We start from the raw sequence: 275,295 nt of genomic DNA, 5'->3' as shown, positions 1-275,295 counted from the left end.
CAATTGCAGTCTTGGCTTTGAGGTTGAGAACTGTGTCTCCCGCACTGCTGCGCTGTTCTAATTAAAAGTGGTAACTTATTTAACCAGCCAGTCTATCTCCCTCCTGCTGATTGCCACGAGTTTAATACATTAAAGCTTCAGTAGGCAGATATATTTTTGGCACCATTGGACAAATAATAACCTTTCAGCATATTGTAATTCAAGTGTTCTGAGAGATAACTAGACTTCTGCACCTCCTCCTGGCCCTGTTTTTAAGGTTTTAAAAATCTAGCACATGACGGGAGACTTTGGCCAATCACAGGTCATTTCAGATAGAGAGAGTTCCTATTGGCTGTGCTCCGGATGGTCACGGTGCTCCGGTCACTGGGAGTTGAGACATCAGTGAAAAGATAACACAAGTGGATGTTTCACCCTGATGCTCTAACAGCACACATCTAATTGAGCCTACAGATTTTGAATAGATTTTCTCTAGCTTCAAGCAGCCAATCGGAGATACAAAGTCAATAAATGTACCCTTTAATTCTCATAGAAATCATGTTAAAGAAGTGGAAGTTCTCCGAATACGTATCAGTGTATCAGTGGTGCTGATTTTTTGTCGCTGTCCGTGGTGCTGAAGGGCTTTCTCCAGCAGAGGCAGGACAAATGAAGGTGAAGTGATGCGCCTCATGTCAGCGTTTACAGACAGTCTAAACTGCAGGACTGCGATTTATGTGATTTTATATTAGATCTGAGCTCGTTCAAAGACACCAGGGTTTATCTCGAGAGAGAGAGAGTTAGAGGCTATTTCCTTTTCATTCATCACCACTGATTCTATAATAAATCCATAAATGTCATTTATATCCAAATGTCACTGGATGATTGATGAACCCACAACAATATTATAATAACCCACCCACAAAAACAACACTTTATGACCACTTTCTTTTTAAATAGCCAAAATGCCCTGTCTATTTGTGTACTGAATTAAAGGAAAAACAGTATACAGATGGTGGATATAGGATCACACACAACTACAAAAAAGTAAAGGATGTCTAAGACTTCTTTACATTATGGTCCTGTACATGTAAAGATACAATCGAAGGACTATGTTACAGTACTAACAAGACACACTAACACTTCTCAGACCTCTGTGTCTGAGAAGTGAAGCCATTGCTGAAGTGCCTTAAACTTGCATTCTTTCTAACAGCCAGCAGGGGGCGACTCCTCTGTTTGCAAAAAGAAGTCTATGAGAAAATGAGCCTACTTCTCACTTGATTTATTACCTCAGTAAACATTGTAAACATGAGTTTATGGTCTCAATCACTAGTTTCAAGTCTTCTTCAATACAGCATGATGTTCATTTAGTAAATTATGGCCCCATTTAGAGTCAAATAGACCATAAAGCAGGGTATGCTTTAGGGCGTGGCTACCTTGTGATTGACAGGTCGCTACCACGACGTTGTCCGATCTGGGTGTTGTCTGTGTTTTTGTCTTACAACTTTAACCCTTCCACAGTGGGTTTTCAGTTCATGAAAGTTAATTATAAAATTGTTGGTCGCCTAAAAAACGTCTTATTCAGCATTTGGTTGTACTTAGTTTCACCTTTTAGTGTCACTGCAGTTTGCAAAAAAGCAAGATGGCAACAGCCAAAACGCCAAGCTCAATGCTTCAAAACGGCAGTCCACAAACCAGTGGGTGACGTCACGGTGACTACATCCACTTCTTATATACAGTCTATGAAGAGGTCATAAGATCAATGAATAAGCAGCCACCACAAGCCTACAAAACAGCATCAGTGCTCCGTATCATAGATTCAACGTAGAGTTGGGTATGATGAGGGATGGACACCCTTCTTCCAAAAGCTATCCCCTCATTTGCTGATTTGATAATGGTGATGGAAAAGCCTGTCTAAAGATCCAGACACTCCAACCCAACATCAAAGAACTAGCTACGACAAAGGCCGAATGTTGCGTCGCCTCACGTCGTCTTTGTCTTGGCCAAAATGTGCACTTGAACACACCGCACTACAGCCGACCGCCAGCTACTACGTACGTTTTGTGCCTGCGTGAGATGAAATATCTCTCCACACCAGCAGGTCGCGGTAGTCTATATTAGTCATTCAAAAAGGGAAACCGGAAGACCAAGGATGGCGGATATACAAGCCTTTGTTATGATATGTAAGTGAAATAAAGCGGCATTTGCCGACCATTTTCACATCACTCTCACTTACCACTTAGCTTCATTCCAGATGGCCATGTCGTGAAAATATCCGTGTTTTGGAATGATCAGATGAGATAAAGATGAAAAATGAGAAGAGACTTCTGTGTTTTTCCTCTTGACTTTACAGGTTGACTTGCTTTCATCACGTCCGTTTCTCTTCTCGTGCACTGATTCGTTTAAGCTGAACAGCCAATCAGAGTGATTTCTCTCCCCGACGAGCGCCGCCGTCGATTCAACATGCCGAATCAGCCAAAAAAAACTCTGACACGGGCAGACTAGAGCCGACAGTGTGGGACACAGTGTGGGCCTTAACATGCCGCTCCAAAATCTCTCATAGGTGTTCATATGGGTTCAGATCTGGTGACTGTGAAGCTTATGATTCACACCGTTTTCCTTTGTCACCCATTAGTAGGCTTAAAGGGCAGACTATAAAGTTCAATCCACTGCTGGGTACCATCCAGGCCCTTGTTCTCTAATGGTCGCCATATTACTGGAGTCCATCTGCTGTCCTAACTGGACACAGCTGCGTGACGGATACCTGACCAGGTGATAATTTAAAATCTCACGGTGAGTTTAGCACAATTTTCTGAGGTTTTTAGAAATCCAATTTGGTGCTTTTTTTTAGGTGGAGGGTGAATTGGTCATACGCTCTTCATTATGCTGCAAAGATGGGACTTTCACAGAAAAAAAAAAATCACTCTGTCACATAATAAAATGTCAGCAGCTCCTCTTTGTGTCTCCATCAATACAAACATCTCCACTGAGTCAAAGAACTTGACTTATGTCCAGCTGTGTTGCACTTCCCTGCTGACTGACTGACTTATACACTTCACCCTGAGTATAGCATGGATTTTACATTCACAGCAGGATCTCGCTAAGTGACCTGAGAGAATTGACAATTGGCAAAAAACCTCAGGCTTTGCAAACATAAAGAGAGGAAGTCTAAACCATCAAATAGGGCCACAGGGACACACTAACATGGACTCTGACCTCACAGCAAATCAATACAGGGAGTCATGCCGGCAATCAAAAGTGGCTGCCCTATTTCTTCCAGTAATGTTTGCTCTGTCAGACCATTTATTGCTCACTAATAGAGATGTGCCTTCTGAGCTTTACTCACCAACATAAATGGGACCATGACTAAAACATAGCCTGAAGTGACAGACTGAACAAGCTGGATTTTTTAAATTACATTGTTGACGGTGGAGAGTGCCAAGAAATATAAGGGAACGACATGCAGTAAAAGGTCTTAAAGGGACAGTTTGGGTGTTTTGAAGTGGGGTTGTATGAGGTTCTTATCCATAGTCAGTGTATTACCTACAGTAGATGATGGACGGCAGGCCCCCAGTTTGGAGAAACAGACAGGAGTAATGACCCCGGAGCAAAGCAATACAGTGCTGTGGACGGGGACTGCAGAAAAACATATTTTAGCCACCTAAAAGAAAACCTCATCCAAAAAAAAATCAATATCAGTTTAAGTGTACGCTATATTTAGAATATTTTCACCGCTTTATCTTGCCGTCAGACAGCCCTTTCCAACAGGGAACTGAACTGAAAGTGAAACTTGCTCTCTTCAAAGCCACCAGATTCTGTTGACAAAAACAGTATACAGTAGATACGTTGCACTTTCAGTTCAGTTCGCCATCGGAAAATATTCTAAATATGGCGTACACTTAAACGGATATTGATTTTTTTATGGTGAGCCTTTCTTTTAGGTGGCTAAAATATGTTTTGCTGCCGGCCCCGTTCACAGCAGTACATTGCTTCCTGTCTGTTTCTCCAAACTGGGGGCGTACCGACCGTCATCTACTGTCAGTAATACACTGACAATGGATAAGTATCTCATACAACCCCACTTAAAAACACCCGAACTATCCCTTTAAAAGGGCTGCATTTGAATCTTGGAGCATTTGTGATGGACTCAAATCAATCAAATTTACAAAATAACATCAACAACAATTACTCAACTACTGTAGTGAAGTACAAATTTGAGGTACTTGTACTTTACTTGAGTATTTCCATGTCATGCTACTTCATACTTCTACTCCACTACATCACAGAGGGAGATATTGTACTTTTAACTTCACTACATTTATCTGACAGCTTTTGTTACTTTACAGATTCAGATTATTAAAACAAAATATTATCAATATATTATGATATATTATTATTCATTAAACTACCCAGCAGTATATAAAGTCATTAAAATGAGCTCCACTTTCACCAGCTGCAACATTAAAGTGATGAACACATTAATGCATCAATAATTATAATCCATTATTACACGGCTTTGTTGAATACTCAATTCTGATTGGTCAATAATGCCGTTTATTTTAATAGCTGGCTCACTGTACATTATCCCTTACATAATATAACACAGATTATTCTGCATAATGACTACTAATACTTTTGTACTTTTACTTGAGTCAGCGTTTGAATGTGGGACTTTTACTTGTAACAGAGTATTTCTACACTGTGGCATTGATACTTTTACTGAAGTAAAAGATCTGAGTACTTCTTCCATCTCTGCTCAATAAATAAGTAAATACCAGTATTAAATGGTCCACATAAAAAAAAAGAAAGAACACTATGTAGTAGCAGATCAAAAAAGAAGAATGAGCAAGAGTGAATTTACAAATAGAAAGAGTCTCCGTCGAGGTCACACTAGAGCAGTCTTCTGAACAAGAACATTAGCATTTCAAAGTTCATATGGCAATTTATTTCCTCCACGACAGTGAAAGGTGATGATAATGTGCTGCTTTAATAGCCTCCTTCTGAGTGGTGTATTTATCAAAATGAAAGGATTATCTTGAGGGGCGGCAAAGTTTGTGATTTAATTTGAGTCTTATGATGATATAACTCAAAGTGGAGATAAAGGGGAATGAACCTGTGTACGTACACGTGTGGTACTTCACATACTTCATCTATCAATTCTGTGTACTTTGTAAAGTTGCCTTGATCTTGTTTCCTGCTCCCTCATGAAGTGGAAACCTGGCCGCCACGGGGACACGAGGAAGCAGATTATGGTTTCAGATCACAACCCTGCTGTATAATACATTCAACATCTCTCCAAATCCAACCTCATTTTCATTAGCATTTAAATATTGTCATCATCCATTCCACTCCACATCCCTGCCACGCTTATTCCAAGTCCTGCAGCAACGATGACCTTCCATGGGGGAAAAAAACAGCATCCTGTCAGCCAGAGTTTTGCGCCGTAGGCATCATCGAAAATTAAATTTACAACCCCTAAGGAGGTTAATTCACATTCACCTGTGTACCCGGGATTGCGAACAGGGGGAGATACGAAAACAATCAGCAGATAAGAGTGATATTGTGCGTTTGTGTGCCTACGTGAATAAGTAAATGATTGGCGAATGAACAAGAGAAAGAGAGATCAAGAGGAATCCGGACCTGACATAAATATATAATTCAATCGCAACATTACAGCTCAAAGGTCACCCAGCCAAACAATAAGCCTCGCCATCACGTGTGCTTATAAAAATCTCTGTCTCAAACTGTTCCTCAAAAACAACAACACACAATATCCTGTAAAATATGCAACATCCTCAAGAGCTGGGGGTAAAACGTAAGGTTCTCCTCCAGGAAGGTTACGTCTGCAACACCTCATAAATAATGCAGCACAGACTGGATTTAACATCCAGACCTTTGCGGAAAAGAGTGTGTGCAGACACAGACACAGAGATGTGACATGGAAACATTAAAGGTGCACTGTGTTCTGCTCCAAAGAAGTAGGGGTCAGCGATTCACCTCTACTATTGGTACCATACAATCTAAATTTACAGTCATCAGTTATTACAAAAAGGCAACTACTAAATAACAGCAGGGCAATGCCATATTCAACCAAACCGCTGAAACCTCTGAGAGACGGTCAAAATAACACTGCTATCTCAAAATCTTCATGTGTGGCATCGGCATACAGTTTACGTTAGCCATCTGTGTGTTTGTGGAACGCCATTCTCTTTTTCTAGACAACAACAACAGTTGCAGCTGTTCTCATTTGTTGCTCTTTGAAAGGTCAGCGGCAGCCGAGGTCAAAGTTGAAATAATTCTAACTTTGAGCACAGCGCTCGACGGCAATTTCGAGAGGTACGCCACACCAAGGGTAACGCCGCTCTACCCATAGAAAAACAATGGCACAGCCAGCACAAAGCGATTTTTACTGCTGATCATGTGTAAACGGCTTTATTCTCTCAGTCAGTGTGTCCCCAATCCATATTAAATACAAATAAAATACTCTACGTAGTAAACTGAAATATTTTCACAGAACCATCTCACCACCATCTACCATTTTCCAATCACTTTTTTTTCCAGCTGTAAGCAGCTCCTCCATTTCCTTCTTAGATTACGGGTACATGGTGTCCATCTGCACTCAAAAATGGAGCAATTTTAGATTGCATGGTCACATTAGTTGATCCAAGCATTTTCTCCCCCACTATGAATGTGCTGTATTAGCATAATGAAAACTCTGTCTGAATTAGTGTATAGCATGCAGCTGGGACACAGAAAGTGCCTTTAAGGAAGTCAATGAAGCGTCACCTGCTCACTGTTTATAAGCTGTCAGCTAAATAACTAAAGTAAAGTGTGTTTGACAGCCTGTAATGACATTAGCCATGGTAACTTTAACATAGTTTGTCGCACTCCCTGTCCACAGACCATAAAATTAGGAATTACCGCCGACTCTGGAGTAGCGACGGGCACTAAGGCGAGAGGCTGGTAGAAATGTTAACGAGTTAGTGGTGCACTGCAACTATACCCCGATGACCTGCAATATACGTGCTGGAGACATGATGGATATATCCTCAAAATGTAACACTGCTTCCATTTGGAGATTACTGGGTGACTCATCATCTCCCTTAAATAGATGGATACACTCAGGAATACTTGCATGCATACACACACACACACACACACACACACACACACTACACAATATATCACAATATATCATCCTGCCACTTGACAGTCAGTCAGTGTTGTTCATTGTGGACATGACTGATCCACTGATCCATTCTTTATGTCCTCTGCCGATTTCATTTCCTCATTTAATTATCTAGTAATGTTTTGGTAAATTAAAAGCTCAATTTATCCCACCGCATTCAATAGAAGATGCTAAACCCTGGAACAATTACATTTTTAATGGGGTTTCGGGGGAAGTTTTAGTGCAACATGATAGTTTAAATGCTATTTTAGAAGCACCTGAGGAAAAAAAATGAGGTGATAGATAGGAAACATAATTTTTGGCATGAAAAGGCTCAAATGTAATGCAGAAAATATCAGCTATATAGGAAGCTTCAATGTAGAAATATCAAGAATCAGACTTCAAAAATTCCATATCAGCGAAACCCTGGCAAACACACGCACGCACACACACACACAGCATGAATAAATCTCACACCTTGGTAGGTTTAAGCTGTTCTAGTCCGTTTTTCGCTTCTGAGCCAGGCAGCTGCCAGTCCATCATCCCTCCAGACACCCGAATTCAGCTGCAGCAGTCTCCCTCTTATCCTGTCTGGTTCCAAATGGTTTGAGGTTGGAAAGCCTGAATTTATATCCAAAAAGCACACACACACACACACACACACAGTAGGTGGACAGAGTCAACAAACAAATAAAAACATTTCACTGGACACATTTTGTGCGAGTGTCTCTATGTATTTTAAATAGGGCTGTCAAAGTTAATGCGATAATAACACGTTAACGCAAACTTGTGTTAACGCCACTAATTTTTGTGATTTTTAGGTTGTAGCGGGCTAACTTATAAAACTAGAGTAAAGATGATGGTATCATATGAAAATAGGAAAAGCAAAGTAATCACTTGGTACCAACCATGTCAGATTAGCTTGTCACTAAGGAGGCTAAATAACGCATTAAACCTTTTTTTTTTTATTTGTCATTGTTTTATGTTGTCAATTGATTTCCAATAATAAATATATATATACATTTGCATAAAGCAAGCATATTTGCCCACTCCCATGTTGATAAGAGTATTAAATACTTGACAAATCTCCCTTTAAGGTACATTTTGAACGGATAAAAAATGTGCGATTAATTTTCGATTTATCGTGAATAACTTTGGACCATCATACGATTAATCAAGATTAAATATTTTTAATTGATTGACAGCCCTAATCTTAACTGTATGAAAAGCAACAGTGAAAGCACACATCCGCACTTGACACTAAATACAAACCCACAGCAGGAGACCAGCAACCAAAAGAGAAATGGAAAAAAAGTAACTGAATCAATGAGATGAAATAGAATTGAGAGTGCAGCACAGTGGACCGTCTCTGTCTGAGCAGCATTATGAGCACGTGGACGATAGGGGTTCCTTTAAAAACTCACGCTGGAGTTACTCATGCACAACCACACACAATCACATACTCACTTCTGTAGACACAGACAAAAACACACAATAAAACACCATCATCCACCTACACACACACACACACACACACACACACACACACACACACACACTACCACATGCTGGTAACAGACCCAAATGAGGTTTAATTAAAACACGAGTACATGGCTTTTAATTCATGATATGGTAATGTTGCTGGCATCACTGCACACAGTCTGAGGGATAAAAATTAACAGGATTACGAGTTCATCTGAGCTCAAAACTTCATGATTTACAAAGTAAACAAACTATTCTGAGTGCACGACAGCAAATGAGTTTCTCAAACGATTCTGACACTAAAAAAACACTGCCCAAGAGAACGCAACTCAGATTGGGACGGCATTATCAGCTGTAACAGCTGTATGAGAGCAGTGCAGAGTGGCGGTCTTGAGCTAGCCAGTGGGGCACGCTCACATACACTAACATGCACTAAAAGCAGCCGGCCCAGCAATGTAAACACAGCAAGGAGAAGCTTGGGTTAACACACAGAGGGAGAGAGACTTCATTCTCTGCTCAGGTAGACATTACTCCTCTATATCTTTACATAGCAAACAGTTGTTTGATGATATATTAATGCTCTGGATATCGCATAGAGCGCCTTTAAATAAAAGTTGAGATATTTGTTGCTACAATCAAAAATAAAACTTTTCAATTTTATTTTTTGACGGGAATATTCTCATATGACTGAAGCTACAGGTTAAGCAAAACTGATAAAGCAGCTCTGTGCCCGAGGCATCTTGTTTCAGCAGATACATATCACAGATAACACTGCACGGACAAGATTTTACTTTATCTCAGACGTAAGGATCCGTCCTCTGTAGCTTATAGAGTAGATCCTTTGGGTTGAATACAAATAGGCAATACACATTTGTTTTCATAGCCAGCGTACTGCATATAGCAGCATGTCAAAGCAGTCTGGAGATTATTGCAAGTGAAGACCATTCCCTGCAGCTAATAACCCGCTTGTCAATAATGCATGAAGTCATATAAATCACAATATGTCTGTTTATCTGGCCTCTCCAAGGTCACTCCTCTTCCTTTGCTTCCTCTTCTCATCTATTTCTCAACCCCGGTAGCCCTCATTTCTTCCCTACAATGGCTATCTGAACATTATCCCCCATCATCCCTTCAATCCGGCTCTTCATACTGTCTCCTAACTCTTGCTTAGCCGTGTAAATAAGTAATGACCGTCTTGGCATGATTCTAAGTTAGTTTGTTTTCTCTCAGACAAACTTAGGCTGCAAAAAATCAAACATTTGTGCTCCGCCGAGGGGCACATCTGTGCATGTGTGCACACTGCAGACCCGTAAAACGCACACGCACATGCGCGTGGTGATCGTACACAAACAGGCGCACGCACGCAGGCACGCGCGCGAAAGTGCAGTTTCATCCCCGAATCCCTGCTGAGCCATCACAAGTCACGGCTCTCTAAATTAAATAACATCAAACTAGATTAAAGTAAATGAAACATCACTGAGGAGCGGGGGGGATGGGAGGGTTGTGCAGCAGGGATAGTGAGGGGAAGGAGAACAGGGGAGAGGTGGGAAAGCTAAAGAGTTTATGTATGTTTCAGGTGAAAGAGAGGTCGTGGAGAGAAAGAGGTGAGGAGAGACAAAGGGGAAGGTGAAGTTAAGGAGAAAGATGATGGAGGGGACGAGCAGATAGGTTACGGTAAATAAACACGTGATGGGGAGCCAGGAGGACCGCATGTGTTTGTGTGTCTTATAACATAATATCTCCCTTTGTAAACTGAATCTGAATAGAAAACAATGTGACGGAAATACACGTCAGTCCATGTGTGGCCAGCTCGTCAGACTCAACAGGAATATTCAACTCAGCTGCCATGGGAATTGCCATGGCAACATATTAGCTTTCTGAGTCATACGTTCATTGGACCAAACTCGCAGCTGAAACCAGAGCTAATTTCTATGACAACACTATCAAACGTTTCACAGTAAGTGTACCAGTCAGCGCGACGACAAAAGGCGGTTTGGTCCCATTCAGGTGCCGGTGAAGGGGGCCATAACGGCACTACGGAGCGTCGGGCTATTGCAAAGCAGTGAATAGTTTGCGACTACATAGTACTACACTTTCTTTTGTGAGTAATTCTCTTCCTCTCCCTGGCAGAGAGGTGCCCTATAAAGTGAATAGAAGCACCGTGTTTCCTCAGGTATTAATATCACCCCTGGGAGGGAACACTAAAATGGAGACGGAGGCAGACGAGCGTGGAGGGGATCTTCATTTGGTGGGGGGCAGTAAATCAACGCTACAGGCAGAGGGAGGCAGAAACCAGAGAGAATGATGGCGCTCCACCTGCCCCATCACCCCCCAACTTCACCCCCCTAACCTGTTCCACTCACCCCAATCCGTTGACCTTTCCTCCCCCTTAATTCAACCCTGTTTCCCTCCACTTTCCTACCTCCCAGCCTTTCACATACACACCCCCTCTGCAGGTCCCCCACCCTCCTTATCTTATTCCAGTGCTTCTTACCTTAGATTTCATTTAACTCCTTCCCCTCACCTTTTCCTCCACCAACCCAATTTTCTCACTCCGTCGTCGACAGTTGCCTTTTCTCATCATCCCTGTCTCCCTCGATTCCTCCCCCCATCTTCTCTTCTCACCTCCTGCTGGCACAATCCCTAGAGACGCGGAAAAGGAGGTCAGCTTTGTCACAACACAGGTTCACATTTCATTGCCACAGCGTTGGGGCTGCCAGGAATGCGGGATTGATGGTTTGGGGGTTTTCCACTGGCCCAGAGAGTAGCTGTACAGAGCAGAAATCATCTACCGAGAGATGAATACAAAGAGAGCAAGAGATAGCCAGGTAGGAAGTAAAGAATGAGAAAAATCTAATATAATCTATTGACAATTAGTTTAGAGGGAGATTAGAGCAGTCTTTCCCAAAGACTGGGTCGTGACCCACAGGTGGGTCGCAGGAGATTTCATTAGGGTCACCAAATCAATTTTAATTAATTATTTTAAATTGAAGATTTATATCTGCAGTACACCTTTGAGCCACATGAGGGAGCCTGTTGTTGTTCTGATAGTTGCAGCCTACTTATAACATTGAATCTAATATGAAAGGCTAGCATACTTTCTGTTTGTTTTACTGATGAGAGGAAACATAACATAACCCAACTTAATATATGTAAGTGATTCATCAAACATATCTCTTCGACATGACTGGTTTACATATTCAAGATAATATAAGGTGATGCGGAAAAGGTGGTAAAAATGGTCAGGAACGTTCGTTGACGCACACTTTTCGATTTCTAGACTATTGTGAATTGAGGTCGCGATGTTTTGTCATTTTAAAACAAGTGGGTCGCCAGAAAAAAAGTTTATACAACTTATTTATAAATAGTTTAATAAACTTGTGACAACGCCGGTGTTACCAATTGCACCTGACATTTTACAAGAAAAGACGGCGCTCAATATATATAGAGCGTTTACTCTGATCTTTACCGTTAGATGGCTTTGTGTCTGGCCTCTCCGATCCAGCCTTTGCTGCGAGGCTGCAGGTTTCCACCTGGTGCTGCTTCGCCACGCACACCGGCTGTAACCGCTCCGTCCTCTGCACGGCAATTGCCTCATTAATGTTATGGTTCCCCTTATAGCATTAAATCTGACGTTTTGCCGAATAGGCGCATTTGCTTTTCACTTTGACACCAAATCCTGTTGGTGTCAAATCCCGTGTGTGTGTATGTGTGAAATATGACTCCTGCTACTCTGAGCTGAGACTCCATACGGAGCAGACACATTCACTTGCAGATTGTAGCGTCTGTCGTCCGACTATGTATTTGATAGAACGGACAAACCAAACTCTGTTAACTTTTCCTGCTTGGGCTGGAGTCAATAACGTTACTTGCTCCCGTCGCCGCCGTTCTCTCTCTCTTGCTTCACCACTCTCTTCCCAAATACACACATACTCTATGCACTGGCTCTGCTCCAAATGACCTCCACTACTCTTACAACAACTGGCTCTATTTGCTTGACTGACTGGTGTCTCAGGGTGTTACACTAAGCTGTGGTGGTTGCTGCTTGCTTACGACACCTCAGCCGCACCCCACAGCCCAATTCAACAACCGACATGATGGCAGTGCGACGTAAATGCAACTCGAGGCTTAAAGGGGAACGACGCCCATTTTCAAAATCATACATGTTATTCCTATGGACTAAGACAGCGCAAAAAATATCAGCAAATAACTCTCTCCCAAATCCAAAAAACTATAGACAATGAATAGGATGACTGATTTTGTGGACCCACAGAATGTTTGTTTTCTTTTTTATACCCAAATGAGCTTTATTCTATTGTGGTTCTCAGTTGTGAGACAGAAAATGTTCCCATTTACTCCGATCATCCCCTTGGGTGCTCTCAGTGTCATCTAGAACATCTCTCCCATTCAATGTCTATGGAGCTGTTCCACACTTTATACCCTATGACATCACAAGTTTGAGTTTTAACACTCTAGGTTTTTGGATTTGTTCATGTTAATTAATATTTTTTGGACTTTTATAGACCAAAGGAATAACATGTATGAATTTTGAAAATGGCCATACTTCCCCTTTAAGTACTCTCAGAAAGTCATAGATTCCATATTTTCCTACTTTGGTCTCACCTCTAAGACATTTTTTCCCCTTTTTTTGCGGTCAGTACTTGTTGTACAGTATATGTTGAGTGTTTATATGTTTCCTGTCATCTGCTTTGTTTCATATTTTGTTTCATGTTTACCGACTAACAACGTCTCTTTGAACTGCATTGAATTGAACGAGACGGAGATAATGAACAGGATGTAATAAGTGTGTGATTCATTAATACTAATGAGAAAAGCGTAAAGCAGCAACATCAAGCAGATGTGAGCTCACACACACACACATACAGTAATAGGGCCAGGGACAAAAAACAAGGTAGAATGGTTATATTTCCCCGTACTTGAACTACAACAGCGGGCAAAGGTCTCCATCTGTTGCCAGTTTAATGCCCCATAATAAACTCGCCACTCTATCAGTCAATAACGCCTTCATAACGCCGCTTTTATTGGTCTCTATCCTCCCAAACAGGACACTCATCAGTGTCTCACCTCAGCTACAATAATGTCTGACCAGGAGGTCTGGGTTTGATGGATGTTTGTAGTGCTCATAGTGAAATCAAGTAAAAAAACAAACACTTTTTGTGCATGTCTGGGTTGACATTGACCGTGGCCACTTCCTGCATGTCACCATCTGTCAACAGCAAACACACATGTACCATCCCTTCTGCATGTAAACATGCACAGATGCTCATAAACACGCCAGCTCTCCTTTTACATGCAATCACATGGACCGATACAGGAGATCTTTCCTGCCCAAAGCAATAACCTTCTACAACACCTCACCTCTGTCGAACTCTCAGCTTTATAGTTTCTGTCTCAGCCATACTCCACTCTTCTGCTCCTTCTGCACATGGTGAATTTGCACATCTTTATACTTCCACTCTACCTAATTGCATTTAAAAAACAAAACTGCAACAAATTCACACACTTGTCTAATGAATATAGTATGTTATCCTATGTCTATATTTTATATTTTAGTTGTAGTTATATAGTGTATTTTAATATATGCTTTATATTGTGTATTCTATAGAGAAGTCATTCCCAAAGACTGGGTCGGGACCAACAGGTGGGTCGCAGAAGATTTTATTAGATTTGGCAAATAAATTTGCAGCATTTCTTCCGTAGTCTTTTATTGAAGATTTATATCTGCAGTTCACCTCCGAGCCACATGAGGGAGCCTGAATGTTCGTATTGTTCTGATAATTGAAGCCTACTTATATCATTGAATCTGACGTGAAAGGCTTGCGTACATTCTGTTTGTTTTACTGATGAGAGGAAAAACACAAGTTAAATCCATCTAATGGCTGGTTCAGACTACACTATGTCAGCCCGATTACAGCCCGACAAGGCCGTGGTAGGGTGGGGGGAAAGACAATCAAGCATTTTATCCCGTGTAGAATGTCATAGTAGACGACAACCGACGCCACGTCTGGGATGCCTCACAACGTCCCGACAGAAAGTCTAGCGTGTTTGATTTTTTTTTGCCTTCCACAACGCGTTCTGTCATGGCCGTGACTTTGACCAAAAGGATCTGCCGCGCAGGCGTTCACAACTGTAAACAATGGCGAAGCAAATGAGGAACGATGCTGGTGCTGTGGGGGGGAATTTTGAAATGGAGGAAAGATTTGTGGAGCTATGGCAACATCACCCCAGCCTTTTTGATGTTTCCTCGAGCGATTACTACGATAGAGTGAAAAAAGAAAAAAAGCTGCTATCTATCTATCTATCTATCTATCTATCTATCTATCTATCTATCTATCTATCTATCTATCTATCTATATTCCTATCTACCTACCTATCCATCCATCCATCTAAATAAACATAAAATTCATCATTTGAACACCTTGTGTAGTCAGTTTAACTGTTGCAGCACGGTCGACAAAATCAGGTTTTGTGTCCATTAGTGAAACTAGAAAATATAAACATCCACCTTAAAATGCTAATTCTAGTTGGCCAGTCTATCTACATGATTGTTAGCACTTGGATTTAATGCTGCTTGGAAGCCAGATGTCAAACCTTCCCATCAGCACATGAAAGCACAAAGAGGACCGAGCTCACGTGATTGCCACAGCTCGGCGTCCCGCTGCTGCGACCGGCGTCAGCCGACTGACACGTGAACAGGGTTGGGTGGGCGTTCAGGGACAAGCTCACCTTGATGTGGGACAGCCAATCAGAGCCCGGTATGTCCGTCGATCTCATTTGTAGCAGCAGCAGCTCTTTGAAAGGACCTCCAACCATCCTGGAGAGTGGACCTGGAACAGCAACAGGATAAATAGAGATGATCATCTATGTGTCACATCATCAATGCACCTCACACACACATCAAACACTGTGACACACACCATAGCTGACGTCCATCTGTTACGGGCCCGAATAAAGAATTGCAACTCAAAGAGTACATTTTTCCTTGTATTCAATCAATCTTTCTGAAAGTCAACAAAACACTGAGAAACCGTTTGCAGCAGCTACACAAACGCGGGTACGAGAAGATTGAGTGTCCCGATCGATTTCCTGCGAATATCAGTGTGTGTGTGTGTGTGTGTGTGTGTTTGCCCTTGTTTGTGACAGTGAGCATGTCAGTCTGCATTCATGTGTGTCTGCTCACACAGTATTGATCCTGCAACAAGAGGATCAGAGACGTGCAGGAAGAAAGATTTCTAGTGAACAATTAAAGGCTGGTTTGTGTCACTCAGTAGGTTTACACGGAGCTTCACCCTCTTGCTAATATTCACTCACTCTGTTCATGTGGGGCAAACGTACAAAGAACATGAAAGACTGCTTGGATGAATGAAATGAGGAGGAGGGAGAGAGAAAGAGGCAAAGAGAGAGAGAGAGAGAGACATCAATCACTTGTTCTTTTCAGGGGTTCAGACTTAAAATGGAGCATGTGAGGAAGAGGAGACGGCGAGGTCTTTTCTGCAATTACAATGTTGCTCGTGCTGTGAATGGAAATAATGAGGATTGTGTCTAAACTAATTTTTTTCATTTCCTCCCGTCTTTGTCTGCATATTAGCTTCGTCATGAAAGCGCGAGCCGGCGATATAATGGGGTAAGAATTGGGAAATGATAAGACTGTGGGTGCGATTGAGTTTGAGCGAATGACGTGTTTGGACTTTGGAAAATATAAAACAAGGCCGGGGAAATGTGCCTCCATTTCGTGTGTGTGTTGTTGTTTGTGTATGTTTGTCACGCATGTTTCAGTGTCTCTATAATCTGATTCAGGACCACATCAGCAGGAGGACGGAGGGATCAAGGGCGTACTTAATATGGAGAGGTGCTCCCTATTACAGCTAACTGCAGAGTGAAATAGGAGTACCTGAACGCCTCTTCAATCTCTTGTTCCTGTAATAGCAGCAAAAAGGTTTTTACTATAATCAACTTTATTTAGCCAGAAAGAGACAATTGAGGATCTTTCTTCCCTTTCTAGTGATTCCCAGCTCAGATTCACATTTATCCAGATCCTTGCGTTAATAGAAGCAGCCTCCCAGCACAACCGCTGTGTTTACTGGTAAAGCTGGGAGGTCAAGGGCATTTTATCAGCAGCTGTCGTAGGTTCGGGAGGCACACTCACTTTCCCTGGGGATTTGCAATAGCCAAAACCAGTGGAAGCTCTCATAATTCAACAGAAAATGCCCATTAAAAGCAGCACAGACTGGGTTTCCTTATTCTGTGTGTTTACATTAGGGCTGTCAAAGTTAATAGGATAATAATGCGTTAACGCAAATTAGTTTTAATGCCTCAAATTTCATGAACGCATTAATGCAACTTGCAGTTTTAGAGGGGTCAGTTTTAAAGCTAGTGAAGATAATATGAAACGAGAAAAACCTAATGAATCCATTGGTACCAACCATGTCATACTAGCTTGTCATGAAGGAGGCTAAATAACGCTCCAAAATTGCGCTAAATTTTGATAAGGAAAACTGTCATGGCCATTTCCCGAACGGGTCCCTTGACCTCTGACCTCAAGATACGTGAATGAAAATGGGTTCTATGGGTACCCACGAGTCTCCCTTTTACAGACATGCCCACTTTATGATAATCACATGCAGTTTTGGGCAAGTCATAGTCAAGTCAGCACACTGACACACTAACAGCTGTTGTTGCCTGTTGGGCTGCAGTCTGCCATGTTATGATTTGAGCATATTTATTTATGCTAAATGCAGTACCTGTGAGGATTTCTGGACAATATTTGTCATTGTTTTGTGTTGGTAATTGATTTCCAATAATAAATATATACATACATTTGCATGAAGCAAGCATATTTACCCACTCCCATGTTGATAAGAGTATTAAATACTTGACAAATCTCCCTTTAAGGTACATTTTGAACAGAAAGAAATGAGCACTAAAAGAAACCATTGCTGAACAGAGATAAGAGGTGGGATGCAAACAGCGGTCTCCAGTGCCAAAGTCACACAGTTTGATGGCCCAACCACCCCGACCTCCTCCCTAAGAGGTTTTGCGTTGCTATGACAACATCACACTATTTCTGCCTTCACATACTTGCCAGGAAAATGATAACATATGTCATTTGTATGTCAAGTGGATGAACAAACGGCCAATGCTGCTGTTGTTGAGTCTTTTTAACACAGCAGTACAGACAAGGAAATGATTAACAGACGCTTTTTTAATGGCAATAAAGAATAAAGATGAACAGATATTTTCATCTGCTGTGATGAGCCCCCTACCTTTAAAGAGGACGTATTATGCTTTTGTGCTTTTTCTCTATCCTTTGGTGTGTTATATAGTTTCTTGTGCATGTAAAAGGTCTGCAAAGTTACAAAGCCCAAAGTTAGTTTTTTGAACATTAAAGCATGTAAACCCAAAATTCAAGTATGCACTTGAAAATGAGCATAATAGGTCCTCTTCCAATTATAAACATATTCATACATTTGTATAAAACAGCATATTTGTCCACTCCCATGTTGATAAGAGTATTAAATACTTCACAAATCTCCCTTTAAGGTACATTAGGGACAAAATGTGATTAATCACGATGAACTAAGGACAATCATGTGATTAATTGCGATTAAATTAAATCCAAATGGGATTTTTTTTCATTTAAATTTCACTTTTTGTTGTCAGTCCTACAACTGGACTGCACTCGCCTACCAAACAGTGCATAAAAATACCAACGTTTGTCCCGGTATCTGAAGCGGTGTCGCCTTTTCAGTTAAGTATATCCAGAATGTTGTGGTTTGTAAAACACAGTGGAAACACAAGGCAGAAGCTACAACCAACGCCTCACAAGTTCGGAAAAGTTTAGGTTACAGGAAGCTCCAGGTTACGGACCATTAAGTTCCCGTAGTGGAAGACACAGCTATTAATTACAGTCCTGGTTCAGATGTGATGAAAGGTGATGTGAAAGAGAGATTGTTGCATTTGAAGGAGGAGGTTGAAAACCAACAGAGATCATTCTGTGCCTCAAAGGTCACCGTTTCAATCCCTTTACAGAGTAGCTAATTTCCTTGGAAGTCATGAGCGCTATCTAAGTGCACTTTAGCAAGACAATGAAGTCTCTTTTTAAATTGGATGAAAGAAAATGGCGTAAAAGGAAAGGACAGGAGTACATCTAGAGTATAGGATTGAATATGACTAGATAGAGATCTTGTTAGCAGACTTAAAGTCTTTAACATACAAATAAGCAACAACTGGAGGTTTAGACTGAAAGCTGAGAACAGCTCGTCTCAAAAATATTCTCTTTTAAATGCGCGAGAATCTATAAACACACAGTATCCTCACACACACACACACACACACACACACACACACCAGAGGCGGTGTTCGCTAATTACCGACATGAGGATTCTCAAGGGGGCAAGGAAAACTGAGAGGTGCTCCTCGGCATCCTGGGACCTGTAGTGCCCTCCGGCCTCGTTGGACCTGCGGTGCTCCCACTTAATCACCGTCGCTGTCAGCTGGTCACATGATCAGGGAGGAAGTAGGCCATAACAGAGGAGCAGGGGTGTGTGTAAGAGAGAGAGAGAGAGAGAGAAATAAGAGACTGTATTAGACTTCACACGCATACACACACTTTAATATCTAAATATACGTACAAAGAGAAACAGGGAGAAGCTGCCAAATCTCAGACGATAAGATGAACAGCCTGAGGATTTAGGAGGTCTGAGCCAAACTAGACTTCACACACACACACACACACACACACACTTTCTTGCGCTCTCTCGGTTGAATCTATTGAAATCTCTTAAAGATAAGCTGCACCCTGGAATTTATTTTACCATCTCCATTTTGCAATATGTTTTTGACAAAGTGTGACATGTAGATAAGCACTTTTAGAGCTTTTCTTCTCAAGTTCTCCTATCAGAAAATAAAAACAAGTCTGTTTTAGATGGCATCCTACAACGTCACAATTGCACGCACAAACATTTTACGGATTCAAAAAACAAGGAAATATCCTGTACACACATCAGCCTCCGACAACAACAGAGGCCAGAGCTGCAGCTTGTTGTTCTGTGCAAACATCTATCATTCTGCTGTGTACCGTTTCCTCTGCTGAGTCATCTCCTTCAGATTGTCTTCGCCCGAGCCAAATCATGTTTTTTAAACAAAACGACTGAACCTTTGATACTCTGGTGGCCGAATTGCAGCTCATGCCATGCAGTGGGTCAGGTTGGCTCCACCGGATGACCTCCGCCATGTTATAGAGAGGTCCCGCCACTTCCGGTGGACCACCATGGAACCTTATTTCGTGAATAATATGAACGATAGTCAACGGCGAGAGACAATATTTTTTTTATCCTGTTTTAATTGCGCCATTGTGCAAGTCAAGAAAGTCGCAGTTTGCATAAAGCAATCATATTTGTCCACTCCCATGTTGATAAGAGTATTAAATACTTGACAAATCCCACTTTATTATAGGTACATTTTTAAAAAATGTGCGATTGACAGCCCTAATCTAAATATATTGCAGTGTGGAAAGCTCAGTAAAGAAGTAAGCAAGCTTGATAATCTGAACAGTCATGAACATAATATCCCTGACCATTGCACCTGGGAAAGTAAAATCAAGACAGTAGTAAAAGTCTATGCGTGTATTTTACTGTTGAAATTGTAAGGAGAGAAAATTTGACTAAAAGTGGACACAGACTTAGACTTTGTAAAGTGATGATAGAGCACAATGATACAAAATAATTATAGGATAGATGATGGGGGAAAAAGACATTTACATCTTCAATTGAATTGGAATTGAAGCCTGAAACTGTTAACTCAAAGAAAGTTTAACTGAACTCTTATATCCAACTTACAATAAAAAACTGTTTTGCGCTAAAACAAGTTGTAAACATATTGTCATCCTTGTACAGAACTACAGTGCATACCAAATGCATTCAAAATGGCACCAGTAAAGACATGATGCTGTGAGTGTTAGACGTGCCTCATTATCTCCTGGTTTGACAGGATTCTATCCTATTGATCCATCGACAAATCAACATGTCACCTCATACTAGTGAGGACTCAACCTTCACAATCAGGGGCTGTCCACACAAATGAGAATCGATCCACTGATATGTGTTGAAAGCATGACACACACGACACATTTAAAGAAGGGAGAAGATGTCGAATATTCAACAAACCGCTGGCTAATTACTAACTTGATATCAAAGAATGACAATCGGTTCACAGATGCTATAAAGCTTTTAGATAAATCGATTATCGGGAGTATGATTAAAAAAAGTTATTTTTCATAAAACGGTCGCTATATCATGACAGTAGTACATGAAACAGGTAACCTGAAAAAAAATCATGTACCTCTGTGTTCTCTGGTGTCCTCCGGTGCTCCTAATGGCATCTGCAAGATTTCACAGATCGGAGGAAAACAAGCAGTAAGAGCTGATCTGAGGTCTGCTGTCCATCTGCTGTCTATGAGAGCTGGCTGTCAATCACTCGCAAACTCCGACCAAACGGTCAAACTAGGCAGCGCTGATCAAATACGAATCAATATTCTGTTACTGTAACGCCTATTTCTCGCCTCAAATGTTTTCAGGATCATCTTGTAGTGCACGGTTTAGCTGTAAAATGAGAACGTTTTTGACGCCGCCGCCATTGTGAAATCTGGCAAAGGAACGCCAACTTCTGGTCACATGACTGAAGTACAGCCAATAGGAACGCTCTCTCAATGAAATGACCTGTGATTGGTCAGAGTCTCCCGTCACGGGCAGAGCCATGACGAGGTGCAGAAGTCTAGTTATCTCTCAGAACACTTGAATTACAATATGCTGAAAGGTTATTATGGAATTTTTGCCCAATGATGCAAAAAAAACATACTGCCTACTGCCACTTTAAGATCAATATCTAAATTGACACCGTCGTCACCTTCACCAGATCTGCGTAGCAAAGCAAAACGTAGATCTTTACGAACTAAATCCCATATACTTTGATCAACTGAGAACCTTTTTTTATGATATATATCTTGAAGCTGAAATGGATATATCATGTATTGGTATATAACCCTTCTGTTACTGAATAAAGCCCAACGTAAAGTACCTGTATTGCGGAATGATTGGATTTTGTGAAGATGATTGGCTTGATTCAATTTGTGCATCGGATCGCCCAGACGGCTCTGTGTGCTGCAGCTGACACCGACGGAGTGGGAATCACTAAGTGACTGATCAAGAAGAAAGACATTTTTACAGTGTCTCAGCAAATGCATGCATGTTTGAAGAAGAAAGTTAGGCTTTAATATTGTGTGTGTGTGTGCGTGCAGTAGCCCAGATCTGTTGGCTTTCTCCCTCCCCAGTGCTGCATGGATTTGCATCTCATTGACAAAGTTTATCAGCTAAAGAAGCTGTGAGTTGCACCACCAGAGAGCCTCTATAACGGCCCGTTTGAGTCAAAATAAAAGCATATCTCTTTCTCCTGTTATTCTCGATGCGTCAATTCAAATGGTAAAGGATAAACAATAAAAGATGAAGTTCTCATTATGCTGCCTGGTTAGTCCCCTCTGAGGCTGCACAGTGGTTACAGTATAACAACAGAAATACCCATATATAGGTTTGTCTCGACAAAGAAAGAAGCATGCGGATAAAACACACACACACACATACACACAGAGTCACACAAATATAAATCACAGTGAAACAAGCCCTGTAGATATAAAACAGTCAGTCTGCATCTACCATTTGTTCCGTGCAGTCAACTGTTGCCAGAGTTTGACAGATTAGAGGAACCCCATCGGCCCAGGTGACTGATGTGCAGCATTGACCTTGCAAGGTACAAACAAATGGCAAACACACATACACACGCCTATATACAATATGAGCATTTGCAAACACACTCAGACACGTCCCCCTAAATATTTGTAATCAATCAAGCTTGAATAACGACTTTGTGCCAGGTATGTGGGCATTTGCATATATTTACATACACTACTGGTATACCATCAGCACAAAAAACTTACACTGTACATTGGGAAGAATTGCGAATGTATGTTGCGGGCCGTTATCAAAACTATTGAAATAGTTACAGCACATAACTCCCCATAAAACCACAAATTCTTGTTTTTAAACTTATACCAAACCAGCTGTTTCCCCTGTTTTCAGTCTTTATCCTGAGCTTATCACCTCCACTCTCCAGCGATATACTAGTTAATGCACAAATATGAGAAAGTGAATAAACATACATTCTAGAATAAGGAACTATTTATTTAAATCTCTATAATACAGGACCTCATATCCTAAGCTGAATCATAAACTGTATATAAGAAGTGGACGTAGTCACCGTGATATCACCCACTGGTTTGTGGACTCTTGGTTCTCTGCAACCAGACGTGATACAAGAGGGTGGAGAGTGGTACAACCGAACGCTGAATAAGACGTTTTTAGGTGACCAAAAATGTTATAATTAACTTTCATGAACTGAAAACATGCTGTGAAAGGGTTAAGGTTGTAAGACGAAAATATGGACAACTCCCAGACCGGACAACGTCGTGGTAGCGACCTGTCAATCACAAGGTAGCCACGCCCTAAAGCATACCCTGCTTTATGGTCTATTTGACTCTAAATGGGACCATAATTTACTAAATGAACATCATGCTGTATTGAAAAAGACTTGAAACTAGCGATTGAGACCATAAACTCATGTTTACAATGTTTACTGAGATAATAAATCAAGTGAGAAGTAGGCTCATTTTCTCATTGACTTCTATACAATCAGACTTCTTTTTGCAACCAGAGGAGTCGCCCCCTGCTGGCTATTAGAGAGAATGCAAGTTTAAGGCACTTAAGCATTGGCTTCACTTTTCAGACCCCGGAGTTGCCCACTTAGCTGAACCTAATCCTAACTATGACTTTTGATTGTAAATCAAAGAATAGTCAAAAAAGTGCACTGCTAGGAGTAAACACTGTACAAAAGTCATCATTGTGGAGAATAATCCATTTGGGGAATATGGACTTTTGGACCTTTTTTTTCTTATTTTTAGAGAGAGGAGACAGGAAATAGAGGTGACAGAGTGAAACTGGGATGCCTCCAGTAGTTTGGACTTTGGTTCTCAGCATACTTGCCAACCTTACAGATTTTCCTGGGAGACTCACGTTTTTCATTTCCCTCTCCCAGTTTCCTCCCGGGGTCACAATTCTCCCGTATTTCTCCCGATTTATGGCAAATTTTCAAATTATTTTTTTTTTCGTTATCTTAGCCTGTTTCTGGCACTGTACAGCGTGTATAATCCCTACAGTTTACAATACAGCTACACCAGATGTCGTTTCCCAGCGGAAGAGAGCTGTCTTTGCTCACGACACAGCGCAGTTTGAGCTCATGTTTGAGCTGCACTCAGCACAGCGTGCAGCGCACATCACAGCGTGCAGCGCCCAAAGTTGAGCTTTGGTCGACACAGCGAAATGTCGTTGTGGCGTGGGGTTCAGAGCGCAGTGGTGCCGTTGTCACGTTGTGTCTGAAAGGACCTTCAGCGAGTGAGAGAAGGAGAGAGAAATGGAGAGTAATAAGAGAAAGAAATACTCAAGCAGGAGCAAAACATTAATAAAAACTGATGAATATTAGTTTATTGACAGAGATTCACACGCCAAGTTTATGCCAGGGGGGCGAATTATTCCGTTTTCTTTCCTGAGAATTAAAGATCAAATTAAAAGTTTAACATAAAAATGCTGTTGCAGTGTACGTATTATTTTGTTATTCACCAGAATGCAGCAAACAAAGTCTCTGAAACTCAATTTTTTCTGGGGGAGGACCCCCAGATCCCCCACTTTGGTTGTGAAATGTTCTCTATTTTTAAGGTCTCAAGGTTGGCAAGTACGGTTCTCAGTATATCTAAACCGGCAATAACCACAAATTATACACAGACCACAAATCAAAGATTAACTGTGACACGTTTGAATGAAATATTGGTCAAACAGTCTTAACTCTTAGCTCTAGTCAATTACCATAAACTGAATGAGGATGAATGAGAATAAGCCTGCCCAGTCAGCGTCCTATTGTTCTTTAAACCATAGCCCAATTGCAGTAAGAGTAGGTCATGGGATTACAATCAACTGTTCTGCATCCATTTTCTTTATCAGGCATTCATTCATTCCTCGCCAAGTTCACCAGGGCGATACCAAGCAAGCAGCTCGCTTTCATCTGCAGTGGAGCAGAGTAGCCATGAAAGGATCAATATCTCTGAAGAAGAAGCAATACATTGTGTATATCCCCTGGTACCATTGTGTGACTTGGCTTCTTCCCAAGATACAATTCTGCAGGAAAAAAATTGCCCTAATTCTGTTTGTATTGAATGTTATGTGAAAGAGAAGATATTAAAACCCCCTTGGTTGTGATTTTACTGGATGACAACCCGTCACCTGACTTTACCTCCTCCACATGCCTCGCACTCATGGAAAGAATGGGGTTTGCATTCTTGCTTTTGCTGAGACGAGGCCTCCAGCATCCAATTATTTCACTCCTTTAAATGCCTTCACAGCAAAACCCTTTCAAAGGCCCGTTCTCTCTCTTTCTCTCTGTGTAGGACGTGATTTCACTACTTTATGTCTCTGTAGCCCTTCTTCTCCAGTCAGCGCTGCCTCGAATGCAATTCGCAGTCTCTAAATGTACCGCTGCCCCTTCTCTCCGATTACTCTAATCTGTGTGCCAAATGCCATGGGACAGATCGCAGCTAAAACGGACGGGAGAAACGGACTCAGGGTCTCCATAGTTAACGAGGTAGCAAACCTATCTCCAGGGAAAATGAACTCTCTGAATGATACTCATTTTCCCAAATCTGATATTCATGTGGCTGCTGGACATCACGCTGTGAAGAGTCCCTGTGAGGGAAACCCTCTCCCTCATCCACTTATCTCCCTCACTCTTCTTTAGTTCTTAGAAAATCCTTTTTTGTGTGTAATCATAATCTCAACCGAGCAGATCCCTCGTTGCCATTGAGACAGTTTATGCGGCAAAAGGCCCTTAAAGTGATTGTGTAATAGGGAAAGTTTTTTTTTTTTGTATTATTATTACTGTGTGGAGCATCCAGTCAGAGACAAGGAGAGAGACAAGTCTAAAAAAAAGTGTTTTTGTATTGTCATAGAATTAATTTTGAAAGGAAAGCACGAGTGTTTGAGAATGTATCATTCATTATTGATAGGTAAAGTGTCTAGTCATGTCTAGTCTGGGTCATGTCTGAAGCCCAGTGGTGGAAAGTAACTAAATAATGGCTGTCAAAGTTAACGCGATGATAACATGTTAACGCAAATTCATTTTAACACCACTTATTACTTTAACGCATTAACGCAACTTGTGTTTTTTTAGGTTGTAGCGGGCTCAGTTTTAAAGCTAGAGAGAAGATACTGGTATCATCATACTGTCATACTAGCTAGTTGCAAAGGAGATTAAATAACGCCACAAACCTATGCTAAATTTTGGCGAGGAAAAACTGGCATGGCCACTTTCAAAGAGGTGCCTTGACCTCTGACCTCAAGATATGTGAATGAAAATGGGTTCTATGGGTACCCACGAGTCTCCCCTTTACAGACATGCCCACTTTATGATAATCACATGCAGTTTGGGGCAAGTCATAGTCAAGTCAGCACACTGACACACTGACAGCTGTTGTTGCCTGTTGGGCTGCAGTTTGCCATTTTTTGATTTGAGCATATTTTCTATGCTAAATGCAGTACCTGTGAGGGTTTCTGGACAATATTTGTCATTGCTTTGTGTTGTTAAGGCTGAAGTAGGTGAGATTGGAGCAAATATGATTAAAAAAAGTTATTTTAAAAAAGCGGTCGCTATATCATGACAGTAGTACATGAGACAGGTAACCTGAAAAAAATCATGAGCCTCTGTGTCCTCCGGTGCTCCTAACGGCATCTGCAAGATTTCACAGACCGGAGGAAAAACAACCAGTCAGAGCTGATCTGAAATCTGCTGTCCAGCAACCGTCTATGAGAGCCGGAAATATTGTAGGCTACTCCACTACATTTTTTGAATACCTTTAGTTAACCTACTAGTTACTTTTCAAATTCAGAGTTTGCATATGATCAGTTAAATTATGTTCAATTGTTAAACTGCCCGGCAGTATGTAAAAGTTGGGATTAGCCCCAGCTCCAACTTTAAAATGCCACTTAAACATGAATGTATCAGTAACAATAATCCAAAAATATATTAACCTATATAATACAAAAACACTCATAGGGGCTATTTTTCTGCAGAATTAATTTACATCAGTACCCAACAACTTAATTCTTAAACTTCGCAGTTCATGTAAAGTTTCTATAACGTTTCTGTAAAGTCAGTGACAAAAAACAGAACTCCAATGAGTCTTTGATTTATTTGAATGTATTTTTCACGTGATGACACAAGAGGGCAGTCAGATTCAGAATCACATTATTTGATGTAGTAAATCACAGTGTAGCCAATAACAACAGGGTTTGTGACAAGTCAATCACACAGCAGCCTAAACGACATCCTTACAGTGGGAAGAGAAGGGAGCCACTGAAGGTGTTGTGGTTATCTCCATCGTCGTAGAGAGAATAGGTTGACGGGAGCACCAGGTGAATCTCATCTCCTGCTAACAGCTCCAAGATAACAGAGTTAGTGAAATACTTATAAAGTGTTTCTTCCTTCCACTCCACATTATACATGATCCTCTGGTTGTTCTTGAACACATATACACCCATAAGACCTGTGTGGTTACCAGATACAGTGAACTGGAGATAGTAGACGCCTTTGACTGGTGCAGTGAAGAAACCTACAGAGTAAGAGGAGAAAATGAAAAACAGTAACAACTGATTTATGTAGATTTACATGACCACATGTGTTCATGTGACCTGCAGTATATTTACCTGTAGCTGGATTATAAGCATTGCCAATGTTGGTGAAGACCTTGCTGTATTTCAGTGTGATGTCTGTGTTTTGTGGTCCAACATATCCTGCATCAGTCAGAGCTGTATAAAAGGCCACCTTTGGTTTCTCTGTTAACACAAAAAAGTCAATGTGTGTCATTAAATTTGACCTGGAATAAATAGTGTGTGTGTGTGTGTGTGTGTGTGTGTGTGTGTGTGTGTGTGTGTGTGTCGTGAATATGAAGATACAATCATCACCTGCATTTTCTCTCTCCAGCTGGTCAATCCTGGACTTGCTAAGGACAAGTTCACTCTCACTGCTGCTCAGTCTGGTCTGCAGGTCTGGAGTTAATACAATGACAGTGAATTATAGAGCAGAACTGATAACAGGCACAATCTTGACCCTCATCTAGTCTGTTGACCCAATACTCATGTACTAGAAACTAAACCATATTTATCTCTCACTGTCCAACGAGTCCTCATGCCTAAATGACTAAGTAGTCAATGTCGGTGCTGTTCAAAACAACCAATATTACTGTTACAAATGAGTCTTTTCTCATCTCACACCTGTGTTGTTAAGGTTTGGTTAAGTTTAGTCAACTAAAACTTTTTGGTAAATTTTCGGGGTAAATTTGTGGAAATTGAGGCGAGAGATCTGTTAGCCAAAATGTGTCGGTATGACAATGAAGTTGTTCTAATACTTTGAGTGTTGCTGGAGTTTTTCTCTTCTCCATGCACCTTGTTACTTGTTGTAAGTGGGTCAAAGTTGTGCCAGAGTTACTTTACTGTTCATTGTGTGTCAATGTTTGCATTTAACATTTAAGGATGTCGGTCTGTCGGTCGGTCCACCACTTTGGTCCAGACTGAAATATCTCAACAACTATTGGATGGATTGCCCTGAAATTTGGTACACACATTCATGTCCCCCTCAGGATGATTTTTTATCACTTAACTTTTCATCTAGCGCCATCATCAGGTCAAAATTTTGTCCAACACCTTGGTTTATGACCAAATAAGGAAATATTTTCAACACTTTTTAGGCTCTTTTTCCTTTTTAGAAAAGCAGAAACTAAAATTTAATTCAACAATGTGATATATGAAAACTTTAACATAGGTTCAAATAATTGCATTTATAAGTTATAGAAAATAATAGCAATAGAAAATAGAAACCCATAAAACTTATTAAACCTTCATGTTTGTCATTGAAATACCTGTATTCTTTTTTTCTAGGTCACTTGTTTTGCTCTCGGTGGCCGTCAGTCTAGTTTCTTGGACTGAAAAACAGAAGACGTTTGATTTTTTTGTGAATGGTTAATTTCTAAAACTGCTTAAATAACACAATGAGCTCTGTTGTATTTTTTAATGTAGATAAATTATTCTTTTCATAGCATACTGTTTATTAAAGATTTATTCTGGAGCTCACGATAAGTGCATCAGTGCACTGACACACATCATCACCTGCATTTTCTCTCTCCAGCTGGTCAATCCTGGACTTGCTAAGGAGAAGTTCACTCTCACTGCTGCTCAGTCTGGTCTGCAGGTCTGGAGTTAATACAGTGACAGAGAATTACAGAGCAGGACTGTTAACAGGCACAACAAACAGTATCTTGACCTTCATCTGTTTAACCAAAACTCAAAAATGTACTAGAAACTACTGTAAATGTCCATGACAAGATCACACACTTCAGTCTAACTGTTAAAGGACAACATTATCAACACTCAACAGGAAAAGTAACCAGTCTGTACCTGAATTATCTCTCTGCAGCATCTCCACGTACACCTCGAGCTTCACTACCATGTCTCTCACCGCCCTCACCTCCGCCCAGATGTCAGGGGTGGTTTGATTTGTGGTCTGCTCTGTCAATTCCTCAACTGCATCTCTTGGAACCGTCTCCTGAAACTCTCTGATCTCACCCACCTCGCCGAGGCCTCCACCATCCCCCTGAGCCCCTGACCCACACAGACCGAGCAGCAACAGCAGCAAACCAACAACAACCCTCATTGTCCAGTTACACGTCTTCACAAAGGTACAGTGGTACAGTTGGCCCGTCTTATATAGTCTCCAAACTCCAGCCGGCTGAACGAATGGGAAAAACAACAAGTGTTTTTGTTTGATAGTTTGATTCAAGGCCTCAGATGATTCAGTACGATCTCTGTGCTGGTGAGAAAATACAAGCTGCTACTGGCTGGTGGAACACTTTTATCATGATACCCTCGCATGCAGTCACAACTGTGCATACACCGAGTTTATTAATACACACTCAGACAAACACACTCATCCTAATGCTGAGGTCTTTTAGTGTGACTGAGGGTTATCTGATTAAATTCAGAGTAGGGAGCAAAACTTTGTACTTCACTCCGTCTCACTACTTATCTCATTCTCTCTGATATACAGTATCATAAATGAATATAAAAACTGTCCTCTGTTAGAACATTGTGATAGTCTTCAACATCTTATAGTATGATTCTTTATATTATAAATTATTTGATAAATCATTGAAGCCCACAGAAAGTTATCATCTGTTCTCTTGAGCCCTCTGGTGGTAACCAAAATACTTTAACTTATTTTGGACAATACAAAGGTCCTTCAGGTTGCTGAACTATGGTCAGGGGTCAAAAGTCAGGGGTCAGATATTCATGCATTCACTAGATATGAGGTAGAAACCCTCCTGTAGCATTTGAGTGACTCACATTGTGAATGTTTGTTTAGATTGCTGATTATGCAGTATTTTTGTTGGGTTGTTTTTTTATCACATCCTTTAGATACATTTTTATAAATTAAACTTTGCGTTGACATTAGATTATTTTCTGGTTATCAGTGTAAAAACATTGAACAACAAAACATGAAAAAGTACCGTTCTTCCACAATGTTTATTTTGATGCTGATCCAAATGCAGGTAGACTAGAGGATTGTGCTGCCTTGACAGAGGTGTAGCAATGTTTTATTTAACTACATCAAATATTTTAACATCTATGTGTATCTACTGTTAATTGAACTATCATTTGAAAATTGAATGCAACCTCCAAACTTGACACAAATTTAGAAATATATATTTTTTTCAAGCCAATACAGTCTCATTGAAGTACTCTGTGCAAACATTGATGCATTACTGCACTTTTCTCACATGAGGGCGGTATTTCCCTGCTGTATAAACTGTATCAGTAAATCATACAGACTGCAATCCCTTTATACTGTGTTTAGGTGAAAATGAAAGGTCATCTTCAGTTTACAGAAGGTCAAACAAGATAAAGATCTGTAATCTTTGCAGACAAGTTGTCATGATAGCAGTTGTATTTATATTATCTCTGTATTCACAAAGACAGAAACTGGGAGATATGATTGATTTTTTTAAAAAACATTTAATCATATTTTAAGGCTGTCAAAGTTAATGCGATAATTTCTATAACGCATTAACACAAATTGTGGTTTTTAGGTTGTAGTGGGCTCAGTTTTAAAGTGAGAGTGAAGATACTGGTGTCATGAAACTAGAAAAACCTAAGGAATCCATTGGAAACCATGTCATACTTGTCATGAAGGAGTCTAAATAATGTTACAAACTTGCGCTAAATTTTGGCATGGCCATTTTCAAAGGGGTCCCTTGACTTCTGACCTCAAGATATGTGAATGTAAATGGGTTCTATGGGTACCCACGAGTCTCCCCTTTACAGACATGCCCACTTTATGATAATCACATGCAGTTTGGGGGCAAGTCATAGTCAAGTCAGCACACTGACACACTGACAGCTGTCGTTGCCTGTTGGGCTGCAGTTTGCCATGTTATGATTTGAGCATATTTGTTTATGCTAAATGCAGTACCTGTGAGGGTTTCTGGACACTATTTGTCATTGTTTTGTGTTGTTAATTGATTTTTCAATAATAAATATATACATACATTTGCATAAAGGAAGCATATTTTCCCACTCCCATGTTGATAAGAGTATTAAATAGTTGACAAATCTCCCTTTAAGATACATTTTTAACTGATAAAAAATGTGTGATTTCTTTCTTTTCTTTGAAAGACTAAATCTGAAACAAATTTACCATCCAACAAGTTATTATTCAAATCAGAATGATCAGCTGATGTGGCGTACCTGAAGCTCAGCATTTTTGCAGGATCAGGAGCTGCATCTCCTCTTCCATCTTGCTCATCTTGTTGAGCCACTTCTCTTCTTGTTGGACCACTTCTCCTCCACCTCTCTGCTCTGTTTCTGCAGCTCCTGTGTTTTCTTAAAGGTCTCCTTCTTCGTCACTGCTCATCGTTTCCTTTCAGATCTGGCTGGCCTTCTTCTCACAGTCCTGCTGCAGCTCGGCGACTGCCTCCTTCTACCTAACAATCCACCGGCTTTCCCACTCTTCATTTAACTGTGTCAGTTTTGTCAAAGGAAAGTTTAATTTCATTGAGCTGGTCACCCTCCTTCCAGGATTTCTCAGCTGTCATCATGTGGAAGCACAGACCTCCATCTGTTTTCATTTTATTTTTCTTTCCATCTCCTTAAGAGTCAAACATTATATTCTATTTCTGCCAACAGATCCCCCTAAATGTTACACACTGGTCCTTTAAGCGTTCAGTCCTAAATTATAGCAGGTCTGAGTTATCCTGAAAAAGAATTGTGGCTATTCACCTATAGACTGCGCTACAGCGACATTGTAACTGGTCAAACCTCAGTGGTAAAGAGTTTGACTCACATGATTTACCAGCTAATCATTTTAATAAAATCAAGGAGAAATTACAGCATACATCAAATGCATTTTGTTTGGCAATTATATTTGACACACTTTTTGTGTGAGAGAATTTATAAGACTATACAGGCAACACTATCTAATGTAAATTATTAGTGCATGTTCCTCTATCAGATTCACATCAGTGTCAGTCAGTAAGAGACCGACAATGTCAAAAGAAAAGTCCTGAAAACTTGACATTTGAAGAGTAGTTATTTGAATATGTTGTATCTCGTTACATATTTCGTGTTCTACATTTGCTGGTCTGACATACAGTATGTAATGACACATCTCTGTGATGCTTCGTGCTACAGTTTCTTGTAGAGGTACACATAACCAGATGAATAGTCGTCCCCTTGTGCTGCTGACACTCCTCTAACAAAGTTTTCCACCTCAGTGACAGCTACACGACTCCAGAGCCCCTCGTCCTGCATCTGCTCCAGTTCACGCTCCAGGGCAGTTATGTACTCCAGATTGTCAGGGCTATGTCTGCACGTCATACAAACGTAGCCACCTAGAAGGAACAGGTGATAGTGAAGCAGTGTTGCTGAGTAAATGGATGGATATCACCTACATACAATAAAATTACAACTCAGTTTGACACATGATAAAACATTCACCAGGATTTTTCATGCAATATGGATTGAAGCCCCCAGCACAATATTTTACCTGTTTTGCAGGCGATGCACAGCTCTCTGACCACACTTACAGAAAGGCAGTTCGCATTCAGTGCTCCACATATCACAACCACATCAAATGATCCTGCAGGAGGAAGTAAAGAGAACGACACAAACACCTTTCAAATTAACCACCGCTTTGCTTTTTTTTTTTTAAAGCTAAATTTGATGGCTCCATTTACATCCAACATAGCCTTTTTATTCATTGTTAATAAATAAAGTATAAAACATGTACCGTAGGTTTTTGACATAATTACACTACCTTTTTGAACAGGTAGCGGCAGTTCTCCCAAAAGGCATTGCTTGAGGTCTTGGTAAAGCCCTTTCTTTTGGGCCTCCTCCAACATAACCTTGCTTGCATCGATGCCCACAAAATTTCCAAAACCATCCTGCTTCATCTATAAAACACAGAGTTGATTACATGTCACTGAGGTCTAATTGGATACTGAGAACTGATTTCAGAAAAGTAATTCCACATTGAAAAATCAATAAAATAGAAGCTTGTTTGGATAAAAAACAGCAGATTTCTAATATATGTACCTAAGAGAGATACAAAACGAGGCAGTGCATACACATTCACATGTATACTCAGAAATACATTACATACATCTTCAGGATTTCACTTGTTCTTGGAGCAGACATGAATTTTTTTTAAACTTGACATTGGATAAATCTGTTCAGCGCTCCACGACAACCCTGACCTGGATCCAGACTGTTGCATGACCGTTGACCGTATATATACTAGCTTCATCAAAATCGTATCCACAAATCCCTCGGCAATGGTTAACACTGGCAATATTTGTTCCGCCCAGTTTGCGGTATCTAGTGGAACCCACCAGGGCTGCCCCCTGTCGCCTCTACTATTCGTCTTCTTCCTCAAACCACTGGCTCAGAAAATCAGACAGCATCTGTCAGTGCTCTACATTCCATCACTTTTTGTAATACAGATCACTGGATATCATTGTACACTGATGATATCCTTCTTTACATAGATAACGCAGGTTCTTCAAAACCAAATTTGCTTTCCATGTTTGACTCGTTCAGCTTGCTATTTGGATCTACAATTAACTGGACAAAGTTAGCGCTGATGCATTTATACTCCCCTGCCCTCCTAATAGTTAAAAGTTTCAGGTATCTCTGTGTTGATATCTTTCCTGCTACATCTTCCATTGCATTACGACATTTTCAAGGGGTATACAATCATATTGAGAAGGACTTTTAATGCTGGTCAAAGCTCCCAAATTCATTCCAAGCCTGTATATCAATAGTTGAAATGGATGAAGTCTCTCGTGTTAACTTTTACTCTTCTATGAATCCTCTTGCTCCTCCTATTAGTGCCTGTAAAAATCTGCCCTTGCTAATCTCCAAATTCATATGTAAAGGAAAGAGGCCTCGTTTAAAACTCACAACTCTCCAGCGAGACAATACAGGGGTTTGTAATAGGGTTGGAAGAATTGGGGGGGGGGCTGATACCAGCTGATTTTTATGGACATTTCCCAAAAGAATTACATTTCTTCATTTTTTTCCCCTACAGTATGTATGCTATTTATTATTTATTTTTTTTTTATTAACCATGTGGCTCTGGAGTCGTGTTTTAACCACAACTAGATCAACCAAAATATTTTCTGTCTGTTCTGCTGCTGAGATTTTACCTTCTCGCCCACCAGTCCTGTACCGCAGGCCACATCCAGCACGACAGCTGCTTCACGGTCGCCACTGAAATGAGAGGAGATGCTTTTGGAGGCATGACCTGCTGCATCCAAGCCCAGAACAACCATATCCTATTCAAGGTAGGAATAACAGATTACAGTGGTTCTGACAACAGACGATCTCAATCACTCAACACAGGAATTAATCACATTTCATTTACTGTTCAAACTGTTCATTTAAATGCCTCTTTCAATTTTAGAGGCCAAACCATTTAGTAGTAGAATAGTACTTTCTAGAAGACAGGGTTGCTTGGAACCCATTGGTAAGTAAGATCTACTCTCTACTTATTTTGACTCACATATATTTGTGTCTTATTTTAGATTTTTTAACTTTGAAAATTATAATGTACAAAATATTTTTTACCAGGATCCCAAGTGTGGTTGGTTCCCTTCATATATTTGAATTTGTAAAGGAATACCACTGAGATACAAAACACAACAAACCTTAATCACGCTGTTCAGGATGTATCAGGGATTTTAACATTATATTCATTTCATATTTTTATTTGGGAGTTTGAAACTCTAAACTTCAGTGTTTAAAGAACACATCATCAATGAGGCAAACAGTGTTTTGTGCTATGATTCAAAAGAACCTAATAAGTTGCTCCACCTGATCGTAGGTCTTTGCCCAGATGTCGTAGAGGGCAATTTTATCACCAACCGTAGCTGCACTATGAAATAATGAAAAGTCTTCTTTTACAGTTTCATATGTTCTCTGCGTTGATGCCATGTCTCCCTCCATCTGATGAGATAAGGGAACAAAAGTTAGGGAATGGAGGATATTCAGAGGACAAACCAGGAGGCTATCTATAGGGAGATCTGTTCATGCGTTGGCGGCAGAATGGCTCAAATTCCATGAGCTCTAAACTAGAAAGAACTTGCGCCGAGGCTGAATTTTTCAGGACTGTGTGCTCATTTGTACAGATTTATGAACCTGACTGACAAGTTCGGTCAGTTTTACTTTGGTACCCTTGTTGGCATAGCGAGAGGCACGTCGAACAAACAGAGTGAAAAGTAGACTTTACCGCATCCAAGTGGTGTGAGTTGTGTGCGTCTTTGATGAAACGTGAATAAACACCATTTCTGACTGAACGGACTGTATTAATTTATACAGTATAGCTATATAACACCATGGCCGCTCCTGTCAGGGTGGATACCTTAAGTATTAATGTTACCAATAATAATTCTTGTTTTGAGTGAATACCAGTGTCAATAGGATCAATACAAAAAATAACATAAAATCAATAGATCCGTCTCACACTAGATCATCTGGGCACATGAACACTCTTCTTGCACACTTCTCTTCATGTAGGGGAGAGTGGGGTAAGATGAGTCAATTCTTACTTATACTGTCCTCGAGGTTAGGAAAAATGAGACAGAAGTCAAATGAAAACTTGAACCTTAAATTCAGGATCTCTCCTATCAAATGAAATGATCAGCATGCATCCATCACAAAGCTGTCTGAAAAAAATGACCTTCCCAAAAAAAGTGCTCCTGTGGCTCAACTTGCCCCAGGTAAGGGGTAAGTTGATCCGAGTCAGTGGGTAAGTTGAGCCATCGTGGGGTAAACTGAACATCTGAGTTTTTAAGTTTAAACCTCAGCATAAGTGTGTTAACAAACAGTTTCACAGTTATGAACTTGTGAGAACAAACCACCTGTGAGTTTCAAGACCATTGAACAATCAAAATATCATTCAATATTCGACTATATCCCAGTCGTCAAGGTTGCAGGGAAATATGAACTGTTGCTCCCTCCTTGCAGTTCCTCCAGCCTTTTGAGGTTGAGGTAGCTCTTTCAGCACATCACTCAGCGGAAAAGATGCCTCATCCTTTTCCTTGAATACAAAGGTGGGCTTCTCACGTCAAGTGTTCCCCCGGATTCTTCTGAGAAATCTTGCACTCACTTCGTTGCCCTCCAGGCTCTCAACCAAGCCAATGTAATGGTAGCTCCTGCCTTTGGATACAAAGTTTACTATGACAAAGTCACCAACTAACAGATCTGTGATGTCTGATTCACTTCTCTCATCATTAGAACACTCATGCTCAGAAGTGTCATCAAATGGGATGGCATCACACTCTCCTCAGAACTGCTGTACGCTGTGATTTTCGTCTTGGTCTTTGGTTTGACCTAGGCCTACCTGCTAAACCCTTCTCTTTCCAGTTGTTGGGGACAGGAAGGTTGTTCTTTCTGCCAATTCCAATGCCAGTTCACAGCATTTCTTTGGAGTAAGGCCGTGGAACTGTTCAGCCAGCTTCTTGATATGGTCTGCAAGCTCCTTCTCTACCACCTCTGTGAGGACCCTCTTTGCCTCTGCTGTTCCACTATAACCAACTGTTTTTACTTCCTTTATCTCCCTCTTCTATAAAGGTTAACATATAAAAAATCAAACCAAGTTGTGTAACACTCAACGGTAATACTATTTTATACTTCAGAGAATTAATTTGGTTAATTTATGGTGGGGTAAATTGAGCCAGTGGCTCGGAATAATAGTAGAATATTAGTGAGCCAGTGGCTCAACTTACCCTATAGCCTTTGGCTCACTTTGCCCCATAGCTACCATTTTGGAAAAAATGGCCTAGCTTAGCAATTCAGGCTAATCTTTAACGAAGGGATTAACATGGTGTTATATCTTAGTAAATCACCAACGTGTATAATATATTTTTTTAGACCTGGATACATTTGCTTTGATCTAACATCCATTATTCCTGACATGCAGAAAATTTACATTGACTGGGAAAAAACTGTTTTTGGTGTAAAAAAGTACTTACTACTTCTCCCATGTGCTTAACTCCATCACAGCAAGATAGAAATGATGGGTACTTCCTGAATTTATGGTCACATGACAAAACATAATCACAGTTGCCAAGATAGAGGGGGTGGGTCAACTTACCCACTGGCTCATCTTACCCCACTCTCCCCTACTCTGCTTCTCTGCTGCTGATGTGTGCAGTGATCACCTCAGAGGTTCAGAGAATACTTACATTAAATAATTGTTATTTACCATTAAAAACTATCTTGTGTTTTAACGTACATGTGATTAAATTCATAACAGAGAATCATGTATTAAGTAATCAACAGAGTACAGTAGAAAGAAATGCCATTTTTTTAGCAAATCACTCAGTGGCAATGAAAATGTATTCTGAGCGTATGATACATTCACATCCTAAATCATAACACATGGCTCTCCCTACATGATAGTACATTTTCTTTTTACTTTTAATGATATTAAGTATCGGTATTGATTTCACCAACCTCTACTCTGATCTGACATGAAAGCTTTGTGTATATGTGTAGGCACCGGTACAGAGAGAAGAGGAGAGAAAGACTGTGTGCTGCCATAAATTACACCTTCATGTTTTACAACAGAACCATATCAGCCACCGATATACTGTGCATGTGTAATTGGTTTGTTAAACAGAATACAAAGAGAACTTACAACTTCAGATGTTTTCCTTTCTGGTTGCTCAGAATGAACGAAAACACAAAATCACACTATGATGAGAAAAAGAGAAAATTGTAAAAAAAAAAAAGACCTGAAAAATGAATACAAAATTAGTTGGATGACGATAATGATCAAAAGAAACAGGTGAAGTTAAAGTTCTACCAAGGGACAGTTGTCTACAGAGTTACAGGATCATCCAGTCTGATGTGGAAGACAAGTCTTTGGGGTTTTGGTGTTTTCCTTAAACGAGGGCTGGGTTGTACATAATCATGTCTTCTCTACCAATCAGATATCTCCTACCACACTGTCCACTATCACCTCATCATAGCTGTGAAAGCCAATAGCTAAGACTCAATTATTGGTGAGGAGAAGAGAGGGTGTACATTCCTGTATGTGCCTGAAGCAAACTTTAAAGCAACCCAACACTTTTGGAATTTACTTTTTTTTTTTTTCCAAGAGTGAGACGAGCTTAACATAAAGACTGGAGGCTGGGTGGCAAGCTTTGTGAAGTAGAGTCTCCATAGTCAGCCATTTAAAACACACAAATCTACACTTATATATATATCTCTCTCTATATATATATATATAGATATATATATCTATATATACAGTATATAGTGTAGCCTGGTGAAGTCAGTTTGTTGGGCTACTAAGGCAGGGAGCCCTGTAGAACAGGTTTGGGAACCACTGAGTTACAGAAGTCAGGTTCAGTCATGTCAGCGGATCTGTGTATTAACTTTACAAGCTAGTCGGACCAGATCTGTGGTGCTGTTCTCTTAAAATACATTTGAAATTTAACATTACCAATACTGTATTTCCATATACAAATACACATAACTAATACAGATTAATTATAATGCATAACAAACTGAAGAAATACCAAACAAAAGACAACTTATAAAAAAAAACAGCTTCTCCCCTCTCCCCTCTCTCTTCCTCGACTATTTGGTTCAGCCTAACAAGGTAATTGACATCAATTCAACACTTTTGGAATTTACTTTTTTTTCCAGGAGTGAGATGAGCTTAACTTAAAGGGCAAACTTTGTGAAGTAGAGTCTCCATAGTAAGCCATTTAAAACACACAAATGTCTACTATACCTAAAATAATTTAAACAGGTTTCTAGGAGGCCCTGGAGAAGCAGACAGGAGTACCAACACTGGGGCAGAGCAATACAGTGCTGTGGATATGGCCGGCAGAAAAACTTATTTTAGCTACCTAAAAGAAAGGCCCACCTAAAAAAATGTCTATCTATTTAAATGTACGCTATGCAGAAAGTTAAATAAGATATTGATCTGAAACAGTCAAGTTGCCATAATATCAGGTGTATTTATATTATCTCTGTACTCACAAAGACAGAAACTGGCAGAAATTATTGATTTGTTTTTTTTTTACATTTAATTGTTTATTTGCAATATGATCATATTACCTGACCTGCATGTGTTTGTAGTTTGGGAGGAAACCGGAGCACCCGGAGTAAACCCACACAGACACGGGGAGAACATGCAAACTGCAAACAGTTGGAAACCAGCAGCTTGTTTCTGTGAGGCTGCAGTGAGGATCACTGAGCCACTGTGCCGCCCTGGAAGAGGAGAGAGAAGGAGGGATGGATGTTGGGAGTGCTGAGGTGGAGGGTAAGAGGGTGGTGGGACTTTGGATGTTTGGAGGGGGTTTATTTGGAGGGGAGGTAGGGGTGAAAGGGAAAAGGGGGTGAGAGGCGTAAGGAAGGGAGAAAGGATGTGATTCTTTCTTCTCTCTCTTCAATCTCTCCTTCTCCTTGCACTTGTCAAAACTGTTTTTGAATGGCTCTTGCTGCCTTTACCGGACTTTCAATGTCATTTCTGGACATGAACAGTTGACATGAATATAGAGTCCATTTCGTTCAGCAGCTTCTTTTTTCCTTGCTCCCAGCTGAGCTCTTTGCTGACTGTCTGCTCCCTCAGAGCAGCGGTCAGCTCCTTGTTTTCTGATTTGAGGTCCAGAAGGACTCGTTGCAGGTATCTGCTGGTCCACCGTCTCAGCTGGGTTGTTCTGGTCTGGACCATGTTGTTGTCCAGAGTCCTCACGCTGCACTTGTCCAAGTGACTGAAAGACACAAATATTCATACAGTGTTGTTAAGTAAAAATACCGTTTAACACACTAATATATCTTCAATTTATCACAGAAGTCTAACCAAATTCAGCCTTACACCACAAAACAAAGTTATGCAGCACTGTACTTCATGCTATACTATCTTCAGACAGAGAGCTTTTCAATCATGGGCAATACGTTTTCCCTGATATTAACTTTCCTAAGATAAACAAATTACAGGAGATGTTAACTAGCACAAAATAAAATAAATGATAATAACATTAAAATAGGAAAATAGTTTTAAAAATGGTTTCTTACTGAGAAAATCTCACCTCGTGTCTCGAGTTTTGTTATCCTGAAAAAAAATTGTAATTCACCTATAGACTGCACTACAGTGACACTGTAACTGGCCAAACCTCAGTGGTAAAAGGCCTGACGCATGATTTACCATCAAATAATTTTAATAAAAATTACAGCATACATCAAATGCATTTTGTTTGGCAATTGTATTTGACACATTTTCAAATACCAACAGTAATGTTTTCAGCATGCTATATCACACATCACACATGCTTATTTGGGAAAACTATACAGGCAATACTATCTATTGTAAATTATTAGTGCATGTTCCTCTATCAGATTCACATCAGTGTCAGTCAGTAAGAGACCGACAATGTCAAAAGAAAAGTCCTGAAAACTTGACATTTGAAGTGTAGTTATTTGAGTATGTTGTATCTCGTTACATATTTTGTGTTCTACATTTGCTGGTCTGACATACAGTATTTAATGGCACATCTCTGTGATGCATCATGCTACAGTTTCTTGTAGAGGTACACATAACCAGATGAATAGTTGTCCCCTGCTGCTGCTGACACTCCTTTCACCCAGTTTTCCACCTCAGTGACAGCTACACGACTCCAGAGCCCCTCGTCCTGCATCTGCTCCAGTTCGCGCTCCAGGGCAGTTATGTACTCCAGATTGTCAGCGCTATGTCTGCACGTCATACAAACATAGCCACCTAGAAGGAACAGGTGACAGTGAGTAAATGGCTACGTATGTCAAAATGAATAGATAACACCTACATAGAATAAAATTACAACTTAGTATGACACATGCAATATGGGTTGAAGCCCCCACCACAGTATTTTACCTGGTTTGCAGGCGATGCACAGCTCTCTGACCACGCTTACAGGAACGAGTTCCACACTCAGTGCTCCACATATCACAACCACATCAAACGCGTCTGCAGGAGGAAGTGAAGAGTCAGTGAACACAATAATTAACAACACAAACACATCTCCTTTCAAATTATCCACCGCTTTGCCAAAATAGTAATTTTATTCATTGTTAATATATGAAGTATAAAACATGTACTAGGTTTTTGACATGATTACACTACCTTTTTGGACAGGTAGCGACTGTTCTACCAAAATGCATTGCTTGAGGTCTTGGTACAGCCCAACACTCAACAAAGGAATAAAGCACATTTCATTCACAACTGTTCATTTAAAAGGCCTCTTTCAACTTTAGGGGCAAAACCATTTAGTAGTAGAATAGTACTTTCTAGAAGACAGGGTTGCTTGGAGCCCATTGGTAAGAAAGATCTACTCTCTACTCATTTTGACTCACATATGTTTGTAAAAATAGTCTTTACCAAGATCCCATGTGGTTCCCCTCATATATTTGAATTTGTAAAGAAATACATGTTATGACTGAGATACAAAAAAGCACAACAAACCTTAATCATGCTGTTCAAGATGGATCAGGGATTTTAATAATCATCTTTTATTTTGTTTGGGAGTCTGAAACACCCCACATAACTCTTACTTCTTACACTGATGGCTACTGTATTATTATTGATGTTCCTCTAAACTTCAGTGTTTAAACTGACATGAGAATGAGAAGATAATGAATGAAATATGAGGTGAACTGAGTAAAACACGTCATTAACGAATGTTTTGTGGTATCAATGATTCAAAAGAGCCTAAAATGTTACCCACCTGATCGTACTTCTCTGCCCAGGTGTCGTAGTGGACCATTTTATCGCTTATGGTAGTCGCATCGTGAAATGATGAAAAGTCTTCTTTTACAGTTTCATACGTTCTTTGCGTTGATGCCATGACTCCCTCAATCTGATGAGATAAGGGATCAAAAATTAGGGAAGGGAGGACATTCAGAGGACAAACCAGAGAAGAGTGAGAGAGCGAGTGGAGACCAGGAAAGAACTAATGAACTTGTCACTGTTTGCGTCCAGGAAGGAATAAGAGAGGTTCAGCAGAGATGTGGACCAGGGGCTGAATTCTACCTTCACCTCACAAGGTACTTGAGCAACAAGATGGGAGCAGTGTCCACAATAAACCCCCATGATGCATGGTTCTGTACTGGCCTAGGGAGGTGGGATAGGGGTTGGGGGGGACCACTGTGTTTCAGAGGTCAGGCTCAGTGGTGTCAGTTGGTCTAATGTGTATTGACTTAACAAGCTAGTCGGACCAGATCTGTGGTGCTGTTCTCTTAAAATTCATTTTCAATTTAACATTACCAATACTGTATTTCCATATACAAAATACACATAACTAATACTGATCAATATAATGCATAACAAACTGAAGAAATACCAAACAAAAGCCAACTTACCAAAAAAAAACTAACCTCTACCCACTCCCCTCTCTCTTCCTCAACTATTTGGTTCAGCTTAAGAAGGTAATTGACATCAGCTGGACTCCTGTGGCTGCTTTTTCACATATGCACTCCATGAAAACACGCCCCCCAAAGTAGACGTCAAAGATCTGGAAGTGCTGTGAAGAAACCTACAGAGCAAGAGTAGAAAATGAAAAACAGTAACTGATTTATGTAGATTCACATGACCACACGTGTTCATGTGACCTGCAGTATATTTACCTGTAGCTGGATTATAAGCATTGCCAATGTTGGTAAAGACCTTGCTGTATTTCAGTATAATTTCTGAGTTGTGTGGTTCAGCATATCCTGCATCAGTCAGAGCTGTATAAAAGACCACCTTTGGTCTCTGTGTTAACACAAACAATTCTGGAGTTTATGCAGAGTAGCGCAAACAGTGTCAACCATTAACAACAAGCCAGTTTGTACTGGAATTCTCTCTCTGCAGCAGCTCACACGTGCACCTTGGTGATTATCAGCTCAGATTTCAGTTCATTCACCAGGCTCTCACCAGGTAGTGGTAGAGTTCAACTGTCTTATATAGTCTCCAAACTTCAGTTGGTTGAACAAATGAGAAAAACAAGTTTGATAGTTTGATTCAAGGCCTCAGATGATTAAATATGAAAAGTAACCAGTCTGTACCTGAATTATCTCTCTGCAGCATCTCCACGTACACCTCGAGCTTCACTACCATGTCTCTCACCGCCCTCACCTCCGCCCAGATGTCAGGGGTGGTTTGATTTGTGGTCTGCTCTGTCAATTCCTCAACTGCATCTCTTGGAGCCGTCTCCTGAAACTCTCTGATCTCACCCACCTCGCCGAGGCCTCCACCATCCCCCTGAGCCCCTGACCCACACAGACCGAGCAGCAACAGCAGCAAACCAACAACAACCCTCATTGTCCAGTTACACGTCTTCACAAAGGTACAGTGGTACAGTTGGCCCGTCTTATATAGTCTCCAAACTCCAGCCGGCTGAACGAATGGGAAAAACAACAAGTGTTTTTGTTTGATAGTTTGATTCAAGGCCTCAGATGATTCAGTACGATCTCTGTGCTGGTGAGAAAATACAAGCTGCTACTGGCTGGTGGAACACTTTTATCATGATACCCTCGCATGCAGTCACAACTGTGCATACACCGAGTTTATTAATACACACTCAGACAAACACACTCATCCTAATGCTGAGGTCTTTTAGTGTGACTGAGGGTTATCTGATTAAATTCAGAGTAGGGAGCAAAACTTTGTACTTCACTCCGTCTCACTACTTATCTCATTCTCTCTGATATACAGTATCATAAATGAATATAAAAACTGTCCTCTGTTAGAACATTGTGATAGTCTTCAACATCTTATAGTATGATTCTTTATATTATAAATTATTTGATAAATCATTGAAGCCCACAGAAAGTTATCATCTGTTCTCTTGAGCCCTCTGGTGGTAACCAAAATACTTTAACTTATTTTGGACAATACAAAGGTCCTTCAGGTTGCTGAACTATGGTCAGGGGTCAAAAGTCAGGGGTCAGATATTCATGCATTCACTAGATATGAGGTAGAAACCCTCCTGTAGCATTTGAGTGACTCACATTGTGAATGTTTGTTTAGATTGCTGATTATGCAGTATTTTTGTTGGGTTGTTTTTTTATCACATCCTTTAGATACATTTTTATAAATTAAACTTTGCGTTGACATTAGATTATTTTCTGGTTATCAGTGTAAAAACATTGAACAACAAAACATGAAAAAGTACCGTTCTTCCACAATGTTTATTTTGATGCTGATCCAAATGCAGGTAGACTAGAGGATTGTGCTGCCTTGACAGAGGTGTAGCAATGTTTTATTTAACTACATCAAATATTTTAACATCTATGTGTATCTACTGTTAATTGAACTATCATTTGAAAATTGAATGCAACCTCCAAACTTGACACAAATTTAGAAATATATATTTTTTTCAAGCCAATACAGTCTCATTGAAGTACTCTGTGCAAACATTGATGCATTACTGCACTTTTCTCACATGAGGGCGGTATTTCCCTGCTGTATAAACTGTATCAGTAAATCATACAGACTGCAATCCCTTTATACTGTGTTTAGGTGAAAATGAAAGGTCATCTTCAGTTTACAGAAGGTCAAACAAGATAAAGATCTGTAATCTTTGCAGACAAGTTGTCATGATAGCAGTTGTATTTATATTATCTCTGTATTCACAAAGACAGAAACTGGGAGATATGATTGATTTTTTTAAAAAACATTTAATCATATTTTAAGGCTGTCAAAGTTAATGCGATAATTTCTATAACGCATTAACACAAATTGTGGTTTTTAGGTTGTAGTGGGCTCAGTTTTAAAGTGAGAGTGAAGATACTGGTGTCATGAAACTAGAAAAACCTAAGGAATCCATTGGAAACCATGTCATACTTGTCATGAAGGAGTCTAAATAATGTTACAAACTTGCGCTAAATTTTGGCATGGCCATTTTCAAAGGGGTCCCTTGACTTCTGACCTCAAGATATGTGAATGTAAATGGGTTCTATGGGTACCCACGAGTCTCCCCTTTACAGACATGCCCACTTTATGATAATCACATGCAGTTTGGGGGCAAGTCATAGTCAAGTCAGCACACTGACACACTGACAGCTGTCGTTGCCTGTTGGGCTGCAGTTTGCCATGTTATGATTTGAGCATATTTGTTTATGCTAAATGCAGTACCTGTGAGGGTTTCTGGACACTATTTGTCATTGTTTTGTGTTGTTAATTGATTTTTCAATAATAAATATATACATACATTTGCATAAAGGAAGCATATTTTCCCACTCCCATGTTGATAAGAGTATTAAATAGTTGACAAATCTCCCTTTAAGATACATTTTTAACTGATAAAAAATGTGTGATTTCTTTCTTTTCTTTGAAAGACTAAATCTGAAACAAATTTACCATCCAACAAGTTATTATTCAAATCAGAATGATCAGCTGATGTGGCGTACCTGAAGCTCAGCATTTTTGCAGGATCAGGAGCTGCATCTCCTCTTCCATCTTGCTCATCTTGTTGAGCCACTTCTCTTCTTGTTGGACCACTTCTCCTCCACCTCTCTGCTCTGTTTCTGCAGCTCCTGTGTTTTCTTAAAGGTCTCCTTCTTCGTCACTGCTCATCGTTTCCTTTCAGATCTGGCTGGCCTTCTTCTCACAGTCCTGCTGCAGCTCGGCGACTGCCTCCTTCTACCTAACAATCCACCGGCTTTCCCACTCTTCATTTAACTGTGTCAGTTTTGTCAAAGGAAAGTTTAATTTCATTGAGCTGGTCACCCTCCTTCCAGGATTTCTCAGCTGTCATCATGTGGAAGCACAGACCTCCATCTGTTTTCATTTTATTTTTCTTTCCATCTCCTTAAGAGTCAAACATTATATTCTATTTCTGCCAACAGATCCCCCTAAATGTTACACACTGGTCCTTTAAGCGTTCAGTCCTAAATTATAGCAGGTCTGAGTTATCCTGAAAAAGAATTGTGGCTATTCACCTATAGACTGCGCTACAGCGACATTGTAACTGGTCAAACCTCAGTGGTAAAGAGTTTGACTCACATGATTTACCAGCTAATCATTTTAATAAAATCAAGGAGAAATTACAGCATACATCAAATGCATTTTGTTTGGCAATTATATTTGACACACTTTTTGTGTGAGAGAATTTATAAGACTATACAGGCAACACTATCTAATGTAAATTATTAGTGCATGTTCCTCTATCAGATTCACATCAGTGTCAGTCAGTAAGAGACCGACAATGTCAAAAGAAAAGTCCTGAAAACTTGACATTTGAAGAGTAGTTATTTGAATATGTTGTATCTCGTTACATATTTCGTGTTCTACATTTGCTGGTCTGACATACAGTATGTAATGACACATCTCTGTGATGCTTCGTGCTACAGTTTCTTGTAGAGGTACACATAACCAGATGAATAGTCGTCCCCTTGTGCTGCTGACACTCCTCTAACAAAGTTTTCCACCTCAGTGACAGCTACACGACTCCAGAGCCCCTCGTCCTGCATCTGCTCCAGTTCACGCTCCAGGGCAGTTATGTACTCCAGATTGTCAGGGCTATGTCTGCACGTCATACAAACGTAGCCACCTAGAAGGAACAGGTGATAGTGAAGCAGTGTTGCTGAGTAAATGGATGGATATCACCTACATACAATAAAATTACAACTCAGTTTGACACATGATAAAACATTCACCAGGATTTTTCATGCAATATGGATTGAAGCCCCCAGCACAATATTTTACCTGTTTTGCAGGCGATGCACAGCTCTCTGACCACACTTACAGAAAGGCAGTTCGCATTCAGTGCTCCACATATCACAACCACATCAAATGATCCTGCAGGAGGAAGTAAAGAGAACGACACAAACACCTTTCAAATTAACCACCGCTTTGCTTTTTTTTTTTTAAAGCTAAATTTGATGGCTCCATTTACATCCAACATAGCCTTTTTATTCATTGTTAATAAATAAAGTATAAAACATGTACCGTAGGTTTTTGACATAATTACACTACCTTTTTGAACAGGTAGCGGCAGTTCTCCCAAAAGGCATTGCTTGAGGTCTTGGTAAAGCCCTTTCTTTTGGGCCTCCTCCAACATAACCTTGCTTGCATCGATGCCCACAAAATTTCCAAAACCATCCTGCTTCATCTATAAAACACAGAGTTGATTACATGTCACTGAGGTCTAATTGGATACTGAGAACTGATTTCAGAAAAGTAATTCCACATTGAAAAATCAATAAAATAGAAGCTTGTTTGGATAAAAAACAGCAGATTTCTAATATATGTACCTAAGAGAGATACAAAACGAGGCAGTGCATACACATTCACATGTATACTCAGAAATACATTACATACATCTTCAGGATTTCACTTGTTCTTGGAGCAGACATGAATTTTTTTTAAACTTGACATTGGATAAATCTGTTCAGCGCTCCACGACAACCCTGACCTGGATCCAGACTGTTGCATGACCGTTGACCGTATATATACTAGCTTCATCAAAATCGTATCCACAAATCCCTCGGCAATGGTTAACACTGGCAATATTTGTTCCGCCCAGTTTGCGGTATCTAGTGGAACCCACCAGGGCTGCCCCCTGTCGCCTCTACTATTCGTCTTCTTCCTCAAACCACTGGCTCAGAAAATCAGACAGCATCTGTCAGTGCTCTACATTCCATCACTTTTTGTAATACAGATCACTGGATATCATTGTACACTGATGATATCCTTCTTTACATAGATAACGCAGGTTCTTCAAAACCAAATTTGCTTTCCATGTTTGACTCGTTCAGCTTGCTATTTGGATCTACAATTAACTGGACAAAGTTAGCGCTGATGCATTTATACTCCCCTGCCCTCCTAATAGTTAAAAGTTTCAGGTATCTCTGTGTTGATATCTTTCCTGCTACATCTTCCATTGCATTACGACATTTTCAAGGGGTATACAATCATATTGAGAAGGACTTTTAATGCTGGTCAAAGCTCCCAAATTCATTCCAAGCCTGTATATCAATAGTTGAAATGGATGAAGTCTCTCGTGTTAACTTTTACTCTTCTATGAATCCTCTTGCTCCTCCTATTAGTGCCTGTAAAAATCTGCCCTTGCTAATCTCCAAATTCATATGTAAAGGAAAGAGGCCTCGTTTAAAACTCACAACTCTCCAGCGAGACAATACAGGGGTTTGTAATAGGGTTGGAAGAATTGGGGGGGGGGCTGATACCAGCTGATTTTTATGGACATTTCCCAAAAGAATTACATTTCTTCATTTTTTTCCCCTACAGTATGTATGCTATTTATTATTTTTTTTTTTTTTATTAACCATGTGGCTCTGGAGTCGTGTTTTAACCACAACTAGATCAACCAAAATATTTTCTGTCTGTTCTGCTGCTGAGATTTTACCTTCTCGCCCACCAGTCCTGTACCGCAGGCCACATCCAGCACGACAGCTGCTTCACGGTCGCCACTGAAATGAGAGGAGATGCTTTTGGAGGCATGACCTGCTGCATCCAAGCCCAGAACAACCATATCCTATTCAAGGTAGGAATAACAGATTACAGTGGTTCTGACAACAGACGATCTCAATCACTCAACACAGGAATTAATCACATTTCATTTACTGTTCAAACTGTTCATTTAAATGCCTCTTTCAATTTTAGAGGCCAAACCATTTAGTAGTAGAATAGTACTTTCTAGAAGACAGGGTTGCTTGGAACCCATTGGTAAGTAAGATCTACTCTCTACTTATTTTGACTCACATATATTTGTGTCTTATTTTAGATTTTTTAACTTTGAAAATTATAATGTACAAAATATTTTTTACCAGGATCCCAAGTGTGGTTGGTTCCCTTCATATATTTGAATTTGTAAAGGAATACCACTGAGATACAAAACACAACAAACCTTAATCACGCTGTTCAGGATGTATCAGGGATTTTAACATTATATTCATTTCATATTTTTATTTGGGAGTTTGAAACTCTAAACTTCAGTGTTTAAAGAACACATCATCAATGAGGCAAACAGTGTTTTGTGCTATGATTCAAAAGAACCTAATAAGTTGCTCCACCTGATCGTAGGTCTTTGCCCAGATGTCGTAGAGGGCAATTTTATCACCAACCGTAGCTGCACTATGAAATAATGAAAAGTCTTCTTTTACAGTTTCATATGTTCTCTGCGTTGATGCCATGTCTCCCTCCATCTGATGAGATAAGGGAACAAAAGTTAGGGAATGGAGGATATTCAGAGGACAAACCAGGAGGCTATCTATAGGGAGATCTGTTCATGCGTTGGCGGCAGAATGGCTCAAATTCCATGAGCTCTAAACTAGAAAGAACTTGCGCCGAGGCTGAATTTTTCAGGACTGTGTGCTCATTTGTACAGATTTATGAACCTGACTGACAAGTTCGGTCAGTTTTACTTTGGTACCCTTGTTGGCATAGCGAGAGGCACGTCGAACAAACAGAGTGAAAAGTAGACTTTACCGCATCCAAGTGGTGTGAGTTGTGTGCGTCTTTGATGAAACGTGAATAAACACCATTTCTGACTGAACGGACTGTATTAATTTATACAGTATAGCTATATAACACCATGGCCGCTCCTGTCAGGGTGGATACCTTAAGTATTAATGTTACCAATAATAATTCTTGTTTTGAGTGAATACCAGTGTCAATAGGATCAATACAAAAAATAACATAAAATCAATAGATCCGTCTCACACTAGATCATCTGGGCACATGAACACTCTTCTTGCACACTTCTCTTCATGTAGGGGAGAGTGGGGTAAGATGAGTCAATTCTTACTTATGCTGTCCTCGAGGTTAGGAAAAATGAGACAGAAGTCAAATGAAAACTTGAACCTTAAATTCAGGATCTCTCCTATCAAATGAAATGATCAGCATGCATCCATCACAAAGCTGTCTGAAAAAAATGACCTTCCCAAAAAAAGTGCTCCTGTGGCTCAACTTGCCCCAGGTAAGGGGTAAGTTGATCCGAGTCAGTGGGTAAGTTGAGCCATCGTGGGGTAAACTGAACATCTGAGTTTTTAAGTTTAAACCTCAGCATAAGTGTGTTAACAAACAGTTTCACAGTTATGAACTTGTGAGAACAAACCACCTGTGAGTTTCAAGACCATTGAACAATCAAAATATCATTCAATATTCGACTATATCCCAGTCGTCAAGGTTGCAGGGAAATATGAACTGTTGCTCCCTCCTTGCAGTTCCTCCAGCCTTTTGAGGTTGAGGTAGCTTCTTCAGCACATCACTCAGTGGAAAAGATGCCTCATCCTTTTCCTTGAATACAAAGGTGGGCTTCTCACGTCAAGTGTTCCCCCGGATTCTTCTGAGAAATCTTGCACTCACTTCGTTGCCCTCCAGGCTCTCAACCAAGCCAATGTAATGGTAGCTCCTGCCTTTGGATACAAAGTTTACTATGACAAAGTCACCAACTAACAGATCTGTGATGTCTGATTCACTTCTCTCATCATTAGAACACTCATGCTCAGAAGTGTCATCAAATGGGATGGCATCACACTCTCCTCAGAACTGCTGTACGCTGTGATTTTCGTCTTGGTCTTTGGTTTGACCTAGGCCTACCTGCTAAACCCTTCTCTTTCCAGTTGTTGGGGACAGGAAGGTTGTTCTTTCTGCCAATTCCAATGCCAGTTCACAGCATTTCTTTGGAGTAAGGCCGTGGAACTGTTCAGCCAGCTTCTTGATATGGTCTGCAAGCTCCTTCTCTACCACCTCTGTGAGGACCCTCTTTGCCTCTGCTGTTCCACTATAACCAACTGTTTTTACTTCCTTTATCTCCCTCTTCTATAAAGGTTAACATATAAAAAATCAAACCAAGTTGTGTAACACTCAACGGTAATACTATTTTATACTTCAGAGAATTAATTTGGTTAATTTATGGTGGGGTAAATTGAGCCAGTGGCTCGGAATAATAGTAGAATATTAGTGAGCCAGTGGCTCAACTTACCCTATAGCCTTTGGCTCACTTTGCCCCATAGCTACCATTTTGGAAAAAATGGCCTAGTTTAGCAATTCAGGCTAATCTTTAACGAAGGGATTAACATGGTGTTATATCTTAGTAAATCACCAACGTGTATAATATATTTTTTTAGACCTGGATACATTTGCTTTGATCTAACATCCATTATTCCTGACATGCAGAAAATTTACATTGACTGGGAAAAAACTGTTTTTGGTGTAAAAAAGTACTTACTACTTCTCCCATGTGCTTAACTCCATCACAGCAAGATAGAAATGATGGGTACTTCCTGAATTTATGGTCACATGACAAAACATAATCACAGTTGCCAAGATAGAGGGGGTGGGTCAACTTACCCACTGGCTCATCTTACCCCACTCTCCCCTACTCTGCTTCTCTGCTGCTGATGTGTGCAGTGATCACCTCAGAGGTTCAGAGAATACTTACATTAAATAATTGTTATTTACCATTAAAAACTATCTTGTGTTTTAACGTACATGTGATTAAATTCATAACAGAGAATCATGTATTAAGTAATCAACAGAGTACAGTAGAAAGAAATGCCATTTTTTTAGCAAATCACTCAGTGGCAATGAAAATGTATTCTGAGCGTATGATACATTCACATCCTAAATCATAACACATGGCTCTCCCTACATGATAGTACATTTTCTTTTTACTTTTAATGATATTAAGTATCGGTATTGATTTCACCAACCTCTACTCTGATCTGACATGAAAGCTTTGTGTATATGTGTAGGCACCGGTACAGAGAGAAGAGGAGAGAAAGACTGTGTGCTGCCATAAATTACACCTTCATGTTTTACAACAGAACCATATCAGCCACCGATATACTGTGCATGTGTAATTGGTTTGTTAAACAGAATACAAAGAGAACTTACAACTTCAGATGTTTTCCTTTCTGGTTGCTCAGAATGAACGAAAACACAAAATCACACTATGATGAGAAAAAGAGAAAATTGTAAAAAAAAAAGACCTGAAAAATGAATACAAAATTAGTTGGATGACGATAATGATCAAAAGAAACAGGTGAAGTTAAAGTTCTACCAAGGGGCAGTTGTCTACAGAGTTACAGGATCATCCAGTCTGATGTGGAAGACAAGTCTTTGGGGTTTTGGTGTTTTCCTTAAACGAGGGCTGGGTTGTACATAATCATGTCTTCTCTACCAATCAGATATCTCCTACCACACTGTCCACTATCACCTCATCATAGCTGTGAAAGCCAATAGCTAAGACTCAATTATTGGTGAGGAGAAGAGAGGGTGTACATTCCTGTATGTGCCTGAAGCAAACTTTAAAGCAACCCAACACTTTTGGAATTTACTTTTTTTTTTTTTCCAAGAGTGAGACGAGCTTAACATAAAGACTGGAGGCTGGGTGGCAAGCTTTGTGAAGTAGAGTCTCCATAGTCAGCCATTTAAAACACACAAATCTACACTTATATATATATCTCTCTCTATATATAGATATATAGATATATATATCTATATATACAGTATATAGTGTAGCCTGGTGAAGTCAGTTTGTTGGGCTACTAAGGCAGGGAGCCCTGTAGAACAGGTTTGGGAACCACTGAGTTACAGAAGTCAGGTTCAGTCATGTCAGCGGATCTGTGTATTAACTTTACAAGCTAGTCGGACCAGATCTGTGGTGCTGTTCTCTTAAAATACATTTGAAATTTAACATTACCAATACTGTATTTCCATATACAAATACACATAACTAATACAGATTAATTATAATGCATAACAAACTGAAGAAATACCAAACAAAAGACAACTTATAAAAAAAACAGCTTCTCCCCTCTCCCCTCTCTCTTCCTCGACTATTTGGTTCAGCCTAACAAGGTAATTGACATCAATTCAACACTTTTGGAATTTACTTTTTTTTCCAGGAGTGAGATGAGCTTAACTTAAAGGGCAAACTTTGTGAAGTAGAGTCTCCATAGTAAGCCATTTAAAACACACAAATGTCTACTATACCTAAAATAATTTAAACAGGCTTCTAGGAGGCCCTGGAGAAGCAGACAGGAGTACCAACACTGGGGCAGAGCAATACAGTGCTGTGGATATGGCCGGCAGAAAAACTTATTTTAGCTACCTAAAAGAAAGGCCCACCTAAAAAAATGTCTATCTATTTAAATGTACGCTATGCAGAAAGTTAAATAAGATATTGATCTGAAACAGTCAAGTTGCCATAATATCAGGTGTATTTATATTATCTCTGTACTCACAAAGACAGAAACTGGCAGAAATTATTGATTTGTTTTTTTTTTACATTTAATTGTTTATTTGCAATATGATCATATTACCTGACCTGCATGTGTTTGTAGTTTGGGAGGAAACCGGAGCACCCGGAGTAAACCCACACAGACACGGGGAGAACATGCAAACTGCAAACAGTTGGAAACCAGCAGCTTGTTTCTGTGAGGCTGCAGTGAGGATCACTGAGCCACTGTGCCGCCCTGGAAGAGGAGAGAGAAGGAGGGATGGATGTTGGGAGTGCTGAGGTGGAGGGTAAGAGGGTGGTGGGACTTTGGATGTTTGGAGGGGGTTTATTTGGAGGGGAGGTAGGGGTGAAAGGGAAAAGGGGGTGAGAGGCGTAAGGAAGGGAGAAAGGATGTGATTCTTTCTTCTCTCTCTTCAATCTCTCCTTCTCCTTGCACTTGTCAAAACTGTTTTTGAATGGCTCTTGCTGCCTTTACCGGACTTTCAATGTCATTTCTGGACATGAACAGTTGACATGAATATAGAGTCCATTTCGTTCAGCAGCTTCTTTTTTCCTTGCTCCCAGCTGAGCTCTTTGCTGACTGTCTGCTCCCTCAGAGCAGCGGTCAGCTCCTTGTTTTCTGATTTGAGGTCCAGAAGGACTCGTTGCAGGTATCTGCTGGTCCACCGTCTCAGCTGGGTTGTTCTGGTCTGGACCATGTTGTTGTCCAGAGTCCTCACGCTGCACTTGTCCAAGTGACTGAAAGACACAAATATTCATACAGTGTTGTTAAGTAAAAATACCGTTTAACACACTAATATATCTTCAATTTATCACAGAAGTCTAACCAAATTCAGCCTTACACCACAAAACAAAGTTATGCAGCACTGTACTTCATGCTATACTATCTTCAGACAGAGAGCTTTTCAATCATGGGCAATACGTTTTCCCTGATATTAACTTTCCTAAGATAAACAAATTACAGGAGATGTTAACTAGCACAAAATAAAATAAATGATAATAACATTAAAATAGGAAAATAGTTTTAAAAATGGTTTCTTACTGAGAAAATCTCACCTCGTGTCTCGAGTTTTGTTATCCTGAAAAAAAATTGTAATTCACCTATAGACTGCACTACAGTGACACTGTAACTGGCCAAACCTCAGTGGTAAAAGGCCTGACGCATGATTTACCATCAAATAATTTTAATAAAAATTACAGCATACATCAAATGCATTTTGTTTGGCAATTGTATTTGACACATTTTCAAATACCAACAGTAATGTTTTCAGCATGCTATATCACACATCACACATGCTTATTTGGGAAAACTATACAGGCAATACTATCTATTGTAAATTATTAGTGCATGTTCCTCTATCAGATTCACATCAGTGTCAGTCAGTAAGAGACCGACAATGTCAAAAGAAAAGTCCTGAAAACTTGACATTTGAAGTGTAGTTATTTGAGTATGTTGTATCTCGTTACATATTTCGTGTTCTACATTTGCTGGTCTGACATACAGTATTTAATGGCACATCTCTGTGATGCATCATGCTACAGTTTCTTGTAGAGGTACACATAACCAGATGAATAGTTGTCCCCTGCTGCTGCTGACACTCCTTTCACCCAGTTTTCCACCTCAGTGACAGCTACACGACTCCAGAGCCCCTCGTCCTGCATCTGCTCCAGTTCGCGCTCCAGGGCAGTTATGTACTCCAGATTGTCAGCGCTATGTCTGCACGTCATACAAACATAGCCACCTAGAAGGAACAGGTGACAGTGAGTAAATGGCTACGTATGTCAAAATGAATAGATAACACCTACATAGAATAAAATTACAACTTAGTATGACACATGCAATATGGGTTGAAGCCCCCACCACAGTATTTTACCTGGTTTGCAGGCGATGCACAGCTCTCTGACCACGCTTACAGGAACGAGTTCCACACTCAGTGCTCCACATATCACAACCACATCAAACGCGTCTGCAGGAGGAAGTGAAGAGTCAGTGAACACAATAATTAACAACACAAACACATCTCCTTTCAAATTATCCACCGCTTTGCCAAAATAGTAATTTTATTCATTGTTAATATATGAAGTATAAAACATGTACTAGGTTTTTGACATGATTACACTACCTTTTTGGACAGGTAGCGACTGTTCTACCAAAATGCATTGCTTGAGGTCTTGGTACAGCCCAACACTCAACAAAGGAATAAAGCACATTTCATTCACAACTGTTCATTTAAAAGGCCTCTTTCAACTTTAGGGGCAAAACCATTTAGTAGTAGAATAGTACTTTCTAGAAGACAGGGTTGCTTGGAGCCCATTGGTAAGAAAGATCTACTCTCTACTCATTTTGACTCACATATGTTTGTAAAAATAGTCTTTACCAAGATCCCATGTGGTTCCCCTCATATATTTGAATTTGTAAAGAAATACATGTTATGACTGAGATACAAAAAAGCACAACAAACCTTAATCATGCTGTTCAAGATGGATCAGGGATTTTAATAATCATCTTTTATTTTGTTTGGGAGTCTGAAACACCCCACATAACTCTTACTTCTTACACTGATGGCTACTGTATTATTATTGATGTTCCTCTAAACTTCAGTGTTTAAACTGACATGAGAATGAGAAGATAATGAATGAAATATGAGGTGAACTGAGTAAAACACGTCATTAACGAATGTTTTGTGGTATCAATGATTCAAAAGAGCCTAAAATGTTACCCACCTGATCGTACTTCTCTGCCCAGGTGTCGTAGTGGACCATTTTATCGCTTATGGTAGTCGCATCGTGAAATGATGAAAAGTCTTCTTTTACAGTTTCATACGTTCTTTGCGTTGATGCCATGACTCCCTCAATCTGATGAGATAAGGGATCAAAAATTAGGGAAGGGAGGACATTCAGAGGACAAACCAGAGAAGAGTGAGAGAGCGAGTGGAGACCAGGAAAGAACTAATGAACTTGTCACTGTTTGCGTCCAGGAAGGAATAAGAGAGGTTCAGCAGAGATGTGGACCAGGGGCTGAATTCTACCTTCACCTCACAAGGTACTTGAGCAACAAGATGGGAGCAGTGTCCACAATAAACCCCCATGATGCATGGTTCTGTACTGGCCTAGGGAGGTGGGATAGGGGTTGGGGGGGACCACTGTGTTTCAGAGGTCAGGCTCAGTGGTGTCAGTTGGTCTAATGTGTATTGACTTAACAAGCTAGTCGGACCAGATCTGTGGTGCTGTTCTCTTAAAATTCATTTTCAATTTAACATTACCAATACTGTATTTCCATATACAAAATACACATAACTAATACTGATCAATATAATGCATAACAAACTGAAGAAATACCAAACAAAAGCCAATTTACCAAAAAAAAACTAACCTCTACCCACTCCCCTCTCTCTTCCTCAACTATTTGGTTCAGCTTAAGAAGGTAATTGACATCAGCTGGACTCCTGTGGCTGCTTTTTCACATATGCACTCCATGAAAACACGCCCCCCAAAGTAGACGTCAAAGATCTGGAAGTGCTGTGAAGAAACCTACAGAGCAAGAGTAGAAAATGAAAAACAGTAACTGATTTATGTAGATTCACATGACCACACGTGTTCATGTGACCTGCAGTATATTTACCTGTAGCTGGATTATAAGCATTGCCAATGTTGGTAAAGACCTTGCTGTATTTCAGTATAATTTCTGAGTTGTGTGGTTCAGCATATCCTGCATCAGTCAGAGCTGTATAAAAGACCACCTTTGGTCTCTGTGTTAACACAAACAATTCTGGAGTTTATGCAGAGTAGCGCAAACAGTGTCAACCATTAACAACAAGCCAGTTTGTACTGGAATTCTCTCTCTGCAGCAGCTCACACGTGCACCTTGGTGATTATCAGCTCAGATTTCAGTTCATTCACCAGGCTCTCACCAGGTAGTGGTAGAGTTCAACTGTCTTATATAGTCTCCAAACTTCAGTTGGTTGAACAAATGAGAAAAACAAGTTTGATAGTTTGATTCAAGGCCTCAGATGATTAAATATGACCTCTGTGCAGGTGGGAAAATACAACAAACATGTTACTAGGATACCCTCTCATGCAGTCACAGCTGTGTGACACACACACAGAAAATCACTCCGAGAAAACACACTCATCCTAATGCTGAGGCCTGTGGGAAATGACATTTTAGAACATTTTAGATTTCATAATCAATGTATTGATTTGGTGATGCATGAAGTAAAGAGATCTGATTCATCACACAGAGTCTGTAACTTCCAAGAGAACTAGCAACTCTCAATATTTTAGAAGAATTGCATCCGCAGGCCTTTTAGTGTGACTGTGGGTAATCTGATTAAATTAATCTCTGTCTCACTATACTTATCTCATTATCTCTGATATATTATAAATTAATATAAAGCTGTCCTCTGTTAGAACATTGTGATAGTCTGTTACATCTTATATTATGATTGTTTAAATTAGAAATTATTCGTTAATTCACTGAAGCCCACAGAAAGTTAATATCTGGTCTCTTGAGCCCTCTGGTGGTAGACAAAATACTTTAACTTAGTTTGGACAATACAAAGGTCCTTCAGGTTGCTCAACTATTATCAGGGGTGATATAATCATACATTCACTGGATATGAGGTAAAAACCCTCTTGTAGCATTTGAGGTTTTTTTTTATAGTACTTTGGTTATGTTTTTCATCATATGCTTTAAATACATTTTTATGGATTAGACTTCAATTTGACATTAGATTATATTCTGGTTATCAGTGTAAAAACATTGAACAATAAAACATGAAAAAGTACGTCTTACAATAGAAAGTCTTCTGACTGTAGTTTCGTGTTGTTGAACACATCATAATTATCTTCCACTACGTTATTTTGATGCAGATCCAAATGCAGGTAGACTAACACATTTAGAGGACTGCGTTGCCTTGATGGCGGTGTAGCTCTCCTGTGGATTTTTGGATGTTTTATTAAAGTATATTCACTGCTAATCTTCATGCATAGTCTTGACTCAAGACATGTCTAACATGCAAATACATAATTCTTCAAGCCCACATCCTCTCACTGAAAAGTCAGATGGTTTGTGCAAATGCTTTGATGTAGAACTAAACTTTGTGTTTCACAAAGTGTTTTTTTTATTCAATTGAATATACAGTATTTTCCCAATCCAATTTCATGTGTACCAACAGTTATTATTTCAAGTAATTGTTTCAAGCCCATACCTTCTCACTCAAGTACTCCAACATCTGTGCAAATTGTACAGACTCTAAAAACACTTCAGATTGTGTTTAAGTGAAAATTGAGCCTCATTCTACCAACCTATTAAACATACCAGGACTACCGACTGGAGTCCCTGAATAAACTACTGTAAGAAACAACCATAATAGCAAAATGTTAACTTAATTCTTCTCAAAATGTATTAGTTATGTAATTAATTTAATCTGAAGAAAAATAAACAGATACAATATTATAATTATTTTAGGAAAGTTACAGTTAATTTGCATATTGTGTAAAACAAAAATAAACAGAGCACGAGCAAGTCTGTGTCTGTCTACTTCAAAGTGACTGACACAGAGTGCCCCTAACCCCCATGATAGTGTATGATACTTTAAATTAGGACCCATGGCAAACATTTGATCCATCTATTCTATTTTATCTATTTAAAGTGCATAGGCTGCAAATGGGTGCTTCAAAAAGCACTAATTAAACACAAAACAATGACACAAAGTCATTCGGTACAAATTGATAAAGTCGGGAAAAATTGGAATAATAGAATAAAGCACCTGTGACATATGATAAAAAGTAGACCTCTGAGGTCTGCTGGGATCCCAGTTGGTAGGATGAAGGTTAAAGGTCATCTTCAATATACAGAAAGGCTGAGGAGAGGAGAGGAGATTTGTGTAAAGGAGTGGAGGATGTGGGGATGTTAGGAAGGGAGGAAGGATGTTAGTCCTTCTCTCCTCTCCTTCAGTGTTGTTTTTTACTTAGCCATTCAAACCCTTTTTCAATTATAAAGATGTGTTGCTTTAATGGCTTTAAATAGAAAATGAGTGGCCTAAGTACTATGTGACACCCGTTATCTGAATCTTTCTGCTGACTTACAGTACAAAGTGCACAATTCATATTCATACAAATTAAACTAGCTTGTTTTGATTAATGTGTGGCAGATTATAATGCATTAAAGACAGTAAACTGACATAAGTTACACCTTCGTTTATCACACGGTTCTCATGTTTATGCAATAATTTCCTATTAGGAAGACTTTACTGCATATCCACAAGACACTGTTCACCTGTAGGAATCTGAAGTGTTTTTTTCAGATACCAAGTTTACTGGTATTTGAAAAAACATTTCAGATTTCTTGACGAGCCAAGCTTTGTGTACTGGGAATATACCCTGAAGACTTTGGTGTAACTCTGCAGCAGTCACTGTTCTTTGACTTTGGACTTTCACAAGCCAGGAGGATAATTGCACAGATGTGGACGAACACGAATATACCTTCTATTGGAGTGTGGATAAAGGAACTGGCAGCCTATCTAGCTTCGGAGAGACTGACTTATATTGTAAAAAGGAAAGAGAAAAACTTTGCTCGCATGTGGAGCCCCTATCTGGAGTTTTTGGAAACTCCTAATTCTGAATGATTCAAAACTGTCTGGAAACTATGCACTGCTGTGATTTTTTTCAATTCAATAAATTCCAATAAAGAAGAATGAATATTGTTTAACGTGAAATTGAAACATTTAGTCATGAAAATGTCAAGTTTTACATTTTTATCTGCGAATGAAGCTTTGCATCTTTAACTTCGGGTCTGTAACAGACTGACAATGTCAAAAAATCCAGACACTTTCTTTTTGAAGTGTATAGTGATTTATTAAAATATTTTGTATCTTCTTGAGTTGTTTTGTACCTTTGCTGGTGTCACATCCACACTGTCGTGCAATGTGCTATAGTTTCTTATAGAGGTACACGACACCAGTTATGTAGCCCTCCTCCTGCTCTGACACCGCTCTCTCCCAGTCTTCCACCTCAGTGACCTCTGCACAACACCAGAGCCCTTCGTCCTCCATCTGCTTCAACTCGCGCTCCAGGGCGGCTTTGTATTCCACATTGTCACGGTTACTTCTGGTCGTCATGCAAACGTAGCCTCCTAGCGGAAACAGACGATAGTGCAGTGGTGTTTGTGAGAGATCAAAAACTCACCTACAAGTGAGGAGATACTTCTTTACAACCAAGGATCAGAACTGCATTTGAGGCAGCATCAAACCAAATGAACATATCCTCACCTGGTTTGGTGGACTTGCACAACTCTCTGACAGCACAAACCGGGACCTGACCGACACTCAGCGCTCCAACGATCACAACCACATCAAATAAACCTGCAGGAGGTGGAGGAGTGAAGAAGATAAGAGAGTTTACAGTAACACCGATAATATTTAATAGCCATAATCACATGCAAGATAAAAGTTTAGAAGTTCAAGAAGAGTCTTTTTTTTTTCAAAATAAGTTTATAAAGTCAGCTACTGTAACCCACCCTGCTTGAGGATTGATCACAGTGATGAATGACCCATGTGAAATCATTTAAACCATTAAATTACCCCACTGGACAGGTAGCGGCTCCTCTCCCAGCATGGACTGCTTCAGGTTCTGGTACAACCCGGTCTCTTTGGCCAACTCCAACATAGCCTTGCTTCCATCAATACCCACAAAATGTCCAAATCCATGTCTCCTCATCTGTACAACAGAGAGACATTAGGCTGTTTATCAGTCATACTGGTCATATCGATTAAACATAGAAACTAATAACTGAGAGTGACAGGATCTGTGCCATGAAGGGAAAGGTTTTAAATAAAAATTTGGATCCAAATAAGGTGAATGGGTCCAACAAACACAAGGTTTTCATCCAGGAGACCGTTGTTTGTGTCCCATGCCGCAAGTCCCATGTTCACAACGTTCAGTTTAATTTTCACTGTCAAAACGTAGTAGTTTTAAGCCCAACCACGTTGTTCTTTCCTAAACCTAACTATAGTGGTTTTGTTGCCTAAATCTAAAGTGACGTCAAGGGTAACTATAGTGGTTTTGATGCCAAAAATAAAGTGACGCCAAGGGTGGTGACAAAGCGGCGGTATGTGACGACATGGGATGAGAACATGTTGAATATATGCAAGGAGAGGGGAGAGGAGATTCACTGGAAATACTTCTAAACTGAAACAAACCAGACAACAACAAAGAAGTCATATTTTACAGAATGGAATATTTTTAGTTACTCTTGTTATTCTGAGAAAAACAGAAAAAAGGCTATTTTTAAATATTAAATTATGTATTACTGCGTCAAGAGTGTAAGTAAGCAGTTTTTTTTTTGTTTTTTTATCTCGTGAGTTTACCTGTTTGGCCACCAGTCCTGTACCACAGGCCACATCCAACACTACAGCTGCTCCACGATCACCGCTGAAATGGGAAGCGATGCTGTTTGCTGCATGACTTGGTGCACTGTAGTCCAGAACAGCCACATCCTACTCAAACCAGGTTTAAGAAAGAACAGAAGGACAACATGAGCATTGTAAAACTACATTTGGCTAGATATAAAGAAAATATAAGCCAGTTTTAATTGGGTGAGATACACAGAGAGCTTTGTAATGATAATGACTACATTACTGTTTTGATCCAGACATGTTTCACTTCATTTCTGCACAATAATATCAGTTAAACCCAGCCTATAATTTAACTAGTCAAAAAAATGTGCCAGTATTTTCAGTTCAGTCATCTCACCTGATCATAGTTCTCTGCCCAGGAGTTGTAGAAGTTGATCTTTTCTGCTGATGTGGTGCTTTCATGAGCAGATAAGATAGTCGCTTTCACACTTTCATATGTGTTAGTGACAGCTGCCATTATATACACAAACCTGTTCAAAGAAAGATTACAGTCCTAGGCAAGTGATGATAATGACAGATATCACAACATTCATTATAGATTGTAAGTTTAAAGTGTGAATGGAAATTATAGCTCAGTACTAAACACTGTAACTACTACACTGGAAGACACTGTTAAGTTCAGTTTTCTTAACTTAATACAATCAGTAAATAGCAATAACTTATTTTAAATTGCACTGTTTGAGAGCCTGTCTGACCTCCCCTATGGTTATAACATATACAGCTATGGTTACCTTCAGTAGCCTTGCTGGTTGTTGTTTTTTTCTGGCAGTTTCTTCTTCAATAAGTATCAAGTTGGCTCCCATCAGCTGTTTCCCAGACATAACAGAACATTAGACCACACACTTGTTATTATTAGGAGCAAATAACCAGGAAGTAATACCAGTATGGTTTTGTGGTACAGCGTTCCCTCAGTGAAGTCTGTCAGGGGAAAGAAAGATTACACTAACATGCTATTTTAGTAGCTTTGTAACATCGATAACACTTCAATTTAACTGTAAGTATAAGATTTCACTTTGCTAGGCGTAATATATATATATATTTTAAATTAATTAAGACTTTGATTCTCACAAATCGTCGTTTTGATCACATGAGGTTGGCACGGGTTACCATGGTTATACGTCTCCAGCCCACGGGTTACCAAGTTACACGCTCCAGCCTGCAAGGAGGCTTCCAGGAAGTAACGACATTAAAATTCCTGCTCGGTGCGGTAAATACATACGACTGTTTATTCGTACAAAAGCATGTTGAACTATAGTACACATATTGAGTATTTAGTGCATAGTATGTGGTTTCGGACGGCACTTTTTTGCCAACACAATTGATTGCCTTCTTACGTACGTTTTTGTTACTTTCATGTACTTTACAAGCAGCATACTATCTAACCCCATCTGCCCTAAAACGCCTGTAAAATGCAATATTTCCGACAGCCATTGAAGGCGGCATTAATCTTTTCCAAATTCGTGCGCATGCGCAGTAGCACTATCCCAGGATGCAGTTCGTGCTCCCACCTGTAGGGCTGTGAGGCGTCAAAACAAGAATCTCTTCTGGAAAGTGATGGGAATTTAGGCTCTTTTTAGTGAGCCGGTTCATTTGAGCTCAGCTCACCAAGAAGAGCCGGCTCTTTCGGCTCCCAAACGGCTCTTCGTTTTACCACTTCTACCTTTTATTATTCAGCCAAATTTAGCGCTGTTTTGACCTATGATTAGTATGTGTGCACATATATCACTTAAATTATTCAATATAATTATACTAAACCTTATAATTTCCAGAATATCATAACTTTACATGCTGCTTCGTTTCCGACTGTCACTCATCTTTTCTGCTATTCGCGCACCGCACTCCTCTCTCTTTCTTTCTCTCCTCCTCTTCCTCCTGCTCTGTACCTGTAGACCATGCGGAGAAGATCCAATCATTCTGTCTTGAATTGAAGTGAGTGTTTGTAACTTTTTACACGCATAAATCTACCGAGGCGGTTTCCCATGCACGCTCGCATGTGGCTACGCTGTTCAGACTTCCTGCGGACGCGTACCATCAGACTTCAACACAAACTACACGGAAGCACCAAAACCTCAAAGTTATATCTAGTGAAGCCCGTCTTGCAAAACAGTGTCAACTCTTCCTGCTCCAGCCCCCCGACCACGGCCAGAAGACACAGGGGAGACTGTAGCTTTGGTCTCCAGGGCCGGAGTCTCTGCTCCTCTGCCTGTTTGCCTTCAATCACACACAGCGCGCGTCCTCGCGCTCCACTCTTACGTGCATGCGCGCTCACTACACACTGCAGGAGACTTCGTAGCTCTGAGAATATCTAGTTAATGTACAGTGGACGTTTGTGCAGAAATAAATGCTGCAGCTCCTCCAGACCAACAGAGGTTTTTCGTGTCTTGTGAAGTGACGGGGCTCCGCAGCGAGAAATGTTATCGTCTCCGACCGGGTGCCATTGTCTCCCTGTTCCTGGCGTGTTCGGGAGGCTGAAGAATTAAAAGCCAACACTAGGATCAGATCTAAATCATGTTCATGGAGAGACCTTCGTCTGGTCAGCTAACATTACTGCCAAACAGGTGAAATATAGAGTGATATTGTGGTTTTAGCTGACGTGTGTTGCCTCACTGTTTTGAGCGATGCTCGTTCATGTCTATTTAGAGTGAGCAAGCGAGAGCCCAACGCTGATTTTCGTTAACTTAGCGGCCACAGGTGTCGCTGTTAACAAGCAATTTCTGAAAGTTACAAACAGTCCCTTTAAGTAAAGAAAGAAAAAAACTCTCGGACGGGAGCCGGCTCTTATCGTTCACTTAAAAGAGCCGGCTCAATGAACCGGCTCGTTCGCGACCGACACATCACTACTGGAAAGTCCTCCTGATATTTAACAGCAAGCTAACCAGCTAAAGCACGCAGCTACCGATAACGTTAGCGAAGTTGTTTCCAACTTGAAATAACTTTTAATAGTAAATCTGTTCTGTACGTTTCATTATGGAGATCTCTCAGAAGTTCCGCTCTTTCTACAACTTATTCTGGTTGGTTTTCGTGGTATAACTTGCTGGGAAGCTAACGCTAGCTAGCTTAGCATTGGTTGGACTCCCACAACAACAAGAGAAAAGCCTCTTCTGAGCCTCGTTGGACGGCAGGAGTTTGTCACTTTACTCGCTGGTAATGGGCCTCATTCACATCTCAGCTGCATGTTGTGTTATTTAACAAAGAAGTAACTGGTGTTTTCTTCCTGTTAAAGCTGCTTAAAATAGCTAATTCCCAGCTCCAATAACACGTTAACATAGCAGAAGCGTGGCTTGAGTCGCTCCAAAAGTTAATTACATTAAACTTTTCCGTCTTAGTTATCCTTCTTATCACTTCAAAATACTTCTTTTCCACAGGTTTCTTTTGACAGCAACACCCTCCCAAAATGTCCATCCTAGGATTAAAGAAGAAACAGCCAAAGACCTTCAAAGTCAAAGTTGTCACCATGGATGCAGAGATGGAGTTCAGCTGTGAGGTAAGATAAGATAAGATAAGATAAGATAAGATAAGGTACAACTTTATTAATCCCGAAGGAAATTCTTGTGCCAGAGATTGCTCAAAAATACAACAAATTCAACTGTTTAAAATACAATTGTGTAAAAAAAAGTACTATTTCTAGCACCAGTGCCTAATAGAATAACAATTAAGTAAGATACATTTAGTAAAATTAGTAAATAAGATAAGTCAAATAAAAAAGGTAAAGTAAGCTAACAAACAGAAAAATAAGTAATATTGCACATGTTGGACATTAATATTGCACACAATGAACAGTGATATTGCACATGAGAATATAAAAAGTAGTATTGCACATGATATTGATATTATATTTGTACTCAGTGTCCTTCCTGCAGAAGGGGATCAAGGATCAACCTTTTAGTCTGAGAGTATGATTTATTTACCTCTGTATTATTTCCATGTCCAGCTTGATTTATAAACATATATCGTATGCATGCATTTGTAGGTTTAACCATTTATTGGCTCACATTAAAATCTTGGACAAGCTCACTAAAGAATGGCCCTGAAACATACTTGCATATTAAATAATATTTGTTTATGCACAAGTCGTGATGTGCAGATTTTTTCAGATGCCTTTGCATCAGTTTTGAATTTCTAGCACCTGTGCTGAAAGAAGACAAGAGTTGAGCATGTTTCCTCATATACACAATCATGCATTGTTCCCATCTAAAACACACACACACACACCTACTGAAAGATGTCATACAACTTCCTTGAAATAGCATCAGTCGGGGTTTCCCCCAGGAAATTGTTTAGCAGACGTAGTAAGCTGCCCAGATCCTGGTGCATCTCGTTTAATAATAGAAAATGATAGTCTATATCAGGTGGTTTCAAACTTTTTGGGGCCAGGGAACCCTTACAGGGGAGAACATTTTTCAAGGATCCCCTCTCAATCATAACACAGATTAAGCATATTATTTTTTACCGAAACACGTCAGACCTGATTTATAGTGATAAACAGAAACACATTTCGATTTAAATCATGTTAAGATAACATAATCGGCGTAAATATGCAATGTTATTTAACATTATTACCACTGATATACCTTTTAAACAGAGGGTGATTTTATTCAAATTGCATTTGTACTCAACTTGACAGCATGTATAGCCTACACTTTTTAAGTAATTGATCTTAAAAACTTTCAGAAAATTAACAGTAGCAAGACGAGCATAGTCTTAATAAATCCAGACATTTAAACTTACCAGTCTAAAGCTGACTTTCAGTAAGTGCTTCAACTTAAAAATAATTATCTCATTGCTGTGTGTTACAATCATATCAGTTTCTATTGGCCTAAAGCTAACGTGTGTGTAAGTAATGGACACAATATGCTGGTTTTATTGGTGCAAATGGTCCCAATCTGTAGATCTGCACTCTTTAATGATACAGCACAATTTTAATATTTACTGTATAACAAATTACTTCATGGACCCCCTGACACATTTCCACGGACCCCACTTAGAGAATCACTGGTCTAAACGATCGTTACACTTATTAAATATGTGGCATTTGCTGTGTATAATAGTGTCTCTGCTTTCTGCTGATATAGTGTATTAATGTTTATTATGTTAGAGAAGGTGGTCTGTATTTCAGGCGAGTTGGCCCACCTCCGCTATAAAATAGTGAAGAAACCCTCATAAATTTGTCACATCAAAGTTTTACCATTAAGATTAGAGTGATACTCTATTTTATACAAAGAGAACATGAGTTATTAGTTTATATTTGGGTTGCTTTTAACAGTTACTGGAAATAGTTACAGAACAGCAGCTGCAAAACAACACATTTGCTGTCAGCATCTTAACTCACTGGTCTCATCACTTTTCTCAGGTGAAGTGGAAAGGTAAAGACCTGTTTGACCTGGTGTGTCGTACCGTTGGTTTGAGGGAGACCTGGTTCTTTGGACTCCGGTACACCGTAAAGGACACGTACGCCTGGCTGAAACCAGAGAAACGGGTGAGTGAAGGAGTGAACCTGTGAAGGTTAAACTGGTTAAACACAATTCAAAAACAACACATGACTTGAACAATATGCCAGGCGGCATTAAAATGTTTTGCACAATCAAGATGATTTATATGTGTTACCCAAAATTTGAGGCTAATCTGGGTGATGGGGCTGCAACTAACAATCATTTTTTTATTATCAGATAATTTATTATTTTTCAGTTAAACAATTGTTCAGTCTACAAAATGTTACAACATACCAAAAAATACCCCATCACAATTTCCCAGAGTCCAAGGAGACATCTTTAAATGGCCTTATTTAAATTGGCAAACACTCCAAAACCAAAAGATATTAAGTTAAAAGTCACATAAAACAGCAAATCTTCAAATCAGAGAGGCCGTAAAGAGCTAATGTTTGTCATTTTTGCTTGATAAATTACTGGAATTCATTGATTATTTAAATTATTGATGAATTATAAGTCGACCAATTAAGCAATTGATTGCCTAACTGTTTAGTGTGCTGCTAGAAAGTAATTACACAGACATCAATCAGGACATTCCAGCTTTAGTGAGAGTTTGGACTAATAAACATATCATTGTGCACTTTTCCTCTACTGTTTATTTTTCATCAAGGTCTTGGACCAGGAGGTTCCCAAGGACTCTCCCATAACATTTCATTTCCTGGCTAAATTCTTCCCAGAAAAAGTAGAAGAAGAGCTGGTCCAAGACATAACTCAGCACCTCTTCTTCTTACAGGTAATCTAACCGATAACATTTCTTGTAAAAAATAACCTCTGGCCTCATCGTTTCTGTACAAACACTTGGAGATTTTTGGTGTCGGTTTTATTCTTATATGTAGATAGAATTCGTCTCCATGTTTTAGAAAACTGAATGAAAAATGTTTAATTGGTTTAATAGATGTTCATACATGTCTTTTAAATTCTTGTATAGGTGAAAAAACAGATATTGGATGAAGAAATATTCTGTTCCCCTGAAGCGTCCGTTCTGTTGGCATCGTATGCTGTCCAGGCCAAGGTAAGAAATCCACGCAAGGTTAACGGTCCCGTACTGTCATTTGCTGTCTGACACTTTTGAATTTAGTCCAGTATTGAGGGAGAACGCTGCAGCCGCCAGCCGCTAAACAAGCTGTAATTTAATAATTTGGGGCAACCTGGTACGTCAGTTTATGTCCACTAAAAGTGCTTTTTTAAAATCAAATGTTTTGATCAGCTTTATGCAAAGAAGCTTTTCTGTGTATGGACACAACAGCACAGATGGGGCAAATTCACAAGATCAACAAGTATAAAAAATACATTTCTTCCTTTTGAGTGCTGATTTTTGTTCTCAAAAGAAGACAGCAGATTTATGTAATGGTGCAAAAAAAAGTTGAATTTTCAGTTAAACTTAAACATATACTATATGCTTTAAGTTTTGCTATAAATGTGCAACAGTAACGCCCACATTTCTTTCTGGTTCTTCTCTTGTTTTTCCACCGTCTTCCCCTCAATCTCAATCACAGTATGGGGACTATGACCCAAACTTTCACAAGCCGGGCTTCCTGGCACAAGATGAGCTTTTGCCAAAAAGAGTAAGTGTACAGTATTATGTGCATATTGTTGTTCACTTGCAGTACTTGTCTGCTTGGTGTGCTTTTATTTGTTACAGTAGTTAGCCTGTGTTTTTGTGCTTGTGTGTGTACCTGCAGTATATAATGTTTTTTCCTGTGTCTATATCCCAGGTTTTGATGCAATATCAAATGACAGCTGACATGTGGGAGGAGAAGATCACAGCTTGGTACGCAGAGCACAGAGGCATCGCCAGGTAGGACTGACCCAGGAGGGTTTCTGAGATCCAGCATGTAAAGAGAAATGAACCCCTTTACGAAAGGTGTAGTCCTGGATTCCGTCGTTGAAGTGTGATTAATGTACCATACTTTGATATGCCCTCTCTTCCTTATTTCTACACCGTCCATACAGGGACGAGGCTGAGATGGAATACTTAAAAATTGCTCAGGACCTTGAGATGTACGGAGTCAGCTACTTTGCCATTACAGTGAGTGTGGATTACTGTGTCTTGGTATGCTACTGTGAAAAAAATGTCACCTTAAATATTACCGTCATGTTGGTTTACATTCCCGTTTTGCATTGACAGCAAAATAAGAGGGACACAGACCTGTTACTCGGAGTGGATGCTCAGGGTCTTCACATCTACAGCCCCAACAGCAAACTCAACCCGAACAAATCCTTTCCTTGGAGCGGCATCCGCAACATCTCTTACAGCGAAAAGGAGGTAAATGCAAGAAGTGGACTCCGGTCTTCCTTCAGTCAGGACATTCTGCGTTTTTCTGTCCCACTGCTGTCACTGTGGAAGAAGTGGAAAAATGGATGTAATATCTTGTGGCAACAACGTTATGGGTTGTTTTAATTGGATTTAAATGTGCCAGTAGTGCAGAAGAACTGAACGTTTTACTTTTCCCATGTTGCAGTTCACAATCAAACCCCTGGATAAGAAGAAAGATGTTTTCAAGTTCTACTCATCTCAACTGCGCGTCAACAAGCTGGTTGGTTTACCTCTTTGTCCATGTAAATGTTCAACCATAACACAGTTAGATGAGAGTTACGTGAAGTAAGATATTGCTGGTTTGTATCGCTTGTGTCTTTTTAGATCCTGCAGTTGTGCATCGGTAACCACGATCTCTTCATGAGGAGGAGGAAGGTGGACTCCATTGAAGTGCAGCAGATGAAGGCTCAGGCGAAAGAGGAGAAGGCCCGCAAGAAGGTCAGTGCTCTCTCAGCTCCACTGGAGCAGTTTGTATACCAGATCAGACGTATGTATACGTATGGATACTACAGTCATAGCTATCATCAATGATCATGGTCGATTATCTTAACTTTAATAGAGTTTCTTGGCCTCCCATATAGATGGAGCGTCAGATCCTGGCACGGGAAAAACAGATGAGAGAGGAAGCGGAACGGGCAAAAGAAGAGATGGAACGAAGACTTTTCCAGCTGCAGGACGAGGCACGACTGGCCAACGAGGCACTGGTGAGAGCTTCATCCTTGACATGAGATAATTGTTGAATCTTCCAGACTCCTCCACAATTTCTTTAGTTTGTTAAAATGATTTTGAAATGGTACAATGCATTTTCTCCAGCTACGATCCGAGGAGACGGCGGACCTGCTGGCAGAGAAGGCCCAGATTGCTGAGGAGGAGGCCAAGCTGTTGGCCCACAAGGCTGCCGAATCTGAGCAGGACAGGCAGAGGCTAGAGGTCACCGCCATGAAGACCAAGGAGGAGAAAAGGCTGATGGAGCAGAAGATGAGGGAGGCGGAGCAGCTGGCTGTCAAACTGGTGGAGCAGTCTGAGAGGAGGTCTGGAATCATATCCACCCGTGTCGCTTATTGTTTTAGTTATTACTTCACTTACAGCTTTTCTATATGCATTATAATTATCTTATTTTTCAATAAAAAGCCATCAATATTCAACGTTAATTAAATCTGCCCCTTTATCCAGAATAAGGGAAAAATACATACAGTGTTCTGCTTATAATAATCCCAAGTGTTTAATAACTAGGGCCGTTAATCGATTCAAGTATTTAATCGCATGATTGTCCATAGTCGCGATTAATTGCAAATTAAATCACATATTATCTGTTCAACATTTATCTGTTTTAAAATGTACCTTAAAGGGAGATTTGTCCAGTATTTAATACTCTTATCAACATGGGAGTGGGCAAATATGCAGCTTTATGCAAATGTATGTATATATTTATTATTGGAAATCAATTAACAACAGATAACAATGACAAATATTGTCCAGAAACCCTCACAGGTACTGCATTTAGCATAAAAAATATGCTCAAATCATAACATGGCAAACTGCAACCCAACAGGCAACAACAGCTGTCAGTGTGTCAGTGTGCTGACTTGACTATGACTTGCCCCAAACTGCATGTGATTATCATAAAGTGGGCGTGTCTATAAAGGGGAGACTCGTGGGTACCCGTAGAACCCATTTTCATTCACATATCTTGAGGTCAGAGGTCAAGGGACCCCTTTGAAAATGACCATGTCAGTTTTTACTCTAGCTTTAAAACTGAGCCCGCTACAACCTCAAAATTGCGTTAATGCGTTAAAGAAATTAGTGGCGTTAAAACAAATTTGTGTTAACACGTTGTTATTTTGCGTTGACTTTGACAGCGCTAAAAAAATGAAATGTCTTCCATCAGCCTTGAACTAACCAAACTTCTGGTTCCAGGTTGAAGGAGGCAGATCACCTGAAACAGGACCTGACCGAGGCAAAAGACGCTGAGCGGAGAGCCAAACAGAAGCTGCTGGAGATCACCAAAACAACATACCCTGTACGGTGATGCCACTGCTGCTCATGTGCTCTTTGTGATGCCTTTGTTATTTCTTTTTATGCAGCTTCTTTGTGTTTAGAAGGTTGTTATTGAATATCTCTGAAATATCATTTCATTAACTGAAGCCATTGAATAACTGCTGTGCTTTAAAGGTAATTTATATTAGATACTTCTACAGTATGAATCCCCAATCTGTGATGGAGTTATTCAACACCCAACAAGAAAATATAAGCATGAATGTAATGTGCACTGTGAAGTGTTTTATTATGGGTTGGATTTAGTTTGATAGGAATTGTCGGCTTTCATTTGTCGTCTCTCAGAATAAGAGCCGTCACAAAGTAGTTACAGTACAATAAAAAATATATCATGTGCATAAAGTTAAGCTTCTTATCACTTTCAATTTTTGCCATTGTGTAACTACTTACTTGACATCTGTCTTCCAGCTCATAGCAGCCTACTCTGCTCCCCCTGCTCCCCCCGCTCCTCCTGAAGCAGCCGACTTCACCTACGAATCGGCATCCACGCGCCTCGACTTCAAGGACTCCGACATGAAAAGGCTGTCTATGGAGATCGAGAGAGAGAGGTGAGTTTAAATCCCATGCAGCAACACTCTAGAGTGACAGTTCAGATGTGCTTGTGTATTATATATCTTGTCGTGCATTATTGCAGGCTGGAGTACATGGAGAAGAGTAAACACCTGCAGGACCAGCTGAAGGAACTGAAGACGGAGATCGAGTCTCTGAAGCTGGAGGAGCAGCAGCAACAGGCTGGCGTCTACAGCCTCCGCAATGAGGCGAGGGGATACGTCCAAGAGCCCGTCTACATACCTCACAGCAACGTACGTATGATCACTTCAAATGATCTTCTTCTTTGTATTATTATTACTAATATTATTAATTTTATTGTTGCTTGGTTACCTGCCAGAATGTCTAATAGAGTGAATAAACCAGTGAATCCAGCTAATACTCTTAAGCCCCGTTTCCACCGCAGGAACTTTCCCCCAGAACTAAGAACCTTTAGAGGAAGTGTTTGCATTTCGACCGCAGGGACCAGGGTTTAAATTAAGTTCTGGGGACATTTTCCAGGTACCTTTTACCCCAGAAAATGCCCTAGTCAGGGGTAGTACTTTCTGAAAGTACCAGAACTTTCAGGGTGGAGTTTGCAGGGATGATGAAACACACACGGCACCGCTGCTTCAACTGTATCACTTCATTCATAAAACGACAAAGTACTCTAGAATCGATTTAGGGCCGTTTTAAGACGAGGGGAAAGAATTTCTCTTTGTTCGATAAAAGTAAAATTAGGCTCTGCTGTTGGCCTCCCGACTCATTAAAAAAAAAAAAAAAAGAGAGAGATCGTGTGTGTGAGCTGAGAGGGCGAGCGGTAGAAAAGAATAATCTTCCACTCAAAGCATAATGGGAACTGTAGTGCCAAAAACATTTGTCCCTAATGTAAATAAGAAAGTGTCAAAATCCAGGGTTTCTTTTGACAGTACTAAGATGTTGAATATCCCATCATAATGGTTCTTGTGTACAGGAGAACAAACATTCTCCTCTACACTTTAATAAGAAACACAGCCACAGAAGTAGTAATTGCATCAGTAGTAATATTTACATAACTGCACACATACTTACCATCTTTGAGTTTCTTTGATTACATTTCTTTGCACGGATTTCGGCCACCTCTGCTCTCTCAAACTGCTCATGCTCGTCTTGTTTTGCAGCGAAACTCTGCGTACATGAATCAGATGGCCTTCTTTGAAGAAGTGTGATCCAAGTCCTGCAAGATGAGGAAGGAGGGCACCAGCTGTTGTGACTCCAGCGCTTTCTCAAAATGTATTAATTCTTTACCTGGCTGAAACTAACAGACCAGACACTCACATACACCAACCCACTGTGTGCTTTGGAAAGACTTTCAATCCATCCTCAACAACAAGCAGCCACTAGTTTGGCTGCCTGCACAGGTTGTCATGTTAGGTTGAACCACCTGCTACACCACAGCGCCTTCCACATTTCTTTTTATATATATAATGAACACATTAATGTGTGTATCTAACACTGATTCAGGACATGGTGCTGAAGATGGATGTATGAACGAGTTGCGGATGTTTTTTTTTTGTGGTTTTAAGGGATACTTAGTTGTAAGATGGTCAGATATAATATCATAACTTAAAGTTACACATTAATGCCTTAACATTTTGGGATAGGGATTAAGGTTAACATTTGACACAAATCGGCTTTAGGCAAAGTTTCTGCATCGGATGTAATTAGGTAAGTGATCTTTTCAGGCTGAGGGAAATTCTGAAAAGTTCTAAATATCCTTAAGACTTTGTAAATATGGTCATATTCTTTCAAACCAGCAAAGTGTTTCTCAAACTTGGCTTTTGAAAATAGTACAAAGAAACCCAAATGCCCAAATTTCGGATTAAACATTCACAAAGCTATTGTTTAATGCAGCTTTGAACACTAAAAATACACTAAGACAACTCTTGATCAATGACGTGTAATGTGAAAATCAACATGGTTTATCTTGCGCACGAGTCATTTCTAAAAGTAGTGATTACAACTCACAGAAAAGTCCAAGTCTGACACGCAGACGTGTGCAGGGACAGTGACACTCCATAAAAATTGTTAAATGCTGTGTTTGATCTTTGTTTCGGTCTTTCACTTGTGTTTGTTTGCGGTTTCTGTTTCTTGGTTCATGAACTGCCTTTACTGATAGTGCCTTTTATTGTTTTAATAGAAATGTAGTATACAGTTACAAGCTTGAGCTCTGCCATTTCAAGTTTTTATATTTTGTACTCTAGACTGTTGATGTGCCTTGAATTTTATTTTTTACGGTCATGATTTGAGTTACTACGGTTTTTATTTGCTTTCACTGTGCTCATGTGTCTTAGCATTAGGTTTACTTTAAGTTTGGGGTTGATGTCGTACCCTGACTGATTTACCGTATAGCAGATTCATGTCTTTCCTGTTTTCCCCCCTCTGCTCATGTACTTCTCAGGGTTACTGTTGGAGATAATCACTGCAGGAATCTAATTGTTTTTTCCCCCCTGAGATAAACAGTACAATATCCATTAATGTTTACCTTTTTGAACAGGCTATTTTTCTTTTAACTTGGTTAAGTCCAATAGTAGTTCACATGGTAAAGATTTTTGACAGCACTGCATTTCACAAATATAGAGGTGGGTAACCTGAGTGAACTTTTATTCTACTACACTCCTCATTACATCCTCAAAAAGGGAGAGGCAGGATGCCAAATGTACTGCCAGAGATTCTGCATATTTTTTTATTTGGACCGGCCTGTTAGACTGACTTCATTTATGGACTGAACGGTAACAAATTATTGGTTCATTGTTGCCCTCATGATTGGGTTACAAATGAGTATGGCTAACATTGATCTTGTGTAAATGGTATTATGTCAAATTTCCCAAGTGGAAGTGTTTTGTTTTTTTCCATCAACACATTGCTTAAAGTGCTTCAAATTGCATCTTTGACTTTATTTATTTGTGCTATAAATCCTTAAATAACATCACCATGCATGTTTTCTTGAGGTCTATCATTGTGGGGGGATTTAATGTTTCTTTTCATTTTCTAGAATGGGATTTGCCAAATTTGAGTCGTTAAAAAATAATGCCCGAAACAATGTTGTGCCCTGCGGGATGCCTTAGGTTTACATTGAAGCGACAAAAATATTATAATTTTACAATTTATCAAGTTATTTTGCGTATAACATTTCATTACAACAGTGATCATACAACAATGTCTCTGTTTTATCCAGATGTTGGTGCAGATATTAGGTGATGTCTCATAGATAATAATGTAATCATTCTTGCTTAAAGGAACAGTGTGTAATATTTCGGCAATCTATTAGCAGAAAAGAAATAATATTCATAACTATGTTTTCATTAGTGTATAATCACCTGAAACTAAGAATAGTTGTGTTTTCGTTAGCTTAGAATGAGTCCTTCATATCTACATGGGGAGTTCCATGTTTCTACAGTAGCCCAGAATGGACAAACCAAACTCTGGCTCTAGAGAGAGCCTTTCACGTTTTTACGTTACCTGAACGCTTACACACTTGTGAAACTGAAACTATAACGTGAGCAGCAGAGTGCAAAACCGTGGTACCGCCGGCCGCCTTCTGTTGCTCCTAAAGTAGTGTTACTATGGTAAGTATAGCCTCTGAGCGAGGCGATGTGGCGTTAGCACAGTTTTACTCTCGGTGGCTCACAATACAGCATTCATGGAAAGGAAGGAGTGAGCGGAGGTTGATTGCAATCTACAATCTCACCACTAGATGCTGCCAAATCTTACTCACTGTACCTTTATTTTGTCAGTAAAATGCAGTCTCATTAACTACGGAGCGAACACCCCCATCAAGGCCGCACATTCCTCTAAATATTTTAATAAAGGAGCATTCTTAGAGATTCGTAATCTGCATTTGAATGTGCAACAAGATAAATATATTTACAGACAATCTGATGTCCGATTGGCTGATGTTGCCCATGATTTTTGCAGTATTTGTACAAAATGTCATGTGAGTCAGAGTCTTTACCACTGAGGTTCCGCCATATACAATGATCATGTCGCTGTAGTGCAGTCTAGAGGTGAATTGCCACTAAATATTTCAGGACAACTCGGATGTTTTGAAAAGACTTGCTCTCATTTAGGACTGAACGCTTACACTTAGTGGAAAGCACGACTGTCTTTCAGAGTTTAACAGGTCTTTGCAAATCAAGCAAATTCATCATTCAACTTAACAATAAAAAAACACTGCTCAGCTTACTTTGAATGGAAGTCCATGATGTAGGTTGGCAGCCTGAAAAGCATCTGAGGCACTCTGTAAGTAAAACAAATCCTTCATTAATGCATGGATAACCAATGTGTTTGCCTCAAACAGTCTTCATCAGGGTATAAAGTGTAATGAGGACAGGTGTTTAAGTCAATCATCATCAAAAGGTCATGTGACATGTCACATGGCATGTTAACACTGCCCACTTAGAGAGACCACTTACAAGACATGACAGTGGAAATGAGTGCAAACGTACTGTAACAAACTGACACATATACTGCAAAGAAATCAATTGTAACTTGAATGACATGACGTCGCTAGTTTGACACTCAGCGCAAGGAGATAAAATAAAAACAGATGGAAGTCCGCTCTTTGAAGGAATCTCACCAGACTGAGTTAAAGTATTTTGGTTCCACCAGAAGGCTCAGGAGAACAATTATTAAAGAATAACTTTGGTGTTTTTCAACCCTATTTTCCCATGTTTTTGTTTCTAAGTGACTAATGGGGACAAAATCGCTGCAGCCGCCAAACAAGCCGCAATGTAATCATTCTAGGCACTCTCACTCACGTTTCCACCGTTGTCTTCCGGCAAAAAGTCAAATGACAAACAGGAAGCAAAAGGAAAGAAAAAGTGGCATTTCTCTGTAGGATCCTTTCCATAATGTTGTCAGACACTTATAATAACAATCTGAGCCTGTCAGTGGCAAAAACAAGCACTTTTAGTGGACGTAAACTGACAGTGCCAAGTTGCCCCAAATTGTTCCATTGCAGCCCGTTTAGCCGCTGGAAGCTATAGCTTTCTCCCTCAGTACTGGACCAGTTTCAAAAATTGTTGTCACCATTAGATGCTTAGACACAAAAACATGGGAAAAAAGGGTACAGTTAACCTTTAACTTTCTGTGTGCTTCAATGATTTAACAAATAATGTATAGTATAAACAATCATAAGATGTAACAGACTATCATAATGTTCTAACAGAGGACAGTTTTTATATTAATTTATAATATATCAGAGAGAATGAGATAAGTAGTGAGACAGAGAGAAGAAAAAAGTTTTACTCCCTTCTCTGAATGTAATCAGATAACCCTCAGTCACACTAAAAGGCCTCAGCATTAGGATGAGTGTGTTTCTCTGAGTGTTTGTCTAAGTGTGTATTAATAAACTCGGTGTATGCACAGTTGTGACTGCATGCGAGGGTATCATGATAAAAGTGTTCCACCAGCCAGTAGCAGCTTGTATTTTCTCACTTGCACAGAGATCATAGTGAATCATCTGAGGCCTTGAATCAAACTATCAAACAAAAACACCTGTTGTTTTTCCCATTCGTTCAGCCGGCTGGAGTTTGGAGACTATATAAGACGGGCCAACTCTACCACTGTTTACCACTCATTCACTGTTTGTGAAGACGTGTAACTGGACAATGAGGGTTGTTGTTGTTTCGCTGCTGTTGCTGCTCGGTCTGTGTAGGTCAGGGGCTCAGGGGGATGGTGGAGGCCTCGGCGAGGTGGGTGAGATCAGAGAGTTTCAGGAGACGGCTCCAAGAGATGCAGTTGAGGAATCGACCGAGCAGACCACAAAGCAAACCACCTCTGACATCTGGGCCGAGGTGAGGGCGCTGAGAGACATGGTGGTGGAGCTCAAGGTGGAGCTGAGGAACATGGAGGCCATAGTGAAGGATAGCGAGAGCCTGGTGAATGAACTGAAAACTGAGCTGATCGTCACCAAGGTGTACGTGGAGATGCTGCAGAGAGAGAATTCAGGTACTGACTGGTTACTTTTCCTGTTGAGTGTTGATAATGTTGTCCTTTAACAGTCTGAAGTGTATCAGTGCACTGATGCACTAAATGTGAGCTCCAGAATGAATGTTTAAAAACCTATGTGCTATGGATAAGATTATCTACCTATATTTAATGAAAAATACAAGACTTAATTGTGTTATTTTAAACAGTTTTAAAAATGAATTTAACCATTCACAAACAAAAATCTAACTTCTTCTGTTTTTCAGTCCAAGAAACTAGACTGACGGCCATCGAGAGCAAAACAAGTGACCTAGAAAAAGAGAATGCAGGTATTTCACTGACAAAACCTGATGGTTTAATAAGTATCATGTTTGTTTATTTTAATTATATTATTTTAATGTGTTAAAGAGGACCTATTATGCTTTTGTGCTTTTTCCCTTTCCTTTAGTGTGTTATAGTTTTCTTATGCGTGTAAAAGGTCTGCAAAGTTACAAAGCCCAAAGTCCACACCAAAGGGAGCTACTCTCCCCCACAGAAACACTGCTCCTGAACTGCCTGAAATGCCTTGATTGAAGTCCCGCCTTTTCTACCGTAACGTGGTGATGTCATCAAGTAACACATTTTGCATAGCGGCTAATTTTGCCCCCCCCTCAAACAAAGCTAGTTAAAGCGGAGCTGGAGCAGAGTCCGAAGAGTCTGGTTCGGTTGACGGATCACAACAGTGGGCCAGCTGACCTGCTGCATCGTTATGTAGTAATTTCGGCATCATTTTGATCTGTTTATTTTGAGTCTATACCGCTGTAGCGGTGTGTGGCTTGCTAGATACAGAAAATACAGCTTGGTGAAATTCACCGAGCACCACCGGATGATTTTAGGAAACCAGACACGACGGCGTTCGGTGTTCCGACGTATCTGGGACTTCCACAACATATACAAAGCAGCAATAGTGGTTATTTCAGCCATGGTTGATGAAACATTGTTGTTATCTACATGGAGGTAAACCCTCTCCGATGTGTCCAGCGCAAATGATGTGAATGAACACAAATGATCCCGGCGGTCAAACTCACGCGAGTAAAGTGAGGCAAAAATTCACTTTGCGTTTAGTGTGAACACAGCTTATGGTATGAGGAATCGTTGGGCAGTGAGAGTTAATTATGGTTTAATCTCGTCATGGACATTTAGTTTCTAGTACATGAGTATTGGGTCAACAGATTAGATGAGGGTCAAGATTGTGCCTGTTAACAGTTCTGCTCTGTAATTCACTGTCACTGTATTAACTCCAGACCTGCAGACCAGACTGAGCAGCAGTGAGAGTGAACTTCTCCTTAGCAAGTCCAGGATTGACCAGCTGGAGAGAGAAAATGCAGGTGATGATGTGTGTCAGTGCACTGATGCACTTATTGTGAGCTCCTGAAAAAAATCTTTTTAAAAAATCTATATGTTGTGGATAAAATAATTAATCTATATTTAATTAAAAACACAACAGTGCTGATTGTGTTATTTAAGCAGTTTTATAAATTCCTTTAACGATTCACAAACAAAAATCAAACTTCTTCTGTTTTTCAGTCCAAGAAACTAGACTGACGGCCACCGAGAGCAAAACAAGTGACCTAGAAAAAGAGAATACAGGTATTTCACTGACAAACATGAAGGTTTAATAAGTTTTATGGTTTGTTATTTTCTATTGCTATTATTTTCTATAACATATAAATGCTATTATTTGAACCTATGTTAAAGTTTTCATATATCACATCGTAGAATCAAATTTTAGTTTCTGCTTTTCTAAAAAGGAAAAAGAGCCTAAAAAAGTGTTTAAAATATTTCCGTATTTGGTCATAAACCAAGGTGTTGGACACAATTTTGACCTGATGATGGTGCTAGATGAAAAGTTAAGTGATAAAAATTCATCCTGAGGGGGACATGAATGTGTATACTAAATTTCAGGGCAATCCATCCAATAGTTGTTGTGAATTTTGCACAAAACCACAAATGTCAACCTCATGGTCAGTAAGGATTCATCCTCTGGAGACCATGAATGTCTTTACATAATTTTATATTAATCCATCAGATAGTTGTTGAGAGCAGTCAGATTGAGAATCACATTATTTGATGCAGTAAATCGCAGTGTAAACGATAAAACGACATCCTTACAGTGGGAAGAGAAGGGAGCCACTGAAGGTGTTGTGGTTATCTGCATTATCATAGACAGGTTTGCCTGATGGGAGATCCAGGTGAATCTCATCTCCTGCTAACAGCTCCAAGACAACAGAGTTAGTGAAATACTCATGAGTCCCCTTATTCCACTCCACATTATACATGATCCTCTGGTTGTTCTTGTACACTAATACACCCATATGACCTGTGAGGTTACCAAACAGAGTGAACTGGAGATAGTAGACGCCTTTGACTGGTGCTGTGAAGAAACCTACAGAGTAAGAGGAGAAAATGAAAAACAGTAACAACTGATTTATGTAGATTTACATGACCACATGTGTTCATGTGACCTGCAGTATATTTACCTGTAGCTGGATTATAAGCATTGCCAATGTTGGTGAAGACCTTGCTGTATTTCAGTGTGATGTCTGTGTTGTGTGGTCCAACTTGTCCTGCACCAAAGTGGTGGACCCACTGGGATGGGAAAAGACTCATTTGTAACAGTAATATTGGTGGTTTTGAACAACACTGACATTGACTATTTTGTCATTTAGGCATGAGGACTCGTTGGACAGTGAGAGATAAATATGGTTTAGTCTCTAGTACATGAGTATTGGGTCAACAGATTAGATGAGGGTCAAGATTGTGCCTGTTAACAGTTCTGCTCTGTAATTCACTGTCACTGTATTAACTCCAGACCTGCAGACCAGACTGAGCAGCAGTGAGAGTGAACTTCTCCTTATCAAGTCCAGGATTTACCAGCTGGAGAGAGAAAATGCAGGTGATGATTATATCTTCATATTCACAACGCATGCAGGCACGCAGGCACGCAGACACGCAGACACGCAGGCACGCAGGCACGCAGGCACGCAGGCACGCAGGCATGCAGACACGCAGGCACCAGGTAAAGTTTAATGATACATTGATTTTTTTTGTGTTAACAGAGAAACCAAAGGTGGCCTTTTATACAGCTCTGACTAATGCAGGACTTGTTGGACCATACAACACAGACATCACACTGAAATACAGCAAGGTCTTCACCAACATTGGCAATGCTTATAATCCAGCTACAGGTAAATATACTGCAGGTCACATGAACACATGTGGTCATGTAAATCTACATAAATCAGTTGTTACTGTTTTTCATTTTCTCCTCTTACTCTGTAGGTTTCTTCACAGCACCAGTCAAAGGCGTCTACTATCTCCAGTTCACTCTGTTGAGTAACCTCACAGGTCATATGGGTGTATTAGTGTACAAGAACAACCAGAGGATCATGTATAATGTGGAGTCGAATAAGGGGACTCATGAGTATTTCACTAACTCTGTTGTCTTGGAGCTGTTAGCAGGAGATGAGATTCACCTGGATCTCCCATTAGGCCATTCTGTCTATGATAATTCAGATAACCACAACACCTTCAGTGGCTCCCTTCTCTTCCCACTGTAAGGATGTCGTTTTATCGTTTACACTGCGATTTACTGCATCAAATAATGTGACTCTGAATCTGACTGCCCTCTTGTGTCATCACGTGAAAACAACATTCAAATAAATCAAAGACTCATTGGAGTTCTGTTTGTTATCATTGAGTGTAGGTCTTCATTTAGAAACTTTACATGAACTGCACTGATGTTCACCTACTGTAACTGTTTAGATTAAAATCTGGATCAAACTGTGCTGTAAAGCCTGAGTGAGGTTTTATTGATACACTACATGAGCCACATTAACCCACGCTGGGATGTTGGCTGGTAAATGAAAGACAAAATGTTGGTAACTTAACTTAGTTGACCTAAATGATCTATATGTGTCCTTTTGAGTCCTCTGAAAGAAGAGAAAAGAGAGAAGAGACAGTAATGATAAGTAAATAATAGCAGGGCTGTCAAAGTTAACGACATAATAATGCAGGCTCAGTTTTGATGCTTAAGTGAAGATAATGGCATTATATTAAACTAGAAAACCTAAGGAATGCATTGGTACCAACCATGTCATACTAGCTTGTCGTGAAGGAGGTTAAATAACGCTCTAAACTTACACTAAATTTTGGCGAGGAAAAGCTGGCATTGCCATTTTCAAAGGGGTCCCTTGACCTCTGACCTCAAGATATGTGTAGCACTGCAGGTATTTACAGATAGCTAGGACCAGATCTAGGTTCTGAGGAGCAGTTTATAACTAGCACTCAAGAATAATAGACCACAGACCAAGAAGTAACTTTGAACTGCCGGCTTATTTATATAGAAAAGTTAGTAGTACACTTACACATTAATTGGTACCAAAATTACACATTTCACACACCACACAGGAATTGTGCATTTAAATCCCTGGATACCATTGAAAATAAAACCCCAAATCTCAGAAAACATGTATTTCTCCCTATTCTATTTCACTCTGGTTTGATTTAAACCTATTTAAGTTCAGGAGATTTTTTCAACTTAGGCGCCTTAAAGTTGTAATTTAGTTTCTTGTGTTTCTTTAAGTTGACTCAGTACTAAGTTCTCTTTTTTATCTCAGTTAGCCCTTTTCATGAGCTTAGTTCTATTTCTCTTTACTTAACTATTAAGTGAATAAATTACTGTAACACAACCTCTTTGTATCACAAATTCGGCACACAATAAATGAAATTAAAAAAAACAGTTCAACACAGAATCAAGACATGAAACCAAAATATTCCACTGATCAATTTGTATGATCAATAAACCAAATCTTCACAACTTCTTGTGTAATCAGTCCTTTTGTTAAGTCCTTTATAAGTCCAAATGAACTCCACTGAAGGTTTAGTCCTACCACGATCCAGGAGTATGAATCAGTGTCCTTATCTCTGAAGTGGAGGTTGACCTTGCAGAAGCAGACGCACATCCAACTCCATTTCTCCTTCAGGTGGCTCTTCATCTTAATTCTCCAGCTTCGGGTGTGTAAACACCAAACGATCCTCTCAACTAAAATACCTGGCCAAATCCTCGTTCAACTCTCAAACAAAAGAAACAGAGTCCAGCAACGTGGACAGAAGGTGAACACAAAATCCTCCAAAAATGGAAAGAAAACTCATAAAACTTGCTTCTCTACTCTTATTTCTCTTCTCTTTTTCATTCATTCATGACTCCTCTCTCACCAGCAAGTGACGCTACAGTTGCACTGATTCGCTGTTTCAGGTGTTTAAAGGAACAGTACACAAAGTAAAATAGAAAAATCAACCATGTAAACTACAATTATGACTGTAAATGTTAATGAACTTAATAACAAATGTCATTTAATTTGCTTACATTGTATTTATTTGTTTAACCTTTTTTTTGCTTAAGGTTATATTAACCTAGGTTACATTTGTGCTTGACTATATTAAATATATTTGCTGGTAAAAGTATGGTGTCTTGTGATGATCTCAAGGTTAACCACAAGGTGACAGTGTTTGTGTTCTTGTGAATCATTTTTACAGACAATCACTGAGCAAAACACAGAACATCTGTCTTATCTAAAAAGCTGTACATGTGATGTCTGCTTCCCAAGTACTAAAAACACTGTTCAATGCTCTGTTTACATTTTCTATTCTATTCATGCTATAAGACCATGTCAATAAGAACATATACAGTATTCTGGGTGTAGGGCTGTCAAAATGAAATTGACTTAATATCAATAATATTTGCTTACAGACTTGCAAGAAAAATGTACACGTGAACTCTGAGTCCTTTCAAGTTTAAAAGCAAAATGTGCTCGTGTGATAATACATGCAAATAACAGAAAATGCTGTAGCTATTTGAATATATAAATTTGGCAAACTAAAATGCCTTTGATGTTAAACATAATCAGATTTTTTTCCCATTGGGTCATAAAAACATCTGCTGGTATAATGGGGATAGATGGATAGATGGATGGTTATTTTGATCTGACGGGGTCTGATGTGTCTGTGTGCACCGCTGACCACCAGATAGCAGTGTTTCACAATACTAGGAGACAAGTATGAATATCATCTGGGTCAGTCATGCTTTCTACATTGTTCAGATCCATTGTGGCACTCTCACTCACTCTCACTCACTTCCGGCAAAAAGTCAAATGACAAACAGGGAAAAAAAGGAAAGAAAACATTGCATTTCTCTGTAGGATCCTTTCCATAATGTTGTCAGACACTTATAATAACAATATGAGCCTGTCAGTGGCAAAAACAAGCACTTTTAGTTGACGTAAACTGACGGTGCCAGGGTGCCCCAAATGATTACATTGCAGCTCGTTTAGCCGCTGGAAGCTACAGCGTTCTCCCTCATTACTGGACCAGTTTCAAAAATTGTGGTCACCATTAGTTGCTTGGACACAAAAACATGGGAAAATAGGGTCCAGGTTGAAAAATATCAAAGTTAACCTTTAACTTTCTGTGGGCTTCAATGATTTAACAAATAATGTATAGTATAAACAATCATAAGATGTAACAGACTATCATAATGTTCTAACAGAGGACAGTTTGTATATTAATTTATAATATATCAGAGAGAATGAGATAAGTAGTGAGACAGAGAGAAGAAAAAAGTTTTACTCCCTTCTCTGAATTTAATCAGATAACCCTCAGTCACACTAAAAGGCTTCAGCATTAGGATGAGTGTGTTTCTCTGAGCGTTTGTCTGAGTGTGTATTAATAAACTCGGTGTATGCACAGCTGTGACTGCATGCAAAGGGTATCATGATAAAAGTGTTCCACCAGCCAGTAGCAGCTTGTATTTTCTCACTTGCACAGAGATCATAGTGAATCATCTGAGGCCTTGAATCAAACTATCAAACAAAAACACCTGTTGTTTTTCCCATTCGTTCAGCCGGCTGGAGTTTGGAGACTATATAAGACGGGCCAACTCTACCACTGTTTACCACTCATTCACTGTTTGTGAAGACGTGTAACTGGACAATGAGGGTTGTTGTTGTTTCGCTGCTGTTGCTGCTCGGTCTGTGTAGGTCAGGGGCTCAGGGGGATGGTGGAGGCCTCGGCGAGGTGGGTGAGATCAGAGAGTTTCAGGAGACGGCTCCAAGAGATGCAGTTGAGGAATCGACCGAGCAGACCACAAAGCAAACCACCTCTGACATCTGGGCCGAGGTGAGGGCGCTGAGAGACATGGTGGTGGAGCTCAAGGTGGAGCTGAGGAACATGGAGGCCATAGTGAAGGATAGCGAGAGCCTGGTGAATGAACTGAAAACTGAGCTGATCGTCACCAAGGTGTACGTGGAGATGCTGCAGAGAGAGAATTCAGGTACTGACTGGTTACTTTTCCTGTTGAGTGTTGATAATGTTGTCCTTTAACAGTCTGAAGTGTATCAGTGCACTGATGCACTAAATGTGAGCTCCAGAATGAATGTTTAAAAACCTATGTGCTATGGATAAGATTATCTACCTATATTTAATGAAAAATACAAGACTTAATTGTGTTATTTTAAACAGTTTTAAAAATGAATTTAACCATTCACAAACAAAAATCTAACTTCTTCTGTTTTTCAGTCCAAGAAACTAGACTGACGGCCATCGAGAGCAAAACAAGTGACCTAGAAAAAGAGAATGCAGGTATTTCACTGACAAAACCTGATGGTTTAATAAGTATCATGTTTGTTTATTTTAATTATATTATTTTAATGTGTTAAAGAGGACCTATTATGCTTTTGTGCTTTTTCCCTTTCCTTTAGTGTGTTATATAGTTTTCTTATGCGTGTAAAAGGTCTGCAAAGTTACAAAGCCCAAAGTCCACACCAAAGGGAGCTACTCTCCCCCACAGAAACACTGCTCCTGAACTGCCTGAAATGCCTTGATTGAAGTCCCGCCTTTTCTACCGTAACGTGGTGATGTCATCAAGTAACACATTTTGCATAGCGGCTAATTTTGCCCCCCCCTCAAACAAAGCTAGTTAAAGCGGAGCTGGAGCAGAGTCCGAAGAGTCTGGTTCGGTTGACGGATCACAACAGTGGGCCAGCTGACCTGCTGCATCGTTATGTAGTAATTTCGGCATCATTTTGATCTGTTTATTTTGAGTCTATACCGCTGTAGCGGTGTGTGGCTTGCTAGATACAGAAAATACAGCTTGGTGAAATTCACCGAGCACCACCGGATGATTTTAGGAAACCAGACACGACGGCGTTCGGTGTTCCGACGTATCTGGGACTTCCACAACATATACAAAGCAGCAATAGTGGTTATTTCAGCCATGGTTGATGAAACATTGTTGTTATCTACATGGAGGTAAACCCTCTCCGATGTGTCCAGCGCAAATGATGTGAATGAACACAAATGATCCCGGCGGTCAAACTCACGCGAGTAAAGTGAGGCAAAAATTCACTTTGCGTTTAGTGTGAACACAGCTTATGGTATGAGGAATCGTTGGGCAGTGAGAGTTAATTATGGTTTAATCTCGTCATGGACATTTAGTTTCTAGTACATGAGTATTGGGTCAACAGATTAGATGAGGGTCAAGATTGTGCCTGTTAACAGTTCTGCTCTGTAATTCACTGTCACTGTATTAACTCCAGACCTGCAGACCAGACTGAGCAGCAGTGAGAGTGAACTTCTCCTTAGCAAGTCCAGGATTGACCAGCTGGAGAGAATGAATACAAATAAATGCTATTATTTGAACCTATGTTAAAGTTTTCATATATCACATCGTAGAATCAAATTTTAGTTTCTGCTTTTCTAAAAAGGAAAAAGAGCCTAAAAAAGTGTTTAAAATATTTCCGTATTTGGTCATAAACCAAGGTGTTGGACACAATTTTGACCTGATGATGGTGCTAGATGAAAAGTTAAGTGATAAAAATTCATCCTGAGGGGGACATGAATGTGTGTACTAAATTTCAGGTTAATCCATCCAATAGTTGTTGTGAATTTTGCACAAAACCACAAATGTCAACCTCATGGTCAGTAAGGATTCATCCTCTGGAGACCATGAATGTCTTTACATAATTTTATATTAATCCATCAGATAGTTGTTGAGAGCAGTCAGATTGAGAATCACATTATTTGATGCAGTAAATCGCAGTGTAAACGATAAAACGACATCCTTACAGTGGGAAGAGAAGGGAGCCACTGAAGGTGTTGTGGTTATCTGCATTATCATAGACAGATTTGCCTGATGGGAGAACCAGGTGAATCTCATCTCCTGCTAACAGCTCCAAGACAACAGAGTTAGTGAAATACTCATGAGTCCCCTTATTCCACTCCACATTATACATGATCCTCTGGTTGTTCTTGTACACTAATACACCCATATGACCTGTGAGGTTACCAAACAGAGTGAACTGGAGATAGTAGACGCCTTTGACTGGTGCTGTGAAGAAACCTACAGAGTAAGAGGAGAAAATGAAAAACAGTAACAACTGATTTATGTAGATTTACATGACCACATGTGTTCATGTGACCTGCAGTATATTTACCTGTAGCTGGATTATAAGCATTGCCAATGTTGGTGAAGACCTTGCTGTATTTCAGTGTGATGTCTGTGTTGTGTGGTCCAACTTGTCCTGCACCAAAGTGGTGGACCCACTCGAATGGGAAAAGACTCATTTGTAACAGTAATATTGGTTGTTTTGAACAACACTGACATTGACTATTTTGTCATTTAGGCATGAGGACTCGTTGGACAGTGAGAGATAAATATGGTTTAGTCTCTAGTACATGAGTATTGGGTCAACAGATTAGATGAGGGTCAAGATTGTGCCTGTTAACAGTTCTGCTCTGTAATTCACTGTCACTGTATTAACTCCAGACCTGCAGACCAGACTGAGCAGCAGTGAGAGTGAACTTCTCCTTATCAAGTCCAGGATTGACCAGCTGGAGAGAGAAAATGCAGGTGATGATTATATCTTCATATTCACAACGCATGCAGGTACGCAGACACGCAGACACGCAGGCACGCAGGCACGCAGGCACGCAGGCACGCAGGCATGCAGACACGCAGGCACCAGGTAAAGTTTAATGATACATTGATTTTTTTTGTGTTAACAGAGAAACCAAAGGTGGCCTTTTATACAGCTCTGACTAATGCAGGACTTGTTGGACCATACAACACAGACATCACACTGAAATACAGCAAGGTCTTCACCAACATTGGCAATGCTTATAATCCAGCTACAGGTAAATATACTGCAGGTCACATGAACACATGTGGTCATGTAAATCTACATAAATCAGTTGTTACTGTTTTTCATTTTCTCCTCTTACTCTGTAGGTTTCTTCACAGCACCAGTCAAAGGCGTCTACTATCTCCAGTTCACTCTGTTGAGTAACCTCACAGGTCATATGGGTGTATTAGTGTACAAGAACAACCAGAGGATCATGTATAATGTGGACTCGAATAAGGGGACTCATGAGTATTTCACTAACTCTGTTGTCTTGGAGCTGTTAGCAGGAGATGAGATTCACCTGGTTCTCCCATTAGGCCATTCTGTCTATGATAATTCAGATAACCACAACACCTTCAGTGGCTCCCTTCTCTTCCCACTGTAAGAATGTCGTTTTATCGTTTACACTGCGATTTACTGCATCAAATAATGTGACTCTGAATCTGACTGCCCTCTTGTATCATCACGTGAAAACAACATTCAAATAAATCAAAGACTCATTGGAGTTCTGTTTGTTATCATTGAGTGTAGGTCTTCATTTAGAAACTTTACATGAACTGCACTGATGTTCACCTACTGTAACTGTTTAGATTAAAATCTGGATCAAACTGTGCTGTAAAGCCTGAGTGAGGTTTTATTGATACACTACATGAGCCACATTAACCCACGCTGGGATGTTGGCTGGTAAATGAAAGACAAAATGTTGGTAACTTAACTTAGTTGACCTAAATGATCTATATGTGTCCTTTTGAGTCCTCTGAAAGAAGAGAAAAGAGAGAAGAGACAGTAATGATAAGTAAATAATAGCAGGGCTGTCAAAGTTAACGACATAATAATGCAGGCTCAGTTTTGATGCTTAAGTGAAGATAATGGCATTATATTAAACTAGAAAACCTAAGGAATGCATTGGTACCAACCATGTCATACTAGCTTGTCGTGAAGGAGGTTAAATAACGCTCTAAACTTACACTAAATTTTGGCGAGGAAAAGCTGGCATTGCCATTTTCAAAGGGGTCCCTTGACCTCTGACCTCAAGATATGTGTAGCACTGCAGGTATTTACAGATAGCTAGGACCAGTTCTAGGTTCTGAGGAGCAGTTTATAACTAGCACTCAAGAATAACAGACCACAGACCAAGAAGTAAGTTTGAACTGCCGGCTTATTTATATAGAAAAGTTAGTAGTACACATACACATTAATTGGTACCAAAATTACACATTTCACACACCACACAGGAATTGTGCATTTAAATCCCTGGAAACCATTGAAAATAAAACCCCAAATCTCAGAAAACATGTATTTCTCCCTATTCTATTTCACTCTGGTTTGATTTAAACCTATTTAAGTTCAGGAGATTTTTTCAATTTAGGCGCCTTAAAGTTGTAATTTAGTTTCTTGTTTTTCTTTAAATTGACTCAGTACTAAGTTCTCTTTTTTATCTCAGTTAGCCCTTTTCATGAGCTTAGTTCTATTTCTCTTTACTTAACCATTAAGTGAATAAATTACTGTAACACAACCTCTTTGTATCACAAATTCAGCACACAATAAATGAAAATAAAAAAAACAGTTCAACACAGAATCAAGACATGAAACCAATATATGCCACTGATCAATTTGTATGATCAATAAACCAAATCTTCACAACTTCTTGTGTAATCAGTCCTTTTGTTAAGTCCTTTATAAGTCCAAATGAACTCCACTGAAGGTTTAGTCCTACCACGATCCAGGAGTATGAATCAGTGTCCTTATCTCTGAAGTGGAGGTTGACCTTGCAGAAGCAGACGCACATCCAACTCCATTTCTCCTTCAGGTGGCTCTTCATCTTAATTCTCCAGCTTCGGGTGTGTAAACACCAAACGATCCTCTCAACTAAAAAACCTGGCCAAATCCTCGTTCAACTCTCAAACAAAAGAAACAGAGTCCAGCAACGTGGACAGAAGGTGAACACAAAATCCTCCAAAAATGGAAAGAAAACTCATAAAACTTGCTTCTTTACTCTTATTTTCCTTCTCTTTTTCATTCATTCGTGACTCCTCTCTCACCAGCAAGTGACGCTACAGTTGCACTGATTTGCTGTTTCAGGTGTTTAAAGGAACAGTACACAAAGTAAAATAGAAAAATCAACCATGTAAACTACAATTATGACTGTAAATGTTAATGAACTTAATAACAAATTTAATTTAATTTGCTTACATTGTATTCATTTGTTTAACCTTTTATTTGCTTAAGGTTATATTAACCTAGGTTACATTTGTCCTTGACTTTATTAAAAATGTTTGCTGGTAAAAGTATGGTGTCTGGTGATGATCTCAAGGTTAACCAAAAGGTGACAGTGTTTGTGTTCTTGTGAATCATTTGTACAGACAATCACTGAGCAAAACACAGAACATCTGTCTTATCTAAAAAGCTGTACATGTGATGTCTGCTTCCCAAAGACTAAAAACACTGTTAAATGCTCTGTTTACATTTTCTATTCTATTCATGCTATAAGACCATGTCAATAAGAACATATACAGTATTCTGGGTGTAGGACTGTCAAAATGAAATTTACTTAATATCAATAACATCATTTTATGTTTGCAAGAAAAATGCACACGTGAACTCTGAGTCCTGTCAAGTTAAAAAGCAAAATGTGCTCGTGTGATAATACATGCAAATAACAGAAAATGCTGTAGCTATTTGAATATATAAATTTTGCAAACTGAAATGTCTTTGATGTTAAAGGTAAAGAAAAAAAATTCCCATTGGGTCATTAAAACATCTGCTGGTATAATGGGGCTAGATGGATAGATGGATGGTTATTTTGATCTGACGGGGTCTGATGTGTCTGTTTGCACCGCTGACCACCAGATAGCAGTGTTTCACAATACTAGGAGACAAGTATGAACATCATCTGGGTCAGACATGCTTTCTACATTGTTCAGACCCATATAACTTTATTTAAAATTGTTTGGGCTCGCTTCAGTGTAGTTTTATTTACATATTACCTATTCATTTCTGTAGTTTCTTCCTTACTTATGTATGTAAATGTATCCATAAACGTTCTCTCTAAAGTAAAACGTGTGTATAACTGGCAGTAGATTATGACTACATAATGATGCTACTGCACATTTGAATATAAAAAAAAAAACACAACACATGTTCCATAAACATGATTGACTGAAACTGAGTTTGAATCCTCTTCAGACACACTGTGCATCCCTCCTCTAACCGCAATCCTCCGCTGTCAACACACTCTCTGTCAAACCAGTTTGTCCTGTAGATTTTAATAGCCAGGAAGAGGACTGAGAGTCCAGGGGGATGCTGTATACTTACATAAGGAAAGGCTCTATTCAGCTCATGTGTGACGCTTAATACATTTAGATTATAGTGAAAAAGACAATCAAATTACGTTAAAGTCATTTATTGAAAAGTAAACATACAAATATCTATCAATAATATATGTGCAAATAAAAATAAACATAAAATCACATTTCACAGTTGTGACAAAAAGCTAAATCTAAAAAGTGTAACTATTTATTTGTAACAAGTGGGAGTCTTTCATGGCCGTAGAGCTCATCAAATGAGCACATACTTGGCTTAAAAAAATGCATTAGTATCAATTTAAAGGAGGCTAAAATACGCTTCTGCTTCATTCCTTATGTTGCGTTCAGGTTGCTGTACGTCCAGCAGAAACAAACAAGCCAAAAAGTCTAAGGTAAGATTCGTAATGCGAACGAATTCACCCTCATTCAGTGCATTTAAATAGTGAAGAAAGAAGGTTAATACCGGTGTAATGCTCCACATTAACGTGTCAAACTTAATGCCAACAATGTTCTTTAAAAAATAAAAAACAAAACAACAATAGCATACTTCATTTGCACCAGGATTCAGTTTGTTAAAGTATTTAAGTTCAGTTTTAGTGCACATAACATATTAAAGCTGCTATGCTCCATATTGATGAATGTAGTCCAGGCCTTTTCCCTTCTGTCCTTTTATCAAAGCAACATGGTGGAGTAAAAAGATAACTATACTTATATACAATGAGCTACTTTTCATCGGTAAACCGTCACAAAATAAGTAAACTACTAATTGGTATGTTAAATGTTACATGCATTTGTGTGTGTCCATATTATAGGTATGTTTTCGCTGGATTTGAGGACACGTCCTCATTTTCACTCTCGACTGATAACCTCTCCTCCATTTCTGCTCGTTTCAGCTGAGACTTTGTCGACGGCGCCTCACTGTATTCAGACTTTGTCGACTCCGGCCTTTTCATCTGAGACTTTGTTGATGGCGCCCATGATTGTTCTGACCCCAGCCTCGAGCCCTGCACAGGCCCGTCCTCCCAGGGAGGTCTTGTGGACAGCGGAGGCTTCGTTGACGCTCTGTCGTAGCTTTGAGACCTGGGAAACGCCGCTCCGACAGGCTGAGGTGTCGCTCTTCTGCTGCGTTGAGAACTCGCCCCGTTGGAGGAGCGGACCATCAGGTAGCGGACAGAAGGGCTCTTGTCTGCGTTGTGGTCTTTGAGGGGGCACGCTGAGCTGATGAACAAACCCCCTCCCAGAATGAGCAGGATGGACGCTCCCCAGCCGATGTAGAGGCTGGCTCCGATCTCCCTCCGCTGAGCGTCTATGGAGGCGCTGTAGAACTTCTTCACCACGGACCCGGCCGCCCACGATGTGGGAATCAAACACAGCAGCCCTGTGACAATCAAAACTGCCCCCGCTGCTATGGCCACCTTGCCTTTAACCGCTTCTTCTCCATCCAAAAAGCGAGTGCACTTCCCTCCAACGAAGGCCAGAATGAGGCCCGCGCTGCCGGTAAGGATGGCGAGGACGATGAGAGCCCTGGCGGCCTGCAGGTCAGCGCTGAGAGCGAGGAGAGACTCGTAAGGTTTGCACTGGATCTGCCCTGTGCTCTGGACCACACAGGTCATCCAGATGCCCTCCCAGATGGTCTGGGAGGTGACGATGGTGCTTCCAACGAAGGCCGTGACCCGCCACATGGGCATTATGCAGCTGATGATGACCCCTGCCCAACCCAGGAGGCACAGGGCGCTGGCCAGCATCTGCATTCCCATAGAGGCCATGACGTACAGTAGAGGTGGAGGGAAGATCTCTGAAGGGGCTCGAGAAATGCTCACAGACCTTTGTGTGAAGCGCTCTGGTGGTTTCTGTGGAGCTTCTTTTGCTTTCACTCGTGATGACTCTTCTCCTCTCGTGTGAGATTTTCCTTGTCTTTCTCAACGTGTGATGTTGCCGTTTTCATACGCCTCCATTTTTGTGCGTTTCTTCAGCTATTTTTTTTTACTTGCCACAGTTGCAATGTTGTATCTGTCCCAGGAACGCAGAGCCCCGTCTGACTATTTCAGTTGTCCGTCCAGCCTGCAGTAGCTTGACTTCAGGTGTGTCACTTCATTTGTTTACAGCCTACTTTTCCACTGTCCCTCCTCCTTCGTATCCCTAAATGCTGTCCTCTCCTCCCCCCCTCTCTCTTTATTTCTCTACCTGAGAGTGCTCTTTCTTTTCTGTCACCTGAGCGGCTGCCTGTGTGCTACTGGTCAGGTGTAGATGCACCACACCTACTCTATAGGGAAACAAAAGGGGGAGGAGGTTGACAGAAGAACAGAGAGAGAGAGAGGTAGCTGTGAAACCGTGACATCACCTATTCCCTCCCCTATTATCTGTGTCTGACGAGATTATTTTGGAAACGATGAGCTTTGGACGAAGCAGAGAATGATATGGCCTCTGGGCGTTCAACATGTCTATAAGATACACACTCGTGAGGCGCCGCATCGTCGTCTTTGTTCTGTCACACACTATCTTGCTGCAGAAATAAGATTTGATTCAAAAGTTAATACTTGTGAAAGCTCAGTGTGCGTGCATGCAGGATGTATTTGTGTAACAAGAGGAGAACAATGTGAAACACAATCTCCTGGGACAAAACCAGTTTCATTCTAGCAGCGGCTACTGCGCAGAAAAACCTGTTTGAAACATGCAAAACCCCTCCCCATACGCAAACACACACACGTGCACACACACACACACGCACACACTACTTAACATTTTAATCAGGCTCAAAATAATCTTTAATCTTGCCGTCCTTTGTAAAATTCAGAAGGGTACTTTTATTCATTTTTCCCACCACAACATTTTGACAAACTAAATTTTCGTTTTCCCACAATTCTATACTCATGTTTAAAGGACACAAGAAATATCTCTCCCCTGCACTTAGTTTAAAGTTTAAAGAGGGAATACTACATACCAGGGCTGTCAATCGATTAAAATATTGAATCACGATTAATTGCAAATTAATCGCACATTTGTTCAACATGTACCTTAAAGGGAGATTTGTCAAGTATTTAATATTCTTATCCACATGGTAGTGGACAAATATACTTACTTTATGCAAATATATGTATATTTTTATCATTGGAAATCAATCATCAACACAAAACAATGACAAATATTGTCCAGAAACCCTCACAGGTACTGCATTTAGCATAAAAAATATCCTCAAATCATGACATGGCAAACTGCAGCTGCAACTGCAAGGCAACAACAGCTGTCAGTGTGTCAGTGTGCTGACTTGACTATGACTTGCCCCAAACTGCATGTGATTATCATAAAGTGGGAATGTCTGTAAAGGGGAGACTCGTGGGTACCCATAGAACCCATTTTCATTCACATATCTTGAGGTCAGAGGTCAAGGGACCCCTGTGAAAATGGCCATGGTAATTTTTCCTCGCCAAAATTTGGAGCGTTATTTAGCCTCCTTTGCGCAAGCTAGTTTGACATAGTTACCAATGGATTCCTTATCTTCACTCTAGCTTCAATAATGAGCCCAGTACAACCTCCGGAAGATCCATTGTGTTAATGCATTACAGAAATGTTGTTGAAATGTGTTTCGTTAAAACAAATTTGCGTTTCCTTTGACAGCCCTACTACATACACACATTCAAACTGAAAACATACACACAGTTATCACTCAGTCTCTTTGTTTATTTAGCAACGCTTCTTTGGCAGGAAGCTCACATTGTCACACAACCTGTTTGTAAGGATTCTTTTGTTTACACTTGAAAAACCTGATACACTTTTCAGTGAGTTTTCTGTTGCATGTCATCACTGTAACTGTTCTTCCCTTTGAAAAAACAACAACAACGCAGTGATGAGATGGAAACGTCTCACATGCTGACGAATATTTGTCTTACAAATGACTTAAAAATCGGAAGAAAATTCTGTGAATCAGTCGCAGCTTGATCGAGGAAGAGTAGAAAGTATCAGGCTTGGATACAAAACACTATGTGCAAACAACATATAAGGAAAACTGTGTAAACGAGTAATGGTGTAAAATACAAAAACATTGTATAAAACTGCACATTTTACAACTTATATGGAGACTAAAACTTGCATCAAAAAGACAAACAACACATGCTTAAGTTACACTCATACTGCAAACGTTCCTATCTATTTCAACCACATTATGGACATGATTGTTGTAAATGGTGGACTCATCTTCATGGGACAAACAGCGGGTGAAACTTTCAAACAGACAGTCCCAGTTCTGCTTCTCTAAGATCTAGACGTAGGCCTTGCTGCTGTGCGTAGAGACAGCCTTGGAGTACTTCACATTGTAGTCGTTCTCGTCTTTGGGGGGACAGGAGCTGCACAGGAGGGCCCCACCCAGGAACAGCAGCCCCGCGGCGCCCCAGCCGATGTAGAGCGAGGCCCCCAGCTCCCTCCTCTGAGCGTCGGTCATGACGGGGTTGTAGAAGTCACGAATGATGGAGTTGGCGGTCCAGCAGACGGGGATAAGCACAAAGAGTCCCGCGATGATGAAGATGATTCCAGAGGCGATTGCCACTTTGCACTTTTGCCTCTTTGCACTGCATCTGGCCCGTACTCTGGGTCACACAGTTCATCCACAAACCCTCCCAGATCACCTGAGAGGTGACGATGTTGGCACCGATGAAGGCTGTGACTCTCCAGGGGGGGGAGAGCGCAGATGATGATGCTCCCCAGAAAGCCGATGATGGCCAGGACCAAACCCAGACACTGTCTTCCACCAGACACCATGCTGAAGCCCCGTCGGTGTCTTCAAAGAAGCAACACCGTGAGCTACAGAGAGCTGATTTACCTATGAGACAGACTAAGAAGCAGGTAGAGGTTTTTATTGCCCACTTAGAGAAGAAGCTGACAGTGGCTGCCTCACTTGTAAGTTTTGTTGTTAAGGGATAAATCAGAGGAGGAGTTTGCCGCCGTTGCCTCTCAGCTGAAACTGGTTTGTGGAGAAATCTCACCTGACCACATTGCTTCTCTACAGAGATGCACACAGAAGCCCCTGTGTTGTCAAAACCACTGAAATACAGACCACAGACACACTGTATTCCCCCATCAACACACACGCATGATTGTTCTGTACATTTAAAAGGACAAATCAGTAATGTAGACAGTACAGTGTTTGCTTGGAGGAAAGGAATTCTGCATAGAGGAACTTACCAAGTGATCAGCACTCACTCACAAAATGTCACTGTGATAACCTCAGCTTTAGCGCCAGTTTCTGCTTTGTTTTGATTAATTTAAAATTAAATTAAACTGTTTTTCACACCTGTGAGACCATCCAGTTGTGATTTATTACCCATGTCTCTTTGTACAACTATTCATGTAACCTTTAACTACAAAAACACACATTAAATCCCCAAGTAAAGACGTTAGAGTGAGGATACTAGCTTGTTGGGAAGGAGGCTAAATAATGCTCCAAAGTTACGCAAAATTTTGGCGAGGAAAAGCTGGCATGGCATTATCAAAGGGGTCCCTTGACCTCTGACCTCAAAATATGTGAATGAAAATGGGTTCTATGGGTACCCACAAGTCTCCCCTTTACAGATATGCCCACTTTATGATAATCAGATGCAGTTTGGGGCAAAAAACATGCAGTTTTTTTAATGTAGTATAAATGTCTTATTTTCGCCTCTTCTAAAAATGATGTATTTAAATATTTCTGCATACTGGGGTCCCTAAACAGTCCTGGACTGGACAGACTTGGGTATGACTGTAAAGCTGAGACTCTTGTGGATTCAATGAGTCCAATTGTATTCATGTGTAATGATGTTAGTCCTCATAATAGCCTTTATACTATGGCTATAGTCAATAGTCTTTATACTTTGACAGTTTTCCTAAAATTAGATTTAAAAAAAAATCGTTAATATATCGCCACGCTTACAGCATCAAAATATGACGCAATATATTGAATCATTACCTCAGTTTCATGATACGTATCGTATCTCCAGATAGATTCACAGCCCTAGTATCACTGAATTATGTGAGTCATTCACTGTGAATGTCAGTGCTTCCATTTGGCAATGATCAATAGCTTTGAAATGGTTCCCAGACTTCCTATGACTATCGATACTAGAGAATAAGATGACATGTATGTGTTTGAATGCTCACATGACAACATCCCTGGAGGGCAATCCCCTCCTGTTCCTCTCCTACAACAGAGCGAGGTCAGTTACAGAGCACCGCCTGTGGACGTGGTCAGTATTCACTGTGTTGCAGAGTGACGCAGCAGATATCTGCTGAACTGTGCTGCAAAAGTTGTCCTTGAGCACAAATCTGACACTTTGCTAACGTTGTGGCACTTAGGAAAGCTGTAGCTGACCTTCATTCAGGTCATTCATTGTATTAAAGTGGAGTTTTTCTAACAAAAAATACAATACAAAGTAAGGATTAAAGATACAGTGTGTAGGATTTTGTGGCATCTACTGGTGTGGTTGCAGGTTGCAACCAACTGAATACCCCTCCGTTCACTCCTCCCTTTCCAACACTGCGGTAACGCGAGCCACCGAGTGTAAAAAACGCGGTAACGCCGTTCACCTCGCTCAGAAGCCATCCTTACCATAATAACACTACTTTAGGAGCAACGGAAATCAGATGGCCGCTGGTGGTACCACAACTCACATTACCGCAGTTTCACAAGCGTGTCGGAGAACTACGGTGGCCTTCAGGTAACGTAAAAACGTGAAAGGCTCTCTCTAGAGCCAGTGTTTGGTTTGTCCGTTCTGGGCTACTGTAGAAACATGGCGGAACAACATGGTGGACTCCGTGAAGAGGTCCCGCTCCCTATGTAGATATGAAGAGCAGCGATTTTTATTTTCAGGTGATTATACACTAATGAAAACATAGTCATGAATATTATATTCCATTTCTGCTAATAGATCCCCCTAATTGTTACACACTGGTCCTTTAAGTCAGTCCAGCACATAAAGATGAGCCAGTGCAGTGAATCTGAACTGAAAAAGTGATTATGATTGCTAATTTTCTCTCTTGTATGACCGTGATTTTAATTCTAAAAATACAAATTTGCACTTTTATCTTCATCTGATCAAATTCCTGTTTTTCCTTTGGATTCCACATGATATGATATCATATTTACCCTAATCTTTTTACATAGCGTATTTCAGTAAATCATGCAATAAATTAAAAAAAATGAAATCTGCATTTCGTCATCACAACATTATCTCTGGAGGAAGAAAAGGAAAAGATAATATTCTACAAAAATGTGTACATGTTCCTTCTCTTGATAAAAATAAAAGGAGGTGTGAAACCTATTCACTCTGTTTTATAAAATGTGTGTTTAAAGAGCAGTGCAACTCATACAATTAAGCCCTTAACACACATATTTCCTCCTTTTATTTTCTCATAAGTAGCTTTAATAGTTGTTGAAATAATCTTATTTCACACTGGTAATATACTGTATATGTTGTGTATCATCTTGTTCTAGTTCTTCATTGAAGTTTATGTTTATAAAGTTCCACTTTTAGACTTTATTTATGTTATGGCTGCACCATAATTATATATCAAATATATTGGACATATTTGGAAACTAGAATTAGAAATAAAATGTCGTCGGTTTGAGCAGCATGAGTTTGTGATGACTGGTCCACCAGCAGTTCGCTGCTTACAAACCCAGATGTCCCGATTAATGATAACAATGATCAGCATTAAATAACGTGAAAAGAAACGATCAGTGACCACTGTTAAGTGATTATAGTGTTCAGTCATTCTCAGAGCGATGATCCATGCAGATCCCCCATCCAGATTTAGGCGGTATTCTAATAATATTCACTGGGCACTGTTGTGGCTCTGCTGGGAACGTCACGCACCAGATTTGGATTCATTCCCATGAATAAGCCCGTCCCCTTGTCTGGTGTCCCTGATCTGTTTGAGGGATTACGGCCAAACTGCTCGGATGCTGGTTGTGTCCACTGAGGCTGATTATAGAGCCCGCTCTGAGCTTTATTCAGGGAGTTATGCTCATGCACTTGGGCCACGTGCACTACCATGCTGCTTGGCGTCTGACGGTCAGACATCCTCAAGCTGTTTGTTCTCCTGTCATCAGACCTCAGAGTGGCCATGCGGGATGCAGCGTCGCTGTATTGAGAGTTGGTGCTGATGTAGGAATAGTGGGGAGGTGGGGTTCTCTCCTGCTCCCCACAGACGAAGCAGATCAGAGCACCGCCGAGCAGGAGCATCACAGAGGAGGCCCAGCCGACGTAGATGGAGGAGCCCACCTCTCTCTTCAGGGCCGCTGTCAGCAAGGGGTCATTGTAGATGTAGATAGTTGCTGCTGCAGACCAGCTGACTGAAACCAGGCAAAGGATGCCAGCTAGGACACACAGAGCTCCACCCAGCAGACACGCCTGGAAAAAAAGAGGACATCAGGGACGAATTCGGACTGAAATTCTTGAGATGAGAGGCCTTTTATGCGAGCGGGCAGAGGGCGCGAGATGAAAACTTTTTGGCAGGAATTTTATAGTCAAGATGACATGAAAAATGCATTTTTAACTCTTTCAGATCACAACCCCGGCCATATTGTGCACCTATTTAACAATATATGCAAAAAAAATTACAAAAAACGATTTATATTATAATCTTTTCTTCCTGTAAAACAAAATATGACGTGTGCTTACGTAAGCTAGTACCAACCAAATTCAACCAATAAGATCATGACATCATCCATCAATCAACCTGCAACTTTTAGCGACAAGCAAGGTGTGTGTGTGGACCATAGACTGTACATAAAGAAGGACGACATGACAACTCCCCAAAAGTGAAGCCAAAACATCTGGTTTGCCCCCTGGTGGCTGGCTGCAGTATAGGTCATAAATCCCGCCCCCTCCATGTTAACGGATGGGATATGAGCTAAACTAAAAAGTCAAAGTGCTATAAAAAGGGGTGAGACGTCATGATTGGCAGCTGGGATTCTTTCTCGCTAACAAGCTGCGGCCGTGATTGGCTCAAACTTGAAATGAATGACAAACTTGTTTGGTATTATTTACCACTGAAACACAATCTAAACTGAAATGGGAAAAGCCTTGAGGTGGCTCCTGCATTATTGATTTTGAGGCTCTGTCTTGCAGAAATGTGTCAAAATCTTAAACACTTTGATTATATGTTTGATATTATTCCTACATAGTGCATATTCCTAAATACATCTGTGTTTCTTCAAATTGCCACAAACTAACTAACATACAGGATCAACAGCCCATATTACAGCCCATGACAGTGTTTCCTTGCGGATCTCAAAACACCCAGTCTAAACGATATGAATAAAACGTCAGCACCTTTTTTCTGGGGGAGTAGGTGGTCGTAGGCTGTAAGGGATCAGGTGGAGCGCCGCTACAGTTGGCTACGCCTCCGCCGAGAAGGGTGACAATGAAGCCCAGGAGGCCGGCGATAATGGAGATCAACGTGAGGGCGCGTCCAGCCTGGATGTCAGAGGTCATAGTGGTGGATGTTGTGTGTCTCTTGCACTGCATCTGACCTGTGGCCTGAAGGACACAGTGTAACCACAGACCGTCCCATATCTACAGAGACAGAGACAGAGGGAACAGCCAGCAAGATTTGAAAAACTCGACAAGAAATGATGTTTTGATGAGGTGGTCCATAAACTCTGAATTCCTGTTTTTGTGGTGGGAAGCAGTTTATATGCTCAATCATGCTTTGTGTTGATGCAGAGTTAAAAATTCAATTTAAAGGTACAATGTGTAAGATTTGGCGGCATCTAGCGGTACGGTTGCTGATTGCAACCAACTGAGTACCCCTCTGCTCACTCCTCCCTTTCCAAGACTGCGGTAACGTGAGCCGCCGAGTGCAAAACCATGCTCGCTCAGAGGCCATCCTTACCATAATAACACTGCAACAGAAGTCAGATGACGGCTGGTTTTGCACGTTTCTCTCTAGAGCCAGTGGGTCGTGTTAAGAAAGTAACCCCCAAGTTGTGAAACTCTCGCAAGATGGTTAATGTTAGGCATTGACTTCTAATAGTTAAGGTTAGGCATTGACCTTGAATAGTTAAAGGCAGGGTTGACGATGTTATCCGGTATACACTATTTGTTATTGTAGTTGAAATGGTCTTTACACCGCGACAGCGATCCATTACTTATGAGCTCTGAAAAAGGACCGGAAAAGAGCCGTCAAAGGAGCCCCAAGTGAGGGGGTGGGTTTAGACGGAGCTCCTGAGGCGATGCTACTTTCAAATTATACTAGCTTTCCAACATCGTCGACCCTATCTTTAAGGTTAGGCATTGACCTTGAATAGTTAAGGTTAGGCGTTGACCTCGAATAGTTAAGGTTAGGCGTTGACCTATAATAGTTAAGGTCAGACATTGACCTTGATTAGTTATGCTCTGCTGATTCTAACCTCCTTATTTACAGTCTGTAAGGTATATTTGTTGTTACTGATACAACATGGTAGATGATCAGATTTAACCAGTAGTATGTGAAATATATTTCTCTGTGCATATATATCGACTTACCGATTGTGCCGTCATAATATTTGCTCCCACAAAAGACGTCTCTCTCCACACTGGTAGTCCACATGCCAAACACACTCCTAAAACTCCCAGCACAACCAGAGCCAGACCCCCGATCTGCCTGCCCTGCCCTCCCATTTAAAAAATATTCAGCAATAAACTAAAACCACAGCTACAGTAATTCACCAAAAATATCCACTGTGCATTTCTCTGGTGTTGTTTCTGCTGTTTCTGAGTCTCGTCAGCTGTTGTGTTTTGTTCTGTTACGTTCAGTCAGATGACACAAAGATCAACAGATATGCAAACGTGGTCCAGAGAGAGGCAACTGGTGAGCTATCTGTAAATATACGTAGAGTATAATCAAACACCTCTGAGCTACAACCAAATCAAGTTTTTCAGGCTTTTGTACATGTAGAGCACAGAGGTTCTCAAAGTAACATGTTTTTCTCTTCTCTGGGCATCACATATCTCTAGGGAGCATCTTTTTTTTTTAATCCAAGCAACTTTTGTAACTTGCAATATGCTAAAATATGTAGTTTTAAAAATAATAGTGTGAAAGAGAAAAAAAATGCAGAACTTATGTACAAAAATACAAATATACAAGGTAATTTATTGGTTTGTTGAGATGCAAACATATAAACATTCATAGATTCCTTCACTTGACATTGCAACAACAACAGCAAACATATTGTTCAATTACTCAATACTGAGGAAAAAAGGCAGGAAAAACCAGTCTACCAGTGAACATTGTAGGTGTTTCCAGTACAATTCAACTTGTTTAACAACTCTTAAGTGATCAAAGAGTAATAATAAAAACATTTCTTTGCCTTATTCTGTTTCAAGTAGCTGAAATTTGTCTCTCAAAATTCCTATTCCTTTCTTGTTGCAAACAAAGACACATTTCATTGGCAGGTAAAAACAATACAGTTTAGTATTATGATTAAATATGACACCAGTGGTCTGTAAAAGTCTTAAAACTGATTGTTCTTGCAGCATTCATAATGTATTCTGTACATAATAAAACATCGGCCCGTTCTCATTCCCAGGGCGTCAAGTACCAATGCTTTGTCACGGACGTTGACGTTTGATACCGACGCACAAGACACCCTTTAGCGTCGGTATGAGACACACCAAGCTTCCTATTAACTACAATGTAAACTTATCCGCGGCAACAGTATACACACAGGGAAAGTGCTATGGGGACGTAGTTTAAAGGGCAAAAGAGACACACAGAGGGGGAGGTGGATGGGTCCAACAAACACTTTAATCCAAGCTTGAACCGCTGTTCATGTCCCGTGCGTGAGGTTACAATCAGCTGGTTGTTTGTGTCCCGTGTCCCGTGTTTACTGAGACCAAAAAGTGACGCTGAGGGGTCTGACAAAGCGTCAGTATGTGAGGAGTTGGGATGAGAACGCGTTGAAAACACATCACATATACTCAGATCTCTAAATGAAACATCATTAAACATGTTTTCTTCAGTTAACATCCTGTAATATCATATAATACAACTACTGGCTCAACTAGACTTCATTATTTCATTCTTCACTTTAAAAACAGCTGCATGCCCTCGTCGAGCAATATACTGTAAATATGCTACACAATTTCATATTTTACACAGATTGGTTGTAAAATGTCAGTATAGTGCATTTTAAGGTTGAAATAAAAGATGAAAAAGAATCAAAGACAAAGTCCATCACACTAAACACATTACCGCACATTTTCAACAACAGTACGTATTTGACGTCTGTGTACTCTCCTTCTCTCTTCTCGTCCTCTGCATCTGTAGGTGCTACCCAACACCCCTCCACCGATGATGAGCAGAGCTCCAGACGCCCAGCCTACATAGATGGAGGCCCCGAGCTCCCCCCTCCTCTCCGAGGTGGGCAGGGGGTTGTAGAAACCCGTGATGATGCTGTAAGCCGACAAGCTGACAGGAATAATGCACAGGAGTCCTGCTAATATGAACACCAGCCCTCCAGCCAGGCCAATGTTAGCTTTGGTCAGCCAGTCGCCACGTAAGAAGTTGGTGCAGCGTGCCCCGACCACAGTGAGCCCGATGGCCACCACGCTGACAGCGATGGAGACGCAAATCAGAGCCCTGGACGCCTGCAGATCCTGCGGTAAAGCCAGAATGGAGTCGTAGGCCTTACACTGCGACTGACCCGTACTCTGGATCACACAATTCATCCATAAACCTTCCCAGAAGACCTGAGAGGTGACGATATTTGCCCCAATAAAGGCCGTCACCTTCCACATGGGCAGTCCGCAGATGAGGATGGTGCCAAAAAAGCCGATGATTGCCAAACACACACCAACGAGCTGCGTCTGCATGTTGCCAAAAAACAAATAGGAGGCATGTATTTAAGTCAAAGACGGCAACAAAGTCCACCTTCAGTTGAGCTGGAGATCATTTTAAACCAGAAGCTTTCACTCGGCTGTAAAAGGCAGCAGTGTCGATGTTTTGCTGTGTGGTTTTGCGCTGCAGGTGTGAGACGGAAGAGCAACAGGGAGGGGACTCTGCTAGTTTGCGGATCAGGTTTCCTGCTTGTCCTGATTTCTCCTCTCTATGAATAGGAGGAGAAAGCTGCAACAAAAGCGCTCATGTATGAAAGACTGCTTTGTGAGCCAAAATGAAAGGCTCAGATCACAAATTTTAAATAGATTTCAAGCGCTCATTTTAACCATTTCCAGAAAAGCAAGGCAAGCTTTCACATATCTTCAGGTCAGACTTATATTATTATATTAAAGGTGCAGTGTGTAACATCTGGCGGCATCTAGTGGTGAGGTTGCAGATTACAACTTCTCCCGTAACGTTATCGACTCCGACACAAGCAGGAAAAGTTTGGTATGTCCGTTCTGGGATGCTGTAGAAACATGGCGGCCGGCTCTGTGAAGAGGATCCGCTCCCATACTTGACCAACCCTCATGATTTCCCCGGGAGACTTCCCGTTTTTCATTGCCCTCTCCCTCTCTCTGCCCTTCGCGGGGTCACAATTTCCTACGATTTATGGCATTTTTTCCTTTCTGTTATCTCAACCTGTTTCTGGTACAACGTGCATAAGCCATAAGCCTTACTGTTTCAACCTAGACGACAATACAGCTACACCAAATGTCTTTTCCCGGCGGAGGAAAGCTGCTTGAGACACGACGGTGCGGTTTGAGCTGCGCTCGCCGCACATCACAGCATCACAGCAAAGCCGTCGTGGCGCAAGCCTTTGGAAATAACGGGTTTCAGAGTGGTGCCGTTGTCGCATTGTGTCTGAAAGGACCTTCGTTGAGTGAGAGACGGAGAGAGAAATGGGGAATACTAAGAGAAAGAAATACTCAAGCAGGGCAAAATGAATGAAAGAATGAAAACTGATGATTATTAGTTTATGCCAGAGATTCACACAAGTTTATGAAGGAGGGGCGAATTATTCAGTTTTCTTTCCTGAGAATTAAAAGTCAAATTAAAAGTAGGCCTATTTAACATAAAAGTGCTGTTGCAGTGTACTTATTATTTAGTTATTTTCATTCTTTAAAAGTCACCAGAATGCAGGAAACAAAGTCTCTGAAACTCTAAGACCCCCCACTTTTGAAACCCTCCTTATTTTTAATGTCTCAAGGTTGGCAAGTAAGCCTGCTCCCTGTGTAGATATGAATGGCTTATTCTAAGGTAACGAAAACACAACTACTTTTATTTTCAAGTGGTTAAACACTAAAGAAAACATACTTATTAATATTATACTCCATTTCTGCTAATAGACCCCCCTAGTTGTTACACACTGGTTATTTAAATCCTGAGATTTTATATGAATGCATGATTCTAAAAAAGCATCCTACCTGTACAGAGTTTGGGGGTAGTTAAACACTTGACAGAAGAAACACACACTGATAGTAGATGCTCACCTGTGTGATTTAATTTAAAACCATGCACAGATTATACTACTAAAAGGAAAGCGTTCAAGATTTCCATCCTGGTTTAAGAAATGAACTGCAGATGAATCAGATCTACGGCCTGCAAACTTCAGTAATTCTGAAGTTTGATCTCTAAGGAATAGTTTGACATTTTGGGAAATACGCTTTCTTGCTGAGTAGATCGACAACGGTCTCATGTACAGTATATGCGGAAAATATGAAGCCACAAACAGTAGCAAACTGAGTGCCACCATACATTTAGGACAGATAGGAGATAGAAGACATACACATCTCAAGGCAGTACAAAAGGAAGGGATATCACAGCAGCGTAATAAATAGTGTAGACATCAACATCCACATATTCATGGACACCACAATCCTCAGTACAACCACCAGTCACAGGGAGGGTATGTGGCAGATCACTTCTTGGTCAGACTATTGTTGCAGATTAAACAAACAAAATATAACGTGTTGATTGATGAACTTTATAATGAATGATGGCTGTGTTGCATTTAGCTGCTTTGATTTCAGGTTCCTGGTGTCGTGCATGCTGCCTCACCGTCACATGAATAAGAACGGAGCCATTATTAGTGTTCTTATTAGTAACACCTGTGCATTTCCTCCCATGACAAGTCAAGATGTCTGTGAGAAAGGCCTTTGGAAGAAAAAAAAATATCCCACAATGAAATGAGTCTTCTAGATACAAAAATCACCACTGTGCGAGTCTCGTGCAACGCATCACAAAAGCACAGGTGTAGCTAGCATCGGTTCGGGGGCTCACCGAACCCCCTAGTGACCGTAGCAAAACATGCCCGCAAGGATTTAAATATCTATATTTTTTTCAAATAACAGAATAAGAATCCAACAAGATAACTTTTGTGGCCTTTTTAGTAACCTGATGGAGATCCAAATACACCATACCTCTGTTTTAACATATATGCTATGGTTCATATTAGACACCATGGGGTAGGTCTATCAGTGAGGTGTCAATAAAGCACCTTTTTCTAGTAGAAAAGCACTGGCAGGGAGTTCCTATGTGACAAATCTAGAGCCTTTCTGAAAAGTTCAGAGATTTTCAACTAGAAGCGCTTGGAACAGCCGCACAAAAAAAAAAAAGTCAGAACGCTTTGAAAATAGAAACTGGGTGTAGCAATTTTCTCTAGGTGGCTGCACTCAACTCAGACACAGCCTATTAGTTGGGATATGAAAATACACCTGCTGGTATCCAGATCATTCATTTGAGTAAACAAAGCCTCTGAACACATTTCCTCTAGTTTTGTGAACCCACCAACCATAGTTCAAATGGCATCTATTTGCAAAAGTATTCATAATTGTGCCAAGATCTCTACTACTCGAGATTAAGTGAACGAACAAGCTAGTGATTTAAGAGCCTTCAAGGTTTTTTTTAAGTTTGTGCATGCTAGTTCACTGGGACACTTAAAATACAATATGGAGACCTTGTTAATTAGTACCATGTGCTTCTCATACCTTGTCTAAATGTTTGTGAGAGACCTACTGCATCAGTTGCAATCACTGAAAGTGTCACAACCTCTGGTTTAACATTTAAGACTTTCAGCCACCACTTGACCCTTAAACATGAAGGTTAACGCAACCTAAAAGTGACTTTACTGAAACACTTGACAGCCTAAATGAGCTGCAAAGTAGCTGTTCCTGCTGGATGTTGGCATTTACTTTTATCAGAGTTTAAAAGTTGATAAATGTTGACACCAAGGTAAAGAGGCATCTATACCAACTAGGTTGAATTCAGCTTATATTAAAAGGCTTTGTCAAGACCAAACCATCTTAAAACCGTCATCTTCCACTTGAAACATTCACTCAATCACCACACAAACAAGAAAAGCTAGTGATTATATGAAAGTTTAATTTATTAAAAATAATCAGTAAAACACCTTGAAATGATAAAAAGAGCATAAAAATGTACTATGAAGAGTTCAGTCCAGTTTCCTAGAGTAAAACAAGTATGCAGCCATTTTAAACATAGGCTCCTGCACTGGCTGCTGAGCGAGGGGCAGAGTATTTGGCAGAGTATCTGTTGTCCTTACGCTGCCGACACTGGCAGCAGAGCAGCACTCCTCCGATCAGCAGGAGTCCTGCCGATCCCCAGCCGATGAACAGCGCCGCTCCGAGCTCCCTCCTCTGTGCGTCGATCATAATGGGGTTGTAGAAGTTCCTGATGACCACGTGAGCAGACCAGGACACGGGGATCATGCACAGGATCGCACCGACGATGAAGAACACCCCCGCAGCGATGGCTACCCTACCCTTGGCGTACTCGTCTTCAATGCAGTTGGTACATTTCCCCCCTGCGATGGAGAGCAGGATTCCCATCAAGGCGACCAGGATGGAGATCACAATCAGCGCCCGGGCCGCCTGCAGATCACGAGGGAGGGCCAGCATGGAGTCGTAGACCTTGCACTGCATCTGTCCGGTGCTCTGCTTCACGCAGTTCATCCACAGGCCCTCCCAAAAGGTCTGCGCCGTCACGATGTTGTTCCCGATGAAAGCAGACACCTTCCACATGGGCAGGGCGCAGATGATGATGTCGCCAAGGAAGCCGATGGTTGCCAGAAAGACGCCCAAAATCTGGAGACCTGCAGATGCCATGTTTGTCTCACGCTGAGCAGAAGTAACAATGAAATACAAGGATTTTCTTTTTTGAGTTGCCACCTGCAGCTTTTATACCCACATGGTAGGCTGTAGTCTCTCCTGATTGGTTGTTCAAAATTGTTCAAATTGAAAACACCTGTGGTCGTTAAGTCAGCCCCATATTGTCAACCACACTGGTAGAAGCTAAATTGTGATGATTTTTTGAAGGGTTTTTGGGAGATTGCAGCTGTCCACATGTCAAATGTTTTGTTTCAAATACAAAATATAAACTGTATTAATTGCATCTGTTTATTTATTTATTAATAATTCATATTATTAATCTGAAATATTCGCTATTATTTATTTTTTCTCTTCATTATTTTCTTTCTTGATCTGTGACATTTGAAAACTGAAATTGAAGCATATTCAAAACATGTAGAAATGTCTCAGGTGCATTTTATGTGACTTCAGTGAATTGTCTTTCATGTGAACCATGAGAAGAAATATGATGGATGTAGCATGCATCAACAACATATAAATATTTTCCTGTTTTACATTTTGAAGCATCTATAAGAGCTAAACAAATCCCCTTATTTCATGCTCTTTTAACCGGAACAGCAATCAAGCTGAGTGATTCCACCTGTGCTGATTAGCCAGCGAGCCTCAGCTGATCTGAGAGCTGTACTACTACATAGAAAGTTCCACAGAGGTGTCTGTGGGTCAGGATCATATACAGTCTATGGTCAGGAGAGGTCGTTTTGATGGCCGCCACACAGCTGATTTACATGCCGGTAACCCTCCAGCACACACTTTATTATTCTGTAGTTTAAACTTAATAGTTAATTTACTCCTCAGTGAGTTTTGTTGACCTTTTGACCTCATGCACACACACACATCAGCAAACAGATAAATGACGACACAGCTGCTGTTTCATACATACTCATAGTTTATTTGGTATTGGCAGGACATTAGTTTCTATTTGTGCTGCATGCATTAACTTCTGTGCAGTCTTAAGCCTTAAAGCGGCAGTAGGCAGAATGTTTTTTGCTTTCTCATTTTACAGCTAAACAGTACACTACAAGATGTTTCTGAAAACATTTTATGTGAGAAAAAGGTTCCGAAAAAGTAGTATACTTCAAGTTTATTTTATGAAGTAAAATTAAGTTCAAGTTTATTTCCCGAGGATACTTTATGTAGTAAGTATACTAATATCAGTGTACTAGTAGAATACTTTTAACTGTACTACTTCAATACTTCTTGGGACTAAATTGGCCCAATTTTTAGTTTATTAAAGCATACTTATATTTGTACTTTAAGTGTAAGAATAGTAATCTTTGAGTACACTAGTTTACATCTAAGTTGTAATTTGTACTGCAACTATATTATGAAGTGAACTATACTATATAGGTATGCTGTTAGTTTATTAGTTAAATACTTGTAGCCCACTTTTTAGTTTATGAAAGTACACTTTAAAGTATACTCAATAAACTACTATTTTATTAGTTTCTACTGCAAGTTTTCTTTAACTTATAGTACTTAGCCAATGATTTATGTATTGCATAAAAATACTTTTGCTATTTGATTCGTGATGAGATTAAAAAAAAAAGAAAAGTTTTTTTTCACATACCTCTATGGTGAACGAAGAATGCAAAAATGATTTCCAGTAAATTAATATCAAAACATACGTTTACAAACTCTCACACCCCCAAATAGGCTACTCTATCAAAAAGTAAGCATAAGCCAAATATACTTTTCTGTATACTTGTCAGTAGAAGCCAAGTACACTTCTACTTTTCTGTATACTTGTCAGTATGAGCCAAGTATACTTAAGTATAATTTTGTTAATTATATCTCTGACAAGTACATAAAAAGTAAACTGAGAGCATACTCTCTTATATTAAGTTTAAAAAAGTATACTGATAGCACACTTGAATAAACTTCTTTATGGTAAGGGTAGTTTTCATAAACCAGTGACAATTGCAGCACATGGTGTTAAAATGTTAAGTGTCATGTGCATTCGGCCTGTTGCCAAGTTTGTAATCCTACTTGTGTGTGAATTCCTCTTAAACACAGATATGTGGTTATATATTTAAATCAAATCAACTACTTGTCATACTGGCAAAGCTTCCCTGGTTGGGAATATTCCTATTCTAAACAAAGTTAGTATTATAAAGTTAGTTTTTCATGTTTCAACTTTTCACAACATCAGACAGTTATCAAGCTTTTGACTGAACCCCACTGTTTGAACCTCTTTTCTTTGTTAGAGCTCTGCTGGGGCACCAGAGGGCCTCTTTGTGGGAGAGAAACACCTCTGAACTCAAAGGCAGCATGATGGATGTGTACATCTGAGCACTGAAGCCAAAGCCCACCCAGAGGAGGGGGCTGCTTGGGGGCATCTGTGGGTCATATAAAACTTCCCCGCGGTGAGAGAGCTTTTAGTTGGCAGCCCAGTGAAGACCTGAGACAGAGCAAGAAACAGAAGGAGTACCACCAAACAGCAATGGCATCTTTAGGGCTGCAGATCCTGGGCGTCGGGCTAGCAGTGCTTGGGTGGATTGGAAACATACTGATCTGCATGCTGCCCCTGTGGAAGGTGTCTGCATTCATTGGGAACAACATCGTTGTGGCTCAGACCATGTGGGAAGGACTGTGGATGACCTGCGTGGTGCAGAGCACCGGCCAGATGCAGTGCAAGGTGTACGACTCCCTGCTGGCCCTGCCTCCGGACCTCCAGGCGGCTCGGGCCATGGTGGTCATCGCCATCCTGTTCTCGCTGTTCGGCCTGCTGCTCTCTGTGGTCGGAGGCAAATGCACCACCTGCGTTGGGGACAAGGTCGCCAAAGCCAGGGTGGCCATCTCCGCAGGTGTTTTCTTCGTCCTGAGTGGGGCTCTGTGTCTGGTGACCGTGTCTCTTCCTGCTAACACCATCATAAAGGACTTCTACAACCCCATGGTTCCTGACGCCCAGAGGAGGGAGCTGGGTGCGTGTTTGTACATGGGCTGGGGAGCATCGGGACTGCTGCTGATCGGTGGCGCTCTTCTCTGCTGTCAGTGCCCGTCAGGAGGAGATCGCTATAATGGAGCGAAGTACTCCGCGCCTAAATCCACAACGCCCGGCAAGGAATTTGTCTGAGTCGCTGCTTTACATGAGAGGCAGCGTCGGACTTAACGTACAGCACAAACCTGTTCAAGTTGTGATTTGCATTGTGACTAACTTTTTTGTTGTTTTTTACTTACACATTGTGGCCTTTTGTTTAATGCAACATGGACTTAAGCTTCATTCATTGCTTTTTACATTGTTTTGTGTAATAATTTCAGTATTAATTCAATTTCAGACTCTCCTGATGTTTTTATTTTCATCTTTTTTGCAACATAAGCACTTCAGAAAGACCCATGTACTGTATTTGTCATGTGATTTGTTTTTAATTTAGTTTTTCATTCAAATAAACAGATTTTTTTTGTCAACAATGTTTGTTTTTTATATGCCCAATCCAGTGGAACATAAAGTACATTTACTTAAGTATACATTTTGTGGTACTTTCCTTGTGAGCTATTATTCTGTTACATTTCAGAGAGAAATATTGCACATTTTACTTATTATTTGACTGCTATAGTTACTATTTACTTTAAAGATTAATATTTTACACACAAAACATGCTGCATTGTTATAGATTAAACTACCTAACAGTAGGGTCTAAAAACAGTATGGGTTGTAATGCCCCTTGTGGTTTGTGATATTGGGCTATATGAAAATTGACAGTATAAGATTGTTAAATTTAGCTCCACCACAATCAGTTAAAACATGAAAATGCTGCTTACACATTCACATCATAATCCAATATATAATACATATAGCATTGACAGTGGTCATTCTGCATAAGAAGTACTTGTACATTTTGTTGATAATACTTCTGTTCTTTTCCCTACAAGTACTTTAATGCAGGACTTTTACTTGTAATGAACTGTTTTACTGAAGTACAAGATCTGAATACTTCTTCCACCGCTGGCCTGATCTCAGAAACAAAGGTGAAAAATTACAGGGCGTATTGTTTTTCTTGTCAGACTGGTTTCAATTGAAACCGTCTGTAAACAAAAAGAAAACCATTAAAGAGGTTTAGGATATATCAACCTGACAAGACTTGGCAGATGTGCTCTCACTGGGAAAAGTGTAAATATCCATTCTTTGGAGATATAAAACAGTTGCTTAGCAACATGAGTCCAAGCATACACACAGCACACTGTTGTCTCTGCCAGTGACGTCCATTTTACTCAAGACAGACACTGTAAATTACCATCTTAATACAAGGGCTGTCGATTAGACCATGGCAAACATCTCAAGCAGATACAGTAAATTCCCAGGAGGCTACTCCCCTGAATTCCTGAATGCCTAAATCACGAGTGAAGTCCGTTTCAGTTTTATTAGTGTTTTGTGCAGGTGCAGATTGAACATGAGAGAGGACCATATGAACAAGAGAGCTTTATTTCAGACATTTGAAAGGAAACCCATCAGTGATCGTTATATCATTATACAGTTGACTAAAAACAACAACGTCACATCTGATTTCAACCGCACACTGGGCTTCATGCAGGAAGAGATATAAAAACAAATTTCCTCTTATTTTTGCTCATATCCACAATTTGTTTTTATTTTGTTAGTACCCATTGATTTCTGGGATTCATCAATGCTTTCTTATTTTTGCCCTTCTCTTAGTTATGAGGCAGATGGCCGCCCACTCAGAGCCTGGTTCTGCCCAAGGTTTCTACCAGTTAAAGGGGAGTTTTTTCTCACCACTGTCACACCGGGTGCTCGCTCATGGGGGATCTCTTTTTGGGTCTCTAAATTATAGGAGTATGGTCTAGACCTGCTCTATATGAAAAGCATCTTGAAATAACTGTTGTCATTTGACGCTATACAAATAAACTGAATTGAACGGAATAGAACATTTTACAAGTGGTCGAGAGCACTTTTAGCAAGATAAGATAAACACATCTTGTTTTTCCAGTCCACAAGTTGTTTAAATGCAAGGAAACACATGTTTTAAATTTGAGAAACATCAAAAAACACATGAATATCATAAAATCTAATTTAGATTATTATATTATTATAGTTTTAGAGTAATTATAATTATTGGATTATTAAAGAAATACTATTGGTCCATTGATCCCAATTAAGACTATAATAGTAACGCCAGTACTAACACTCTGGAAAATCAAGTTTACTTTTTTTACGTTTATTTAACAGTACGTCTTTCGCTACTACTACTAGTAGTATTACTACTACTATTCTAGTATTTCCCAAATTTACATCAATAAAATCTAAGTTCTTCTTACAACAATTTCTTAGTGGCATCTTTTCAATTCTAGTTCTTTTCATCATTCAGCACAGCTGGGTAAGAGCAGATCTGCATCTGGAGTTGACTTCTCTTATTTTTTCTCTTTACAGAAAATTAAGAGGAAAATATAAGAGAAATTTAAGAGAATGTTGCTGCATGAGGCCCAAAGTCCAATATCAAAATGAGTTTTGGAAAAATCTCCATTCATGCAAATTATTTGGCTTTCACGCCTTCTCTGAGCAGCTGTCTATACAATAAGTGATGTCTGCATTCAGATGGATTTTCGTCACTCCATTCAGTCTCAGTCTAATAAAAACAACTTTTAACAATAAAACAATGTAAAACAACAGTAGGTATTAGGTTCTGAATAAAAATATTGTTTCAGAGAAATGTTACAGGTTTTCAGCCCTTCGATTCACACAAGGGGGAATATTTATTTGTGAAAAAGAAGATCTGAGATAAACGTTTCCATATGAAAACTGATTATCAACAGCAGATGTCAACCTTCAATAGGGTCACATTTCATCTGGAAAAAAACAAGCAAACAGACCACTTAAGGTACCTTACTGCGTTCTTTTGTCACTTTAATACTCCTTTAATGTTTATTGAGTTTAGAAAGTATTCAAATTCTGAGATTTTTTTTCCTTGTTTTTCCAATGACACAGATGTCTTGCTTTTGTCAATAACAATTTTAAGAAACAAATCCTTCTGTGCAACTTTTTGATGAGAACGTTAACAAATGTTGATGAAAATCTCCAGACATTTTATGCTACCAGCCCAAACACTCACACATAGTTCATGTTTGAAGATGCGGTTCTTGCCGGGACGAACTTGGCCGGTATGTAGGGGTGTCTTTTCTCCTTTGGGGGGCAGTTGTTGCAGAGCAGGCCTCCTCCCAGCAACAGCAGCCCAGCGGAGCCCCAGCCGATATAAAGAGCAGCCCCGAGCTCCCTCCTCTGAGCCGCAATCACCATGGGGTTATAAAAGTCCCTGATCACTGCGTGAGCCGACCACGACACCGGGATCATGATCAGCAAGGCGGCTATTATGAAGACCACTCCGGACACAATGCAGGCTTTGGCTTTGGCCACTTCTTCCTCCATGCAGTTGGTGCACTTTCCTCCAACCACGGCCATGAGGACGCCGAACACCCCGACAATCACAGAGATGATCACCATGGCCCTTGCGGCCTGCAGGTCTTGAGGCAGAGCCAGCATGGAGTCGTACACCTTACACTGCATCTGGCCCGTGCTCTGGACAACGCAGGTCATCCACAGGCCCTCCCAGATCACCTGGGCGGTGACGATGTTTGCCCCGACGAAAGCGGTGACCCTCCACATGGGCATAGCGCAGGTGATGATGGTGCCCAGCCAGCCGATGAAGGCCAGCAGCACGCCCATGATCTGGATGCCTTGAGAAGCCATGATAACGCCTCGAAGATGATTCGATTCTGAATGCACAGGGGCTGTAATCGCTCTCATACACGCTCACACCTGCTTGAGGAAGTGTTTGCTGTGCTCTGATGCTCGGAGGTCTCGCTGTGAGAAGATAACTGCTCCCCATTGTGGTTCCAACTTTCAGGGTGGAGTTTCTGTGCTCTCAGACAAAAGGGGAAAGCCGAGACTTGATATCCACAAACCCTGTTCTCTCTCTGTTCATTGTTCCCACACATACAAGCTTTGTTACCTTGAGCAAGACTTTGAGACTGGAACAATGGCTCTAGATCCCACCTGTGCTCTCACACACACTAACAGACCCATTCACACAGATCAAGCCTTGAGCAAACACAAACTTCAGAGTTTAGGTCAGCATATTTAACTAGAACAGATCAGGAAGTGGATGTGAAAAAAAGTTAACAAAAGTACTGTAATGCATTCTTCATTGAAACAACAGAGAATTAACGTTTGAAAAGCTTTTTTTCATTTACATCATAATTATAATTGATCGCTCTGACTATCTCTGACTCTAGGGTGGGTCATGTTCAATTAAGGGACTTTAATCGATCGGGCAAGATTGATTCTTAGAGGAGGGAAATGTTAACTTTACAAGATCAAAGCAAAGGGATATGACTATTTACTCTCTTAACCAATGAAAAATAGGTCCTGTGAGTCTGTACAAAGTACAAACACCTTTGCCTGTAGGCCCACAATTTGACAGTTTGAACAAAGACCAGTTTCCAACCACCTTGCCTCTTTTTTCTGCCACACCTAAACCTGATTTACAAGAAAGTCAGACAATAGATGCTGCTCCTATGCCGTGAGCGTTGTTTTGTTTTAAAAATCAACCCTTGTTTTAACATTTGTGTGTCACTAAATGTGTAAAAAAATACAATTAATGTTAAAAAAAAAACAATGAATACAATACAAGTTAATGTAAGATTTTGAATGATATATGAATTTGTTCCATTTTAAAACCACTGGATGAATCATGTTGGACACAGCTGCTGTGTGAATGTAAGTGAAAAAGAAAAAGCACAAGAGATGTCTGATTTGTAGACAAAATATTTATTTACAGTTTAACTCATGAATCTCACACACATGGTTTATAAAAACAACCCACAAACAGCAAATGAGATTATAGAAATTCTCAAAAAAGACTTACATATGACATCCATACATATTCAAATAACTGTGTTAACATATAAAATTGAATTTTCCTCTTTGGGTGTGGTTCCTTTCCTGCTGTTTATTTCCTTTAAAACACTCTCACGAGGAGTAAAACTCAGGATTACTTGTTGCTCAAGTAACTTCCTGAAATATCAACACTCACAACCCAGTAGCACCAGTGCATCTGTCCCAGTAAACGTGGCTTTGTGGAAGCTCTTTACTGACTTCTAGATCTGTTTCAGACGTAGTCTTTCCCGGAGACTGGTGCTGAGGCATCAGATCTGGCAGCTTTGTACCTCGCAGTGTAGGAATCTTCATCTTTAGGGGGGCAGTTAAAGCAGAGCATCCCTCCTCCGATGAGCATCAAGGCGGCCGCCCCCCAACCGATGTAGAGTGCAGCGCCCAACTCTCTCTTCTGGCTGCCGACCAACAGCGGGTTGTAGAAGTCTCGGATGATGGTGCTGGCCGCCCAGCAGACGGGGACGAGGCAGAGGATCCCGGCCAAGATGAACATAACTCCAGCTGCAATGGCCACCTTGGTCTTGGACGTCTTATCCTCGACACAGTTGGTGCACTGTCCGCCGGCTAGGGCGAGCAGGATAGCCAGGACGCCCACCACGATGGAGATGATGGTCAGGGCGCGGGCGGCCTGGATGTCAGAGCTGAGGGCCAGCATGGAGTCGTAGACCTTACACTGCATCTGGCCCGTGCTCTGGTGCACGCAGTTCATCCAAATGCCTTCCCATGTGGTCTGCGCGGTCACAATGTTGCTGCCGATGAAAGCACTGACCTTCCACATGGGAAGGGCACACACGATGATGGCGCCAATCCAGCCCAGGATCCCCAGAGCTGCGCCCAGGATTTGTAGCCCAGTAGACACCATCGCGGAGAGCTGATGTTCTTCTTCAAATAAAACTCTTGGACTTGAAAGGCCTTGAAACTTGGTAGAGTGAAATTCCTCTCTGGCAGTGACGTAAGCTTGTAGGTTGTTTGTCTCCTTCTGTGATGGAGGCAGGTCCTTTGTTAGTGAGGTGTGTTTGCTGAATGGGAGAGGAGTCAGAAAAGCAGGTAGATATGATCTCCTCTCTGAGGGAGGAGGGGCCATGGAGGAAAAACAGTTTGTCGTCATCAGTCGCTGCTCTTCAGGTACACTCCCCCAAAACTCCACAAACCTATAACCTGTTCACCCTCCACCCAACCAACCTGTCTCACTAAGTCTAACAAAAGAAAACATGTGCTTTGCATGTAGCACCACATGCATGATAAAAACAATTTTAACACAATATAAAAATCTTATTAAAGAAAAATTAAAGTAACAGAACATTTATTTAGTTCATCTCTTAAATCCCCCTCCCCTATTTTCAGTTTCACCTGAAGCAGCAGGAGGGCGGAGTAATGTCCTGAGCGAGAGATGACTCAGTCCCTTTAAATGACAATACCTTTCTGACGACAACTTCAGACGGACCAAATATGGTCTTGTGCTCTGTGATTCTGCTGTATTACACCTTCACAAAATATGGATGACGTGCTGCTATGTCCTCAATCAGCTGTGTCAATTTAATGCGTTTCAATTAAATGTCAAAATAAAAGTGTCTCGTCACTTTTGACGTTTTCAATATTTAAAGCTCCCATGTCATGCTCATTTCCAGGTTCATACTTGTATTTTGGGTTTCTAGAGCATGTTTACAAACATTATTTTCCTCATACTGTCTGTCTGAATATACCTGTATTCACCCTCTGTCTGAAACACTCTCTTTAAAGCCGTTTTACTTCCTGTTTTTTGGTTGACGTTCTTTCTCAAACAGAGAATGGGGGGGGTGTGGTTAATAGTTAATAGTCAGACGTAATTCATTACCATGGCAACCAGACTGCATTGTTTTTCAACCCAGTTAAGATGAAACTAGTTTAGATGAATTTACTGTTTATCAGACCCCAAATGGGACAAGAATTCTCTCTCTCACTCACTCTATTCTTTTGGCTTCCATTCGGCTGCTGCTGCACCGAGGAGCCGTAACCGCCGCACGCCAGCCACAGCGCACTGGAGGACGGATTAACATGTTGCTGAGGTCCGCCGTTTGAAATGCAGTTTCGGAACGTTTTGGAGGTGTTAACACCGGCCGCTCTCGCCTCAGCTTCCAGCACCGACACCGCACCGGGCTGCGTTGTGATTCATATATTCCTCTGACGGGACTTTTCTCTTGTTTTTTCTCGGGCTGAAAGTTGTGTGCTCCACATCGTTCGGACCGATTAAAGGCCGACAAACCTCCAAAACGGCATCGGCTGCTTTCCGTTAATATGTCTAACTAAAAAATACAAAAAAAAAAGTGAGGCTAGCTAACTACACCTAACTTAAAAGACAAACTGACAGACAGATAAACAGATTTATCATTTTGCTGCTGCTCAGACTCAATGAGCATGAGTGTGCCTGCACAAGCTTGGAGGATGACGTGACTAGCAGTTTCTACTATAGTCATATGTCATATTCCCATTTTACCAACAAACTTATTTTTGTAACGTTGAGCAAAAAATTAAGTTATTTGGCAAAAACAAATTGGCAAACAGTGTGGCTAATCAACTTAGTCAGGAAATGACATGAAATATCATAGAAATGCCCAAATACACTGGAAGGGGGCTTCAAGACCAAAACAAAAAAGTCCAGTCTGCTCTGATTGGATCGAGAGAAAAACATGGTACACCTTTGCAAAGGTAGTTCTCAAGCTGTGGGCGATATATTCTAATGAGCCTGGGTGTGACATAGGAAGCCAAGTCTGAATAGCTTGTTGAATCACATGTTTTCTGATCTAGGCAGCCCACAAAAAACTGACTAGGTTGTCTTATTTCACAGTTTGTGGGTTGGTTGGCACTCCAGATACTCAAATGTATGAGCACAAGCACTGAAAAGGTGAGTTTTTCATGATATGTCCCCTTTAAATGATTAAAAAGGAGGAAAACATATAGACCCCTGATTTATAGTCACATTTCACTTTGTGTTTTGTCTTTCATTATTTTAATCCACACACAATCTAATCTTTAGATTTGCTCTAAAGCACATGATAATTCCAACAGGTAAAAAAAAAGAAGTTTGTTGAGGTTTTTTGAGGTGATAAACGTATAGCCCTTTAACTAAAACTGGATGTAAAACTGGAAAAACATTCAACATAAGATAACAGCAAGTACACATCTACTTGAACGTATCGTGTCGGTGACACTCTTTGTGGATGTGTTGATTTGTTGGGGTGATAGAGATGGAAATTGTTGATAAATGACACAGTCTTGTAAAAAGCAGAATCTTTTATGTGCTTCAGTGAGTTGTATTTATTTTATAGCAGGTCCTCTGCAACCCTCAGTGCTGTTGTCAACTGGTGTAGGGTGAAAAACCTGACCCACACCGTGTCCCATACTTGCAATTAAACTGTTTTAATAAGGAAACACACTACGTGCGAGGCATGTGACCTCTGATATAAAGCAGGTCCGTCCTCCCACAAGAAATCAGACACACAAACAATGTGCTTTTACTTTAATAGAATTACATTTCTCAAAACAAATAAAATCTATTGGGAACAAATAAATTAAGTGAAAAATGAAGAGGTCGTGTGAAATAAAGGCTGAGGTCGGTTTTGAGAGAAGCTCTGTTGTGTTCAGTCTGACTGTGTTCTGTGAATCAGACTGAAGGCTGATTGTTAAGTGTGAACATATGAGGAGTTTTTTGTTCAAAGAGGATCACAGGAAAAGAGATATTTCTGTGAAATTGGCGTGGGCGTTGAGGGGAAGGGCAACAAAGAGGAGTCAGTGTAAGTGCAAGTGTTGTAAGCGCAACGGGTCTGGATTTATCTACTTTTAAATGTTCAACTCTGAACCTTGGCTCATCTGTGTGCTATTCACAGCTCTGCCCAAAGGGAGGCAGCAGCTTCAATGTTTCCTGTGTGGGTTTGGCGGAGAACACACCTGCCTTAATCTGCCCTGAATTTCTCTGAAAGAGTCACTTAGAGTTTTAGCTCTGACTAAGAGGAAGCAGAGGCATTTAAAAATGCTGTCAGGTTAGTGTCATGCAGATCGGTGTGAACTAGGGAAGTCACGGTACCAGAAATCTAGTAGTCGATACCAATACCAGTGAATTTCCATGATTCCCGATACCAAATTCGATACAATGGTAAAAACAAAACAAAACAACAATAAATCCCATGTAATTCAACGCGTACTCTTTTATTAAAAACATTTGAACATTGAAAAAAAACAGAGGCATGTATCCTTTAAGTAATAAATTGACCCATTTTGTTCATTTTGTTCATTTTGGTGTATCAGCGGCATGTTATCAATCGATTGTCAGACGACGGACACTACATACTGACCTTGAATGCATCTGGTCTGTCATCTTAGAGTAGCAGGAGTAGGAGCAGGAGCAGAGGATGTTGTCGAAGTGAAAAGCAAACGCACCTATTTGGCAATATTTCACATTTAATCTCAATGCTATAAGGGAACCATAACGTTAATGAGGTAATCGCCGCAAGGCAGATGGAGCCGTCACAGCCAGTGTGCACGGAGCAGCGGCCCCAGGTAGTGCCCCGCAGCGGAGCCCCGCAGCAAAAGAGCTACTGGAGATGCCGGACACACCGCCACCCGACAGTAAGGATCAGAGTCAGCGCTCTGCACATATTGACCGTCATCTTTTCTTGTGAAATGTCCGGTGTAATCGGTAACACCGGTGTTGTCGCAAGTTTATTAACTGGTGGGAAAATGTTCCTCACTGTCACATCAATGACCGTTACAGGCATCGTACGGTACCTTCGGTACTGTAGAAAAAGAGTACCGTCACTTTTTTAGAATTATCTGTTCTCGTGACATCCCTAGTGTGAACTTGTCCATTTCATTTTATACGCCTATAATGCAGCAAAAAAATACACAACTCGGGTTTTGTTTGGAGCTTTCAATGCACCAAGAGAACGAAGGATGTCTTGGTGGTTGTGAAAGTGTGGCATCACTCAGTGTTCAAAGAGCTTCTAACAGCAGTTTTTAATGTGTCCATAAATCTCAAAGCAGCCATTAAATCCAAGGCTCCCTCACCTCTTTCAAAGGCCTTATTACTTAGTAACCGAGAGTCCGCTTGTAGAGCAGTATCGCCACCGACCAGTGACCTAATAAACACTGCCAGTGGAAATCCCCCATCTTTCTTTGAAACAGGCAGTTTGAAATGAATGACTTGTGATTGGTTTAGCGATATTTCAAAAATAATATAGTGGGTTTTCTAAAAAAAAAAAAACTGGTGTGGAAAATCTACCTCAATATAAAACTAGTAAATTGTTTTGTATTCTTTAAATTTGGGTTGTAACATGTTTATGAGGTCCTCTCAGGCCAACCGTTTCTATTAAATTATACTGCCACTAACTCATCTTGATAGACACACAGTTTAACAGCTTGTTATCATTCATATGATGGAAGAAGAAGGTGTTTCAGTTTCTATGTTAGTAATGCACAAGTTTCATTCTTTCATCTATATGCAGGAGAGCTATAAATAAATAAAAAAATAAACAAATTACTCAGTAAATAAATTAATAAGCCATTAAATGTAGCAAACATTATATTAAAAACAATGTAGGCATAATTAATTGATCAAATGTGACATAAATTGATATTTCTGTTTTGATTTGCTATTTAACTTTTATTGATTCCCCTATGTATCTACTCTATTTAATGTTCCCTTATATTTATTTATTTATTTTTATTAACTTAAAAATATTTATTTATTTTTGCATTCATTTTCAATTAATTTAAGATTTATTTTTACATTTATTTATTCATTATCAAATAAAATATTTTTTAATATAAATTGAATGGCACTTAAGTCTATTTAGAGTAATTTATTCATTTATTTATTTATTTTTGATTTTGACAGGTTCTGTCCTCCATACACAAAACATCTAAGAACAGCAGAAATGACTGATAAATGGTTGAATTATTAATGCGGTAACAGACAAACAGCTTATAACATACATCATATGTCTTTTAATTCCTGCCTTAGTTAGTAGTGGCTTTTTTCCCTGAAACCTTTTTACGGTGAAAACGTCTTTAAAAACAACACATTTTTGCATTTATGCTGAGTAACATAGCTTACTCACAGTTAACTCTCATCCCCCACCAATGATTTGACTGATGTAAAGACACATAATGGGTCACATCCAAATCACAAATCATCCTCCTGAAGCGTGACCCGTTTACATTTGACACACTGAAACAAAAGACGTCATTATGTGTCTACGTGTATTGTACTTTAACTTTAGATCAAGACGGTATCAGTACCAGAGGAGTATTTTTATAGCTGTCTTCCTCCTGTATTTAGGTTACTATGATCAGTGTGTTGGCAGTAATTGTTGACCCATGCACTGACTTTCACTTGGCAGTGATCCAAATAGATAAACGTGTTATTCATACAGTTTTCCCTCTGAAGTACCCTCTCCACACACCCAGTTGGATATGATGATGGATCGTGTGTGTGTTTTCTCTGCAGCTGGAGAGAAGGAAGTGCTCACACTCTCACAAATCTATCCATGCATACAAGGAAGCAACAGGGAAACGGATAATCCCTCTGCTAACCGAAACTCATTTATCAACTCTTGTGACAGATAGTGGAGTTTCACTGGACGGCTATAACTGCACAAATATACATGGAGTTGTTACAGTATTTATAAAGAAAATAGCTGTTTCATTCAGTTACATTGACAGCTGTTTCCATGATTAGAAAAGCAAACTAACCAACTAGAGCTTTGTAGGCAAGATTAGGAACGGGGATTTCATCTTCCTGAGCCAGAGCCAGAATAATGGCGACAGAAAAATTGCCATGGAAACAGCGACAAGCACGAATGAGGTCGACACAGCCGCACCGGTTGTTGTACACTGACTAACAGAAATTGCAACTCTTAAAGGTCTTATTGATAATATTTTTACGTAGCCGAATATTTAAAAAGAAAAAAAATACATCCACAGAGCCTTTAGAAAGGTGCCGAATAAAAGTATGGCTATTCCTGAAAAAAATTATGATTGTAAATTAATCAGTTTAAAAATGTTGGCGGGTTCAAAATTAATGTTTTTTTTATCTCTGTGGAACATATCTGACGTTTGGTTCCCACTTCTAACAAGGCTTGTGAGCCAACAGTATAACAACGTTGGTATCACGCGGTATCTCTGTGTTGTCAGTTAGTGTTGACAAAAAACCCGGATAAATGGCGGAGATTGACGGTAAGTGCCTGGCAATGACTTGTTGTGAGGTAAAATAGAACAGGGGAGGGAGAATGCGACATCTAGTGGCTGAATGATATCAATGTTATCAATAGCACCTTTAAGTCAGTATATTTCAAAATGACTGATACGAACTGAAAATGATGTTAGCAGGACGTTACGTCACTACTGACTGGTTAGGGAAAAATAACAATCCCAATCAAACTAACATGGCTTTTGGCATGGCCATTTGAAGCCTCTTTTAGCAACTTGTATGGGTTTTATAGCCAGCAAATTTTCCTTGTTTAGTCTGACACATTTCATCAATTGCTAACAGTTACAGTAGGCAGCTGTTTTCAGCAAAATAAAAAGCCTTGATAAACCCACTATTCACTATCCTGCTCAGCACCAAACAGCAGATAGATACAGTTATCAACTAGCTGGTTAACACAGTGGAGCAGCTAAAGAGACAGATATTTCCCTCAGGAGCTGGTGGAAACCAAAAAAAGCTAAAAGAAACAAAAAAAAGAACCGCACTAGTGCTGTTGATCAGCGACTCCAGCAAAAAATATTTCTTGTTTAAGCATGCAAACAAAGAATTTGATAGTATTGACAGTCAGATATGATTTCAATTGTTGGCAGATTGTTTGTTTCTTCCTAGAATACCGAGATAATGTCAATGAATTACCTTTTATCAGGCTTTATCTTCTTATCATGGTTTCTGTGTTTAGCCATTCCATAGTAGACGTGTTTGACTAATATTGAAGTGTGATAGTGTGTAAACATATGCCAGATAAAAGTGTGTCAGAGTGTGATAGTGGCAGCGTAGTGATCACCTGGACAGTTTGCCTCGCAGGAGAATATTGCGTTCAATCTGCTCCGAGCCCAAAATGCCAACCATGACCCAAAACACATTTCCATTTCTGCATGACACTTCTTATGTTTTGATTTTATGTTTATTATGTGAATCCTTGCGTTAAAATAACTCCGGAAGTGGCGTTACTTAAGTACGTAAGAAACGTGCATCGGTCTCCCATACCGAGGGGCACTGACCAATCGGTGGTATTTGACAAGTTGGGAGCAAGAATGTGTTGGATTTATCTTGCTGCTACTCAGGGCAGCGATTACTAATCTACCTGTAGAGTCTAAGCGCCATAGACTTTCTGTCAAGACTTTATTATCATAAACAACAATCTTTACTTCATTCACTTGTCTCTCTTGAAATGCATATTAATCCATAGCTGAAAACAGTCCCCAACAAACACACTTTAAACACAGATTTGAGTAAAGTTTGCTAGAAACAACCCAGCTGTTTTAGCAAAATCTTTTTTTCTTTTAAAAAACGATATATCTGTGACCCTTCTTTAAAGATTTATGTCTTCAGTATGTACCAATGGGCTTAAACGCTCCCAAACGTGAAAACAACAAGATTGGCTGAAAGAGCTGGTTCACAGAAGCCATAGTCACATATCTATAAAATATATTCTTGACATTTCTAGTTTGTCATTAACTCAAATTTTACTGTATGATTACCCAGAGACTGTGTGACTCCTTGGAGATGGTACGCGTTGTAAAAACTGCTATAAAAACACATCATGTTTAAGTCAAGCATATAAAAACATGACACATCACAACAGAACAAAAAAAATTAAAATATATAACAGAAAAGAGATGGAGAAATCCTGTCAATATTTATTATGTGCTATATTATGTATTATGTTCTCTTTTCCCCTCCAAAGTCTCTCAAACACAATCCCACTCTATGCAAACACACATACACACACACACACACACACACACACACACACACACACCTATTAAAATCCATGTTTGTATATGCGTTACGGTCTCATGTGGTCACCTATCAACCACATAACAAGCGCTGCTTTATGACTGTCAGTAGGTAATGAGTGACCAAGCAGACACACCCATAGCTACCATGGGCAAAAGGTTAAACCATAAAACTACTTTTCATTTGAAAAAAGCAGACAAACGAGCACCAACACACCCAGGTGGTAAATGAGGCCAATGCCCAGGACTCGCCTGATTGGCTTGGTTTGACGAGTGATGTCATCGGTTAGGAGGGCCTGATCGCTTAGTAATAAAACAATACACAGATAAGGGTCATCCACTCCTTAAGAGCAGAGGAACATAGGAAAAGAACGTCTGAGCAGACACGTACACGCGGCAGAGAGTTTGCGGAGGAAGCACACTGACAAATCGACACTTGTGGATTCAGCAGCAGGTGCAGTAGCTACAGCTTGAGGAGGAGGAAGCATACCTGGTGGAAAGAAGGGCCGACGAAGAGGAGCTTGAAGGGCAAAAGCAAGAAGGCCTTTAAATATTTGCTGGAAAAATAAAAGGAGGAAAGGGAAGCAAGGAAAACCGAGAGAAAATTCAATAAAGAGGAACCAAAAGGACAAATAAAGGAGCCAAAGAAGGGACGGCTGTCTGAGTGCACAATGGTGTCTTTTGCACTCGAACTGGTCGGCGTCATTCTGTCCGTGCTCGGCTGGTTGCTGAGTGTGATCAGCTGCGCCTTGCCGATGTGGAGGGTCTCCGCCTTCATTGGCTCTAACATTGTCACAGCTCAGGTGTACTGGGAGGGCCTGTGGATGAACTGCGTGTTCCAGAGCACGGGGCAGATGCAGTGCAAGGTCTACGACTCCATGCTGGCTTTACCGCAGGACCTGCAGGCCGCCAGGGCGCTCACCGTCGTCTCCATCATCATCGGGGTGCTGGCTCTCCTCGTCGCTATGGTGGGAGCAAAGTGCACCAACTGCATCGATGATGAAGGGGTGAAAGCCAGGGTGATGGCCGCCTCGGGCGGCGCGTTCATCACGGCGGCTTTGACCCAGCTGGTGCCTGTTTCCTGGTCAGCACACACCATCGTGGTCGAGTTCTACAGTCCACTCGTCCCCTCTGGTCAGAAGATGGAGATCGGGGCGGCGCTGTATCTGGGCTGGGCCGCCGCGGCCCTGCTGGTGATTGGAGGGTCCATCCTCTGCTGCAGTTGCCCTCCACAGGAAGAGAAACCATTGAGGTACAGCATGCCTCCTCAGAGCCGTATAGCATACTCCGCCGCACCGAGGTCAATCGCTCAAAGCTCCTACAACAGGAGGGACTACGTGTGAGGGAACTGTGACTGTGTCGGAAAATGTGTACAGAAATGTAGCTAAATAATAATTACATTGGTTTAACTGGAACCAATTGTTCACTAGTAAATGGTTAAAGAGCCAAACCAGTTTAAATAAATAAGTGTAAATATGAAGGAAGTGTTTTGATACTTTTGAAAAATAGATTTGGAAGCTCTACGCAGATGTTTGATGGTACTGTTTACAATAACCACTGGTCTAAAGCAAGTTTAAGAAGATGTGACCAAATATGGTCTATGTGGTCAGTTCAAAGAGGAGACTTTGTCCAATATATATATATTTATTATTTGTGCTTATAACATTTACATTGTGAATGCTCCTCGTTGAACTGATCAGTGTGTACATATGACGTATCATACTGTCAGCTACTGTAAAGCAAAGAGAGACACTGTTGTGACTGTTTTAAATGTTTTTTCAGGGCTGTCAAAGTTAACGCGATAATGCATTAACACAAATTTGTTTTAACGCCACTAATTTCTTTAACGCATTAATGCAATTTATGATTTTTAGGTTGTATCGGGCTCAGTTTTAAAGATAGAGTGAAGATACTGGCATCATATGAAACTAGAAAACCAAAGGAATCTATTGGTAGAAGGAGGCTAAATAACGCTCCAAACTTGTGCTAAATTTTGGCGAGGAAAAACTGGCATGGCCATTTCCAAACAGAAACGGCATCACATGCAGTTTGGGGCAATTCCTAGTTAAGTCAGCACACTGACACACTGACAGCTGTTGTTATATGTTGGGCTGCAGTTTGCCATGTTATGATTTGAGCATATTTTTTATGCTAGATGCAGTACCTGTGAGGGTTTCTGGACAATATTTGTCATTGTTTTGTGTTGTTAATTGATTTCCAAAAAAATATATATACATATATTTGCATAAAGCAAGCATATTTGTCCACTCCCATGTTGACAAGTGAATTAAATACTTGACAAATCTTCCTTTAATGTACATTTTGAACAGATAAAACATGTGCAATTAATTTGCGATTAATCCCGATTAACTATGGACAATCATGCAATCAATCATGATAAAATATTTTAATCGATTGACAGCCCTATTTTTTTTTTTTTTGCATTTCTTGCTATTATTACAAAATACAGACATAGTCACAGATGTGAAATATTACACGGTTGAGTAAAATGGAGCTCACTTTGGGCTCCAAAGCAAGGTCAACATGGCGGAGGGGACTGTAAAAAGAAGTTATGTAAAATGAATATTTGGATTGGGTGATATGTGAGTGATTATCTATCTCTATCACATTTTACAGCGGATAATGTGGCTGTGTTTATACATCGTCTACAAAGGTTGATGCTTTTATTTAACATGATTTTTGTTGTAATAACATACATGTACGTGTTTGCCAATAATGGATGTTTTGTTTTTAGATCTACTGAAATGATTGAAAATACCTTAAATAACAAAGTAATAGAGATTTTCACTGTGAAATATTATGTGGGCCTAATTTATCCTGGTTCAACTTAATGATTAAGATATTAAGATATTTACCATGAGAGAAAAGGCTATGATAAGGTTTTTACTCCATATATTGTAGAAATAAAAGTGGAAATGAACACCAATTTTGTTAATTAACTGTATTTGTTTTTCCTTCTTGGGTTTTTTAACCTTTATTATTTAAAAACAACAGCATGAAAAAAGGCGTTGATGTTGTTTTAGAGAGTTGAGAAGTGACACCTTCCCCACGGACGACAGAGTTGAGTGTGACAGATGATTTTCTTTTACATTCTGATGTGAAGGGAAGACTTGAGCCACAGGTACAAACTCTGTGCTGTTTTGAATAGTCAAACTATCCTCTGTGTTGTCACAGGTGTGCTCAGGTGCAGCAGAGCAGCCGGTTCATTCTGCACCGGGGACATTACTACGGATTACCTATTTCTGCTCCTCTGAACAACAGTGAACAAACCTTTTAAGTTATTTAAACTCCCCTGTGAATATACGGGACTCCCATCAAATAGTAACACCCAGTGGTGGAAGAAGTATTTTTTTTAAATAGCAATACCGCAGTGTAGAAATACTAAAAAAGTCCTGTATTCAAAGTGCTGCTTAAAATACTAAATGTAAAGGTACTCATTATGCAGAATGACCTTTTTCAAAATAATGTATATTATATTATTGGATTATAATTATTGATTAAATAATATGTAGATCACCTTAATGTTGCAGCTGGTAAAAGCGGGGCTAATTTTAACTACTTTATCAACGATTTGTGAATTCCCCTTAGGGATCAATAATGTCTTATCTTCACCTATAATAATACATGATCATTTATTAGTTGATTTTATATTATATCATTAATCTGAATCCTCAAAAAAAAACTCATAACCATCATTTATAAATGGTAAATTGATAGTTAAGTAAACCTTTTTAGTTATTATTTAATATAGTAGTATCAATAATAATTGATATAAAATAAAAACAAGCTAAAAATAAAAGCTAGAATAGAAGCTAAAATAGAATATAACACACAAGAATAAAAGTTATAGTGCAGTATAAAATAATTATTTGTTTTAATAAAAGGCAGCAGCAAACAAGAAAGTTTAAAGCTTTGAATATAGTATTATTGTTACTATTATTATTATTATTATTATTATTATTATTATTATTATTATTATTATAGTTATAGTTATTTTACTGTTAACAATGAAATGATAATTGATCATGTTTACTAATTATTGGTAATGTGATAATTTATACTATTTTATCATTAGTTTGTGTAAAATTAAATAATTAGTTGATATATTGTATCATAGCTGATAAGAGATGATAACATTACATTCTGACTACATTAGCAGACTATAACAGTTTAGTGTTGCACACATTATAACATATTTTTTAATGATTATTAAATGATTTGTAAACCTTTAAGAAATTGTTTGTAAAACATCGATAAACATTACGTAGATAGATGGACCAGAAACCAGTGATTAACCATTAACAAAGTATTAACTATCTTTCAAAAAAAAAATTATAGATGGATTACAAACCAATTATTAACCATTAACAAAGTGTTACAAATGTCAATGTAATGTTTAGAGATGTTTTAGAAATTATTTCTTTAAGGTTTACAAATAATTTTGTAACCATTAATAAATACTTGATATAGTATATAAAATGTTATAATGTGTGCAACAACAAACTGTTAAAATAACAAACTATGGCATTACTAATTGATAAAATATTATTAATTATCATTTCATTGTTTGTTAACAGTAAAATAACTAACACCCTATTTTTCCCTGATAATGTGGCACTGTGAACAACAAATCTGTGCTGAAATCAGCGCCTGTAGGTTAGGTTTGGATTCATTTTGCTTTTAAAAACAAATGTTATTTTAACTTTTCTTGGAACAAAAATGACAAATTCTAATTTTCTGATTTAAAAAAATTATTTGACTTGACTAGTCTTCAACATATAATAATATAAATATTATTAATAATATTCCTTCCATGAAGGAAATTGGATTCAAATGTTTATCTGCAGCTTATTATGAGGCAGAGCGAGGACTGTGGATTTTGTCACTTACATTGTAAAGTAAATAAACAGGAAGAATGATATATTTGGGCACCTGACTATTGTTTCAAGGCAGAAAAATAGTGAACCTATCCTTTAATTCTAGTTAATTGGTGCATAAAGTCTCTGCACAAGCAAAAATGTGAAATTTGTCTACAGGCGTGCATGCAACTGGAAATCTATGCAGAATAAATTTGCCAAATATAAATGAATGATGACTGAATATTTACTTTAGTTTAGATGGCTTTTCGCCCACAATTAGTACTTAATTACATAGATTATTGCAGGAAAAGGTCAAAAGGTCATAATGAGTACAGCTTTCTAACTCAAATTCAATTTACAGTAAATTACAAGGTGACTCTTTCAAAGTGTAACTGCAGTTATCTCATTCATTTTGCTTTTAAAAACAAATGTTATTTTAACTTTTCTTGAAACAAAAAATCCAAATTTTCTGATTTAAAAAATAATTTGACTTGACTAGTCTTCAACATGGATTCAAATACTGTGAGCAACAGTATTTTTTCTTTTCTTTTATACAGTTGTATACTCAACCACATGTGTCTCCAGGAATTATTTGGCCAGAGTTGAACCGATACTGGGAAGATCACGCTGTCTGTATGCTAAAGGTGTCTGAGAATCAGCCTATTATGTTTTCTCTCTGCTCATATTTGCTCTGGGTGCAGTTATTCCGGTTCCCAGCAGAGCTTTTGGGATTGTTTTCCTAACACCGAATCCTGACTGTTTAAGAAACCCACACGGCTGGAACCAGGAAGTAACGAAAGATCAACAGTATCAGAGGGACGGTCTGCTTATAGCCATTGTGTGTGTTTGCACCATTGTGTGTGTGTGTGTGTTTCTATGCTTACTCACAACAAGCTGTCTATGTAGCCAGAGGCTGAAGCTACTTCTCTGTTGGTTAACCATTGCGTGTATGTAAATCAGTATGTTTAAGGAGCTATACTTTTTGACTATTTTAAACAGAACTTCTCCTTCCCTTTTACTAAAGAGACAACCATCTTAAAGGTCACCAACCCCCACCAACCAGACACACCCTCCCGCCATCACATCCCTCCTCACTCGCCCTGCCTCCAGCTCCCCTCCTCCACTATATGTGCACAGGTGGAGATGGTCTTTTTGTGTGTGAAGACAACCTCCTGTTGACGTCATCACCGGGGGACTCCTCCTTGCTCCCCTGAGGTATAAAGGATCTCTTGTTTCCGTGGCAGCATCTCACAGCTACATCACACCCTCTCACAGGTGTTCACAAGGAAGCCTGAACAACACAGAAGGAGGATCTTTAAAGGTTTGTTGGCAAATCCGTGGACTCGCTATTTCAGAGTCATCAGACGAAGAGCCAGCATGTCGATGGGCATGGAGATCGTGGGCATCGCCCTTGGAGTCATTGGTTTCATCATTGCAATAGTGACGTGCGCCCTGCCTATGTGGAAGGTGACGGCGTTCATCGGAGCCAACATCATCACTTCTCAGAGCATCTGGCAGGGTTTGTGGATGAACTGTGTCACCCAGAGCACCGGCCAGATGCAGTGCAAGATCTACGATTCGTTGCTGGCCTTGCCTCAAGAGCTGCAGGCCTCCAGAGCCATGATGATCATCGCCATCATACTTGGGGTGCTGGGGGTCATGATCTCCATCGTCGGCGCCAAGTGCACCAACTGCATCGAAGACGAGGCGTCCAAGGCCAAAGTGATGATCATCGCTGGAATCTTTTTTGTCCTCGGCGGCCTTTTGGTCCTCATCCCCGTCTCCTGGACAGCAAGCGTCATCATCCGGGATTTCTACAACCCCCTCCTGACCGACGCACAGAGGAGGGAGCTCGGGGCAGCGCTCTACATCGGCTGGGGAGCGGCCGCCCTGCTCCTGATCGGTGGCGCCATGCTGTGCAGCAGCTGCCCGCCAAAAGAGAAGCAGTACAAGCCGCCCCGGATGGCCTACTCCGCCCCGCGCAGCGCCAGTGCAGGCGCAGGGTACGACAGGAAAGACTATGTTTGAACGGAAGATTTGGAAAGTAGGATGAAATGTTTGTTGCACATGAGTGTTTTTGTGTGTCAGTGTGTGTATTTTGCCGTCTGAAACCACAGGGCGAACCGCCATGAAAAGACTCCGAGATGAAGATGTGTGCATGTGTGTTCAGTTTGGTTGAACTGTTCATTTTTATAACTTTTAATACCTTTGCTCTGCTATAATCCAGCAGGTGTGCCTTGTTAAAGTGGCTCCCATTTTCAGTATATGAACATGGGAGCCTGTTTTACAGTAAAACATAACTTTATTCTTTTGAAAGGTCAAACTGCGTTCCTCTGACATGTTGTATTTATACTCAAACTTCTGTGGCATTATGTGAATCTGAAAACATCTGCTTCTTGTGTGTGTCGCTCTATCATTAGCCGTTGGCCTGCTGGTGTCGTGTTTCACTGAAACTTTCAGTTAAAATACTGTGTGTCACTGACAATGACAAGGAAAAGCCAGCTCTCATTTTACATGGATTTGCCTGTGTGATTGTTCAGTGTGTGTGTGTGTGTGTGTGTGTGTGTGTGTGTGTGTGTGTGTGTGTGTGTGTGTGTGTGTGTGTGTGTGTGTGTGTGTGTGTGTGTGTGTGTTTTGCATGTAATATTTGCTTAGGAGAGTTTCTGCTGAGACTGAAACTAAAGATGGATCCATGATACGGCCCCAGGTAACAACTTTATCTTCTTCCTCAAACAGTTTCCTCAAACAGTTTTACTGTTTGAGGTCATAGAAGAGACTGTTTCAGTTGCCACACAAAGACTTTATATGTGTCCATATGTGTGAGTTTATATATATTTCTGTAATAAAATGTATTTGTAATGTATTTTAACATCACATACTCAACTGTGTCTGTGTTTCAAATAGATTTCTATTGTTTCTTTTTTTTATCTTATTTTTGTATATTTTATATCTATCATAAGCAACAACCTGCATGGCCCTCTGTATGTCAAACAAAGAGCCAAAGGACCTCTGTAGATTCGTGTGTGCGTGTGCGTGGGTGTGTGTGTGTGCGTGTTATAGGATGTTTGTTTCCACATCAGCAGGATGTGTTTGTGTGTATAAATTAAATATTTCACATTTTTAAATTGTTTAAAAAACGGATTCACAAATTAAATTGCTTTAAATGTTTTTGTAGTAGTGCTTGAATTTCAAATGTGTTAAAGATTTCAATAAAAGTCAAACTCAAAATGATGAGGAGGAGGGTCTTTTCTTCCTCTTTGCTCAGGAAAGACGGTTTAACCCTTTTGTTTTAGAGTGCTAGTAAAATACAGGAGCGCACATCACAAAGCACACGCTACCAAAACAAACAGTCCAAATCAAATAGTTTAAAAAGCTGAAAGTTGGGTTGGGCTTTGGGAGTTGGGTTTCTTTCTTTAGCCAGCGTTACAACCGAGTTAAATTCATCCTTCAGTTTAGCCAGAGATAATAATGCTTATAGGTGTGGCAGGTATACTGTTGGCTACGTTAGGCTGCCATACAATTGTCAAAGAATATGCCTGTTGGCCATATTATGGACAAAGACTTGAATCAGCTGGAAAAAAAGGAAAAATTAGCGGTTAAGATGAAAGAGAGACCGAAAAGGAAGAAAACAAACACCCTTTTCCAACAATTGACAAACTGACAAGCACCTTGGTGAACTACTAATGTACCAGTGTATTGTCAATGTATGTGTTTTTGCATATTAGTTCTAAATCAAATTAAATTAAATTAAATAACAATTAATAATAAATAAATAAGTAAATAAATATTATGAATAATCAATTTTATTTTGTTGCGTCTCTGTTGGGTAGGGAGAAAAACAGATGTTGAACTGACAAATCAATATCAATATTATCCTTGTTAATGCAGAGTCAGGAAATGTCGGAGGCTCACATGAGTGTTATAAACCACAGACTCAAAACATTTTACAGCCTTATCTGTAAAAAAATAGAACCAAAGGTACTTTATCAGCCTTGAAACGCACCTGACACTCACTGAACAGCTCTCTGCCACCAGGTTTTACAAATCAGTCACTCACACACATCTCACCATAACTCTGTAATCTCAAAGGACCATGATCAAGGTGAACCAGAGAGAGGAATTTGACCAATTCAACAGAAAAATCTGCCAAAGTGTTACACTCACCTGTTTGTTAACACAATACCCTAACTGTCCTTGCAGTATTCTTGTCTTTGAGTGGTGTAGTTGTTCCTTATCACAGAGACAACTGGTGAATATGAGGTTTTCAGTTCCTCAGAGTCACAGATAAAGAACCTCTCTCTCTTGACTCATCACAAAACAATCACACAGGCAGAAATACATTATAGAGAAGACAGAGATACAAATTCCTCTATCCACAGTATAATCACTGGAGAACTAAAACACAGCAAAGCCACAAATCATTGTATGCATGTTGTGCTGAAACAGTTCTGAGAAACTGGGATTTCACAATTAGGCTTCAGGGCTCTGCGGGTGGTGGTATCTAGAAGGTAACCCGCATATTGCGAAATCTGATCTGAGATCTGCAAAAACTTGCAAAAACTCTTGCGAGACTCGCTGACCGACGACCTATCCTAACCTTAACTATTCAAGATCCATGCCTAACCTTAAACATCTTGTGAGAGTTTCTCCAACTCGCAGGTTCCCTTCTAGACACGACTCTGCGGACTGAGTCAAGCATGTTGTCCGCAGTGGGCCTTTACAGGCCGCGGCTCATTGACTGCAGTTGGTAAATGGTAAATGGACTTGCATTTATAGCGCCTTTCCCATCTTCTGACCACTCAAAGCACTTTACACTACATGTCAGTATTCAACCACTCACACACACATTCATACACTGATGGCAGAGGCTGCCATGCAAGGTGCCAACCTGCCCATCAGGATGTAATCTAAATACTCATTCACACACTGATGGCACAGCCTTTGGGAGGAATTTGTGGTGTAGTATCTTGCTCACTTCGACATGTGACTGGAGGAGCCTTCTGATTGGTGGGTGACCTGCTCTACCTCTGAACGTCAGTCGCCAGTTAACTTTTGCTACTGGATGCTGGATATACTAACATGACAACCAAACTCTTCTTCACTCCCCTGGAGTCAGCGGGTGATGAGCGGTTCTCGACAACAGCACTTCCAGGAGCCATGGCCTGCAACGTAAACCCATCCACAGCAACAGTAAACACTAAGACAAAGTGCTGTGGTGACATAGTTTAAAGAGCGAAAGAGACACACAGAGCGGGTGGGAGAGGAGTTGGACGGGTCCAACAAACATCCAGAAGACACGTTACAATCAGCTGTTTGTTTGTGTCCCGTATTCACAACGTAAAGTCACATTTTCACTGTACTAACGTAGTAATATTAAGCCCAACCATGTTGTTTTTTTGTAAACCTAACTAAGTGGTTTTGTTGCCTAAACCTAAGTAAATGTTTTTGTTTAATTCACAACATTAAGCATGTGTTTAATGACACCGAAAAGTGACGCAGAGGGGTCTGACAAAGCCTCAGCAAGTGACGAGTTGGGATGAGAACGTGTTGGCATATCAGTGCTAACAAACTAGTTAGCTGAATACACGTATAACGTTGCTTGCTCCATAGCGCTAGTGGTCAAAAACTGCACAGGGTACCTTTAATGAACTTTAACATACATTCAAATAATTAAATATAAAGAAAGAAGATGAAATAAAACAAGGGATGAACCACTTTTATCACTGCACTGGAGGATCACAATGTGAAGTTTATCAGTGTGCAGCTGATGTTGTACACTATGACGGGAACAAAGTGAGAACTAGATTCGCATGACAGGACAAGAAAAAGTAATTATGACAAGAGAATAAAGGCCATTGTTCTTTCAGAGTCCACAGATGTTATTGATTGAACATTTGAATGTCAACTTCTCTTTCCAGCAGGAACACGTGAAGTTGACAGGTAGCGGATTTCACACAAACACGATGATGACCAAACAGCAAAGTCCAACAGGTACCTGATAGAGACTCTACAACGTATAAGCAGGTTATCACTGATTTTTTAACCTCATTGACTGATGGACTGTAAAGTTGTGTAAAGCAGATAAACTATCTGTTGTTAACACTTCCTTACGCGTGTGTCAATAAACATGTTGTGTTTTAGATACTACTATTCATTACGAAGCTTAAAGGATGTGATTAGGTAGTACTACCACACAAGGTGCAGAATATGAGATGAAATAAAAGAATAAGATGAGTAAAAACACAATACAATCCATATATTACATCTTGTGTTATTTTAGTGATAGAAAATACTTATTACAGTCTGTATTTTGTGTATGCGTTTGTAACATTAATTTGCTCTAAATCTTTGGTTTCAACATGAGGATACAGGTCACTCTGATTATTCAGAAGGAGCATGTGGGCTCAAACTTCAGTAATTCCATGAAAACATTTCTAAACTAAAGTTTCCACCTCCAGGGAACTAAATGAATATCAGATATATTCCTGGACCACAGCCAAAAGAAATGTGGTTTGTTGTGCACTGATTTGTTTTTTTGTTTTCCCTGAAAAGACAGGAGGACAATCCTTTCCTCTCTTATCAGATAGATAGATAGATTGGAGCTGTTGTGAAACACTAAAATAGCAACTACTTGGACGGAAATATTTTGGCATCACCATTTAAGGCAGATAAACAATAAATACCGCCTGACTGTTATAATATCAGGATATTAATATGACTACAAAAATGGCACAATATACCAATAAAAAGTGCCTTTGACTTATAAATGTGGATTCATTTGCAATTTCATGAAACAGGGGACAAAATCATAGTAGAGTCTGGCCTTTATCTAAACTTTTTCTCCATTAATTAATATTGGGCCCTGTTTTTAAACCCCCTGAATATTTATTAGATAATTCTAGATGAAAACATATAAGGTGGGCAAAGGTTTGTAAAGGTGACACAGACACTGAAAATGTCACCATTGAAAGCAGAAGTATCAGCGAAGCAGAAGTTAAGATCCCTTGTATTGTAAATCAACACAGATGTGGGTGTGAATGTGAGTGTGAATGGTTGAATGGCCCGACCTTGAATTGGATAAGCGGTTACAGATAATGGATGGATGAATGGATAAGCATATGTTGCATGCAGTATGTGGGACAATTTAAGCAAGTCAACTTTATGAGCATCATTGCTTTAATTAATCACTCTCAATGAGAATAACAGTCAAAGTGTTCTGTCGACATCTCAATTCAAAATATACCATGTAGGATGAGCAACAACAAGTTCGCCAAAAACTTGAATCCTCCATATTAAGTTTGGTAGTCAAACTGGGCTAATACGTCAGCAGCAGCTGGTGTACTGACGCCAGGGTTACTGAGACACACTGTTCCCCGGAGATAGAATACCTGATGCTGAGCTGTAGACCTTTTTACTTGCCCAGGGAGTTTACATCTGTCATGATAACAGCTGTCTATATACCACCAAATGCTAACGCTAAGCTAGCCTTGGAGCAGCTACAGAGTGCCATTAACAACTACATGTCAGCACAACCAGACAGCCTTGTTATTGCAGCAGGAGACTTTAACCATGCCAACTTAAAATCTGTCATGCCGAAGTTTTTCAAAAATGTAAACTTCCCTACAAGAGAGAAAAACACACTGGACCAGGTCTACACCAGCATTCCAGATGCCTACAGAGCCACTCCACTCCCACATCTTGGACTATCAGACCATCTGTCCCTGTCTCTGACTCCAGCATACAGACCCCTGATCTGTAGACAGAAACCATCCATTAAAACAGTTCAGGTGTGGACTGAGGAAGCCACCTCAGCTCTACAGGACTGTTTTGATACCACAGACTGGGATATATTTGCTGAGGAGACAGATCTGGAGGGACACACAACGGCTGTCCTCTCCTACATAAACTTTTGTGCTGAAGGTGTGGTTGGGACAAAAACCATCAAAGTCTTTCCGAATCAGAAACCGTGGCTCAACGGCGAGGTGCGGACCCTGCTCAGAGCACGGGACTCTGCCTTTAAATCTGGGACCTCGCAGGAATACAAAGAGGCGCAAAAGAGACTGAGGAGGGGGATCAGGGAGGCCAAACGCAGATATAAAGAGCGCATAGAGGAGCACTTTAAGAACAATGACTCCAAGAGCATGTGGCAGGGGATAAAAACCATCACGGGCTACAAAAACAACTATACAGCCTCAAGTCCCACAGACAACACTCTTCCTGATACCCTGAATCACTTCTTCGCTCGGTTCGACCGGGAAAACAAGGAAACCAACATCCAGCCTGCACTAACTGAGAAGGACCAACCGATAAAGCTCCAACACCACCAGGTCAAATCCGTCCTGCGCCGAGTCAACATCAGGAAAGCGTCAGGACCGGATGGGGTCTCCGGACGAATCATTAAGGCCTGTGCAGACCAGCTAACAGGGGTATTTACAACCCTCTTCAACCTCTCACTTGAACAGTCTGTTGTTCCCACATGCCTTAAGGAAACCACCATCGTCCCTGTACCCAAGAAAACCAAAGTGAACTGCCTGAATGACTACCGGCCAGTTGCTCTAACCCCCATTATCACAAAATGTTTCGAGAGACTAGTTCTGTCCCACATTAAAACTGTCATCCCTGCCGATCTTGACCAACACCAGTTCGCTTATCGGACAAACAGATCGACGGATGATGCAATCACAACAGCTCTTCACGCAGCCCTTACACACCTGGATCACAACAACACATATGTAAGGATGCTGTTTGTTGATTTCAGTTCTGCTTTCAACACAATAATTCCACACAAACTGGTTCAAAAATTGAGCAACTTGGGCTTAGGCAGTTCACTGAGCACATGGGTGCTGGACTTCCTCAGGAACAGACCCCAGTGTGTCACGATGGGGGACCACACCTCGGCCACTCTGAACCTGAGCACTGGAACACCACAGGGGTGCGTCCTCAGTCCTTTTCTCTACTCCCTCTTCACATATGACTGCTCAACTATTCACCCCACCAACACCATGGTCAAATTTGCAGACGACACTGCTGTAGTAGGACTGATAACCAACAACAACGAGACAGCCTACAGGGAGGAGATCCAACATCTGACACAATGGTGTTCCCATAACAACCTGGATTTAAACACAACAAAAACAAAAGAAATGATAATAGACTTCAGGAGAGCAAGACGGGTGGAGCACTCTGCCCTCTGCGTACGTGGAGAGGAGGTGGAGAGGGTGGACTGCTTCACGTACCTCGGAGTCCACATTTCGTCAGACCTCACCTGGTCCAAAAACATCTCTCATCAGGTGGGGAAGGCCCAGCAGAGACTCTACTTCCTCCGGAAGCTGAAACAGGCTCACCTTCCTCAACACCTGCTAATCAACTTCTATAGGGCAACCATTGAGAGCCTCCTGACCTACTGCTGCACTGTGTGGTTTGCTAGCTGCACAGTGGAGAACAGGAGGGACCTGCAGCGGGTGGTGAGGATGGCGGAAAAAGTGATTGGGACCACATTACCCCCCCTCAGTGACCTATACACTGGTCGGCTCTGTAAGAAAGCCAGCTGTATCTCCAAAGACCCCACCCACCCTGGACATGGACTGTTTGCTCCCCTTCCCTCCGGAAGGAGATACAGGACAATTAAAACACACACTAACAGACTACGAAACAGCTTTTACCCACAGGCTGTCAAGTGTGTAGAACCCCCCCCTCCCAAAGGCTGAGGACACTAGCTGCTGAACCATAATTTGCACTTTATGATGATGATCCACTTATTTATTGTTTATTGTTCTACTTGTGACTGAATGTTTTAATGTTTGTTTTTCACTGCAAAGAGCTGCTAAACTGTTTTTCGTTGTTTTCAATGACAATGACAATAAAGTATCTATCTATCTATCTACTTTCAATTTACTTTCTTCATAGAATGGGATCAGTCTCATTAGTACAGATGTTTAAAAAACAAACTGACTTGCATGTGATGTGTGTGTGCAGGCGCTTTGAAAAGAGCAAGTTGAGAACAAAGACTTTCTTTGCTGTGTTCTGTGTAGCATGAAGAAGAGCTGACGTTAACTGTCTGGATGCTCAGCTTCATTGCACAGTAAAGAGGTAAAACCACAGTACTGAGGGATGGAGGGCAGAGGTGAAATCTCTCTCAGATACATTGAGCATGTTAGACCTCCACGGTTTCACAACAGCTTCTTCCCAGCTACAATAAGACTGGTGGCAAAGGACGTTAAAGAGGGACACAAATACCCCACACCTCACCTCCATACCATTATTGACACACAGTACACCTGAACTGAATGACTGAATGCTCTGTAATGCTATATTAATTTTTTTTTTTTTTTATATTTTTGAGAGTTATAAGTTCTTTTAACATGGTCATGGAGCATATATACTGTATATTTGTATTGTGGGGATATCGTTCCTATGCAGAGGGTAGTTTAGTTTATTTATTGACTACACTGAGGGCGTTTTATATTTTAATAATTTATTTATTTATTGTGTTGAGTTGAATGTGCTACTTATTTTGTACTGTAATTACCTTGTGCCTTTTCTACCTTTTTTCTTTTCTTAAAGCTGACTCGGTGTAAACTGCTCAGACTTCCAATGTACTTATAGGGGCAAAATGGCAAATAAAACTCTTGAATCTTGAAGAGGAGACGATTTAAATACCCTCTTACTCCAAAGAGAAACTACTATATTTTCACTCTCCAGACTCTCACACCTAGAGGTCTGAATCAAGAGTATGAGATCAAACATTTTCTCTAAAACAAGTAACTATGTTGTACTATGATGGCTCTTCCTATATACAGTATATAGAGTTATATGTATATATTCTGACACATATTTGTAAAAATGAAAAAAATGTTATACAACAGGTGTGTCTTTGTTTCATATTGGGATTTGATATAGATAACTTATTTTGAAATGTGTTTTAAACCCAATTTATTGTACAATTATTAAATATTTCTTCTTTAATTTTTCCTCTACCTCAATGTAATGTAATATATTTGAATGTAGGTGATGGACTTTCTGAGATTATGAATATGACATAAATTAACATGTTTGCTATTTAGAAGTATGATATTTAGAAGTATGGCTTTTGTATTACTGTTTTTATGTCCTTTATCAAATTGTTAACCGTTTGTGGATGTTTTTATCACACTGGTGTTTTGGATGAACGACACCTGCCATCATAGAGCTTGTTTGCCTATTGATGTGCTTTATGTATTAATATGGGAGTGGTTTCCACTTTTTCAAACAGTTTGACCTGACGAAGATCCAAGCAGGATCGAAACGCTGTCAATAAAAAAATTGTGGCATGGAGTAGTGTGCAGACGTTAACATTTAATTTACTGGGCAGAGCTGAAGGTCAGCAAAATCTGACCATTTTCAAGTAAAATGGAAGAACAACCTCAACTTAAAAACTGTCACTGACGACCTATATCTATCTTGACAATGATTTAGTTTCATATTCAGTCTTTAAACAGTCTTTTAATTCTTGCTTGTCTTCTGTTTTTGACAAAAGTTTATTAAATCTCAATTTATTTTGTATTGGGGATGATTTTTTAAAAACCAGTTGGCCTCCCTCCTCCCCTGCATGTATTTTTTATTGTAGTTTTATAGTGTATGTATTAATTATTTGAAATAAGGGCAGCATTTCAGACAATTGCATCACTTGAGATTGAATAATATCGTTGAAAAAGGTCAATTAGCATCAGAAACATCGTGCTGGCATTATTTAACACTGGAGTTGTCACACAATGCTGAACAGAAAAAAAAAAGTGCACACTCATCCACCACTTCCCCTTTCTTCTCTCAGTTGGGTCTGTACCATGCGCTCCCCCCGGCCTCTGTCTCATGCCATCACTATGGCGACAGCTCACAGCAGGCTTTATCCCAGCAGACACGTCTCCCATAGCAATGAATGCTGGGAGACGCAGCAAGAGAGGCAATTCTCCAGGCCCATAGACTGATGATTTGTTTTTATGTTCCTGTATATGACAAGAGCCACGTACGTAAGGACAATACAAAACAGTACTAAAATACAATACACATTAGTAAACTCTCTGGCAGTTGAAGGCAGCTTGGTGAGGGAGAAATCCACATATCACAAAAATATCAAGTTTGATCTACAGATGTGTACTTCACAATGCAATGGTCATTTACTGCCAGCTGTTCTCACAGTGCAGCTCTATTTAGTGCATCAGGGAAATCATTGTGTTGGGGGTGAGAAGGTGTAGCCCACATTGTGCTGCTGTGGCGCCACCTAGTGGCTTAATAAAGCTATGTGTATATTTTATTGCTGGGTGCTGCTTTTTCCTCCTCCTTTATTGTCAAAATGCAAAGTGCATATAAGACTACAATCATGTTCAACTATACATTTATGTGAAAAAAAGATTTCAATCCGTACAATCCTGTATACACAGACTGTGTAGTCTATGACGTGAACAGTCTAGGTTTTGTTTCAAATCGACATAAACTAATCAAGCAAAGAAAAGTCTTCAACACTTAAAGATATTTTAAACATACATTCAGCTCATTGTCTCACCAGTTAACTGGGAGTTTAAAGATAATATACAAATAGTTAAAGCTGAACTAGATAGAATTGGAGCAAATATGATTAAAAAAAGTTATATTTATAAAAACGGTCTTTATATCCTGACAGTGGTGCATGAGACAGGTAATCTGAAGAAAAAAACATTTGTCTCTGTGTCCTCCGGTGCTCCTAATGGCATCTGCAAAATTTCACCGACCGGAGGAAAACAACCAATCAGAGCCGAGCTGGAGGCTGCCGTCTCTGAGCAGCTGTCAATCACTCGCGAACTCTGATCAAACGGTCAAACTAGGCAGCGCTGATCAAATATTAATCAATATTCTTTCTCTGTAATGCCTATTTCTCACCTCAAATGTTTTCAGAAACATCTTGTAGTGTACTGTTTGGCTGTTAAAATTAGAAAGTTTGTTCCGGCTGGTGGGCGGTGCTTGGTAATTCCTCAACTTATCTCAACAAGGCTGCCGGGTCACAAACCCGTTTGATCGGAGTTTGCGAGTGATTGACAGCTGCTTCCGTTGAATGAATGCTAAAGAGCAACATTCTCTCTCTGAAATGACCTGTGATTGACCAAAGTCCTCCGTCAAGGGATTTTTTAAAGCCTGAAAACAGAGCCATGAGGAGTTCTAGTTTTCTCTCAGAACACTTGAATTACAATATGCTGAAAGGTTATTATGGAATTTTTGCCCAATGATGCCAAAAAACATTCTGCCTACTGCTGCTTTAACTGGGAGTATAAATGTAATATACAAACACTTAAGGAAATCTATTATTTACCATAAAATAAAGTATTTTGTTACCCCATTGAATACACCAGCTTTGACATACATTTCATTATAATGGGTGCAAATGTATACCCTTATTGAAGCCAGCTCAAAAGGGTCAAAGAAAATAAATATAATAATAACCTGATATTTTCAGGTGGAATTTCATTCATTCTCACTGTGCAATATCATTTTCCACTTGTGCAATTTTGTTAATAGTCTGTTTATTGTCAATACTGTATATACTGCTCCTATTTTTATTCTTCCTTCTATTTAAATGGTTCATATTTTGTTACACTTTGTTTAGCTCTTTTTTTTTTACTGTTAGCTGATGCATCTTGTTTTTTGCACTATCCCCTTTGCTGCTGTACACTGCAAATTTCCCCACTGCGGGACTAATAAAGGAATATCTTATCTTATCTTATCTTATATAATGTTTATGCTACTGATCATCTGTTTTTCCACTGTATATATTCTGCGGCATTCTGGGAAGATTTGCAGGACTGGCTGTCAACCAAAATCTAACTACTTGCTCCTCTCACAAGAGAAAATATTGTGTTTGGTATTAACATGAAGGACATTAAGAGTGACTTGATGTTGAACAATCTGATACTGCTGGCAAATTCTTTCATCCATGCATCCAAATGGAGGAAAATGAAACCCCTATTTTCCGTTTTCAAAAGGGATCTTGTGGACAATCATCTCAGTGCTTTAAGACTAATGAAAGGACAACATGCAAAGTCTCTCCTCAGAGCTTATGAAGAACTGAACATGTATGATGATGACCCTTAGAGCTACTATGGAAGAGTGCAGTCTTATTATTATTATTTATTTATGCATTTCTTTTTTTGTTCCTTTAATTATTACCCCTCCCACACCCTCCATGATGAGCTAGTCAAGATGAGGAGCACCTTCAGCCACAGACTCATCCCACCTCGGCACAACACAAAGCGCCTGGGTCAGTCCTTCATGCTGGTAGCCATCAGGCTCCACAACCAAGGCTGACCATCATATGAGAACTATTAGGACTTTAAGATCTTTAAACATGCACTATCTGCCTTTAAACATGCACTATCTGCCTTTAAACATGCACTCTCTGCAACCATCTTACTTTACACTATACATCCCACTTTATAGACTGCACATATGTACATATTACATTTATTTATTGTACATACTACATTCAATTATTGACGGACTGCACACACTATGTTCACCCATTCACTCTGTATCTTTTATATCTCTATTTATTGTTTTTATAATTTTTGTATACCTTTACCTCTCCTGTGTTTCACTCTGTTTGCTGATGTTTTTGGCACTTTGACACCTGAATTTCCCTCCGGGGATTAATAAAGATTCATCTTATCTTATCTTATCTTATCTTATCTTATCTTATCTTATCTTATTTTCTACCCTCTTTTATTTTTGTTTTTTATAATTTAAGTTATCTTTCCTATCCAATTGTGCCTTGTATGTTAGAAGTATTGAGTTTAGATTACAATGCCTTAATGTTTGTTAATTAATTATCTTCAATAAAAAAAGAAAATGTTTATGTCTGAGAGACTAAACTCAGCTCAATTTGCGTGCTTACGTCATGACGCTGCATTAGCTGTTGACAGCTCCGTTCTATCTCGACCTCGACCTGCATGCACCACTCTCCGAACCCTAGCTGTCTTTGAGTAGCGTTTTTAACCGGCTCATGCTGTTAGTCGACCGACCGGTACCGGAGCAATATATGCTGCCATGAGTGCTTTGTGTCGCCTGTTCCGGAGCCAGAGAGGACTGCTGAGCTGCCGGCCGTCCTGCCGTTTATTCCCCGTACAGCAGGATGTGTGTGGCGGGGTGTCTCCGGTGTCTCGCACGGTCCGGACAGCCAGCTCATCCAGGTACCCCGACTAGCTCCCCTGTTAGCTCCTCCTGTTAGCTCCCCCTGCTAGAATAAATTACTCTAAATAAACTTCTGTGCCATTAAATTTATATAAAAAAATATGTTATTTGATAATGAGTAAATACATGTAACAATAACTCTTAAATTAATTAAAAATGAATGCAAAAATAAATAAAAAAGTTAATAAAATAAATAAATGAATATAAGGGAACATTAAATAGAATAGATAAATAGGGGAATCAATAAAAGGTTAATAGCAAATCAAAACAGAAATATCTATTTATGTCACATTTGATCAATTCATTAATGCCTACATTATTTTTAATATAATTGTTGGTACATTTAATGGCTTATTAATGTATTTATTGAGTAATTTGTTTATTTATTTATTTATTTTTAGCTCTCCTGAATATAGATGAAAGAATGAAACTTTTGCATTACTACCATAAAAACTGAAACACCTTCTTCGATCATATGAAAGATAACAAGCTGTTAAACTGTGTGTCTATCTATTGGATGAGCCTGTTATTCAAACCTACAATAGCCGTCGTAGCCCCTGTAGGTTAGGTTTGGATTCATTTTGCTTTTAAAAACAAATGTTATTTTAACTTTTCTTGGAACAAAAAGCCAGAGGCTTAACGCTACTTCTCTGTTGGTTAACTATTGCATGTATCAGTATGTTTAAGGAACTATAGCTGTTGGTTTTTGACTATTTTAAACAGAACTTCTCCTTCCCTTTTCCTAAAGAGACAACCATCTTACCGGGGACCAACCCCATCTAACCAGACACACCCTCCCGCCATCACATCCCTCCTCACTCGCCCTGCCTCCAGCTCCCCTCCTCCACTATATGTGCACAGGTGGTGGTGTTTTTTTTTGTGTGTGAAGACAGCCTCCTGTTGACGTCATCACCGGGGGACTCCTCCTTGCTCCCCTGAGGTATAAAGGATCTCTTGTTTCCGTGGCAGCATCTCACAGCTACATCACACCCTCTCACAGGTGTTCACAAGGACCCCTGAACAACACAGAAGGAGGATTTTTAAAGGGTTTGTTGGCAAATCCGTGGACTCGCTATTTCAGAGTCATCAGACGAAGAACCAGCATGTCGATGGGCATGGAGATCGTGGGCATCGCCCTTGGAGTCATTGGTTTCATCATTGCAATAGTGACGTGCGCCCTGCCTATGTGGAAGGTGACGGCGTTCATCGGAGCCAACATCATCACTTCTCAGACCATCTGGGAGGGTTTGTGGATGAACTGTGTCACCCAGAGCACCGGCCAGATGCAGTGCAAGATCTACGATTCGTTGCTGGCCTTGCCTCAAGAGCTGCAGGCCTCCAGAGCCATGATGATCATCGCCATCATACTTGGGGTGCTGGGGGTCATGATCTCCATCGTCGGCGCCAAGTGCACCAACTGCATCGAAGACGAGGCATCCAAGGCCAAAGTGATGATCATCGCTGGAATCTTCTTTGTCCTCGGCGGCCTTTTGGTCCTCATCCCCGTCTCCTGGTCTGCAAGCGTCATCATCCGGGATTTCTACAACCCCCTCCTGAACAACGCACAGAGGAGGGAGCTCGGGGCATCGCTCTACATCGGCTGGGGAGCGGCCGCCCTGCTCCTGATCGGTGGCGCCATGCTGTGCAGCAGCTGCCCGCCAAAAGAGAAGCAGTACAAGCCGCCCCGGATGGCCTACTCCGCTCCACGCAGCGCCAGTGCGGGCGCCGGGTACGACAGGAAAGACTATGTTTGAACGGAAGATTTGGAAAGTAGGATGAAATGTTTGTTGCACATGAGTGTTTTTGTGTGTCAGTGTGTGTATTTTGCCGTCTGAAACCACAGGGCGAATCGCCATGAAAAGACTCCGAGATGAAGATGTGTGCATGTGTGTTCAGTTTGGCTGAACTGTTCATTTTTATAACTTTTAATACCTTTGCTCTGCTATAATCCAGCAGGTGTGCCTTGTTAAAGAGGCTCCCATTTTCAGTATATGAACATGGGAGCCTGTTTTACAGTAAAACATAACTTTATTCTTTTGAAAGGTCAAACTGTGTCCCTCTGACATGTTGTATTTATACTCAAACTTCTGTGGCATTATGTGAATCTGAAAACATCTGCTTCTTGTGTGTGTCGCTCTATCATTAGCCATTGGCCTGCTGGTGTCGTGTTTCACTGAAACTTTCAGTTAAAATACTGTGTGTCACTGACAATGACAAGGAAAAGCCAGCTCTCATTTTACATGGATTTGGTTGTGTGATTGTTCAGTGCGTGTGTGTGCGTGTGTGTGTTTTGCATGTAATATTTGCTTAGCAGAGTTTCTGCCGAGACTGAACCTAAAGATGGATCCATGATACGGCCCCAGGTAACAACTTTATCTTCTTCCTCACAGTTTCACTGTTTGAGGTCATAGAAGAGACTGTTTCAGTTGCCACACAAAGACTTTATATGTGTCCATATGTGTGAGTTTATATATATTTCTGTCATGAAATGTATTTGTAATTTATTTTAACATCACATACTCAACTGTGTCTGTGTTTCAAATAGATTTCTATTGTTTCTTTTTTTAAATCTTATTTTTGTATATTTTATATCTATCATAAGCATGGCCCTCTGTATGTCAAACAAAGTGCCAAATATGGTGTGTGCGTGTGCGCGTGCGTGCGTGTGTGTGGTGTGTCAGCCTGAGGCAACATGACTACAGCTGTTATAGGATGTTTGTTTCCACATCAGCAGGATGTGTTTGTATGTATGAATACATTTTTCACATTTTTAAATTGTTTAAAAAATGTGTTGAAGATTTCAATAAAAGTCAAACTCAAAATGATGATGAGGAGGGTCTTTTCTTCCTCTTTGCTCAGGAAAGACGGTTTAACCCTTTTGTTTTAGAGTGCTAGTAAAATACAGGAGGCACATCACAAAGCACACGCTACCAAAACAAACAGTCCAAATCAAATAGTTTAAAAAGCTGAAAGTTGGGTTGGGCTTTGGGAGTTGGGTTTCTTTCTTTAGCCAGCGTTACAACCGAGTTAAATTCATCCTTCAGTTTAGCCAGAGATAATAATGCTTATAGGTGTGGCAGGTATACTGTTGGCTACGTTAGGCTGCCATACAATTGTCAAAGAATATGCCTGTTGGCCATATTATGGACAAAGACTTGAATCAGCTGGAAAAAAAGGGAAAATTAGCGGTTAAGATGAGAGAGAGACAGAAAAGGAAGAAAACAAATGCCCTTTTCCAACAATTGACAAACTGACAAGCACCTTGGTGAACTACTAATGTACCAGTGTATTGTAAATGTATGTGTTTTTGCATATTAGTTCTAAATCAAATTAAATTAAATTAAATAACAATTAATAATAAATAAATAAATATTATGAATAATCAATTTTATTTTGTTGCGTCTCTGTTGGGTAGGGAGAAAAACAGCCGTTGAACTGACAAATCAATATCAATATTATCCTTGTTAATGCAGAGTCAGAAAATGTCGGAGGGTCACATGAGTGTTATAAACCAGACTCACAACATTTTACAGCCTTATCTGTAAAAAAATAGAACCAAAGGTACTTTATCAGCCTTGAAACGCACCTGACACTCACTGAACAGCTCTCTGCCACCAGGTTTTACAAATCAGTCACTCACACACATCTCACCATAACTCTGTAATCTCAAAGGACCATGATCAAGGTGAACCAGAGAGAGGAATTTGACCAATTCAACAGAAAAATGTGCTAAAATGTGACACTCACCTGTTTGATAACACAATACCCTAACTGTCCTTGCAGTATTCTTGTCTTTGAGTGATGTAGTTGTTCCTTATCACAGAGACAACTGGTGAATATGAGGTTTTCAGTTCCTCAGAGTCACAGATAAAGAACCTCTCTCTCTTGACTCATCACAAAACAATCACACAGGCAGAAATACATTATAGAGAAGACAGAGATACAAATTCCTCTATCCACAGTATAATCACTGGAGACTAAAACACAGCAAAGCCACAAATCATTGTATGCATGTTGTGCTGAAACAGTTCTGAGAAACTGGTATTTCACAATTATTTGAAAATCGAACCATAAAGCGAGGAATCAGTCTGTCTGTGTGTCCTTAGCATATCTCGAGAACCGTCCAATCGGTGCAATCTGGACACGTGTCATGTTCAGTATTAATAAACATTGAAGAAACAAGCACACAGCTCTCTGTGCAGCAGTTGGGGCGGGGCTTCAGGGCTCTGCGGGTGGTCGTATCTAGAAGGTAACCCGCATATTGCGAAATCTGATCTGAGATCTGCAAAAACTTGCAAAAACTCTTGCGAGACTCGCTGCCCGACGACCTATCCTAACCTTAACTACGCGAGATCCATCCCTAACTTTAAACCTTCCCCAACTCGCAGGTTCCCTTCTAGACACGACCTCTGCGGACTGAGTCAAGCATGTTGTCCGCAGTGGGCCTTTACAGGCCGCGGCTCATTGACTGCAGTTGGTAAATGGACTTGCATTTATAGCGCCTTTCCCATCTTCCGACCAGTCAAAGCATTTTACACTACATGTCAGTATTCACCCATTCACACACAGATGGCAGAGGCTGCCATGCAAGGTGCCAACCTGCCCATCAGGATCTAATCTAAATACTCATTCACACACTGATGGCACAGCCTTTGGGAGCAATTTAGGGTGTAGTATCTTCTTGCTCACTTCGACAGGGAGCCAGGGATCGAACCACCGACCTTCTGATTGGTGGGTGACCTGCTCTACCTCTGAGCCACAGTCGCCAGTTAACTTTTGCTAATGGATGCTGGATATACTAACATTACAACCAAACTCTTCTTCACTCCACTGGAGTCAGCGGGTGATGAGCTGTTCTCGACAGCAGCACTTCCAGGATCCATGGCCTGCAATGTAAACCCATCCACGGCAACAGTAAACACTAAGACAAAGTGCTGTGGTGACATAGTTTAAAGAGCGAAAGAGACACACAGGGCGGGTGGGAGAGGAGTTGGACGGGTCCAACAAACACATCCAGAAGACGGCTGTTGGTGTCACATTACAATCAGCTGTTTGTTTGTGTCCCGTATTCACAACGTAAAGTCACATTTTCACTGTACTAACGTAGTAATATTAAGCCCAACCATGTTGTTTTTTCGTAAACCTAACTAAGTGGTTTTGTTGCCTAAACCTAAGCAAATGTTTTTGTTTAATTCACAATGTTAAGCATGTGTTTAATGACGCCGAGCCTCAGCATGTGACGAGTTGGGATGAGAACATGTTGGCATATCAGTGCTAACAAACTAGTTAGCTAAATACACGTATAACGTTGCTTGCTCCATAGCGCTAGTGGTCAAAAACTGCACAGGGTACCTTTAATGAACTTTAACATACATTCAAATAATTAAATATAAAGAAAGAAGATGAAATAAAACAAGGGATGAACCACTTTTATCACTGCACTGGAGGATCTCAATGTGAAGTTTATCAGTGTGCAGCTGATGTTGAACACTATGACAGGAACAAAGTGAGAACTAGATTCGCATGACAGGACAAGAAAAAGTAATTATGACCAGAGAATGAAGGCTATTGTTCTTTCAGAGTCCACAGATGTTATTGATTACACATTTGAATGTCAACTTCTCTTTCCAGCAGGAACACGTGAAGTTGACAGGTAGCGGATTTCACACAAACACGATGATGACTGAACAGCAAAGTCCAACAGGTACCTGATAGAGACTCTATCTCAACAACCTCAACTTAAAAACTGTCACTAACGGCCTATGTCTATCTTGACAATGATTTAGTTTCATATTCAGTCTTTAAACAGTCTTTTAATTCTTGCTTGTTTTCTGTATTTGACAAAAGTTTATTGAATCTCAATTATTTATTTTGTATTGGGGATGATTTTTTAAAAAACAGTTGGCCTCCCTCCTCCCCTTCATGTATTTTTATTGTAGTTTTATAGTGTATGTATTAATTATTTGAAATAAGGGCAGCATTTCAGACAATTGCATCACTTGAGATTGAATAATATCGTTGAAAAAGGTCAATTAGCATCAGAAACATCGTGCTGGCATTATTTAACACTGGAGTTGTGACACAATGCTGAATAGAAAAAAAAAAAAAAGTGTACACTCATCCACCACTTCCCCTTTCTTCTCTCAGTTGGGTCTGTACCATGCGCTCCCTCCGGCCTCTGTCTCATGCCATCACTATGGCGACAGCTCACAGCAGGCTTTATCCCAGCAGACACGTCTCCCATAGCAATGAATGCTGGGAGAAGCAGCAAGAGAGGCCATTCTCCATGCCCATAGACTGATGGTTTGTTTTTATGTTCCTGTATATGACAAGAGCCACGTACGTAAGGACAATACAAAACAGTACTAAAATACAATACACATTAGTAAACTCTCTGGCAGTTGAAGGCAGCTTGGTGAGGGAGAAATCCACATATCACAAAAATATCAAGTTTGATCTACAGATGTGTACTGTACAATGCAATGGTTATTTACTGCCAGCTGTTCTCACAGTGCAGCTCTATTTAGTGCATCAGGGAAATCATTTTGTTGGGGGTGAGAAGGTGTAGCCCACATTGTGCTGCTGTGGCGCTAACTAGTGGCTTAATAAAGCTATGTGTATATTTAATGTTTCTGCTCATTACGGAGCCTGAGAGACTAAACTCAGGGGAAAGGGGAATCTTCACGCTCAATGTGCGTGCTTACGTCATGACGCTGCATCAGCTGTTGACAGCTCCGTTCTATCTCGACCTCCGGGTGCTCTCGTGCATGCACCACTCTCCGAACCCTCGCTGTCATTGAGGAACGTTTTTAACCGGCTCATGCTGTTAGTCGACCGACCGGTACCGGAGCAACATATGCTGCCATGAGTGCTTTGTGTCGCCTGATCCGGAGCCAGAGAGCACTGCTGAACGGCCGGCCGGCGTGCCGTTTATTCCCCGTACAGCAGGATGTGTGTGGCGGGGTGTCTCCGGTGTCTCCCACGGTCCGGACAGCTAGCTCATCCAGGTATCTCCTCCAAGCTAACCGGCTAGCTCCCCTGTTAGCTCCCCTGTTAGCTCCCTCTGCTAGAATAGATTACTCTAAATAAACTTGTGCCATTAAATTTATATTAAAAATTATTTTATTTGATAATGAATAAATACATGTAACAATACATCTTAAATTAATTAAAATTAATGCAAAAATAAATAAATAATTTTATATAAATAAAAATAAATAATTAAATATAAGGGAAAATTAAATAGAGTAGATAAATAGGGGAATCAATAAAAGGTAAATAGCAAATCAAAACAGAAATATCAATTTATGTCACATTTGATCAATTAATTAATACCTACATTATTTTTAATATAATTTTTGGTACATTTAATGGCTTATTAATGTATTTATTGAGTAATTTGTTTATTTATTTATTTATTTTTAGCTCTCCTGCATATAGATAAAAGAATGAAACTTGTGCATTCCTACCATAGAAACTGAGACACCTTCTTCGATCATATGAACGATAACAAGCTGTTAAACTGTGTGTCTATCAAGATGAGTTAGTGGCAGTATAATTTAATAGAAATGGTTGGCCTGAGAGGACCTCATAAACATGAACCCCATATTTAAAGAATGCAAAACAATTCACTAGTTTTATATTGAGGTAGATTTACCACACCAGTTTTTCCACCTAGCTCCTCTGTTAGCTCCTCTGTTAGCTCTCCTGTTAGCTCCCCCTGCTAGCTCCTCTGTTAGCTCCTCTGTTAGCTCCTCTGTTAGCTCTCCTGTTAGCTAACCGGCTAACTGATGCCCTCTGTCTGGTGCTGCATAAATGACATTCAGACGGTTAGCAACACGGTTAAACCGGCTGCTGAGCTATTATCAAAGAGGGTTTTTGATAATTGACTCTCTGTCTGTTGTCTTATTTGGTTATGTAGCTAAACAAAACCATAATTGTGGTTATATTTAGTATGCTACATGTATGCTCAGCTGCCAGGTTGTCAGGTTAGCCTAGCTGACATGCTGTCCAATACAACACTCCCTTTAATAAATCATATATTTATGGATGTTACACTGATTGGTTTTTGTTGAATGATTGAGAGGAATTGTTTCAACTTAATGTCTGATATATTGTGTGTGCTATTTTGTCCACCCCATTTCTATGGAGTGGTAGACACAATATTAGAAACACCTCCAGTATGAAGAGATTTATTGCAGGGCTGGCTGGGGGGAGGGGGATAACATCAGCAACAATTTAGATTTAATGTCAGGGATTTTTTCCCATTTACTCATTCATATAATAATAAATGCCAATTAAGATTTGTTTTTATTAGGGCTGTCAATCAATTAAAATATTTAATCGCATGATTAATCGTGATTAATAGCACACTTTTCATCTGTTCAAAATGTACCTTAAAGATTCAAGATGTTTATTGTCACGCCGGTTATACAAGTGCACTCGTGTGAAATGCTTTTTGCTGGGAAGCTCCATTAAAAATAATAAGTTATATTACAATTATAAAAGGAAATACTTTGTACAAGGCATATTAAGAACATATACATTAAGGACATATACAGTATACACAGTATAAGATATATGATTGAGGTACTTTTTGTGTGAGAATGTGTCGTATGAATTATCTATTTAAAAGTCTGATGGCCTGGGGGGAAAACTGTTCCTCAGTCTGCTGGTGAGAGTCCTGGGGGTCCTGTATCTTCTACCAGAGGGCAGGAGGGAGAACAGGCTGTTGTGGGGGTGTGTGTTGTCCTTAATGACCCCTCAGGCACCGCTGGGTGTACAGCTCCTGCAGGCTTGGCAGCTCGCACCCGGTGATGTGTTGGGCCGAGCGCACCACCCTTCCCAGCGCCTAAAGGGAGATTTGTCAAGTATTTAATTCTCTTACCAACATGGGAGTGGGCAAATATGCTTTCTTTATGCAAATGTATGTATATATTTATTAGTGGAAATCGATTAAGAACACAAAACAATGACAAATATTGTCCAGAAACCCTCACAGGTACTGCATAAAACATATGCTCAAAATCATAACATGGCAAACTGCAGCCCAACAGGCAACAACAGCTGTCAGTGTGTCAGTGTGCTGACTTGACTATGACTTGCCCAAAACTGCATGTGATTATCATAAAGTGGGCATGCCAGTTTTTCCTCACCAGAATTTAGCGTAAATTTGGAGCGTTATTTAATCTGCTATGATTCCTTATGTTAAGGTTTCATATGATGCCAGTATCTTAACTCTAGTTCTAAAACTGAGCTCGCTACAACCTCTGAAAGATCGATTGCATTAAAGAAATTAGTGGCGTTAAAACAAATTTGCGTTAATTTGTTATTATCACGCTAACTTTGACAGCCCTAGTTTTTATCTAAAACATTATTTAAAAAACAATGCATCTGTACATGTTATGTATGGTTACCTAGTGTTGTAGCTGTAGGTGGAAGCTTTTCAGCTGATGCAGTTTCAGCCAAATAAGTCACAAATCATTGAACAATGCTGCCACTTCCTTCTTCTCTTTGAATAATATCCCCTGATATCCTGTTTGAATGGGTCAATTTAGGAAAGCAAGATGCTGTGCAAATTATGTTTCACTGTGAGTTGAAGCAATTCAATCATTTCCTCTCACTGACAGTTTTATCAATTTTTATAACTTATATTTATTACTGTTCCTTGCGACATAATTCTCACCACAGACGTAACCAGCATCTAACTAATGGACATGGATGTTTTTTTCTCCCCCAGCCCAGTCAACTTGACCTATGATGTCTTCGATGGGAAGGGAGAGGGCACTCCCCTGGTGTTTCTCCACGGCCTTTTTGGCAGCAAATCGAACTTCCACTCAATAGCGAAGTCCTTGGTGCAGCGCACAGGCCGAAAGGTAATGCAGTGATGAAGACATCGAACCTGTCTGTGTTGTTACACCAAAAACAATTCACCTTTATGTGTTTGATCTCACACTCGCCCTCTTACAAAAGCAGAGATGGGAACGCACAATCAACCAGTGTGCTGCCAGTCATTTAATACAGCTTGTCTGTACTGTTGTAATAAATACTGAGAGATAATCTGCTCTTTGGCTTGCTTGAAGAAACTCATCACCTCATGTGCACAAAACAGCCTTTGTTTGTGCTGTCACTTTCCTGAGATGGAGCCAGAAAGAAATGATACAGCTGACATAAAAGTTTTTTTGTTTCCGCTCTGTTGGCTCTTTGCCTCCATTCCAAGTGTCCTAACTGTCCTTTGTCCAGTTAGGTGCTGACTGTAGATGCCCGTAACCATGGCAACAGCCCTCACAGCCCAGAGTTGACCTATGAAGCGATGACCGATGACTTGAAACACCTCCTCGCCCAGCTGCGCATCGAAAAGTGCGTCCTCGTCGGCCACAGCATGGGAGGGAAAACGGCCATGACGACCGCCCTGACGCAGGTTAGCAGCCGAGCGATGTTGCCATGAATAATGGTGACGCTGCAGTCCTCTCGCTGGCTGTCACCTCACCTTTCTCACTGTCCTCTCTGAATTTAATAATCCTCGTCTGGTCGTCATGCCATGCCTAGCTGTCCTGTTTTCATTTTGTTATTGTTCTACCCCCAATGACATCTCTTTTCCTACTTGTTTACCCCAATCTGTCCGTCTCTGTCTGTAGTCTGGTTTAGTGGAGAGGCTGGTGGTAGTGGACATCAGTCCAGCTCAGAGCTCCACACGCACCAACTTCCACTTTTACATCCGGGCCATGCAGGAGGTGAAGATCTCCAGTGACATCCCACGTTCCACCGCCAGACGGATGGCTGAGGATCAGCTGCGCAGTTTGGTCAAGGTCAGGACTCCTCTTTGATTTCACACTATTCGCTGTTTGAAATAGGTGTATGGTAAACTCTGCATGCAAGTTGCTCTTTTCACAAACTCTGTGCTAGTTTACTGGGAGTGCATTCTTTCTTGTGAAGTAGTTTCCTGCATCTGATATTGTAACTTGCAATAACTGATTTGGTCACTTGGGTGCAGCAGAAGCAAGTTGTCAACAACACTGACATTATCACTTAATAAAGTTGATATGGTGAACTTGTTAGCAACCAGTTGCCTATATACACATCCAAGAAATACAGAATAATATTATAATTCATTTGGTGTCGTGTTTCTGGCCACCTGGTGAATGTAAGTCCAATATTCACTCTCTTTTAAGCTCTTTTTTTTTGGTCTCTACCAACTCTCAGGGGAAATATCCAACATTTTCTCGTCCCAACTCATCACATACGGCCGCTTTGTCACGCACCTTGTCACCACTTTAGGTAGAGGCAACAAAACCACTTGGTTAGGATTAGGAAGAAACATCGTTGTTGGGCTTAAAACTACTACATTTGTAAAGTGAAACTTAAAACACGGGACACTAACAGCGGTCTCCTGGATGAAAGCCTTGTTTGTTGGACCCGTCCACCTCGTACCTGTACGTGTGTTTTTTTTACTCTTTAAACTACATCACCACAGTCACTCCCAGCGCACTTTCTCTGTGCGTTTACGGTTGCCACAGATGGGTTTACATTGTAGTTAATGGAAAGACCGGTGCATCTCATACTAGTGCTAAAGGGTACCCTGCTCAGCGGTACCGAAGGCCAACAGCCGTGACAAAGCCTCGATATTTGACACCCTGGGAATGAGAACGGGCTGAAATATCTGCCTCTTTAGTTGTTAAATACTACATTTTGTGCACCAACTAGTTGCTAACTGTGTCTGTCTACTGTTTGGTGTTGAGCAGGTAGCGTACAGTCAGTTTTTAGAACCTTTTTTGCTGAAAACAGCTGCCTGCTGAGGCCGAAAATGACAATATGAGGGGGGGAGTGAACCAAATAGTTAAATTGTGGGCTGTAAAACCAAAATAAAAGACCCAGTGCAAAGTCTGGCGGTACATCTCTGTGGGCTCATCACTTCAAGCAACACCCTTCACTTACAATATTGATTATAGCTGCTTTGAAGTCAAACTCTGAACCTAAAATTCAATCCGTTTTTAAATCAGTCTAATCGTAAACTGTCCTTTCCCCCCTCAGGAGCGCTCGGTGCGTCAGTTCCTGCTGACTAACCTGGTGGAGCAGAACGGCCACTATGCCTGGAGGGTCAACCTGGAGGCCATCTCGGCGCACCTTGATGACATCATGAGCTTCCCCCAATTTGACACTGTCTATGACGGACCAACACTGTTTTTGGGTGGAGCCAGTTCTGCTTACATCAGGTATAAAACACCACTGATGGTTTATTTTTTTTATAGGAACAGATACATAAGCGTAGAACACTGACAATACTATCTGTTATAGAGTTAATACTTGCAATGCTTGTTCCTAAATGGGTTTTTCATGATCTGCTCTGGACACAGGGCTAAGAATAAACAAGATTTATCAAAAGCAAAATCAGTCTAAACAACCTGCAGTTATTGCACTGAGGGTTGTTATTTACCTCATCAAATTGTAGACTACCTCTCAGCCTTGGTAACGTGCCCCACATTGCTCCACACAAACATATTTTGTGTCCCACATTTGGTTTGTTAGGATCTGGTAAACCTAAGCAGCAAAACTATGCTTCCGCCATTTTGGACTGAAAGCGATTTTTTTTTTTGAAAGCGGTTCTTTTCTACCCGATTATTCATCTCGCGACCCCTCGGATTTATTTTGCGGAGTCTGACCCAGAGTTGGGAACCACTGAACTAAACTACTGATATAATATGAAATATGAATATAATAATATATAATTCGCAGAACAAGTACTTTTACTTTTTGTACATTTTCATTATAATACATCTGTACTTTTACTTAAGTAAGATTTTAAATGAATGAAGTACTTCTACATCGTAGTATTTGTACTTTTATTTAATTAAAAGATCCGAGTACCGAATTTAACTATCTCCTAGGATCCTATAAAAACCCATCTCAACACCCCTGATAACACGATTAGTCACTCTTCATTTACATTCATACAGCATCAGATGTAATCCACTTTTTTCCTGTCAGCTGTTCATTTTCCTCCCGTCTCTTTTGCCTCACACACCACCCTGTTTTACCTGATATTCTAATTCCTCCTTCTCCATGTCTTCCCTCCTGATCCAGCTCCGACGATTACCCAGAGATCCAGAGGCTGTTCCCTAACGCTGACATCCAGTACATCCCAGACGCGAGCCACTGGATCCACGCAGATAAACCCTTAGACTTCATCAGCTCCATCAGCTCCTTCCTCAAGTCTTAGCTGCCTCCGGAACTACGCCTCCGAACTTTTTTTGAATGCTCGGCACCCCTGAGCCTACCCTCACAGAAGATGACGGTTAGTATTCAGCAGCTTCAGCAAGAGGAGCCATTAATGATGCTAATATTTGCCAACACTGGACCAAACTCACCCTTTTACAGCAGTCAGTCCTTTTAACAATAGTACTGTAGCGTTTTCTTTTGTTTACTCTCTCTGCCAGACAGGTAGTGTTACTAGATTGGCTGGTTTCATTGATTTATAGGTTTGCTAGGTAGACAATATTTAACATAACAGGGCTGTTTTGGAGGTGATGTACTAATCCAAAGAAACTCTCATTTGCACAGTGCTTTCTTTATGTTGAAACATTGACGCCAGTATGATAGAAAAGTTGGCCAAGTATAATGTGGGACTGCTGAAGTGGACCAGCAAGTACGATGGTTGATTATGGACGTTTTGACAGCACTGGAATGAAACAAATACTGTATATCTGGGAAGCTGAGTGAAGAATGTGCAAAGCAAAAGTTTGCATAAGGGAGTTTGGTGTCGTGGCTGTAATGCAGACTTTATGTGTACAGATGGTTTGTTGTAGAAACTTATTTAATGTCGATATTAGTGATATATTCAATATTTTGGTCTGGAACTTTATTCCTCGCGTCCTCTCCTCTGTGTATCTGCTGTACGGCAGAGATGAGGCTTTACAGGTCAGTGACTTTGTCACAACTCAAGGTCATCGAGAGCGCTGGTTACATTTTTACGCCGACGTAATCATCATGAAAACCAAGCTGAAACACCCAAATGCGGTATTGTCACAATCTGTTTCCTGAATATCTCAGGTTACAAGTGGATATGCTAATTATTATACTCTTCTCCCGTCTGTCTGGCAGTAAGCCGTAGTAATGTCGTTGTCTTTGTATTTGGTCAGTCCAATCAGTGTTTTGATGAGAACATGTTTTACCGATTTATTATCCGTTATCTCACTTATCTTTAAGACGCAAGGCCATATGGGGTATCTCACAAATATATGCTGCAGCAGTGGAAGTCGTTATCTAATCGTAATAGTGTTACTATCATTTCTGTTTCCATGGGTGTGAGCAGTCCAGTCCAGTAGTGAAACTACCATCTGTATGAATAAGCAGGGTGTTGTAATAAATGTGTGCCTCCTTTTGTCGAAAACTCCTTTTCCATTTATGTAAAACTTAATAATAAAAAAAAACCTTTTACTCTACAATAATAACTAGCAGACTTTAGATTGGCAGCTGGGTTGCCAGTTCTGTGTGAATTTTATCACAAGGAAGCTTAACAGCGCTAGATGTTTACAACAATCAGTGTTTTACGTTTGTTTGATGTGAATACAGAGGTCTAACGGGCTTTAAATTATGAAACTCTCCTTATTTCGTTCTTTTTCTAAAGCTCCAATTAGTGGAGACGCACCCCGTCGTCCTCCTCCTCAACCACAGGACAGACTTGTCTTGTTGCACAATATGAATAGATTGTTGGGTGTCGCTGACGTTTGAGTGCTTCAGCAAGAATGAGTCAAAAGGGGGGGGGGGACTCCGTCAACAATATAGAAAAGTGAATTTATTCAATCAAATTGAAAAGACCATAGTCACCTGTTCAGGATTGTATATTGTTTCACTATGAGCATGCCTTTTCTCTCGTCATCAGGTGTAACCTTGCTGTGCTATAAACGTCTCAATTTGTTGAACATGTTGCCACAATTCTACATAATGGCATATATATACACATTTTAAATATGGCCAAGAAGCATATAAGAGTGGATTATATATATTATTGAAAATGTACAAACTGATATTATACAATAAAATGACAAATCTGCGACAAAGGTTATTCTTTTTTTTCTTTTGAATCTTGAAAATGCAACAAGCAAAAGTGCAGACAATGAAGGATCTAAAGTGAAGTAGTGACAAATAAACTGCAGTCTGACTCAGCGAGAGGTTTGAAGCTTTTGCATAAGAATTTCATTCATTTTTACAACATAATATTCAGGAAATTAAGTGTAAGGCATTCAGGTCTCACGGTGTTAAACAATGACATGGCTCATTTTAAGGCTGGGTGATAATGGAGAAAATTAAATATGATTTTTTTTGACCAAATACCTCAATATTGATATTACAACAATATTGTGGTGCTTTCACAAAATATTTACACAATTGCGATTTTTGATAAATAATCATCAGATATAATGACTTAGTGGGTAAAGGCAAATAATAAAACCGTCTGGTAAGTTCAGAAAATGACAGAGAATATATGAAAGCTCCCCTCCCATTAAGAGGTTCAATCACCTCATTAAAACTTTATTATTATTATTTATTAAAAAATTATTTTGAACACAAATTCCCCTCTGCTACTTTCTCCAGTCATGAATCCTAACCCTTTCCCTCCTTTTCCATCTTATCTCCCCCGTTGCGAGCACAAATGTCTGTGTGTTAGAATGTGTAAGTATGTATGCTAGATTTTTCTTTGTGTACTACGTTTTGTGTATAAATGTTTGCGTAAAGAAAAATGGAAAAAAATCTATACAAATATTTGAATAATAATGTTACACTATATATAGAGATATATAAATATATACAATAATGAAGGTTTTAAAAATTCTTAAAATTACATATACTTCTCCACCCTCATTGAGAAATCCAGAATCTATGAATATGTAAATATTACTTATATAACTGCTGGACTCAAGATGTCTCTCTTCTTCACTGAACAGTCCATTGTCACTGTGTGGTCCAATACCCATACTGCCACACTGTTTAGTATGGCCCGACACTTAGTGCGTCAAATGCAGTATTGCCAAAAAATACCAGGATGTTCTACTACATCTGGTCGCAATTTGCAGTATGTAAACCGGCATGCTTTTCTGGCTTTTCTGGCCCACAATCCTCTGTGCAGCGGATATATGAGCAACAGGGTCAAAGTTCAAGCAGTAAGCATGCAACAGTGCGTACTTTGTAAGAGCAGCTGCAGTATGTACTAAAAGTAAAAAGTATGCGATTTGGAACGTAGCTGCAGTGTTTGTTCACTGAACTCTTCCAAGTTTCCGAAACACACTTGTGTAAGCTGCATACTGGACCGCGATTGGCTACTAGTTGCGATTATCACAAATCATGTCCGTAAATACACGTGTTGAACTCAGAGTTTAAATGAGAAACTTTCCCCCCTGTCAGCTGATGAATATGAAAACAGCATATCATCACGTGGTCAAACAGCAAAGTGACGATAAGCAAAAACACATTTGTGACTCCTGCTAGACGTGAGCGTTGTGCATCAGAATGAATGTGCTCAGTGCAAAGTCACCGCTGTTTCAATCAAGCGACACGACCTGGAAGCCGTCGTCTTTGCCCTCTGACTCCTGCCCCGCTGCATCCTGGTCTGCTTTCTTCCTCCTCAGCCTGTCCATCCAGTTGCGTTGGGTGCCGGTGGGAGAAGACGTGCTGGCAGTCGGAGAAGGGGAAGTAGGAGAAAGGGGAGTCGGAGAAGGGCAGTTAGATCTGGGGACGAAGATTTGGCTGGGGTTGATGGTGGGAGAGATGACGGGTGAAGCCAAAGGGTAGTTGACAGGCCGCTGGATGGGCGGTTGTTTGTTTCTCCTCAGGATGCCCAGGCGGGAGGTCTTCTTCTGGGCCGCCTCCGCCTGCTGCTTACACTGCTGGTGGAGGATACGCTGAACGTCCTCCTGAGTCAAAGCAAAACAGACAGGCTGTCAGAGCACAAGTACTGACTTTAAAAAAAAAATATGAATCTTACAAACAGTGATGAGAGACAGGAAATGTTGGAAAGAAAGATAAATGTGGTGGTAGGTCTGATTTTTAACCTGTGAGAGTGTGATCTTTGTTACTAGTAAACATTATTAAGAAGAGAAGGGTGGTCAGAAAAGGGGGAAGGTAATTTTTTTGAGCAGGGGAGGGTCATTTAATTTGAACTCACCCCAAATGTATATTTCAGCCTTCCATTGCGAGATAAATATATTTTTTAAAGGATGAAATTGTCAGTAATGTAATTTGAGACAAGTTTCTACAAAGGGACCGTCTATGAAGAAAAAAAATTATATATATTATTAGTTTGATTTGATTTCTTTATTTTCTTTCTATATTTACTTTTATTATATGTATTTCATTATGTATTATTTTTTATATTTATTTATTTTTGGGATCGTGGGGTGGGGCAGGATTGGAGGGATATAAAGTAGCTATTTTAAAGTTGTTTGATTCTATTCGGAGAACTACTGTAAGGGATCCGAATTCAACAAATAAAGTGTATTAAAAAAATACATCAAAGCTGAAGCCACAGCCAAAACCTTGTATTTATTTTTATGTGCATGAATATGTAAATGTGTGTATATGTACATACATATATATTGTGTGTCTGTACGTACATGTGTATGTATATAACTTCTACTGTTTATTATCACTATTATTATTATTATCACTATTATTATTATTATTATTAGTTTGATTTAATTTCTTATTTAATTTTTATTGTATGTATTTTATTATTATTTTAATTTTTATCATTATCGTTTTTTGTTGTTTTTTTGTTTAGATGATAGGATCGTGGGGTGGGATGGGGGGGATATATTGTAGCTATTATAAAGTTTGACTTTTCTGAGGAATCCCAATTCAACAAATAAAGAGTATTGAAAAAAAAGAAATAAAATACAAATATCAAGAAAAATGGAGCCAGTGAGGGTTTGAGACATAAAGGAATCCGATCATATCCAGAGAAGGATTTGACCGATATAAACATTTTGATATTTTAGCTCCAAATAGCCAGGAATGTGTTACACACACTTTTACAGTAATTTAGGTGAAATCTGTTTGGATTTTTAATGTCCAGCTGAAGCAGATGCTGCTTCTCTCACCAGTAAACTCGACAACACTTGTGTAGTTTCGGTTGAACCCTGCAGGGAGCCAGGCTCTCACCGGCCTGAGGCCAAATCACTGTGGTAGGATACCAGCTGGCGGCTACGCCTGCAAACACTGTATGTGCTGAATGTCATACGTGTGTATTTAATTGTGGTTCATTTTGTGTGCGTGTGTTACGGCTGAAGGCGTTCTGAGTCCTGAAAGTGACGTGTACTTAACACTAATTATGTTTGCGTATACTCCTACGTGTCCTACTTGTCTCTATTTTGCTCAATATGACTCCATATTTCATCATGTTTTATTTATTTATTTGTTCAGGGATTAAACCATTCCCTATTTAGCTTCTTCACTGTTTTAGTCTCTGTTAAACTTTATCTTACCCTCCAGGTCTCCAGCTCCAGCGACAGCTCCAGGCGTTTCTGCACGGCCTCCAGCAGGTGGTTGTTCAGCATCATCAGCTCGGTTTTACTCCGCAGCAGCTCTTCCTCCATCGCCCTCTTCCTGCACGGCGGATAAGAAACGATGACACATTGTTCAAAATAGATTCATGTCTTCCAGCTTCCCTTTTTTCCCCCCTTAAATCTAGATTCATTTGTTATTTAGAGAGGAGGTGAGTGTGTACATCATGTGTGACTACTCACTTCTCTATGGCATCGTCTCGGTCTCGTATCGCCTGCTGCAGGATGGCGCATTCCTCTGTTCCTTTTCCTTTTCCAGATTTGGACTTTTGAATGAACAAGGAAGGGAGGCAGGTTATGTTTTGTCACAACTCTTGTTATTCTCTGCCTCTAAGCCTCACTTACTTCTCTTATCTGTCCTTTTTTTTTTACAGGATTCTGACTCACCGTCAGTAGTGTTTAAAGGCCCCATATCATGCTCATTTTCAGGTTCATACTTGTAGTTTGTGTTTCTCCTAGTACAAGTTTACATGCTTTAATGTAAAAAAAAAACAGTTATTTTCCTCATACTGTCTGTCTAAATATAACTGTATTCACCCTCTGTCTGAAACACTCCGTTTTAGCACATTTCAATGGAATTGAGTTGCTAAGCAAAAATGTGGAAATATGGTGCCTTCAAATGGGGTCGTGTTTACAGTGTTTACGAGAAGAGTCCATATGAAACTGTGAAATGGTCTAAATATTGTATATTTGTGACATCACAAAAATCACAGTATTTATACAGCACTTAAATCTGCTTTATAATAAAAAAAAAAGTAATGAAAATCGCACTTTTTACAATATGGGACCTTTAAACTAACTTGTTGATGATATAAATTATTTGCTGCGTTGCCAAAAATGTATTAATGAGTCTTTTTAAATAAGGCAGGTGCCACTATTTGTATCAAGTCAGATTTTAGATAGTGATTTATACATGTAAATATTTAGTTACCTTAACTGTAACCTGTCCAGCTGTGCTTTAGTTCCTCTTGTATGTGCAAAGCAAACATTCCTCCGGGTAACATGCCCACTAAAATCAACTCAACCTGAGATTGACCTGATAAGGGCGAGGAGCTTTATCTCAGTGGGTGTTGCCTCTACCTGTTGGGTGTGGCCGATTGCCAGTAGGCGGGCCACATTCTGCAGCTGGGACAGGGACTTGTCCAGGCGGTTCTCCCCACGAGAGGGTGGAGGTGGGCTGGACTCGAACTCCGTCAGCGGGCTCAGCAGCTGCAGAATGGACAGAACCTCCTCTGTGACCTGGGATAGAAACAAACAGAAAATAAAATATAACAATCCTGCAGAGTTGTGCAGATGTGCACTGCGTCCTGGTGCTGTGTGTGTGACCTTTACCGTCTCTCTGTGCTGGCTCCAGCCCGGTCCATCTCTGTTCTCCTGCAGTTTGTCCACCTGCGCCTTCAGCTTTATGCTTCGCCTCCGAGACAGCTGCACCTCCCTGCGCACCTCTTTAAGCTGCAAACAATAATTATCATAAAATCAGCACATTTTCACGAGTCACCGCTGGAGACTGACATTTTTTTTTTACACAACAACAGAAACTGCTGATCTTCATTCCTGAGCGAGACTCTAGACAAGAAATCCAGTCGTACCGGTTTGAGGCGTTAATCAGCACTTGCAGCACGAACTGCGCACATATGAATGCATTCATAGACAATAGAGTGGTGAAGGTTATTAACACAAATTATGAGGCTCAAAACATTTCCCACCAACGATGTTCCCATCATTACACCACAAATCAAGCTCTGTCATCATCAAGTCATAAAAGTTGTCCACTGCAAACTAAAGTTTATTGCTCTCTGATGTCAAACTCAGTTTGATCATACTTCATCATGTTGCAGTACGTGATTTCTTTCACGTACTTTTCCATCTTATATTTTGCACTCGGTGTACTGATACTCATGAGTGACAGTTGGGACTGTCACATCCCTGTACAACAGGTTTTGCTGTTTGACAAGCCTGTTCGTAGCAGAATAGATCTAAATTCATGCACTGTATAAGAGGGATTTTCAAGGACAACAACAAAACTTTCCACCATTTCAAACACACAGACATATAAAGGGTGTTCTCCTACCGTCTCGTTGACGTGTCCCAGCGTCCGACGTCTGCTGAGCAGCCTACTAGTGTTGATCACGTCTGGTAAATTCCCGCTGTAGCTCCTCTGGAAGGAGCTCCCATCACCTTCACCTTCACCTTCACCGTCCACGGTTACCGACTCCGAGGAATGACCTGTCCCCTCTGAGGGCAGCTCACCCGGTTGGTCTTTATCCTCACACGAGGAGATGCTTTTGTTGTCAACCACCTCCTCTTCTTCAAAATCTTTTAAATCTAACTCGGCGATTTTTGAAGAATATGAGTTGTCACTCAGGTCGCCACAATTTTCTTCATCGGAGACCAAATCGTCCTGCTCCGAGTCGTCTTTAGGTTCCTCTGGATCTTCTGATTCTGTTACGAAGACTTCTGGTTCTGGTACGGAGACTTTTGGTTCTGGTTTTGGTACGGAGACTTTTGGTTCCGGTTCCGTTGGCAAGACCGTGGGTCGGTTAGATGAAGCTTTGCTCTGAAGTCTGCTCAGAGAGGAGTAGATCTGTTCACTGGTGGTGAACTGAGGTCTCAGCCTGTCGTTGAGTATCGCGAACGGTGATCGAGGAGCGTCCTCCATGTTCAGCTCGGTAGAAGTCACAGACAGAAGTGGAGTCACTTAAAGTATCTGCAGATGCTGTCAGGTGATATATATATAACCACGAGAGAGCAAAGAGGAAGACAGAAACATGAGGAAGGAGGGTGACAAACAGAATGCCTCCAAACTCGTTTTTCCTGAATCGCCTGCTTCTTCGCAGCGACGCAACATGACATGTTGTGATGTCACTCTGTGTAGGCTTTCCTCCTCCTTCCCAGTGGCTACACAAACACATGACGTGCAAACATACCAGAGCTAAAGGGAGGATGACATTTGATCCTTTAATTCAATCGGATTATTCAAGCTTGACGCATGATTTAATCTATTTCCACCACAAATACAGAGAGTAATTAACAGTGTCAACATCTCTATGTCATAACTTAGAAGTTTTTTTTCCTTCGCCTACTCATCGATATATTTTTAGTATTGAAACTCTTTGGTGGGAAATACCAGGTTTAGTCATTCCTTACAGTTAGGAGGGTAATTTTTGGTGACAAATCTCCCACACATGAGCAGATACGAGTCAGTGACACATCAATGTGTCCCGTTTTTATAACTGAATACCTGGCAGTGTGTTTGTGTTGCGGGAAGCACAAGAGGGAAGCTTTAAGTTGTTATTTTCATGCAGTTGTGAGTTCATTTGAAGGTTGTAGCCAAAGAACAAAACTACACCACAATTATCAGTTATTTTACTGTAAATTAAACGACTTTTATTCCTGTTTAAATGTCCTTGTTTCAGAGGGCACCATAACGATGTGCCAGCTTTACGGTCGGGGCACGTTTTAAGTTGTCACGTTCTTCATCTGGCTGCAATAGACTCTTAACATTAAATTAAATTAAAGAGTACATGTACTCTTTAATTATAGACCAAGTTTTATTTTCATTATTCAGCAGCAGTAAATGGTTCACGGTTGTGTTTCGTGCCTAGCATCCCTCTAAAAGCGCCGTGCCAAATCGTACACCTTAGCAGGAAGTAGGTCACTAGATAATAAAAATAGGTCAAAGACCGTCTTCGGAGGAAACTATTCTTTCCTTCCTTATCGTCACCTGAAAGTTTACCTTTTATAAATAGGTCAAATCTAAGTTGAGTATGTGGGACACTTCCTCTTTGCCAGTTTATTATCAGTGTGCAATGCAACAAACAGATCTCAGTAGGTCATTTAGTCTCATATTCAGCCTTTTTCTTAAAAATGCAAACTTTCTGCAACTGAGGTGAGACCGTGCCACTAATTCCCAGAGATGTTTCTGTAGTTTCTGTAATATTTTAGGGAATAATAGTCATTAACAAGACAGATAAAGGCAAAATCCCTGCAAAAACAAAATGTATGAAGAGAACAAATTCTAAAAATATCTCAAAAACAGGTTGATTTATATTCAACACACATGAAATATTATCATACTGTTGACTAAACTCTCCACACAAAAAAAAGCAAATATAAATGTATGTCTAACTTTGGCTTTTCAATAAAAGTCTTGAGGTGAAGTTTTCAGGATTGAAGAGTCTGCACGCATCCAGACGGTGCATGTAAATATGAACTATTGATGTATTATGCAACAGTTTCACATCATGAGACTAATAAACTTAAGTGGCTGCAATTTACGGGAAATTTTAATTTGTTTTTTTAAAAAGTCTAATTTAAAAAAGGAGCGTTGCATAATTTGCATTGTTTTTAAAACTACATGTTACATTTTTACCACCGTCTATGTTACTAGAACAAAACTGCCAGCTCTGATTTTGCCTTGTGTAAATATTTGACTTAAAAAAACCTTTCACTCTACTTGCATAATATATCTGTGGCCAGCTCAAAAGAATTAGGCGTTATACAGTTACTTGATACTTAAACAAAACTGGAGTTTAGATAAAAACTTCTTATCTGTGTTGTTGAACAGAATGAGTCAAAGAGACCACACGGCTGGCCACTTCTGATGAGAGAGTAAACAAAAAGACAAAAGACGGGATTATAGGAGGCTGGGACTGAACCGACGGACCAATTTACTCTCCAGTTACATAACAACGCTCAACAAAAGGCCGATCCCAGCATGTGGAAGGAAGATTGCCAATGACGGTCAGAGGGTGTCCTATTTCCTCCATTCAGGGAAGTCAGCCAACATATTTCTTAAAATCACGCCCTCAAAATGATCGGCATAACATTCTTAATGTTTTGGGGCGTGCACTATTACGTTATGGAAAAAACAATTATAAAAAGGTACAAACAACAACAAAGATATTTATTTATGGAATGTTTGTGTTTATTCTTCAAATTAATTTAAAAAAAATTCTAAGTTCTCCACGGGAGAAATAGAGTTTCTTCCTTGTCACCATCATTTCTTAATATTCATTGTTAGCCACCGGTACTTACTTAGTCCCTTACTTTTTGTCTTGTTCTTGTTCTTGTTTCTAAGAACATTCTAGTCTTTCACTTTTTGACTTCCTGTTTGTTTGCTACAGTTCAGTTTTGCCCTTTTTCTTCCCTTGTTTCTGTCCGTCGCTGACAGCACACCTGAATCCCAGGTTATCGGAGGCAGAGTCAGGAGTGTTGCCCATCCTGCAGAACACAGATATAACAACCATCAGTCGGGAGGACTGCCGTACAGTTGCTCTGTGGACTCTGAAAAATGTAGTGTATGCATTTTCTAAATAGCTCACCTGGTCGTGATTCGCGCTTTATGATTGGCTGAACCGTCCGCAGTGTCGATCCAGGAGCCGCCACGCAGCACTTTCGTGGGTTGTGCTGCTGGGAAGGGTGTGGATGTCCATTCCCATGTGTTTCCCATCATGTCGTACAGTCCTGCAGGAAGAATCAACATCGCTGTCATACTATTGAGAAGCACACAGCAAGAGACAAACTTTATAATAATACAAGGCTTGTACTTGCTTTGGTTTTAACATTTCTGTAACATCTACTTCTGTCTATTGCTTTCATCTAAATCTGTTAACATGTAACCTTCTAATTTTATGTCATCTCATTAATGTTTTTTTTTACTTTAAAAAGGACCAATATGTAATATATTTACTGGAATAAATCATAAAATGACCATGATATTTCATCAGAGATTAAGGAAACATGCTAAATTGAAATACTTCTTCTCCAACAGCAATGCCACAGCCAGTATGTTCCGGTCCGTAACGTCTGTTTTTGTTTTGGCCGGTGTGATCCCGTCCTCGGCCCATTTCCACATATTAAACAAATTGGCCGCAAACAGCTTTCTGTAGCCATGGAAGCAAGCTAATGAACTGGATCAACATAGATAACGTTAACGTTAGATTCTACCCGACCTGAAAAGCCTCAGCACGTCTCTCTGTGGTCCGTGAGCAGCTGGTTATCAAGGCAGCGAGTATTTAAGACACACAGCCGGTGAAGTCATTCCGACTACTGCTGGTCAGAGGGTAACGCCACTGCTCCAATGTTTTGAATTTGGACTACTGTGCCCATTTTAAAACCCTAGCTCTCAGTACTACATCTTGTTCCTTTAACTAAGGGACAGTTACCATAACTGTTCTGAGGAGGAAATGCTGTGACAGGAGAGACGCCATGGTATCCATCCCCTGCAGTGTCTCCATCTGGAAACGATCCCTAAATCACACAGAAAATAAAGTTATTACAAGGCATGTGTTTTCACATTTCACACCCCCTTTCACATGAGCATGTATTTTTATGTGAAAGCATGACAATATATCTACAAATTCTGTCGGTATTCACTGATTTAAAAAGTAAAATCATACCAAACACATACATTTTACTGGTGTTTATCTAAAAGTATCTCATTTAATACATTAACAATACAGTCAAGTCATCATGCTTTATTAAAAAACAACAACACATGATCACCTTTAGAAAGATAGGTCTTATAAAGTCAGGTTGTAATAAGTTTGTACTCAGTGAATTCCAAGTCAAAGCTGCCTATGAGGACAATAAACTGTGCTAATGCTACTGCAACAGGCATTGTTGTTGTAGGCTGACCTGCCACAGGTTGGTTCTGTTGGCCTGGAACTTGTTTCCCCACGGATAAGTCCGACCTGGAACACAAGAGGCAGGAAAGAGTTAAGAGGACAGCAAACATACCGATTATTGAGCAAGGTGGTCGGGAAATCTAGTCTCCCATCTTTCGTCATTGACTCGCGAAGCATCAATGCAAATCCAAACACATTTCTTACTCCGTTTAATGGATGTCAGTCAAGAGTAGATGTGTACAAACTGTCAAAAAGGTAGAAAACTGGGTCATAATAGTGGCACATGCAGTATTTATTCTGTATAATCTGTGTACCTTGCAGCCCTCCACGTGCAGCCCACTCCCACTCCTCCTCAGTGGGCAGTCTCTTGTCCTTCCACTGGCAGAAGGCCCGAGCGTCATTCCAGCTCACCTGAACCACCGGGAAGCTCAGACGCTCCCGAATGCCTGAACCAGGTCCTGCAGGCTGAACGGTAGAGGGTCAAAGCAGTGAAAGGCGGGAAACGAAGGCATGCTAGGAGTAAACAAAAAACACAAAAGAAGAAAATGACCTCACCTGTCTCCAAAACGCCCGCTCTATAGGCAACCACCAAGGAGCCGACTGGACGGGAAAGATAAGAGTCAAAAGTTATTCATAAGACAGACTTATGAACCACCATAAAGTCTACCAAGTGTATTGCAATAGTGTACTTATAGTGTGTGTAGCAAAGAGCAAAATGTGTCTTGTAATGCTTCTAGAGCGTCAACTACAGACTTTGTCTTCAATATCAACGGATTTATTTATTTTTTCAATAATTAAAGCAGCAGTAGGTGAGATTGGAGCAAATATGATTAAAACACTTTTTTTTTTTTTATAAAACGGCCACTATATCCTGACAGAAGTGCATGAGACATGTAATCTGAAAAAAATCATGTGCCTCTGTGTCCTCCGGTGCTCTTGATGACATCTGCAAGATTTCACAGACCGGAGGAAAAACAACCAATCAGAGCCGAGCTGGAGCCTGCCGTCCAGCTTCCGTGTACGAGAGTCACGAGTCAATCACTCGCGAACTCCGTTTAAACGATCAAACTAGGCAGCGCTGATCAAATATGAATCAATATTCTGTTACTGTAATGCCTATTTATCACCTCAAATGTTTTCAGAATCATCTTGTAGTGTACTGTTTAGTTGTAAAATGAGAAAGGTTGTGACCCGGCAGCCACGTTGAGATATACCAAGCACCGCCCCCCAGCCGGAGCAATCTTTCTCATTTTAGGTTTCTCAACCGTGTCATACAAGCATGTCGTGAAGGAGGTTAAATAACGCTCCAAACTTGCGCTAAATTTTAGCGAGGAAAAACTCTCATGGCCATTTTCAAAGGAGTCCCTTGACCTCTGACCTCAAGATATGTGAATGAAAATGGGTTCTATTGGTACCCACGAGTCTCCCCTTTACAGACATGCCCACTTTATGATAATCACATGCAGTTTGGGGCAAGTCATAGTCAAATCAGCACACTGACACTCTAACAGCTGTTGTTGTCTGTTGGGCTTCAGTTTGTGCATATGTTTTTATGCTAAATGCAGTACCTGTGAGGGTTTCTGGACACTATTTGTCATTGTTTTGTGTTGTTAATTGATTTCCAATAATAAACATAACATATATTTGCATAAAGCAAGCATATTTGCCCACTCCCATGTTGATAAGAGTATTAAATACTTGACTAATCTCCCTTTAAAAGGTACATTTTGAACAGATCTACATCCCAGTACCTCAATCCTCTGTGTGACTTTGCTCTTCAGCTCTTCCGACACAAAGTCTTGAAACACAAAACTCCAACCAAACGTCTCCGCTTCAGTTTTGTACTTCTCAGCTCTCACAAAGTCTCTGTGGTGAATGAAAGGACAAGTCAGTGGCTTTAATAGATCATTTTTAACTCATATCAATAACATCAGGTGTCCAGTTTGTTTACCTGAAGTCAGCATTAGTGACAGGGTATGTGTCTATTTCAAAGGGCTGCAGTTCAACCTCCTTAGTGGGAGCTTCTCCATCTCTCCCATCAGCTGCACTGGTTCCCATTAACATCTTTCCTCCTGGTATACTCAGCAGCTCATCTGCTGCTGCTGTGTGTGTCAGGAGGAAACCGTCATGTTCATTCAATGTTAGCACCATTTATGTTTAGTTCACATATTAAAAGGTGATTTCTTACCCGCAGCAGACAGTAAAAACACCAAAACTACGTTAACGTTCATGTTGACGGGCTAGTTTGAGCTACTATTCATTTAACATTATTTATATAACGTTACATACAAAGTTTAAGAGTTAACGAGCAGCAAAACTTCAACTAACTTCCGATTTAATGGTGACATTTCTCTGTTGGACACATTTCACCGTCGCATCAGGAAGGGGTTCAACGATAAATAGGTTCCGTGTGTGAGCTTCCGCTTTATTCAAAACTTCAAAACAAAAGCGTTCATTTCTTTTTATGTATTTTTTTCCCCCTGCATGAAGTTGCACTAAATATGACACAAATCAGTGGTATTATATTAAAGAAAATTATAAATTATATCCGTGGTACATTTGGGAAAAAAAGGACAAAAGTTTGACTGAAACTTTTCATGTATAAAAAAATATATAAATAATTGTTATATTATTATATAAATATTATAAATTATATAAATATTGTACGTCTCATCTGACCACAGAAAAAAAAATCACCTCTTTGATAAATATATTTGTTAATTGATTTTTGTCATATATCAAAGCCTTGAATTTAAACTTTTACTGACTTAATGCATTTATACTGTACATTTCAAGAAATATTAAATTCATATTTACCTTACTTAATAGATCCCACCTCTAAGCATTTTTTATTTACTTATTTGCACTGTGGTTATATGTTATATATATTGTATGTCTTTAATGCACATATTTCTTATATTCTCATTTATTATTTACTTATATCTCTCTACATATATTGTGTTATATATTGTGGCATTATGTACATAATTAACATGTTACTTACGCCTTTATTTTATTTTATTTTCTTACATGTCTTTAAGAACAACTGTAAAGTCCCAATTTCCCCCCCAGGGATTAATACATTCTGATTCTGATTCCCAAATTTAAAAACTCAATGCTTTATTGACTCTAATCTAAAATAACCTGTTATGTATTTCTAAATGTGTGGCAGCCGCCCATTCTCTGGTGCTTGCTGTTGTTTACCTTTTCCCTGGTGTTTTTTTGGTTGAATTGCTGAGTGATTGGACGGTTATTCAGTTCACCTGTTGCACAGGGTGTGGGAACTGGCTCTTAAATGATAGTTGAGGAGGAATCAGTAACGCCACAAATGAACGTCCACTATTTTCATTTTGGACTCTTAAAATGCGAATTAAACATGCACCCTAACCCAGTCTCTAGGAACGTTTTTACAGTTTATGGCCATGATGAGTTTGTGTACATTAGATGTTATGTGAAGTGGTCGGAGAAATATTCCATACCTGTTATTAAGTAGGTTAAGGATTTTTATTTCTGATGTATTCATGTGCGAGAAGCAATTTATTGTAACTGGTTGAGTTTGACTAGCTTATACTGTATACTGTTGGGCAGTCCCATCTCTAACAGTCCATATTTTATGAGCTTTTAAGTTTTGTGTGTTTAAATTTATCTTTGAATTAAATACAGCTTGTATTTTACTGGTGTTCAACGTACAATATTTGTCATCTAGAAAATAAGCAGAAGTAGCAGAAAATGGAAATGCACAAGTTCAAGGACCAAACACTTTCAAGAGATATATTCCACCACTGTTTATGTGTTACTGTTTAATAGCTTAGTCCAGATGTGATCTATTACATTCATGTACTCTCAGTAGAAAAAGGATATTTTCGAGGTTGAGTACCCAGTTCCTCTCTCTGGAGTCAATCATATTTTATGAATCCAATTACTGCCAAAGAAAAACAACCAAATCTTTCAAGAGCCAAGAAAATGTTTAATGGGTAGAAACAGAATTGGTTGCAGAGGCCAGTGCTTTTAACAAAATCTCATAAATAAACCAATCGGAGGGAGGCATTGACAAATCCATGAAAAAAAAAACCATGACTAGCATTAACAATGGTTTCTGACAGACGCTGTGATGGATGCCTCGGGGTTTACAGCGGGCTGTCCATCAGACTGGGATGCTTCAGAGTTGCTAGAGCGGGAACACGTTGACTGGACCGTCACGTAAACGACTATCCCTGTGAGCATGATAACGGCTGCGGCTTCTTCAGTTGTCCTTTAACCTTTGAGAGAAGACATTCCAGCTCGCATGATCTCATCCACCAACAAGATGTTGCTGGCGATGACCGTGCTGTAGAGGGAATAAAGAAACCACACGAAAGATTGATGAGGAGACAATGCAGAAAGGAGGATTTCAAATATTCAATTGATCTTGTACAGTTTAGAAATGTGTAATCTCACCATGAATGGAGAAGCTGTTTCTTTACGCTGTAATTATCCCAAACGCCTTCATCTCCTGCCACCATGGGTTCCCCTGAACAACAACAACAGGATTTAAGTAAAAAAAACATCCAACTGGGTATTTGGGGGTAGGGGTGGACGATTTATCGAATATACTCGATGTATTGCGGCTTGTTCTAGGTGGGATGTAGTAAATAACTCCAACATCGAGTATAAATATTAATTGTCACAATTTTTTTTAAAGACACTAGACTCGCTTTTGCGTTTCGTTTCTCCCACGGCTCTCTCCCTCACAGACACTATCCTGGGGCAAGTGTGTGTGGCGTATGAGTATGGATGTGCGTATGGGGCGTGTGTTTTTGTATTTGTAGAGAAGCAGGGAACAGGAAAAAGGCCTGAGACAGCGGAATAAGTGAAGCGCCAAAGCGAGTTTATATGTGTTGAGATTGGAAAATGTGATGGAAGATGCCAGCCTCCACTTAAATAAAAAAACGGTCAAACTAGCCCCCATGTTGTTTTTGCGGTACGTGTATATACTAGGCATTACAGTAAGAGCATGTAAGACCTGGCTTCAAAATAAAAGCGAACAAGAACTGACTTCAAAGGTGCTGAGGTTCTAACCTGTGTTGAGGTCCACTCCAACTAGCTGACCAGACTCTTTGTACTCCATCTGCAGCTTCAGCAGGGTCTCCTGCGCGTCGTAGCCAGAGTTCTGGGCCAGAACCTACAAAACGCAGATGCAAAATTAAAACCAACAGAGTTTGACACAGTATGCTAATGCTATGCTAACAGATAACAAATCCCGTTTCACCATTTTTCCTGTCTAATGTGTAACTTTGGTAGTAGGACCAGATATATTATCAATAGCATAATGCAAAAAACAGGGGAGAAATTACAAATCCTTTACCTTGGGGATGATTAGGAGAGCGTCTGCAAACGCTTGGACTCCCAGCTGGGCTCTGCCTTTCACGTTGGACTTGTGTTTCACCAGAGCGTCGGCCACAGCCACCTCGAACGCACCTGCGCCGGACACGACACAACCTGAAGAGATGAAGAGGAAAAGAAGATACTAAGAAAACACAAGTGTGATTGCTCTGGCTTGACAAGGCAGGAACAGTGCGTTTAAAACAAGTGGGGAGTTTGTTCTGATCAGCTAATACATGTAGGAGAGACTGAAACGCTCCTAATGCAGAGGTAAAAGACCAGAGTCACTGTAGCACAGACGTCAGAGGCCAGGGAGAGCCATGGTAGCATCCCTGGGTGTTCGCTGTGCAAACGCCGCATTTTACAAAAGAAGAAAGAGCAGATAGAATAAAGAGAATAGACTGGAGCTAGTGTACCCTAAATTACAGTTTAGGGAACCTCATAAACGCTGGTAATGAATTTGGTTGAGTGGATCCAAAGACCTTTGACATATGGTTTATATATTGGGGGTGTAAATCACAAGTTTCAACACAATACAATATTATATTGAGTCTTTTGATAACAATACGATATTTTCTGATATCACAAAGTCTGCCACAATACGACTGATTTTGATTCAATTCAGGGGCCTGAGATGGATATGATATGTCTATTTAATATTTATATCAACTCACAAAGAGCAACTAAAATATGATCGGACAATTTTATTACTGAGGTATTAAAGACACTTAAATGAAAAACAATCTATCCTTTTGATAAAAAGAATAAATATTAAGTGGGAATTTCAAAATAAAGGCAATATGTATCGATATTTTCTCTTTGAATCGATTGATGTATCATTCGCCCCTATCATCTATAGAACATCTGGAATAACTGAAAGGGCTTTACAGTTGCTTTAGACAGAAAAAAAAAACACAAGTTTGCCGCAAAAAATTTGATTTCCATAAAACAAAGTCAAATTTTAAGTTCCTTAGCGTCTTACCATCTTCTATGGCGTTCTTGACTGCCCGCAAACCATCCCTTACGGCGTCTTTGATCTGTGTGAGGGTGTGTTTGTTGGGTCCCTTTACCAGCAGGGTGACTGAGCGAGGATTCCCACACTTCTCGATGAACGTGAACTTCTCCTCTCCCTGCAAACAGGATTGGGGGCGATTAACAACTCTGCCGCGACATCTTAAGACCGAAAATAAATAAAATAAAAGAATACGCCCAGATAAATACTCACCAGTGTGTGTTCATAAACCAACCCAGCGTATCCCAAGCACTCAGGTGTGAGGTCATCGATTGAATTCATGGCAATGCCACCACAAGCGAGAGTGAGTCTGCCGAGGGGAAAAACACACTGCATGTATAACTCTGTGATGTGATTTATGATGGAAAATTACACCGGTTTGCTTTTGTGTCAACTGGTTAAATCAGCATTTGTCATTATGACACGTTCTGAAAAATTAAAAAGTAGCTGACATCAGCAACCTTTGCAGGTGGCGTCACAGCGCTGAATCCAATTTGCTGAGTCAAGTGCGACACCTAGTGGTAAAATTTGGTACACCAGTCCGGTGTTGTGGCTTAATATCCAAACAGTTTGAACACATTTACACCGACCCCACCCTTTACTGCATCTCTGCCTCTTCTACAACGGACTTCTCAACGTTTGTTTGTTAAACAGCAGTAAAAATGTTAGTTTAAATAATAGAACGATTAAGATCGAGAGACTGAAACTAAACATTTACACTTTGATTTTCACAAATTAAGGAAAGAAATGTTTAATGGGCCCAGCTGGGTAGAGATGTCACATCTCAGAATATAGGAAAAGCAACTGGCCGGCATAACAGGCCATGGCCCGACCCATTTTAGCATCTTTCTGATAATAACAAATAAGATATAGAAACAAATGACACATTGTACTGATCATAATAAAGCACAGTGTACTCTGGTCCCACATTAGTGCTGAAGGGCACTACCTTGTGGCTGAGCAACGTACGACTGTTAATGAAACAGGAGCGCTGTGATGCATTCATGGTGCTCTCTGAAAACAGTCTCAATAATGACGGTAATAAGAAATGCTGACTGTGTGGTGACCATCAGTATGTCTCATTGCGGTATATAGAAAAGCCATTACAACAGCACACCTCTAGCTACCTTATGGACCTCTTAGTTCCTAATAAGCTGGTGTTATGTGATGTTTACTTTACATTAATATGTTTAATTTTTTTTTTATTTTACATTTTACACATTTCCATTGCACAGAAGAGGTCACATATATTTTTAAACAGGGAAATGTGTAAGTGTCTTACCTCTCCATATTCCTCCTCTTTGCCCTGCGCAGGGCTACGATGCCCTCCTTGGCAAGGGCATCCAGGGAGAACGGGTCGATACCCTACATAATACAAAGAAAACATGAAACGCCAGCAATTCAAGAAATAATTCACTGTGTATTTATGAGATATTAAGTTTATTCTGATCCGTTGAATACATGTAGGGAGGAAGGGACTCTCCTAATGCAGAGGTACAGATCAGATTTACTGTGGCACAGATTCAAGAGACCAGGGGGAGCTACGTTAGCATCCTGGGGTGTTCTCTGTGCAATTAATAGGATTGATTTATTTACACATGTTGAGAATCATTGAGTACTAAGTGTTCATGTAGAAATAAAAGAGTTTTAAATCCTATGTGTATTGCAGCTATTAAAACCAACCCAATATTGTAATTTGAGCCAAATTAACTAAAAGAACTTGATAAGATGACCTCAGCTCATTGGTATGACTCCATCTACACATTATGTAGGTGTGACAACTGACTAAACATCTACCATCCATCGAAATTATCGAAAACAGCTGTAAATGAGCTACTATATGAGCTGCTCCCAGTAAGGAGACAAAGAACTACAGTGCAAGTGCCCTGCAGTTAAAATACCAATACTGCACGAATCCTCTTCAAGCATACCTTCTGGTTAATGACGACGAAGCCCTTCTCCCCATTGGGACAGACTTTGTTCTTGAAGGTGATGATCTTCTGCACACGATCCTCAATGAACTTCCTCTCTGCAGCCACAAGCTTCTCCCTCTCCTCGGCGCTCTTGTAGAAGAAGCCGGAGTTGACCTCCGTCTTTTCATACTCCAAAGAGATGTTGCAGGTCAGCACGTAGGCATCCTCCACCCTCTTCTTCATGTCTGGGTGTCGGGCACCGTGGTCCAACACCATGCCTCTGATCAGCCTGAGAAAAGGAAGAAAAGCAACATCCTTTAGATGTCTGGGACCCTGATACACCACTATCGGTTAAAAGGATGAGTTGCTGCTTGTTCCGAGTCTTCGGTGTTTATTAAAACTCACTGTGTATCGCAGTCGGTCTTGTGCTTCATCTCCATGATTTCCACCATGTACAGGTCGATGGGCTCATTAGGTTTAGAGATGGCTAGCACAGCATCTACTACAGCCTGCAGAAAAACATACCACATCAACCAATGAAATTATGACAGGACATAATAATCAGCTCACTGCCATAGATAGGGGTTATCTGACTCACAGAGTAAAGACATCACGTAGAGGGACATTTCGGTCATTGTTGTGAAATAATGTCCGACAAGGCGATGCGGACCCTGATGGGAAGCATCGCCCTGAAGGGGATTATTTCACAACAATGACCTGCTCGCTGTACATTATCACACTTATTACATGGCTACTTAAGAAAACAATAATTTGACACAAAAACCTTCTGACATCAGAACTCAGCCATAGCAACGGTCTATTATAAAAATAAACAAGCCATAGAACGCTGTGATTGTCCAATCAGAATTGAGTATTCAACAAAGCCGTGCAATAAAAAAGTCTACTAAGGTTGCTTTCAGACCTAACCCATTTAGTTTGGTTAAAATTAACTCAGTTCAAACAAACCAACCACAGGATTTTAGGATAGCAGACGTGATTTTAGCATGATTTCAAAAGCTTAACTACTAAGATCCATCGGCCGATCGCGAAATCTGTTCAGGAAGTGATCTTTTGATCTGTATAAGGCCATGTAAATAAGCACATCGGCGCGGCTATTTCCCCTGATTAATAGGTCAAAAACTGTTAAAACTGCTGTGCTTGTTTCCGACTCTTTGTCAGTTCATTGACTCCACTAGAAAGTGTGCGACAGCAATCCCACGGCAGGCCTAATAAGCCCTGAATCATTACTGTAGATGATTCATGTGTGCGTCCGTGCGCTCACCGACGTTCGCGCCAGTCATTTGGGAGCGTGCAACAGGGCTTTTATACAGTCCTGTCTCTACCTGTTGTTTATTATACCATGCAGTCCAATAATACTAATACTGTAATGCTTATAATCACTTATTTTGTCATGAGCTTTGTGACACCAAATATAAATACTCTATATATACACATCATAAGCATTAAAGTGCTGTCAACAGGAAACGGACCAGAATAAAATGCAACAATGTATGATTTTTCCCCTTGATACCGGACCAAATGAACCCAACTAGTATCAAAAAGTAACAATAACCAAGGAAACGATCATTGTTTGGTGCTGTAGGGTGAAATGCTGACCCTCAGCTCTGTGTACACTGAGCTCCATGGCCTCATGCCTCACCTCGGTGAGCAGGTCTGCCAGCTCTGCGTAGACCTTGGTCCTGAGGGAGGTGCGTGCTACATTGATGAGGGTCTCTCTGTCCATTTCCCGAGTCACCTTCAGCTCCTCCAGAACAGCCAAGGCTTTCTCTTTCGCCGACTCGAAGCCCTCAGCGATGATTCTTGGATGAAGACCCTGCAGCACAAAATCAAAGGAGTTTTATCACCAGTTCCAAATAACATGAATTCTGAAGAGTTTCACAAACAAGACAGGCCAGTGACTGTAGAGCTTTTAAATAACAAGCCTTTCATTTTTACCTCGGACACGTAGCTGTCAGCCTGCTTCAGCAGTTCACCGATAATGAGGACATTCGAGGTGGTTCCGTCTCCCGTGATGTCATCCTGCGCCGTGGCAACCTTCGCGATGAGTGATGCTGTTGGATGCTGAATTTGCTGCACAGCGCAAAATAAAAAGAAACCGGTCATGCAAAAACCCCTTCACAGTTAATAAAAAGACAACAGGTCTGCAAGGCTGATTTAGTGCTGATAACCTTTGTTTCATCAATAGGCTATATCCTATAATACATACAATTAAGTAGCAAAATTATACTTTTGATACCTCACTCTGACTAGGGATGTCACAAGAACCGATACTTCGGTACCAACTCGGTACCAAAATTCTAAAAATGTGGCGGTACTTGTTTTCTTCGGTACCAAAGGTACCGAACGATACCTGTAATGGTCATTTGGTACCGGAGCGGAGGTACTGGAGATGCAATTCTTCCGGATCTAATGGGGGCAGTATACGCTTACAAGTGTTCTCATCTGCCGCGAAATGAAGGAAGAAGAAGAACGCCGTAACAGCACGGAAAAAAACAACAACACGAGACGTGAAAGATGGCAGCTGCTGCAGCGCTACCTCCGCCTCAACTCGTTGAGAAAACAAATAGCACGTCGGGTATGGAAGTACTTTGCGTTCGAGGCGGATTCACAAGGAGTAATAATAGATTCGCAAAAAAACAGTGTGTGGTGCAGTAACGGTGCCGTCGTACTTTACTTTCCAAAGGAGGAAATACTTCCAATTTAGCAAAACACCTCAAAGACAGACGTCCAGACAGTATTGTTTGTCTTAAATACTTGAAATGCTACTGTTCTGATTTGCAATGTTAATAGACGATTCTTTTTATTTATTACTTAAAGGCTACACGCCTCTGTTTTTTGTAATGTTCAAATGTTTTAATAAAAAGGAGTGCGTGTTGAATTACATGGGATTTATTTTTTTTTTTTTACCGTGGTACCGAATTGGTATCGAGAATTGTGTAAATTCACTGGTATTGGTATCGACTACTAGATTTACTGACTACTCTGACAAATATAAACATGTTTTTTCATTTAGCAAAAAAGGACAAATTCCTCAAATAATAAATTCCCTCCAAAAAAAAAGCAGCAAAAAAGAACATTGCTTAATTTATACAAAATTCAAGATTGTCAAAATAGTGTTTTTCAGCACATAAATGAGGGGTGTGGTCACTCCAACAATAAAGAAGGAAGGAAGCACAATAAAGGAGAAGACAGTTCCTCACCATCTCGTGTAACAGGACGTTTCCATCTTTGGTCAGCTTGATGTCTCCTGCTCCAGACACCAGCCTGCGGATCCAAACACAGACAGGGAAGGGTTAATGTTAACTGAACCAGAGATGAAACACACAGCCTGTTTATACACATGTTGGTCAACACAAGTTAGTCCAGAAAAGTCATTAATTCGCTCGTTAATCCAACTAGTTAACGATACAAAGTTACGTTAACGGACACGTTATGATTCAGAGTCCTAACCGAGATTCATTCTGACAATTTTAGGAGTGAAACCTATGTTTAATTCTGAGTTAATTTCTGACATAAACGCCCTTTAAAGTCATGAAAAACAAAAAATGCATTGAAACTTCTTAGTATAATAGAAGAATATGAATTACAGGTATACAGCCCCATAGCCCTTAATTTAATTTATCATTATTTTCATGTATAATTTTATATATTTTATCTGTTCTTGTTCTGTATGCACCTTGTCCTTTTACTATAATGCAATGATCTATGATCCATGTTGTTTGTAAAATTGAATTTGTTAAATAAAAATAAAAGCATCATACTAATGTTAGAATTCTAATCTAATTATTCTAGGGCTAAAATGGTCATGTTAGCATTAGTATGCTAATGTTAGCCTGCTAATGGTAGCTTGCTGGCTGTCGTGACGATGACTGGGCAGGGCAGCGTGCGCCAGGAAAATACTGCAGCCGGTTGAGGCCTAAACTGACCAACATATTAAGTTCACACCGTGTAGCAGAGGGTGACAACATTAGTACACTGGGTGATGCTTAACAATGTCCACATTAATTCACCAGCAGGTTATCAGCAGAATGACTACAGTGCTGATGTTACATGCGTACAGCTACTTAGCTTAAGTTAGCTTAGCACGCATGCTGCACAAAGGGGCTCCTCCGTCGGTACTCACATCTTCATGGTCCCTTTCGGTCCCAGGTTACTCTTCAGCACGTCCTGAAGTCCCCGGGCGGCGCTGATGTTCACCGCCAGAGCCGCCTGGGCCCGGGCCACCTCTGCTTTTGGGTTCAGAGCTTTCACGGCAGACATGGCGAAGCAGCTCAGCCGGCGATGTAAAGAGTAAAAAGTACCGCTGGTAGGAGAGTCCGGATACTCTCGAAAGGATAGACGGCTTCCAGAAGGCTCCAACACGTGTTCTAGTGTTGCCTTTAAGTGACCAGTCTAGGCTCGGATATTACGGTTTTTTTGGAAAGCTTCAAACTCCATTTCACATTTAACTGCACAAAATAAATCCTGAGTGATCCGATTAAAAGTGAATGATGGGAGACCAGCTCCCCCAGAGAATTGATTTCAAAATACTCCTGCTGGTTTACAAATCACTAAATGGTTTAGGGCCTAAATACATGTCTGATCTTCAGCACTTGTGCTTCATATGTTGTGTGCATAGACTTATAGATATATTACAGTTGCCATGTGCAGAAATAATAGAAAAATCACAACTGAGTTTCTGTCGGTCTCAAAACTTCAAGGTCAAAATGCAATGAATACTTGTTTTGATAAGTGGATGACCCAGTGTGTTGCTGGGGGCAGGTGTGTGTCCTAAACCAAGCTGTGATATTAACATGTTTACAACTGAAAATGCTGCACAGTAACGTTATAAACTGTAGATGAAATGCTGACAGCTTTGCATGCTCTGTGTCAAGTAATAGTTGTGTTTATACGTCAGCTGGCACACTGTCAGAGGATGAGTGCTTGATAAGACAGTAACCATTGCATTGAGTGCTTGTTTTCTCAAGAAAGTGGATCATATCAGTCTAGTTCTGAGGTCTCTACACTAGTGGCTCCCTGTCTCTCAGAGAATTGATTTCAAAATACTGCTGCTGGTTTACAAAGCTTCTAAATGGTTTAGGGACAAAATACATCTGCTATGTTATGAACCATCCAGACCTCTCAGGTCATCTGGATCAGGTCTGTTTAGTGTCCCCAGAGCTCCCAGAAACCTGCAGGACCAACTCCAACTCTGAGTTCTTTTAAATCAAAGCTTAAAACTTTCCTGTTTGGTGCTGCCTTTTATTAAACCAGATAAAGATCTTATACTGCACTAGAGCTTTTACTCTTGTGAGTTATATTCTATTTTAGCTTCTATCCTAGATTTTATTTTTAGCTTTTTATTTTCTAATTTTTAATGTTTTTATAATTTTATAACTGTTTTAATTATGTCTTAACGTTCTTTTGCACTTTGTCACAATGTTCTGAATGTTTATGTAAAACCTTGCCTTGCCCAAAGAGACACTGCATTTCTTTGATATTGTTGTGCAGAATACATCTTGCACTACTATAACTAATGACTCAACAAGAGTTGCGTCTGTTACGTTAAGCTATTGTTATACAAAATTTCGCTTCCACTAGGTCCTGGGGAGGCACACTCCCATCCTCAAGTATAATCAACTGGAAAACACACATTTTTGCAAATGATCACCACTTTTTTGGAGTCGTTCATTGCGCACTTAAAAGGGCTGCTGAGATTTCCCGACATACCCTGAAAGCAGCATAAGTCACACCCTTGACAACGCGACGTGACGTCACCATTGCGAGTGTCTTGATATGGAAATGTTTGTACTATCATTTCAAACAACAGTCTACATTATAAAAGGAGTCCAAGATATTTTTTCATTTTTAATCATAAGTTTAATTCAGTATTTACAACTAATTTTATTAAAGCACTGCAATCCACATTCACCACATTGAGATATTACTCCTCTCCTGTCCAATTGTTTATCAACATCGTTTAGAATATCCCACTTCATTTACAGATACAGGATTGACCCTGGCTTGGTCAATACACCCACTATGTATATCTACAATCTGACCGTTTAAAAAAAACATTAATCTCAGTTAGAGCACACAATCACCCGGTTGGCATTAATTGCTTGATTGAGGGATAGGTCACACCAGTCAGTGTGCAGCAGTTTATACATAATTAGTTCTGCAGCAATCACAAACATTTTCTAATCATTTGAATCATCTTGTCCCCCTCCAGAAGAGCCAGAAGTGTCTTGATGTTATAGTTAGAAAAGAATATAGAGATGTGGTCAGTTTAACAGAGGAGACACAAACCGAGAAAATTACTCTTTTGGCGAATGCAACACAACTTAAACCGGACTGTGCTCTAGATCAAAGTCGAACTCCCTGTTCTGACTAGACTGACACTCTGTGGTGTGTTTGTGAATTTTAATTTCTGTGCATCTTCATAATAGTGTCGTTATGAATCCTTTCATCCAGCCAACAACTGGTACACACCATAATCAGTTGGCTGGACCAAACCATGTAAACATTAAGTCACATTTTCTGGACGAGTGTACCTGGTGAACTTTTACAGAATATAACAACACAGGTATCTATCTCTGACAATCAGCTATATTGTCTATTTTAGAACAGTGATTTGTAAACAGCGTTCTCCTCTTTGTAAAACTGACCATCACCTGTAACATTTAAAGAAGCTTATCCGATTCATAATGATAGTGAACAGGTGGACGCAGTGTTTTTGTTGTGAGATACTGGATGCAGTTACTTTTGTTAGATTTGTTATCAATGCTAGTGCAACAGGGCTTACAAGTCATTTTTCGGAAAGACCTTTGGACATTTTTAGCCCCTGCGACCAGCACTAGAACTGCTAAATGTTTGATCTCTTCCTGGTATCAAAACACTCAAACACTGATGTTTTTATATCATCATAAAAAAATAAGACACGGCTCTAAAAGTCTGACCCTTTAAAAAGATAGAGACAGTGAAGAGGAGGGGCATGTCAAATTATATTTTGTCTACACAAAGCGCATTAATGATCAGTAACACAGTGACTGCTGTAACAGATGCGGTTTTGGTGACGACCGTTTTAACATCATCATCTGAAATAAGACATTCTAGGCCCACACAGAAAAGGGAAGAAAAGAAACAAAGAACAAAAAGAAAACAAAAACTGAAACAACATGTTGATGTTACGCAGATTTCCCTGGCAGTGCACACTCTGATGGTCGGTTACTCTCTCCACAGATCACTGCGACAGTTGCAGTGGCTGCTGAGAGGTTCCCCCGGTGTTTGTGGTTACTTCAAGGGCGAGCCCTTTGAGGGAATCATTATTCTAGATTCCATGTGCTGAATAAGAGGGACTGTGGGGGTGACAAAGAAAAAACGGTCTTACAAACAGATCATGTCATGCAGTATTGTTTGCACACAAAAACAAAAAACAAAAAATAGATTACTATGAGGAATCAGACAGAACACTGGACAATCCATTTACATGTACTTTAGTAACCTGGGAAAATCAAGAACCATCTTGTTTAATTTGCATTGGAATCATATTAAAATCCCATGTTTGGTAAGGCCTGAAGACTTAAATGTAAAGAGTGTTTAACGTTTTAGGCCCTGTCCACACGTATACAGATATTTTTAACAACGGATATTTTCCTTTAGGTTGGCTTCTCGTCCACACGCAAACTTGGGTCACAAAAACTGATATTTTTAAAATCGCCTTCTAAAGTGCATATTTTTTTGTATCTGTGTGGACGTGTAAAACGGAGCGTTTGGAAAATGATGATGTCCTCTCATTTCGCGCATGCCCTTTGTTGCTTTGTGTAATCAGCATGCGCTAGAAACAATAACAAAGATGGAGGACGACCGTCTTTTTTTACATTTTGTTAGCACAGCTCAGACTGGTACTACTTTAAAAAATGTTAGTCATAGGAGGCCAAAGCACGGAACACATTAAACATGTTGAGGCCGAATGGTGATCGAATGTGCTTTTGGGCGATTGAAGGTGAGGTTTGGAGCACTCGGAGGGACCTGAATGACCTCCTATTTCTCATTAATGCATGTAAAGAGGGATGACAGTCATGTAGTTCGACCAGGAATCCCAGCCCCCCCACCAACAATTAACTGTTATCAAACTGACTGTAATGAAGCCGAAGGAAAGAGAGTTAGAAGGGTTATGACAGAAATATTTTGTAAAACGAAGGTAAATATGAGGAAAATATCTGTTTTTTAAAATATCTGTATACGTGTAGACAGAGTCAAAGTAATGTCAGCGAGAATAATGACCTGATCAACTATTATTAATACAGTCCTTTATTTACCATTTGAGTTTTGATTTTATTGTCTTTATAATATTTCCTTTTCATGTAGAAGATCATCCATCCTTGGATGCCACTAATAAATAGTGCTGTGTTTAAATGTGCGCCACAATCCCTGTACATGTTTCAATACGTATGCAAGTATTCATGCAGCAAGTCAGTCATCATGACATGATTCTTCTTAAAGATGATGTTTGGTAATATTGTCCAGTGCTATCAGAAAGGTAGAGACAGGAGAGATGAGACTTACCTGTGTAATAAACAACCTCATCCCAACCGTCATGCTGCCAGGCGGAATTTCTTGTGTCTTCTCTGGACTGAAGGTCTTTGTACGCTGAAAGAAGAAATAAAAAGAAGATATTGCTTGTGTTATATATTGGTTTTATTTACTCAAATCGACATATAATACCTAAAGTCTCCGCTCGTAGAAAAGTGCTGAATTCTGAAATTTTTGCATTAAGTTCTCAATTGCATAAACTAAAACCTGTAATATATTTCCTGAATAGTAACAGATACTTGGTGCATCTAGTAAGCTGGAAATTTTATTATAAATAAATTTGTGCAATTATTGGCAATACCGTGATGCATCTATAAATGTATAATCCCTAATATGCTCACCCCATAAGTGGTGAACCGTGTACAGACTTCCAATCTGTGAGAAAAAGCCTCCAACCGCCTCATGGTTCTGCTGGCGAAACTCAATCGCACGTGCCCTACGGAGCACCAAAGAGTAACGTTACACACAAAAAACACACTAACAGCTTGTATTTGAAGGGTTGTATCAATTAAACCATCAGCGCAAATTGAAAGAAACCGACATTCACAGATATCCCAATAATTTCTTTCAAATCAAAACATCAAATTCTAATGTTACAACCTCAAAATTGTTGCAAAACATGTTTGGTTTTTATTATATTAACAGGCAAATTTCCCAGTCACCGTTATCAATTTAATCAGATAGGTACATATATTAAATACAGGGTAAATTATGCTCAAGATTCACAAATTATGTGCAATATATGTAGTCATGCTTAGGAGTCATGCGTAGATTGTATAGCCAAAAAGTACCGTTGACTCATATTCATCTGCTACAATCTGTGAAACCAATAAAATAGTAGTGAGGAAATTTTAAAAGGTACAAAATAATGGTAACTCTATCATTACAGCAACATTGAGAGAATACTTCGGAGCTTCTCAGACTATCAAAATGAATCCAATTTGATGACCTTCTGATACTACATGTTAAAATGTTAAAGAAAGTTATGCCTTACCAGTAATTTCCCCACTCGATCATTGTCCCTGGCTATAATAAGAATGAGAAGAGTGGAAAATAAGTTGTCTGACTGTTCACTACAGCAACAGAGAAAAACATATTTATTAGGGCTGTCAATTGATTAAAATATTTAATCACGATTAATTGCATGATTGTCCATACTTAATCACGATTAATCGCAAATTAATAGCATTCTTTATCTGTTCAAAATGTACCTTAAAAGGGAGATTTTTCAAGTATTTAATACTCTTATCAACATGGGAGTGGGTAAATATGCTTGCTTTATGCAAATATATGTATATATGTATTAATGGAAATCAATTAACAACACAAAACAATGACACAAATTGTCCAAAAACCCTCACAGGTACTGCATTTATCATAAAAAAATATGCTCAAATCATAACATGGCAAACTGCAGCCCAACAGGCAACAACAGCTGTCAGTGTGTCAGTGTGCTGACTTGACTATGAGTTGCCCCAAACTGCATGTGATTATCATAAAGTGGGCATGTCTGTAAAGGGGAGACTTGTGGGTACCCATAGAACCCATTTTCATTCACATATCTTGAGGTCAGAGGTCAAGGCACCCCTTTGAAAATGGCCATGCCAGTTTTTCCTCGCCAAAATTTAGTGTAACTTTGGAGCGTTATTTAGCCTCCTTCAGGACAAGCTGGTATGACATGGTTGTTACCGATGGAATCCTTAGGTTTTCTAGTTTCATATGATTCTAGTATCTTCACTCGTTATAGTCGCGTTCACTTTGACAGCGCTAATATCTATGCATAATGGGAGGAAGCTGGGAAATTTTCTATGGAGTTACCCTGAGTTGGTACGATCGGAGCTCATAGATGTTGGGTCCTGGACGGGGGACGGGCTCGTTCCAGAAACTGAACTCCAGCAGCAGCTGGTTCCTACGAGACAGCAGCATCTTCCCCCTCTCTTTCCTGTAGTCCGTAAACTCCTACAGCAACGACAAACAACAGCAACACATTACTCTGTAAATCTACCTCCGCCCACCAACTCCTTAATATGTCTGTAAAAATAATATTAAGGAAAGATCAAGACCATCAGACCATTTAACATTTTATACACCTGGACCAACAAATCACCTCTTCTCATGTCGAGGTATAGTAATAATTGTGGCAACGTTGAACACAGATAGAACACTCATGGTTGCGTGGGACAAAATCTCGGTCACCTGGTTAGTACCAACACACAAACATCACCTCTTGTATCATCTAATGTGTTCAGTTTCGCTGGAAAACAGGTGAATTAATTATTCCATTACATCTTGATTAATCAGGGTTACTGCGTGTTAACTGCCTAAATTCATGTGTTTATTGTTGAGGCTATTATAAACAGGAAATTACCTCACTAATCTGCCTGTTTGTGATCAATTACAGGGTGATTTTATATATTTAGTGCCCACTTTAATAAGTAACATCCATGTGGCAAAGACACATGAAATAGTTTTAAATGTATTTGTAATTTACAAATATTATACTTATTTCATTCTGAACAGCGTTATGTTCTTAAAGTCTATAAAAGTACATTTTTAGTGAAACTTCTGACTAACTAAAAAACTAACAAACAAACCAAAAAAAACTCCCCAATTTCTGAAGATTAAACACCAATATACAATATGGATAAGCCACGATATCTCCACTTCCCTTATTTAGTGCATTTCTGTAAATAAGCTTTAAAGATAATTACACCAAAATAAACAGCTGGAAAATCACAGATAAAGATGGTGAAACATATGGGTGGAAAAATGGTCTGTGGATCTAATTTGGGTGCACTGCTAGAAACGGTTCACCGACCTTCAGTAAACCGAACTAATCTGAACACCCGTTACCTTATTCTGCCTGAGTTTGTTCATGACTTCGGTGAGAGCCGGGTATCCTCCCCGATATCTCCACAGGTGAACTAGAATGGAAGGAGCAGAGGAGCCAAAGATAATGCAGCTCTTGAATGTATCTCGGTGTTTCTATATTTCTTTGGGCAAGATATTCTTTTACATTAACAACTGTAGTTTATTTATTTATCTCTCTAGACAGCCTGCGATCTGAGCTGTCATGATGAGTGTGTCATCAATGAATCTCTGTAGTCAATTTCCATGAGAAAACACAACAGGAAATCTTCTTACCACTACATCTGCTGAAATGTGAGACTCTGACTGAAAAATGCTGCAGTAAAACGCTGGCTATAATATATTCATATATAGTAATTTAGTAAAATTAAAATGAGCCAATGCAAAAGTTCTTCCCATCATGTTGAAAAGCATTTACTCTGCTACTACACGAGATAGTATGAGCGAAACCTGATCAGTACCAAAAACCCAATAATAATATACTGAATCCAGTGATCAAGATGAAAAATCAACAACTGAATAAAGAAATGAATTATGAAAACTGCTAATTTCACAGGACTAAACATGTAGAAAAGAGACAGCTACTGTATCTCTCAGAAAGTGAGGACACCAAGTTTCCAGTATGAAACAAAATCTCTCGGAGCATAGTACTGGATATCATTTCCCAGTGCACATGTTGTGAACATGTTTTATTTGTGCAGCCTTTAAGATTATTTTTACTGAGGTTGCTAGTATTACTTTGCTGTAACATTAGAGGCAGATTACAACTGAGGAATGACAAACGTCACCACAAGGCCAAAATGGACAGCGGCCAGGAAAAGAGCAAGACAGTCACGGCTATAATTAACTAAAATATTAAAGTGGTGAAAGAGCCGGTTTGTATCACTGGGGAGGAAAGAAACTAAAATATTCTTAGGAAGTGTCTAAAATAAGCAGTTTTCACTCTGTTCCCCATCTGCTGCAGCAAACTGAAAGAAGAAGTACTTTCTGACTGATTCCTGTAAGTGTTTCAATGCAGTGCAACTTGATTTAATATCAAATGAATGTACTTATTCTAATATTTGCCTTGATACATCGAATTCTCTTATACAGTCCACCTCAATTAGGAGTTCAAATCATTTTGGAAAGTATCTCGTAGGCTGCAACTACCAATCATTTTCATTATCAATTAATCTGCTGATTGTTTTTTCAACTAATCATTTAATGTGCTAGTGTATAAAAATGTCAGAAAATATTGTTTATCACAGTTTCTCTGAGCCCAAGGTTACATCTCTAAACCATCACTTCAAAGCCCAGAAATATTAAATTTACAACAACAGAATAGAAAGAAAGAAGCAACAAATCCCCATATATAAAAAGCTGTAAATGATTTACTTGTTAAATGACTTACATGTGTGATAGATTATGGTTATCAATTTGTTAACTGTTGATTGATTAATCAACTGATCCTTTGAGCACTAATATCTTCTGTGTTTTTTAATTCACGTTTTCTCTCCTGAAAAGAAAGTTTATGTTTCATTTAGACTACCTGATTGAACGGGCTATCAATCAGTCAAATGCCATTCACAAGCAGGTTTATCACATGTGTACGGTAACCTCCAGACTTGGCGCTTGATACAAGCTCTTACCTGCCTGATCTTGCTCTCCGTACCATGTGTTCCAGGTTCCCACAAGCTCACAAGGGTATTCAGGGTTGGCGTTAATGGAAGGCAAGATGCCCGCACTACGGATAAACACACAAAACAATGTATAAAAAATCTGCACTGTTTATAAAACCAGCGCCTTGACAAGACATCTGAATAAGTCTATTAAGGGACAGAGATTCTTACCAAAGTTCATTGTAATCATCAAGGCACTCAGGCTTGACATTGTGAACTGCAAGGAATCAACAAAACATGAGTGGAAAATAAACCATTTAACAGATAAGAAAAAAACATTTCAAAATCTATCTCACAACAATGATATACAAATTCAGGGTAAACGTTTTCAATGCACCACCAGAACAAGTCACAAACAATACTTACACTGTATTTTGTACAGATTGTTGTCTTCTTTCTTGGCGAGCAGATGAGAGTGAGCGTCTTTTCGGGGGTCGACCTTTCTAACGAACAGAGACTTGAACCAGCTGTCCTCACGGTAACCTGAGAGGCTCCTGAGGGGAAACAAAACACAAATGTTGGACACAACCACCAGCAATTTTTCAGCTATACAATGAAGAAAAAAGTGACTAATGACAACAGAAAAGCTGACCAACTGGTGCAGCTACATTTATTAGGTCTGTACGGGGTGGCTGTATCTCAGTGGGTAGAGCGGGTCGTTCTTTAACCTCCCCAGCTCCTACCGTCTGCATGTTGATCTCTCCTTGAGCGAGACACTGAACCCCAAGTTGCAACCCAGGATCTTTACAGCAGCCCACTGCTCCTAAATGCTTAGATTGGGTTAAATGCAGAGGGCAAATTTCATGTATGCACCTGCATGTATATGACGGATGTAATACATTTTAAAAGTTTACTGTAATTGCCTCTAAAGCACTTAATGGTTTACACTTCTGGCCTTTAACGGTGAGTCAGACATCTCAGGTCATCATCAGGTGGTCGTTTCCTAACTGTACCTGCTCTGGTGAGAGTGCTTTCAGTTAGTCCTGTTCTCTGGAACAAACTGACTTGAGAACACAACTGTGTCCTAGTTCAAAAGCAAACTTAAAACATGTCTTACTTTTTCAAGGTTATGATTAGTTATTATATGAGTGTGTCTGTGGTTTGTGTCTGAGCTAGATCGACAAATCAGCAGGTACAGTATAAGCTTATGTCAGATATAACCGTATCGATGTGTAGGTTTCTAATGAGAAATTTCACAAAAGAAATTCCAAAGTTTTGTTTGAGGTAACTATATAATCTCCGTCATATAGTTTGGGGACAAACAAGTTGTTTTTCCACTGAAAAAGGTCCTTCTCACTGAATATGTTGGTCACAATTCTTGGATGCTTATCAAAAAGGGTTTGTTTATGTTATATATTAATGTTAAAAAACCCTACATTTGCTGAAATATTGTATATTATTTTGTAAACCTCTCAAATGTCCTCATCGATATCGGCCTCAAAAATCCAGTATTGGTCGGGCTATACTTGTACATAAAGCACATAGTTAAGGTGTGATGAAATGTGCCTCTTAATAAGACTGGAGGTCAGTGTAAACACACAAGGTTGCATTGTATACTGGTATGCAGCAAACTAAGAACTTTGTACAGATATCTTTAGACTATATAGCTCATTAATCACAAAGAAACTCCAGCTCAGAGGCCAGCTACAGAGAAGGCTATAAGCTGTACATACTGCACATGGCCAGAGGATTAGTCTACATGGACTCCTAAGTATTTGGTTTTCTGATAATAAACTTAATTTAAAAGTGCCAACAAGGCAAGGCAGCTTTATTTGTATAGCACATTTCAGCAACAGGGCAATTCAAAGTGCTTTACATAAATGAACATTGCGACAAAGTGCAAAAGAACATTAAGACATAATTAAACAAAATAAAATAATAAAAGCTAGGATAGAAGCTAAAATAGAATATAACACACAAGAGTAAAAGCTCTAGTGCAGTATAAGATCATTATCTGGTTTAATAAAAGGCAGCAGCAAACAGGGACGTTTTAAGCTTTGATTTAAAATAACTCAGAGTTGGAGTTGGTCCTGCAGGTTTCTGGGAGCTTGAGACAGGGAGCCACTAGTGTAGAGACCTCAGAACTGGACTGATATGATCCACTTTTTTGAGAGAACAAGCACTCAATGCAATGGTTACTGTCTATCAGGAAGCACTCCTCCTCTGACAGTTTGCCAACTGAGGTATAAACACAACTATTACTTGACACAGAGCTTTCAAAGCTGTCAGCATTTTATCTACAGTTTATAACTTTACTGTGCAGCATTTTCAGTTGTAAACATGTTAATATCACAGCTTGGTTTGGGACACACACCTGCCCCCAGCATGAAACTGGGTCATGCACTTATCAAAACAAGTGTTGCTGTGCAGCATTTTGACCTTGAAGTTTTGAAACGGACAGAAACTCAGTTGTGATTCTCTATCATTTCTGCACATGGCAACTATAATATATCTATAGCTCTACGCACACAACTATGAAGCACAAGTGCTAACACAAGTTGCTTCACAACTTTGTAACGCGGCTATTAGCATTAGCAGAAAGTTAGCAAGTTTAGAGAGGCTAACAGAGGGGCTAATGCTAGCTACGTTCAAGCCCTATAAAAGGAGGCTGGGTCACAGGTCTTGGTGATGTGGGGTAAGACGCATGCGCAGTGTAACCGAAGTTGCGGTCCTGCGTTTTGATTGGCTCAATTTCGGAGAATTATGACGTATAGATGACGCGTGTCTCATCCTCCTTTCTATAGGCCTTGCTTACACGGAACGTAACGTTAGCAACGTCACTACGTCAGCGGGGAGCAGTTAGCTTAGCACACCTAGCCTAGCCGGACTTTACTCACTGCTGTCAGCTCTATGTAGGATAAAACTCGTTCTTTAAGTAGCATTTCTGCATCTGCATTGACTAATAACATTTGTAAGAGTCTAACCTTACGAGAACCGTGGCCTGCCCGGTCGTCTGCAGCCCGTTTCTCGTCTGTTTGAGGCCGCTGCCTACTCTCTGAAGGACTCGGGTCGCCATCTCTGAGCCTCGGAGCTGTTAACCAGGAGCACGTTGATTGACAGTCCGAGCTGCTCCCAGAGGAGCTGACGTTACGCACACTGACGTAACGACGTAACCCCCCCCCCCCCCGTGTTACGGAGAGGTTACAATTACAACAGCTAATAAAGCCTTAACTTTGATTTCCCACCTGCTCTTGATTAACATTAATATTTCTGTTTTAGGTTTTTAGGTTTCAACTGTACACCTGTCTAAAACATAGCTGTTGTTGATTTTTTATTTTCGATATAAATACATATATTTGTGAATTTCTATTACATTTATTTAAAACAAGAAATATATATATATATATGTGTGTGTATAAATATATATATACATACAGTATGTTTATGTATATATATGTATATACAGTGTGTATATATACACTATTATATATGTATATATACATATATAATAGTGTATATATGTATATAAATGTATATACAGTATATGTATACTATATATATCCTTCGACTAATGACCAAAATACTGTTATATTTTCATTCAGTGACTATTTGTGTATCAACTTAAACACACATGCACATTTCAATGAATGGATAAGCTATCTGACTGATCAAATTCATGAAAAAGAACATCCTGTAGTTACATAGTTATTAAATTATATCAGATTTACTGAATACATATTCATAATAGTAATGCCAAGTAAATAATGTACATATAAATATTTAAATGATTTTGCATATAGACCCTATTTAGACTATAAGTGACAATATTTTATTTGATTGTAATGTCTGTCAAATATAGATCTTTAGTATGACAGTACACCATGAGGGACACCATGCATTCTCATTGTCATTTTATTGTAAATTCCTCCAAAATGTGTCTTTAATTTAAACCCATCATAGCAGGTAGCAAAGAAAATGTATTTTCCACATGAATTAATACATATTGACGACTGGTTTATACCTTTATATTTACATGAACACCTGAAACAGAAATGTAATTGCAGAGTGAGCCAACATTACTGCATAATAGGGCTGTCCCGAATACCATTTTTTGGGCTTCGAAGCTTCGGTGAGGAATATTCGAAGGTATTCGAAGCTTTGTGGCGCAGCAGGCTCACAAACAGCGATATTCGTCTGAGAATAACTGATAATTAATAATGTTGAATATGAATAATGTTGTGGGATTATTCCTTATTTCATGGGCTATTTTTGGATTTATACTTTATCATTACATACTTTTATTAAAAAAAATATTAATAATAAATGAAGCATTTGAATACTGATTTAGAGGTTGATTACCACGGCAATGATCGAAGCATTCGGGTCAGCCCTACTGCATAAAAAAATTTAGTTTTCTATCATGAAGTGGGAGTTTGTGCTGGCGGGAAATCAGCTCCGCTGGATGCGGCAGAGATGTTGAGCTCCTGCAGTTTCTCCGATAGCGTCGTGTCCTCGCCCAGGCTGAGCGGAAGGTCAGTCAGAGGCTCCGCAAACGCAGTTCCTTCAACGCTCTTTCCCGTCAGTGGGTCGACCACCCGACCGACTTTATACACTATCTCAGACAGTTCATGCTTCACATGTTTGGACCTGGGCGCAGGCAGAGACTTGAGAAGGACAATATCTCCCACAGTGCACTGTCGCAAAGCATCATGGGCAAAGTAGGTCTTCCTCTTGTTGTAATACTATGGGAAATAAAAGACAATATTAGACTGACAATTATTTGGTTGTGCACAATGAAGTTGATCATGTACTACATGTGGCTATAGGTGGTGAATTCTTAAAATATTAGATTATCGCAATTTTAATAACCGATTGGTGTGAATAGAATAGAATAGAAAATACTTTATTGTCTACTTTTCACGTACGAAAGGCAGACATTTGTCTTTGGTTCGCATGTGCAAAAACTGCTATTAGAAGGGTACATTAAAACAACATATCACATCCAGACAGGACACATTACAACACATTCAAATAAAAACACAATTCACAAATAGAAGCTACATTAAAAAGGAGCACCAGGTACCAGGACTGAATCAATAGATAGTAAGTGCTGTGTGCTGAGGTAGCAGGCTGTCCTCACATATTTAGGTACATTAATGACAACAGGAACAATCCATTTTTTACATATGTGACTAATTATTTTTCATCAAATAATGGCAAATACAAATCACAAGTTACAACAGCTAACTTAGTAAGACCGAAGACTGCAACCCAAACAACCCAATGTATTTAATTTATAAAAATGAAACAGAAAATAACGTCTTAAAACATCATAAAAAGGTGCACCGTGTGTTCAAGTGTTAGTCGTCTTCAAGAGGAAATACTGTACATGGGTCATAAAACTATGAGATGAGACAGGAGTAATAGTAGTGTTATTAACAGTACTGATCTCAATCAGCATTGTTAAGTGTTCTCTTACAGCCAAACCCATATTCATACTGTTTTCCAATATCACTTCTAATCTAATCTTATTTATTTCTTTAAGCAAAGGTCTTGTGGAGTTGCTTGTGTTACATTATACGTTGATGCACGGAGAAGTTTGTCATATTTTGCTGAATGAAAAAAAGAGTTTTGTTTGAAAACATAATCTCCATTTCTCAAACTAAGGCATCAGGTACCAAAACACAGGTATCCTATTGGCACCAGTATCATATGTGTTTTAAACATTGACTGTGACAGAGTACACTAACAGGTCAGACATGATATCATATTAATGATATTATTTTTGGTATTCCCTTGTTTTGAAAGTAGGCTGTGTAAGATCCAGGCCGCCTTCAGCAGTGACTGAACACTGTAAAAAGACTCACCTTGAGCAGGTACGGGTCCAGCACCAGCCTCGTGACTCTCACTTTGGCAGTTTTGCACATCTTGGTCCCTATTACTCTGCCGATGATCCATTTAGCATGGACCGACACATGCTTGACCGACATCCTGGACAGCTATATTCAACCCTGTAGTGCAGAAGACCATGAAAGGTTAACATCTGTCCCCAGCCATCATCTAACACATGATGATCAGCTGAAGTCATGACATCATACTAACTGACCCCTGTCCTATCACAGGTTAATTGATTGGGATTTTGTCTAATATTTATCCATCCAATGAATTGCTAAGACTGAGATTTAATGTTGATCACAATAACTGCAACTTTTGTGAGACTGAGAATGAAACTACTGATTATCTGTTTTTCCACTGTATCTGCAGCATTCTGGGAAGATTTGCAGGACTGGCCGTCAACCAAAATCCAACTACTTGCTCCTCTCACAAGAGAAAATATTGTGTTTGGTATTAACATGAAGGACATTAAGAGTGACTTGATATTGAACAATCTGATACTGCTGGCAAATGTTTTCTTCCATGCATCCAAATGGAGGAAAATGAAACCCCTATTTTCCGTTTTCAAAAGGGACCTTGTGGACAATCATCTCAGTGCTTTAAGACTAATGAAAGGACAACATGCAAAGTCTCTCCTCAGAGCTTATGAAGAACTGAACATGTAAGAGTGCAGTCTTATTATTTATTTATGCATTTCTTTTTTTGTTCCTTTAATTATTTTCTACCCTCTTATTTTTGTTATTATACAATTTTTTATAATTTAAGTTATCTTTCCTATCCAATTGTGCCGTGTATGTTATAAGTATTGAGTTTAGATTACAATGCCTTGATGTTTGTAAATTAATTATCTAAAATAAAAAAATAAAAATAAATAAAAATTGATTGGGATTTCGTTGAATCAGTAGTTACAGGTAATGTTAACGGTCATACAATTAGCATAAACATAAGCAAAACAGTTTTACATCAGCTAAACTATACATATATATAACATATAGTTAGCCTTGCTGTAGCTAACGTTACTTTTAACTTCACATTCAAGTCATTCAAAAGCAGGAATTACAAACTACAGCGACTTTATTTGTTTTATTAAGAGCACAGATTTACACTGAAGGTATGATGTGAAGAATCGACTCACCGATAACACCTGAGAGGAATAATATCAGAAGGTCAATAATGCTTCAGAGGTTTCCTCCATGCTGCTCAAGCCGGCTTGCTTTGATGACGTAAACTACGGCTAGTGACGAGGGACAGAAAGCGCGAAGCTGATATACTGTATGGAGTCAGATCAGTCTCAATATTAACAAATGCACACAGAAAGATTCACAAATGTTTTTTGTGATTTATAGAAACATGACTCCACAAAAATATTTTTCAATTCACACAAAAATATTTATCTTTATATATAAATGCAGAAAAAAATATATTTTTATTATGTTGTCATATATAAAAATGTTTCACATTTGTATATATATATATTTGTATATATATATATTTATATATATAATGTTCTATCTTAGCCTACCTGTATTTTTTTAACAATACAGTAGTACACTGAAGTATACAGTTGATGGTTTGCATTTAAATTGTTTGATTGTTCTTCCATTAAAGAGAAGAGCGTCCAGAGCTGAAAAATAATCATGTAGGCTAGAGAAATAATAACATCGCCAAAGGGTGTTTTTTAATGTAAATATATTGTGTTGTATGGTTGCTGTGAAAATGTGTCTCTCAGCAAAAAAATAAAGTTCCAGTGTTGTTTCCCAAGTTTGCTTTTGTCTGTTTAATGAAAATTTTCACCGTGGCCAGGAGATGGTAGCAAACATCACTTCCTAAACATGGAGGGGAAACCTCAAAGCACTGAAAGGACAGACTTTCATGTTCCTTGTTAAGAAATTGGGTGTCAAAAGATACATGGTAAGTCTAAAGACAAAATAGTCTAAATATTTATTAGCGCAACAGGACAGGTGTGATGGATTCTTACCATGTTGCAGTCTGTGAGATACTGAGGTGCAGCTGAGTCTCCTTAAACCACCTGATGATACAAAGTTTAACTGATGTAATCAGGACTGCAGATGAGACGTGAGGGGCTTTGAAAACATGTCATCCTAAAAGAGAAAGGAGGTGACGATCAACAACAGAACAAGATCAAAACTCATAATGGTGCAAAAACATTTAAAAAGTAAAGTATGTATGAGAAAAACAAGTTGGTATTTTTCAAATAACGATCATGTTAGCATGCACAGATGCTGTGGGTTGGCTAACACAGCATCTGATTAGATCTGATAATATCATCATAATAATAATAATAATAATAATAATGAATTCAATTTATATAGCACTCTTTAAAATACAGCGAAACTTCTAGGTGCTTCACACAAAGGGCAAAACAATCACAATACAACGTTGAGACAATTTACACAAGAAACATGCGATTAAAAGCGTCAAAATAGGACAAATAAAATTATAGACAAATTACTTCCTAACATCAGTTAAAAGCAACTAAAAATACTATAAAATCATAGTAATTATAAAACCCTAGGGGAAAGCTAAAAGGAACAGGTGAGTTTTAAGATTAGATTTAAAAACAGCATGTGAGTCTGAGGCCCTAATTGTTTCTGGGAGCAAAGGCCCGATCCCCCATGGTTGTCAACCAGGACCACCAGGAGATCCCATCATTTATCCATCAGGTATTTGGTCATAAACAAAAGTATTAGACAAATTGAAATTCTGATCTGATGTGTCGCAAAAATTAATTAATTAATCGAGTTGTTGTCAACTATTCAATTTATTGTCAACTATTTTCTTAAAGGACCAGTGTGCAGGATCTGGCGGCATCTAGCGGTGAGGTTGCTGATTGCAACTAACTGAAACTTCTCCCGTGTGTCAAGCGTGTAGGAAGAACTACGGTGGCTGAAAAACGGGAAAATGTGAATGGCCCTCTGTAAAGCCAGTGTTTGGTTTATCCGTTCTGGGCTACTGTAGAAACATGGCAGCTGGTTCTGTGAAGAGGACCCGCTCCATATGTAGATATAAACGGCTCATTCTAAGATAACGAAAACACAATGATTCTTATTTTCAGGTGATTATACACTAAAGAAAACATAATTCATAATATTAATAATAATAATATATATATTGGGATAGAGAAGCAAAAAGGCCTCCTTCATGTCAAGCCTCCATTCATTCTTGTGTCTTCTTTAATTTCTTTATACCAGACTTCTGTAAAATGACGACAAAATTACCAATACCCTCTCCAGACATTTGGCAATGACTTCTGGATCTTCACTAAAGCAGATATATAAGTGGCTGTAAGGGGGGGAGAGATTAACATTGATGCATTCATACCACAGTGTTAACAGTCTTGTCCCTGAGTAGGAATTGGCTGTGGCTCAGAACCAACCACAGGCAGACCAATCTGGTCTTAATCAGAGCCATGTTGTAGTAAAGCACAGGTCTGGGTCTCTGTTTCCCATTTAAGGCAGTGCAGCATTGATATACCTCTGCCAGAATTACAGCATTAGCCAACTTTAGTCTCCTTCATGCAAGAGCACTGAGACAATTCACATTTTACCAACGGTTTTCATACTGTTCCTTGTTAAACCTGTTGTCTGACAAATAACGAAGATTAAACCGATGTTGAGCAGCGCTCCACAGAATAGAGATGCTGCATACATTGGCTGACACCCAGTGGTGTAATGTAACAAAGTAATAATACTTTATTACAGTACTTAAGTATCTCTACTTTTTAGTTTTTATACTTCTGTCAACTTTCGCTTTTATTCCACTACATTTCCTAAATAAAATGTATACTTTTACCCTATGCATCTTCGTTACTCGTTACTATTGCAAGCAAGCAGGTTTGGCGAATCAGTGGTCCTAACTTGCAAGTCACATCATTCACGTGATGGGCAAACAAAGTGCTCTCAGAGCCGTAGTTAAGATTTGATTTTGAAAACTGGATTTTGCTCTTTAAGTCCTTTAAGTTGTGAAGACCTCGTTTTCCTTCAAGTGTGACGTAGCCTCCATTTTTAAGGCTGTGTACATGTTAAGAGGAATAAAAAGGGCATGGTCACACATGCGTGATTGCAAACGAGCGACTATCGTCTGCTGAGGCGATTTCCGAACTGAAAGTTCACCAAAGTGAAATGCATTTCGAATGCAAAGATGCAAATTTGCTTCGCAACCGGAAGCAAATGTTTTTTTTGCACTTTCACTTGCGTAGAATGGAAGTGAATGGGAGACGAATATGAATTTCTTGAATGTGTGACTGCCCCATAAACTTCATAAATCTCAAAATTCTGACTTGCTTTTGCAGCTTTTACTTGTACTTTCAATACTTAAGTACATTTAATATAAAAAAAATACTTTTGATACAGAAAACATCAAACACTTTAAGACTTTTACACCAGTAACATTCTAATAGGGGACTTTAACTTTTACTAAAGTCATTTTCTGGTAAGATATCTGTATTTTTACTCAAGTGTGGCTGTCAGGTACTTCATCCACCACTGCTGCCACCATCATATAACATATATTTATGGAACTATAGAATAAAAAGTCTGTTTTATTGCACTCTCATGATGTAAAAAAAGCACAGAAGCAGCTCCGCTATTAGGCCTACCTCTTATCAAATCTGTAGGTAAGTGAAGATCACACGGTATCAATGGCCATTTTATAATATTTATCCAAAGATAATCACATAAGTATATACCTTATTGCAAATGCAGCCAATGTTTTTATACATGACAGAGCTGACATGGTCGGTAATCGGCTCCGAATCATGTGAAACCACGGCTGCCGTGACACAAGACAGAGGCCTAATGACACATAGACTGTGTGATTACACATGAGTGTTTTCTATGATAACACAGTGACCTCTTAAGTTTTATATTTTCATGCTTGATTAACATGCTAGAATAATGTTGGCCCACACCCCCCTGTGTAAATTATTAGTCTCCAGATATGACATTTTTCAATAGATTAGATTGTTTAACCGGAGTGTTTGTGTACGACTTTGACAGAGTCTATCGCTGAATTAGAAGCAGCTCTTAGGACCTGTGCATGGGGTCGTTTTAATGCTGGGAAAAGCTGAGTGACTGTATTGTGGAAATGCTGGGAAGATTTGGTTAAGAGAGAATGTGTTGCTGTTTTCAGAGTTTTAAAAAAAGCTCACATATCCCACAGACCGAGAGTGGTACATGGATATGGGACTTTTTTCTTGAAATGAGTCAACAGCACTTCTACCCAGGCCGTGCACTACTCCCAACAAACTAATGAAATGCTTTATAGATAGGTCGTGGTTAAGGTTAGGGCCATGGTTTGATCAGTTAATGATGTGTGCTTTGATCACATCTGAAGGCAAAAGTTTTAAGACCTGTACCGAATAAGGCGAAGTAAAAAGCCTGCCACCATATCCTCCTCCTGGCTGCATCCCACGGCCTCCTTGATCTCTCTCTGTGCACCAACGTCATTGTTCTAGAGGAAGCCAACACGACCAGCATCATCATCACAATAATGCAGTTCCAACTCCGATGGACCGGCCTTGTCATCGGCACGTCCAACACACGTCTCCCCAAAGAGATCCTGTACTCCCAGCTGAAGGAAGGTCAGAGAGGCGGGCGGGCAAAAAGACAATATCAAAACCAGTCTGAAGGAATTCCACATCACATCAATGAACTTTGAAACGTAACTCTGCCGTGCTACAGAGACAAAGCGACAGCACCACAAGGAGAGAGAGAGAAAAAGGCTCAACCACCACCACAACTTATCCATGGCCACACTGCATCAAAGTATGTGGGTCACAGATTGGCCTCTAGAGCCATCTGAGGACCCACAAGTAGACGACCCAACAGGGAGGACAGTCATACTCGCCTCGAGTGACCGTGACAAGTGTTGCACTTGTTTGTATACATGAAAGGTGTAGTGTAGTGGGAGTAGTTGTGTGAAAAATGAAAAAAGAGAGCTTGAGAGAGATGTATGAACCTCGCCTACTGTCACACCTCTGGCCCGCCTTGCAAATCGCTGTATGAAGTGGGTTAAATTGTCGCACGCAGCCCTCTGTCTTCTGCAGTCGGATAGTGGGTTAGACCAGTGTTTCCCAAACTTTTTTTCCTGGGGAAAAACAGAAAAAAAAACGGACTTTTTAAAACTGACAAACCATCGCAACCCAATTCACCACAAACCTTATCTCGATAAATCATGTTATGAACGTTATGAACGCTAATGAACATTCCCCACCGTTTTTACTTCCATTTCCGCATCACTTCATATTATCTTGAATAGGTAAACCAACTATTTCGAAGAGATATATACAGTACGTTTGATAAATCGCTACTTTGTTTCATGCACGTGTTATTGAAAACATATACGCATGTTAAATACATCAATTTCTATATATATATAATAGCTCCCTCCCAGGTCTTTGGGAATGACTGTGTTAGACGATCCGACAAGCACTTTGTTTTAAGCATACTGAGGCCTTTAATGTTGGCTAAAGGTTAGGAGTATCGCTCTAATTCTGGTGCAGACGTTGAGATCTGCATACAGCTTGAATCTTAGTCTACCTGATAAAAATCCCCTCAACATCCACAAAAAAACTTGACTGTAGATCAGGGTAATCACACAAGATTAACACTGAGAAGATCCTACATATCCTAAAATACTTATCAATTATATAGTTATTATTGTCTATAATATGTATAGACATATTTAGATATTGCTAAGGTTGGATTGATATGGGGGCATCAACAGCCTGGGACGGATATGGTTGATTTACATTTACACAAATGACAAAAGTTGGCCTATTTGCCTCATTACTTTGTGTTGGAGAAAGGATTGCTTTAGGACCCAATCATTTAGGTAATATCATTAAAAATCACAGGCTACGTTTGAGATAGAAGCAACCAGCTGGACTGAGGCCTCATCAACCTGGAAAATAAGCACAAAAACATGTTTGATAGATGTGATTGAGTCCGGCTGATAATTCTATTCATTCCGACCCCTCTGTGCAGTCTGTGAAAACGATAAGGTCGGTCAGTCTCTGCTTCATCCAGCTCCCAGCACCGAGGGTTAAAAGTTGAAAGCGAGATAGCGCGGTGATGGCAGAAACAAGCGAGGAAGGGCGAGGCATGGCGGACAGGAAAAAGCTTGGCATTCGTGATCGACGTGAAAGGGCGGTGAGTCATAGAATGGCAGGCTAATGTGTTTGTTTTCACAGTGGATTGACTGTAAGGTTAATGAAAATGTTCCCCTTTTGGGCTGCAGCCAAAATTTAAACAGAGCTGGTGATGATTAGACTGAGATGGTTATCCTTGAGGCCCCGTCTGTCTCCTGCTATCTGTGCACTCTCTCTCATCTTTTGTGCCCCTCATTACTGTTACAGTTTAAGTGTTGGTTTAACCTCAGTTACCGACGACTTGTCTTTGAGACAACAAGCGGTGGCACGTGGCAGATTAGTCATGTTGTCTGGACAAAGAGTTCACCAAGCTGCACAGATAAAGCAACGTGTTTGTTGAGCTCGTATAATTGTTTTGTGGTTCGGGTTTGATTATATTGTTCTGCACCTTTTAGGATTTTCTACAGTGTACAGCATATGGGCTGTTTTCAGTTATATGACCTCATTGTATATGTTATTTTTAAATTATTTTTTCAAAATTAGGTGTCGAAACTTGGATGTTTTGCAAATTGCCTACTCTGACATATTGAAATATGGTAGCAGGACAGTATAGTAAAGTGTGAAGACAATACTCAAAACTGAACATAAGATCTTAAAGAGGATCTATTATGCTTTTGTGCTTTTCCCCTACGTACTGCAGCAGTCGGTATGACAAAAATAAAGAGTTTTTTCAACATTAAAGCATGTAAACATGTTCTAGTAGAAACCTAAAATACAAATATGCACCTGAAAATAAGCATAATAGGTCCTCTTCAACACCAAATTCATACCAGGCATCAGCGAAGTGTGGCTTGGCTTGCTGCAATAATTAAATTTTTCTACGTCTGGGAAGCGTTTTCATGTGTTTCAGGCGGGAAGAGATTCTTTGTAACATAGGTCAACATGTCACAGGAGTCCCAGGATATGTTTACTGATTGGCAGCGTGTCCTCTATGGCCACACTTCGCCGCTAAAAGTTAAACTTTTCCCCTACTTTTGTTTGGCTGCAGTTTGCTGAACTCGGGAGTGGCTGCCGCATCTTTTCATAGACATTAAATGGCAGCTTGCCGCAGGGCCCATACTTCGTCGCTGCTCTGGTGTGAATTCGGCGTAAAACACAAAATAAAGGGTCTCTTCTAAAGTTTGTTGTCTTGAGCAATGAAGTACGCGTTCATGCACCACCAGTAGACAACTAAGTCTCACATCTAAGAAATTCCCACTTTATGCCCACTTCCCCTAATACCAAAACAAAATAGTGTAAATCACAATTCACCATGGTCTACTGCACCACACCAGTCCAGTTGTTGATGGTGATGCACCCATAGACTTGGTTTAGGTCCAACTTTAATCAACAGACATGAAGAAGTTGAAGATCTGAGCAAAAACTGAGCTATGTATCCGTATGAGCCACAAGAAGGCCTCATTAAGAAGTCCCAGTGAGCTCTGATAAGTCTCCATACACTTGAAGGTATAACGGAGACTTGGGTATTGTTACTGGAAACACGCCACACAAGTAGGCACTTGACTACATGCAAATACCACGAGGAGTCCAATATTGGAACAGACCCAAAACACTGTAGAGTGGGATTTGAAGCTTGACTTTTTTTAGTTTAAACTGTTGATTGCACTGGGAATACAATACTTAAAAAAATAGGAACCCTCTATCATCCTCCAGAGTTCTGAGGGAACAAAGGATGCTCATGACCTTTTCTGGCCACGCCATGTATTGTAACAGGCTGACTCATAGGCCTGAAGTCATGACCAAACCATGATGTCACGTGGCATATTAGCACACTCTCAATCAGAGTTTTGTAAACTATTTCTCAGACTGACTGACTCAGTCTGAGGCAGTTTGGTCTCCGCTGTGTACATTTTTTGAAAATATGGTAACTTTCAACAGTTTCAACAAGTTGGCAGCCAACTGGCCCCGTTGTGAAATCATGCTATGCACAAATAAGAATTTCTTCATCTAGTCTTGATTTTTTTTTAATCAATCTAGAGATAGTCCAGGCTCTACACTGACTCTTTGAAATGACTATTGGGGGTCACTGGGAACATACATTATATAAGAGTTAAAGGATAACTTGTGTATTTTTCAACCTGGACTCTGTCTTCCCATGTTTTTGTGTTTAACTGACTAATAGGAACAACAATTTCTGAAATCGGTCCAGTATTGAGAGAGAGCGCTGTAGACGACGGGCTGCAACATGGTGCTATTGGGGCAAGCTGGCAACGCCAATTACGTCCCCTAAAAGTGCTTGTTTTTGCCATGACAGGCTCTGATTGTTATTATAAGTGTCTGACATTATGGAAAGAGTCTTGCAAGGTGACGTGTTGCTGGAAGACAACGGTGGAATAGTGAAACGCGAGTGCCAGCCGAGCAGAATTTGTTGTCTTGGAGTACAGAAAGCGTAGTTAAAGGCCCAGACACACCAAACCAACATTAAAGAACTAGCGACGATGAAGGCCGACTGTTGCATCGCCTCACGTCGCCTTTGTCTTGGCCGACAAGTTGCACTTGAACACACCGCAAAGACAACAGCCGACAGCCAACTACCATGTATGTTCTGCGCCTGCGTGAGAAGAAATAACTCTCCACACTAGCAGCCGTTGGTAGTCTATATTCGTCATTCAAAAAGGGAAACCGGAAGACCGAGGACGGTGGATTTATAAGCCGTTGTTTACCCTTTAAATGTTTAAATGTATTTCCATCACTCACACAACTAGGTACAATGTATCCCCGTGGTTACCTCCCCACATCCAGTACAGACAGTTATCGCTAGCAAGAGCAAAAATCTCCTCTCGTATGTCAGAATCGTATCTAACAGGTATCTGCACTTTAATGCTCAAGTAAGGATCCTTAACATATAGAAGTTTCACACCTGCCTCAGCTGGTATTTGAGTCAGAGGTGAGAGTTTTAACTGTCACTAAGCTGCTTGACCGTGTGACACTGTAACAACACATGACATCCTGTCTTTTCCTTGGCCTTCACATCACGTCATACAGAGCATTACAAAGTGACGTTGTAGTATGTTCTCACTCTCCTGCCTCTAAAAACATTTGCTGCCACGGCTAACGACAATAAACAAAAGCGACTGTTTAGTTCATACTTTGCATGTGAGTGAATGTGAGTTGAATGTGACACCAGGCTCTGTTTATGCTGGTGTGTACAAGCCTCTGTCTGTGCCCTGACGGACGTGAGGCTATTACATCAACATGGAGCTCCTCAGGGAGGGGGGGGGGGGGGGGGGGGGGCATTAATCATGTAGAATATGCCAAAATAATATCCAGCTTTTCTGAATCACATGCTGAGAGAAAAAAATTCTCCCGATCTGTATATTGTGTTCTCTGTGATGATGAGAGAGGCAACTGATAGAGTATATATGTTTAATTTTCACTGAGACATCTCTGAATGCTTGTGGACTGTGGAGTATAATATATACAGTGGGTGCAGTTGGCATGTGTTGACTCCCAGCACTGTCGATTTTTAAGTATATCTGTTATCACTAATGCTACAGTTGTGCACAACCAAATATAAAATGGAAAAAGAGGACTGAAAACACAGACATCGAGTTACATGGTGACTTCTATTGTCTAGCTGTGTATTGGACAGTGGTGGAAGATGTATTCAGATCCTTTAGGCTATTTAAAAGTTACTTGCATAGAAGATGCAATACCACAATGTAGAAATACTCCATTACAAATTAAATGTCCTGCATTCAAAATTTGTATTATCATCAAATTCTGATGTTCATCTCAGAGTTTTCATTCACATATCTTGAGGTCAGAGGTCAAGGCCAGTGAAAACCGTATCTTATTAGATAAAACAATTGTTAACAAAATGCATAATTTGCAGTTGAAAGAAAGGTAATAAATCACAATATATCTTATCACAATACTCAGCATATCGCAAAATGTTTAAAATCGCAATAAGATCGTATTGTGATTTGAGTATCGTGATAATATCGTATCGTGGTGATTCCCACACCTTGCGTTCTGTGGCCTAGAGGTTAAGATGCATGAAATGTAACTGCAACTTTCCTGGTTCAATCTATGTGGCTGTGCAGGTAATTCTCCTCTCTCTCTCTCTTCATATATCCTGTCTATATCTACAACGTAAGCTGTCCAATAAACACACAAAAATACCAAAAGAATCTCTATAAAAAGTAAAGAACATGCACCTCAATATTGCACTTGAGGAAATGTACTTAGATATGTTCCACCACTGCTATTAGGTATTCCTTTTTGGTCATGAACCTGCAATTTAGCCTGTTTTAGAATACCAAAATGTATTTTAGTATACAGTACTGTGGGTAAATAACTTACTCAAATAGGGAGGTGTTCAAGTTGTTGTAGTTGGGGCGTCTTGGAGGATTCGAGGTTTAGGATGCTGACCACTAATCACTAATCCCCCGGTTTGAGTTCGACGGTGGACCTTTGTTGCATCCCTCCTCTCTCTCCTCTCATTTCATGTCAGCTCCCTGTTGTTCTCTACGACAAAAAGGCAAAAAACATTAATTTTTCTTTTGTATTTTTGTAGTATTTGTTTGCCACTTTTTCAAATATTTGGCTAACAGCATGAAAAGCATGTAAGTAGAGCATGTACTGTATATATACACAGTTTGTTGGCAATGCTAACAAATCGGGGTTGAGTGGAAGGTGTGACACCGACGCAGCTGAGTTATGTCACCCTGCATGCAGCGGCACCAGAGTCGTGTTCAGTGCCATATGTTCTACCACAAAACACACATTAAACATTAAAGTAGGTCATAGGTAACAATATGGTATCACTTTGGCTAATGTGCTGTAAATTAAACATCCAAGTCGGGAGGGATTCAGAGATATTCCCCGGGCAGTGACATCATCTCTTCCTGTCTCCGCTACCAGCCCCCCCTGACCTTGTACGGTGCAGTGCGTGTTGTAAGTGAATACTCCCTCTAAATGGAGCGTCAAACATTCATAATGGGACTCCGTGGTTTGACGTAGGCGATATCTCAGTCGATACCTGTTGCAGAAACGGTGTCATACTTCCGAGCAGGGCAGAGCGTGTGAAGCAGGCATGTTATCGTAAATCCCTCTGCTATAAGATTTCGTGCCGGCAATGTGGTTCATATTTACGATTCATGGCTCATGGTCGAACAATTTGATTGGGCTTATGAAGTCTAATTCCCCAGCAATCTAGGCTAAGTCTTTGCATAACACAAACTAGTCTCACAAACACTGACGGACAAAGTACACAAAGAGCTCCAAAACCACCACAGACTTCAAACACAGACTTTCTGGATGATGTAAATGATATTAAAGAAGGCTGTGAATGGTTTGATACTTGGTGAAAAAATATGTTTATTTCAATCAATGTCTTCCTTTTTCATTTCTGTTGTCTCCTCTTGTGCTTGATCATAAACTCTCTGTCTTCTGTTGTATGGTCACAGACAGAGGGGAAAGCCCAGCTGCCAATTTCCTCAATGTGTGCAACATTTCTCTGTTAAGCATCAAAGTGGCGTGCGTTTTTAACAATTCAAGAAGCCAAGGAGATTATAGGCTCAAGAGCAAGATGGTTTTGCCACCTCCAGATGAATGTAGCTTGCTTTTTGTAGCAAGGATTCACAATTTTTCTAGACAGGGATCCCAAACAGGCTAGCTTAGCTCATACACTGTATATAAAGATATGTATACATTAGGGCTGTCAAAGTTAACGTGATAATAATGCGTCAACGCAAATTTGTTTTAACGTCACTAATTTCTTTCACGCATTAACTCAATCAATCTTTCAGAGGTTGTAGCGGGTTCAGTTTTAAAGCTAGAGTGAAGATACTGGCATCATATGGAACTAGAAAACCAAATACTAGTTGGTTGTGAAGGAGGTTAAATAACGCTCCAAACTCCAAATATTGGCATGGCCATTTTCAAAGTGGTCCCTTGACATCTGACCTCAAGATATGTGAATGAAAATGGGTTCTATGGGTACCCACGAGTCTCCCCTTTACAGACATGCCCACTTTATGATAATCACATGCAGTTTGGGGCAAGTCATAATCAAGTCAGCACACTGACACACTGACAGCTGTTGTTGCCTGTTGAGCTTGAGTTTGCCATGTTACGATTTGAGCATATTTTTTATGCTAAATGCAGTACCTGTGAGGGTTTCTGGACAATATTTGTCATTGTTTTATGTGGTTAATTGATTTCCGATATAAATATAAACAGACATTTGCATAAAGCAGCATATATGCCCACTCCCATGTTGATAAAAGTACTAAATACTTGATAACTCTCCCTTTAAGGTACATTTTGAACAGATTAAAAAATGTGCGATTCATTTGAGATTAACTATGGACAATCATGAAATTATATATAGAAACCACGCCCATAGCTGCCAGTAGCTACTCACAGGCCACCGATTGGTCCGATCACTGGCTTGTCGGACACAAACTTATTACTTGAAACCTGCCAAGATGGATTTTCTTGTGTGCAAGGGAAGCAACAATGGGCAAAAGCATAAAACAATGAAGTAATAAATCAATAGAGAATGATATTTAACAGCAACTGTTTTCAGATGTTGAAAATGTAGTGTTGCAAAGGTGCATATTATAGCTGCTTGAATTACTAAAATAAAAAACAAGTGGATTATGCTGTAGGAGTGAGTTTTTTGAGAGGCTTCTATTGATGTTTTTTTACTGTGAATCTGTGCCTTTGGAATCCATCGTAACAGCTGTGAATCCAAACTGATCACAGCTTCGTCCTCCGCGAAAGAGCAACATACACACATTTCGGAGCCACCTTTTCAGTCTACCAGGACTGGATATTTGATACGCAAAAGATAGTTTCAGGGGAGTGTTCCTTTAAGAGTCACTGGGAATCCCTATCATTACACCGACAGAGAAAACATGATTGAATTAAACAGCGATGGAGGTAGAACACCACGGACATTTCCCACAGTGCAGTGAGGTCATGGTTTTGGCTTGAGTCTGCTGGGACCTCCCCAGATAATGGAGCGCCATCTCTGAAAACATGATGAAAAGACGAGTTCTCCACCGGCTCGTCTGTTCTACAAACTCCAGATAAAATGTGCAGCGCATTTATAGAGGCGGCCAATTAGACCCCAACGAGCAACGACTGCTACAGAAGAGTTTAAATGCTTTAATGAAGTGCCAACAGCTGGGTCGTATTGAGCTGGGTAGATATTTCCATCCTGTGTGGTGAAATGTATCAAATCTAGAGCAATCCACGTTGAACTGATAATGTGTTGTAGAGATTGCATAAATCAGACAAGTCATGTCGGGCAAATGTTTTATATTTCTATCATTCTTGTAAAGAAAACATTTTAAATATTTTTAAGTCCTTCAAAACCACAATAAACACTGAAACTAGAGCATATTTTGGCTGTGTTTTTTTTCTCAGATTTTCAATAGTTTTTATATATATACTGTATATATTCAAAGTAAATATTGAAACTTTCCATTTTGGTGAATCCAGGGTTCAAAAACCTTGTTGTAAGTACAGCTATTATGTACATTGATATCATAAGTTTACACTAATGCCAACTAATCCTAACAGTACTGTATTTTGGCTGGTTGTATACCAGAAATTAACATATTGCATTATTACATATAACAACACAAGACATCTGTCAAGGAATCTAAATTGACCTCCTACATCAGACACCTTCCACAAGTTTCAAATTAAAAGCTTATCAATAAAAGAAACATACAGTACATAAAACTAAATTAAATTCATTTTTTTCCCAATAACTTGAAGATTAGGCTAAATAAATAATGCTTTGTTTGTGATGAGAGTTTAGTTTAGTTTAGTTTTAACAGCACCTCGGCATTGTCCAATGTGTTCCAGGCACTGTGGATTTTTGACACGTTGTGGGACTTTTTCTCTCCCTCTGACCTGCCGGAAATCCCCCGTAAGAAAATCATCTGCCGCTCTGACTTTGACTCTCACAAACACACTCAATAAAATCTATTTGAAGACAAATGATATCACTGGTACAGGAGATTTAATGTAAAAAAAACATTCCCCAGTCTAAAATATGTAATTCTATTTTTAATGTTATTTTATTTGTATTCTTATCTGGCAACCCCCAGAACCACTGCCACAAACTACAGCCTCTAAAATGACAAATGACCATAAAGGTGAATCAACAAAAACTGAACATTATGACCTTCATGAAAATAAGATTTATTGCAGGACTGTATGAGTTTTAGCTGGGTGCATCTAATAAACTGGCTGCTGATTGTATATTTCCATTATAAAGGAACAACACACTCAAAATAGGATTGTAGTTTAGTATAAAGTATGTAGTTGGGACACAGCTCAAGTCCTGGTCCAGACTATGTTTGAACCGTGACTGTTACTGTTTGTAAATGTGATTTTTCAATCCATCCAACAAAGTCAAAAAAACTACTTAAGTGTCTCCAGGAAACCAAACGATAAAAGCAAATAATAGCTAAGCATCTCCATGGCCAGTGTTGCCCATCAGAATCACCCCAAAAACAACTTCCCTGAGTATACGTGTAACACTGTACTTCAAACTCAAGTTTCCAGCCAGTGAAGGCATTCACCATCGATGATTAATGGCACGGCCGACCAGACTGCTCAGATAGTCTATAAAAAGATTACAGTAACTTTATTAGTTTTATTTTCCCTCTATTTGCCTCTAAAAAACATCAGCGCTGCTCATAGTTTCAGCATTTAGGTCACAGCTCCAGCTGCCAAAATGTCTCAACTCAGTATTTATATCACGGCTGCCTGATTGTGCCTGATGCTATGTATGGTCAGGAGGAGAGGACGTATTGCAGGTACCCGCCACAAGCAGAGCTCATGAATTCTGCTGCCAAAGGCTTGAGTGGCAGCCCGGTCCAATTGTCTCATGTCTTTCTCTCGCTTTTCTTCTCTCTCTCTCTCGCTCTGCAAAGTGATTACATTCTCCTGTTGCATTTTGGATGTGATTCAAAGCTCAGACACTTTACAGTCATAGCTGTGGCATGCGCTGGCAACACACACACACTCGCTGAACACACACAGCTCTGCACAGCACAGACATCCATGTGTGCAGAAGACAAGTGAGTTTCAGGTTTATGTTCTCAATCTCATGTAGTCCAAAGCTCAGGCTATCAGACGGGAAAGAGATAATTGTAATTGCTGCATTAAGTCATCTGACAAGCTATGAATCTGGTCTGGTGAGCATGAATTTAACCCCGTTTTTAATGACATCATCAGTTACATGACTGCCTTTGCTCATTGGCACTCTGGGTAACTTTCTCAAGTAACAGCATAATCATCTCTCTTCATTCACGCCATGATCAATAAGTCACTTTCTCTAATATTTGTGAAGCCATTTTCTCTCTTTTTCAACATTTCCTTTTCACGTTGTTGGCGGGTGCTTCAGAAAACCCGAGACAACACATCCCTGTCTGCTCTGCATGGGACTGTAATTACAGTGTTTGCAGTGGTGTAGTCATTGCACAGGTCAGTGGTGTTGCTCTCTCACACACACAAACACAGCTACATCCTTTCAGTGTAACACTGTCTGGCTCAAACACACAGATGCTAAAGTTATGAGGCCTGTAAGAGGGGCATCCCCCCCCCCAAATAAAGTCAGGACTCCTGAGACTTTTCAAAACATTCCCATTTAAGTGACTTTTATTGTAATTCAGTTAGTTTATTATGTAAAGCAATACTTATCTATTTCACTCGATTAACCAAATCTACTTACACTGCAGCCTGAATTGTGCGTGCAAATGTAAAAACCCTGCAAAAACACATGTCAAACATGGACAAGCTGCATCAAAAAAGAGCAACAGCAGTCGAGAGTCAGAGTCAGTAGGATGATAAAGTACCCTGTAACAGGACAGTTGCTCAATGCCACAAAACAGAATAACCACAATATGTCATGAGCTTCACGCAGTTGATATGTATAGCATCGAAATGGAGTATCTCCTGATTGAAGTGCTTTGTTTAATTCACAACATTAAGCATGTGTTTACTGCGAACGAAAAGTGACGCCGAGGGGTCGTTGAGCATGTGTTAAGTGTGTAGGAAAAGGTGCCGCAGAGGGGTCTGACAAAGCGTCAGTATGTGACAAGTTGGATGAGAACATGTTGGATAAAACCAAAGGAAACCCATAATATAATCTGCCAACTGTTCAGGTTATAATACGGTTAAGAGATTCTGCTAAATGTTGTAGTAAAATGTCACAAAAAGCATTGTAGTTCAGTCCTTTTGTGGGTCGTTCTGTCAGATCACATGCTATAAGAGGTATCTTAGAGTTGCATTTTAGTGAATTAAATGCAGATGTGATGAGCAGCTAATGCAGCCTCATGATCAGAAGTGTTTTATTCTTATCCCCACATTGCTGTATAATTTATGAAGCAGTTACTAAACCTATGAACTCTTGACAGAATAAAACATCACTGTAAAGATTAAGGATACAAGTAAAATATTAAGTTATGTTTCATGACGCTATCGTGTTCTTCACTATATCACACTTGCACACATATTCCCACAGCACATTTCTTTTTCAATAAGTGGCGAATACATTCCTTATGTGCGAACATATTTCAGCTGCCTCCTGTTGTTTACGAAAGCCTCTTTCTTCAATATGTTCCTATCAAAAGTAAAGTCTTATTTGTATCTTTCTCACAGTAGTTAAGACAACAATAAAACAGGAATCGAAACAGGTTTCAGCGCCAACTAAAATGTGTCGGCTGTTGTGCATAAATGATGCATTTGCTGTGTGTGAGTAATGTGTTCAATCTCGGCTCAGTGGATACGATATGGTGAGAGACTGTGCGTCTGGGTAACGTCACCAGTGACGGACCCACGGGCCCTGCCACCTGTCCACTGCAGCGGTGGCATTTAGATGACATTAATCACGGCGATAAGAAGCTGACACTTGTAGGCCACTTGGTTAATGTACGAGTCCACAGAGTCAGCAGTTACAGTCAGAGGAGAATGAACAGTCTGTAGCACAGCAGGCCTTAGATCAGCGTGGACATATAGGATTTGGTCATGTTACCGTTCAAAGTTGAGGAGATGGTGATGCTTTGGTATTACTGAGGGTTAAATCTACGGTAACAAGTACGTAATGTCTGCAAACTGCTTGAGACTCATCAGAAAATATCTGCCATTCAGCTCAGCCCAGTTCAACATGCATGCCATGATGATCTCACACCTATCATACTGCATCTCTACCTGTTCAAAAGCCTCACAATCAACTATAAAACCCATCATATAACTGTATAACCAGACAATAACAAGTATGGACAAAAAAAACAATGAGGTGGCACCATTGTCTCATCTTGGAAAAACACAATATGTTCAGCTTTTAAAGCTTCATAATCTATGCCAACTTGAAGCTTATTTTTAAATGCCTACATGGCCATGCTCCTTCCCTGCTTTATTAATTTGTTACAAGACACCAGCACACTAGTAGAGTCAACACACAGGCCTCAATAAATAGTAACTGTTGCATTGCATTATGGAAAACATCATTTGGACAATCGGTCTTCTCTGTTAAAGGAGCAAAATGATGGAACCGTCTACCAACTGGATTGAAAATGCAACACAATATGAATGTTCTTAATAGAGGTATTAAATCATGGCTAAAAGAAAAACCAACATTGTTCCCACACCTAATACCCCTGTAGACACACTTGTATTTTGTATCTTGTGTATGTTTTTGTGGACGTATGTTCATGTATGTATGTATGTATGTATAACTCTTTTTTTTTTTAAAAGCCTCCTGTGTTGTTTCGCTACAAACACTCAACACAGTGCATTTAGTCCTTGTGCATAAATGTATGTTACAATTACTGTGATTTCCACATCAAATCAAATCAAATAAACTAATAAACCACTGTGTAAAATGAAGCATATCTGGCAGAGGGGCTTCTGACTGCATTTAGAAAATAAAAGTCCACCCACTCTGTTAAACATGCTCTGTGCTTATCCCTATATTTGCACTTAGCTTTACGCTTGCCGGTCCATGTGATGATGATGAAGTGATTCCAGGCACTAAAATTATTGGAGGAAGGGTACGTTGCAAAAAAAACAACAACAAACATTTTAGTTACATGCAAATTACGAGCTGCGGGTTGGTTTTAGGTCTGTACTAATGATATGTGAAGAGGACCTGCTCCCTATGTAGATATGAAGGGCTCATTCTAAGGTAAACATTTCTTATTTTCAGGTGATTATACACTAATGAAAATATAGTTATGAATATTATCTTCCATTTCTGCTAATAGATCCCCCGAAATGTTACACAATGTTAATGTTTCGTCACTCTGCTGTTAACATAAGTCAAGCAGCAGGTCATCAATCACGATGGAAGTGGGGGTCTTCATTGGACTGGCCAGCGTCCATCTGTGTCCCTCTGCTAATGAAACAATATCAATCTATTCCTGCTGGGATCTCAGACATACATTTTTCATCTCCCCTCTTTCATAAAGTGCACTCAACCTACATTTTCTCCGCTCTCAAACCTGCATGGGACCCCTTCTTGTTTGCATTATTGTATAGAGTTAAAGTCCTCATTGTCAAATTAGTTATTGCAAACAAAACTGGACTTACGTGTTCATTCATCAGCGTGTTTGTAACCTTGTCATCTTGCAGCTTGAAGGGCCTCTCTGACGTCTTCATGATATTTCACCTTCCTTGTTGTTCATACTCTGTTAAAAACAAAAAAAAAGATTGATATGAGAATCATGAATAATTTTTTTACTAGACTTTCCAGTATGAGTAATACCTGGCTATCAGATGTCAGAGTCTGCCTCCTTATGCCTGTAAAACGACGCGTTTGAGGGCAATTTCCTGTAGCTGGTACAATTATGTTCTCACTGCTCATGAGCTGCACCACAGGTCACTTGGAACAGGACCAAGAACTGTGTTTTCAGGTGGTGTGGACACAGATTGATTGGCATGTTTAGCACCTGACCGAATGAAGAGAGCCGAGGGAGAAACTAATAATTTCAAACATGCCTGGTGTGAACATGGCCTTAGACACGAGCACACACACTGCATGATCTCACAACACACAAACTCGCTGACTGTGCGCTGTCATTACACACCTAAACAAAGCCATTGAATTGCACTGGTCCTCATCGTCACATCACCACACTCATCATCGTCTCTTAGACTGTGACCAATCACAGAGCAACTGCAGAAACCTTCAGGAGACGCTTGACGGATGTGAACTGCATCGGCAGAGGTCGCGTCGGGTTTTCAGCGCACACATTCACGAGTGTAAAACGCTATCTGATCAGGCAAGAAGATAGATGAGCCTGCCGTCTAATTGGCCCCCTCTGATGATGTCATCAGGAGAATGAGATGATTTCCGCGTCTAAATTGCCTCCATCTGGTTGCCTCGGTGCTGATGTCGTGGTGATGACAGAGATGGACTCATCATCGGGGTCCTCGGCTGGGTGATCCCAGCTAAACGGGGAGCTGAATGACCTCACATTGCATGTTGCTGGGATGTTGCATTTCAATTAGTTGGTGCTTCATGCCTGCTTTAGTCCTGACCCATGCATGACTCTGGATGGATTACAGTCTTGGCACCGGCTGTATCTCGGCTATATAAACGTCTGCCACTGAATCTGGTGAAACAGGGAGAAGGGCAGGAGGTTAAAAAGTGAAAGCTAAGGAAGAAGGGAGAAAAGTAAAGCAATATGTGACAGACTTGTGTTTGAGTTAAGCATTCGAGGAGAGTCACTCCAAAGATGATTCAGATTATTTAGTAAAAGGTGTCATTTAACTAATTCTAAAATGTTAGAGGTTTGGTCCTTTAGCCACCTGTATCTCATGAATCTCATGAATTTCGTACTATGTTTAATGCACTAAAGTTCTACCTGGAAAAGAGGTTTTCTCCCACTTAAAGTGAATTATTTTTGTTAAACTACATGTCTATTTTACCAAGCCTGGAAGATATATTTTATTAAAATGTCATTCAACTATAGAGCTCAAGATTATAATGATGCAATAGTCTTTTGAGGAAATTTAGCCATTAGATCAACAAGCAAAAGAGACCATCTTAATTTGCAACTAGAAAAGTGCACTTAGTAGAGTGCAGAATTCCACCAGGTGTGTCTGCAACGACCATAATGTAATGTTTGATTGAATGAATACAAACCACGATTGCCCCCTGTTTAGACCCCTAGTGTGTCACATTTTTCACTCGCACGTCTCACCAACAGATACGCTCTCATTTTAATCGTACAGTTCCTGCTGTGTGTTTAGTTCCGTTAGCTGTTAGCCAAACACACTGTAGGAATCCCACCGGCTGCTAACAGCTAACTAGCTCTCCTCCAACCGACACAAGAAGACATGCTCCATAGTAGTCAGTGCTCGTTTCAGTTTGCCATTGTCTTTTGCTGAACAAATTGAATCGGGGAAAAATAACTACAAAACTTGTTTTAAACACAATTTGGTATACATACGCAGCTTTACTTTCTAGACGAGATTGTGTTTCCAATATCAGTGATTCTGCGTGGTGACTGGTGAGCGACTTTTGTCTATGACAGTAAGAGATGATCCATTATAAAATCAGGCACCAGGACTCACTGAGTGTCAGTTTAGCTTAAGAAGATCAAGAAGGTCATGAAATGTTCTGCAAGAGGCCCTAAAATCTGTTTAGTAATTACAGTATTTATAAAAATCATCATTGAAGCGGTGCCTCTGCATGTGTAAACATACTTAAGTTTGCGCATGTGATGTGTTTTAGGAATATGTGAGGGTTTACATTATGTGTGTGTGTCTGTGGACGTCTGGTAAGAAGTGAAGTATTGACGTCATCATTCCTCTTACATCAATCTGCCTGAAGAAAGTGCGACACGAAACATCTGACAGTGAGTGACACACACACTTCATCGTTCACTTATGCAAAAAAATGTAGCAGGAAATAAGATTGTCTCGTCGTTTTCATGTCCCGGTATCTGATATCCTATCTGTGACATCACAGACAAAGCAGCCTCTGAGTTATGCTGAGTTCACAGCCTCGCCGCAGAGCATGTGTGACTTTGACATTCCTGCACAATCACACTCTGAATCTCACTTTTGGTGAGCTCAATTATTCACAGGCGACACAAGACACTGCTGCTGATCCACACTCACAAAGTGCTCTGATCCTCTCACTCTGCACTGCATGACCTCCTGACCCAGCTTTGTCCTGTATCCCCTCATATCATTCAGTCCCTTTTTTCCCCTCTGCTGCACACTGATGGATGGCCCCCGCTGTATGCTGCAGTACTGCAGTGTTTATGTAAGGCGCTGGACTTGTGGTGTTGTTTCAAACCTCTAGGGAAGCAAAGCCTCCCCCCTCCCAGCCGATGGTCTTTATGAGTCATGGGAAGGGGCCTGCGAGTAACGGGCGACATCGTACCGCATAACTCATCTGATGTCACACTCCTCAGCTGCATTGTGTGATATAAAACGTGTGCGATTATGTGTACATACACTATTAGTGTATTCACCTTTGTGTGTGTGTAAGTGTGTGAAAACAAGAGGAGAGAACACTTGTGGGGATTGTAAGTGTTCCCATGCTAACATGATGTAACTCTACCTCAATGACTTAATTAAGCCACTTAAGCAAATGCTTACTGTCTTCAGTTTAAATGGTCTGCCAAATGTGGGATCACTACTAACTGACGCATGTCCCCAATTTCTTTTGTCCGGCTTTTCCCCTGTTTTCTCCTAAATCCAGTCACTGCCAGCACATCTTTGTCAGTCCCCGTCATTGCGGACCCATCTGTTGTCCTGGGCAGGAGGTAAGCTATAACGTGCCTCCTCTGATACACATGAGCCTCAAGCATAAGGGAGCGTAACGCATGCAGAGATTATCAGAATGTGATGCCCTGTAGTGCTGAACAAGCATCCTGATAACTACTACAAGGACAAACTTCTCTCTTCCCCCGCTGCTAGAAATTTAAGCAGCTCTCTGTTGGGGGGTGAGTGCTTTATTGCTAGCTGGAGAGCGTTCATTAGGACGCATACCTCCACCAGTGCTACGCTATGCAACTGTTGAAATATGCGTTAAACAGTCCAACACTGCCTCGTCACTCACATTGCAAACAGCTGCTAATGAAGCGGCGGGGAATCAGCTCACTCCCTCTGCACTGGCAGAGAGACGTGAATCAGCGCTGACAGGTGCAGAATACCAAATAATCATACAAAGACTCCAGAATTATTGTATTTCAGGGCAAACTAATAAACTACATTCAAATCCAAACTGCAGTGTATATCGATTTGTGAAAACGGTCTGTGCAGCAGCTCACTATACATCCATGGGTTTACAAAGTTGACTTCAGTAGGCTCCAACTACATGCCAGTGTTTATTATACATGCAACAGGACACACTATCCAGGATCCGATTGGATTACTTAGGGTAGATCCAGGGTCAGTTCAATGTAATACATTATTGACATAGTTAATGTATGATGAGTAATCAGCCTGTTTTCAAATCAGTTCCAAACCATTTCACTATTGCAAAAAAAAAAAATCTTGACGAAACAATGGGCCTCATGCAAGAATCACTCGTCCAAACACATTCGTTCTTAAGTGCCTTGTACGAGTGATTTAGGAGAACTTGCCGCATTAACCAATTATTCCCGTAGTTTGGTGACGTAACACTATGGTCAATTAGGCCGCATGCTGACTAACAATTCCTAATGTTGTGCATTTACAAGGAGACAAATAATTCCCATGATGGGTCCCATCATGCACCTGACTACATCCAACTGTGCAGGCAAAGATCAATTATTTCCATGAGGGGCGATACTGGGCCGATACTGACTCAAATAGCTTGATCTGGTATCGGTGACAATGGGGGCCAATCTATTCAATTCTATGTTTATATACTATAGTATTATATTATATATTTATAGAGACTTTTGAGTTTTTACGTTACCTGAAGGCCACCGTAGTTCTCCGACATGCTTGGAAATGGAGCAGAGGGGTATTCAGTTGGTTGCAATCTACAACCTTAACACAAGATGCCACTAAATCCTTCACACTGGTCCTTTAATTAAACACTGGTATCGGATCGGTACTTGGTATCAAATGTGGACTTGTCGTGATATTTGCAGATGTAATTCTTTGGCACAGATCAGTAGTGAAAGTCGATCCTACCCAGACCTTTAGCCTGATATTCACCAGCGCTCCGGCCATCTTATCAAGTCAAACAAGTGCACGTCTGAGTGTGCACGTCTGTCTGTTATTCTGTCTGTCTGGGTCACGCCTTTTCTGTCTCCCTCTCTTTCTCTGGCTTTACCTCCCTTTTCCTCTCCATCGCTTGCTTTCTCTCCCTCTGTCACCCAGAGGGGTAAATTACCAGTCTGGTAGGAGGGGGTGAGCAGTCCTCCAGTACACACACGCCCATATATAGGCAGCAGACGTTAGGTAAACGCTAGGTAGACGTTAGGTAAACTTAAAACAGGCACTACTCAATCGGCTACTTTATTTGTAACACCGATACGCTTCTCTGAGCTGGCAGAGATGAGGGCACTGCAGGTTGTGTGGATGTGGGAAGTGGACAGCAGGTGGATGAGAGAGGCTGTGTGTGTTTGTAAGTGTATGAATCACACTATTTACACACATTACCACACCGATGGCCATATTCAGAATAACACCGTAACTTTGTTTAAAGAATTTTTGGCTATAGAACCTGCAGTCCTGTGCCCATTTTTTGTTGAGTGGTATTTTTATTATTATTCCTGTGGACAGCTGGCCAGATGCAGACAACATGACGTCATGTCTACATGTTTCCACTGTAACTAAAGCACAATAGAATTTGATAGGAAGAATAATAACAATAATAATCCATTTAAACATTCTTTTCAAAGTAAAACCAGAGGAGTCAGAAATCCTTTATAGAACAAGCAGAAATCAATTCTTCCTCTTCAGATGTTTGTGTGTATTCTCACATTTCTTAAGGTCCAGACACACCAACCCGACATCAAAGAACTATCGGCAACGAAGGCCGACTGTCGCCTTACGTTGCCTTTGTCTTGGCCGACAAGTTGCACTCGAACACACCGTATGCTCACACCTAAAGCAAAGAGTATAGAATCAAAGCAGCGAAACTCTGGTGTTTTTTTCTTTTTGACAACAGCTGCTGCCGCCATTTTGGACTGAAAACGTTTATTATATCGATAATATTTTATTGTTCAACACAGACCATTTCGGTAGAATATGACAATAGAATAGAAATAATTTTGTTTTACTTTTGTACGGCACTTTTTAGCCGGACGTTTTACTGGCGTCCGGTAGTCGCTTTCAGTCCAAAATGGCGGAAGGAACGAACAATCGACTTTCACTCCTTGGTAATAAATGTTTTTTGACTACAGCCAATGGCCAACTACCATGTACCTTCTGTTCCTGCGTGAGATGAAATAACTCTTCACACCAGCAGGTCACGGTGGTCTGCATTTGTCATTCAAAAAGGGATACCGGAAGACCGAGGACTGCGGTTATACAAGCCGTTGTTATGATACGCATAGACATAAATATGTCTATGATGATACGTACATGAAACAAAGCAGCATCAGCCAACCATTTTCACACCACTCTTCTGTTTGTGACCTCTTGACTTTACTCGTTAGCTTGCTTTCCTCACCTCTGTTTCTCTTCTCGTGCACTGATTTGTTTAAGCTGAACAGCCAATCAGAGTGATTTCTCTCACCAACGGGCTCCGCCGCAGATTCAATATGCTGAGTCGGCTGAAAAGCCTCCGACGCCGGCAGACTAAAGCCGACGATGCGGGACACACCGCAAAAACTAGGCCGACGGACACTCGCGCCTACCGTCGGCTTGGTGTGTCAGGGCCTTCTCACTTGCTATGCCATCACTAGCGCTGTACTGTAACTCAACTAAATGCATGAAGGCTAGACAAAGAACGTTTTATGCCTAATGTTCATTTTGGAGGTTATGTATTGAAAGCTGAAATATGTTTTTGGTTTGTCACTGTTTCCAACATTGTGCTGTATAATAAAAAAGACCACTGTGGCTTTGTTTTGGTCATTGCTCTGTTTTTTGTGCACGACATGTTTGATTTTCAGGATATGAACGGCTGGCTGTTAGAAAGTCAGCTGACATCTTCATCATTTTCCTATCCTCGTATAATCATAACTCGGGGTCGGGGGACGCACAATCGCATCCCAGCATGCATCTGAAAGGACGTAGGATGATGCACGGCACTCAAAAGGTCACATTTATAGTTTTGCAGTCTCGATTTCACCAGACTTGTATGCTTCTAGATATCATGTACATTAACGTCGGGGAAAACGTGCAAATGTTTGTTAATGCTAATGTTTCTTTCTGTTTAAATGTGCAGGTGTGAGTGTAATTATGGCAGCATGAAGGATATAACTGTAGAGGAAATTTGTACGCCAATAAAAAGGTGTGATTTTCTTATTGTACAAACTACCTCTGCAACATGCAACATGCTGGTTCCTCTTACCACTTCCACTGTTAAAGGCTTGTCGGAACTCTTGGCTATCACACTGAGGCAATGATTTGAGATTTCACTTCCCTTGCAAGGAGTCTAGACTTCACACCTTATTAATGACCACAAGGCTAAAAAATGTATATGGCACGGAGCATATAGTTTTCATTTTTCCCTTCATTCTTGTTACCCCAGTATTATTTCACTGCATAACTATGTAGTTCCATCAAAGCTAAACACAAAGCATACCGGGTCTGAAAACAGAGCAATAAAACTACACTTTAAGACCAATTATGGGTGCTCAGGTAGCACTGCCTCTCTCCTTCTTTCTCTCCAACACACACACACGCAAATGTACATACACAGCGAGGCAGTGCAAGCACACACTCATGCAGAAACACAAATATACAATACAATCCTTTTCTAATTGCAGCACTAACAGCCCTAAGAGAGCCAAAGGTTTCTACATGATCACATCTCAGAACCATTTGCAGACTGCTGCAACTCACTTCGGCCTCCGCTGCTGGTCCAGTCAGTCACTTGCGATGAGCTATTTATCATTTCATGCTAGAATCTCTGAGTGTAGAAGCTCTGTTTGATTTACCCAGATGGCCAAGAGTCATGGTGTCTTAGCAGGGCTGCAGGTGAACAGGATTTACATTATATAAAGAGAGTGGGCAAATATAATTGCTTTATGGAAACGTATGTATATATTTATGATTGGAAATCAATAAACAACACAAAACAATGATAAATATTGTCCAGAAACCCTCACAGGTACTGCATTTAGCATTAAAAATATGCTCAAATCATAACATGGCAAACTGCAGCCCAACAGGCAACAACAGCTGTCAGTGTGTCAGTGTGCTGACTTGACTATGACTTGCCCCCAAACTGCATGTGATTATCATAAAGTGGGCATGTCTGTAAAGGGGAGACTCGTGGGTACCCATAGAACCCATTTTCATTCACATATCTTGAGGTGAGAGGTCAAGGGACCCCTTTGAACATGGCCATGCCACTTCGCAACAAGCAGTGCACATTTCATTTGATTTTTTTCACATAAATATGTTATTTGAAAGAATATACAGTAGAAGTACTTATAATGTTGTAACCTTTTTTTGTTCTGTTATTATTTTGTATACATATTACTGGAAGATGCTTTTAAAAATAGTGGTAATTATGTTTGGCATGACACTAAAACTAAACTAAACTGAACTAAATCATGCGTGTAGCATCTATGTAAGCAACGCACACATCTCTTTAAAAGGTACAGAGTGTAGGATTCAGTGGCATCTAGTGGTGTGTTTGCACTCCTCCACTTCCAAGACTGCGATAACGTGAACCGCCAAGTGCAAAACCGTGGTAAAACACTACTTTAGGAGCAATGGAAGTCAGACGGCGGCTGGCGGTACAACTGTTTCACACTCTGCAGCTGTTTCAGAGGCGTGTCGGAGAACAACAGAGACCTTCAGGTAATGTAAAAACGTGAACAACTCTCTCTAGAGCCAGTGTTTGGTTTGTCCGTTCTGGGGCTACTGTAGAAACTCGGCAGAGCAACATGGCGGACTCCGTGAAGAGGACCCGCTCCCTATGTAGATATGAAGGGCTCATTCTAAGCCAACAAAAACACCTCTTAGTTTCAAGTGATTATACACTAATGAAAATATAGTTATCAATATTATACTCCATTTCCGACGATAGATCCCCTGAAATGTTACACACTGTTCCTTTAAGCTACATTTCATAAATGGATAGCAAAGATTCATGATCTGTGCCTTAATGAGTCACTATAGTTTGCGTTTCTCCTCCACTTGACAAACATGACACTGTTTTGAAATCTATAAGGAACTCCTGGCACAGTTTCTTTTTCTTTTTGAGGTGTCTGGAGAGAGAGAAAACTAAAGCAGGGATCCTTAATTTTTACAATTCACACTCTTACCTCTCGTACATGTTCCCTCTCTCTCTTTCTGTGTGTGTACCTCTCTCTCTCTCTCTCTCTGTCTCTCTCTCAGACCCCCACCCACCCTTCATACTCCCTCTTTTTGGCAGTAGAGAACCAAATAAATGCAGCCCAACAGTCATTGGGGGTTAGAACAACCCATTTGGTTTAATGAGGTGATCCAGTTTTTTCTCTCCCTCTCCCCTACTCTATCTTTCTCTGTGTGATTCTTAACCAATTACACACTGTCCTGTCTTGCACCCTGTCCCCTTTTTTCTCTGATCTCACTTATTTTCCCTCCTTCTTTCTTAAGGCCTTGTTGAGCCCTGATAAAAACCTGGACCTTGGGAGAGGAAAGGGACATTTGGGAGCGAGATGGCGAGAGGGATGGTGGCCACGTACCTACATGGCGTCTTCCTCCTGGCTCTGTGGAAGCCCTCACTGCAAGGAGGTGGGTTCCCTTTTACTGCATGTGTGCGGCGCTCAGCAGTGCAGCACCTGTGGATCAGGTGTCACATTAAGTTTATGTAGCAGTGTTCGCAGAAGAGATGCATGAATCAAGTTCCTGTTTTCTTTAATGGTAGTTTAGTGCATTTTCTGAGATTTTAGAGATTTTGTGAGCTGCAGCAACTGATGATGACGATGATAATGAGGTTGTTTAGGATTATTGACGATGATGATAAAGATTACCTACTTTCGATTTTTTCCTAGAATGCACACTGCAAGAAATTTGCAAAAATTCTGCCAAAGAGTTGAACCTATTTCAGTGTGGTCTGAAGAGAAGTGACAATATGTTTTGCTGTATTATAAGTGATTATCACTGACATCATCATTATCACTCCTGCAGTCAGTTTTTATCTTGTCTTGTGTGAATGTGTTTGTAATCTCTGATTGTGGAGAATATTGGACTGATCTTGTGTTGGACATACTTTCCTTTCCTACAGCCAAATGTTTTCAAGAGTACTGCCAACTCCTCACAGAGTAGAGTGCTTTTTTTTCTTAGTAATAAACCAAACCTTTTGGCTTTGTTGAATGATTTTAAAACCTTGTTGTTGTAACTTCCCAAAGAAAAAAAGATGTCCAGATAGCAACATAGTGTTTGTCTGGATGAACTTTAAAAGCACTTTAGTATGTTGACATGTTAAATAGTACATTAACACAGTATATTAACATTGCTTGGTCTCTGTGACTTCACAAAGCTCAGGTGTATTTGTCATCTCAGCTCTTCCTCCTCTTCAGGCGTGACGTCAGGACCACAAGGTTATAGTTAAATCTCTCATCACCTTTAATAAAGTGCTGCATCTGACTTTCAATGGACATTATAAAAAGAACTTAATGATAATCGTGTGCTCCAGATCTTATCCATCTCATTGTCTTGTCTGTTTAAGCTGAGTTGGCTGATGAAAAGAGATTCATCTCATCATCTTCTCGTTAGAGGTTTCAAAAGCTGCTCTGTAATTTGAATTCGTACCAGGTCAGACTGAACCACTACACGTTTAGAAGAGAGTAAGGAGACATGACATTAGGTGTTTAGTTTCTGTGGTTTGGTTTTACTGAAGCGGAATGGATGAGTATTTGTACTTTAGTCTCTATATTTTTGAACAAATCATAAGTAAACTAAAAACCTCTTAGCACAGAATATTCGTGGTAGATTTAAATGTAAATTGCCTTTATTAGATAGGAGCGGGATGACATGAACAAAGGTCGCCGGCTGGACTTAAACAGGGAACGTTGTGATTCCATACACAGACTTTTTCTGAGTCCTTATAACATATTCACTTGCTCATTTTAAATGTATCCTGAAATCAACAGTAAAACAGTGACAGGACAAGAATCAACAGCTACGCTAGCAGTTAGACAGATAAACCAAATATTGTTAGTCTTTCGGCTGCTCCCGTTAGGGGTCGCCACAGCGCACCGGTATGTATGCAGTATGCGTAGGTTTTACGCTGAATGCCCTTCCTGATGCATGTTTTGGTGGTGGGAGGAAACCGGAGAACCCGATGGAGAACATGCAAACTCAAACCCAGGACCTTCTTTGCTGTGAGGAGAAAGCACTAAACGCCGCGTCACGGTGCACCCCGGACAGATAAACCAAATAATTGGACAAATTTAGATTTTTACCTGATGGTGGCGCTAGATGAAAAGTCAGGGAAACACTAAAGTTAACTTTAACCATGAATGTCTGTGACAAATTTCGTGCCGATCCATCTTGTAGATGTTGAGATATATCGCTAGACAGATGAAAGTTTTAGCGTGGGTTTTCTCCGGGTTTTCTTCCTCCCACAGTCCAAAGACATGCAGGTTAGGTTAATTGTTGACTCTACTGTAAATTGCCCGTAGGTGTGAATGTGAGCGTGAATGGTTGTCTGTCTCTATGTGTCAGCCCTGTGATAGTCTGGCGACCTGTCCAGGGTGTAACCGTCAGCTGGGATCGGCTCCAGCCCCCCTTGCGACCCTGAATAGGATACGTTATTACAGATAATGGATGGATGGATGAAAGTTTTGACCTGCTGGTGGCGCTACAAGAAAAGTCAGGGGATCACTAATGTCTGTACAAAATTTCATAGCAAACCGGCACAATAGAGTTGAGATATTTCAGTCTACACCAGAGCAGTGGGCCGACTGACAGACTGACGTTTTCATCCCTGGAGCCACACCGCCAGAGTGGCTAAAAACAATAATAGTTACAGTATGATATCATGGACAATGAGTAATAAAATTATACAAACATTACTAATTCAATAATGAAATATTAATGTCGCCATTTCCCAACAGTGAACCCTGGATAATCTCTCATTAAAAAAAAATTAAAGATAATATTTATTATTTTAATTATATATTATATATTGTTGTAATTTATTGCTGAGCCCAACAGCTGTTTTATTTCATCGCACATCTCTGGTGAATATGAGTATAGTTGTACCTGTCCAATGTTTTATTTCATTAAAGATTCCTCCCAAAACAACAAAAGCCTTTGGGGGTGAGGAGGTTTTTGTGCTGCAGTGTGCAGAACAAGTTATTTACTGCGTGCTGTTAATGTGCTGTACAAGGCATTACAGTGAGATCAGTTACTCACATTCTTTAGGATTCCCTACAGACCTCTTCTTTTCACATCTGGACTGTGGGATCTTAAAAAGCCTTTCCTTTTATAGTTGTTCGCTCTCTGTGTTTCTATTTTTGGCTATCATGATTTGTGGAACAAAACATAGGTGCAGAAAAGTGTGAGAATTATGACCAAAGATGCATGCCTTTTGGATGAAGGGGCGTTCGTTATCAGCTACAGAGAAACTCAGAGCTCAGGGTTGATAATCGCTAACACAAGCACACGTATACTGTACACACACACACACACACACACACACACACACTGAACACACACTTTTCTCTGTGCTTGTGTGGCATCTGATCCAATTTGTTCAATGTGATCCTTGTTATCTACACAAATTAAATGGGTTTTATTAAGTGCTCATAAATTCCACAATTTCTGTCATCTGTTAGATGTCTACACTACAAAAACATTGTTGTGTTTGTGTGTGCGTGTGTGTGTGTGAAGCTGATCCTGAACAGAAAAAACGAGTTAACACTTGAAACCATTATAAAACCACACTGTCATTCTATATCAGGTGTTTATGTACCTGCTGGTGGAGCAGCAGGCGCTGGAGCTGGCATAGGAGGTGCAGGAGCTGGAACTGGATATGGACCAGCTGGGACTGGAACTGGATATGGACCAGGTGGGACTGGAACGGGATTTGGACCAGGTGGGACTGGAACGGGATTTGGCCCTGGAGGAGCTGGGACTGGATTTCAGCCTGGTGGAGGTGCTGGTCTGGGAGGCTTTGGACCGGGAGCAGGTGGAGGTGAATGCCATTTGTGTTTTCTGTTCAATTTTATGAACATTGATTATGATGAGGACGCTACACGTGAAATGCAGGCATCAGCGTTCAGATGCAGTTGTGGTCGTGAAAAATGATATCTGGTTTATCTTCATCTACATGCGTCTTGCGTGTTTTCAACTCACAATGTCTGATGACTGTATTCCTCAGGGGGCTATGGTGGTCAAGGACCAGGAGGAGTTGGACCTGGAGGAGTCGGACCAGGAGGAGTCGGACCAGGGGGTGTCGGACCGGGAGGAGTCGGACCAGGGGGAGTCGGACCTGGAGGCTTCAGGCCTAGCACCTTTGGCCCAGGTAGTGGTGGACTGGGAGTCGTACCTGGAGGTGTTGGAGCCGGTAAGACAAATACGGCTGGTTGGCATCTTGATTATCTGTAGAGAAAAGTCTTGCAAGATTTCCATTGTGATTTCCATACTGTTGATTTAATTGTAATGACTGCTTTCTTCTTACAGGTGGAAAGCCTCCCAAAACAGGTAAGACTTTCTGTTCCGCCTGCTGTTAGAGCACTGATTTAAGATGATTACCAAGAAGAAAATTCTAGTTTTTAATTAGGACAAAAAGAGGCTTTTAACAGACAGTAAAGCTCAAATGTCACGATAGGAACAAACCTACAGACCATGATGGCTCTAACCTCTGCAAATCAGATTTTTCTTGGTATCTTATTTGTTTCCAGGAGGCGGCTACGGTGGCCGTGGAGGAGTGACTGGAGGGCTTGGAGCAGGACAGGGAGCTAGAGGTGTAGGAGGAGGACTAGGACAGGGCGGAGTCGGGCCAGGTGGTTTTGGTCCTGGAGGCTATGGAACTGGGCCTGGAGGAGTTGGTCCTGGTGGTTTTGGACCGGGTGGCCAAGGCACAGGCATGGAGTTTTGTTTTTTGCCTCCTAAACATATTTAATGATAAATATTAGAGTTAGTTTTGTCTTTGTTGTGCACAAGAGCTGGTGGAAAATAAAAACAATAACTACCTTAACATTACCTACAAACATGCTACGTTTACTTGCGTCGTGTGACATTCACAATAAGAGGAAGTTCTCTGCTCTGCATACATGAATCAGTGGTCAGCCCTGTACTCTAAATATTGTTCCATGTTCAATTCAATGCAGCAGGATAAGAATTGCATACATGTACCATTATTTCATTTCCTCATTACCTCAAGGTTATAAGCCATTGTTGAGGGGCCACACACACACACGCAGTGATAAAGGCTAATGCATTAGGCATGGCAGGTCCCTGATAAAGGGCGGAAGTCATCACGTCAGTCAGAAAGACTGATTTGCTTTGGAATTTCAGGCCTCTCTGTTTTTCATCCCCCAAACATGCGAGTAGCCTGCGCAGGATGAGGAATGTTGGTGATAATATCCAAACGATCCTCAGAGGTTAAGCCTTGGTTTTGCGGAACCCTTTGAATAAGCACAGGAAACAGACTCATGTGTCACACTTTCCAGTTTACCAAAAGTCTGGCCGTCTCAGCCCAACACATTTTTTCATCCACGCTACACAATAATACCCACAAAGTGTGTTTGTGTTGCATGACTGCTCCACCCTGAAGAATAAGACGCAAACACTCTGAATCACCTGAACAAGCAACGGGGAGGCATGCATTTATAAACACTGTGTTGTAATTTCAAGCAAAAAACCACAAAGCCAATTAAAAGCCAAAACTGTCACATGAACACAGTGACCTAGAGCTGTGTGTAATAAAGACCTTTCACGGTGAAAAAGAAACAAATGGATTGTTTCAACCAAATGCCAGAAGTTTAATAACTTGTATTTCAACATGAAGCATCTTGTGTACCAGCTCTCTTTTAACAGGGAGTGAGCAAATTTAAGTTATAGCTTGATGCGTCAACCGTTTTTATTAGAAAGAAAGAGTCATCTTGGTCTCCCAGTGGCTTTTCTCAGTCGTCTCCCCACACAGGCTTCAGTTTCCTCTGTGCCGTCTTGTAATTGTTACTGACCCATCTACAGCCAAACCCTTTAAGAGATTTAGTTCTAAAGTCAAACATGCACACTTCAAAGAAATGTTCAAAACCTTTCCGGAGAACAAGTTAATCCTTGTGAGGTTTCTCTCGGGCAGCCATCATATATGTATGACATTACAAAAGGGTGGAGTCGCACAGGGACACACTGGATTCATTAATGCATGATGTAGTGTATTGTAGTCGCTAGAGCAAGTATAGGAAGTACTAAGTACTTGTATCTGCTTATCAGGCCTCGGGGCAGGAGGTTTGGGTGGAGGAGTGCTCGGAGCAGGAGGCCTCGGGACTGGCAGAGGTCAGGGAGCTGGAACAGGCTACGTACCTGGAGGTCAGTGGTTTGTCTACATCTGTATCTTTACATGACACCCAATAACAGGTTTAAATACATATGTCTGTTTCTAATTCCTCTTATATACAAGCGCATGACTGGATAAATGCATTAATAAAGCAAGGCAGGTGTTTTTGCACTGTGATACAACTATAAGAATAATCGAACAACATGAATAAACAGAGCTGGCTCTTGCCTGTGTCACTTCTACACAACAACCTGCTGGCACAAAGCGTCTCTAATGAACCGGTCACGCTGCTCCTCTGAAACACCCAAAAATGATTCTCTTCTCGACTAGTCACACACCTTACATTTTTATATATCGCTTACCTTGAAGAATACATGTGAATTAAACAAACCTCTGTCCGGACCCAGGTGGCTATGGAGGTGGTTATGGTCCAGGTGCTGGTCAATACCCAGGAACTGGTGGAACTGGTCCCAAACCTCCTAAAACAGGTATTTGCTGTTTATTAATCAACATTACACAGTTTTAATCACTGAAATATGACTGACTTTTGTTGGGGTTTTTTACCTTATGAACAGGTTATGGGCCTGGTGGTACCGGATTTGGACCTGGTGGTGCCGGAGTTGGGCCTGGCGGTGCAGGATTTAGACCTGGTGGTGCCGGTGTTGGGCCTGGCGGTGCAGGAGTTGGACCTGGTGGCGCTGGATTTGGGCCTGGCGGTGCCGGAGTTGGGCCTGGTGGTGCTGGAGTTGGGCCTGGCGGTGCAGGTGTTTGGCCTGGCGGTGCAGGTGTTTGGCCTGGCGGTGCTGGAGTTGGGCCTGGCGGTGCTGGAGTTGGGCCTGGCGGTGCCGGAGTCGGACCTGGCGGTGCAGGATTCGGGCCTGGCGGTGCAGGATTCGGGCCTGGCGGTGCAGGAGTCGGACCTGGCGGTGCAGGATTCGGGCCTGGCGGTGCAGGATTCGGGCCTGGCGGTGCAGGATTCGGACCTGGCGGTGCAGGAGTCGGACCTGGCGGTGCAGGATTCGGGCCTGGCGGTGCAGGAGTTGGGCCTGGCGGAGCAGGATTCGGGCCTGGCGGTGCAGGAGTTGGGCCTGGCGGTGCAGGATTCGGGCCTGGCGGTGCAGGAGTTGGACCTGGCGGTGCAGGATTCGGGCCTGGCGGTGCAGGAGTTGGACCTGGCGGTGCAGGATTCGGGCCTGGCGGTGCAGGATTCGGGCCTGGCGGTGCAGGAGTTGGACCTGGCGGTGCAGGAGTCGGTCCTGGTGGAGCTGCTGTGCCAGGAGGAGGTAGATAACATGATTTAGATCATGCTATACTGTATAGAACAATGCAATCCATTACTTGGTAATGCATACGTATACATTACCAAGTGTCCTGTAAATTGTTGGTTACTGTTAACTTTCAAGTTATGTTAAGATATTCTAAGAATTACTAGGTGAATAAAATGTGCTGTTTTGCTATTTAAGTTCTGCGTAAAAGTTTTATTTAGCCAACTAAAGTGACTTTTTACTTCATTCCTGTTTCAGTTCCAATGCTGCCACAGACTGGCACGACTGGGGGAGGACCTGGAGGAAAGAGCGGTGGTAAAGCATCAAAACAAGTTCCAGGTAAAAAAAAGAAGACAGTCCCTTTATTATTAAAGGATGTGCAACATCAATTCAGTTCATAGTTTATCATCAACCAGAAACACTTTGGGCAATGTTCTAAATGTGCGTATGCTGTCACACAGGAGTTGGGGTGCCTGGACTCTATCAAGGTGGATATGTACCAAGCCAAGGTATGTTGTAACACAAGAAACATATAATGAATGTATTAAACAATAGGATAATATGTCAGACAGTATTTTAACAGAATAAGTTGTAACAGTAGTGTGATTTTCTTCTCATCTTCCCTGGCTAGGTTTTGGAGGCCGTGGTATTCTCCCTGGAGTGGCCACAGGATCTGGACTTGGGCCTCAGACTGGTGTGTTAATGCACTCAGTGTTAATGAATCTTGGAATATCACATCTTGGTACACATGCCTAAAAACAACAACTATTGTCTTATTCCTCCAAGGGGCCGGGGTACTCGGCCAGGGGGGTGCTGGACCAGGAGGAGCAGGCAGTAAGTGTCATTAATTCCTTATTATATTACAAGCAGATGTTGTATGCGTTACTTGAACTTTAACACTAAAAGATTATTTAACAATAACAAATATTATCCCAGGAAGCAATTGAGTATTTCACAGGATGAGCATCTCAGTAGTGTATTTCTCACCTTAGATGGCCGTGGACAGCAGTTGCCTGGGGTTTTCCGTGGTTACCCTCTCGTATCACCAAAAACAGGTACATAGGATCGAGCGATGCAGTAATCTCTATTACATGATGATAAATGTAAAGGCAGAAACATAGAAAATGACTTATTTTTCAATTACAGGGGCGGGTAAATCAAAGAATCCAGCCAAAGCGGCAGCTAAATACGGTAAAGACACACTAGCTGAGCTTTCAACCTTGTGTTCAATGTATGACGGTCACATATTAATTGAATGTGTTGCAGAAATAAGCATTATGTAATTATTAAATACTCTATATTGACATTTTTTGTAAGCTCACCTGTTATTTTTCTCAACCAGGTGGAACTGGAGGAGGTTCATTTGGTCAAGGAGGCGCTTTGGGGGTTGGAGCTGGAAGACTGCCAGGTGGAGCGGGAGTCACACCGGGATTAGGAGGTGGAGTTGGAACAGGTGGCGGACCTGGATTTGGAGGTGGAGTTGGAACAGGTGGCGGACCTGGATTTGGAGGTGGAGTTGGAGCAGGAGGTGGACCTGGAGCTGGAGCTGTACCTGGATTTGGAACAGGCAGCGTGCCTGGAGTAGCCAGCAGCATACCTGGTTTAGGTAAATCTGGAGTAGTGCACCTTTTTCAGGTCGTTTAAGGGAGCCATCAAATCATTTTTCATATAATGCAATTTACAACAAATATGTCAATAATGAATATCCTTTTACATTTGCACATTTTAGTGTTTCAGTAACTATATACTTTTTTTTGTGCCATAGGTTACGGTCCTGGCTCAGCTAAAGCACGCAAATATGGTGAGACATATCTGCAAAGTTTTTGCAAAATATCAAAATAACATGATGAATATGTAGTGTGTGTATTTAACAACCTCTTTGAGTCCATAGCTGAGACACGCTCAAATTGTCTTTAACCTCTCCAGGTCTGCCGGGCGGTGCAGGCACTGGTGCCGTTGGAGGCCTTGGAAGGGGAGGACCAGGTGGAGGAGCTGGAGTTGGTCTCGGCACAGGAGGGGGGACAGGTGGGCTGGGTGGTGGCTATGGTTTTGGTCCAGGTGGTGCAGGTACCAGTGCGGCTGGGGGCCTTGGAGGTGGAGGACCGGGAGGAGGAGTTGGACTCGGCACAGGAGTGGGACCTGGCTCTGGGGTTGGTTTTGGTCCAGGTGGTGCCGGCACTGGGTCAGGTGGTCTTGGTTATGGTCCTGGTGGTGCTGGCACTGGCCCTGGAGGAGCGGGCTATGGGCCAGGTAGAACTGGGTACGGTCCAGGTGGAACTGGAACTGGATTAGGAGGAGCAGGAACAGGACCTGGAGGTAATTATGAATCAGTAGATTTAGGGTTTTTGTAAAATGTTGCCTATAATTATGCAATAGTAATGACTTAAGGATACAGACTGTATTGCAATAGCAATCACAAATGTATAATTACTATGTTTGTGTTTCAGGGTATGATGCCAATGCCAAAGCTCGTAAATATGGTAAGAATTATATAATTGAAAAACTGTATACTGTATCATTATCGTATAATTATATTTAGAATATCAGAACAAATAAAACATGACTGTTCTGCTCATAGGCATGTTAAGTGGAGCACTCGGAGGTCCAGGAAGCGCTGGAGGAGTCAGGCCTGGTGGTGCTGGTACAGGCTATGGACCAGGAGGAGTTGGACCAGGTGGTGCTGGTACTGGCTATGGACCAGGAGGAGGAGTTGGACCTGGTGGTGCTGGTACTGGCTATGGACCAGGAGGAGGAGTTGGACCTGGTGGTGCTGGTACTGGCTATGGACCAGGAGGAGGAGTTGGACCTGGTGGTGCTGGTACTGGCTATGGACCAGGAGGAGGAGTTGGACCAGGTGGTGCTGGTACAGGCTATGGACCAGGAGGAGTTGGACCTGGTGGTGCTGGTACTGGCTATGGACCAGGAGGAGGAGTTGGACCTGGTGGTGCTGGCTATGGACCAGGTGGTGCTGGTACTGGCTATGGACCAGGAGGAGCTGGAGCTGGTGGTGCTGGTACTGGCTATGGACCAGGAGGAGTTGGACCTGGTGGTGCTGGTACTGGCTATGGACCAGGAGGAGGAGTTGGACCTGGTGGTGCTGGCTATGGACCAGGAGGAGCTGGAGCTGGTGGTGCTGGCACAGGCTATGGACCAGGAGGAGTTGGACCCGGTGGTGCTGGCTATGGACCAGGAGGAGTTGGACCTGGTGGTGCTGGTACTGGCTATAGACCAGGTGGTGCTGGTACAGGTTATGGACCAGGTGGAGGAGTTGGACCTGGTACAGGCTATGGACCAGGTGGAGGAGTTGGACCTGGTGGTGCTGGTACAGGCTATGGACCAGGTGGAGGAGTTGGACCTGGTGGTGCTGGTACAGGCTATGGACCAGGTGGAGGAGTTGGACCTGGTGGTGCTGGCTATGGACCTGGAGGTACGATGAAAGATAAGGATGAAAAATAAAATAAGGAGGCATGTCTGACTTCAAATAGATCCCCTGGTTAATATAATACTAAAAGATCTTGATGTGTCTGTGTTTCGTAGGTTATGCTGGTGCCAAAGCCCGAAAATATGGTAAGAAACAAAAATAGAAGTATTAAAAAAATTATATATATATATATGTATATTCTTTTTTTAATATTTACTGAATGCAGATCTATCCGTTCATCATCAACTGTTTTTTTTTGTTTTTTACAGTAAATCTGTGTATCAACAGAAAAAACTATAATACATGATACACACATTCAGTGATATCCAATTCGGCATAAAACGCAGCAATTATTAATGTTATCAATTATATCTAGACTCTTTCCAGCTATAACATGTCGACATGTCTGCCATGAAAACAGCCTGTTGTTTGTCAATAGAGCGCAAAGTGCGATAGGGTTAGTTTATATTTTCTAACAAAATGTTGCTCTCTGCAGGTCTGTCTGGAGGTGCTGGGGGAGCCCTGGGTGCAGGAGGACTTGGTGGTGGACCTGGTTCTGGGCTCGGAATAGGAGGAGGGGTCCCTGGACGAGGTCTTGGAATAGCAACTGGTGGCGGACCTGGAGCTGGACTGGGGACTGGCGGAATACCTGGTTCTGGTGTTGGAACGGGAGGTGGACCGGCTGGCTTTGGACCAGGCAGTGTTGGAGGTATGAAGAGAAGAACAACATTCTCACAGTTCCTCAGAAACTGTATGAAACAAATAGAAACACAGATTATTAAACATATGATGCACATGTACACAAATAATCTACTCTAGTTGCCTATCTTTAATTCATGTGGTCATTGTTAATATTGATTAGTGGAGTTTTAACACCAGCATACTGCAGCTATAACAACCTTGTCACAATTACAGGACTGAATGAGTAGTGCTGAATGTGTGCACATTGAGATATTCCTGAACCCACACGATTATATGAACTCATTTTGTAGTGTGCACGTCTTTTAATTCTCCTGTGTTTCTCTCACATGATATCCTGGGAACCAAGTCACTCAAATATGGTGTGATTTCTACGTTATTTTTGGAAGAATAGCACGATTTGATCAATGTTTTTAAGAAAAACTGCAGTGTGCAAAAGAAAGGCTCAAAACATGATATCAATTAGGTCAACACAATCATTTTCTGTTTATTTCAAGACATTTCTGAGGCAGTTAAATTGTCTAATTGTCTTTTCATAAGCATCAACTCAACATTTAATACTTCCATGCAAGAATTAACTTAGTAGGTGTTTTTTCAAATATTTTAAGACGGTATATAGAAGAAAGCCTTTATTAGAGCTAAAGTCCTCACACATTTGCTCCCCCCTAGGGCTTCCTGGTGGAGGAAGAACAGGATACGGACCTGGTGGATATGGGCCTGGGCCTGGGACTGGTTACGGACCAGGTGGAGGCTATGGTGTAGGACCAGGGGCTGGATATGGAACAGGTTCAGGGGCAGTTTTAATTTAGATAAATCTTACCAAACTCAAATTAAGTTAAATCCTAACTTGTCAAAATGATTTCTGTTATTTACAGGCTATGGAGCTGGATCAAAACCTGCTAAATACGGTACCAAAATGTCCCTGTTTTGTTTATTGAAAACATAATGATGGATGGTTTACCCAAACAGCAGTAAAAGCTAAATTATTTTCATATGATCCTGATGCAGGTCAAGGTGGAATAGGTGCTGGTGGGGTACTTGGAGGTGGAGCAGGACGAGGTGGTGAGTTGTTTATGTATGATGACATTGAGCATTACAAGCAGAGAGCAATACAGATTTGTTTTCTTTTTGCTTGCGCTGATGCTTCTTTCTATTTGTTGGTATTTGTTTTTCAATGATACACTCTCCAAACCCTTTTGACGGAGTTTCTCATACTTCATTTTTTATCTTGTGTAATTTTATAGGTGGTTATGGACCAGGAAGCTTTGGAACTGGCACAGGTTGGTTTTCAGTGGAGTGTCTGTGTAGTAACGTGTAGTTTTGTCAGTGTTTAGATGTGAATCACATTTTAAGTCAAGATCACATTTAAATATGAACTATCTCTTTATTGACCTCTATTGGTGGTTAGTAGGAATTGCAGCAACAGGTGCCTTGCACCACACCTGGGCTGTAACTGAAACAAATAATCAGATCACATATAAATGGTAACAGAAATGCAATAGAAAAGTATAGTTAAATAGTAATATATTAAAATATTGGAATGACAATAATTCTCTGTCATTTGTTTTATTACAGTAGATAGGTGGGAGGACAGGGGTGGTTTCAAAGTTAGCATCTCATATCCCATCAGTATATTGCTGTATGGTAAAATAATACAAATGTCACCTTTACTTGGTTGTGAAATAAGTCCACCGCCTGCTATTCTGAAACGCTGATCAGATGTTTGGGTCATACGTGTCCCGCTTGATGCCGACTGAGCTGAATGTGATATTAGTTGATCACACCATCTCTGGTGACAATGTTTGTGCAACGTTACATATTTTAGCTTTAATTAAAAAAAGCAGTATTTTTTTTGTTTGGAAAATGAAATGAGATGATTTAGCCAGAAATCTCAGTGAGGAAAAGTGATTTTGTAACTAGCACTAGTCACCGACTCTAATGGTCACTTTTAACTACTTATCTCATCTGTCCGAATGCCTTTTTTAAAATCATTGTGTTTTATAGTTCTTTTATAGTTGATACATAAAACCAAATTGTATTTGTTGTGATCCTCAGGCTATGGCACAGCTGGATCTAAAGCTGCTAAGTACGGTAAGGTGTACTTTGACAAGACTCTGTGTCGAGTAGAACATTATGTGTATATTATACAATTGTTTAGGAGGAATAGAGCTGTTTATAAGCACCTTTTTTTAATTGAACAATTATCTCTTTATGAACTGTAGGGCTACCTGGTGGAGTCGTACCTGGGGCAGGAGCAGGGACTGGCACTGCAGGATCTGGCACAGGGACCGGCACTGCAGGACCTGGCACAGGGACTGGCACTGCAGGATCTGGTACAGGGACCGGCACTGCAGGACCTGGCACAGGGACTGGCACTGCAGGATCTGGCACAGGGACCGGCACTGCAGGACCTGGCACAGGGACAGGCACTGGCATTTCAGTGAATGGCACCGACACAAGCAGCAGTGCAGGGACAACAGCTGGACCCAGTGGTAAGTTTCTGTTTTGAGAGTTAAGAATACACATTTGTCAATTATTAATAATTAATCAGATAATCTATGTGTGATCAACTATGTCTGTTGGATCAGGAGGAGGAGGAGGAGGAGGAGGAGGAGCCACAGGAGGCACACCAGCTCCAACATCAGAAGGTATCTGCAGTGTTAGCACAAAGCAGTTGGTGACAACACACTTTAGTCACATATTACACATATTACTACATTTACTTATAGGGTTTACAGTACATTAGTTTTAATAAAAATATACTTAACAAGGATGGAAAAGACAGTGATGGAGGTGAGCTTCCAAATTAGAGGAATAAGAAAGAGGAAACTGGCTTATCTATAAATGATTTTGCCATTGTCTTTGTTTGATTTATTCAGTTCATACACTTATCCAAAGCCCTTTTACATACAGTACTATTTTAAATCTCAGTCCTTTTAATATTTGAACCTTATTCCAGGTGATGGTGGTGCTGTGATAGAGGGATCTGGAAGTTCTGGAGGAGAAGGTGTGTTTAACTTGCTAGATTCTGGAGAACCTGTCTTTTCTTACCTTGAAATCATGCACAGATTGTGTGCATAGATGACAACAATCATCACAAACACTGACATTCAGGTCCGTCCAAGGATGTAATAATTATACAAGATGGCCCACAGTCTCCATGGCAAACACCAGTGAAAATTAAGGAACAACACACTATGCTATATTGAATATTAAACTATTCTTTCAATATCACACACTCTACATCTTGTTAAAAAGTGTCCGTGTGTGTGTGTGTGTTTTAAAACAGGAGGTACTGGCGTAGCTGGCAGACCAGTGGGTGCAGGAGGTGATGGAGATGGATTAGGTGGAACAGGAATCCCCATCATTGGAGCAAAGCCAGGTATTTAGGTCATTTATAATACAAATTCAAAAGATATTGAAGTTAAGGTGTTAATTTATTCTGCTAGTAATTCACTCAAGAGTGTTCTGGAGGAAGTATTAATTAAATATTTTTTATAAAACAGGTCTCAACGGGACAGAAGTTCCAGGTCAGTGTTTATTTCATAGCCAGAGCTTCTGCATGTTTGTGTGCAAGCACTGCATGTTCATCCATTTCTGTCAGAGTGCAGTGCAGTGTTTCCTAGATGTTGTTGTGGACAGCGCCATCATGAGGCCATTTATAAAATGTATAACTTCTGAACTTTGAGGTGTAGAAGAAAACACATTTCCCCCCAGGATCCAGGATTATTTCAAAATCCCTGCCTACACAGATTATCTGCCATTGATGCTATTTAACATTTCTAACATGGATACATCATTCAAATAATGGATAACTTAAAAGGGGTCCTGTAAACATCGTACTATACTAATGTTACAAAGCATTTGGACTGTAACATTACAGACCCTTAAAGGGAAAAAAATACACTTTTTATGTGGATGTCCAATCAGTGTTGATGGTAAATGTAGTTAATTGAAGCAATAAATTCCTTAGTGCATGCTATATTGACTGAGAAAGCTATGCCGGCAGTGCCTACATGTGTGAATATCCGAAACAGCCAAAACAATGTAAAATGTATCCTCGTCCATAACATCCTCTGCACTCATATTTTGTGAAGCAATTTTGCAGTTTGCAATACAAGCAAAGAGTATAACGAAGTTCTGTTTTGGAGCAGAGCGTTTAGAGCACACCCGCTAACTACCCAGAGAAATCCAAGCTGAAACAGCCGGTAGTTCTTCCTTGCATCCAACTACGTCACTGTCACGTCAAATGACGGCGCCGGATGCAGGAAAAACAACAGATTTTGCAGCTTTCTCAGTCAATATAGCATACACTGAGGAATTTATTGCTTAAATCAACTACATTTACCATCAATACTGACTTGACATCCACATAAAAAATGCTGAATTTTCCCTTTAAAGTTTCAACTCAGTTAACCACCCCTGGTGCAATATTACGGAAAACCTGAAGGGGCAAAAATATTTATACAGCGTTCTTAAAAACATTAAATGTTTTGTATATTTACTAGTCAAAATTAAAAGGCCATAACATCCACACTAATTGGACCAAGTACTGCATGTAACATCTACAAGCAACCAACAAATGTACTTGCTTCCTTTACATTAGGAGTTAACAAGAGTCAACTGACCATGTTGTTCTCATATCCTACAGGTTCCACAGGAGCCGGCCCTGGTAAGTTGGCATAAAAGTATACTGAACACTGAGATGTTACTTGTGATTACTTGTGATTTTGAAATAGCGTTAGCATAACTGAAACATGCATATCACGCTATCACAAATGCTTTTTAATTTTGATGATTCTCCACTTGAATGCTTTCACAGCTGTCACTTTACCTGTACTTGAGCGTGAGTGTTTCTCTCTCACTTCCTATCAATACACTGGCACCACAGAATACTGCATGGCAGACTGACGCTAGTTAATGTCTGAAGCTGGCTTCTTATATATATTTAACTTTGAAAAAGTATTGCAAAACAGTTTCTGATTGATAGCTGCCCAAAATAACCCGTATTTCTGTCATTACAGTTGGTGGCGGGGCTGTACAACCAAGTGGTACGTACAGCTCCATTAACTGTTCAGTTTAGTATTCATATTGTTTTCAGGTGTTGGTAAGTAGGTCAGTGTGGCTCACATTCTCTTAAAATATATATGAGATGTCAGTGATGCCTGCACTTCCTGTAGTGTCGACTGACTTAGAGATTGTCACTCTGTATTACACATACAGCGTGGATCAGTTTTTCGCCTCCTGGCTTCCAACAATGATTCCCGCTTGTACTTCGGAGATTTCTAATTGCTTCCTCAGATTTCACATCTCATCTGCAGAGATTTTGTAGCTGAAATCACAGAATATATTCCCTAACGTTTCTTAAATTTCACTGTATAATGTTGCAGGTTCTGGTGGCGATCTCTCAAGTGGGATACTACCTGGAGCCAAACCCCTCAAACCCCCAGGTGAATGAAATACAATCCTATTTACCTTCAACTCAGGTTTCAGGATAACTTATAATGCTTGCATATTACCAAACATCAAATTACCAATGGTAAAAGACAAGCAACATATTGTATGACCTCTAATGAGAGATCATAAGCCAAACAGCCACCTATCAAAATCTACTATACATTCACTAGGGTTATTATTTGTATGTGTGGACTTTGTGGAATCGAATGCAGATCAAAATAAAGAAAGCTCACCTGTGTTCGGTCTACAGGTGTCCCCAGAGGCGACACGCCAGGTGAAGGAGATGGAGAGGGAGGTCCTGATGGAGAGAGAGGTGGTACAGGAACCCCAGGTGGAGGACTGGGAGGAGTAGGAGGGAGTCCTACCAGTGCCGGAGCAGCAGGAGGTGTCTCAGGTGGTGCAACAGGAGCGGGAAGAGGAGACAATCCTGCTACAGGTACTGGAGTTGGACCAGGAGGTGCAGCTGGTGGAGTTGGAGGAACACCAAAACCACCCAAAGGTGCCATTTTTACCATCTGAATGTACACTCCATTATGACTGACATTACATGTACTGTATCAAATTTCCAATCTAGCCACTAGAAATGACTAACATACAGTTTGTAACAAAAAATGCTCACACTGAAGAAAGAGATGTTTATTTTTTAAACGCAGTATACGGACCTGACGGGACTGTAGCAGGAGGCGCAAGTGGTGGCCTTGGTGCAGTAGCAGGAGGAGTTGGAGCAGGTCCTGGAGGAGCAGGCTTGGTACCTGGGGCTGGTGGAGCTGGTGGAGTAGGAACAGGAGCCCTTAAACCTGGAAAAAGTGAGCTGCAACCATTTTTTGTTCTCTGAAATGTTTGTGTATTCATCCCAAACCTACATGCCTATATTACAATTATACATTATCCATCATAGGCTATGGTGCAGGTGGAGCTGGAGTTTTACCAGGCGGAGGTATGCTGACTAACACTATTCTCACCATCTAGCAAACAACTGAAACATATCTGAAATACAGTTTATCTTTTTTTTATCTTTTACAGGCCTACGTTACCCGATTGGAGCCGGAGTAGGACAAGGGGCTGGAAAATCAGGCAAAGGTTCAACTATGTTCTCTTCTCTTAAATAAGGACTTCAGCAATGAAAGAAGCTACATGATACATTTAATGTTTTTTATCTTTCTATCAGTATATGGGACTCTTGGAGCAGGAGGCCAGGGAGGGGTTGTGCCTGGCGGTTATGGAGCTGGTCCTGGTGGCTATGGTACTGGTCCAGGAGGTTATGGTGCAGGACCCGGAGGTTACGGGGCTGGCCCAGGTGGTTATGGTGCTGGGCCTGGTGGATATGGAGTCGGACCTGGAGGCTATGGAGGCCAGACTGGAGGCAGAGGCATTGGTGTTGGTCCTGGGGGTGCCGGGACCCTCGGAGTTGGAACTGGTGCTGGAGGTTTAGGAGGAGGAGTAGGAGCAGGCCCTGGTGGAGTCGGTGGTGGACTGGGGAGATATGGTGGTGGTGTGGGTCCTGGTGGTAAGTTGACCTCTATGAAAATGTTGTACAGTGTGACTCAATTTAATCAGTCTAATTTTAAAAAACATGTAATTGTAATACTGGTCAACTTATCTCATCTGCTCTGTTATCCAGGTTCAAGATATGGCACAGGTCCAGGACTGGGCACCGGCGCTGGCAAACCACCAAAACGTATGATAACAATTGACAGATATACAGAGCCCAGATGCAAACATTTACACAGAAAACTGAACCAATATTTGTTTTTAGGTTATGGGGCAGGAGCTGGTGGTACTGGGGTTGGACCTGGTGGCTACGGGACTGGACCAGGTGGTGTTGGTCCTGGCGGTTACGGGACTGGACCAGGTGGTGTTGGTCCTGGCGGTTACGGGACTGGACCAGGTGGTGTTGGTCCTGGCGGTTACGGACCTGGTGGCACTGGACCAGGTGGTGTTGCTCCTGGCGGTTACGGACCTGGTGGCACTGGACAAGGTGGTGTTGGTCCTGGCGGTTACGGACCTGGTGGCACTGGACCAGGTGGTGTTGCTCCTGGCGGTTACGGACCTGGTGGCACTGGACAAGGTGGTGTTGGTCCTGGCGGTTACGGACCTGGTGGCACTGGACCAGGTGGATATGGACCTAGCTCTGCCGGGACAGGACTGGGTGGTGTCGGAACCAGGCCAGGTGGCTTTGGACCAGGTGGTGTTGGAACAGGACCAGGTGGAGCAGGGGTCATTCCTGGTGTTTATACTGCTGGAGGTCAAGGACTGGGGACAAGAAAGCCCCCCAAATCAGGTATAATGCTCATGTATTATAACACTAACAACAACATTTAGTCATGTATTATGTTTTACGATACATTCACGCTGTTAACTCCTTCGATAGGCTATGGATCATCCTCACTGGGTGGAGCAGGCTATGGGCAAGGTGAGAAACTTCTTTATTCTAACACTTTAACACCTACAGATTGTTCAGTGCTACATGGATACTTTTGTTGTTGCCATGTCATGATTAACTGTGTATGTTTTCTTCTTACATTCCTATATACAGTATCTAAATCTATATGTAGAATACTTTTAACTGAACATTGAGTTATCTGACTAAAGCCATGCTTCTTCTACTTGCTTTAAAGTAAAGCAATGCAACGGCTGGCAAGTTAAAAGGTTTCTTCTCCGAAGCCAGTGCAGAAGTGGGAAGAAAACAAAACAAAACCTAAAAAACAACTCAAAAGTACAGCTTTTAAGTTGCTTAACTATGCCTGTTTTCTGGGTACAGGGGTTGGACCTGGTGGAACAGGTACTGGACCTGGCAGATATGGGCCTGGTGGTTTTGGGCCTGGCGGAGCTGGCACAGGAACGGGAGGTTTCGGACCAGGCGGTGCTGGCACAGGAGGCTTCGGACCAGGCGGTGCTGGCACAGGAGGCTTCGGACCAGGCGGTGCTGGCACAGGAACGGGAGGTTTCGGACCAGGCGGTGCTGGCACAGGAGGCTTCGGACCAGGCGGTGCTGGCACAGGAACGGGAGGTTTCGGACCAGGCGGTGCTGGCACAGGAACGGGAGGCTTCGGACCAGGCGGTGCTGGCACAGGAACGGGAGGCTTTGGCACAGGCGGTGCTGGCACAGGAACAGGTGGTTTTGGACCAGGCGGTGCTGGCACAGGAACAGGTGGTTTTGGACCAGGCGGTGCTGGCACAGGAACAGGTGGTTTTGGACCAGGCGGTGCTGGCACAGGAACAGGTGGTTTTGGACCAGGGGGCCAAGGATTAGGAAAAAGAAAACTCAAATCTGGTGAGTAATGATCCTACAAGTAAAACTATAAGGCAGGTGATATACAAATACTCATTGCACTGATGGAGACACCCATTTCATTGTATTGTTTCATAAGAAAAGTAATTATCAGGACACTGTTTGACCACTCTCATCCATTTTTTCCAGGTTATGGAGGAGCTGGGTATGGATCAGGTGAGGTTCGGGTTGGGATCAGGATCAGGGATTGTAAATGTCTTTTTATACATTAATGTAGTATATAGTTGTGCTTATATATTTACATGTTTCCAAGCAGCAGGTACAGGAGCTGGTCCTGGTGGAGTTGGAGCTGGAACTGGTGGCTATGGCCCAGGAGGATATGGTCCAACTGGGACGGGCCCTTTTAGTTATAGGCCAGGAGGTGCCGGAACCGGAGGCTTCGGCCCAGGAGGCGCTGGAACCGGAGGCTTCGGCCCAGGAGGTGCTGGAACCGGTGGCTTTGGCCCAGGAGGCGCTGGAACCGGTGGCTTTGGCCCAGGAGGCGCTGGAACCGGTGGCTTTGGCCCAGGAGGCGCTGGAACCGGTGGCTTTGGCCCAGGAGGCGCTGGAACCGGTGGCTTTGGCCCAGGAGGCGCTGGAACCGGTGGCTTTGGCCCAGGAGGCGCTGGAACCGGTGGCTTCGGCCCAGGAGGTGCTGGAACAGGGCCAGGCGGTTTTAGACCTGGTGGTGTGGGTGGATATGGACCTGGTGGCCAAGCAGCAAGGAAGCCTTCTAAATCCGGTTACGGCTCGTCGTTGGGTGGAACTGGCTATGGACCAGGTAAAATTCACTATTGATGCATATAAATATTTAATTAAAAAATTCTGATAATTAACAAGCTCTTATTTTCACTGGATATTCATCATACAGAATAAAGATATAAAACAATTCCACATTAATAATGGAATAATGGAATAATAATTATATAAATAGTGACTAAAATGAGTAACTTTAGGTGTGGCACAGCACAAACTGTACAAGCACAGCTTCATATTCTTCTCCAATGTGCCTGATGTTGTCTTTGTAAAAGGTGTGAGGCAAGTCTGTCAAACATGAAAAATCTAAACTAGTAAAGCCTTCTCTCTGCTAACAGTATATTGTGTGTCATGGATAACTTCTGAGGCTTTTAAGTACGTGACTGATTTCTACATATTCGTACTCACTTGCCTGTCCAGGTAGTGCAGCGGGAGGAACAGGAGGAGCAGGAGTTCCAGCAGGAACAGGTCAGGGAGTAGGAGGAGGTGCGGGCGGCTTACCAGGTCAGTTGAAGTGGAGCACTGATACAATACAGAACAATAATACAAGAGTATGAATTTGCATTTTTACATTTTGAGACTTAATGATAGAAAAAATATACGCACACTTAGATCTATGCAGTATTTCACTTTATTCTAAGCTTTCGGTCTGGAATTTAATAACCTAGTTATTTCTACCAGCCTGTCCATTGTTGAATCATGTATGCTCTGATGAAGGTCTGACAGACTAAAGTGAAATACTGCAGAGATGTAAGTGTGCGGATATATTTTCTATCATCTTTTGGACTCATTGATTCTTCCAGCACCTTAGCAAATATTAAGACAGGTGGAGCTGTTGTCATCCTGCATTACCTACATTTTGAGACTTGAAAACAAATGCATTCACAGACCACTGCACAGTAAATACCTTGCCTACCTGATGGGAGTCCAGTCTATTCAGAGATGTGTGTTGTGATGCAGGCTGTAATGTGTCCATTGTTCCAGCAGGGGGTGTTGGCCCTAGTTATGGTAGGACGGCTGGTGGAACCTATCCAGGTAAGACAGAAGCACTTTGCCACACGTAACTCCCTTTTTTGACAAACAGCACATTAGATACACACACAGTAAATATTGTTAAACCTTTCAAAACACACATGGTTATTATGCACACAAAGTAGGGAGACAGAGAATGCTTTTATCCTGACCTTGCATGGTGAATATTTGCTTTGGCATATCTTCATTCATGTCACTGCTGAGATAACAAATGACACCATTGTAAAAAGAGTATCAATTGTTCATTATGACTCTATCTTTCCTGTTATTGTTCTCTAGGATATACGGGGGCCGGCCAAAAATGTAAGAAAACTCCTTCTGCGATGATCTAATTAGCTTCAGTCTCTTAATACTCTCTTAATAGTCTCTTAATTGTATGTCCAGCACTAACACGTATATATACACATGGCACACACTGACACATAATGATCTAGATGAAGACAATCACCCATTCAGTTCTTGTTCCTTAAAGCGACTTTTTAATAATAGTTTAGATGCTTTATTAATCACAAAAGAGAAATTTCTGATGTATTGTACATAAATTGTTAACATAAATAAAATAAAAGGTTTGTTTTGGAAAAATGAAGTCAGGTATGTTTCTATAATCTCTAATGTTGGGTATTATTGTAGAGAGCCTGTATAGGTCTGCAGAATAACCTCCTTTTTTACTTTCATGTTCTTTAGCCAAGGCACAGAAGGCAGCCAAATATGCAGCCATGCAGGCCTTTCTGGGAGCTGGCGGCTACAGAGGTAAAAAAAACCCACATTGTATTGCTTTACAGTAAGCTAGAACTATACACTGTGAAACATTGTACTGGAATTTTGTGAGTCAACTAAAACTTTCTTATCAACCAGAGTCATCAGAGTTCTTCTGAACTTAAGTGTTGTAACTTGTGGTTGTTTCGTGGGACACCATGATGAAATCCACCTCAGTAATGATCTCTCTACACTCTGAATTCAACGAATCTACTTGGACCAGCTTCTAGTGTCATCTTCCACCCTTTTCTCTGAATTAAGTCTGGTACAAACATGGTTCCCAGAGAACTGGCATGTTTAAGAACGGTCACAGCCGTGACCGTTTTACAGCCACAAATACAGGAACTATGTGGTTTTGTGGTAAATGCAAAACTGAGCCTTCTAACTGAGATAATGTCACTGGGATGCAATTCGGACTGTAATGCTTTTAGCCTTGGAACAATATAGTTTTTAGGGCTGTCAAAGTTAACGCGTTAACACAAATTCTAAACTAATCTCTTTAACGCACTAACGCATTTTTTATATTGTAATGGACTCAGTTTTAAAGCTAGAGAGAAGATACTGGCATCATATGAACATAGAAAACCTCCTAATGAATCTATTGGTACCAACCATGTCACACTAGCTTGTCGTGAAGGAGGTTAAATAATGCTCCAAACTTACGCTAAATTTTGGCGAGGAAAAACTGCCGTGGCCATTTTCAAAGGGGTCCCTTGACCTCTGACCTCAAGATATGTGAATGAAAATGGGTTCTATGGGTACCCACGAGTCTCCCCTTTACAGACATGCCCACTTTATGATAATCACATGCAGTTTGGGGCAAGTCATAGTCAAGTCAGCACACTGACACACTGACAGCTGTTGTTGCCTGTTGGGCTGCAGTTTGCCATGTTATGATTTGAGCATTTTCTTTATGTTAAATGCAGTACCTGTGAGGGTTTCTAGGCAATATTTGTCATTGTTTTGTGTTGTTAATTGATTTCCAAAAATAAATATAGACATACATTTGCATAAAGCAAGCGTATTTGTCCACTCCCATGTTGATAAGAGTATTAAATACTTGACAAATCTCCCTTTAAGATACATTTTGAACAGATAAAAAATGGGCGATTAATTTGCAATTAACTAGGACAATCATGCGATTAAATATTTGAATCGATTGACAGCCCTTGCTTTTACCCATACAGTATGCATGCTGTATGTCAAGTGAAGAATAATTTTTGTCTGTTCTGGTACTTAGGCGCTGGCTGTCAGGGTAAATACTGTGGCCGAAGGAGGAAGTGAGAGACCAACAGACAGGAAGTGACCTCATCAAACCAACAGTGGTGCTATTGCATGATGTCTGATTGTAAATGTCTGACCTGCCATAGAAGCTAAAGCTTCAACACATTCAACATTGTTACACTTTTCATTTGCTTAGATTTTATACAAGGGTCTCTTTCAAAAAGAGAAATCGTTCTCAACCTGTTATGGACGCGATTCCTCAAAACAAGGCGAAGCCTGTGTTGCAGGCTGCTGTGCAGAGTAGTGAAATTGGTCCTTGTTGTGTTGGTTTTTGGAAAATTCAGTGAAGAATTTTTAAATGTTCACCACTTCAGAGGATCCCGACTACCAGGCTGAGAACAAGATTTCTTCTTAAATTGTGAGGCCAAGCTGTACTATAATACAGTTTGTGTTTATTGTTGTTGAACATCATTTGTGTTCCTTTGCAAGTATCAGCATGAATCCTCTGGGTGAAGACTGATACCAAGGACACCCTCAGGGCAGCTCCTCCAGACCTGTCTGCGTGCTGACACAATGATTCTCCAAGGCCATACTTTTATCCAGTTAGACTGGGTTCTCCTTGGGTCTGCAGAGTGTAATGTTTGTTTTATTAATTCACTGTTTTTAGCTTTTTACATCAAAGTGCAAACACTTGGATAATCTGTATAAAGAAACAGACGGCTGCTATTTTGGGGGAACTGTGAACAAAAGTGGACTTTTTTTGTAATGTGGTGTTTTGACTGGTCATTATCTGATCCCTGAAAAGTAGTCTGTGTTCATTTTAGGCCTCAGCAGCATCAACAAATGTGGAGGCTGAAGGTCCTCAGCTGTTAACACTCGTGAGATTCTTCCACTTCATGCACAACATTAAAGGCACCGTTTTATAGCTACTTAACACTAATTGGTTTTAATGTAAACTTTTGGTTAACATGCATATTTTTGTCATTATTAGAAAGGTGTATTTGTTATGATATAATGATGTGGTTGGATTTGGCTTTTATATTTGCTGTTGAGGTAAGCATTCAAACTAAATGTGAGGTAATAGGATTAGAATACATAATAGTGCATTTAAATGGCATCTGAGGAGCGTTGTTACTGTGTTTTTCTTTTTTTTTTGGATGTATCTCCTTTAACACTGTTAGGAAATTGTTCACGTTTGCTAGTCTTTTTAAATTATGCTGAAAAAAAGCAGAGAAAAAGCGGAGTGCTTTATGAATTTAGTCTCATTTTACGAATTCAAGTGCATTAATACATTATTAAATATTTGAGTTATTTTGTGTGTGTGTTTTAACAGTTTTTAAACTTGTGTACTATTATGATTAATATAAGTGCTTTGTTTTCTATATTGTGCTAAATCACAATGTAGTCTGATGTCATTTGGATAACAAGTGTAATTGAATCTCATCTTGCATTTGAGCTTACGTTTTATGTCTCTATCATGTAGCTCAACGTGTGTTTTTAACATCTGTGTTCTTTGTGCGGCCTATGAAGAAAATGATGCACTTTTGTACACTTTCAGACAATGCTCTCTGAAATAAAGAAATGACCAATGACAGTTGTTTCAGGTTATTGTTATTTTAAAGCAGCTAGAATAATTGACAATTTTGCACAGGCACAAATGTGTGAAACAGTCAGGTTGTCTTCTTTTGGCACAAGGTCAAAAGGAGGAAGCTGCACATTCAGAGGAGGAAGTTGGTTTTTGACGTGTTAATTTATTGTGCTAGTGTGATAACCACAAGCTAGCCCGAACAACAAACTACGACCTGGGACGACTAAAAATAGTTAGAGCAGCAGTGAAGCGTTCATGACTCGTGGTGACTCATATCGAGACTCGGCAAATAGTACACACTACAGTCCATTACACTGTAGAGTTCACAACAATATTATGTAGTCTATAGCAGAGGTACAAGCAATGACTCATTCAATAAGTCCTGCAAGCAATGGGCATGAACTAAATAACCAACGATGGAGACTAAACCATAGAAGGCATAGAAAGAACAGAACTGATCCTCACTGTGACAGAAACACTCATACAGTGTAATACAAGTTGTCACAGCAGACAAATTACTTATAGTACATGTCCACAGGGGCGCTTTTGGAAGTGAGGGATCGCCTCGCTTACAAGCATTGAAAGCTTAATGGGCTGCCACTAGACACCTGATTGGACGAACGCTTTCCCTCGTGGGCTGCTGCTCCTAGCTTTCAAGCCAGAACCAACATGGTGGCTCGTTTGGAAACTTTTTTCACTTGTGTTACAAAAGTAGTTCACCGAAATGTGTTTACAGGAGTTAGTTTAAAACTTTCTCGGGAGTTTCCAGAGGCAGCGAGTCGTGCCGGACGCCCCTGATTTGCATAAAGTAGCCTAGACCTCAACTTTAAGCAAATGAGGAGCGGCCAACGTGTCGCCCCATCTCTTGAATCGTGCCACCACGCTACCAGAATGCATTACACAGCTGCTGACAATGAATGGGAAGCATTGAAAGGACGGATCCTGTGGACACGTACCATTATTTTATCCAGTGGGCAACCTCGAGGGTCTGAAAAGTGAAGCCAATGCAGAAGTGCCATAAACTTGCATTCTTTCTATTAGCCAGCAGGGGGCAAATCCTCTGGTTGCAAAAACAAGTCTGATGGTGTAGAAATCTATTAGAAAATGAGCCTACTTCTCACTTGATTTATTACCTCAGTAAACATTGTAAACATGAGTTTATGGTCTCAATCGCTAGTTTCAAGTCTTCTTCAATACAGCATGATGTTCATTTAGTAAATTATGGTTCCATTTAGAGTCAAATAGACCATAAAAAAGGGTATGCTTCAGGGCGCGGCTACCTTGTGATTGACAGGTCGCTACCACAGCGTTGTCCGACGGACAAAACCATGATGGCAAGGGCCAAAATGCTGAACTCCAGCCTTCAAAACGGCAGTCCACAAACAAATGGTTGGACTACGTCCACTACTTATATACAGTCAATGCTTTTATCACTTTGTCAGCTCGGTGAGAGAAGCACCCCTCAACACACACACCTGTTTCTGTCTTTCAGTTTGCAGGACTTGCCCTATGTAATGAAAAGTTGTATCTGCGGACATGGAATACCACTAGTATGAATTACAATCTGAAGATGTAAACTTGGCTTGAGTAATTGTAGAAAATGTACTTTGAAATAAAAGTTAACATATAAGACATCTTGTGGTATCGTAGTGTGCCCGGCGCGAGGATGCGCAAGCCAAATCTGTGGAGGTCCGCGTCACGGTGTCTCGCATGAGCATAAACAAAGCTTTATGCTCTTCAAGCCAAACAAATAGCAGCAGAGCTGCTCTCACGTGGATAGTCTGAGGGTATCTAAACTTCATGCTGAATAGTAGCAATGTTTTTCTTCTCCTAACTGAGCTGTTCCCCCTTCTTGTGCTTTAACTGAATTCTCCCTTTTTGATTGTTGTGTGTGATGAATACAGTGATTTACTGTAGGATCAGGACAGTGCAGTAATTGGAGCATTCATGAAGTGATTATGTCTGCGCTGATGGGAACAGAGCTCATTTCAAAACACATAAGACTCACCACTTCTGAGAAAACTACAGACTTATTTCAACTCACGTAAACACCCACGTAGCTCTGTGGACTCTGCTGAGGAGTGTAACAGTATCTTGAGGAGGTCTACATACTGGATGTAACAGGAGAGGGACGCTGGAGCAGAACTTCTATACTGGGATATGTCTGTTTCTCAGCAGCCAGCAGAGGGAGACTGGCCAGCTGGTGTCAGAAGGTCAGAGCTTTTTCTCACACAGCTACTCTGCACATTAGAGAGGGAACTCATGCACAGGAAGCCTCTGAGCGCATGGGGAGAGAGAGAGAGAGAGAGAGAGAGAGAGAGAGAGAGAGAGAGTAAAAAACAGACAACGCCTGCTGCCGGTTAAAGCAGAATACATGTACGTAGGAAATGCTCATGAACACATGCAGCTAAAAAGCTCCTTTCTTAACTAGGTGGATTGTTTCTGAGGGACAGTTGTCTATCGGTGAACTGACAGGGCAGGATGTCACGTCGAGACCAGAGGTTTCGGAGAGGAATGAAAGGACGGTAAGAAAGAATCACTGTCATTAATATGTTTGATGTGTATAAAAGTGCGCAAGTGAGAGAAAAGAAGAGAAAGAGTGACCGAAAGTGAGAGAAAGAGAAGCAAATTGCCCAAATCTGCGATACTTCCTCAAACACAAGTCTGCTATGACAAACAGACACATGAGTGACCTGCTGTCTACTTTCACATCAACTTTGAGTATGAGTAGTTTATGAAAACCATAACAATAACAGACAAAGTTATGGCCTTGCCAGGTATTCTTCCAAGCAACCTACAGAACAATCCATAACTCAACTTTTTTGGTTTGTTTTTGTTCTTCCACATCAACAACTACTCTTCCTCAGGTCTACTGTATGTTAAAAGATGCATACATAATACTGCAAACATAACACCATTGAGACAATATCCCTGTAACACTCAACTCAATACAATTAGATAAAAAACAAACTCTTCCTTTTAAGACCTCCTGTTTTTTTTAAAGGAAATCCAGCAGGGTGACACAGACAGAACAGGGAGGAAACCATGACAGGAGAATACGTCAACAGATTCATGACATTTGACCTACGTTAATGTCCTGACAACATGTTTGCTTTATGTACACCAGGTGCTGGTGTGTCCACTTTTAGTGACAGAGGAACAGATCTTAGAATAGAGCGGATATTCATGAGTGGATAATGCAGCACAAGCCAGACGAGGGGAATACTTTCAAACAGAGAAATGAGAGGAGATGGGTGGCAGTAGGAAACAGAGAGAGGACAAATGTCTTCTCACGGCCAGATGTTTAGGTGGAATCGCAGATGTGAAGCTGGGTTGTTCCACATCCGTTGCCAGCAGCACAATAACAAAGACAGAAGGTCAAAAATAGACTTGCAGCTGTCTAGTGGTTTTATTACTTAATTATTTCCTCAGCAATGAATGAGAGGCAAGTCTAATAGATCTCTACATCCCATAGTGCACTGTATCCCCAGCAAACCGTAACTGTATTTACTTTACTCAAGTCCAACTGAAGCTGCAGTCAACCTAAAGTACAATATTACAAATATGGTATCTATCGGGGATACAAAAACGAAAACGTAAAAATACGAACCGTTTAATGACGTACAAACTTATTTGATGAGGTGCCATGAGGAGACATAGAAGAGGCAATTATCTGAACACAGGCCTACTTAACCATGAAGTAGCCTGCCTTTTTTCATGTATAAAGTCTGTGTTATGGTTTCATATAATGTAGAAATATCATTCATTGCCATCAATCAATCAATCAATCAATCGATTATATAAAACACATTGGAAATGGTTATGTTTTTCCTCTCACTAATGTGAAAAATAAACTGAAGCGAAACCGATACCCAAAAACCGCAACACAAACCGAACCATGGGCTTGTAGAACTGTTTGCACCACTAGTATCTATCAAGTAATGATAATAGATGACCATGTTGCTACTCTCTATTAACAAACGACATAAAAAGTGATCCTATTCCCAGTTCATTAAAGTATTTACATTTCATTTCACCAACAGCAGCAGCAGCGGTTTCTTTGGAATAAATAGAAGAAAAATAATAACTGGGTATAGTTGTCACATCAGTGACAATGAAGCAGCCTCTGGCAAGCACATTCAAAGCCAAAGCAATTACTGATAAGTACCAAGGTTAGTAGTAGAAGTAGGATCATGCTTATTATCACTTTAAGTTGTGTTACTAGGTGTGAGACTGCCAGGGATATTATAGTAAACAAAAACTGAAACTAAAACTAAAATAAACAGTGAAAAATGTTTCTAGTAAACTGAAACTAAATAAAAATGATATCCTACAAAAACTGAAACTAAACTGATATTACCTGGTTGAAAACAAATAAAAACAAAACTGAAATGAACCTAGGTTCATTTCAGTTTTAGTTATTTCGCTATAATATATCACTACCGAAAAAAAGGAGACAGCATGAATTTCCAACGTTGTCATGAAGTGTCTCTTACATTGGAGGAAACTCCCAAATTACTTCATTCTCAATAGAAAAGCAACCCTTTCATTCTCTATTGTAAGGACGGCATGGCATTTACAGTTGAGGTGGGGAGAGAGGAAACATGGGAGCTGTACTCTGTCCAGGAAGTCCCCTCCCACTCCGGCTGTAGTGTTGAAGAGATAAGGAAGCAGGTTTTTGTTGTACATAGGTATTATTCTGCATTCAGTTTAAGCCAGAATGCCACTGAGACTTTCTGTTTGCAGATTTTAACATGCTGAAGCATTTAAGGAACAAGCTCTGTTTTGCAATCTTTGAGTGGGTGTGCCCATAAAAACCAACCTCAAGTTAAGACACATGACTTTACATGAGTAGTCCATTTCCAAGAAGCAATATTAGTTTGGCATTCGGCTGAATGTGATCTTTGTCACGGTGACATCAGCAATTCAAGATCTTTAATGCATCATTTCAACACCATCCCTGCAGCGAAGATAACTGAATTTCCTCCAAACACCAGCAGCTTGATTTCTCGGCCTCCACTTTGTGACTTATAAAAGCATCACATTGTTGTTCAAGAAGTCAAGAGAGGAAAGGGAGATGGGTTTCAGTGACATAGAATACGACTTTGTGTTAAAAATAGAGGCTACGCTGACGACTGTGTTGTACCTGATCCCGCGCGTGACAATCTCACAGGTCGACTTTCCTCGGAAGTCTCATGTGTTCACGAGGCTCAGGTTGCTTAGGTCAAACACACATCTGAAGTATCTATCATCTTACATCTGCTCTAAATCTCAATTTTCTCTTGTTTTGCCATCCTACTCCCTGTGTCTTCTCCTCTTCTCACTTTTCTCCAGGTGTTGTGAATGTGGCTGCATCCTGTCTCACTGGTACTATGAAAGAGAGGGACAGCTCTACTGTAAGAAGCACTACTGGGGCCGTTATGGAGAGCACTGCCACGGCTGCAAAGAGACCATCGCAACAGGACTCATTATGGTAACACAATTGATAATCACTGAAAATGAGAAAGAAATCTGCATGAACTTGATTTATACTTCAAATTAGGGATTCAATTCATAGGAATTATTCTTATTATGGAATAATCAAAATGACATAGCACAGTAAAACTGTTCCTTACCAAACACTTTTTGTCTGTGCAGGCTGTAAACTATACACAGACTTCTAGACTACATAAGAGGAAAGCCTCATTTCCTGACCAGTTCTTCCCCACTTTGGTGATGCTGACTAACATTTCATTAAAGTCACAACATCACAGTTAAAGACCAAACATACAGTCCCAAGCCAAAGCCACTTAAGCAGATAATCCTCCTGTCTGGTTTTTCTTCTCACTCGCTCCAAAACAATTTGAATTCGGCCAGTAACAAATTGATTGCCAGTTGGTGAGCTACTTTAAAAATAGCTGCTTTATTGATCAATCAAAGCCACCACTTGTTCCAACTGAGACGAGGCCGTACAAATATCAAATATGCGCATTATGTAATATTCACAGACACAAGTATGGGAATAATCTCTGCAGGATCAAATATCCCAACAAGAAATACCGAATCTCAGCATGCTACGCCATCTATTCATACATTCAAAGCCTTCCTGTCTCTTGGTTTCTTCCTGGTATGAAAGTTAATGCTTCTTTTCTTTCAACAATCAAACCAGAGGATATCCTCTGAAAACATCCTGACACTACAATGCCTTCATGCACAAATGCACAGAAGGAACTCTTATAATTCAGAGCTGCATTTGGCCCCTAAAGTCTGACCCCACCAAACATCACCTTGTAAAAAAAACAGTATTATGCCCAAGGCTTCTGCATTGTGTTTTACCCAAGCGGCAACCTCTGGTGCTGAGAAGCCAACGAGGAAGTGCCAAAAACTGCAGATCTTCAAACGGCCACTTGAGGCTGGCTCCAAAAGCGAGACAAATCCCCATAGACCCCCATGTTAAAATGCCCAACTCTACAGCAGAAATAAACATGTATACAGCCTGGTACAAAAATAAAACAGGTTTGGTCTCTTTAGCTAATATCCCTCTTCATGACAGCTGTATAGGGGGTGAATCTTTATATAAATCACTCGTTTAAATCATATAAAGGCTTAAGGTTAGGCATAATGAGGGCGATACCGCTTTGAGTGACAGGTGGGTGCCGTACCAGGTCACTAGCTGCTAGCTGTCTGCTCCACCGACGACCCACCTCTTTGCCCATTTTAGCAGCCCATGCTGCCCCATTAGTCGGGAGTTAGACTGTGTTGTCACTGCCAAGATGCTGACGGCCGGAGCCACCCACTTTTGAGCTTCACAGCGGCTCTTCAGAAACCCATGGGGAGACTACGTCCATACTTTATACAGTCTATGGTTTTACCACACTGACTCCCTGTATGAACAGGTTGCTGGAGAGCAGAAGTACCACCCTGAATGCTTCACGTGTATGAGCTGTGAAATGTTCATTGGATATGGAGACACCTACACGCTCGTCGAACGCACAAAACTCTACTGGTATGTTTGAAGCTGAAAGGAAAGAAATTATTTTTAATTTGCTGCATGTGGAAAGCTAAGGAATTTGTAAGCAAAAACAACTGAGTGAAATGGAAAAAGGTATAATTTTTGGTTATAGATATGATTCTGATGAGTGTGTTTATTCCATCTCTTGATTTGTCCATTCTGCAGTGGCCACTGTTTCCGTCCGGGTGTAGTGTCAGCTGCAAGGTCAGCTTCTCCACTCACCAAAAGTCCCCACATGGTGGCGCTCGTGTCTCTCCCTCCCCACGCACAAGGCCGACAAGGCCTGACTGTCGCCACTGACCTCAGCCAAGAGAAAGACCCTCTTGTCACGGTGGCAGGGTGAGTCTCCGAATCTAAATCAGAAATCAGAAATACTTTATTGATCCCCGGGGGGATTACAGTTGCTCTTATACAGACATAAAGAAATGTAAGAAAATGGAAATAAAGGAGTATGTAACATGTAAATGATGTACATAATGCTACAATATGTATCACAATATATGTGGAGAAATATAAGTAAATAATAAAAATATATAAGATATATATAAGAAATAAATGCAAATAAGTAAATACAAAATGTTGAGAAGTGTGTTAAATATAAATGCAAGAATGGTATAAATAAGAATTAAATAAGAATATTTCTTAAAATACACAGTTTAAATGCAGTATTAATAATATATAAGACATGATCATCTTAGCTAGAGCTCCAGCTAAACCCAGAGTCTGATCCAACAACCCTGGCTCATCTTTTGTCTCCTCACCTCATTGTCTTTCTCCCTCAGGTTAGACTCAGCTGCCCTCAGCTCTGACCTGCTGTCCTCTGTCCACACTGGTGACCGTGTGCTGGAGGTCAACGGAATCCCTGTCTACAACATTTCCCCAGACGAGGTAGGCCTCAAACCACCCACCCTTTCAGCAATAAGTGCCGGAGGGGGTACAAACAGCCTCGCCATAACACTCCTAAAACTAAAAAACTGAAACCTGCAACAGCCTTCAAAAGACAGTAATGTTAATGCCAGTCAGATGATCCAACACAATTTTCAGAGGGTTTAAAGTAAGCCAAGTAAACCAAGAACTGAGGAGGAGAATAATTCCAATTTTAAGATCATGGTGATCAATGAGAAAGAAAGAGTCTAATAAAAATATAAACTATGGTTAAATTATTCATTTTTAGACGGTTAAGTTATGTTAGAAATAGGCCTACTGGCAGGCTGCAGTTTAATTTTTGGCCTATTCAAACAAGACAATTTAAAAATCATTTAAAAGATACATAACAGCTTATCTTATTTATAGGTTATAGGTTTCTGTGACTGGTGTTTTCTGGTCAGATTTAAATACTTTTTAGTCTCATAATCAAGGTCAATATGGTAGCTATATTATAATCAGGTTAAGAGGCTATGTCAATCGTGTATGCACAAAAATAACACTGAGAACCTCCAGGGAGGGCGCGCTTTGCAATTGCACAAAAAAAAAAGAGAGGTGGAGGGGCACCAGCTAAAATCTTAGGTCACTTAGGCACCAAATTGGTCAGGGCCGGCACTAAACACAGAAAAACTAATATGACACCAAAGGTCAACACCATATCCTTTCCTCTAGATAAACTGTGTGATCCAGGACACAAGCAGACCACTGCAGCTGACCATTGAACACAACCCGCAGTCTCCTGATGACCTCCTTCGCTCAAACAATCCCCAGGACGACATCAGCTGTCCTGAACCCTGTGTACGCGACAAACTTTCTTCAACCCACAAACTCCCAAGTCTCGAGGAAGAGCCAAGTCCAGGGGACGAGACGGATGCACCAATCAGGATGAGCATCTCACCGCCTCAGCACCAAGGAACCATGGGAATGCGATCCAGACACATTCTGTAAGTGCTGACTCTCGGCTTACTTTGATTCGTTCATTACTCCCATCTTTCTCTCTGTCTGAGTCGGGTGTCTTCTTTCTCAGGCGCAGCTGTAGTATAGACAAGTGCCCTCCGTCCTCTGGAGCACTGTCGCTTTTATCTCAGAGGAGAGACATGGTTCGCTCAGAGTCTCTTCGTGTGGACGCTGCAGATCGGACCCATCGCATCTTCAGACCTTCAGACCTCATCCATGGAGAAGTGCTTGGCAGGGGCTTCTTTGGACAGGCTGTCAAGGTACCGCAGTTACGTTGTCCCTTTCATTATTACGGGTGACTTTCGCAAAACATTTTTAGCAACTGTAGCATACACCTAGTCGTCAGTTCTTTGTAAGATTGATATTACTATTAATCAGCGTTGCGATTAACCTCTTGTTGTCAAGGTAACGCATCGGGAGACAGGGGAGGTGATGGTGATGAAAGAGTTGATACGTTCTGACGAAGAGACACATAAGACTTTCTTAAAGGAGGTAAGTGGTCACCAGAGCAGGAAGTTAACCTCACACAGCACACTTGTATATACCAACCGCGCTGGTGGTCACTTTATTTGGGCGACTACTAAAGGGATATCAGGTCTAACGGCGCTTTCACAAGCCAACATTTAGTCAGTTTTAATTGAACTCTTGTGCGGTTTGTTTGGGCAGTTTTGAACAGTAATCGTACTGCGAACCAAAACAACCAGTCCAAAACCGGTCTCGGACCATTTCCAAGTGAATCCTAATGCTGTTCAATTGCAGAGTGAACATATTCCGAACCAAATGCAGGATGTGAACCAAAACGTAAGGGATAACGAGCTGCCTGCATGGGCATTTGTTGAGATAGACACAGGGAAACAACAGGTTAAAACGAGTGAGAAAGGACTGACCTGGACTTCTGCAGAAGTCCGATGTTTGCTTGACATCTGGGCCAAAGAGAACAGATAGAATACGCTAAATAAAGTCCACAAAATAATGACGTTGATAAAGTAATTTGAGATAAACTGGAAGAGTGAAAAAACGCAATTCCCTGGAAGTAGAATTAGAAATAGAAGTGGCAGCTCTTGAGACGAAAAAGATAAATTCGCTCCTTCATACACGCCCCTCAGCAAATTAATGTTTTTATTTGGTCCGCTTTAAATTGAAAAAGAAACAAAAGTATTTATTTCACTCTGATTTGTACTAGCCACACAAACTATGACTTGTGAAAGTGCCCTAAGTTAAGGAACATGGGCATACTTCACTATAGAAGCCCACTTTCATTTTTAAGTTGGTAAGAAAAATGTATTTTTATCAAGAATATTCCCTAACACAGTTTTAACCCCATCTTACATCATCAAGAGGGTTACTAGGTCACTATCTTACCTGTGAGCTATTTTCATGTTGCTACAAACTACGTTTTCCTCTCAATTTGTACAGGTGAAGGTGATGCGCTGTCTGGAGCATCCCAATGTCCTAAAGTTCATTGGACTGTTTTATAAAGACAAACGAATAAACTTTGTCTCTGAATACATCCAGGGAGGAACTCTCCGAGAGACCATCATAAAAATGGTATGATAAAACAGGGTTTTTATGTTTCTCCATAAGGACTATCAGAGTACACAGACACAGTCTGTTGATCACACTCTTGTTGTTGTAGGACAAGGATTTCCCCTGGAGTACAAGAGTGGGTTACGCCAAAGACATTTCAGCCGGAATGGTGAGTGTTTCAAGGTTAATATCCAAAATCATTCCTTGATCTAGTATCAATTATCCCTAATGTATATAAAATCTATCCTTCCAAGGCCTACCTACACTCCATGAATGTCATCCACCGAGATCTAAACTCAAACAACTGCCTGGTCAGAGAGGTAAACAAGTGGTTCCATCACACGCATCAGCAAACATCACATATCTTCACTGTCGGATACACTAACACAAAAATGCCAATTCTCCCACTGTGTTGAGGTGTTACATCAACATGTTGATTGCTTCTGTTGAATTACTGTGAACAAACAAGACTCCCAGGGTTAGCTTTTGATAGCCGGCTCCAAAAACAGACCAACATAACCAATATAACATTTCTCTCTCTCTCTCTTTGTTTAGAACCAGTCTGTGGTGGTGGCAGATTTTGGACTAGCCAGGCTGGTGTTAAAGGAGAAGAATCAGAGCACAACATCCTCATTGGAACGGCCGGCAAAGGGGACAATGTCAGATCTCCGTAGGCCTGACCGGAGGAAGCGCTACACCGTGGTAGGAAGCCCCTACTGGATGGCCCCTGAGATGATCCATGGTGAGTGCACAAGTTTCCAGGCAATCTGTTACAGCAATCTCTGAACCTGAACCCAATTTGACAGAGTGTTTATCTGTAGGAGCCCATAAGTGAGGCTTGTTTGTAGTGGAGGTAAAGAGCAGGGGTGTAAATCACAAGTTTCATCACGATACGATATTATATTGATTCTTTTGACAACAGCATGATATTTGCTAGTATCAAAGTCTGCCACGATACGATTTTGATTTGATTCAATTCAGGGGCCTTAGATCAATATGAGACGATATCATATGCCTATTTAACACAATCAGTTATATTTATATCAACTCACAAAAAGCAACTTAAATATGATTTGACAATTTTATTACTGGGCTCTGTAAGAAGGAGGTGCACTTGTGCAGAAATGGTGACACAGACGTGTCATGGGAATTTCAAAATAAAGGCGTATCTTAAAAATGACAATATGTATCAATGTTTTCACTTTGCATCTATGATATTGGATCATTGAATCAATATATCGATCCAAATCGATCGTATCGTTACACCCCTAAAGACGTGAGAGTAAAATTTAACTAATTCTAACACCTTTGGTAGCCTGGACTACATTTTCTAAATTCTGTATTAGAGGAGACACTTAAAAAATCCCTGTAAGCATTTTTTACCTTCAAATAGCAGGTTGAATACACTGACCACAGGATCTCTACATCTCCAGCAAGGGTCAGTAAAGACGTGGTTCACATTTTCCAATCTTTCCTCTGCACCTCTCAGGGAAAACCTATGATGAACGGGTGGACATCTTCTCATTTGGTATCATGATATGTGAGGTAAGAACATCTGGCAAATTAAAATATTCCTAAAAAGATATTAAGTATTTAAAAAATGTGGTGTTGACTGAACGATCAGGAGTTAAAATGTTGTGTAAATGTCAAAGAAACAAACCTATATTATCCCTACTTTTCATTTTATTTTAAAGCTGAGTACGTATCTATCTCTGTCCCTCCTAAGATAATAGGTAGAGTGAATGCTGACCCTGACTTCCTTCCCCGGTCACATGACTTTGGGCTAAATGTAGCCGGTTTCCTGCAGCAGTACCACCCTCCACAGTGTCCCCCGACCTTCATGCCACTGGGTGTCCTCTGCTGTGACATGGACGCTGATAAACGGTATGACTGCACAAATCCAACACAACGGCAGACCTAAATTCCTATGAAGCAAAGTATGAGCTTCATGTAACTATTGCTCAGTTAGACTGAGACCAAGTACATGTGTTTTATATTTTGTTTCAACACACATTTTAATTATTCAGTAGTGCATTTCAGTTCAGTTTCAGTTAACAGAACAACTTAATTTAAATTGAACTAATAGACATTTCATTAGAGGGGTAGTGCTGTGGTTGGTAGTATAATGTTGTAAAGGAAATTCCTAAACAAAATATTCCATTCATCTGTTACTGTTTCCACTACAGTCAGAAAGTCTTGAGGTTATTTTCTGGTCAGTTGATGTACAAAGTCTACTGTATCATAACGGATATTTGAGCCCACATACAGTACACAAACAGCAAATACTCTAAGCAATGCATTACACAAACAAACTAAACTAACACTGTGCAAAATAGTCTACTGAATATTTAATGAATGCACTACTCCAGTAGAGCATATATACAGTATAAGGCTCTACAACCTCTCACAACTCTTTGTCTTTCAGTCCTTCCTTTTCAAAGCTGGAGGAGTGGCTGGAGAACCTGCTGATGCACCTGGACATCGGTCTGCCTCTGCTCTCTGAGTTAGAGCAGCTCCGCAGAGCCTTCTGGCAGAATCCCAACCATCAAAACCACTCTCACAACCAGGACGAGACCCTCGATTCTCATGAACAAACACACCGTTCACAGCCACAAAGACAGAGCCCCGACCCCAAGCCACATTCAGACAATGCAAATAACCACACGGAGCCAAATCACCTCACTCAGAGCCAAAACCAAAATAGCCCACCTGACAGCCATTCGGACGTAGAGCAACCCACGCATGACCACCATGACACGAGGACTGAGCACGACCACTCCTGTTTGAGTAGACAATGTAAGGACCACACACAAGACAAGAGCCAGACGTGTTGCAGGTCGACGAGCGCAGACTCAGGCGAGACTGGGTCTGAAACCTATGAACACAAAAACCCCTCTAGGCAACCAAAAGCCCAGGACGAGTCCTCACCACCGCCGCTGGTCATCAACTCACTGCTATGCCGGTCTAACAGGTCCAGAAGGACACGCAGAGCGCTGTCGGACAGATCTACAGAGGACAGCTCTTTTCTCTGACTGCTTGATCTGATGGTCGAGACAGGGCACATCTACAAAGCACAGTTTAGAAATTCAAACAACTGGGAGGGAAGTGAAAGAGTCGTAAAGCTGTATGTAGAGGACTAATGCAGAGGCATAAAAATCAGATTCATATGGGATATTTTGCATGAAAAGCAGAGTTCAATATTAATTCAATAACAGTATATTGGCTGGTATGTATTCATTAACATAAGCACATAATAGAAACAAACATTTTTGATAAGGATTCCTCAGTGCTCTCTGGTGGACAGACTACGTAACGGCAACACTGTTTCTAAATTAACTCAAAACATATCTTTGGCATTCTGTGCTACAATTCCTCTTTACTTATCAGCCAACATCTATGATGATATTAGTATATCTGGGGTAAGCTAAAATTGTCAGGCCAATTTATCAATTGGGCTCCAGTGTCAACTTTGTCCAGAAGCTGTGAAACACATGGCACTTTATACTTTAAGCTACACTGCATGGGTATTTTCTGTTGAAATGTTTAAGAACACATCTACCATACTGAGCTGTGAACATATACAAATACAACTGTAACTTAATAAAGAGAAATATAAATGAATTTGACTAAATTTAAATCACTATTCAGCATTAAATCATCTTGGTAAACATGTATTATCAGCTAAATCAGTCCTTTTCTAAGGCAGTTCTGTATAATTCAGCGTGGATGGTGGCCAAGGCCAATAATTTGTTATTCCTGAAACATTCACACATTTTTGGTATTATAGTTCACATATATGCTAGCTGAAAGTATAACGCAAGTTACATCAATACATGTAAAGAAAAAAGAAAACCTATGAATGAACCAGGTATCACATACTCACCTCCTGGGGACTTTGACAGGTGGCTGTGAAAAAACAAATGCAGCTCATTAAATTGCTCTTATGCAAGACAAGTAGCTGTTTCAAGAACACTGTTGTCAATGCATCCAAAATAGGACAACTATGTTTAGATATGTTGACTGTACACAATAACAGTAATATGAACATTAAGTTAATTAACATAGCATTAAAGTCTTGGTAGGTGACGCTAGAGAAACCAGCAAGAGTAAGTAGATTTTTTGAAATTATCCAACCGAAAAAAACTCTTCTACCTTTTCTAATGAAAGTAGCTAACTGTTAACATCACTGGCTGCAAAAGTCCCTAACTCTAGTCCAGGGGTCAGCAACCTTTACTATCAAAAGAGACATTTTAGGCACAAAAAAAAAAAAGAAATCAGTCTGGAGCCGCAAAACATTTGAGCATTGTGATGAAGGTAACACAGTTTGTAGTCTAAGTATATATTATATAAGTCTAATGCAGTGAGGGCCAAAGTGCAAATGTACTACGGAGTATTAGGGCCACATTAAGGGAAAAAACATCTGAGATTTACAGAATTAATTCATAATATTACGAGAAAAAAGTTGTAACTTTACGAGAAAAAAAGTCGTAATATTAGGAGAATAAAGTCGTAACTTTACGTGAAAGAAGTTGTAATATTACGAGAATAAATTCATAACTTAACGAGAGTTAAGGTTTCTTTTTGTGATTATTTTATAGATTTTCATGCAATTTCTGTTGCCAACAAACGTTGCTAAGAGCTCACGTTTATGTTTGAAAAATGCTCTGCATGCAAGTGGACAGGGAAGAAATTGATTAGTTGACCAGTAAAGAAGTGGTTTTGAAGGTTTCCACGGACTCTGGAGTGGTTTTAAAGGTTCCCATGGACTTTTTACTATTTTTTTTTTGCCCGGAGACTCATTGCTGGACTGTCTACCTCGGCACTTCATGCTCAGCCCCGTCCGAAACTTCAAGATGCCACCCAAAGGTGAGGTTTACCTGGTTAGTGGCTAGGGCTAGAAGGGAGCCCGCAAGCTGGGACAACTCTCGCGATATTATTAAGGTCAGGCATTGATAGGTCGTCGGGACGCGAGTCTCGCGAGAGGTTTTGAGGGCTCCCTTCTAGACACGACCGTTACAGTCCCGAACCGGGCTAGCTAACTAGCTAATGCTACATGAGAGGCACACAAACTAGCTTTAATTTGGTATAACAGTTAGCAAAATGTTGATCATAATCATGGAAAAATGCAATAATAGCAGTTGTTAAATTATTATAATCATTATTATAATTATTGTCAGTAGTAGTAGTAGTAGTAACTTAGTGGTAAGCAGTTACCTAGCTGTTGTTACCTGGTAGTGGCTAGGGGCTAGAAGGGAGCCCGCAAGCTGGGAAAACTCTCGCGATATTATTAAGGTTAGGCATTGACCTCAAATAGTTCAAGGTAAGGATAGGTCGTCGGGTAGCGAGTCTCGCGAGAGTTTTGCGTGGCTATCTAACTAGCTAATGCTACACGAGAGGCACACAAACTGATTTGGTATAACAGTTAGCAAAATGTTGATCATAATCATGAAAATATGTAATAAAAGCAGTTGTATACACTATAATTTAATATAAATGATAGTATAGCATGTTGAAAAAATTAATGAAAAAAATTAATAATATAGTATTTCGAAAAATTTCATGAAAAATAGTCATAATATAGCATGTCGAAAAACTTAATGAAAAAAAATAATAGTATTGTATGTCGACAAATTTAGTGAAAAAAAAGTAAAGTATGTCGAAATTCATGAAAAAAGTCATAATATAGTATGTTATGACATGTTTCGACATACTATACTAAGTGTTTTTTTCACTAAATCTTTCGACATACTATACTATGACTTTTCATATTTTTCGACATGACTTTTTTTCATGAAATATTTCGACATAATATACTTTTACTTTTTTTCATTAATTTTTTTGACATACAATAGTATGATTTTTTTCATGAAAATATTCGACATACTTTACTATAATTTTTTTTCAAAACAAAAATACTAATAAAAAATTAATATTATTAGAATTATTGTCAGTAGTAACTTAGTGGTAAGCAGTTACCTAGCTGTTGTTAACATCCTGCACTGAAGTCATCTCACCTGGCTGCTCGGGTTACCATGGTAATATCACCATTATCACCATGGTAATATCACCCTGCCTGCTACGTCACAGCGGCACACTGAGCGGACTGCACCTGCAGCTAAGTCAGTGCTTGAACACACGCACCATATGCCTCATCACGTTGTATTAGCTAGTGCATGTAAAGTTTGTATCATTCACATTGTGGTTTTATCCATTTTTCTGCCTCTGATCTGGGGGACAGTTTGAGAAGTTGGCATCATGGATCACATGTCGTCTCCCGTTAGGTACCGCAGCAGTAAGAGAGGTACGTCTATAACACTAATACACACAGGTTTTCTGTTGCATCACTGATCTATTGAAGTAACCGATATTTTCTGCAATATTAATTACTCAGTTAATTGAAAAAACAATATAACAGCCTATAACACTCCTGCAGGGATTTATATTTATGTATGGCACTTTGTATTATTCAAGTTTCATTTATTGTCATTGTACAACACAGGGTGGCAAATCAATTTCTGCTACACAAGAAAAACAAAAAGTGTAGTGCATCATTTTAATGTGCATCAGGAGGATGCTGTTAGTAAGTGACATGCACATGTGTGATATAAACTATGGGAGAAAATAGTGTTATAACAGGAGGGTATAGTGAAGCTACTTACTTTTTATCAATTTCACAAGGACCATATTTTTCTGTTCTCATCTAGCTTATACATCAATTCTCTATGCATTTGTGTGACTTTTTTTTAATAAATTTTTTCCATTACGCTATCCTCTGCTCAAAAAAAGCTGCAACTTTCTCAGAAAAGGAGGTATGGCACGTTTGTAGAATAGTCTTTAATGATAGTGTTTATAGCTTGTGTGTGTTAGTGTGCGTGTGTGTGTTTAAGAGTTAAATCTCTTCAACCCCCCACCCTGTCAGAGCATTAGAAGCTGGGTTAAGCCCTCTGCAAAGCTTTGTGGGTAATGAGAGCTGACAGGTAGAGGGACGCCAGATGAACCCTGATCAGGCCAGCAGCACTGAGGGCTGGGTTCTTCTCTCTGCTGTCTTGCAGGTGTGGGCTGCGTGGTCAGTCATATGGCCTTGATGAATAGTTTTAACCTCTAGCTACGCGTATATAAGCTCCACACTGAAAGATGCTCCTTAAAATGATAAAAAAAAAAAAAAAACTATCACCTTAGTATAGTTAGTATATCCAGTTTGATCGAAGTGTTTCCTAAACTCCAGACTGTTTGTTGTTCGTCTCCCCACCCTGCCTGGACAGATGGGTGGAGGCCTCTGTAATGGGATCACAAGTCAGGGCTAATCAGCGAGGAAAGGGTAGTAGCCACTACAACGGTGTTTTTAGTGTCCTGCATGGAATAACAATCCTAACTGTAATGACTGTAACTGCTCATAAAGGAAGAGACCATATATTATAGAGTGCTACAGGAATGAGTCCTAAAACCCGGAAAAGATCACTTTCTTTTTAGTTTTGATTAAAAGTGAGTTATATTTTTGAGACTTTCGATTGTCCATATGAAAACCATGATGTGTAACTCTCCTGCCTCCTGTCACAGTTGTCCAGTCTGTCCATTGAGGACCAGGAGGACTCTCAGTTTCCTTACGCCATGAGGTATCTGCCTCCCGTCTCTCAGCTTAGCGAACGGCACCAGACACCAGACCACCAGGCGCCAGTCCGCCGTGAGGCAGATGGAACTGGGATGGCAATTAACGGGAGACGCCCCAGCCTCCCCGGGACGCCCTCTCTGCCCCGTCACGTCCCCTGCCAACCGGCCGGCTCTCCGACAGTCCCTCAGAGACCAAGTCGTGTCAAGCTTGTCTCTCATGTGTCTGTGGAGTGTCCGCCCAGCCCGGCCTCACGTCCACAGAGCCCCTGGGCACGCTCTGACCCCTATGACTCTCCAGAGGTGTGTTTCTGTGTGTGAGAAAAAGCCTCGAAGTTACATGATGTTTGTTTTATACATTTCCTAACATTTACATGATTCTGAACTCATACTGTATGTTCTAGCATCCGAATCCTCAAGTGAAACCAATGTGGAAGTGCCTTAAATTTGCATTCTTTCTAACAGCCAGCAGGGGGCGACTCCTCTGGTTGCAAAAAGAAGTCTGATTGTATAGAAGTATAGGAGAAAATGAGCCTACTTCTCACTTGATTTATTACCTCAGTAAACATTGTAAACATGAGTTTATGGTCTCAATCGCTAGTTTCAAGTCTTCTTCAATACAGCATGGTGTTCATTTAGTAAATTATGGTCCCATTTAGAGTCAAATAGACCATAAAGCAGGGTATGCTTTAGGGCGTGGCTACCTTGTGATTGACAGGTCGCTACCACAGCATTGTCTGTGTTTTGGTCTTACAACTTTAACCCTTTCACAGTGTGTTTTCAGTTCGTGAAAGTTAATAATAATTTTTTTGGTCGCCTTACAACTCTTCCTTACATGCAGCGACCGAGCGAACTCTGGCGAACGGAGCGCGAAAAATTGTCCAGATATACTACGAGCGATGTCATTCTCTATTACATAGAGAGAGCAATATTGGCTAACTGTCAGTTACCGTCATTGTCGATTTTGGCCAGGGGAAAAATAGGTTGGAGTTGCGCGAAACTTTGCATCAATAGAGCCAGGGCGAGTGATTTTTCAAACAAACGACACGTCGCTTTGCCTGTTCGCTGATGCACGGAGCAGTTTAGGACATCTTCATTTAGTAAAAAACGGAAACAATCTGATGTTCGCTCGCTTGTTCGCATCGCGTCCAGTTAGGAAAAGGTGTCAAAATGTCTTATTCAGTGTTCGGTTGTACTTAGCTCCACCCTCTTGTGTCACTTCTGGTTGCAAATAACCAAGATTGCGAAAAACGGCGACAGCCTAAATGCCAAACTCGAGGCTTCAAAATGTCAGTCCACAAACCAATGTGTAACATCACAGTGAATATGTCCACTTCTTATATACGGGCTATGGTTAATACGGAGGTCAGACATTAACTTTGATGATCAAACAGAGCTACGTGTCGACGTTGTTAACAAGCATTAGACCAGACTTCTCTGTTCTACACCCAAAGTGCACCTTTGTTGAGGTATAAAGGTTAGAGAGTCTATCGTTTCCTCCTCTCACTCAGTCTTTCCTCTGATGCTATTGGGTCAAAGGGAACATGAGGTCAGGCCCCATGATGCTTTGCAGTGCAGCTCACAGACTTGTGAAGCAGAGGATACAGATCATGACGAGGGTCAGATCCTTACTTAGAAACAATATGCACATACATACAGTATGTACATGTTTATGTTTGTGTTTTCTTTCTGCAGGATCAGGACAAGGAGTATGTGGGTTTTGCCACATTGCCCAATCAGGTTCATAGAAAGACGATGAAGAAAGGCTTCACATTTACACTTATGGTAGTAGGTGAGTCCTCCCATATGTTATGACGGACAGTAACATCTCTCCTATAAGGGAAATTGTATTGCAGGTTGGATTTTTTTTAAAGACACACAACAAATTAGTGGGTTATGGTGTTGTGTGTACTTGAACAGTTGGGAGTGATATTTTCCTTGCGCTACTTCGAGAGTCAGAGTTGTCTCTTTCTCTCTGTAGGGGAGTCTGGCCTCGGTAAATCCACACTCATAAACAGTTTGTTCCTCACGGACCTCTACAAAGACAGGACGGTTCCCAACGCACAAGGTGAGATTAGTTCTGTTATTTATTCATGTGTGGCCCATGTAAATGAACGAATGGTCCCTGTGTAGATTATTAGCTTACACACTGTTGACTTGTGTTACTTTGTGCTCTGCAGAACGGATCAACCAAACAGTCGACATCGTCAAAAACGCACTTACCATCGAAGAGAAAGGAATCAAAGTGAGGCTCACCATCATCGACACACCAGGGTTCGGAGACGCCGTCAACGACACAGAAAGGTGAGGTCATCAACATGCTCCTGCAGTGTTTTTCCTCCTTAAAGGTACAGTGCCTGTGTCCAAAATCACATACTATGCACTACATACTCAATAGGTGTACTATCGTTCAACATACTTTTGTGTGAATAAACAGTACTATGTATCTTTTCACATTAATTTACGTCGTCACTTCCTGAGAGCCTGCTTTACGGTTGGAGACGTGTAACCATGGTAACCCGTGCCAACCTCATGTGACCAAAAAGACGGTTTGTGAGAATCAAAGTCTGAATTACTTTAAAATAAATATTACGCCTAGCAAAGTGGAATCTCTCTACAGTTAAATTGCATTATTGACATTACAGAGCTGTCCGTCAACGTCTGCTATGAAAGCTGTCGCCAATACCGCATTGCATTGTGGGATATACTGCATATGCCACCATAGTGTCCAGCGTTGCATACTGTAATATTTCACCGGAACTGGCGGTACCACGGTTTTGCACTCCGTGCTCATGAACCAGTCTTTAACTTACGGCATCAGAAGCACACTGAAGACGCTTTTATTTTCACATCCTCACATTATAAACTGTTGGCTATCTGCCAGGCTTGTTGTTTTACTCAGAGATTGTATGTTTGCATCAGCTGGAAGCCACTAGAAGACTACATCGACCAGCAGTTTGAACAGTTCTTCAGAGACGAGAGCGGGTTGAACAGAAGGAACATGCAGGACAACCGAGTCCACTGCTGCCTCTACTTTATCTCTCCGTTTGGCCACGGGTACGCTGACAACTTGTTTTACCTCTGCACATGAAGCTTAACTAGTAAACCAGAGTTATAACAATATATTTTGGGCGTAGTCCTGCGTGTGTGCATTTACACAAACGCATGTATGTTTGTTTTTCTCCCATCAGTCTTCGACCTCTGGATGTGGCGTGTATGAAGGCCTTGCATGACAAAGTCAACATAGTTCCGATTGTGGCCAAAGCTGACACCCTGACACCAATGGAGGTCTACAGAAGGAAGCTGAAGGTACGAGATCATAAATACACACATTATTTCTATTTCTGTCTTTTTCTCTCAAACATTATTGATTCAATGTACTCTAGATCAGAGAGGAGATCGAGCAGTTTGGCATCAACATCTACCAGTTTCCCGAGTGTGATTCAGATGAGGACGAGGACTTTAAAAAGCAGGATCAGATACTCAAGGCTAGTTAACTCTATTTTTCTCATGGTTGAAATGTGCCGTCTCGTCCACATTAAGACTGACAGTCTTTGCTTCTCTCTGCAGGGCAGCGTCCCGTTTGCAGTAATTGGCAGTAATATTCAGGTGGAGAGTGAAGGTCGCAAGTTCAGGGGTCGTTCCTACCCCTGGGGGGTGGTAGAAGGTATCACACACAAACACACACTTGATAGTTATAGTTTTTCAAATGTGGGGCTGTCAAATTTAACGTGATAATGACATGTTAATGCAAATTCGTTTTTAACACCGCTAATTTCTTTAACGCATTAACATAATCGATCTTTCGAAGGTTGTAACGGGTTTTAAAGCTAGAGTGAAGATACTGGCATCATATGAAACTAGAAAAAACCTAAAGAATCCATTATCAACCATGTCATACTAGCTTGTCACGAAGGAGGTTAAATAACACTCCAAACTTGCGCTAATGTTTGGCGAGGGAAAAATGTCATGGCCATTTTAAAAGAGGTCCCTTGACCTCTGACCTCAAGATATGTGAATGACTATGGGTTCTATGGGTACCCACAAGTCTCCCCTTTACAGACATGCCCACTTTATGATAATCACATGCAGTACCTGTGAGGGTTTCTGGACAATATGTGTCATTGTTTTATGTCGTTAATTGATTTCCAATAATAAATACATACATACATTTGCATAAAGCAGCATATTTGTCCACTCCCATGTTGATAAGAGTATTAAATACTTGACAAATCTCCCTTTAAGGTACATTTTGAACAGATAAAAAATGTGTGATTAATTGGTGGTAATCGCGATTAACTATGAACAATCCATCCATCCATCTGCAACCGCTTATCCCGTTAGGGGTCGCGGGGGGGCTGGAGCCGATCCCAGCCGACATTGGGCGAAGACTATGAACAATCATGCGATTAAATATTTTAATCGATTGACAGCCCTATTATGTATCAATTTTATACATTACTTTTGTCCTATTTGATAACAAAGAAAAAACAGTGTGATCCAGTAACACGTTGTCGTTGCATGGTCAGTGGAGAACCCGGATCACTCTGACTTCCTGATGCTGAGGAACATGCTGGTGAAGACGCACATGCAGGATCTGAAGGACGTGACGGGCGAGACGCACTACGAAAACTACAGAGCCCAGTGCATCCAGAACATGACCCGCATGGTGGTGCAGGAGAAGAAACGCAGGTGGGTGGAGTGAGTCAGTCAAATTCTGTCACTGTAGTTGCTTATTTGTGAGCATCCAGGAGTTTAACACAAGTCTTGATTATTATTATTATCTATTGTTATTAGGGCTGTCAA

At 40.5% G+C, this 275,295-nt stretch overlaps 22 protein-coding genes, 2 long non-coding RNA genes and 1 pseudogene across 50 annotated transcripts in view; 8 read left to right on the top strand and 17 right to left on the bottom strand.

The window, feature by feature from the left end:
* Positions 1 to 26,976: 26,976 nt before the first annotated feature.
* On the bottom strand, positions 26,977 to 29,635 carry LOC141752310 (uncharacterized). Its single transcript, XM_074610139.1, has 6 exons — positions 29,245 to 29,635; positions 28,957 to 29,040; positions 28,710 to 28,772; positions 27,757 to 27,840; positions 27,499 to 27,627; positions 26,977 to 27,404 (listed from the first exon to the last, which is right to left on the bottom strand). The coding sequence occupies exons 1-6, from the start codon at positions 29,498 to 29,500 to the stop codon at positions 27,124 to 27,126; spliced, it is 897 nt and encodes a 298-aa protein (XP_074466240.1). The 5' UTR covers positions 29,501 to 29,635; the 3' UTR covers positions 26,977 to 27,123.
* Positions 29,636 to 31,982: 2,347 nt separating this feature from the next.
* On the bottom strand, positions 31,983 to 38,216 carry LOC141752307 (methyltransferase-like protein 27). The gene is made up of 6 exons (XM_074610134.1): positions 37,858 to 38,216; positions 35,215 to 35,346; positions 34,548 to 34,676; positions 33,158 to 33,293; positions 32,888 to 32,980; positions 31,983 to 32,732 (listed from the first exon to the last, which is right to left on the bottom strand). The coding sequence occupies exons 1-6, from the start codon at positions 37,942 to 37,944 to the stop codon at positions 32,527 to 32,529; spliced, it is 783 nt and encodes a 260-aa protein (XP_074466235.1). The 5' UTR covers positions 37,945 to 38,216; the 3' UTR covers positions 31,983 to 32,526.
* A 2,348-nt stretch (positions 38,217 to 40,564) lies between these two features.
* LOC141752598 (uncharacterized) lies at positions 40,565 to 52,149 on the bottom strand. Its single transcript, XM_074610638.1, has 10 exons — positions 52,048 to 52,149; positions 49,405 to 49,536; positions 48,738 to 48,866; positions 47,348 to 47,483; positions 47,078 to 47,170; positions 46,718 to 46,922; positions 43,728 to 43,765; positions 43,435 to 43,638; positions 41,267 to 41,359; positions 40,565 to 41,134 (listed from the first exon to the last, which is right to left on the bottom strand). The coding sequence occupies exons 1-10, from the start codon at positions 52,132 to 52,134 to the stop codon at positions 40,929 to 40,931; spliced, it is 1,323 nt and encodes a 440-aa protein (XP_074466739.1). The 5' UTR covers positions 52,135 to 52,149; the 3' UTR covers positions 40,565 to 40,928.
* Positions 52,150 to 54,744: 2,595 nt separating this feature from the next.
* On the bottom strand, positions 54,745 to 57,779 carry LOC141752309 (uncharacterized). Its single transcript, XR_012590206.1, has 5 exons — positions 57,202 to 57,779; positions 56,938 to 57,110; positions 56,304 to 56,435; positions 55,454 to 55,546; positions 54,745 to 55,321 (listed from the first exon to the last, which is right to left on the bottom strand). It is a non-coding gene; the product is annotated as an uncharacterized LOC141752309 (long non-coding RNA).
* Positions 57,780 to 60,461: 2,682 nt separating this feature from the next.
* On the bottom strand, positions 60,462 to 63,353 carry mettl27 (methyltransferase like 27). 4 transcript variants are annotated; one of them, XM_074610137.1, is made up of 7 exons: positions 63,335 to 63,353; positions 62,728 to 62,802; positions 62,334 to 62,466; positions 61,949 to 62,077; positions 61,164 to 61,298; positions 60,851 to 60,947; positions 60,462 to 60,714 (listed from the first exon to the last, which is right to left on the bottom strand). In XM_074610137.1, the coding sequence occupies exons 3-7, from the start codon at positions 62,451 to 62,453 to the stop codon at positions 60,512 to 60,514; spliced, it is 684 nt and encodes a 227-aa protein (XP_074466238.1). In that variant the 5' UTR covers positions 62,454 to 62,466; positions 62,728 to 62,802; positions 63,335 to 63,353; the 3' UTR covers positions 60,462 to 60,511. The 4 variants fall into 4 exon arrangements, with proteins under 4 accessions (XP_074466238.1, XP_074466237.1, XP_074466239.1 ...); XM_074610136.1 differs by lacking the exon at positions 63,335 to 63,353 and adding an exon at positions 63,065 to 63,131; XM_074610138.1 differs by lacking the exon at positions 63,335 to 63,353 and having other exon boundaries at positions 60,851 to 60,943; positions 61,163 to 61,298; positions 62,728 to 62,928.
* Positions 63,354 to 64,806: 1,453 nt separating this feature from the next.
* nf2b (NF2, moesin-ezrin-radixin like (MERLIN) tumor suppressor b) lies at positions 64,807 to 75,353 on the top strand. Of its 2 annotated transcripts, none has more exons than XM_074610132.1 (17): positions 64,807 to 65,140; positions 65,362 to 65,480; positions 67,347 to 67,472; positions 68,093 to 68,215; positions 68,411 to 68,494; positions 68,979 to 69,047; positions 69,198 to 69,280; positions 69,436 to 69,511; positions 69,611 to 69,754; positions 69,945 to 70,019; positions 70,124 to 70,237; positions 70,381 to 70,503; positions 70,613 to 70,830; positions 71,717 to 71,819; positions 72,263 to 72,402; positions 72,489 to 72,657; positions 73,543 to 75,353. In XM_074610132.1, the coding sequence occupies exons 2-17, from the start codon at positions 65,391 to 65,393 to the stop codon at positions 73,588 to 73,590; spliced, it is 1,785 nt and encodes a 594-aa protein (XP_074466233.1). In that variant the 5' UTR covers positions 64,807 to 65,140; positions 65,362 to 65,390; the 3' UTR covers positions 73,591 to 75,353. The 2 variants fall into 2 exon arrangements, with proteins under 2 accessions (XP_074466233.1, XP_074466234.1); XM_074610133.1 differs by having other exon boundaries at positions 64,808 to 65,140; positions 69,611 to 69,748.
* A 2,581-nt stretch (positions 75,354 to 77,934) lies between these two features.
* LOC141752893 (uncharacterized) lies at positions 77,935 to 89,090 on the top strand. 2 transcript variants are annotated; one of them, XM_074611137.1, is made up of 9 exons: positions 77,935 to 78,373; positions 78,619 to 78,681; positions 79,636 to 79,719; positions 79,919 to 79,981; positions 81,204 to 81,287; positions 85,967 to 86,029; positions 88,215 to 88,298; positions 88,454 to 88,582; positions 88,677 to 89,090. In XM_074611137.1, the coding sequence occupies exons 1-9, from the start codon at positions 78,034 to 78,036 to the stop codon at positions 88,952 to 88,954; spliced, it is 1,188 nt and encodes a 395-aa protein (XP_074467238.1). In that variant the 5' UTR covers positions 77,935 to 78,033; the 3' UTR covers positions 88,955 to 89,090. The 2 variants fall into 2 exon arrangements, with proteins under 2 accessions (XP_074467238.1, XP_074467239.1); XM_074611138.1 differs by lacking the exons at positions 85,967 to 86,029; positions 88,215 to 88,298; positions 88,454 to 88,582; positions 88,677 to 89,090 and adding exons at positions 81,451 to 81,579; positions 81,674 to 82,087 and having other exon boundaries at positions 77,945 to 78,373.
* A 2,866-nt stretch (positions 89,091 to 91,956) lies between these two features.
* On the bottom strand, positions 91,957 to 94,977 carry LOC141752874 (claudin-4-like). The gene has a single exon (XM_074611116.1). The coding sequence runs from the start codon at positions 93,638 to 93,640 to the stop codon at positions 92,681 to 92,683; it is 960 nt and encodes a 319-aa protein (XP_074467217.1). The 5' UTR covers positions 93,641 to 94,977; the 3' UTR covers positions 91,957 to 92,680.
* Positions 94,978 to 95,857: 880 nt separating this feature from the next.
* LOC141753521 (claudin-4-like) lies at positions 95,858 to 96,776 on the bottom strand (annotated as a pseudogene).
* Positions 96,777 to 97,706: 930 nt separating this feature from the next.
* LOC141753516 (claudin-4-like) lies at positions 97,707 to 102,549 on the bottom strand. Its single transcript, XM_074612263.1, has 3 exons — positions 102,371 to 102,549; positions 101,177 to 101,419; positions 97,707 to 100,252 (listed from the first exon to the last, which is right to left on the bottom strand). The coding sequence occupies exons 1-3, from the start codon at positions 102,503 to 102,505 to the stop codon at positions 99,665 to 99,667; spliced, it is 966 nt and encodes a 321-aa protein (XP_074468364.1). The 5' UTR covers positions 102,506 to 102,549; the 3' UTR covers positions 97,707 to 99,664.
* Positions 102,550 to 102,979: 430 nt separating this feature from the next.
* Positions 102,980 to 105,063, bottom strand: LOC141753520 (claudin-4-like). The gene has a single exon (XM_074612268.1). The coding sequence runs from the start codon at positions 104,696 to 104,698 to the stop codon at positions 104,075 to 104,077; it is 624 nt and encodes a 207-aa protein (XP_074468369.1). The 5' UTR covers positions 104,699 to 105,063; the 3' UTR covers positions 102,980 to 104,074.
* Positions 105,064 to 108,126: 3,063 nt separating this feature from the next.
* On the bottom strand, positions 108,127 to 108,932 carry LOC141753519 (claudin-like protein ZF-A89). The gene has a single exon (XM_074612267.1). The coding sequence runs from the start codon at positions 108,887 to 108,889 to the stop codon at positions 108,257 to 108,259; it is 633 nt and encodes a 210-aa protein (XP_074468368.1). The 5' UTR covers positions 108,890 to 108,932; the 3' UTR covers positions 108,127 to 108,256.
* A 572-nt stretch (positions 108,933 to 109,504) lies between these two features.
* LOC141753517 (claudin-4-like) lies at positions 109,505 to 128,631 on the top strand. Of its 3 annotated transcripts, XM_074612266.1 has the most exons (3): positions 109,505 to 109,662; positions 111,136 to 111,854; positions 126,476 to 128,631. In XM_074612266.1, the coding sequence occupies exons 2-3, from the start codon at positions 111,372 to 111,374 to the stop codon at positions 127,151 to 127,153; spliced, it is 1,161 nt and encodes a 386-aa protein (XP_074468367.1). In that variant the 5' UTR covers positions 109,505 to 109,662; positions 111,136 to 111,371; the 3' UTR covers positions 127,154 to 128,631. The 3 variants fall into 3 exon arrangements, with proteins under 3 accessions (XP_074468367.1, XP_074468366.1, XP_074468365.1); XM_074612265.1 differs by lacking the exon at positions 126,476 to 128,631 and having other exon boundaries at positions 109,509 to 109,662; positions 111,138 to 113,135; XM_074612264.1 differs by lacking the exon at positions 126,476 to 128,631 and having other exon boundaries at positions 109,532 to 109,725; positions 111,136 to 113,135.
* Positions 114,253 to 117,980, bottom strand: LOC141753522 (uncharacterized). Its single transcript, XM_074612270.1, has 2 exons — positions 117,195 to 117,980; positions 114,253 to 115,615 (listed from the first exon to the last, which is right to left on the bottom strand). The coding sequence occupies exons 1-2, from the start codon at positions 117,937 to 117,939 to the stop codon at positions 114,990 to 114,992; spliced, it is 1,371 nt and encodes a 456-aa protein (XP_074468371.1). The 5' UTR covers positions 117,940 to 117,980; the 3' UTR covers positions 114,253 to 114,989.
* A 3,292-nt stretch (positions 128,632 to 131,923) lies between the features above and the next one.
* Positions 131,924 to 148,704, top strand: LOC141752304 (claudin-4-like). The gene is made up of 2 exons (XM_074610131.1): positions 131,924 to 132,552; positions 146,985 to 148,704. Exons 1-2 carry the CDS (start codon positions 132,068 to 132,070, stop codon positions 147,634 to 147,636), a joined length of 1,137 nt encoding a protein of 378 aa, XP_074466232.1. The 5' UTR covers positions 131,924 to 132,067; the 3' UTR covers positions 147,637 to 148,704.
* Positions 145,678 to 160,938, top strand: abhd11 (abhydrolase domain containing 11). 2 transcript variants are annotated; one of them, XM_074610128.1, is made up of 6 exons: positions 145,678 to 145,881; positions 155,622 to 155,757; positions 156,129 to 156,302; positions 156,520 to 156,690; positions 157,913 to 158,094; positions 158,963 to 160,938. In XM_074610128.1, exons 1-6 carry the CDS (start codon positions 145,739 to 145,741, stop codon positions 159,096 to 159,098), a joined length of 942 nt encoding a protein of 313 aa, XP_074466229.1. In that variant the 5' UTR covers positions 145,678 to 145,738; the 3' UTR covers positions 159,099 to 160,938. The 2 variants fall into 2 exon arrangements, with proteins under 2 accessions (XP_074466229.1, XP_074466228.1); XM_074610127.1 differs by lacking the exon at positions 145,678 to 145,881 and adding an exon at positions 152,594 to 152,889.
* A 111-nt stretch (positions 160,939 to 161,049) lies between these two features.
* On the bottom strand, positions 161,050 to 167,448 carry bicdl2l (bicaudal-D-related protein 2-like). Its single transcript, XM_074610126.1, has 6 exons — positions 166,508 to 167,448; positions 165,769 to 165,888; positions 165,517 to 165,675; positions 164,620 to 164,702; positions 164,359 to 164,479; positions 161,050 to 162,789 (listed from the first exon to the last, which is right to left on the bottom strand). Exons 1-6 carry the CDS (start codon positions 167,093 to 167,095, stop codon positions 162,418 to 162,420), a joined length of 1,443 nt encoding a protein of 480 aa, XP_074466227.1. The 5' UTR covers positions 167,096 to 167,448; the 3' UTR covers positions 161,050 to 162,417.
* Positions 167,449 to 168,704: 1,256 nt separating this feature from the next.
* On the bottom strand, positions 168,705 to 173,447 carry sumf2 (sulfatase modifying factor 2). Of its 2 annotated transcripts, none has more exons than XM_074610130.1 (9): positions 173,254 to 173,447; positions 173,017 to 173,164; positions 172,817 to 172,931; positions 171,621 to 171,665; positions 171,380 to 171,530; positions 171,076 to 171,131; positions 170,604 to 170,688; positions 169,761 to 169,902; positions 168,705 to 169,659 (listed from the first exon to the last, which is right to left on the bottom strand). In XM_074610130.1, the coding sequence occupies exons 1-9, from the start codon at positions 173,294 to 173,296 to the stop codon at positions 169,557 to 169,559; spliced, it is 888 nt and encodes a 295-aa protein (XP_074466231.1). In that variant the 5' UTR covers positions 173,297 to 173,447; the 3' UTR covers positions 168,705 to 169,556. The 2 variants fall into 2 exon arrangements, with proteins under 2 accessions (XP_074466231.1, XP_074466230.1); XM_074610129.1 differs by having other exon boundaries at positions 173,017 to 173,167; positions 173,254 to 173,446.
* Positions 173,448 to 175,011: 1,564 nt separating this feature from the next.
* Positions 175,012 to 183,736, bottom strand: cct6a (chaperonin containing TCP1, subunit 6A (zeta 1)). The gene is made up of 13 exons (XM_074610125.1): positions 183,496 to 183,736; positions 182,573 to 182,636; positions 181,308 to 181,442; positions 181,012 to 181,185; positions 179,757 to 179,860; positions 179,370 to 179,640; positions 178,721 to 178,803; positions 177,652 to 177,748; positions 177,409 to 177,556; positions 176,410 to 176,543; positions 176,124 to 176,226; positions 175,503 to 175,575; positions 175,012 to 175,392 (listed from the first exon to the last, which is right to left on the bottom strand). The coding sequence occupies exons 1-13, from the start codon at positions 183,630 to 183,632 to the stop codon at positions 175,320 to 175,322; spliced, it is 1,596 nt and encodes a 531-aa protein (XP_074466226.1). The 5' UTR covers positions 183,633 to 183,736; the 3' UTR covers positions 175,012 to 175,319.
* A 1,472-nt stretch (positions 183,737 to 185,208) lies between these two features.
* On the bottom strand, positions 185,209 to 195,593 carry LOC141752332 (protein NipSnap homolog 2-like). Its single transcript, XM_074610182.1, has 10 exons — positions 195,397 to 195,593; positions 192,839 to 192,966; positions 192,644 to 192,689; positions 192,443 to 192,537; positions 190,800 to 190,870; positions 189,765 to 189,905; positions 188,941 to 188,972; positions 188,288 to 188,382; positions 187,920 to 188,003; positions 185,209 to 186,709 (listed from the first exon to the last, which is right to left on the bottom strand). Exons 1-10 carry the CDS (start codon positions 195,486 to 195,488, stop codon positions 186,645 to 186,647), a joined length of 849 nt encoding a protein of 282 aa, XP_074466283.1. The 5' UTR covers positions 195,489 to 195,593; the 3' UTR covers positions 185,209 to 186,644.
* Positions 195,594 to 196,308: 715 nt separating this feature from the next.
* Positions 196,309 to 218,367, bottom strand: mrps17 (mitochondrial ribosomal protein S17). Of its 2 annotated transcripts, none has more exons than XM_074611029.1 (6): positions 218,215 to 218,367; positions 218,040 to 218,137; positions 200,286 to 200,409; positions 199,443 to 199,577; positions 198,280 to 198,423; positions 196,309 to 197,154 (listed from the first exon to the last, which is right to left on the bottom strand). In XM_074611029.1, the coding sequence occupies exons 5-6, from the start codon at positions 198,400 to 198,402 to the stop codon at positions 196,831 to 196,833; spliced, it is 447 nt and encodes a 148-aa protein (XP_074467130.1). In that variant the 5' UTR covers positions 198,403 to 198,423; positions 199,443 to 199,577; positions 200,286 to 200,409; positions 218,040 to 218,137; positions 218,215 to 218,367; the 3' UTR covers positions 196,309 to 196,830. The 2 variants fall into 2 exon arrangements, with proteins under 2 accessions (XP_074467130.1, XP_074467129.1); XM_074611028.1 differs by having other exon boundaries at positions 199,443 to 199,541.
* An 8,636-nt stretch (positions 218,368 to 227,003) lies between these two features.
* On the top strand, positions 227,004 to 252,491 carry elnb (elastin b). Of its 17 annotated transcripts, XM_074611021.1 has the most exons (53): positions 227,029 to 227,297; positions 230,473 to 230,706; positions 230,893 to 231,078; positions 231,195 to 231,215; positions 231,416 to 231,598; positions 232,953 to 233,048; positions 233,424 to 233,504; positions 233,592 to 234,299; positions 234,540 to 234,620; positions 234,743 to 234,790; positions 234,913 to 234,975; positions 235,068 to 235,115; positions 235,274 to 235,336; positions 235,428 to 235,472; positions 235,624 to 235,887; positions 236,047 to 236,082; positions 236,208 to 236,597; positions 236,729 to 236,761; positions 236,860 to 237,708; positions 237,819 to 237,848; positions 238,199 to 238,411; positions 239,071 to 239,187; positions 239,277 to 239,309; positions 239,410 to 239,463; positions 239,646 to 239,681; positions 240,457 to 240,492; positions 240,624 to 240,893; positions 240,990 to 241,049; positions 241,361 to 241,408; positions 241,691 to 241,783; positions 241,908 to 241,931; positions 243,053 to 243,073; positions 243,224 to 243,247; positions 243,426 to 243,452; positions 243,792 to 243,851; positions 244,109 to 244,357; positions 244,512 to 244,664; positions 244,757 to 244,795; positions 244,882 to 244,938; positions 245,027 to 245,365; positions 245,480 to 245,536; positions 245,615 to 246,139; positions 246,230 to 246,271; positions 246,620 to 246,706; positions 246,767 to 246,802; positions 246,833 to 247,132; positions 247,280 to 247,306; positions 247,407 to 247,910; positions 248,306 to 248,389; positions 248,870 to 248,920; positions 249,197 to 249,220; positions 249,602 to 249,667; positions 250,914 to 252,491. In XM_074611021.1, the coding sequence occupies exons 1-53, from the start codon at positions 227,222 to 227,224 to the stop codon at positions 250,955 to 250,957; spliced, it is 7,335 nt and encodes a 2,444-aa protein (XP_074467122.1). In that variant the 5' UTR covers positions 227,029 to 227,221; the 3' UTR covers positions 250,958 to 252,491. The 17 variants fall into 17 exon arrangements, with proteins under 17 accessions (XP_074467108.1, XP_074467122.1, XP_074467118.1 ...); XM_074611007.1 differs by adding an exon at positions 227,004 to 227,022 and having other exon boundaries at positions 227,160 to 227,297; positions 246,620 to 247,132; XM_074611017.1 differs by having other exon boundaries at positions 236,860 to 237,294; positions 237,355 to 237,708; positions 246,620 to 247,132.
* Positions 240,620 to 246,699, bottom strand: LOC141752819 (uncharacterized). The gene is made up of 6 exons (XR_012590342.1): positions 246,598 to 246,699; positions 245,954 to 246,111; positions 244,521 to 245,908; positions 244,092 to 244,321; positions 240,759 to 240,901; positions 240,620 to 240,677 (listed from the first exon to the last, which is right to left on the bottom strand). It is a non-coding gene; the product is annotated as an uncharacterized LOC141752819 (long non-coding RNA).
* A 2,051-nt stretch (positions 252,492 to 254,542) lies between the features above and the next one.
* Positions 254,543 to 266,505, top strand: LOC141752815 (LIM domain kinase 1-like). The gene is made up of 15 exons (XM_074611024.1): positions 254,543 to 255,010; positions 257,820 to 257,958; positions 259,361 to 259,470; positions 259,642 to 259,815; positions 260,259 to 260,364; positions 261,073 to 261,344; positions 261,428 to 261,617; positions 261,763 to 261,849; positions 262,774 to 262,905; positions 262,994 to 263,053; positions 263,139 to 263,204; positions 263,440 to 263,626; positions 264,374 to 264,429; positions 264,611 to 264,768; positions 265,310 to 266,505. The coding sequence occupies exons 1-15, from the start codon at positions 254,967 to 254,969 to the stop codon at positions 265,914 to 265,916; spliced, it is 2,388 nt and encodes a 795-aa protein (XP_074467125.1). The 5' UTR covers positions 254,543 to 254,966; the 3' UTR covers positions 265,917 to 266,505.
* A 1,062-nt stretch (positions 266,506 to 267,567) lies between these two features.
* The window catches only part of LOC141752818 (septin-5-like), a 9,091-nt gene continuing 1,363 nt past the window's right edge, over positions 267,568 to 275,295 (top strand). Inside the window, exons 1-11 of the mRNA XM_074611030.1 lie at positions 267,568 to 267,750; positions 269,123 to 269,185; positions 270,442 to 270,792; positions 272,185 to 272,281; positions 272,471 to 272,557; positions 272,670 to 272,793; positions 273,412 to 273,546; positions 273,681 to 273,798; positions 273,876 to 273,977; positions 274,060 to 274,156; positions 275,019 to 275,181. Of these exons, the coding sequence (XP_074467131.1) occupies positions 267,646 to 267,750; positions 269,123 to 269,185; positions 270,442 to 270,792; positions 272,185 to 272,281; positions 272,471 to 272,557; positions 272,670 to 272,793; positions 273,412 to 273,546; positions 273,681 to 273,798; positions 273,876 to 273,977; positions 274,060 to 274,156; positions 275,019 to 275,181 (1,442 nt within the window). The 5' untranslated portion in view covers positions 267,568 to 267,645. The remainder of the gene's footprint in view (positions 267,751 to 269,122; positions 269,186 to 270,441; positions 270,793 to 272,184; positions 272,282 to 272,470; positions 272,558 to 272,669; positions 272,794 to 273,411; positions 273,547 to 273,680; positions 273,799 to 273,875; positions 273,978 to 274,059; positions 274,157 to 275,018; positions 275,182 to 275,295) is intronic.

The sequence above is a fragment of the Sebastes fasciatus genome, chromosome 16, assembly GCF_043250625.1.
Source record: "Sebastes fasciatus isolate fSebFas1 chromosome 16, fSebFas1.pri, whole genome shotgun sequence".
Taxonomy (NCBI): Eukaryota; Metazoa; Chordata; class Actinopteri; order Perciformes; family Sebastidae; genus Sebastes; species Sebastes fasciatus.
This window is presented reverse-complemented; position numbering and strand designations above follow the sequence as displayed.

Excerpts from the sequence above, each read along its gene's own strand:
- LOC141752310 (XM_074610139.1), bottom strand. The coding sequence starts at position 29,500 with ATGAGGGTTGTTGTTGGTTTGCTGCTGTTGCTGCTCGGTCTGTGTGGG. Across the intron at positions 28,773-28,956 it reads GCTGGAGAGAGAAAATGCAG|TCCAAGAAACTAGACTGACG; the intron begins GTGATGATGTGT and ends TCTGTTTTTCAG. Across the intron at positions 27,405-27,498 it reads TGCTTATAATCCAGCTACAG|GTTTCTTCACTGCACCAGTC; the intron begins GTAAATATACTG and ends CTTACTCTGTAG.
- LOC141752307 (XM_074610134.1), bottom strand. The coding sequence starts at position 37,944 with ATGGCAGCACACAGTCTTTCTCTCCTCTTCTCTCTGTACCGGTGCCTA. Across the intron at positions 35,347-37,857 it reads CATGTCAGATCAGAGTAGAG|ATGGAGGGAGACATGGCATC; the intron begins GTTGGTGAAATC and ends TTATCTCATCAG. Across the intron at positions 34,677-35,214 it reads GGGCAAAGACCTACGATCAG|GATATGGTTGTTCTGGGCTT; the intron begins GTGGAGCAACTT and ends TACCTTGAATAG.
- LOC141752598 (XM_074610638.1), bottom strand. The coding sequence starts at position 52,134 with ATGGCAGCACACAGTCTTTCTCTCCTCTTCTCTCTGTACCGGTGCCTA. Across the intron at positions 48,867-49,404 it reads GGGCAAAGACCTACGATCAG|GATATGGTTGTTCTGGGCTT; the intron begins GTGGAGCAACTT and ends TACCTTGAATAG. Across the intron at positions 43,639-43,727 it reads CTATATAAGACGGGCCAACT|GGGCTCAGGGGGATGGTGGA; the intron begins GTACCACTGTAC and ends TGTGTGGGTCAG.
- mettl27 (XM_074610137.1), bottom strand. The coding sequence starts at position 62,453 with ATGGCAGCTGTCACTAACACATATGAAAGTGTGAAAGCGACTATCTTA. Across the intron at positions 60,948-61,163 it reads AGCCGCTACCTGTCCAGTGG|GCAGGTTTATTTGATGTGGT; the intron begins GGTAATTTAATG and ends CCTCCACCTCCT. Across the intron at positions 60,715-60,850 it reads GTGCAAGTCCACCAAACCAG|GAGGCTACGTTTGCATGACG; the intron begins GTGAGGATATGT and ends TGTTTCCGCTAG.
- nf2b (XM_074610132.1), top strand. The coding sequence starts at position 65,391 with ATGTCCATCCTAGGATTAAAGAAGAAACAGCCAAAGACCTTCAAAGTC. Across the intron at positions 65,481-67,346 it reads AGATGGAGTTCAGCTGTGAG|GTGAAGTGGAAAGGTAAAGA; the intron begins GTAAGATAAGAT and ends CACTTTTCTCAG. Across the intron at positions 70,238-70,380 it reads AGGAGAAGGCCCGCAAGAAG|ATGGAGCGTCAGATCCTGGC; the intron begins GTCAGTGCTCTC and ends CCTCCCATATAG.
- LOC141752893 (XM_074611137.1), top strand. The coding sequence starts at position 78,034 with ATGAGGGTTGTTGTTGTTTCGCTGCTGTTGCTGCTCGGTCTGTGTAGG. Across the intron at positions 78,682-79,635 it reads CCTAGAAAAAGAGAATGCAG|ACCTGCAGACCAGACTGAGC; the intron begins GTATTTCACTGA and ends TATTAACTCCAG. Across the intron at positions 79,982-81,203 it reads CCTAGAAAAAGAGAATACAG|ACCTGCAGACCAGACTGAGC; the intron begins GTATTTCACTGA and ends TATTAACTCCAG.
- LOC141752874 (XM_074611116.1), bottom strand. The coding sequence starts at position 93,640 with ATGGCCTCTATGGGAATGCAGATGCTGGCCAGCGCCCTGTGCCTCCTG.
- LOC141753516 (XM_074612263.1), bottom strand. The coding sequence starts at position 102,505 with ATGGGAGGGCAGGGCAGGCAGATCGGGGGTCTGGCTCTGGTTGTGCTG. Across the intron at positions 101,420-102,370 it reads ATATTATGACGGCACAATCG|ATATGGGACGGTCTGTGGTT; the intron begins GTAAGTCGATAT and ends CTGTCTCTGTAG. Across the intron at positions 100,253-101,176 it reads CCTACTCCCCCAGAAAAAAG|GCGTGTCTGCTGGGTGGAGC; the intron begins GTGCTGACGTTT and ends CTTTTTTTCCAG.
- LOC141753520 (XM_074612268.1), bottom strand. The coding sequence starts at position 104,698 with ATGCAGACGCAGCTCGTTGGTGTGTGTTTGGCAATCATCGGCTTTTTT.
- LOC141753519 (XM_074612267.1), bottom strand. The coding sequence starts at position 108,889 with ATGGCATCTGCAGGTCTCCAGATTTTGGGCGTCTTTCTGGCAACCATC.
- LOC141753517 (XM_074612266.1), top strand. The coding sequence starts at position 111,372 with ATGGCATCTTTAGGGCTGCAGATCCTGGGCGTCGGGCTAGCAGTGCTT. Across the intron at positions 111,855-126,475 it reads CCCAGAGGAGGGAGCTGGGT|TGCACAATGGTGTCTTTTGC; the intron begins GCGTGTTTGTAC and ends CGGCTGTCTGAG.
- LOC141753522 (XM_074612270.1), bottom strand. The coding sequence starts at position 117,939 with ATGACGACAAACTGTTTTTCCTCCATGGCCCCTCCTCCCTCAGAGAGG. Across the intron at positions 115,616-117,194 it reads GGGCGCTGCACTCTACATCG|GCATCCAGATCATGGGCGTG; the intron begins GTTGGGGGGCGG and ends TGGCTTCTCAAG.
- LOC141752304 (XM_074610131.1), top strand. The coding sequence starts at position 132,068 with ATGTCGATGGGCATGGAGATCGTGGGCATCGCCCTTGGAGTCATTGGT. Across the intron at positions 132,553-146,984 it reads AGGAGGGAGCTCGGGGCAGC|CATGTCGATGGGCATGGAGA; the intron begins GCTCTACATCGG and ends ACGAAGAACCAG.
- abhd11 (XM_074610128.1), top strand. The coding sequence starts at position 145,739 with ATGAGTGCTTTGTGTCGCCTGTTCCGGAGCCAGAGAGGACTGCTGAGC. Across the intron at positions 155,758-156,128 it reads TGCAGCGCACAGGCCGAAAG|GTGCTGACTGTAGATGCCCG; the intron begins GTAATGCAGTGA and ends TTGTCCAGTTAG. Across the intron at positions 156,691-157,912 it reads AGCTGCGCAGTTTGGTCAAG|GAGCGCTCGGTGCGTCAGTT; the intron begins GTCAGGACTCCT and ends TTCCCCCCTCAG.
- bicdl2l (XM_074610126.1), bottom strand. The coding sequence starts at position 167,095 with ATGGAGGACGCTCCTCGATCACCGTTCGCGATACTCAACGACAGGCTG. Across the intron at positions 165,676-165,768 it reads GGAGCCAGCACAGAGAGACG|GTCACAGAGGAGGTTCTGTC; the intron begins GTAAAGGTCACA and ends TTTCTATCCCAG. Across the intron at positions 164,703-165,516 it reads CAATCGGCCACACCCAACAG|TCCAAATCTGGAAAAGGAAA; the intron begins GTAGAGGCAACA and ends TTCATTCAAAAG.
- sumf2 (XM_074610129.1), bottom strand. The coding sequence starts at position 173,296 with ATGAACGTTAACGTAGTTTTGGTGTTTTTACTGTCTGCTGCGG. Across the intron at positions 169,903-170,603 it reads TCCTCCTCAGAACAGTTATG|GACTGTACGACATGATGGGA; the intron begins GTAACTGTCCCT and ends TTCTTCCTGCAG. Across the intron at positions 169,660-169,760 it reads AAAGCGCGAATCACGACCAG|GATGGGCAACACTCCTGACT; the intron begins GTGAGCTATTTA and ends TGTGTTCTGCAG.
- cct6a (XM_074610125.1), bottom strand. The coding sequence starts at position 183,632 with ATGTCTGCCGTGAAAGCTCTGAACCCAAAAGCAGAGGTGGCCCGGGCC. Across the intron at positions 181,186-181,307 it reads CTGACAGCTACGTGTCCGAG|GGTCTTCATCCAAGAATCAT; the intron begins GTAAAAATGAAA and ends TTTGTGCTGCAG. Across the intron at positions 176,544-177,408 it reads CAAGAACGCCATAGAAGATG|GTTGTGTCGTGTCCGGCGCA; the intron begins GTAAGACGCTAA and ends TCATCTCTTCAG.
- LOC141752332 (XM_074610182.1), bottom strand. The coding sequence starts at position 195,488 with ATGGCGACCCGAGTCCTTCAGAGAGTAGGCAGCGGCCTCAAACAGACG. Across the intron at positions 188,383-188,940 it reads ATCGAGTGGGGAAATTACTG|GGCACGTGCGATTGAGTTTC; the intron begins GTAAGGCATAAC and ends GGTGCTCCGTAG. Across the intron at positions 186,710-187,919 it reads TGAGGTTGTTTATTACACAG|TCCCTCTTATTCAGCACATG; the intron begins GTAAGTCTCATC and ends TCACCCCCACAG.
- mrps17 (XM_074611029.1), bottom strand. The coding sequence starts at position 198,402 with ATGTCGGTCAAGCATGTGTCGGTCCATGCTAAATGGATCATCGGCAGA. Across the intron at positions 197,155-198,279 it reads TGGACCCGTACCTGCTCAAG|TATTACAACAAGAGGAAGAC; the intron begins GTGAGTCTTTTT and ends TATTTCCCATAG.
- elnb (XM_074611007.1), top strand. The coding sequence starts at position 227,222 with ATGGCGAGAGGGATGGTGGCCACGTACCTACATGGCGTCTTCCTCCTG. Across the intron at positions 234,300-234,539 it reads AGCTGCTGTGCCAGGAGGAG|TTCCAATGCTGCCACAGACT; the intron begins GTAGATAACATG and ends TTCCTGTTTCAG. Across the intron at positions 244,796-244,881 it reads TGGAGTTTTACCAGGCGGAG|GCCTACGTTACCCGATTGGA; the intron begins GTATGCTGACTA and ends TATCTTTTACAG.
- LOC141752815 (XM_074611024.1), top strand. The coding sequence starts at position 254,967 with ATGTCACGTCGAGACCAGAGGTTTCGGAGAGGAATGAAAGGACG. Across the intron at positions 255,011-257,819 it reads CGGAGAGGAATGAAAGGACG|GTGTTGTGAATGTGGCTGCA; the intron begins GTAAGAAAGAAT and ends ACTTTTCTCCAG. Across the intron at positions 259,471-259,641 it reads GAACGCACAAAACTCTACTG|TGGCCACTGTTTCCGTCCGG; the intron begins GTATGTTTGAAG and ends TCCATTCTGCAG.